Here is a 288,358-nt window from a genome sequence, read left to right on the forward strand (position 1 = left end):
GGCCGAAGCCAATTTTAACGTTATTCGGTTGAAATTTTGACGAAATATTCGACAGAAAAAGAAGAAAGTTTCTTTTTTTTTACTTGTACACCTCCCAAACACGCTAATGTAAACTAAAAAGGGATGAAATTAGCGTCTTGTATCCTAATAATACGACCAAATGACTTGCCTCTATTCAATTTGGAATGCATTTATCTGACGCTTATGCGTCTTGTAAAAAAGCAATATATCGCGCGTTAGTCATTCCAGATTAGCCGAAATAGAAAATTTCGAACTCCAAGCTGTACGAAAAATGGTCAGAGGTGATTTTCTTATCTTGAGCTCAGGAAAATAATATCTTTCGAATACTTTAGACAAATTCCGTCAAAAATGCTCAGTTAAACAGTTGTTACATGACTGATAAACAACCCAACCCCAAGCATAAATACTTCGTGCTTCGAAATTTGGAACAAAATCATTTCAAAGCCATTACGTTTTCTAAAACAGTTTGAAGCAAAAAAAAATCAAAAAAATTGCTCTATTCGGAACTATGCAACAAACAAAAACATAAAAAGTACAGAAACAAAAAAAGATCATCAAAAAAAAATGCTCTGTGTGGAAACAAAAACAGAACAACTTTCAAATCTGTTGTCAAATTTCCCCCCACGCGCAGTGTCAAGTACAAAATCAAAAATCTCTCATCCAGGAACAAGTTTTTTGGATCAATCAGGTTGCCTCAAATCGCTTCGGAATGATTTAGGATTCCGCACATTACATTTAAATTTTAAAAAAAAACATGTAAAGAGCGCAATTTAAATATGCTGAATTTGGCAGTTTGCGAAGAATAATGGACGGTGAAATTTTTGATATCGATGTGTGAATAATTTATATTATTCAAATGAAAAAAAAATCCCTCTAGAGTTGCTAAGTGAGTCAAACTGATCTTAATTGAAAAAAAAAGTTCGGACAAAACCAGGTATGATCGTTGTACAACTGAGATTTTCTTTGAAAACAGACCTATAACGTGCCTGTTTTGCACCTGCACGAAAAGTGAATCAAGCAAGTATTTTGTAAATTGAGCAAATTCTCAGAAAAAAGTTTGTTGATACGACTACCCGGGTTGACCCCCGTACAACAAAATGCTTATCATACAATTCCTTACAAAAAAGGCTTATCATACAATTTCTTGTATGAGTTCCAGGGGACAAAAGCTTTTCATTAAGTTTCAGTTTATGAAAACTGTGTGATGAGCGTGTTTACCATACAAAAATTTCCATTCTGAGGTTTTTTTAGTACTTATTTTAGTCGCTAAACCAGTTTTACCTGAAACCTGAAAAAGCCGTTTAACTTGATGGTTTGCTCATTTTCGGAAAATATTTGTGTTTATGTTCGGTACCAAACACAAATATGAAGCGAAACATTTAAAGATTTATAGGAAAAAAAAACTTTGACACATATTTCCATAGTGTGAAAAAACGCTTGCCATACATAGTTAATATATGGAAAAAATGTTCATCATGTGATTTTTTTTCAACGCTTTTCATTCTACTGAATTAAAAAAAATTGTTTGATAAGCATTTTTCTAAACTGGAGTTGTATGATAACCTTTTTTCAACGAGGTTTTGCACATTTTTGCTCGGTTTGTTTTTTCTACTGTTCAAAGTTGACTCAAAACAGCTTGTTATGTTTACAAAACATAATAATAAAGTTATAGTTGCTTTCAGCTGAAGTTAAAATTTTAATTAATTCGGCTCCGATCATCTTTGATACCAAAACTGGGGCTTGAAAGTGTCAGTTTGGCTGTTTTCTAACAATTAAAGCGCCATAAAATTCCGCTCCGTTTTTCGAGATTTAATTAAGGCAAACTAATTGACCTAAATTACTTTTTTAGAGGCGGAACTTTCTTTTTGTTCACTACATAGCGTGCGGCAAAACATTTATCTTTTCTTTGAAGTATCATCTGTTTTTTCTTCAATTCTTACTGATGAAAGAACATGTAGTCCTTTCAACACTTCAATTTTGTCTCAATAGTCAATTTGAAAACAGAAACTTATATTTTCTTTTAGTTTTTCTAGAGAAAAATCAGAGCCATATACTTTTTTTTTAGTTACAGCATTAAATTGCAGAAAACCGATGACAGCAAATTACTCACAAAAAAACGTTCAATAAAACAAGCAATTGTTCACCGACCCATTTTCTTCTATGAAAGTTGTGAAACATACTTTATCCTACAAATTGTTGTTTTTCCATTTTTGTTTAAAAATGTTTCTATAATTTGTTGTTTTGTGCAGTCGTTTTTTTTCGGTTGTTTTTGCCATGTTTTTTTTTGTCAGAATCTTTCGTTTTAGTTCAACTTAATGTAGCTTTTCCAAATCATATTTAATAGCCTGAAGAGTAATTACTCGACTCAGGTTTTTTAAGTCAAAATAGCAATCACTCAGCAAATACAGTTAGATTATTGGTTTTTTCGTTTTTTTTTTAAGTTTGGCCTTAAAATAAGGAACGGTAAAAAAAATTGATTAAAAAATAACGAAAAATAATTACTATTTTTTTGTTTTCTGCTACACGTTAATAGAAAACTGAGATAAACTTATCAAAATTTCTATTATAAGGCCAAATTGCGCACATTGTCAATTGTAAGCGAATTCCGCAACATGCCAAAAACAGATTCCTGGCGAAATCTAAGTTTGCCGCGAACCTTCAAAAAAACCTTCTAGGAGCAACTAATGAACCATACTCATGAGGTTTCGAAAATATTTTTGAAGTTCGCGACAACTTTTGAAGTAAAGAATATATATTTTTTGCTAAAAAGACGGAGCTGTTTTTGTATGAGCCATTAAATGATATCCAAGTTTTTGCCCGCACAGACGAAAATCAGTGACATTCATAAGCTGAATAATGCATAATAATAGCACAAATTATACCCGTTAAGCTTATTCGTGGAAAATGGCGATTTAAAAATTTAATACAATTCGCCTTCAAAAAAAACCACTTCAAAATTCTTGACAAATGTTTCTTTTGTTCAAGAGCGATGATTGCTCTATTTATCTTTTTCTGTCCATTAATCAAATGCGCGTTATGGTTTTATCTATTTTGAGTTCTGTCGGTAGTTTCAGAAGATAAAACAAAACATAGGAAAATGCGGCAATTTCAGAGCATTAGCGCATTAGTTCTTGAATTTTATAAAAACAAAATATTTATCATTTTATTTCGAAAAAATAATATATCATTGGGAAAATTTAATTCCAATTGCATTTTAAAAACCGAAAGCTGATATAATCGAAAACTAAATTGCTTGCCAGGATTGGTAAAACGGTTGATGAAATTTTGGTTTTCACCATTTTGCAAAACAATTTTGCAAAACTATTTCGCTATGCTTACTTTTGTTGCTAAAATGTTTTTGAAGTAAATCTTTTTTATCTGCAATTTTGACGCAGTTTTTAAGCATAATTTTTAATGATTGAATTTTATTTTACGGTGATAAAAACAAATAAGCCTTTACAAGGTAATTAAAGACAAAATCTTACCGCCTCTGGTATAAATCAAACCGTGATGAAAAAGAGATGAGAAGCTTTGAAAGAGGGGCAAATCTGTTTAAAACCAAACCCTTTCTTGTCATGGAGATTTGAAATGACACGGCAAAGCTCAGTTCATGACATTAAGACAGAATATATAGAAACGAAAGGCTTGTTCAGTCAAGCTGAAATCAGATTTTACTAAAGTTGAAAATTTTTTCGGTATTAAAAAACATCGAAGTCCTTAAACAATTATGAAAAAAAAAATCGCCGGCTGAATGAAAAAAACTTGTGTTAAGAAGATTTCAGTCACTCGAGTTTTCCTGTCGTATCAACCAAGTTTTTAGTTAAAAAATTTGACAATAAGTTTTTTACTCATTTCAATATTTTTCTTTCATTTGATAGTCGGCCATGCTTTTTCAGAAGTTATATGAACACGCTGTTCTATTAACTATTCGAAGTATAAACCAGCTGAAAAAAAATTACATAATCGCTTTTTAATGTTATCGTAAGAATTATGTAACAATAGTAACTCACATGATTCAGAGATTGATGTTATTCAGGGGCGGATCTAGGATTTTCTCGAGGGGGGGTGTTGGAGGGGGGGGGGGGGGGGGTGGCGTCTGCTTCTGCCGCCCCCCCCCCCCCCCTCCCCTCTAAATCCGCCCCTGATGGTATTATCTTAAGTTAAGGCTGCGTTCTACACCTGGCTTGATTTCTTACACCGGGCTGGTTTTTTTCAATTCACATTTTCACTCAACACTTAATTGGATCAGTTACCGAAAAGATTTAATTCAAAAATCGAGAAGATGCCGAATAATTATTGCGACATGGTTTGCTCATACGTTTTAGCGGGTGCACTGATCAACTAAAAATTACTTTCTAAAAATAGATTTTCGCACCATGTTTTCACCAATGGGGTGGAATCATCGTTCCAGATTAGTAGATTTTTTGCAAAATCACTTCTCTTGCTTGAACTAGTCGATCGAAGCTCTGACCACAAAACTTTCATTCAATTACCAAAGTTCGATTAAACACATTTCGATTAAATGACTTACTTCGTTCATCAAAACTGTTTGGTTGTATCTTTTTTTGTCATTTCACAGATTTTTATATTTAATTTATCTCATAAAACACCTTTCACTTTTTTCATAAAACGGCCTTGTTCATAAACCTCAAAGTCAATTGCTGTTCATCATAAAATTAAACTACCAGTTTTTACTCCTTGTGAAAAATTTTGCCTTTTTAAGTACAAACGAAAAAATATATATATTTAATTACACTTTTTGTATTCAGAAGTTATAAGGGGTTGAAACGATAAGTCAAATTGAGATAATAAACGCTCGATCTAACTCATCCTATAATAGAGTTATCGGCAGAATCAATCATTCTTATTGTTCCGAATTTCGTAAGGAAAGGTACGGAATACTTGTGCTTGGGGTGTTTTTTTTTCTTCAGACAAATTTCGACTTTTTATCAAGCCATTTTGACAGAATTTGTTATATCAATCGAAAAGTATGGTTGTCTTGCGCTTAAATTTTAAAAGATGTTTCAACTCGGATCATTTTTTCAAAATATTAAGGGATTTAGAGGTTGCCATTTTGGCCAATTTGGCACAACTAACAATATATTTTGCGCTATTGAAGCGTAAGCGGAGATTAAATCCGTCTTAGAAATTGTTCCAAAATGGTTAAAGCAATCTGATTCATCATACCTGATTTGTTAGTTCCACTTTGTACTTTATATGGCGTGTGAGGATCCTTTTCTCAAAAGATCTCAAATAAAAAAATCATTTTTTTTTCTCGTTAAAATCACTTTTTCATGTTATTAATGCTCCATAGACGTTAAACGGCAGTCGGAACAATCAGGGCTTCGCCCCGATATCAGCAGTGGTTTTTGAAATGAGACAAGTTTTTTTGTGTTTTTTGATTAATACCCCTTTCTACCAAGAACAAAGTCTTGCTTATAGTGTCTAGTATGGAAGTTTTATACCAAATATTTAGCCCGCATTCAAATTGGAACGGATTAAAGGCCTATTTGAGAACCGCTTACGCGTTCCCAGCACAGACAATTTTGCCTATTAGGTGTCTCAAATTGGCCATTTTGACAATTTTTACAGCCCGATAACATCTCGAGAAATGATCACAGGTAGAAAACAATACTCAGCTATGAAAGCACCAGTTTTTAAATGAAATGAAAATTTTGGTTCAAAAATGGCTAGGTACTAAGTCTAAATTGGTCTGGAATTAAAAAAAATGAACGCAATTAATCCGTCATTTTCATCAAAAGTGTGAGAGACAAAATCAAGAACTTGAAATCGCAAAACTTGAAAAAAAAGATGCTTCAAAAATAATATTTTTTGTCTACTTTTTTTGCACAACTCTTATTAGTTTTGTTGACACACATTTTTTTCCATTGAAGCTCAGGAGCATTTGAAGCAATCAGGGAGTAAAATTGATAAGACAAACGTGTTTGAATTTTCGTGCAAAGACAAATATATCACAAAATGTGCCTTTTACTCTAAAATGAGACAATTTCAGTGCGTCGCCCTGATACGATCAACCTGGTTTTCTGAATTTCAAATAAGACCAGCCTATATGTCTCTCTCAGAGTTTGAATGGCTATAAAATAGCTAGCGTGATTTTTGATAAAGATTTTAAAAAAAACTTCAAAAAATATCAGAGAAGGAAATTGAATTGAATATATTATAGCGCGTAGATATAATTTCAGACGAATTAATCAAAACGTTACCTAAATCATCTAGTTAATCAGTTTTCGTCTTTTCCATTTCGACTTCCCGGATTGTCTGTTCAATTTCCTGTTTTTTATGACTTGAGAAAATTGAGGACTAAATTTCCCGAACGCTGATATAATTTTCAGACTGAATTTCCAGACCACATTTAATAACTTCAAAAGCATGTAAAATTTGGTACTGATTTTTTTTTCAACGGATTTTGATTTTTTTTTAATTTACTAAAATAAACAATAAACATATTTTTAAGGCTTATTAAAGATGTTTAAAAAAACGTATTCCATGTAGTTAAAAAAACTACGAATCCGATTCAAATGTCACATAAAAACAACAATTTTTGATTAATTGTGACAACAGCTATTGTTTCCTTGTTTTTGAAGCGTTGGAAACATGAGCTTTGGGCATGGATGTTGCTTATTTTTATTGCACGTTTAAGATTAGCAAGCTTATTGTTGTCTTTTTTCATACGAACGTTGGCAGCTTTTGTGGACAAATTTTGAACTTTTTACCACCTTTTTGCGATCAATCATTCAAAATTAATGCGCTCATACGTTTCTTTTCGTGTTGTTTTAAATGTGGTAAAAACTGCCATAAAAGATTGGGTTTAATTGGAACGGAAGCAAAAAGGATTTTAGTCATTGCATGTTAAATCATTACTGAAGTGTTTTTTTTTACAAAAATTAGCTGAACTTCTGAGTTAGCTACAACATGTGGAAACAATTCTTTTTATTTCAAAAGTATGCAATGAAACAGGGGCGGATTTAGGGAAGGGGCGGGGGGGGGGGGGGCGGAGGCCTGCCGACCCAAAGGGTCCCCCCTTTGATACCTTTTCAGAAATCCATTTTTGGCCGACCGACCCTAAAATTTTTCTAAAGCTTTGAGGGGGAGCGCGCGCCAAAAAAACGCAATTTTTTTGTCAAAATTTTTCAAAAAGTGCCCAAAAACGGCTTTTTTCACTGTTTTTTTTTTCAAAAATTTGCCTGCGGCACAGAAAATTTAGCCAAAATGGGGGCAAAAAAGTGCTTTGGGAGAGCTCCAAAAATCAATTTGGTCGACCTAAAAAAAAAAAAGGTCGTCAAAATTTTCGAATTTTTTTTGAAAATCCGCCCCCCCCCCCTCGAGAAAATCCTAGATCCGCCCCTGCAATGAAACTTTGTTTGAGGATTGCTGCTACGATTGTTTGAATAAACTCTTGACAATTCTCCTGCTTCAAAAATATGTACTGATTTTTCCTAGCAATTTTAATTACTTCAAATATAAATATCTTTTATGTGTTTTAAGTTCACATAAATTCAGACTTTTAGGTTTTAAGTTCTTATAACTAGTTATTAAATCCTCACTTCAATAACTCTGTTAATTAAAACAACTCACTGGTCTTAAGATGTCAAAATAAAAAAATGTGGCTTCTGTTTTATTTTGAAAAAGTCAAAAAAATGATTTCGCGGCTGAGAAACAACTGACGCGAAGCAAAATACAAGTTGACATGTGACAAAAGGTATTGTTTGAGAACACGTTTTTCTATCTCGAATAAGTCAAATAAAAAATGTCAATCAACGGGCTTGTATTGGTACATGTGAACAAAGGTATTATAAATAAGTGAGCGAAAACTGATCAAGTAATATAGGAATACAATACCAATTCAGAATATGGGATAATAATCCCTCTCAAAGGTTTTTGTTTGCCAGGTCAAGCTTTCAAATATGCGCCGATATGTATAGTCAAAAATCCGTCCGTCCTTCCTACTTAGCTGATGGAAAAACACGATCAGGCGCTTAATGTCCTTTTTATAGAAAATGAAGCCGTTTGTTTGATGTCTTGATTAAAATATGGACAGTGATTTTGTTTCAAGATATTTTAAGCCATTGGTGCAGATCTAAATTTTTGTTCGCTTTTCAACGTTAAGACCATTTAAGGACCAGATATGCTTTAAAAATTATGGTTCTCTCTAACATTTAAAAAGAGATATAGCTCTTTATTTCTTTTTTTTTGGTTGGGTTTTTGATAAATCTGATAAAACCAAAAATATTAATCGCTACTCGCTTTTTTGGCTTTGAAAGCCTGTATCAAGAAAGATTACCTGATAACTAGGTTCTCAAAACGCAGCCATTGCGCGAATAGCATGGTTTTTGATTCATGCATTTAAAAACATGTTATGTACTGGCAACATCTGAAAACATTATAAGTATGTACAACAGATGGCTTCAAATTTATTGTTTTCACAATCTAGCACTTTCGCGAACTCTAAAAAATGTCAGCTGAACGTCAAAGTCAGAAAAGTTACAGCAAAAAAAAGAAATTCCGCAAAAGACTACTTTCTTGGCAATTGCGGTTTTAAAAAGCTTTGAAAAGAAATGAATCAGCATTTTTGTTTCGATACTTTGTTGATGTACTGTTCCATGATTAGGCAAAAAAATCGTGTATTTTTTGAGGTGCAACTTCAATAAACTTAAGCTTATGTTTGGTATTATTAATTATTAAGATCATTTATCTACGAGGGATAGGACTAACATACGAGCTGTACAGCTCATCACGGCGAACCGCTGTTGTGCCCCTGCTTAAGAACTACATGCAAATTTTTTGGTTATTTTTCTGGGCTGGGTAATGTTGCCGAACCCTCAAGCAACGAGCAGCGGTAACCAGCTCACTCAGCTGGAAAGAACTATGATGTAGACAGGGGTATTTGCGCAAATTGATGTATTTCGAAAACTAAGCCTTCAACTATTCAACTACAAGATGAATTTTTTATTTTTTTCCTATTTTTTAATCCAACCGTCATATCTAAAATGAAATTTTTGTAGTATTTATATTTAAAATAATCTTTTTGAAATCTTGATAAACAGAGCATTATAGCCTGCGGGTTAATCTTCATCATTTCAAAAGAACTCTTCTTGAAATTGAAAAAAAAACATTCTTTGTTTTTTTTAAACAAACGACTAGTTTTATAGTTCTAGTTTTTGGAACAAAAAAACTGAAAAATTATAAATGCTTTTGTTTTTTTTAATTCAAATTTCTAACATGCCCAACTACATTTATCGTCTCCATGAATTGACTATAAAAGTATGCTTTCGATAAGTGAGTTTTTTTTTCTGGAATTAGGCCAAATTTCATTAATTTAGGCATATTGTTGGACAATTGAGCGCAATATACATAAATGGGACAACCTATTCCAAATTCTCTAATCATTCCAAAACGATTTGATTTTAGCTACTTGACCCCAATAGTTCCCTGCACCAATCAAAACATAAAATAGATCAACTAACAGTGGGGTCGGAACATCCGGGGCTTCCCCTGATATGAGCAGCATTATTCCGTGAAAGACTCACCCGAGTTGAAACTTCAGCCGAACATTTTTGATAGAAAGGGACTGAATGAGCCCAATTTTTATTACGATTGGTCCCCTGGTTATCAGGGAAAAAACGAACCCAAAAAGCGCTAAAATATGAGAACAAGATTTAGAAAAATGAGCTCGTTCATCCCTTTCCAAGGCAAATCAAGGACCAAATTTTGAGCTCATTCAGTCATTTTTGTACAAAACAACTCTTCCTCGGGGGACTTGAACCGACTTATTGAATACCCAATACCTCAGTTTCACCTCTTTTAGACCAAAGTTTCGATTTACTATTTTTTTTGGTCTAATTACAGTAAAATAAGGAAAATGAGGGATTCCAATTTGTTAAAAATTGGACACTTACAACTCATTTTGTTTAAAAAAATTAGGCTCGTTCAGCCCATATTTTGAAAATTGGGCCCATTTAATCCCAATCTGGAAAAATGAGGACCAAAAATTGGGCCTTATATGCCTAAAACTGGGCTCATTCAACTCTTTTTGCTATAAATTGGACTCATTCACATGGTTTTTTATGTTAGTATTTTTCACCGCCTCAATTGAAAAAAGATGTCAAAATTGGAATACTTTTTGACCCGAGCTTAATATAATACATGATATTTGATATTGGCTATCAAGTTAAACTTGCAACCAATTTTCAAACTTTTTAAAATGTAAATATATAAAGCTCTATCAGGTTATTCTCCAATAAAATGAAAAATTAGATGCGAAGGAAAACCTTTCTAATTGTTTCTAGCTAAAAGTACAAATGATTCACGTATATTCTGGTCAACCCTTTTTGAACATAAACTCGCTCATATATTTATTGATTTATGGTGTATTGATGACCGTAATGATAATTTCTGGAAGATTGGCAGGTATTGTCCGATATTTATTGCCCAAATTGACCTACAAGGACACAGGTGATGATAAATCACGCATAAATTTGTGTGGGCTATTTTTATTCATGCCTCGGTTGTTTTGAGATTAGACGGGTGAAAATTAATGTATCGAGTGGCCACTTCAAACTCAACGTAATTCCATCCACCTTTCTGTAGTTAGTTATAAATAATGAAGACTGTTTGTCATTACTTTTCTTGTCTTCCCATTTTTCCTACTTTAAGCAAATTCTGAATATCACATTCAAAATATACCCAGAGGGTTTGGCGAAGACAGAACAATACTTGCGCTGATACATGAAAAGAGTAGCTTGGAGTGAAAGTAAATTTTCTGGTAGGAGAATTCGATATTTTTGCTAAGTTACAGCCGTAGGGCGTAATTGGGAGTTAAATACTTTATGATTTCTCAAAGGCGTTTCTTTAATGAACGGATTATGTTTTCATGCCTTGTTTGTGAGGAAAAGCGCGACTTTTTCCCGTGAGTCAAAGTTTATGAGTGAAAAACTTAAGTAAAAAAAATGCGGACTTTAAAAACGGGTACTTTCGTTAGACCGACACCAGAATAGTTAAAACAAGGACATTTTACCAGACACGATAAACCAGCTTGATTGACAGATGTAATGATTCCGTTTAGTTTTCAGCGAATTTTTGTTTGTTCTATTCTCTTCGTTTTCAAATTTTCCACTTATTTTAAGTTATCCCAATAAGAGTATTGCATTGTGTCCTGGTACAAGGCCGGTCGGGTAAAAGGTGGTTATGTTAGCATACCTAGCCCCGTTAAAAACATGCAAGCAGCAAACCAATGGTAAAGTGAAAATTTCTACAACTTTCAAATTGTTACTACAAAATTTCAAAGTTAGTAGCATCAGTTTTATAAATTGGAAGTAAGCTATTTATTGAAAACTCTTATTAAGTATAAAATAATTGTACTGAACAAAATGCAAATCCCTATCGAAGTTGAACAAAAACTACTAAGACACTCCCTGAAGAAAGTGGTGCAAAAATTTTTCAGGGCAGATTAAATGCTCGACAGTTATTCCATCATGTAATCTTTTGAATAGGAAGTTTCCGAAATTTTTTTTTGCAAAACTATGCATTGATTTTGTCGAACTTTTTCTCCGTTTTTTTTGTCTTGACATTTTCGCGCACTTCTAAATTTCACTTGTTAACTTTGATTGTAATAAAATTTCGTTCAAAAAAATTTAAGCAATCAAAAAATCATTTTGATAAGAGAGCTTAAAAAGAGGGTTTAACAATTTGAAATTTTAAAATAATCTTTTTGAGTGGTAAAAAACCCAATGAAGCCAGAAAGATTTGAAAACAATTGGGGGAGCTCAGAATTTTTTCAAGAGTTTGCCCCTTTTTCGAGAAAACAATATATCTACGTCTTTTGTTCCAAATGAAAGCTGTGTATTATTGGGGTTATATTACAAAAACTGCCTTGTGTTTGCAAAAACAAGCCTTACAGGATTCTTGAGAAAAAGCAAATCTTTCGGAAGTTTGGCGAAATTTGTATTCTCTATTTGGAATATCAATTCTTGTAAAAAAAATTGCAAGAATCATTGCAATCCGCTTTGTCAAAAAACTACTAGACTTACAATCATTATACAATTTTTAGTACATTTCTTTCATGCCGTGTTTTCTCTATGACTAGCATTTTTTGATATTAGAGAGTTGTTCGACTAGCTTGAAAATAAACACAATAAAAAAACATACGAAATAAGTTCAAAAGTCTGAGATTTTGTACTTAAATTCTAGTCCAACAAAACAAGGAGTTAAAACAGTTGTACGGTTTTATTTTAATTGTTTTTTTTTCATAAAATCCAAACAAAAAAACCATGGTTAAAAATTACCGAGCTTAGAAAAGTTAGCGAAATCTCGAAGAAAAAAAGTCTTCTGATAATTTGTCATAAAATGAAAATTAGCTGTTTAGTAGTAATTTGATTGAAACATAAATTAGGGTACAAATATGTTTTAGTGAAGTTTTTATGAACAATCGTTTTTTACTTTTTTGCGTTTGTTTTTTTTGAAAAATTGTCGAGATAAGTGAGAGAAGTTCATCATGAAATTAGGTTCCTTTCTTGTTTTTTTTCTGTAAACACGTATAACTTTTCAGAAAGAAGAACATTATAAGCAATTATTATATTCAGAAAGAAGAACATCAAGCAACTCCAAGTTACATATTTTGATTTTTCTCCAATTTTTTAATGTAAAAAGTCATTTTGGGTATAAAGTGTAGACACAAACAGTTTTTTTTAATTTGCCACACAAAAATTCCTATCTAATTGTTAGAAAAATTTTTCAAAAACATTTAATTTTTTTTTGAATTTTTTTTGAATTTGAATTTGAGCAGTTTCCTTCGGTATCGCCCTTGCTGCTGGAAAAACGATTCGGCCTTGACTCGTGGAAGAACTTGCCAAGACCCTGCTAGACACTCTCAGAAACTAAACAGCATTGCAAATTAAAAACGAACCTTGTAACAACTTGTCGAAAAATTAGTAAGAAGTCGTAATTTCATATAGAGTTTTTTTTTGCAAAAAGCATGCAAGTCTTGTGTTCCGAGACCACTGACGCGTTCAAAAAAATGTTTTTAGGAGCATATTAGATCCAGTAATGCTTGGTGTTCAGCAACTGGTTCAGCAAAACGCTTTTATACAGAACGAACGGGGTTTGCTACATCAAGTTTTTGTCAGAGTGCAAGCTCAGCTTGTTTCAATATTTTTCAGAACATATAAAAGCTTAATTTTTAATTATAACTGGTTGACCGATTTTTTGGTTCCTTCAGACCAAACCAAAAATGATCGAAAATTGATTTTAGAGATAAAATTTTGTCCAAAAAATTAGCAAATTACTAAGGAATCAGATCTAGTGACATTAAAAAAGAAAAACAAGAAATCCAATAAAAGCAAAACGGTCAAATTCCACAGTTTCTAGCCATATATTCGAGTTAATTTAAGTTTCAAAAAACAAGTTTAAAGTTTCTTCGTTCTTGAAAAAAGTTGAAGTCATGTTGGTTTTGTAAGAGTTTTCGAAAAAGAGTCCACTCAAAGCTCAAATCCTGCAGTACTTTTTGACAAATCTTGTACATTTTTGATGCTGTTTTTGTTGAGTCTTTGCTACATGAAGCAACTGGTGAAATATTGAGCCGCGCCAATCAGACTAAAACATTGTGAAGTTACACTGCAATTCTGGAAAATATCAGTTTAAAATGAAGTTTTTACGCGAAAGTCTAGTATGCAAAAGATACAATTTGCAACTTTTTCATGTAGTTAGCTTTTTTCATTGAGTTGTACTTTAAACCAAATTAGGATCGTTTCTTCTCAAGCGGTTCAGGGAAGATTTTATTTTGGCTTTAAGTACCTCAGAAGTTTCAGCTAATCATTCCCGTTCTCATGCAAAGAGCACTTGTTAAATTGTTTCCTGGAAAACAAACACAACAATTGGCTGATTGCTTAAAGAACAAAAAGATTGAAAATGTTTTCACCAAATATGGAAAAAATAATTGATTTTCAAAACAAGCTCGAAATATGCAGAGGAATTGAATCATCCTTTAATATCCATTGCCACGCCACACTCGACTTCATATCTAAAACCTTTGTCTCTCTGACTTAAAAAAATCGTCTTCACATCTTTTTGTTGTTTTAACTGCATTCAAACATTTGTAAGTGAATTCTCAGACCATGAATCGAGTTTGGTGTGGTAATGTAAGAGACACGTCACTTTGAATGAAGTTTGCATCGATTTAAGTAGCTACTCTATGTACTTTTGATTAAACAAGACTGCTCGTATCAGGGCGAAGCCCTGAATGTTCCGACTGCCTATTAAGGTTTATGGAGCAGTAATAACATTGCAAAATTAAAAGTAATAAAACAAAATGAAATTTTTTTTTTAAATTTGAATTTTTTTAAATAAAAATTATCCCCCCACACGCCATATAAAGTACAAAAGGATAAATTTCGCTACTTGTAACAAATCAATTATGGCAAATAAGCTTCGTTAAACCAATTTGGAACGATTTATAAGACGGATTAACTCTCCGCTTACGCGTTGATAGCGCGAAATATATCGCGCGTTAATTGTCCCAAATTGGCCAAAATGGCAATCTTTAAACCCCCATAACTTTACAAAAAATGATCACAGGTGACATATCTTTTCAAATTTAAGCTCAGGAGAACAATACCTTTTGAATGATATAAAAAAAATTTCGTCAAAAATGACTAGTTAAAAAGTCGAAATTTGTCTGAAGAAAAAAAACCCACACCGAGCACAAATATTCCATTCCTTTCGTATCGAAAGTCGGAATAATAATATGCTCAATCGATTCGGTTCAAATTTCATGAGGATAAAAACGTTTGCAACTTTTTCTGTATCAAAGCGCAATTCAGAAAAGTCAACAAGTTGTTTCTTGATGATCGGATGTAAATGTAACTTTACTTTTTTATTTCGTCGAAAAATATTTTGATATTATCAATTTCTTTTCCGAAAATCGGCCTACGCAGTTTAAAATATGGTTTTTCGTTGAACATTTGCAGCTTGAAAAAGTACTATTTAATTTTTCTTTTTCTTTTTTCTAAGAGCAATCTTTTCCGTTTTTTTTTCTAGTGCAAACTATGAAATTCAGTCAAAGATAAACAAGAAAAAAAAATAAAAACCAAAAATCAGTCAATTTGACTTTGAAACTTGATACACTGTTTTCAGAATTTAACCTATTTTTAGTGTTTCTCAGTAAATTTTTTCACAGAAAAGATGAAATAACTTTACCCAATATGGGATTTTCTATTGAGAGATTTCAATTTTTCAATCAGCAATATTTTAGGCAGTCAGTTTTTTGGGATTGAAGCAGAAGCGAAATCGAAAAATTATTTTTTTTTCTGTTTCACATCTGTATAAACGGAGTTAATTTCTTAAATTGGAACTTTTTGCTCCTGCTCCAACACCGCCAGCGTTGAAGACGCCTCAAAATTACTGCCTTCATACTTTTGCCTGGTACGAGAAAACTTGTTTGTTTCAGATAAGACACCAAAACACAAGAGGACAGAAGACGTGAAAAAAAACAACAACTGACAGCTAAACTTTTATCTACGCTATCGCAGAAAAGTAATTATCTCTACTCTTTTCACATTTGAATTCATTTAACAAGAAAACAGGTGTATCAAATCTATTTTTTTTGTTATAGATTGTCAATGCCAATGGAGAAATGGTAAGATATTATAATTACTTGGTTTGTCCACTCAAAAAATGATCCAAAAGAATTCTGGCCTTGATGTTCAAAAGCGTGTAAGGTCTTGCCTTCAAATCAAACGTCCATTTCTAACAAAAACAGCTGAATTTGGTTTATATTTGAAACCGTTTTTTTTTGCTTCTGAGTAAAACTATTCTAATCTAATTGCTATTATCTACAGAGCATGAAGAATTTTTTTCCCTTTTCACTTATTCTGACAATTTTTTTTTGTAAGAAATTTAGAATAATGCTGGGTGAAGGTTTTCAAAATCTAATTCGCGTGATTTAAACCCAAAAAGTTAATTGCCTCAGAATCTGATACATGTTTTGGGACATATCGAATGACTTTTGAGGAATCGTATGGATTTTAATTTCCGTTGAACCTAATTCCATGTTCATTCAGCATTGATAAAATTAGTTCTGATCAGTTTTTTCTCACAGTCTGACTTTCTGACATTGTTTTCTCAAAGATACTAAATTAAAATTTATCTTCTGGCAAGAACAGACAATTTGAGGGTAAGTTTGACTCGGTTTGAAAAATGTTGTGAAATTATTTACCCGAAATGCGGGCTGCGTGATACGTTTTCAAATTTCCTTGATTCGACCGTCCCCCAAGGGATATAAAAGTACTATTACCTTGGATTAATTCTTCGGTTTTTCTCAAGCAATTATCTTAACAATGACTGTCGGGTACCAACGTATTCTCATGTTGAATGATTAAATTATTCCAAAAAATTGTTTCAAATTTTTTTTTCTGTAACGAGAATCAACGGCGTGTAACCTTTGGAAAAAAGTTCGGCCTTTATTTTTTCACCATAATCATTTTTTTTTCTATTTCGGAAAAAATTGAGTCTTTGTACAAAATATCTAATAATGGAATCTAATTTTATTTACAAAAATGTTTATTTTGTCATCAATAAAAATGTTTATCTTTTCTGACAAATGTCTGTTTTTCTTAACGCTGTTTTTTGGACCAAAACTTTCTAGAAAGAGTAATCACAATTTTAGATTCAGATCTTCTGAAAGAGAAAATTTAATCCGAAACTTGAAGAGACGTTTTGAAAAAAATTCTAATAAAACGAAAATTCTAAAATTTCAAAAACTATTTACAATAAGCTTTTCTCAATAAACGTTTTTCGTGATAAAAATGCTTTAATCATAATATCCAGATATGCTTGTACAATCTTCTAATTTAGTTTTTTTTTCAGCCATTTTAAGCAAATGAAAGCAGTTGATAAACTTAAGAACTTTAAGCTATTTGATGATTAACCAAAATGAGTTTTTTACCGCCAATCTAATCAATGCCAACCCACGCCAGCTTGTCAGAAACTACTCAAGAAGCTTTAGCTTGAATTTAGGAAAACTATTGATAATTTATAGAGCTGACAATAAATATTATCAATCGGCCAAAAACCCTCGGATTATATTTCTCAAAGCATGAGAAGATTTGAATACATATACAATTATCTGGCCAAAAAGAAGAGCGTGTTGCTAAGCATGTAACACATAATGATCCTGCAATCATTAATAAGTGCAAAAAGCTCAAAAAACAAAACCGAAAAAACTGTTTTACTTCTTTTTTATTTATTTTTTCCCAAAATGATCTTTTTTGATTTATCTAAGATTTTTTTTGTTGTCGACCACTTTAGAAAAGACACTGGAATTCCCTGTTGAATTATCTGATGGTCATCCGTACCATGGCCTTAAGTGATTTTGTTTTCTTTGACGTTGGATCTCTGCGCAGATCAATTTTTTGGACGCGCACCTTCTCTCCCAGCGTTGATCGGTTTCTCTCATGGATTCTCTCCTTCACATAACTTGAAACTCTTTCTCCCTCTGATAGATGCGGTTGTATCGACTTTATTTCAAAATAACTACATGATCCAAGGTCTTCCCTGATGAGGTCACATTCCTCTTCGGACGAATGTGACCTCATCAGGGACCTCATTTATAAAAAATTATTAGGTTTCCCGCAGTTTTTGCAGGTTTTCCCCATCGCTGGTTATGATTTCAATTTCCCTTGGTCAATTGCACGTGTCCATATCTATTGCCGGATTTTGTTTGTCCACTGGAAGTACTGGATCTATTTTTGTTCTTTCGCCTGTTAATTCCCCTCTTCAAAGGTTGTTTCCTCGTACTTCCTTTCGAAGTTCGTACTGCCATTATTGGCTCTTGCCTGGTTTTCAATCCTGAATAATAACTAGTATTCGTCCCTATTTGTGATCAATTTGCTATGTTCGAATTTTATGGCCCTCTTGAGTACTTCATCGGGGTCAAATGTTTCGAAAGTAAGAGTATCTTGTTATGTCGTATTTTTCATCTTAGATTTAAACAAATCTCGCAAGGTTTCATTTCCTACGGTTTCTAACTCCCATATTGCTGCTTGAGCAGTTACTGCCAAGTGAAATGCCTCTAAAGTTTCTCCTGGTTCCTGCATCCTGCATTCTCGTGAAGAGTTTGTATCTTTCGTACGTTACGCATCTAACCTTCTGGAATGAAATCGATGCTAGTTCAAGGATTTCCTGGAATGACATTTTGGATATTTTGGCATGGGGTTCTTCTGTAAGAATATTTTCTCCCCTTCCGTTCCTAATGAGAGGAATAATATGGCTAAAAGCTTCTTTTGTACTTCGTGATGGTAAACGTTGTGGCCAACCCTTGGCCCACAAGTTCTTCTTTTTCCGTTCTCCAGAATAAGTCGGTCTCGTGCTAATTTATCCCTGAGGTTTCAGGCTGATCTCGCAGTTTCATCTTCTCCATCTTGTGGTGTTTATGGTCTCTTTCGTGGTTCTTCCAGTATGTCTTTGGGGTCCTCTAGAATAATTTCTGGGTTGACATTTTCTTTAACCGTGACTGCCAATAGGAATTGCTCTAATCAGATTTTAAATTGCCACGGTGGGTCCAAATTCGCTATAGCCCAACATACTGGTATTCCCATATCAGTGCGATTGTCTTGAGCTGAGAATCCTGCTGGCTGCGCCATGTGATATCCTACGAGGTATCTTCTCGGAAAACTAAATGATAATTCAAAAAAAATTATTTTTGATTTTGAATAAATAGTTTTCTTAGTTTTAGAACCGCTTTGATTTTAGTTACCCTGATCTCTGAGCGGTGTACGGAAGGTCTTAGATACCGTCATCTTGGACACTGTGATAATTTAGTATAGTCATTCACTGAAGGTTTCATCATCTTACTGCTATTGCAGTAGCAGTATCTCAAAGTCGAAAGTTGTATTTCAGCTTCAACTTTTTTTCTGGGTCTGCATATTGCCAATTTGGCAATGCTCCTATATGATTTATGCTTGTTTGAAAATTTGTTTGATGCTAAAAACGCAACGCGAAAAAAAAGTCGTGGCAAGTTATCACGCACTGTAAAATTGGTCCAAATTGAATTCAGGCGAGCTAATCGGGCGTGTTAATTTCTTATTACAAGTTTCCACACTCAATGGTTGATTTAATTCAAAATTTTTGGTTTTTAAAGTGTTTTCAACCAACAACTACTCGATAGCGATTAAAGAATACTTCGAGCATTCAAGGTTTGGCCGATTACACGAACAGTCTTCTTCTAATTGAGAAACAGGGATAGATAGCGGAAGAGAGCGGTGATTGTTTTGTTTTCCGACAAATCTCGGCTCCTCAAACAATTGTTTGACGGAATTTTTTTCCACGCAATTAGGTTTTTTCCACGCCACATTCCTTGGTATCAAAACAGTAAAAAAAACGTTGCCACTGTTTTTGTAGAAATTAAAAATTTAGTGTTTCTCTTCTTTCGAATAGCTTGTTATGTTTGCATCTTCAAAATCTAATTTGCTGGCCCTTTATGACCAAATATGGGTTTTTAAATAACCGCAAGGTTAAATTTTACTAAAAATTATGAATTCAGAAACAAATTTTAAAATTAATCATATTCAGTGAAGTGTTTTGCGTCTTTGCATTAAAAAAATAAACAAGAGATCATCAAATTTCATTCGGAGTTTTATGGCTCATAGATTGCAATAAAAGCGACACTTCATTAATTAAAACGTCTTATTAAAGACCGTTGATTTTGTGAATGATCAAAGGAAGCGATGCATATGGTCAGATGCAGCTATGACAGCGTCGTATTTTTTGGGTAGTTCTGCTCTAATTGAAAACTCTTTTAAAAGCATGTGATATGCGGCTTAAAATGCAGAGCTCTATCTTTTAGTTGAAGTCTAGAGAAAAAGATTCATTTTTAAAAGAGTTTTTTTTAGATTATTTTCGAGTCGACCGTACGGGAACTGCAGTAATAACGACACCCCTTGACTAAAACTGCAAGAAACAAAAAAATTTTGGCTTTTTGAAGGTCTTCTAAGATGGATGGAGTTTTTAAAAATTAGGAGTTTTTATATTATACACGTACAATTTTCCATTCTGAAAAAGGGGATTTTTCCTACTATGAGAGTCCGGTGTAAGAAATGTGTACAATTTCTGTTTAAAAATTATAACTTAAATTGAAAAAACTAAGGTGACGTTGTCAAATTATTTAAACAATTCATATACCCAAGAGAGAAAACCGAAAAAAAATTTCTTCGATTTCAGATACTTGAGAGATAAAATGCACTTTCCCGCAATCAAATTATTAAGAAAAAAGACCAAGGAAACTTGCATGTTAATTTTTCGCCAATTTATTTGATTTCCATCTCGCCCTCAGAAAAATAAATGGATTTCAGATTGTCTATGTTTTCTCGAATTGAAATTTAATTATTCTTCCGACTTTTGTAACAAAATTAATTATTCCGACGAAGGTAACGGAATATTTTTTTCTTCAGACAAATTTTGACTTTTTAATTAGCCATTACAAAATTTTTTCATATTATTCAAAAAGTAGTGTTGTCTTGAGCTTAAAAGTGAAAAGATATTTCACTTGTGATCATTTTTCGAAAAGTTATAGGGGGTTTAAATATTGCCAATTTGGCCAATTTGGGATAATTAACACGCGAAATATTTGGCGCTATCAACGCGTCCGCGGAGATTTAAGCCGTCTTAGAAATTGTTCCAAATTGGTTGAAAGAAGATTATTTGCCATAATTGATATGTTACTAAGAGGAAAGTTTATCAATTTGTAGTTAATATATTTATGTGGGGGATAATGTTCACAAAATAAATCTCAATTTAAAAAACAATATTCATTTTATTTTCATTAGGTTTATTTTTTTCATGTCATTTCTGCTCCATAGACCTTAAGAGGCAGTCGGAATATTCAGGGCTTCGCTCTGATACGAGCAGTTTTGTATTCCATTTAAAATCCAAACAAATGGAATGTTTTCACTTTCTTTCCGCATCGTGTATTAAATTGCAGGCGTTTCTGCAAATTTCAAATGGGCGAGGCAGAAATTTTGCAAAGTGTTGCAAAAACGTTCTGATCGAACGGCTGAACAATTTCCAAACCCATCAAAGTTAGATCAAAATTCCATTATGTCCACGTTCCACTACGATATTTGATATGTCTAGTAATTTTTTGTGTCGCAATCAAGCTAATTGGTTCTAATTACTCATGACTAGATCAGAAACAAACACTTTTTTAAAATAATTTTCTGTGATTTTTAGGACTTTACGAAAATCAAAAATCATAGTTCAATCAAAAACCATCCAGATACTTGTAGGGAAGTCGCAAAAATCGGAAAATCAACTTTTTTTAAATAAAATATTTAAAAAAAAATTGATTCATGGGTTCATACGTGCAATGTTTAACTGCTGCTAATTCATGGGTAGAAATTACGGTAATTCAATCTGGCTAAGAAATACTTTGAACAGTTTTGAGATTAAACAATTTATCCAATTAAGGGGTTATACTAACTGCAAAATTACATCAATTGAGGCCTTATTTTGAGCTTGAGGGTGACTAAAAAACATTCGCTTAAAACTTTTGGAAACCTAGTTATACACCCTGAAACCCGTTCGAATCGTTTGCACTGATTCTCAAAATTTTGCTCTTCGATGAAACTTAAATCGCAATTTACATTTTTAGCGTCAGCAGAGTTTTACTAAATTTTTCTAACAATTGTTAAATCCGAGCTGGTTTTCCTCCAAAAAATTGCTCTGAAGCAGTTTACGAAAAAAAATGACAGTGGAACAAGGACAAGTTTTGATGGAGCAGTCAAGGGTTGAAATATTCTACAGGATTTAACTTATGAAAAACAACCTATTAAACAGGAACCTCCATACACCTACAAGTCCCGCACACATACCTAACACCAACTAACCCCTTTTTGTGGGGGAAGCGTGAAAATCTCTAAGGTAGAGGGGTTGTTAAAGTTGCATTTTTTGGAGTGGGGGGGGGGGGGGCACGTGTACGTATTTTTCACTTTTTCAAAAAGTTTGCGGTAAATGTAATCAAGGGTTGAGTGTGGGAAGGAAAAGCGATGGCAAGTGAAGAAATTAAGAATATTTAGAGGGGGGTTTAGTATTTATGGGGGGGGGGGGGGAGGGGGTCCAGGGGGTGAGTAGGAAACAATGCAACTTTTTGCTGTAGCCATGTGTAAAATACATTTTAGCGATTGCAACGTTTAATTTTTGATAATTTAATTTCAAGATTTTGGAAAATTGAGGCTCTTATAGATTTAAATATAAATCTACCATAATCCATTTAATTCATTTTAATCGATTAAAGTCGAATGAATTGTTTTTTATTTTAAGTTTTTTCAATCAATTCATTTACATTTTTTTGAGAATTTTATGGATACAGACCATGAAAATCCATTATAACCGATTATTATCCTTGGAATCTGATTGCGGATTGATATGTGGCTTACAAGTGAAGAAGATTTAAATGCTCATGTCTTGACAAGCGTGATCACAAAACTGGTTTCAATTCATACCTTAGCTTTCTCCAATTAAATTTGCTTTTTTATTTATATTCTAAAACTCGGAAGAAATTTTAAAAAAGTTTTCAAGATGCAACGAAAAATGTAGGCGAACACTTAAATTGTGATTACTGATCCAATACAAAAAAGTAACAAAGACTAAAACGTGCAAAATTTTAAAACGTGAATGTGTTTTCACATGACTTTGAGTGGTCTTGCTTTATAAACTTAGACATAAAAGCTAGTAAGACTGCTTTTTTCCTGCGTTCGAAAAAAGCATGTAATTCCAATGCTCTTGACTGTTTGGCTTGCATTTTTTATGGAGTTTTTTTGAATCTTCTTATAGATTTTGGCGTTTTGATCAAAACTAATGAAATTTAAAAACCACCAAATTGGTCAATCCGGAATGACCGCTTTGCAAGCTAAGAGACGCGAAATATATTTCTTAAACTACATCTTTGAATGTGGGTGAATTTTTTTTAGAAAAACAAGTATTCAGTCACCTTAAAAACAGTTGGAACAATCAAGGCTTAGCACTGACGCGGGTTTTGTAGTTCCAATATAAAATTTTCTCTCTACAATTGCTTATCAGTCTCAGTAGTTTTATTAGAAAACCTGAATAGCAAAAGTTCACTTCAACAGCAGTCAATGTCTCGCAGCAGTGAATACGATCTGAAAACAGTTTTTTTTGATGGTTGAAAAACTCCAAATTAATTTGTTCAAAAGTATATTTTGTCAATCCAGGTAATTGAGTTATTCTTTTTTCTGTTAAATTGCAGAGCTAGTTATCATCTGTAAAAATTGATGAGATGATTTGCCTTCGTGATTGGTAATATTGGCGGCCTTCTATGAAATAGAAAGGTGGTTTCTTCTCCTCGGGTCAAACAAATCTAGACATGAATTTAGTATTGAGCATGGTCATCTGATTAAACTATGTGTTACCCTTGTTTTTTCCAGAAAAAAAACTGTTAATTTTGTAAAGAAAAAATTTTTATCAGTTTTATAATTCGAAACCACGATACGAAATTTGAAAAAAAAAATTGACCGAATCATTCAAATTTTCAAACTTTGATGCAAATTGAAAAAAACTGAGATAGGTTAAATGAGAGAAAAGTTCTGTAGGTGTTCACTTTCTATTTGCTTCCTTGTGTCATGCTATTCATTTTGGGTCATATGGACTCGCAACACTGCTTTAACTCTAGAAATCTTTTTAAAATTTTTTTTTTGGTGCAAAAACTTAGAATCAAGGTTTTTTTCAGGCGTTTTAGAAGGTAGTTGGAAGTTCAAGGCTTCCCATTTATACATAGAGTCATTTTTGGCTTGTCAAAAATCAGAAAAAAAAATATTTTGGAAAGTAGTTTCCCTAACGGGTAAATATGCTGGGAAGCAGCTGAAAAAACCACAAAATGACATTGTGACATAGTTAGAAAGTATTGATCATTGGATGATGAAAAAAATACGCAAACGCTAAAATGTGGCCATTTTCAAGAAAAATAAAGATCTACATACATTAAGTTTTTACTAAATCAAAACTAATTTCGCAATTTTACTAGGCTTAACCTTGGGGTCGACCAAAAAAAAGTTTTCAGCAAGTGTTTTTTTTTCGTAATAATAGTGTATAAAAAAGTTGTATGGATTTGGCTGTCGCAAAAAGATATTTACGTATCAACCATACTCTACATTGCCACTTGTCTTTTTGTTCATTGATATCCAGTCTCTCACGGTAACCTCCAGTTTCAATTCCGAAAAGAAAAATACTTTTCACAAAACTTAGAAGAAGTCCTACGAACACGTACGACATATACAGATATCATCAAAAACTTTTTCCGAATCTATTTGTTTAATAGATTTTAATTTTCGTTGATTCTTAATATGTTATAATCACACAGGGTGATAAAAACTAAAAAATAAAAACCAAGGGCGACAATTTTCAAAAATGAGCACTGTGGCTTTGCAGAAATGACAAAAAATTACATTCGACTTTCCAATAACAAGCGTAAAGTTTTCCTTGAAAGATTCAGCTTAACTTTCTAACTCTTTCACTGAAACTGAGCGGAATTTTTTAGAGCTTTTAGGCTTAAATTTGAAAACTTCACAAAAGCTCGTCAAATGTGGTATCATATCAAAGTCTCAATCTGTCTTGATTAGGAACTCAGCCAATTTTTCTCAAATTTTTCTCAAGTTGCGAGTCGTACCTTGATTGAATCATTATTACTTCTAAAATTATCATTTTCCGCCCTGAATCAATCACTTTTTACCGAGCAGATTATCAGAAATTTTAGCAAACAATTTTTGAAATTTCCAGAAAGAATTATCCGAAAAGCGTGATCACAAAACTGGTTTCAATTCATACCTTAGCTTTCTCCAATTACATTTGCTTTTTTATTTATATTCTAAAACTCGGAAGAAATTTTAAAAAAGTTTTCAAGATGCAACGAAAAATGTAGGCGAACACTTAAGTTGTGATTACTGATCCAATACAAAAAAAGTAACAAAGAATAAAACGTGCAAAATTTTAAAACGTCATTGTGTTTTCACATGACTTTGAGTGGTCTTGCTTTATAAACTTAGACATAAAAGCTAGTAAGACTGCTTTTTTCCTGCGTTCGAAAAAAGCATGTAATTCCAATGCTCTTGACATTTTGGCTTGCATTTTTTATGGAGTTTTTTTGAATCTTCTTATAGATTTTGGCGTTTTGATCAAAACTAATGAAATTTAAAAACCACCAAATTGGTCAATCCGGAATGACCGCTTTGCAAGCTAAGAGACGCGAAATATATTTCTTAAACTACATCTTTGAATGTGGGTGAATTTTTTTTAGAAAAACAAGTATTCAGTCACCTTAAAAACAGTTGGAACAATCAAGGCTTAGCACTGACGCGGGTTTTGTAGTTCCAATATAAAATTTTCTCTCTACAATTGCTTATCAGTCTCAGTAGTTTTATTAGAAAACCTGAATAGCAAAAGTTCACTTCAACAGCAGTCAATGTCTCGCAGCAGTGAATACGATCTGAAAACAGTTTTTTTTGATGGTTGAAAAACTCCAAATTGATTTGTTCAAAAGTATATTTTGACAATCCAGGTAATTGAGTTATTCTTTTTTCTGTTAAATTGCAGAGCTAGTTATCATCTGTAAAAATTGATGAGATGAATGGCCTTCGTGATTGGTAATATTGGCGGCCTTCTATGAAATAGAAAGGTGGTTTCTTCTCCTCGGGTCAAACAAATCTAGACATGAATTTAGTATTGAGCATGGTCATCTGATTAAACTATGTGTTACCCTTGTTTTTTCCAGAAAAAAAACTGTTAATTTTGTAAAGAAAAAATTTTTATCAGTTTTATAATTCGAAAGTACGATACGAAATTTGAAAAAAAAAAATTGACCGAATCATTCAAATTTTCAAACTTTGATGCAAATTGAAAAAAACTGAGATAGGTTAAATGACAGAAAAGTTCTGTAGGTGTTCACTTTCTATTTGCTTCCTTGTGTCATGCTATTCATTTTGGGTCATATGGACTCGCAACACTGCTTTACTCTAGAAATCTTTTTTAAAAATTTTTTTTTGGTTCAAAAACTTAGAATCAAGGTTTTTTTTTCAGGCGTTTTAGAAGGTAGTTAGAAGTTCAAGGCTTCCCATTTATACATAGAGTCATTTTTGGCTTGTCAAAAATCAGAAAAAAAAATATTTTGGAAATTAGTTTCCCTAACGGGTAAATATGCTGGGAAGCAGCTGAAAAAACCACAAAATGACATTGTGACATAGTTAGAAAGTATTGATCATTGGATGAGGAAAAAAATACGCAAACGCTAAAATGTGGCCATTTTCAAGAAAAATAAAGATCTACATACATTAAGTTTTTACTAAATCAAAACTAATTTCGCAATTTTACTAGGCTTAACCTTGGGGTCGACCAAAAAAAAGTTTTCAGCAAGTGTTTTTTTTTCGTAATAATAGTGTATAAAAAAGTTGTATGGATTTGGCTGTCGCAAAAAGATATTTACGTAACAACCATACTCTACATTGCCACTTGTCTTTTGTTCATTGATATCCAGTCTCTCACGGTAACCTCCAGTTTCAATTCCGAAAAGAAAAATACTTTTCACAAAACTTAGAAGAAGTCCTACGAACACGTACGACATATACAGATATCATCAAAAACTTTTTCCGAATCTATTTGTTTAATAGATTTTAATTTTCGTTGATTCTTAATATGTTATAATCACACAGGGTGATAAAAACTAAAAAATAAAAACCAAGGGCGACAATTTTCAAAAATGAGCACTGTGGCTTTGCAGAAATGACAAAAAATTACATTCGACTTTCCAATAACAAGCGTAAAGTTTTCCTTGAAAGATTCAGCTTAACTTTCTAACTCTTTCACTGAAACTGAGCGGAATTTTTTAGAGCTTTTAGGCTTAAATTTGAAAACTTCACAAAAGCTCGTCAAATGTGGTATCATATCAAAGTCTCAATCTGTCTTGATTAGGAACTCAGCCAATTTTTCTCAAATTTTTCTCAAGTTGCGAGTCGTACCTTGATTGAATCATTATTACTTCTAAAATTATCATTTTCCGCCCTGAATCAATCACTTTTTACCGAGCAGATTATCAGAAATTTTAGCAAACAATTTTTGAAATTTCCAGAAAGAATTATCCGAAATCTGTTTTTACTATTTTTAATCAAATTTTTGAATTTTTTTATTCAACCGTTGTGGTCGGAACATTTTGTGCTACATTTTTGGCCAGATTTTTTCATGGAACAAAATAAGATTTGATGTAACTTTATTTTATATAATTTTTTCTGCTGTTTTTAGGAGAATTCAAATCTCGCAAAAATTATTCCAAAGTATGCATTTTCTTGCAAGATTTCTCTGAAAATTCTTAGACAAATTTCAAATTTTGATTCAAAATTGGCATTGATAAGCATCAAAAAGTGATTATGATACAGTTTTTTTCTGCAAATTTCAGCTTATTTCGAAAAACACCTTAAAATATGAGATCAAGAAACTTCATTACGAAACCAAACTGTGCCTTCTGTGCATTGTAAGTGGATTCCGTAACAAGGCAAAATCAGAATTGACGCGGAATCCGCAACTTTGCTACTTTTCTTTGGTTTTCTATGCTGTTTTGAAATTGTGGAATTCGCAACCGTGTATACGGAATCCAGAAAAGTTTGTGGACAACAGTTTGTGGACACAATAAGACATTGGTTTAGTTGAACTGAGCGGTTGTGGATTTCGCAGTTGTAATCGGAATCCGCAAATTTTAAGTGGAATTCGCTGTTTATTTGCGGATTCCGTTTACATATATGTATATAGCTTGCAGATTCCGCTTACACTTGCGGATTCTGCTACAATTTTTTGCGAATTCCCTTTACATTTGCGGATTCCGCTTACATTTTGTGGAATCCACTGAAAGTTTCGGTATCCAGAACAACAAACTATATTCACTTTTTGCGGAATCCGCGATACAACAATGGTGCCGACAAAATTTACGTTACAGATATTTGTAAGCGAAATCCACGGAAATTTTGTATGTGGAGTCTACGTACATTTTGGAACCTGTTTAAAGGTTTATCTATGGAATTCAGTAATATACAGACATAAAAATTTTGCGCCTATCCAGTGCACAGTTTGGCCTCGTAATGTTTTTCATTTTGAGATAAATTATTTCTTGCAATGATAAACGCAGGCTGAATAATCTAATTTACTTGTGCAACAACCAATTTTTGTCGAACTATATATTTTTTAAAAGTTTATAGCAAATTTTTGCTTCTTTAGACGGAGGTGTGGCAGTAAGTGTGGTGAATGTGTAAGTGTCTGCAGCTGCTACAAAAGATGTGGAAATGTGTTGGGGGAGCTGAGAATGATGGTGACTCGGGATACTGATGACGCAATGGACTGCTTTTCTGGAGAAGGCTGGACCTGATGACCTCTAATCTTCATCTTCAACTACAAATTTGACCCTCTTTTCGTCTCATAAAGGAACCCTGGACTCCAAGGTGATTGTTTGAGGAAGTTTCTAGATGTATTTTTTTTTCAGTTTTAGTTCGCAAAAAAATTTATTTATAAATGAACAGAAAAAAAATAGTTTTTTTTTGGTTTTCTGGGGCAGTGTAACGACTTGAAATAAAGACGATAATTTTTGCTTCAAATTTTTTCTGGACACGCACGTCACAAAATCTTCAAACTTTTCATTAAAAAAACGGAAATGGACACTGTAAAAGATTTGTAGGGTTTATTTTCAGGCTCTTTTTATATCAAGGTTAGCTTAGAGTAATAGTTATTTTCGGGAACTTTTTGACACTTTTTTCAAATCACTCTTTTCGTTTCTTCATTTTTGGGTTAATTTGCTTTTTGAATCATCCTTTGAACCATTGAGAGACAAGTTTTTTTTTCCCGAAAATGTAGTAGAGTAAGTTTTATTAGTTTTTTCTCTAACAAATCTCAAAAATCGAGCAAAGAGGGGGCAGGTATTTCTTAACTACCAGCATCAATTGCTCCCAATTCCGTAAAGAAGCAAAAATTGAAAAAAAAAGACACTATAAAAATCTTAGTTAAGCTAAAAAACAGAATTTTTCAGTCTCAATCGAATTCAATTTGATCGATTGTTTCAATATTTCACTTCATCATTTGTTTTTTTTTCTTTAGATAAACAACTGTTTCAAAAACCCGATCACTGACCTCTATTTTTTGTTGAGAACTTGGGAAGAATAATTTTTTTAGTCATTATATTTTTTCAAAAGTAAATATCGAAATCACCACAGTGTACTGACTTCGGAGAGAAGCTCATTTTTTCTCCTTATCTATGATAAGAGCCAATTATTATATCTAATTTTTGGAAAAAAAAATGACGAGATGCAAAAAAATTAATGGAAATTTAGTGGGACTCAAAGTTAATCGGGCCGTAAATTAAGCTGAGAAGCGTTAATTGAAATTTAGTGGCCAATTTGTTTAAAAAATGTTATTAACTGGTTTTTTTCTGATAATCTTTTCTGTTCAATTTGTTTGTTCTGCCACAATAATTGGTCGGTGCTAAAAGAAGTTTAAATACTTGAATCAAACCATAACCATGATGATGCTATCTGAATACCAAGCTTTTGTGTCCCTCTCAATAATCGTTTCTAACTCTTAGATCCCGCGTCGCAAAGCACGTATGAACCTATTTGTTCAGCTTTAAACATAAAAACTTCAGCTCATGTGAAATCATAAAACAATAGTCGAGAGTGGAATTTTTCAGTTAGTTTTGTTTTTGTTTGAAATAAATCGTGAGAATTCGAGGGCTTTTTTTAGAAAAAGCTTGAATTTTTGCTCGTTTTATTAAAACCGATAATTGTGATTTCGGATTTTTTTTTCGGATACACATTCAAAAATATTTAAACCTAATCCATCAAAACATAAACAACCAGTGTATTTTTTGTAGAGTTGAATTCCAGGTTCTTATGTTTTAAGGTTAGCTCAAGGCAGGGGCCGATCCAGGATTTTCTCGAAGGGGCGGTTTTTCAAACATTTTGTCGACCATTTTTTTAGGTCGACCAATCGATTTTTCGAGCACTGTCACTACAAAGACCCTATTTTTGACCAAAAATTTTGCGCCGCAAATTTTTGAGAAAAAGGTCGAAAAGTGCCTAAGAAAAATTATGGGGTTTTCTGGCCTAAAACGGATGTATTTCATATAATAGTACCAAAGGGGGTACTCTTTGGTTGGTGAGTTTGTCGAATCCATGCAAAACAGCGTCCACCTCCACCCTCCCCCCTCCCTTTAATCCGCCCCTGGTTCAAGGTAATATAAAACTTTTCAGGAGTTGCTATTGTCATATTCTTAAAATTATATAACTTTCTCTCTATTTTTGGATTGAATTGCTTTTTGAGTCTATTTTTTACCATTGAGAGACAAGGTCTTATTGAGATTTTTAGAAGAGTGTTTGATATTTTTCCTTTGAAAAAATTAGGTAAAATATAAGCAAGAACTGGAAAAACTACATGTATAAGATGTAATTAAGACTGGAAAATTGCCTTAACCGCGGTTCATTCCAATAACAGAGAACAAATTTGACTGCTGTTTTATTTTCCATTTAATCAATGTTTCAAATACGCGACCACGAGCCTCTGTTTTTTGTCGAGAACTTGAGTACACCGTATTGTTAGACTTTTTTCAAAAACCCATATCTAAGCAAATAGCTTCAAAACAAATCAAACAAATTGTCAGATTTTTGAAAAAACTTAGGGGATATAATTGCTCAGAGCGTTTTTTTTTCAGCATATTCGTTATAAAAATTACAAAGGACACTAAACCGTTTGAAATTTTGATGTAATTCACTTGTAAGCTGATTTGGAAAATTTAGAGAAAAATACAAATGAAAGTTGGTTCATATTGCGCAGTGGGTTGACTTTACAAAAAAAATGAGGATGATTTTGTCTTTGAATTTTAGCAAAATCGATAAACATGTTTTATGATATTCGACACCGGAGTTTTGCTAAATCATTTGCTTCATAATATTTCTGCTAAATGTCACAGTGAAACTTTTTAATACTTTTTTGAGTAAAATCCAGCCCATTTTGAGAAACATGCTAATTAAGTTTCAACCTTTATCCATTTTGAACGATAACATAAACCAAACGGAGCAGTTTTTTTATCAATCAAACTTGGATTTTGACTAGCACTTTTGACGAAAATTTTATACGATAAATTAAATCAATGCCGTAAGCTCACAATAAAAATGTATTTTGACAGTGATCAGTTTTTGCTATTTTTGGTTATGAAAAATCTAGCGCTGCTAGATAAGGCATATTTTTTTTGTTTTGACAAAACGTTTGGGCCAAATGTTCACAAAAAAGCATTCGTTATTTTTTTTTGTTTTTTATCTGTTTTTAATCAAAATTTACTTCCGATACTTTGAAAGGCTCCGCCCTTGAGTAAACTACTATGACTTTGTACTACATTGCTCGGAAAAAATGTTCTATTAAATGAAAATAAACAAAAATTACAATAATCAAAATTCAACAGCAAGCAAAACAAATCTAAACTTAGTATTTTTATTTAACTTAGTTTTTTTATATAAAGTTTTTTATTTGTTTAACTTAGTTTTTTGCTCTAATAGTTTTTGATTCAATGTAAAAATTTACACCAAATCTTCAATAGAAGCAAATATGAACGGAATATAGTTGGGATAATATCCAAGTTTTCACCACTTTTTATGTTATCCTTGAACAAATTTTTCCAATACATTGGACACATCAAACCTTGTACAACATAGTCACTTGATTTTACTATGAGAGTAAACATAACTGGCTATTTTTGTAGTTTAAAGATTGTTATCCCAGATAACCTCAATTTCAAAGCTAATGATTTCCAATTTCGGGAAATATTGTACCCTTTCAAGCTGATTTATTTACCATCTCATAAAACATTAAGAGAAGATAAACTTGTCAAAAACATAAAACTAGCTAACCACGCTAATGATGATTTACATTAGATTTTATTGCCTTTTTCTGTTTTTGAACTACTCCTGTCAATTTTCCCTGTTTTATGATGCCGATTAAAGGAATAATTTCAAAATCAGAGCCCACTTTTCAATAAAATATTGAATGAGATTTATTTTTTGTTGCAAAGTTTTGCAAGTTATATAGTTTTTTAAACAGTCCAATTGAATCAAATTAGTAACTGTCTGGTGAAAATAACTTCTTGTCGAAAACATCTCGATTTGTTATAAAAAATATAGTTGATTCTATACGAGACAAAAAAAATAGAAATGTTTGCATCATGTAGAGATAATTTTTATGACAATTTGAAACTAAACTGACTATCAAAACAAAGATATCAAAGATATAGAATTTAAATCAGAAAACTTTTTAGTTTTGAGGCAGAACTCTAGCAAAACCCTAAGTGTTAAATTGATAAAATAACCAAAAAATCAATTGGATTCTGAATCCCAAAATTTAATCTGAAAAAAAAACTGCTCGTATCAGGGCGAATCCCTGAATGTTCCGACTGCCTTTTGAGGTTCATGGAGCAGTAGTAACACAAAAAAATTAATTGTAATAAAATGAAATGAAAAAAAAACTCTAAAATTTGAATTTTTTTTTTGTGAAATCGTCCCCCCACACGCCATATTAACTACAAAAGAAGAAATTTCGCTCATTGTAACAAATTAATTATGGTAAATAAGCTTCTTTCAACCAATTTGGAAATTTTGCTAAGACGGATTAAATCTCCGCTTACGCGTTAATAGCGCGAAATATATCGCGCGTTAATTGTCCAAAATTGGCTAAAATGGCAATCTTTAAACCCCCATAATTTTGAAAGTCGGAACAATCTTATCGAACCTCCATCTTATCGAAATTCGGAACAAAAAAGTTGAGCAAAAATATAAACGACAATAATCAAATCCTTCTTACCACTGAAAACTCTATATTGTTTTTTCAAAACTATTCAAACTCAGAGCGGGTCTTCAATTGTTTTGTTAACAAAATGCTAGCGCGTATGAGTTTTTCAAAATCAACACAGACTATTCTTAACAAAATATGTTGTCTTTTCAAGAATTGTTTGATCATTACAACAACGAAGCCTGCAGAAAAATAAGTATATGGAATTTCATAAAGGGACGGTTTTTTTACCAATGGACACTGACTATGAACTAATTGATTTGTTTTCTTCAAAAATTGGTTGCTTGATAGATAAAACATGTAAAATAAAAACAGATCAAAATTGAAAGTCCCGTTACTTTTGCATCTTTCTCAGGCTTTGAATTAGAAGCTCGATTCACCAGATAGTTCGCGCAAATAATTCATCTGCGCTAGAAAAAAATTGAGCCACAAAAATTTTTGGAACAATTGCCAGCTTCTCATAAAGTTTTTTTCAAATATTAAAATAACAGTTGCTGAAGAAAGCGAATCCACTTAATTTTTCCGGGTTTTAAATTGATCAGAACTTCTAAACTTCTTATTTTTAGAACGGCGATGAGATTTTTAAAAAATGTTAGTGACTAAATTTTGATTGTATTTTCATTCAATTCTTAGTCACACGCCTTTTGTATAATCGAACCAAATGAACTGACTAGGTTTTAAACTTTTGCCAAGAACTGTTTGTGGTATCCTTATTTGCATGTAGATTTTTAACAGGAAAAAATATTTTTAAACACCTGTTTTTGCAAAACAAAAAAAATTAGGGGGAACGTTTTTATCATTTTGGCTCAGGGATCAAAATAAATCAAGTTGTTTCAAGAAACAATTAGATACAAACTAAAACTCTCCTTGAGAATCAGTCTTAAAGATCAGTTGCTAAAGTATATTTTTTATTTTTTTTCTCAAAATTTAAAATATCCTTCATATCATTAAAGTTTTATAGAAAGATTACAAATAATTGCAGGATTTTGAGCAAAGTTAGGCAAATATATCAATTGATTTGTATCTGCTATTGTTAGAAACATAGTAATTGGTGATTTATGATTTACTATAAGAGAACAAAACGAAATCAATTTGATAAAAGAAAGTGGTCTATTTGCTACCATTTGCCTTGAATTGGAAATATGGTAAACCCATTTGTACATAAGAAACTAGCCATCCAATTTTTATAATAGATTTTAGCAAGGGGTTGCTGTGATTAATTTCCGCATATGGCTAATGACATGCTGATACATCAAATCAAGTTAAAAATGTCTTAATAGATAATTTTTCATATCAAATTTAAGATCAGTTTTTTTATTTTGAGAGTATGTTCCCTTGATATTTTTTGTCCTTTTTTTCTTTCGTCTTGCTATCTAGGATGATTGAAAAACAATTTTTGTTGGTTTTCTGATTGTTTTCGCTTTTTGCATATTTTCAAAAGAATCTTACACTCATTTGAACAATTGTGACAATAGGTGTATCTTTTGGTGTTCCAAAACGAGTTTAAATACTCCAGAGGGAACTCGTAGGGGCCTAAAATAGCATTATTTTGAATCTCTTTCGTGACAAATTTTGCATAATTTGTTGCAGCGTCGAAAAAAAAACATTCAACCAAATTGGGCGTTTTTTGATTACTCTCAATTTGATTATTCTCAAACTTTTACGTTCTATAGCTAAAATTAGTCCTCGGTCTACATGTTAAAACCCAATTCAATTGCATTTAAATCTAAAAACAAAAACCAGGCCTGACCAAAACACTCTGCGCTAATGTGCTTTTTATTTTGTTAAAATCGATAAGGATTGATAGTTTTCTTTCAATTCCCTCGGACGGACTCGTAAGAATTCTTTTGACTGATAAAGAGTTTTTCATGTCTATAGTTCACAATTTCTTAGACCTTGGTTAGTTTTCAAAAGTATTTAGGCAGGTTTTAATCCAATACGAGCAGTCTTGTATCAAGTTTATCAATCTCAGTTCGAGGTCAAAAAAATCAATTTGGGTTTTGTACACCAGGTGTGATCCAATTTGTAGCCAATTTTCGTGCTTTACACGCGAATGTCATATAAACGTCCAAATTACCCAATTTTCTTACCCTGCCAGCGCTTAACAAAATACAAGACAAAATACTTTCTCTTTTGCTTAACCTATGTTTTCTGCTTGGTTATTTTTTTATAAAATGTCAATTTTCCTTGTTCAATGGAGCAACCGATACGCCCCATTGGTCTAGTGTATTGAGAGCAAACTGCAATTTCATGCGGTGTGTTTTGATGGATTTGTTGACGATTTGAATGACTGGTTTTTATTATGAGCTCTGAATAGCTTTCCAAATGATACTTTCAAAACATGTACTGAACATTCAACTAGCCCCTCCCCCAGCCCAATTTAACCCACCCTGACTTCACAATTTGCCCTCATTGTGTCAAAAAACAAGGAAGTGAGGAAGTGCATAATTCGAAAACAATCTATTTTATTCTTAGACTTATAACTTTTTCTTTTACCCTTGCCATATTTCTCGAATCACAACACCCCATACCCCCCATACCCCCCATACCCCCCTCCCCATACCCCCCATACCCCCCATACCCCCCCCCCCCCCCCACGCCCGCCTTCTCATCAAATTTCCAAACCCACTACTACCCATTACCCCTCCTTTGTGATTAAGGTTCACGCAGAGTGAATTTGTGAAACACTGGTTAGGTTGAAGCACTGAGGTGGTAATGATGGTTGCATGATTGTAATATAAAGAACTTGACAGGTACTTTTTAACCGGACATTAGGCATATGACTTGACCAGCTAACCGGAACCGTTCTGAGAATTAATTAGTCCACCAGTGCTTACCGTTTGCAAAATGAAAGCACCACTTTTAACATGCTGAAATATACTTGAAAGTAGCTTTTACGTTCCATGCTTTTTTTCTTATGCAAAAAAAGTAAATGATTAAACGAAACAACTAATGTTTCATTTGTCTAGAATTTACTGAATAAGCACACTTGAGATTATTTAATAAAATGATGAAATTCGCAACCGGAGCGGTTGAGGCGTTTGAGAAAAAAAAGCTTATCAAATTATTTTATTTAATTTCATAGACCAAAAGTAATTGTATGAAAATAGCAAAATAAGCATTACTACCATACCAACTTCTAAGTTTTTCCGAAGGGTTCTTCGGAACCAATTTATTGGATTAGAATTACAATTATATCTGATTTTTGTTCGTCCAAAAAAGACTGAATAATCAATGACATTCGTGTGTATCCTGCAAACAGTCCAAAAAGCGTCGACAGTTTTCATCGATAATTTGAAAACGATCTAAAAATAATTTCATTTCAGCTGTGACAAAAACTGAAAAGACTTTGGTTGTAAATAATTTATCGAACCTATTCAATGTTATGTGTGGTACCTGCTTTGAGTGAAAAATATACAACTGTTTCCAAACTTCCTCCTCGATTTCAACGTTCTGTTTCTAAAGGCACTTTCAGTTTATGACTTAAATAGGTCTTTGACCGACTTTTATACCGTTTTCATGATTTTAACTTAAAAACTGTTTCCTCCAGTTCAAGCGCTGCATTTTGTTGACGAAAATGGTTTTCAGATAAGAGTTAAAATTTAGGTTAGGATACGAATGACGTTATTCAGCTTGTTCTGAAAACTGAAAAAAGTTCCTGCAAATCATCCAAGCAAATAAATTGAGCCAATTGGAAACCCTCACTTATGATTATGATCAATCTTTTTAAATCATAAAACTTTTCAAGGTTTTGCATGTTGTTGTATGCTGTTGATATTGCAATAAGTACAAAAGCAGATAAAAAGCATTAAACATGAACATCAAAAAGCTTTGAATACTACTGAAAAATGATTATGGAAGACTTAACACAGATAAAACTAAAACCATACAAAAAATTAGAACACATAAAGTTTTTTTACAAGTGGAATTATACAATCAAAGGAAAAGTTTTCGTTACCATGATTCGCCAAAGGAAATCTCTTTTGATTTTTCAGAGCTATTTGATTTGTTAGACAAAAACAACCAAAAAAAATTGCTGCATGTTTTTTAGAGTGGGGAGAATTTTGTAAAATTAAAAAATTATCTCAAATAAATAAAACTTTTGTGCGACCTTTGATTGGATTGAATACAAACTTAAAAACAAAATTAAAATTCATTTTGTATCTAAGAATTAAACAATTTATTCTCGGCAGAAAATTCATACAAATGATATACTGAAAACAGTGTCCTATTTTTCATGAAAGGAAGTACTTTATCTTGTTAATGTTTTCAAAACGAAAATGAAGTAAGCTAACAAAATACAGGAAGCACTTTCCAAGATTTCAGGAAAATTTCAAATTCGTTTGGTGCGGTGCACAGCCATTATACAGGTTTCTGAGCATATGTTTATGATTTTTGGGTGATTAAAAGTCTTATAAAACACATAATTTTTTTAAAAGTTTTTTTGATATCTTTGATAAATCTTCAAGATTCTTCAAGAACTTGGCAAATTTTTCAAGATGGCTAGACCTGGACCTACTCAGGCTCGAAAAGTGAAATGATCTATTTCTGTTTGCCAACTTTTTGAAGACAATTGAGAATCTGAAAAATTTAAGCGAAGATAGAAACTTTTCTGTTTTCTGTCAAAATAGTTTAAAAGTACCGTTTGTCGGTTGTTGTGCAAGTACAACACTATAATCCAAAAAAAACTGTGTTTTCAAATAAAAAAAACTATCTTTCTAAAATTAAGCTCTTTTTGTGTGCGGCGAGATGAACTTCATAACATTAACATCGGTCTGATTAAAATTAATTTTTTTCACTAAAGAATAACAAAAAAACATGAAACCCTTTTATTTTGTTTTTTTTTAATATTTCTCCATTTTATGCTCTTTTGATGGTTTCATTTTCCAAGTGCTATGGAAGCGTTACTTTACCTTCAGAAAAACTTACTTCGAAAAAGTATTTAATTTAGCGTATAGCTGAATTAACCTTTTTTTATATATCTTTTTTTTAAAATCGAAAAAACATTCTTGAATTTTTTAAACCTCGACGAAATCACGAGACTTGCTCGTTTCAGTTTGATTATAGTTCGCAAGTAATTAAGTTTGCAACAATTTTCATATATACACTCAATTAGATATCTTCTTATTAAAAAATCATTAACTTTTGAAGAATTATCCTTAAACTTTAGACCTCCTACAATTTCATTATTTGTTTTTTGACTCGCGAGAAAAATATTTGATCAAATAGTGGATCAACATTTTGCTGAATATCTGCTAGCTACCTGCAGATTATTGCGTATATATAATGATTGTATGACAAAACTGGATGCAAAGTTTTGGTTGAAAGCACGAGTTTTCCAAGAGCTGCTTTTTTCCATTTTTTGTTTTGAACGTTGAAAACGGCAAGGAACTTTATATTCGGTTGTTTTAGTTTTTTGGTTTTCCACACAAATATTCAAAAGGTGATATATTATTTTAAAATCAGTCCAAATAAACGATATTGGTTTGAGTGATTCTTCGTCTTTAACTGGCTTAAAACTATGAGATTTTTTCTAAATTCGAGCGAGTAACGCGATCGAGTAACCTTCTCTAGACATAATTTAAATATGTAGGTTAATAGGCTCACAGAGCATTTTTAAGTATGAAAAAAAAACTAGTTGTATGCATCATCCAGCGTTAATTTGGCAGTAAAATTTTTGTAAGAAAAAAATGGGCAATAAATGAAAAAACTTAACGGAAAAAGTACAAGTTTTCCATTTTTTTGTTTGATATTCAATTTTTTGAAAAATAATCAATCTGACTCGCTTATTCATACGCATTTGTATAATTTCCGTATAAAACCACGCACTAAAAACGACACTAATAAGAAGCAAAGAAAAAAACCATTTTTTTTCTTCAGTTTTTTCTATAAAATCTGCGCGAAAACATTCGATGTTATTTGCAAAGCAACGAGCTATCTTGGTTTTCAATTCAAATTAGTTCAACCGATATTTTGATCGAACTAAATTTCAAAGTATAGCGCTAGTACAAAATTTTGAAATATAGTTCTAAGGAATTGAGTTTAAGTCCGGGGTTTTGAACTGGTTCCAGATTTTTGCTACTCATTTTGACTACACTGTTTTTGAATTTTTGTATGCTCAATTACATAAAATGAAAATTTTTAGATACAAGAGAATAATTTCATATATTTAGTTTCAACAAAAAAAAATTAAAAAATCAGCTAATTCGACGTATGTTTTCTTTTACAGTTGTTGAATTACCCTTTAGAGTTCCTATAAAAAATGTATTTTTTCTTTTGAATTTTGTTCGAAATTCTATGAACATCTGAATAGTCCTTTTGAAGGCGAATGATTTTCCTGATGACTTCTTCAGTTCCATTGAAGCATTTTGCCAGTTGTTATGACTTTTATTTTCATTCTTGTACGTTTTGGTTGGTCGGTTTTGTTTAAATGTTGTTTCTTCCATAAATTTATACACTGCATTTTAGGGCAGTATTTTTTGATTGGCTTGAAATTTGCTCTATTCATGATCAAATAGTGTTCAGTTTTAAAAAAAAAACATTTTTTAAAGGTTAATTAAAAATTGAAAAGCAAAAATTTAAGACGCATGCTATAAAATATGAACTTAAGAGTTCGTGTTTTTATAATTTATTCATCGCAATTGACAGTTCGGTGCCAATCAAAGACAGGTGTTATAACCGATCATTGTTTCTGATCAATCAACAGGACCAAATAAGAAAAACTAAGTTTTGATGAGAAGGTTAAAACAAAACGCTTGTCTTAGGAACTGGTTCTAAGAGTAACTATCTGACAGAATATGGCATCTAAATTATGTATTCTCACGTACTGGGCGGTGACCATAGATTGATTAAAAAATACATGTTTAAATCATCAAAACTGTGCAAATTCAAACTATGCATGTAATTTCATAAAAAGCAGCGGTTATAAAAATCATAGATGTTCCCAAATGAAAAAAAGCACATATGAAAGTTTTTAATCAAATTTTTTAAACTTCAGGCAAACTTTTGCTCAAAAACTATATCCTAATAATCGTAAAATTACAATAATCGAATAAAAACAACTGAAAGAAGGTCAAAAGAATTTAGCCTGTCGTTTAAACATAAAAATATATTCATATAAATTGTTGCAAGCCTACAGCTTATCATTGAACTACACAAAAAAATCAACGAAATCATGATAAAAGTCTTCTAAGTCTTTCTAAGTCATAACTTTTTTATCTGAACGATTAAGCAGACAAAACGCGAATACCACCTAGCAGAAAAAATTCGAAGAAACTTTATGTATTATTTGAAGATTTTGAAACTCTTGAAATAACTTATTAGAATTTCTCAAAGTCCTTGTCCTAATATCCTCTAATAAGCATTTATTGAACTACTTTAGGAAAAAGTAAAACATTCTTGGTCCTAAAATTTATTGTTTTACGTTGATGCTTTTCAGCTTCTGTCTTTGCTTAAATCATTTGTTTCTTTTTATTTCTAATTAAAAGCATTCAAGCTCATTCGAATGCATACAATTTAAAGGGTGTCATTATGTGATTTTTCTTAAAATCTTTGCTAATGTTTTCCTTAATTCATATAAATCTATAGATGAAAATATTGTATTCATTTTCACTTTTTGCAGAGTGTCCCCATCTAAGTTTTAAGAAATCGCAAGTTTCAAACCAGTTTTTTCTGCGAGATCAGATATAAGCACTCCATTTTGTAAAACTAGAGGAATTTAAGCCTTATGGATTAAAAGAAATTCACTGGAAAGCTTTTTATTGTATAAAAAAGTACCTTTGATTAATGAAAAATCAATAATGAATCGAGTTCTTTGTATTTAAGAGTATTATCTAAAGTGAACCATAGAGATGTTTCGTTTCGTTTTGTAGCTCTAGCTTTAAGTTATTCAATTTTGGCTGGAAATGAAGAACTTCAATTTCTTTTTTAACTACTGTAAGCTTTTTGAGCTCCACTCATATTGAAAAGCTCGGTAATTTATCTTTCCTTGGTTCACCCTCAATTTAAAGATTACCAAAGAAATTGTTCATCTACAGAAGCCCTCATATTGTAGTTGATACATATTTCAGAAGGATCATCCATATATAAATATATATATATTCTTTCGATTGAGAAGAAACGATTGCCTAGCAAGATATAACTCTAAGTATCCATTGTATAAGCTTGAAAATTTTTTAAAATTTCACGGTGCACCGATGTTTAAAAAAAAATAGAGAGTTCTTTATGGATCACAGAGAGGTTATTGATGGCTAGTTTTTATAAAAGACCAATAAATTGGTCGCTGCTCATAAAGTTTCTCATATATGTGGTAGTTCGATGTTTTTTGCCAGTTTTTTCCTTTTTCTCACAAATACAGATTGTGCCTGATTCGATCTCTGCACTCCACCATGGTTTTTCTGGCCACCATATTTTTTCATCAAGTTACCAAGCGTCGAATCCTGACTTGCCATTCGGCGCGTTTTTTGAGCAACAACTATCGGCAAGAGAGTTGGTAAAAAAAATACGCGTACCCGCAAATATCATGATCCTGAATGAAAGATTACACAGTTTGATGGTAACCCACTTAGCTGCCATGGATAGTTTGGCAAGTTGAAATCTTCAGAGAACGTTTGAACAACCTCATGCTGTGGTAGGAGCTCATCTAGATCTTTTGACCAGTTTTGCACCTCAAAAAATCCACAACTCAGAAAATGTAATAAGTTTTCCTTTATCATTTTCGGATTCGTCGCTGTTTTTAAGGCTTTTTCTTTCCATGCTGACCTCAATAGGTTGAAATTAATAAATCAAGCAGTTAGCAATTTTCATCAAATCTTTAGGAGATGTCGTCAAAGAACATAACAGAAACTCACAGAAAATCACCAACTTTGTTCAATTTTATTGAGTAGTTCAATGAAAAAGCGGGGGCCATGAGAGATTAAAGTCATTGAGCGGAAGAAACTCAATTGAGGAACGTGTCAAATCGAAGCTAGATGCTAAGGTCTTTGCGTCTAATACTTAATTGAGTGACAAGGCTGAAGAAAATTCAGAACTCCTCCCTGTTCTTTTGTGAAATGGACAAAATCCTCTCTGGCAGTCTGCCGTATTTAAAAAAAACTGTTCTACGGCGAGCCAATGTCGCAGCTGAGAAAATAGCTTTGCTTGTTTACTTTGCAACTGTTATTTACGAAATTGCCGAAATGTCAGAAAACAATTGAAAATAAATTGTGAAAGTCCTCACAACAAGCTTCTGAATGGTGCAAGAAAAATTTTCTCACAGAGTTCAGAGCAACGAGAAGTGCGATCAACAAAAACGAGTCCATTTAAAAGGCCGTTGATGATGTTTTTCTGAAGATTCAACAAAAAATCTTTGGCCTATCGCATCACTTGACGTTTCTTTTGATTCGTTTGTGATAACGCTTCTACTTACTCTTGAGTATCTGCAGTTGTTTTAATTTGACCCAGTTCGATTGGTATACCCATTATTCTCAGAATAGTTGGATTGATTCAACAACGATGAATAAAACTTACCAAGTGAGGTTCAAAACTTCAGTAAAAACTAATCACAGCGAGTTTTCTTTTTTAATTTGATTTCTGAAAGAGAAAAAATCGTCCTTAGGACCAAAAGTTTGGATATACCTGAACTACAAAAAAATACACACAATTTCCAAAAAAAAATCGATACATAAAGTAAGTATGTACAAAAAAGTGTGAAGGCCTTCTGATTGATATGTTCGTTACTTTAGTGTGTAACTAGTACGGAACTAGCTTTCTTATATTTAATTTTTTTCATTGGCACAATTCAAATGGTCAAAAACAAATTTAAAAATTTCAGACATTTCGTCGAAGTTAAGCAGAAACAATTCAGACAATCATCAGAATGGATAAATCAATACCATTTGCTCACAAGATCCCAGTTCACTAACCTACGGTGGTTAGTGTCTGCCGCATCCATCATCCGGTGTTAAACCTTAACAAACTGGGCGCGTTGTGCTAAGCCCCTCGGGGGTATCAAAGCTCAATGGAACTTCCCTAAATGTAACGTTTTTACTAGGCGCCGATCAAGCAACAACCTAATTCATTTTTCAGGTCTCCTATGATCTAAAGACGCCGCTTCTGCTGATGTTAAAAGGTTTTGTTTGCAGTTTGGAGTACCTGAGGGAGATCAAGCTGCCTTCTTGTTTTATTCTGAGGGTTATCTACATCAAAAGTGGTTATTTACAAAAAGACAGTTCATGTTTTTGGCGCTCGTGACTCGCCAATATATGCGAAGTTTATTTTTTCAGAAGAATTTATTTTGGCCATCAAGTCAAAATAACTGAAGCTAATTCAGCTGTCGTCTCTGCATGGATGATCACCCAAGTTTCACTTGGATGTCGAAGTCTTACATGGATGACTTCATAGGTTCTTCTGAAAACAGTGAAGTTGTTTTGAAATTAAGTAGAGATTTAGTTTCACTTCTAAATCTAGGTGTTTAATTTCACAAAACTGTCAGCAATGACTTTTTTTATGGCAACGACTCTCAATCCAAAAAAACGTCAGTCAATTTAAATTTGAAAGATATTTGGTTTTGTTCCTGCCAGACATCGTATGCATTGGTCTGAAAAGGTTCATCAAAACGTTACCTTAGTTATCAGTAGAGGTGTTCATCGACAACTGAACAAAACAATAACCCAGCAAAAAGTTCTCAATTTTGAATCCTCCGCTTTTGAAGGGAAAGGTAGCTCCATTTATCAAAAGAAGTATGGCTAATCATTGATAAAAAAGGGATGGTTTTCTCCCAAAAGAAGAGAAACAGCAGTTTTTTGAGTGGCATTCAGGCCTTCCTCTCTTAGCTTTGTTATTAAACCGTAGATTTTTAACGAGGTATTCGACCAAAAGGAAGTGTTCGTTGATAGTTCGCAGGATGTATTCTGCGTCGTATCTTTTCTTCGTGCACGACTTAGAGATTTGAAGATAATGAGATTGTTGTGCAGTCGCTCTGCACAAAATCTTGCTGTAGTTCTTTGCTGCATCTGCTCTCATCGAACGAACACTTCCGCGCAAGCAGAACCAATCTCGCTGAATTGGATATAGCAGAGCAGATTTTTTTCATGTCTGGTGTAACCTGGGTCGCTTTCCATCAAATTGAAGTTGCTTAATTCTGGTAAAAACATCTCAAAAAAACAACTACAAAGTTTCCAACGTTCAATGGCCTATTACTCGCTCGACTGGATGCATCGGTCGTTTGAGGGATATCGATTACGATAGTAGGCTCCAAAACACTATTTGCATTTGCAGGTCACCCTTTAGTTTTTTGATGAAGAGACACTTCCATCGGGGCTTACCAAAAATGCTTGCGATTCTAAAACTGAAGTCTGCCGTTCTTAAAATAGGTTGATTGTTCGAAGTATTAAAAAATTTAAGTTGAAGTGCCAGAAGCGATCAGCTGAAAAGGTCAGTCTCGATATTTCTAAAATGCCGAGTGAAAAAATGAAAATCAAGCATGCCCATTTCTGAAATACGGAAGTTTATCCTGATTCCTATTCCTGATGCCTATTCCTGATTCCTATCTGCAGAGGCTCGTAAAAAATAAGGACTTTTGTTTGCTTGCCTCACGACCAGAGCAGAAATTTAGTAAGTAATCTTATCACTCGAAGCAAGCTTCTGAATTATTGGCGTAGAGCGATTCATTGCGCTTCTTCAAAAATTTTAGATTCAGGTTGTAATTTTTGGTTCTGTCATGAAAAAAAGCTCACCGTCAAATGGCAATTGTCTCAAGGACATTACCAGTTCTTGTGGCTAGCTTGCACTGAGTTGTTTCGTAATCGGCGCTGAATGCTAGTGAAGTTTTTTTGAGGTTTTTTTATGTTTGGTGTATTCATTGATTCTCATATTGAAAACGCCAAGATTCCAGCATTCATGTTTGGAACTTTTACCGAGAACGTGAAGCTTAAATTGTCCCTGAAAATTTTTTGTAATTGCGCTGCTCTTTTTTTTAAGAGGCAAGTGGCATATGGATTGTTGTTTTCACCACATTTATCTTCTTTTTCAGCGATTAGAGATTTAATTGAATCTTTTTTTTCTTATTGATGCTTTATTAAAGTTTTACTACTGCCTTTTTGTTTTTGGGATAACTGATATCAAGCACTTGAATTGTGCTGGAAAAAATTGTTTCAACGAAAAACACCTCCGTCACGAATGATCCAAATTTTGATTATAGATTTTTTTTTAATTTTCAGAGAGAACTCAAATATTAACAAGAATTAAGTCAAACATTTATCCGATCATGCAAAATATATTCCAATTTTTAGAAAAAATTGGATAAAAAAATTAAGTGCCTGTAATCTGACTATGTTTTTTAGATTTTTTTTGGCAAAAAACCGAAAACAACCGTAACAAAAAAACGACTAGATCAACAATAACGAGGATAACCACTTTCTAGGCAAAGTAGCACAGCATGATCCGATAGTTTTCATTTAAATACTTAGAAAAGAAAAATTTAATTGTTTTCAAATTAGTTGGAGGTGTGATTCGAGGACTATATGATTGCCTAGTAGATCAGTGATTTAGGCAACGTTTTTCTTTGAAATATAATTTAAAGATAATTTTATTTAAGAAAACAAAAAGCCAAAACAATCACCACGACGTATATTAGATAATAAAATACTGAATTGAATATGATACTGATGAAAACACAAAATTTATGATACTATTCCAAAAATCAACTTTGATATTAAGCAGAGGGTTAATAGATATTATGATTTTATTGAAAGCATGAAAAGAATTTATATCATGAGGTACTTCTACTATTTTCAGAATTAAAAAAATATAAAATCTTTCAAACTGCTGTTTTTGCGTGGTTTAAGCTCAGACGAAAAACTAAAAGCCATAAATTTAAAAGCGTTTCAAAGATTTGGCAAACAAAAATTAGGTGATAAATAAATGTGTCTCACGAAAAACAAATAAAATTTCTCGCATTTCAGCAGCGCCGAACTTCCAATTTCCTCTTTGAGATCAAACTGAAAAAATTTTGATCGTGAACTGAGAAATTGAACAAAAATGGAAATAAAGCTCTGTTTTTTAAGTTTTTATTTCGAAATTTTCAAACTGAAAAAATTTTGATCGTGAACTGAGAAATTGAACAAAAATGGAAATAAAGCTCTGTTTTTCAAGTTTTTATTTCGAAATTTTCCCTCTCAAGCTATTGTAAACTACAAACGGATAAAATTATAGTCTGATCTAAAAATAAAACCAAATGATTTGTCTCAATTCAGTTTGGATTTCATTAAACCACCGCTTACACGTGCTATTAGAATGCAAAATTTTGTGCTTCAGTTATACCAAAATGGCCAAATATAGCCATTTTCCAGCCCTTATAGTATAACAAAAAAAGCTGACAGGTTTAGAAATAAAACTTAATCTTTTAATTTTGAGCTCCAGACTGCAAAATCACTCAGTTATTATTTAAAAAAAACGGTCAAAAATGCTTATTTGAAACGTCGAAAATCAAACTTCATAAAACACATCACAAGTATAATTGTTCCGTAGTTTTTTTTGAAAGTCAAAGCAAATCATATTATTTGAACCACTTGCATTTCAATCTTTTTATATTGTGTTTGTTCGCAATAAAACCCGACTTTTTTCAAAGTTATTGTTTTTTTTAACTGAGCGCCCAGAATTTATAACCTAATATTAAACTACATGCATTCATGTTTATGAACCAAAAAATTTCCATCGCAGTCGCTCCCACGTAATGCCAACTGCAGCCATAAACATAGAGGAACTTAGTTAAAGTACGTTTGAATTGCTGAGGTTTTTTGCAGTCGGTTTTTCAATCACAAGTTTTCAATTTGGTCAGAAAAGAGCGCAGTTTTATAAGTTAAATCACAGTTACAAAATTTTCTCACACACAGTTTTTTTTAGCTTGCTCGTGTTTAAAAAAACAGTATTTTTGAACTGCTGCAGCTGAACACATAAAAAAAACTTTTTAATAACAAAATTTGGAATTTTATCAAATGCAAATAAGTCAACACTTATTTATCATAAGCATGGTGATAGGAAAAGGTAAAACAGTATATAAACAAATAGGTTAAGATTCCACTCAATGGCCCCTTTGAACAAGTTGAGTTACCAGCTTCATCCTTTTAATCTTTAATCTGAATTTTTTCTCGGCCCCTTAAAAACCTAACTTGAAGCACTAATCACCTGGAATAAAAAAAATCTAAATTACCAGAGATTGACAATTTCCCAAAAATATCCGTTGCTACATAACTTTTGTTAACCTCAACAACACAAAGAAATTATTTCTTTAAGTCTGGCAAGTCTCGGACAAATCCACTCCCTTGCAACTCAAATTGTTTCGTGAAAACTTTTCACAGATTGAACGCTTCACTAAACAAAATCCTTTTGCAATGAACAAATATAAAACTTTATATGTTCTTACTAATTTGGACTTTGAAGCATTTTTAGTATTTCTTAAATTTTAGGAAATTTCAAGGAAAAAACATTATTTAATCGCAAAACAGAAAAATCTGTTCAAATATTTGGAGTATCGACTCAAAATTGATGGAAAACTTAAAAGTAATTCTGGAATAGCTCGACAGTAGGGGTTTTTAACATTTAATTGCATGTGAAAAATATTGTTCCTGTTTTTCAAATCTTAAAAACACACTCAACACACAAGGTCAGAACCATAAAAAAAAGTCCAGCAATTTATTGAATTTTTCAAATTTTTAAATCTTTTTTTTTTCATAATGGAAATGGAACACAAGCCGGATTAACAGACTGCGTTTATAAAATAACTGAAAATTGTGTGTTTAATGTTTAAACTTTGGTAACGAAAGTACCAACATATTTGCACCGGGGGCTAGTTTTTTTTCTTCAGACAAATTTAGACTATTTAACTAGCCATGTTTGACAAAAGTTTAATATATGAGTCAAAAGGTTTTGTTGTCTTGAGCTTAAATTCTAAGAAAAAAAATTTACCCTCTGATGATTTTTAGTAAAGTCTTGAAGGTTAAGTCATGGGGCTTGCAACAATTAACGCTCGATATATTGTGCGCTATTTACGCGTAAGAAGAGAATTATCCCATCCTAAAAACATTTTCATCAATTGTTTTAATTTCATCGATTGTTTTAATTTAAACTAATCCATAGACTTGACCTTAAAAGTATGTTAGAACAATCAGAGTTTTGCCATGATACGAGCAACATTGTCTGTTTTCACAAATGAGTCCAACGACAATATTAGAAATCCAATAGTCTTAGTGAAAAATTTTTTTTACAGAGATGAGATAAATTTTTCAAATTATGATCGCAGGGCATCAATATTTTCGAAGCAACAAAATTCATTCTATTTGAAAACTAAGCATTACAAAAATGTGAAAGAAAAAACAAACAAGGCTTGCATCAAGGCGAATCCCTGATTTTTGACTTTTTTTAAAATATCTGTAGCAGAGTTGGATTTAAGGGAAGGGCGCTTCTTCTCTCGACCCTTTTTACTCTCTACGTTTCTAGCCTCTCCGTAGCGGATTGGACTATTTACCAACGACATCCATATTTGGCCGACCGAAGCTAATATATCTTGAACGCACCTTTGGCACCATTATTCTAAATTTTTTAAGTGGCGAGGAATTCGGAGCGCTCACAAAATGATAACTTTGTTTTTTTTTGTTTCATCATCGTAAATATAAAACCTAGTCTGAATTCTGTTTTTTTTTGGTTAAAATTTACGAAATGAAAAATTTTTCAAAACCACGCGCATTTTCAAAATCGATGTCTCCTATGTGTAACATTTACAATGCCTCAATTCAATTTTGATCAATTTTTGAGCCGGATTAGATCGTTTCTTACGTTATGTTGCTAGAAACTAACACAACTGCTCGTTTCAAAGCGAAGACCTGAATGCTCCGACTGCCTTTCAGGGTCTATGGAGCAATAAAACCTCGAGAATATTGAATGTAATAAAAAGAAACGAAACTTTTTTTTAATTTGAGATTTTTTGTGAATATAATCACACCACACGCCATTTTACAAAGTGATAGGTTTCGCTCCTTTTAACAATTCGGTTTGGCAAATAAGCTTCCTTTAAGACGGATTAAGTCTCCGCTTACGCGTTAATAGCGCGAAATGTATCGCGCGTTTATTGTACCAAATTGGCCAAAATGGCAATCTCCAAGCCCCCATAGTTTTGCAAAAAATGATTACAAACTTCAAATTTAAGCTCAAGTCAACAAGATCTTTCGAATGATCAAAAAAATGCGTCAAAAATAGCTAGTTAAAAAGTCGAAATTTGTCTGAAGAGAAAGAAACCAGCCCGAGCACAAATATTTCTTTTCTTTCGTTGCGAAAGTCGTAACAAGAAATCGGGCGCATGCATTATCCACAATTGGTCGCGTTGGCCTTTTTCAAACTCCTCAGTTTTTGCAGAATAAGATGACATATAAAATAACCTAGAAATTATAACTTATGAGTAGATGGTTTAAACTATACATCATCATTAACAATAATTTTTTAAGATCTCTCAGGAGAAAAAGACGGCCTAAGCACTAAAATTTTATGCTTTTCTGAGAAGTCGGTATAAAAAGGTGCCACTAGTAAAATTCATGATTACACTCGATGTATTTGTTTGAAATTAGTTAGAGATTGTTTAAAAAAATTATTGAAATTACCCAACTCTAATGGTTCATTTTCTGAGCCAGAACCTAACTCGGTGAAAGTCGACTTTTTCGCGGAAGAATCTACCCCAACCACATAATTTTTTTTGGCAGAAATAATCTAAATTCTCCGAAATTTTGCCTCGAGGACCTCGATCTGCTGCTTGTAACAGAAATCTTATTCAGACCTTAATTTTTGCAGACTAACCTCTATTTGGCCAAAATAAATCACGTAAAATTTAAAAAATCAAGTCGCACCGCCAAAACATGATATTGAATGTAATCAGCTTTTGTAATCAATGTTTAGCCCTCATCCAATTTTTTTTGGATAAATGATCTACATTTGTGGAAACGCAGTTGGTCAGTAGAGCTTTTCATAAAAACTTAAAATTTTTGGAGCTTATTTTCTCTAAAACAATGTATATAAACGTTAAAACCACAAATAATAATTTTGCAACACCAAGCATGAACAGCGGTTATCAGTTTCAAAATATCAGTTTACGTTGAACTCTTTTCAACTTTTCGAACAACAGCCTCCTTTAGCCTTCACCTCTTGACCTTCCTTCAGTTGAATGGTGTCGGCATTTGTGTTTTTGATGTTGCTCGTTTTGTTCACGCGGTGTATCTCTTCGATCAAATCGTTCATGGCGTTCTCAACGTTGTCCGAGCTAAGAGCACTGGTCTCGAAAAAGTTGGCGTTGATTGTGCGCGCAAAGGAGACGCCTAGACAATGAATAAAATTATAAAAATTAGAAATTGATAGAAAAACAGGAAAAATAAAAAAAGTTGTTTGAAAATATTTTTTCTTGAAAGATTGGTCAATTTTTTTGGTAACATATTTTTATCAGCTCTTAAAATGGCAAGCGTTAATAAAGCAATTTTGAAAAAAGAGAGCTGAGCGATGGTGTGAAGTAGTCGGTTTCTAACCGTCGGAGCTTCACATAATAAACCATTTGAAACCTTTTGAATATTTTGAAACCTACAATTAATGAAAGTTTTCAAGACCTCTTAGATCAAAAAAATTGTGCATTTTTTTCTTTGATCTTAATATTGTTTATTGTTGGAAGACAAGATGACAAAATTAGTATAAGAATTGAGAAAAAAACTATCAGGAAACTAGGAGAGAAGTTGAGTCACCTTCCGAAATGTCCACAGCCCTGACATCCTCCAGGTCATTCTTGTTGCCAATCAACAGGTACACACACTTCATAGGGTCACATCCGTTTTCCTTGGCCACTGTGAACCACGACTTCAGTTGTTCGAAAGAGTGGTGGTTGGTGATGTCATAGACTAGTATTACACCATGGGCACCTCGGAAGTAGACTTTGTTCAGACTCTTGAATCGCTCCTGACCTGGAACAGAGATAAAAAATTGCAAAAAAAATGAACAAATATAAAAAAAAACACATACAAAAGAATTGCAAAAAAGTGCAAAAAAAAAACAAATGAAAATCAGTTTCAAAAGCTTAGTCTATTGATTTCAGAAAAAAATGCTAACAAACAAAATTAAAAAATTACAAAGGTTAATTTAATTACTTAATAATAATCAGAGCAAATTTTGTAAAACTAAACAAATGAAAAAGAGCTTCAAAGGATAATCTAATAATTTCAGAGAAAAAATTGCAAAAAAAAACAAAAAAATTTGCAGAACAGCTTCAAGTCTTTTGTTTTTATTTGCAATTGTAAGAATAAGTTAAATTCCTTTGAAATATGAAAAATTAGTTAAAAACTCGGCAACAGACACTTGGAAAATTGTCAGTGAACACGTTTTTCTAGCACAAAGTTAGTAATTTCTTTTACTCATTTTCAAAACTGTTCCAAAAGTAAATACTTTCTAGGTTTTCTATAAAGAGGCTTAAGTTTTTGCTTTTTTCACTGCGATAAAAGTTTTGAAGTCAAATTCGGTTCTTAAAGTTTTTTTTGAAAGTTTTTTTGTTTTTGATGCTGGGTTTGCAAAAAAAAATGAAAAACAAATCAAAAATTAACAAGACTAAATCAAGAGTCTTAAAGGAGATACGGAAAGTCTTTATATCAAAAAAGAACCCAAAACGCCAAAATTTATGTATATTTTCTAAGTTGATCTAATTTTTAAAAAAAGGGTCAAACAAGTTCTTAATGGAGATACAGAAAAGTTTTATATCAAGAGAGAGCCCAAAAATTCCAATATAATTTTACAGATATAATATTGCCTTTTTTTCAACTCGCATCAGTTGCTGTTGTTAATATTTTATTGAGGTTTTTATACGCAAAAAAAAACACTGCTTTGAAAGTACTGTTCAAAGTGTAATTAAATTATCGACCTATTGCTTGAAACAAATTTGGTTTTTCCTACAACAACGCAACAATTAGCCAGGTGGCGTGAATATGACTCCAATTTTTTTTTCTTTTAGTCTTTGAATCCACGCGGTGCAGTATTTTTCAAAATAAAAACTTCCTTGAAATTACATACAAAAATTTGACCTATAAAGAAGATCAAAAATAGGTTTTTTAAGTCAAACAAAGAAAGCTACTTCAAATCTTACGTTTTTGAGTAACTATTTCTCAGAAACTAGTAAATATGCAACAACAGCAGTGGTCTAAATAAAGACTACTTAAGCAAAGTTTCTTTTTGAAAAATTTAACATTTTACTAAAGAACATCCAAAAAAATTCACAAAAAAATTAGCAAAAAAAGTTTTCCTTAAAAATAGAACGCTAAACCTGCGGAAAAAAAAAACGGTGGGAAAAGATTGAATTAATTAACTCATTTACGGTTCAATCGTCTTAATAAATCCTAGAAATTAGATTGTGAACTTTAAATTTTTTAAACGAAAGTCTTTTCTTAGGACGTTTGTATCTTTTTAAACTTCCTGTTCACTGATTATTATTAAAAAATGATTGCCAATTTTTGCTCAAGTAGCAGAGAATCTTTCGACCAGATTTGTTAAGAAAAAGGAATCTTTTTCATTCATTTGTGAAATCAAATTTGATTTTTTGCAAGGAGAGCACTATGATGGCATGAGTTCACTGGTTAAAAATCTCATTTTTAGCAACAAAATTCTAATAGCACAAAAATTTGAGGTCAGCTTCTGAGCAAATTTGTCTAATTTAGTCACAACTAAAATTTTTCTGGCCAGTTTTTTTCTCGATTCTTACTTTAAAAATTTTAAAAGTAGATATGGGACCAAATGCGTTTAAACAATTCCACATTTTCGACCTCACTGTTTTCTTTCAGGGGGTCAAAAAATTTTGAAAGAAAACAACCTACGCTATAGTTTTTTCCCACTTAATTAGCTTTTTTTTCAATTTTGTGTTGAGCTGAAACAAAAGAAATTCATGGCAGTTGGAGAAGATCAACAAACGCAGACAAACAGAAAAAAACTTGCGACTTGTAAAGTAAAAATAAATGCCCTTGCAACATTTTTTTGGATAACACGAACAATTTATGTTTGACACATTTTGCTAAAATTAACTTCTGGACAGTTTGAGAAAACTGGATCCTTTAGTAAAATTTTTAGCTCTCTGGTTAATCAGATAATTAAATTCAGTTTTTGAATGTAGAGGTCAATCACGGTTTTGTGACATGTACAATTTTGCTGTTCGATAGTGGAGTTTGCTTTCTTTTTAAAGAAATAAATGAAACAAACTTAAAAAGAAATCAAAATTCAAACCGCGATCAAAAATCAATAATAAGGTTGGACAAGATTTTTTTCCTAAATAAAAATCAAAAAATCATCAAGGCCTACATAAGAGTACTCACTAGAATCTTTTTACTAGAATAACTTTAAAATTATTTCCGAGAAGTCGGAACATGAAATGAAGGCAAATGTACAACTTTTGTTGTGTAATATTCTTGTTTCTTATTTTTTTTTTTGAAAAGTGATCGAGTTAAAAAAAGAACACGAGAAAAAGCAACAACAAATAGTTAAAAAGCGTTAAAATTCCAGAAGATGTATGATTGGGAAGTTGGTCACTTAGAATTTTTTGTTTAACTCAGTTTGAAAATCTGAAATATGTCAGTTTTTGCTCATATTAAGAAGACTTGTTTGATCGATTTGTGAATCTGAATCACGACTACTAGGGTTTTATAATGAAACCACACTTGATGCCCTACGAAATTGCGTTAGTGAGTGAGAATTGAGTTAGTGAGAAATTGAAAAATGAAAAAAAAAAACGAACTTATCCATAGTTCTTTTCCACTCTTCGAGATTGGTCAGAAAAACGAGAATGGTCGGTTCTTGGGCAATGAGCAAAAAAATTATCCGAACGCCATTTTTTTCGAAATATGTTTATTTTTGTGTGGCGAGTAGAGAAATGTAGTTTATCCTGAAAACATTATCAATGGGTTTAGTAAACTGTAGCCACTGTTGCAAGTCAACAAAATATTTTTGAACGACTTTCTTTGAGTATTGTGTTTTTGGAAAATGCTCAATGAAACCTTTTAAAAAGAATTAGAAGCCTAATGGATGCTTCTTGTTTTTGAATTAATTAATTAAGGCAAAAAATTTGACACCGGTTTTTTTCGACACCAAAAAAACCTGTTTGAAATACTTTGACGGCTATCATATCTCGACTGATATGGCTTAAAAACTCATTAACTGAAAGATTTAGGAATGGGCTATCCTATCTAGGTTTGTGAGTAACTAAAGTGCAGTGTTCCATATAACGACAACATAAGGATTTGTTGTAGTTTCAAACTTTTGTCAGATTCTTTTTTCATAGCAATACCGAAATCAATCATCTTTATTGTTTTCCTCGGAGCTTAGGGTGCTTTTTTATACATATAAACATATATAAATTTGCTATCTCTAAGCCACTGTGTACCATGGGTTAAAAATTGTCTTTTTTAAATGAATTTTTGGCTCTTTAACTATTCAACCAATCGAGTTGTTTTGTATTGTTAGCTTTTGTTCACTTAGTCTAATTGTCATGGAACTCGGCATGCTAATTAGCACAAATAAGCACTTCTTGTTATCAGATACAATCGCTTAATATCATTAGTTATTAATTACTAATTCAATCCTTTAATATTAATAATTACAGGTAAATATTGAGTAGTGCAGAAAGCCGCTCAAGGCTATAGCGCTATATCTTCTTCAAACCAGGCATGCTGTAGGAAAACCTCATTCAAGAATAGATTTGATAGAAACAGCGTGACCAATGAATCTGCCAACAGAGAATACCAGAAACTGGCGCAAACCAAATTGATGGTGATGATGATCATCATCATGATGAAAATAATTGTTTTTGTCTGTTGGAAGCGATGGGGGACGAGTGAGAAATGAATAGAAACCCAATTTTTCCTAATAAACATTACCTAAGCTTAACACAGGGGCGGACTTAGGGTAGCGGGCGGGGGGGGGGGGTGCAGGGGCGGATTCGACCTCCTGCCGACCCAAAGGGTCCCCCCTTTGGTACTTTTTAAGAAATCCAATTTTGGCCGACCGACCCTTAAATTTTTTTAAAGGCGCCTTCGGTGCCAATAGATACTAATTTTGAGGGGGGATTGCTCGGCAAAAAAACGCGATTTTTTGGTCAAATTTTTCCAAAAGTGCCTAAAAACGCCTTCTTAGCCTGTTTTTTCAAAATTTTGCGTGCGTCGCAGAAAGTTTGGCCAAAACAGGTACTAAACAGTGCTTAGGGAGAGCTCAAAAAATCAATTGGGACGACCTAAAAAAAAGGTCGACAAAATTTTCGAAATTTGTCGAATTTTTTTGAAAAACCGCCCCCCCCCCCCTCGAGAGAATCCTAGATCCGCCCCTGGCTTAACATGTTGCGTTCTGAAGGTTTGAGGATTATGGATCATTGACTCTTCTTCCTACACGATAGAAATAATTATTTTAAATTCGTTGTAACTAAAAATTTTAAGATGTTCTCTACAATGACAAGACGTTTTTTTGTAACTTTTTGAGTTAGGACCGAAGTGTATAACTCATAGAGTAATTTCGGATAGGGTACACCGTCTGCTCGTCACGCTATCTTATTTTCGGCCGGATAGATTCGTGCAACTTCTTAGTCTAATACCGATCCTAATCTTACTCTTATACTATCTAGTCTCAGGTTGTTTAACTAGTCTCTGCTAGGCTCAATAGATCTAGGGTATACTGGTTTATTGCGGCTGCTGAAGTACTCGGGAGAGTCCAACTAATTTCTAAGTTAAATTCAAATCTCTCTGGTGCTGAAATTACAAGTAATTTCAGCACTTACAAATAAGTGGGTTGTTAGTTAGATGGATCATGATTGGTTAGTATTAAATACTTTACATTGGTAAAATATCTAATTTATCCAATCATAAAATGTAGTTTAGATCAGGTTCCACCCATCCGGGTTTTACAGAGTTTTTTAGAATAGTTCTTCTGTTATTTGAAGGATGGATGATGGACGTTGGTATTTGGCGAACATCATATTTCTCTTTCGTTTTCTCTTGTTAGAGAAGTTCCAGGAAGCTGGAATTAGGGACATCAGACGTTGTGTCTTCTTGTGACAACGACTGAGTCTCCGCAACAAACTCAAATCTGATTTCAGAATGGTTGGCTATGTCAGGTTTTTCTGTTTCTCGTGAAGAGCTTCTTTTGTGTCTGATCTAGTTTGGGAATGGCGTGGAGATTGTGCGTGGAGGGGATGCCTGGTTACTCGGATCTGTACGTATACTTGAACATCGAGGTGGTCATTGGTCTAGTTCAATGAAGTCCTTTTCTGCGAAGTCAAGTCGTACTCTAAATTTTTTGAGTTGTGATTGTGAGCGGCATATCGATTGTAGTTGGCCATTCTTTCTCGAGTGTAGTGAGGTCGTTTTGTCTTTAGATGTTCGTCTTTGGTGTTGTGTTCTGATCTATGTTTTGCATAATGTAATTTACATTTTATAAAACTTTTATTAGTTTAATATTTTTTTATTATGATTGTAGTTAGTTGTTTTCACAAAAGCTTTTTATTTTAGTTCGGTTATTTTGAAGAGTTACTCACCCTTGAGTAGCTCTTATTAAAAATAGTGGTGGGTGCCACAAAGCGTGGATGTAGAGCGGTGGGTTAGGCCGGCTATAGAGCATGCTCAGGACGTCCTTCCTGGTGGGTTAGGCCAGGAGTGGGAGTATAATTGCATGCGGTTTTTGTGAGGGGTCCTGTTATGTGACAACGTTTTATGTTGGGTTTGTTGTGGTTTTTCTTATGTCTTGTTGGTTGTGTCCTTTTTTCAAAAATCAAATTGTTTGTGGTATGGGTTTGTCTTTCGACTTTTTTGTGTTTTATTATTTCTTTCTTAGACTTTATAATAGTCTTCAAAAGAATAAATTATCCAGTTTAAACTGGGTTAATCCGGTTTGGGTACCGTTGGTTTCCTTTTCTTAGTCATGCTGTTATTCTATGATTTGTGGTGTTTTGTAAGCTGCGTTGGTTAGTGTTGTTTAGTGTATAATTCCTTTCCAACCGGGTTAAAGGAAAGTTTGAAACGTGTTATCTTGTGTTAGAGTTGTTGAGTGTGAAAACTTGAAACTGAAATTCATTATTTTAAACAATTCTTCGTGGGCGAGCTGTGCGAGTGTGGATAGAATTTCTGTGCGAATGAATGGAAATATCAAAAGGTTAGTACTGCATTTTCGTTTTATCAATTTACTACATAGAATTTTTAATTTTACTGCTATTTATTGGGAAAAATTAAGTTACAAATTTTCATCATAATTAGATTTACTGCTTGGGAAAAATTTTATAAATGAATTTACTGCATTGGTATTAAATTTATTTAATTTGTTGGTGCAAAAGATAAATATAATTTGAAATAGTTTGAAGAAGTTTTCGATTTTTTATTTTTCTTTTGTGAATTTTTTAGATGATTGTCGGATGAAGGCTAAAAATCTAAAGAAAACATGGATAAAGAATGGTGAGTTTCTAATATTTTAATTAGTTAGTAATATGTATAATTCATACTTACCTGTTAGTCGTCAGGGAAAAAACCGTGGGGGAAGATGTCGTGGATGAGATCGGAAGTTGTTAGTAGTTTAGCTAGGATGCGGATGATATTTTTAGTCTGAAGCAGTGGCCAAAGCAATTGAAGTGCTTTAATGGTGGTTAGTTCTTCAGTGCCAACTGCAAACTCATAAGGTGTGTTTTGGATTAGATTATATAATTTGTGATTGAATTTAGTGTTGTGGATGAATTCTAAAATGGGGATTTCTATAGGTTGTACAAACTCGTGTGGGATAAGGAAGGGTCGGGATTCTTCGGCGTTGAAGGTCTTGGTGATGGGGCAAAAGATATACATTTGGGTTATGGGATCATAATTTCGAAGAATACCATGAAGGTTAGTATCTTTAATGCAAAAGTGAAGTTTAGAAAGAATGTTGAAGTGTATTTGGAATTAATGAATTGAAAACGATGGTGTGGTTGTCTAGAGGGTGTGTGTAGGTCAAAGTGATTTTGGATGAAACGATAATAACTATATGTGTGAGTTTGTTTAGTGCGCAACATAATATCATGTGAGCAGTGCAAATCTCTTTCGTGTGGTGCAAGGAAATGAAAGGTTAGTGAAAATATTTGGAAGCGTTCTTTAAAGCTTTCGTAGGCTTGTGTGTCTGTTAATGCTTCTGAAATAATGTGGTCAAACTTGCGATCGAAGATGTTTAGTGTAAATACATATGGTGTTTTGATGAAAAATTTCTCGATGATTTGTGGGTTAGCGAAGCGATCGTCGTCTAAGAATTGATCTTGGTTAGCTCTGATGATGTTATGATCGTAGTATTCTAGTGTATATTCATTAGCTCTAGGTGCAGTGTGTGTTTTTAGTAATTTTTTGTATCCAACGTAAGTAAATTGTCTAGGTGTTAGTGGTGTAGTGAGTCGATATAGCATGTCCTTATTTCGTTCTATATCGATGTGAGTGCTAGATAAAGGTAAGCAAAGGGGATTAGTAAAATGATAATATGAGGTCCACGAAAGAGTGGGCATTAAAACATATTCGTCTACAAAGCTGCGTGTTTCGTTAGTGTCATGAGGGGTGTTTAAGGTGTATTGTGGAAATGAGGGTAAGGTGATAGCTAAAAATTCTTTTGTGTTAGTGTGTTTGGGATGGTTGATATATTCTTGTTTTGCTGGGAAAGGATGGTTGGGGAACTTTCTTTTAAAAGTGCGGTAAGCTCTATTAGTGTTGAGTGAAGATTCAGTAGATGTGGATGATGGTGCTAATGATTCAGTATAAATTGAAGAGGGTGTAGGGGTAGGGGGGTTGGATGAATCTATTGTGGAAGAGATTTGGTTTATGGTGGGGGTGTTAAGGTGGTAGGGTTGTTGTTGGAGGGTAATAAAATTATCTAGTTCTGGGGAGATTCGGGGGGTGTCTGGAGAATGAGATGATTGGTCTGAATGAAGTGAGGAGTAGGTTGGGGTAACTTGGGAAGCATAAGAGGGTGTAGAAGTGATTGGGTCAGGGTTATTTGGTAATATGGGTTGAAAAGGGGGTTGGGAAAAATTTGAAGAGTTATGAAAATTATTGGATGGGGATGGTTCTGAGTCGGCGAATTCATCGGGGATTTCAATATTCGCGTTATTGAGTTGTGAGATGGAGTATAAAACTGAGATGTGTGAATTATTGTCGGAATTCATGCCTGATGTTACATTACTAGGTGGGAAATCGGGTGGCGGAAAAGCAAAAAGTGGTATTATTGGGATTGGAGTGGTGAGGTTGGTTGGGTGGGAATTTGATCGGTGTAGGGATCCAAGTTGTCGGCTCATCGTGGGCTAAAAAAATTATTATTTTGAGATTGAAAAGCGGTGGTATGGGGTTGTTCAATAATTTGTTCATAAGTATTATCATCTTGTGACTGGTGTGTCATTATATGTTGGATGGGACTTTGTGTTATTGCTAAATTTCGAAAATTTCGCGGGACTAGGGATAGTGGATGGTTATGTGGTAGGGGTGGTAACTGTGGTGCTGTTGGCGTTGTGTCTACGTTGTTATGTTCTTCGTCATATGTGTTCTGCCGTGTTGTTATTTTTGTGTTGTATTCTTTTATTTGTGCGTCTAAAAGAATTTTGTTTATAGATGTAGAAAAGATTCCAAAAAATCCTGCAAAGAGTATGCGTGCTACGCTTGCTTGTCTATTTACCTGTGTGTGTATAGCACATGTGTTATAGATTCCTTTTAAAAGTGAGAAAAAAAATCCAATAAAGTTAAACATTGCGTATAAAATAGTCAATTTTTCTAAGATGTAATAGGGCCATCCTAGAAAATCAAGAATTTCATTTTTGAGTGTAACAAAGCTAAAAATATTGATTGGTGATATATCTTGGGGACGGTATTTTTCACCGTTTAGATATATATAATCTTTAATATCTTTAAAATATCCGCTATAGTCTTGCGTGTAGATGTCGGCAAATCCTGCGGTTTCTGCAAGTTTGCGTAAGTTTTGGTCAATTGATTGTCTTTGTATAGTGTCCATTTGTGTTAATAATTCTTGGAATTGTTGTGTTCTAATGTGATGTTGAATATCTGATATTGAATATATTCCTATTGATTGTAAGTCTACATTTGGGTTTCGAGCAATAGCGCGAATGCTTTCTGGTGAAAATTTTTTGAGTGATTGCATTAATGTGGGATATGGAGTGAGAAGGTAATATTTATCTTCATCAGGGTTTAGTTGTACTACATTGTGGCTATTTTCTGATCCAAATGGGACTGCGGTATCCCAGAAATAGGTTCTTCGTGAAAGTGTGTCAACGAAATGTACTTTATTCTTATAAAAGATAGGGATTCTTTTATAACATCGTTTATCTTCAAAAACGTAGAGTGGTGATACTTTTTTAGTGCAAGTATAAAACCATAAGATGTTTCCTTCATAGTCTAAAAAATTTGATCTATTTCCTGATAATAAATATCCTGCGTAGGGTATTTTTAATACTGCTAGTGCAAGTGATTGTAATATTTGTGTTCGTTCTAATTCGCATAGTTGGTGTAGTGTTTCTAATTCGGAGAGTGACATTTCTTGAAAAATTCGGCTAATTGTATAATCTAGTTTCATATCTAAGTGAATATCATAGTGGATATTACCAAAATATGTACTATTCATTAGTCATAGTTCTTATAAACGTGTGCTTTGAGCGTCTTGTGGTTTAAGATGTCCACCACGTTGACCTGTATTTCTTTGAAAATTAACTGGTATATATGATGTTCCTTCATTTAGGGGTTTACTTGTGGCGTATGGGTCGACTTTTATTTTTCCAGTGGTCATGTCGAATCCATTTTCGTATTCAACTAGTATTTCAGAGTATTGTGTTTTGTGAAGTGGGTTTTTATATTTACATGCAAGTTCTGTTTCTTGATATACTTGAAAACGTGTTAATTTATTTTCTATATTGTGGATGTTTCGAAAATCAGAACTTATTTTTCGTAATGGATTTACTTTTTCATATGGTATTGATTGTATAAAATATTTTTCGTGAAATTTTATCATGCGAGCGTGTATTTTTGCTACTTGAAATGTTGTACATGTGTCTTCAGGGAACCAAACAATTGTTGCTTGTGTTCGTGTTGTAGGGTCGCAATAACCTTGGTCATTTTTACAAGGTAATCTGATTCCTTGATAGATCATTGTGTTGTCTGATAAATCTCGTGTGAGTTGTATTTTTTCTAGTTGTATTTTCCAATCGAAAAACATTATTTCTTGGTATCCTTTATTTTTTGTGTCTGCTTTGCAGTTTGATGGGTTATTTATACCAATGTGTGGTATCCAATGTTTATCGTGTATATCATAGGTTAATCGTCCGTGTGCGCCGTTATATGGGTGTTTATCATCTAGTTTTATATGTCCTTGGTATCTTTCAAGTTGTGATTGATGTACAGTGTCGGAAAAAACTTGAAAGTATACTAACTTTCTTTCTGAGTTTTTATTACGCGTGATATTTAGTCTAAGTAATTCGTTTTTACAATCTTCGGGATTGAGATGTAAAAGTCGTTCGATATTACTCTGGTAAAATGATTCATGGTCAAGTCGGTTTTTATTTCCGTTCGAGACTTGTGAACAATGTACTTTCTTTTCGGAAAATGTTGCTGTGAATTTATATCCTGTAACTGTTGTTGCTCGGGCTTTTGAATAAAGTGTTGCTATTACATTTGTAGTTTCTATTGCTTGGGGTTCTGTTTCGCAGTGTGATACTTGATTTATTGCATACTTGTGGAGTGTTTTTTGTTCGTTTTCTTCACAATCGTAATGTGTTACTAATAAATCTTGGGGTCCTGTGCGGGGAGAAGGGTTGATGTTTTGATTTGAGGTTACTAGAAAAAGGAGTTGGAGAAAAACTAATATTTTTAGAATATACATGTGTATGATAATCCTGAGTATGGGTTATAAAATGTAATGTAACCAATTGTCTTTTTGGTATATCTGTCGTATTTATATATTACTTCAGTGGTTATGAATGGTGGTGGTAGTGATTGAGCTGTTATGTTTGGTGGGTTTAATGGGTAGGGATGTTGAACAATATTGTTCAACTTAACTGTGATTTCAAACTTTAATTGTAAACTGTTTTGTTGGAGTATTTGGATATTGTGTTCACGGATATCGTCGTGAATGTCTTGTCGATATTGTAATCTATTAAGTGCCCAGTTGTGAAGGCGATTACTTTCTAGATGTTGACCAAATAATGGTGGAGGTGCTGTAAATGTATTCCAATCTAGTCTTAAAGGAATATTTGTTAATGATTGTTCTCGATATCTTGCGTCGAGATTGTTTGGAAAATTTAAGTTAAAAGGTGTCGGTGAAACTTGACTAATCGATGGTGTTGATGGAAGTGATAATGTTTCTGGTAGTGATGAAGATGTTGTATCTGTAGAAATGTCTATGGGGTCATTGATTAATTTTGGTTCACCTTGTGTGAATGAATGTGTTGTCCAATATGGTAGTCGTGGTGTTTGGTTTGGGGGGTTAAAGGGATTCGCACGTATTTGTTCAGATGTTGGTGTTGAACCTAAGTATTCTGAGGGTAGGCTTGAAGTACTTCGTTGTGACTGAAGTGTAGGGGTTTCTGGTAAGATACCAGCGGGATTTTCTGGAGTGCTTTGTGATGGTGATTGAGGTATTTCAAAATGAACTCGGGGAGTTTGAAAATTTCTATTTCGTCGGGGATGTATAATTTGTCTATTTATTTCTGTTGTGTTTTGAGTCTGGCTAAGGTTTCGTATTCTACTTAGTTCTTGTGGTAGTGTTGGGTATAGGTTATATGTTGGTTCATTTAGGGATGCTTGTCGTTTGACTGGTTCTAGTGGTTCAGATAAACGAGCGTGTCGTTCTTCAAAAGTGTATGGGTTATCTTGAAAGGAAATTCGTGTAGATGTTTGAGGATTTTGGGTAGTTGAAGGTGTTGTTGGGTTATCTTGGGATGATGTCGGTGAAGACTGACTTTGTGACTGTTGGGTAGCAATTTTTGATAGGTTTTTGATTTATTGCTTTAGTGAGAAAGTTTGTGTTTATTATAATATTCTTCCAAAAAAAGAATTAGAAAGATTGTTGCTAGGGCAAATGTGAGGATTGCTTTCTTTATACATTTACATATGGTCAAAATGAGGGATGATAAAAATGTTATGAAAATTACAAACAATAAAAAAATATCAGTTCTACTGAAAATAGTTCGTATCATTTAGACAAGTTATATGAATCGTACCTGTGGATATAATCAAGGGTTTTTGAAAGTTGGAGAAATAGTTCGAATATGGTGTAGAAAATTTAAAAAAATGTTACAAAAAATGATTAAGATTATTAGAAAAGATTCGAGGATATCAAAAATAATTATTATAAAAGTTGCAAGTATCGTAAAAAATTGTTTGAGGTTTATGAAAATTTTAGTGACTGTTTGATAGAAGAGCATTTAAGAAATGACTTCTTGATCGAATATTTTTTGCTGTTTGGGGCGATTTTCGAGTGTGGTCGGATTATTTATTAGTTTTTTGACAAGTGGGTTGAGTTTTGTAAAAAATTGTTGGGGGCAATTTTTATGGTGATCGGGAGGTCGTCTTTTTCTTTATTTTTGTTTGTCAAATGATCCGGGGTATGGTGAGATTTTTGTACTTAAGGCTAATTAAAATATTCATTTTGTTACTTTAGGCTAAGTTAACAATTTTGTTTGGGGGGTATTTGTGGTCTGAGTTGGGGAAATATTGTTGATCTTTGGGTTATTAGATAAGGGAGGGGTATGGGATTATGGTGATATTTATTTTAGTTGTCAAGTTGGAGTGATCTGCTTATTTTTGACCTTGAGGTCGTAAAGTTATAGTTAGAGATATGCCTGGAATTTTATATGATTCGTCTAATTGATCTTAGTTTGAGTTAGAGAAAGTGACGGATTGGATGAATCCTATTGGTCTAAATTTGAACTAGAATCATTGCGTGTTTGTCAGCATGTTATTTTGAAAAATGAAAATTGAAAATGTTTCAGAGGTTTCAAGACTGTGAAGTATAAAGCTAAAATTGCTTTTGAAATTCCACTTTCTTTAATATTTTAGATTGGGGGATGAATATTTTATAATTTTTACGTGGTTGATTTCTAAGTCGTGTTGATTTTCTATGTTCTGATTTGTCGATTTGCTCTTGGGGTATTATTTGTTCTGTCATTTTTCTATTTTTTCTTTCTTTTTGAGATGTTTTTTGGTCTAGGTTTTTTATATTGTTTCTGGTGGTGGTTGATTTTGTATTTTTATTTTCGATAGGGATATCATTTTGTTCCTCTGTTGTGTTTTTCGGATGTGGGTCATTTTGAATAACTTTTAAACCTGTAAAAGAATATAATTGAGTTAATTCGCGGAGTGCGTATTCTTTTGGATAATAAGGTAATAGGTTGTTTCGGTGCTGAAAGATTTCTTTTTTGTCTGAATCGGTAATTTTATATGTGACATCAGTGGGTTTTGAAATTATTTGGTATGGTCCTATACGAAGGGGTTGTAATTTTTTAGAAATTCCTTTTTGAGTAGTGAAATTAGGTATTAAAACAAATGTTCCAATTTTTAAATCGGAGGCTGGTGTAAAATGTGAATTTATTTGTTCATTAATGTTTTGTCTTTGTAATAACTTTTTTGTTACTTTTTGATAAATTTCATTGTGTTTTTTATCTCTATTTAGAATCCATTCGGTGTGTGTACCGGAGGCTAATTTAAGAATTTGTGGGTGATGAAAATGATCTTCATCGTGTGTATGTAAAGGTAGGTTATAACAAATTGAGTCTTTATTTGGTTGGCAATAACCTTGTGCGTTTTTATGAGAGTTTGCTGTAAACATTATTGGTTTGCGTGGCTTTTGGTTAAAAACCATTTCATATGGTGACATTCCTAGAGTTGTCGTGATTTGTGAATTATATGCTAAGGGAATAATTTTACATCTGCTGACCATTCGGTATATCTTGTATCATTTCCATTGATGATACATCTAAGATATTCTTGTAATGAACGGTTCATACCTTCGACTAAGCCGTTTGTCCAAGGTGCGTGAGATGTACGTGGTTTGTGTTTAATGTTATATAAATGACATAGTGTGATAATTTCATTATTTATGAATTCTGTACCGTTGTCTGTGTTTAAAATTTCTGGTAGTCCAAATTTTGCTATCCAGTGTTCATAAAGCGTTGTGTACGCATAATAAGCGTTACAATGTGGTACTGGGTTAAGTGCTACATAATGTGTAAATGCGACAACAATTACCATAATGTAGGAATTTCCTTCTGATGAGGGTGAAATTGGTCCTTTAGTATCAAATGAGATACGATGATTAAAGTACAAACTTTGTCCTTTAAAATCTTGTTTTTGTGCTATTTGTTTTTGATTTGGGTAAGGTTTATTAAGTTGACATACTATACAATCATTGCATAGTACTTTTATCCAAATTGGTGCATTTGGGAAATAAAAGTTTTGTATGAAATTTGAGTATGTTTTTTCTGATCCGGAGTGTCCTTTAATATTTTGTGTATGTGAAATATTAAAAGCTATGAGAATCATACTTAAAGGGAGACAAGGGACTGTAGATTCATTTAAATTATACTCTAAAAGGTCTGTAGTTTCATTAATTGTTGTGTTATTAAATTTGCGAAAGTATCGGAGGAGTGTTTTGTTTCCTAGAATGGTTGAATCTGCCTTGATAGGTTTAGTTTTATATTTGTGCCATGATTTTAGTTGTCTAATTATTGGGTCAAGATTTTGATATTGTTTTAGTGTTGAAATTGTAATTGTTTCTGTTGGAGGGAGAAAAATGTTTTCAATTTCGAATTTAGATAAAGGTATTGTATCAAGGGGGTCATGGAGGTCAAAAACTTGATTTATTGTGTATTTTGAATCGTTTGTTTGTGGTCCTGATAAATTTATTTTATCAGTTAAATTTTCTTTTTCAATTAGTGGAAAATGGTCTTTTTTAGGCGGGTGTTGTTTTGTTCTTTTTTGTTGGGTGTTATTTTTTATCCATTGTGAATATGGGATTGGTTTAAAAGTTGATGTTCCAAGTAGATCAACTTCATAGTGATTATTTTGACAATCTAAAAAAAGTGGGAAATGTTGTAAACTATTTATTTGTGATTGTTCAACGTCAGTTTTTACTGCATATTTGCATTCCAATCGGGGTGATGTTTCATTTTCTGCAAGGTAGAATTTTATATTTTTGGGTATTTCAACTGTTGTTTTTCGTGTAAGTAATTCAGGTGGTGTATTTCGACTTAAGGTATCTGGTAATGAAAGATTTTTTCCTGCGGTCCAAACTATATGTAAGTTTGGGAATTTCATTAAAATTAGTTGAAATCTGTAAACTCGGTGGTTTGGATTAGACTTTTGTGTAAAAAGAAAGATGATTGGTTTATGGTCTGTGAATAGAACTGTGGGATGTTTTGATCCAAGTATAAGAAATTCATATTCTGTTAGTGTATATATTATGGCTGTACATTCTCTCATTAGAGTGGAGAGTCGTAGCTCTGCTTGAGTGAATAATCGAGAATTTGCTGATATGAGGTTCATTTTATTTGTACCATTATGTGATTGTAATAATGCTGCACCGATGCCAAAATTCGAAGCATCGCACATTGCATAAAATGGTTGATCAGGGTCTGGAATTGTGTTTGAAATTTGTTCAGTTAAAAGTTTCTTTATTTCTTCAAATCGTGCTTGATGTTCTGTATTCCATTCAAAATTATTTTGTTGTCTAAGGATATTATAGAATGGTCGTAGATATAATTGCATTTTATAAACATATTTACTTAAAAAGTTTAACATTCCAAGAAATTCTTGGATTTTCTTTTTATTTGTTGGTGGTTGAAGTTTTTGAATAGCGTCAATGCGTGATTTCAATGGAGTGATTGTTTTTCTTTCTATATTATGTCCTAAGAATTTAACTTTTGTCAAAAAGAAGTGTGATTTATCGGGGGCGGCCTTCAGATTTTCGTTCTGAAGTATTTGGTGATATTTTTCTAAAACATTGAACATTTCTTCTTTTGTTTGTGATTGCATAAAAACATCGTCTAAATAGGTGATTGCGTTTTTCTTGAGTATTAGTGGTCTAAAAATTTTGCTCATAAAAGCTGAAAATGCTGCTGGTCCTATGGATATTCCATAGAATAAGCGGTTGAATTCATATTGTTGGTTTCCAATAACAAATTGTGTTAAACGTCGTGATTGTTCATCTAGTGGCATTTGATTATATGCACTATTCATATCGGCGGTTGTAAAGTATTTGCCGTTTATTTTTGTTAAAATAACTTGTATTGGTTCAATGGGCCAATTACACTTTGATTCATCTATGAGTGAGTTGAGGTATCTAGCATCGAGAACGATTTTTAATGATTCTCCTTTAGCTAGAATGATAACGGGGTTGATAAATGTGTTGCCTTTTGGTTGTTCTTCTTTATTAACTGGTGATATAATGTTGTATTGTTCTAAAATTTCGAGTAATCTGTTCACTTTATCGTGTAAGTGAATTGGTACTTTACTTGCTCTCTGTTTTTTGAAAACTGCGTCTGGTTTTAACGGGAGATGTAGTGATGAGCTAATTTTGCCAACATCGAATTTGGATGTTGCATAGGCTGATGAATATTTAATTAGCTGTTTGGCTAATTTTTCAAATTCGTCTTGTGTTATTTGTGAATGTTGGAAATTAAACATTGTTAAAAATTTCTGTTGATCCTCTGTGTAGTTACTTATGTTGAATGTAGGTTTGAAATATGGAGTTTTTGTGAAATAATCCGTATTTCTGTTTTCGTTACTTATTATGTTATTTATAGATAATTCTTCATTAAGGATTGTGGATTGGCAAATATCTAGTAATTGGAGTATATTATTTACGCGATAGGTTTTTTCGTGTATTGGTGATATTGTAGCGTTTGTTTCGCAATAGCCTAAAAGTCCTAAAGGTAATGTTACTTGGTAGGGTGTATTGTTGTATAACTGTAAAGAAATAATATATGAATTCGAATTTTTCAAATATTTTATTGATGAGATTGTGATTTTGAAAAATTTATGAATAGGTTTGAATTCAAAATCTGACATATAAAATTTTTGTTTGTTTTGTTCTTTATCATATTGGTGAACTTCTTTGATTGAAAAATTATAGATGTTTCCTGATAGTGGTTTCAGGTGTTTTCTTTGTTGATTAAATATTGGGTAAAATTTTAAAAAGAATGGTGGTTGTTTATTTAATCTTTGAAAAATTGTTAGGGAGGTGTCTTTTGTTTTTGTATATTTATCTTTGATTAATATTTTACTATTCAAGATGTTGATTGTTGGTATTTACTTCGAGATAAATGGTATTCCAATGATATTATGTTTAATATCAGTGATATGGAATATTTGTTTAAATGGCTTATTTAAAATTTTGATTTGCTCCATTGTTCTTGTGGGGAGAAGAAATAATTGGATTTTTCCGTAGTTTATTAATGTTGATCCCTGTGCTGTTGCTAACTTAATGGAGGTTTCAAGAGGTGTTAGTTTTGGGTGTAAAGTTTTTATTTCATTCCATGTGGGAATGTTTATTATATTTGATTCTGCTCCTGAATCAATTAAAAAATCAATTTCAAGATCTGGTGGTTGAAATTCTTTGTTTCTTGGACTTTCTAAGAGAAATGGTATTGTCCAAATTTTTTCTTTGGGCTGTTCTTTTTGTATATTTTGATAGATGTGATTTGTGTTCAAACATTTTGTTTTATCATTTTCAGAGGGTTGATTTGTAGTGTTAATTCTATTAGTTTCTTGCGTCGTTGGTGTGGAATGTACGGGTTTAGTATAATAAATTTGAAGAAATTCTGATTGATTTTCATATATGTGTGATGAAAAAGGTTGTTCGTATATTACAGATTCATAGTCATTTTCGACTTTTATCATATTGATGGAGAGAGTGTTTTCTGTGTCGCTTTCTGAATCTGATGATCCACAGTTTATTTGATTGAGTTGTAACGTATCAGTTACTGTGTCATCAATACCTGGAGGGTCTGATGTTGTTTCTGGATTAGATTGTACTTGATTGATTTGTCTTTGATGTTTAGGTGTACTACTTCTGTGGCGATTATTAGAATTATTGTAGTGATTATTATTCCGGTGTGTTGATTGGGAATAATTTCTATATCGATTATTATAACTTGAATGTCGATTTTGTGAATTTTTTCGCAATCTATTTTGACAATTACCGTTTGTTCTGTTGTATGAGTTATTTCTTGATCGGTTGTTTGGATAATATTGATTTCGATTGTTTGAATAACTTCTATTTCGATTATTAGAGTAGTTTCGATTTCTATTATATGATGAGTTTCGTGATTGATTGTTTGGATAGTATCTATTTCTTGATTGGGAATTAGATCTAGAAACAAACTGTGTTGTGTTTGAATTAGATCTGGAGTAGTTATTTCTACTATTTGGTCTATTGTAATAGTTTTGTGACGAATTTTGTGTATTTCTTCGTTCTGGCGATCTTCCTCTATAAATTGAGTTATATGGTGATTGATTTCTTGTATAATTTGTATTGTTCGGGAGTGGTTTTCCGGAACTATTGTTGCTGTACACATTTTTGTTTGGTAGATTTTGATCTTTCTTCATATATTGATAGAATGACTTATTTGGTTCTTTGTATTTTTGAGGTTTCTTTTGATTATCTTGCTCTTTTTGTCTACATTCAGAAATACTATGTCCGTATCGTCGGCAATAATTACACCATTTTTTGATAGATGGTTTGCCTTTAAAGTTTGGGTGTTTTTCGTAAATATTGAGTATTTCAGTGATTTTTTCAACGAGATCTGTATCTGATTCCTGTATATTGTTAATATTTGTGGAAGCTGTTTCAATTCTGTTAACGTATTGTAGTTTCAGATTTTCCGTTTCTTCGAGTTTCATTGTGATTTCTGCTTGTTCTAATTTGTCGGCTAGTTTTCGAAAATCTAAATCGGGTTCTCGAATTGAAGAAGGGTGGGATGCTCTCTTTTTTATTGCTATTTTCCTTAATTGTGTTGTTAAGGTCATCATTAAGATTTCTGTCATCTTTGTGTTTTTATAGTCGTGTGTATTTAATGAATATGCTTTTCGAACTAGTGTTTCGATTCGTACTGCTAATTGCTTGATGGTTTCGTTTGGTAATCTGCGAATTTCATTACATAAAACTCTTTGTTGTTGTTTGTTTCTTTCGGAGTCAAACATTTTTGAAAATTCTTGTGTAAACCTTTTCCAATTTGATTTTATTTCTAGGGGCAATACTGAAAACCATTTTTGGGCTGCGCCATCTAAGGTTGTTCGTATCAACGCTGTGCGTCGATGTATCCAGTTTTGATGTAGTGGCGTATTAATTGGTTCAGGTCCTATATTTAAAATCAAGTTTGGTGTTACTGCATTTAAATAGTCTTCTACAGAGTATTCAGGGTCTGTTCCTGTGAATACCATTAAAGGTTTATTTGATGTTATTGATGATCCACCCATAAGGTATGGAATCATTGTCATTTGTAATGATTCTGCTGCGTTTGGCATTTGAGAAAAATTTGAAGGTTGATTTCTTGTTATTTCGTATTGTTGAAGATAATATGGGAGTGGTATTTCATTTTGCATTTGTGTTGGTTGATACGAGTGTGCAATCATTGGGTTTTGTTGTTGTATTGGTTGAAAAGATTGTGTATTAATTGGGTTTTGTTGCTGAATTGGTTGTTGATGTTGTGTATCTATCGGTTGTGGAGAAAAAATTCTATGATTTGTATGTGGTTTCTGTATTCCTTGTCCACGATATTCTTGATTATATGGTGCAAATATGTCTGGTTGTAAGAAATCATCATCTGAGGATAAATAATCCATCTGATAAGATGTCTGTTTTTTATTTTTATTTTGTTGAAAAAATGGATAATTTTCACTACGATCCTGTGGAGGATGTAAATTTGTTTGAAAATTTACTGAATTAGGTGGTGCCATTGGGTTATCCCTGTTTCGAGATTTTGTATAATGGCTAAAATTTTTTCGTGGTTGATAATTTGTTTTTGATGGATGTGTGTAATTATAATTATGGTCTGCAAAATTGTTTCTAGTGAACGTTTTGCGTGTTTTTGGCGGTATTGTCATGGGTCTATATGTTTGGTAATCCATGTGTGAATACTTTGGGGCAACCGAAGGTTTAACGGTTGATTGTAAGGTTACCTGTGTTTGTGAAGGGTTTGTATTTCTTGGTGTTGTTAAGTTTGGACGTATTGGTGAAATACTTTGTTGTGTAGTTGTTGTGTGTACGATTTCTTCATTTATGAAGTGTGATGGTGTCTGGATATCTTGTTGAGTAAGATTCCTAGTTCCATTGAGGTTTTCATTGTGTATGACTGTAGAGTTTAAACTATTATTTTGCGTATCGGGTAAAAATGTATTATAGTTTAATGGTGTTGCATCAATGGTTAATGCTATTACTCTTACATAATCTCTTATGTAAGATATCGTGCTTATTGCTTGACTCGAGATTGATTGTGGGAAGTTTATAAATGCGTGATGAGACCATTCGGGGTCCCAAACATAGTCTGATTGTTCTGTGATAGCTGTATCATCGTTTGAGTTTTGGGGTCTAAAATTTTTTCTTGCTTGTGAAATTAAATCAATATTGTGTGTGAAGTAATCGATTATGAACCATGCCAAAATTTTTTGTAGGTCATGTTTTGTATGTTGTGAAATAACTTCTTTCGTGAAATTTTCTTTAATGATGTTTAGATAAATAGAGAGTAGTGTGATTTCATGTCGTACTCTTATATGTTTAGATGTTTCTGTCGGTGAGACATTTGGTATTGGGATTTCGTTTTCTAATATCGAAATATAACTATATATTATTGCGAAAACTTCATTGGTGAATATGGAGTTTGCTCTTTGTGAGTTATGATATTGGATGCTTTTGATATATTCTGAAAATACTTTTGAAAATTCTAAATCAAGGTCGTCTGTTTGAATTGTATATTTACTGTGATTCTGGTTTGGTGAGGTGAATTCAATGGAGTAGATTCCGTATTGTTGTGTTAAGTTACATATATCTTTTAGATAGTGATCGATAATTTGTCTTTTGATTTTTACATCTGGGAACTCTGTTTTACATGGACTGATTCCGGGTTCAAATAAATTTAAGAGTAAATTTTTGCAAAATATATGTTGTCCTCTATCAGTGGTTGCATCTACTATAAAAGGAAAGATATCATCATCATCTGGACTTTCTTCACCTGGGGTGTGCGTTGAGCTCATTTTTTCGTTCGATGACTGTTAGTATGTAATTATTAATGTGTCTAATTGGTTGATTCCAATTGTATAAATGTACTGGTTTGTGTTTATACTGCTTTTTTATTCTTCTTTTTCCTCTTTTTGATGAATTTGATGTTGTTTCTGAGTCAGAGAAATATAATTGATCGTGAATTGGGCAATTTTTATCTATTGATTCTTTTAATTTATAAAGTTCGTCTAAACTGTTGGTTTCTGATTCTGAAAATGTGTTTCGGTTTTTTGAAAATCTTTTTCGTGTTATTTGTCTTTGTTTAGTTATTATTTTTCTCTTTAGTGTTTGTCGTTTTGTTCGAATGTATCCAACTGTTTGTGTATGAGGTGTGATTACAAGGTCGTATTTTTTGTTATCAATTTCATAATTGTGTAAAACGATTGTTTGTTTATTTCCCAGGTTTTTAAATGACATAAGGTTTAGGATGACGGGTGCAAAAGGTTGTTAAGTGAATTCTATTTGCTTAAACTGTTAGTCCTTACGATTTTTTGGTTAGCTTAACCTGGGTCTATTTGTTCAGGGTTGGAGAGAAAAGTATATCTATTCCGAAGAATGATTTTTACTTTCTCGTGACTAATATAAGCTAAGGTGTTAACTTACTCAATCTTACTTAGGGGTAGTGATTGTGTTCAAGGGTTGGAGAATAGTAAATCGATCCACTAGGTTCAGGTATAATTAGAACGCGAGTAGTTCGTTAGGTACTATTTTAAACTTACTAAGTCTAAGATTTATCCTGGGTCTGGTAAGAGAGGGGGTCAAGTGAAGGATGAATAACCGAAGTTCTTCACTGTTTATCCTAATTTGAATGATTAGTTTTGTTTAATAATTTATATCAGTCTTGGGTCTTTAGAAAGGGTTGGATAGTGAATCAACGTTTGAGGTCGTTAGACACTAGTTAAGTGGGTGGGGGAGAACAAAGTTGTTCTTTTTGATCCAAGGATAGGCCTTGATGATCAAGTTTGAAATTTAATTAAGTAGAAAATGATTTAAGATCCAAGGATAAGCCTTGCTGATCTGATTTTAAAATTAAGTGAATTTAAGTTTTAATAAAGATTTAAATTTGTGTAAAGAAAAGATTTAGTGTTTTGATGATATTAGTGAGTTTATGAATGCTGTTATGTTTAGGTGATGAAGCTGGAACAACAGGATGATTTATGATTACTAACCATTTATTGTCATGCTACTAATTTTTATTTTTATTTTCCAATAAATATTTTTCAAACATGTTTTATATATTACTGCAGAATTTTAGGAAAACGATCTGAGATCTTTTTATCAATCGTTATTGTATATTAATAATTTTGTTTAGCGCCTGAAATGATTTTGAAGATTGACTTCAAGGTTTTATGTTTGCAAATGAAAATCTAAATTCATTGCCAGTAGTATTCTAAATATAAAAGTTTGTTCTGGCTTTTGCCGAACTATCATATAACTATATGGCAAGTTTCTACTTTGTCGTATGTCGTCTCTGGTTCGAGGTCTTCTTCCAATTCCGGGTAGTTCTGTTATGGTTCGGAATATTGGCTCTGATCTATTGAGTCGTAGAGACATTTCGATTAAATTATCGTCGTATAACATTTTGTAAATGTTTTTGTCTAATTTCTAATCTATTTTGGTTAATTCTAAGCTATTAAGGTCTTGTTCGAGACTTATGGTCGCACCAGATGAGTTAGGACCGAAGTGTATAACTCATAGAGTATTTTCGGATAGGGTACACCGTCTGCTCGTCACGCTATCTTATTTTCGGCCGGATAGATTCGTGCAACTTCTTAGTCTAATACCGATCCTAATCTTACTCTTATACTATCTAGTCTCAGGTTGTTTAACTAGTCTCTGCTAGGCTCAATAGATCTAGGGTATACTGGTTTATTGCGGCTGCTGAAGTACTCGGGAGAGTCCAACTAATTTCTAAGTTAAATTCAAATCTCTCTGGTGCTGAAATTACAAGTAATTTCAGCACTTACAAATAAGTGGGTTGTTAGTTAGATGGATCATGATTGGTTAGTATTAAATACTTTACATTGGTAAAATATCTAATTTATCCAATCATCAAATGTAGTTTAGATCAGGTTCCATTTTTATAAATAAATATAACTATTTAACTTATTATAATTAAAACTATAATAATTACTATCAACAGTGGACTCTTTTACAGTTTCCCCTCCTCTAAAAATTATCAAATGAGCTGGTTCGAAAATTGTTCAAACAGTAATTTGTACGAAACACCTGTTGTAATTATTTGATAACTTGTTCACGCTGATGACACTTTTTGATGCAGTTTAGAACATGAAAAGTCAGTGTAAACAACCTTTAGAAAACTTATAGAAATATTTTGAATGGGAAAATTTTGGATCTGTAAAACAAGTCAACTGTAGTCGGACTATCTAACCGGCAGTGTCCCACAAGTCGACCATGACATGGTCATCATCTATGGTCTGCTCCACTCTACTCAACTCCACCCCCAGTGTACTCGCGTGGTTCATATCGAACTCCCCCGTAGTGTACCGCAAGAGCAGATTAGTCTTGCCCACGCCACTGTCCCCCACCACTGCAAACAACAACAAAAACAATAGCAGCAAAACAAAAACAAGAGAAAAAAAAACATAAGAAAAAAAACAATAGAAAAAAAAAAAACAAAAACAAAAACAATTAAAAAAAAAACAAAACAATAGAAAAAAAAGGCAAAAACAATAGCAAAAAAAAAACAAAAAATAAGAGAAAAAGAACATTAGAAAAAAACAATAGAAAAAAAAAAAACAAAAACAAAAACAATTAAAAAAAAAACAAAACAATAGAAAAAAAAGGCAAAAACAATAGCAAAAAAAAAACAAAAAATAAGAGAAAAAAAAACATTAGAAAAAAACAATAGAAAAAAAACAAAAACAAAAACAATAGCAGCAAAACAAAAAACAAGAGAAAAAAAACATTGGAAAAAAAACAATAGAAAAAAAACAAAAACAAAAACAAAAACAATTAAAAAAAAACAAAACGATAGAAAAAAGGCAAAAACAATAGCAAAAAAACAAGAGCAGCATACCCTACACTCTATTGAGAGCCTATTGCTAAGATGTATGTCGTCCACACGCTATAGTTCAATCGAATTTTTATTTTACGAGATAGGGAATTTTTTTATTCTTGACTAGCAAAGAGCAATTTTCAGCTGTTTTCAGCATTTTCAGGGCTTTTTTAAGAAACTTTCGAATTTATTGAAAAAAAAATGTTTCACACGCGAAATTGAACAGCGCGAAATAAATTCCAAAAAAATGAAACAAGCGATGAAATGAAAAACAAAATTAATAAAAAAAAATTGCACTTCCGCCGAGCACAGGAATTACAGCAGGGATGCGTTTAGTATTTATACAAGTGATAGGGCAGATATTCGAAAAAGTATTTAAAAATTTGTGGAGTTTTTTGAAGTGTTTTAGTAGAGAATTTTGTCTCCCTCCTCGATACTAACTCTACTCTTGAACTGGAAATGAACCGTCTGAGTTTTCTCATTTGAATATTTTATGTAACTCGCCTTATCCGCACACAGTAAAAAGAGAAAATAATCGTTTATTCATTGATTAAAATCAATTTTTCTTCGATTTTTGTAAGACTGGTTCTAAAATCATATTAAAATCGATTATTCACGCTTGAAACTGAGTGCGGTTATCTATACTGAAACGAAACTTTCTTAAAAGCGGGCTTTTGCCAGCTAGTCAAAAGCTAAAATAGTTTTTAACTCCTCTCCAATCTAATACGCAAAGATTCAAAACTATTGAATCACTGTCGCCTGCAATAAGGTCTTAATGAACTACTAAGAATTTGAAACAAACGCCCACCTATGACTTTGAACATAAAATCTGCTGCAATCCATTTTTGTGTCATTTTCTCGGAAACTGTCGGTAGATTTGACAAAGAAGTAATTTTCTGCTTTTGATTTTAAGGAAGATAAGCAGTCAAAATTTTGTTTTGTTTTCTCTTTTCTTGCTTAGTTTTGATTTATTAACTTTTTCTTAGTTGGGAAAACTGTTTGTAGTCTATTTGACTTTTCTGTAACTGTTGGAAAAGTTACCTTTTTTGACTTTTCAAAAGAAGTCATGTGTGACAGGCTGAACTTTGTTTGATTTCTTTTTACTAAAACATGAGACTTCGGAAAGATTGGTTTTTTTAATGTTCTGATTAAATTACCCGGACAAAATGAGCAAAAACTGGAACTTTAAACGCCCTTTTTTTGTCAAACTGGAATGAGACTAGACAAAAAATGAAGAGAACCAAAACTGCTCAACCAAATTTCCAGAAGTATTATGTTGCAGTTATAATGCTGCAAATTGCTCTGCAAAACTCAGGGCCGAAAGTTTATCCCAAAAATGGGTCTCAAATTGTATCAACGTGAACGTTTTATGAATTACAAGAAAATTCTAGAAGCGTATGCTCTCAAAAACAAAAATGCTCAAATTGTTTGAAAATGGATTTCAAGCTGTGAATTGATAAAAATTTAAATAAAAGAAAAAAAAATTGGCTATCGGACAAAAATATTATTATTTGTAAAATTTTTTGGAGGTTATTACCTACTGAAGCTTTTTTGGGCAACAAAACAAACTCAATTTGACATCATTTGCTCAAAACTTGACCTTATAAACGTAGCGTAACTTTTGAATGAATAAAAATATTGAAAAAAAATGACATTTCTAGGGTGAATGCTCAAACATAGATTGCAAAGACATTTAAAAACAAGACTAAAAATTTGTTTTTTTTTCGTAGTCAAGGAATTTAAGATCTAAGATTTCAAATTTAATACAGAAAAAACTAACTGCTTATTTTATTCAGAGTTGGGTTCTTCAATCAGAACGTTGTTTGATTTTTAACAAAAAATGTTAGCTTCCAGTGTAAATGCTTCCACCATCAGCTTTTGATAAATTGTAATCACATTTTCTCTCATGCGTGGAACTCGCCATCCTTCAAGTGATGTCTGAGACGTGACTGACGTTTGTGACAGTTTGGTGGTTGATAGAATATGATTTTGAAAGATGGAGATCGAATTGCAAAAAATATACTAGCTGATTCCAGCGAATGCATTTTCAAGCTGGGTATAGATAGTTTTTTTGTTCAGTCATGAATTACGCTGAAACGAACAAGTAAACTGGTCCAAAAAAAAACAAAAGCAGCCTCTCACACAGCCGAACAAAGATTAAGAAGGGAACAATTACCAAACTTTTGCGCGAATAGATAGAATTTTTCTGGCTATCCAACTAGTATGTATTTATTTCTAGTATGTGTTGGATAGTATACCTTTTTAGAAATTTGTGGGGCCGTATAAGATTATATTGTGTGCCCGTATTGTGGGCCCTTCATCAATTGGCCCAGTAGATTAAGCGTAAGTTTTAGCTAAGTAAAAATGTCACGAAGATCTCAGATCCAATTGCAACCCAATAATTTTAGTGAAAATTTTCGCAAACTTTGTACTTGTTATTTTTTGTCTCATCTCAAACTAGTTTCAAAAAAATTTGTTTAAAAAAACAAACATTGTTCATTTTAATAGGATAGTTTATATCAGCAATGCATCGATAAAAAATAAGGAAATTTGTAAAACTTGGCAATTTTGCTTTTGAATAAATTGTTTCAAAATTATGCTCTCTCGGAGCTTTTCTCGATACAGATTTTGTGCTAGTCCAATAAGCCGATGTATCAAAAAACCGAAAGCCAAAAAGAGTGGGAATTTAGTTTACCCGGTCAAAATGAGCAAAATTTGCAACTTTAAAAGCCTTTTTCGCAAATAAGGCAAAAAATGTGGAAAAATAAGATTTTCAGCGGAATTATTATGTTGCAATTGGTCTGCGAAACTCAAGGCCAAAAGCTTAACTCAAAAATGGGTCGTTTTGACATTTTTTTTAGCCAAACAAAAATTACGCTAACTCTACAGTCATTTGATGATCAAATCAGATCAACGTGAGCTTCTCATAAAGTACAACACAAGTTGTGGAAAGGTATGATCTCCAAAAAACTGTCCAAAATGTTTGAAAAATGATTTCAAGATGAGTTTTGCTTTTCGAATAAATGTTTCAAAACTATGCACTTTTGATGCTCTTCTAAAGACAGATTTGGTTCTACTGCATTTAACCGATGCCTCAAGAGTCCGGAAGCCGAAAAATAGGTCAATTTCTTTTTACTTCTGATTGAAGGTTTCTCCATTGCTGTTAAATAATTTTCGGTTAATTGCTACAATTCTAAGGAACTTCTTTGTAACTTTCCGTTTATTGCTACAGCCGCTTATTGTTTGTGCGACAAAAGCAGTGCACAAAATTTCAAAACTGGCGATGTTGAAAAAAACTTTGTAAAATTTTTTTTGCATGTTGAAAAGGGTTTTGAATTTGAGTGCTCGTTGACTAAATATCAAAGACATAATTTTTTTCGATGATGCAAAAATATCATGAGAGTTGAAACTCCCAATGGCAAAAGTAATTTCTAACAAGCTGGAAATTCAGTTGAAGAAGGAAACGAACTTATTTGCTCAAAAACGAGTTGTTTATTTTGCAAAACAAAATTATGCCAAAGTGTTCTTCAACAAATCTATCAAGAAATAATATTTGATGTCGTTTTAGCTTGATGCATTGAAGCATCAATTTTTTTTCCTAAAATTGCTCCAGGGAAAATAAATATTTCAAAAAAGATTGAAGATGAGATTAGTATCAAAAAAATTCATTCACAAACCTTAAAATACTGTATATGAACGTGTGCATCAAAATGATTTTGCATTAATTTGATAGCATTCTTGATCCCTCAAGTCATACACCTGAAATATTTTTTTTCTATTTCCTGATTTTCAGATTTTTGGGAAAATTTTAATTTTTTTTAGTATTGACTTTTTACGATGTATTCAGAGCCATATTTTAAACTGTTGATTTTTTTCATATATATATAACTCAAAATACAAATATGTATAATTACACACATATATATATATATATATATATATATATATATATATATATATATATATATATATTTATATAAAACTGAATATACGTTCTCCAATAATTTTGAATTAAAATTTAATCTGTAACTTTTACTTTCTAGTTTTACTTTAAACTACTCCAAAACAATACGGTATGTGGAAAAAAACGGGTCATCAAAAATTTACTTAATTGTTTGAAAAGTATATAAAAAACGAATTTGAATTGTTTTAGTTTAAAAAAACTGCAGCTTCAAAATTAAATACTTTTTTGTTATTGAAAATCTTTTTAGTCAGTTGTTCCATATAAGTTTTGCAGCTTTTCAACGCAGCTAATTGTAAAAATTCCAAATCTAGAGTAACGCTTTGCAAAGTACGCAGCTGACTTTTTCAGCCCTAAAACTGAAGAAGGATATTTTATGACTGTTTTAGGGATTCTAATTTGAAAGTTTCAAATCTTAACAAATTTGCCACTGTAAGTTTATAACTAAATCAAGACAGCTTGTTAGAGAATTTTTCTGCAAAAATGTTTCACGAACGCGATAATTTAATGAACAGCTAATTTAAAAAATATTGGCAATGTATGACAGTTTATTGGTGTCTGTATAGTAGCTACCGTTAACCGCTATTACTGAAACGATCAAACCGTAGTGCAAAGTTTTGTTGAAGTCAATTCAAATCGAAAAATTGATAAATTTCTGACATCTAATCCAGAAAAAGAAGTGGAATATTACTGCTAGTTTTTAGTTAAGCACAGACAAAGAAACTTTACTAGTATTTAATTATACATTTTGTTTTGCCCAAAAGAAATACAACCATTTCAACTGAAATTATACACCGATATAAAAATTTTTGATGAATTTCAATCATTCGTTTAATTATCTCTAACAACCATATTTCTGTCTCTTATCTGGGCTATAAATCCGTTTCTCAACTGCTTCCCCATCAAGCTGGAATAACTTATCAACGTTGTAATCACTGCTTTTAAAAAACTGTTTATGATTAAAACTGTGCTTGAAAATGAGGAAACAACCCACATAACAGTTTTGGTTATGAGGAACTTTTTTTAAATTTCCTTAAGTAATCTTCAGTTCAAGTTTTTAAAACTATTTGCCTAATTTATACTCTTCTAAAGAACACATACTAATGAAAATTTAGCACGCAAAAAATTCTTCGAGTACCAAAAAATTTGAGACTTAGAGAAAAAGTGACAAAGAACCGACAACAAGTAAGAACAGAACGTAATGTTTTAAGTGATAACTGACAATTGAATCTAATCATGATCAACCATTTTTCACCGAAGAATCTTCTTTTCTCAGTTCAAAACTGTAACCGCAGTTTCCTAAGTCTAAGTACAAAAACAATGTTTGCTTTTAGTAAGGTAAAGTTATGACAGTTTTTTAGCGTCCTGATTAAAAAACTGGAGTGTAAATTTTTTGGAAAAACTGAAAAAAATACCTTTTCTTGTTTTTTTGTCATACTCTTTGAAAAAGTCAAATTATAATTTTTTGCACCCGGTAAAGTAAAATCCCCATAAAAATACAAAAACGAATTGCGTGTGAAAAAGCGTTTTATTTTTACGACCTTTAAAAAAAAGTTTTCTGAAAAGCATAACGGCAAATAATTTTTGCTTGTTTTTTCAGCTGGAAGAAACTGCCACTTACGCAAAAAAATTTCAAATAAATCGCGGATTATAGTTTTTTTTGCGCTTTCACATTTTTAACGTTATCAAAGAAACTGCAAACGTTTCACGAGTCTTATTATAAAAAGAGTTTCATTTTGCAATTCGAAATAAAAAATATTTGACAGTTAAATCAAAGGAGGGTATAGGATTTTTTTGAGGGAGAGGCGGAATTTCAAATAAAAATCTCTTTTAGGGCGACTTTTTAGGTCGATCAAATTTTTTTTCCGAGCTCTCCCAAAGCAATGTTTTCATACCAAGCAAATAAAAATATCTCAAATACTTTTTTCTTCTTTCTCCCAAATTTTCATCATTAAGTGGTTTGTTTCGATTATCATTACGAGGCCAAATTGCGCACTGGATAGGCGCTCAATTTCGTGTCTATTTTTTCCTAAAATCGAGAGACAAGTCTTTAAACATTTTTCATAATTAATAGGATTCCACTTACAAAAATTCCATGGATTTCGCGTACAAATATCTGTAACGTCAATTTTAGCGGCACATTGAATTTGTTGCGGATTTCGCAGAGAGCGAATATAAATAGTTATTCCGGATTCCGCAAAAATAAGTGAATTCCGGTTTAAAAAAACCTGTTTTCGGAGCCATTTTGAGCAACAGAGTGTTTTAGATATTTATCCGTGGAATCCAAAACAGCAGAGAAGCCCAAAAAATATATCAATTAAGCGGCTTCTGCAACAAATCTGTTTTTGGCCTGCTGCGGAATCCACTTACAACCCTCAAAATGTAGTTTGGCCTTGTATTGATTAAGAAATTTGTCTAAAATTAGCAATAACTGGATTTAAACTTCAAGCATTCATCGGCGGAGTAGATTAAAGGAAACATTTTTTCAAAAACAATGACGTTCGTCGCATAGAGCAGATAAAAAACAACAGAACTAACATTTTTTCAAAGTTTATAGGCTCTAAATTAAGAAATGATATTGCTGATTGAAACTCAAACTTGATGACTCTACTAAAATTAGATATCAATAACTTCTTGCATGAAACAGTCTGCAGATACATATGTTTTTTTTATATTACTGATATAATTAGGTACATCCTGAATGTTAATATTGTTACAATTTATTTTCATTGTGTTTCTCAGTGGATAAAATTGTCTCGCTAAACCCATTTTTTGCAACTCCTATAAGCAATAAAAAATCAATCAGACCTGATAATGAATACTGAAAATGTAAGCTTAATGGCAAGGATCTTTGATTACCTCACTCACAAGATGATTGTGCGTCTAAAAAAAATCCGCCATCAGTTTGAAAATTGAATTTTTTTCTGAAAAAGCCAAAACGTTATTTAACGTTTCGCCACTTATTAATAAGATTAAGTCTGTAAATTTTATTTAAATAGTTCTTTCCAGTTTTAAAAAAGAGACATTCAACCCTTTTAAACTAAATTTCAATCTCAACTTGACATTTTTTTCTGAAAAATTTGAGGATTATTATTGAAAAAGCAATTAGTTAAATTTAGAAGCAACAAATCAAGCCTCGCAAATAAATATTTTCTTGATCAAACTTGCCGTATGTTTTGAAGCGGTCTTGAATTTCGATAAGTTTGCGACCACCAAGTGTTAACAAATTCTAACTTTTTATCAAGGTAAACATCAAAATTAAGTTCATAAACACTTTAATTTCTGAGCTTGTTGCTGCACGTTTAGCGTGCAGCTAATGTCTATGCCTGGCACTCAGAAAGCTGCGTGTTCAGTTTCGACTGACCTGTTTAACTTCGACCGTTCATTTTTTGCTGGTCATTTGAGACCCATTTTGCTTAATTTTTTTTTGCTAAACAGCAGTAAAGGATGGTACGATAGTGCCTACTGTTTGAATACTTTGATTTTCTATTTTAAAAACTATGAATAATTGAGCAGTTGTTCGACAGTTATTTTTACACCCTAAGACTGGTTTAAAAATGTATCCTAGAAAATGCAAAGCTCCAATTCGTCCCTTTGTAAAAAAAATTGCCTTAAGTCTGAGAATACGATTAATTTTTTGTAATCTTTTCGAAAGCTATGGACCAGCAAAAATTTATAAACCTATAGTCTTATAGAGCAGCAAGGTTTTATGTTTTTTTTTTGCTTTTTTTTATTTCTTTTTTTTGCGGCTAAAACTTGAATAATTTTCCTTGTTTCTGTGGTTTTGATTTGAAGATTCGAAACTGCATCGCCTTAAAGTTTTTTTTCAAATTTGGTTTTTTATTACAATTAGTTGTCTTTTTTCATGGTGAAATATTATTGCTCTGGATCAAAACTTGCAGGCGTCATTTCTGCATTATTTTTTTCTTGCGATTTTCTTCGCGAAAAATTTTTTGATGATATTTTATATATGAGATGCCAATTTGACATGCTACATGCTGAAGGTGGGATTAGTAAAAACAATATAAGATTTTTCAACGTTTTTTCTCAGAAATATTTTCACCCAGAGTCCAGTGCAGTATCTTGTTCAGCTTATTTATTTGTGATTAGAGTTGAAAAAAAATCTGAGAAAAAACTTTGTAAAGGCGTTTTTTGGGTCGTAGGTATTTTTTTTAAGAAAGGATGCAGCTACTACCAGGTTGAATTGAGAGAGAAGGTAACAATACAATTCCATACACTCTATCATTGAAATTTTCTAGTAATAAAATTTTCATTCATTTTGGCAAAATCTCTTTAATTGAAACAAAGATGTGTTTTTGCTGTTTTGAAACTAAATTTGGTTTCTCATCTTAAACAGGCAGAAAACAGTATTTATTGAAAAAAAATGATCATCTAATTTCTTTTTGAAAATATTGAGATCTTGTAAACTATTTTCCCCTTTTGGACCTTGTTTACTATTCCCCCCTATGTATGTTTTACTTTTGACATACATTTCTGTATAACATATGCATTTCAAAAATGTCAAAAATTTATTGGGTTTTTTTTTGCGCGTTTGTGTTTGTATTTGCTACTATTTATATAGTACCTACATAAAAATTTTAATTAAAACAATTTCTGAAAATTGTCTAAAGCAATTGAAAATGCGACAGTTGGAATTCTGAAAATCAAAATAGGGGGGGGGGGGGGGATAGTTAACAAGATACAAAAATTGAAGGAAAAAATTTTTGTAGCGTAACAACATGAATAAATTAGCGGTAAAACTTCAATTTGTCATAATAATTTGGGGCTCAGAACAAAATTTATAGTCGAATACTCATTTTGAATGAAAAATTAAATTTTTTTCTAATTTAAATTGTTGTACTACTTTCACTGCTCATCTAAAATTACATGTTTAAATCAATTGTTTTGATAGAATTTTATGGAAAGCACTCAATAAAGTTCCGTTTTCATTTTTCATATTCATTTATCTGTGAAAATTTCATCACAAATCTTCAGGTCAAAAAAACCATCATAACAAAGCTAAGACAAAATTTAAAAATTTGGTAATTGCTTTGAAATTTGCCTATGAAATATTGCACACACCACATAAAACTTGAGCAGTCTTCAATGATTTAGTGAATCGAAGGCTTTATACAATCAGGATTTTCGTTTGGTTGCGAACACTACAAACAACGATGTAAAAAGAAAATTAAAAAAAAACAAGACTGATCGTATCAGGGTGAAGCCCTGAAAGTTCCGACTGCCTTTTAAGGTTTTATGGAGCAGTGATAACATTAAAAATTGAATGTTATAAAATAAAATGGAAACTTTTTTTGTAACTTTGAAACTTGTCATGAAAATCATCACCTTACACGCCATATAAAGTACAAAAGGGTGGATTTTCTCCTTGTAACAAATCAATTATGGCAAAACAGCTTCTTTCAACCAAGTTGGAACCATTTTAAGACGAAATTACTCCCCGCTTACGCGTTAATTGTCTTAAATTGGCCTAAATGGCAATCTTTAAACCTCCATAACATCACGAAAAATGATCACAAGTAAAATATCTTTTCAACTTTGAGCTCAAGACAACGATACCTTTTGAATTATAAAAAAGACCATGAAAAATGGCTAGTTACAAAAACGAAATTTGTCTGAAGAAAAAACCCACCCCGAGCACAAACATTCCGTTACTTTCGTATCTAAAGTCGGAACAACAAGCGGTTGATGTGGATAACGAACCCCTTAAGTAACAATGTGAACGATCTCCCCTTTAAGAAGGAAACAATTCAAGCAGTATAACCTTCAATCAGAATGCTGGTTTGTGATTAGCGGAAACAGAATGATTTTAGGCACATGAACAATCTCCTGCCTATATTTATTTAAGGAGGAGACTGTTCACTTTGTCTATACAAAAAATTTCTTTTCTGGTTTTTGGACAAATTCTTGTCAAACAACTTGAATACATGAAAAAAAACCAGGGAATTTGCATGCATTTTTCTGCACCTAAATCATTAAATAGAATGTTTATCATTAGCAACTTTTCAAATTTAGTTGTTGCGATAACCATTTTGCTATGGGGATGTCATGACGTCTTTCATGCAAGCCGCTTAGTATGCGCAAATAAAAAAATTACTCGCATTCATGCGGCATGTATCAATTGAAGTTTGAGTTGCAAATGAGTGCAACTGTGAATGAAAAAACTCCGTTCTAATTGCGCTAAGAGCCGCATGCTAAGCGGCACGCATGTTAGCAGACGAGTCCCCGTGCTTTGCTCCTCGAGGCTATTTTTCGCCAAAAATATGCTTTCAGTGCAGATGATTTAAAAGATCTGGCTCACGGGAAAACAATCTGTGATGTGGAAAGCCCGAATCATAGCGAGAAAAAAATAAGCCTCGTCCTTTAAACATTCGTTATAAACGTCATTTCAAAAAAAAAATATCATTTTTTGTTCAAGAAAGCTCCTAAGAACTTTATTCATACTTTCACGGCGCTTTTTTCTTAGTGCACCACTTCAAGTTCTGTGTTTTACAGCTCTAAATCGATCAATCATTTGCAATCCGTATGACTAAACCAACTGCTTTTTTGTTTCTGTTTTCTTGTCTAACTTGCGACTAACTGTTTAATCTTCAAACTGTTCATGCGCTCCTTTGAAGTCACTTCCTTGGCTTTCCGACCAATTTCCCCTAAATTTACTGTTGTTTTTAACCTCAAATTTGTCTGAAGACTATCACTTTCTGCTGTCCAGAATTTGTAATTTCTTCTTCCCACATCAAAGACTATGTCGTTCAGATTTTCTAGGAAATAAAAAATCACAGGAGAGTGTTTTGCGTCTTGCCGAGGCATTTTCGGTCTTCTCGTCTCTTTTTATCTGGTAATTTATTAGCAATAGAATCGCAGTCTGGTGGAATATCACATTAGCGCTAGTAGCCTGCATTTGACAAAAGCACTAAATAAAAATCGATGCCGTAGGGTCGCTTACGCACTGAGGGTCAACAGTAAATCTGTCCGAAAAACTGTTTGGCCTTTTTTTCAAAATTTTGAGGTTTCTCCAAAAGTTCAGAAAAATTTTAAGTCAATCCTCAAAAAGTAATTTTTCTTAATGCATATATTTTTTTAAAAATTGTTCAGCGAGAAAAAAAACGAATTGTCTTGCTAAGTAATAATCGTTTAGTGAGAAAAAATAAACATTTTGTCTTGCAAAATTGATCACTTAGTAGTTCGCTGAAATGAAAATTCGCATAACTAAAAATGGTGCACGTAACCCCTGCTTGAGCAGAAAAACTATTTCATTGACAAAATGTTTCACTAAAATTGATTTTAAAATACTTCTAATAAAAAATCTCGATTAAATGTTTTTGAAATTCTAAGAATCGAGCGTTCGGCAAAAATAGCATTGATACCATTTAGTGTTATACACTACATAACCTTGTATATACCTCTAGTTCTGGTACATATATGTACTACTCTTTATGCCTGTTTCTGGCTTTTCTCTCAATCTCATCCTTGATATTGGCACGATGATGTGATTTTTACCAAATGCAACTTGGGGAAAGGACGGGGGGCGATTTAGGGAATGAAAGAGAGCGTTTACACGAAGCGAGGAGCGACAATTGGGGGACTAAAGCAACGCGACGGGAGTGGAATAAGTAATAGGGTAGAAAAGAGATAGGGCGACTTGAAGGGAAACAAGTCGATAGCAATTTAAGCCGGTTGATAACTTGGCATAATTTTTATCAGCTTTGATTTTTACAAGCAACTGCATTTTGGCGAAGTTTTTAATGTAAGTTGTATTCAGTATATTCAGTATATAACAGTTAAATCTCTTTTTTTCCATCAAAAAAAATTAATAAATAAGCTACAATATTTAATATCTTAGAAAGAAAAAAACGCATACTTAAATTTAGCGAGAGAAAAAATATATTAATTTTTAATCAATTCTTGTGCTTCGAAGCAAACAGTCAATCTGGATTTCTGCTTTGTGGTGCTGTCTTTTTTGCATGTTCCAAAGGTGGAAAGATAGCACAAGGTAGAATTATTGATCCATGTCTCTTAATATACATTCTGGAGACATGCATTTGCCTAGCATAATGAACACAAAGCAGAAAAACCAGATGAAGTTTCATAAGGCGAATGGCTTGACAAGAAACGAATTACGAAAACGAAATCCTAAAACAGCTGACTTTGCAAAACAAAAAATGGCAATAAAAAAAGTTTTTTTGCAGTATTGGAACGACAAAATTTGTAATTGAAACGGTTAACGACTCCATATGATTTTTAACAAAAGCATCGGCAGATCGCGCATTTCGGTAAGTTGAAAAATTTAAATTTTTGCATGAAAAATTTTTCAGTACGTTCAGCGTTTTTAAGTTTTGCGCTAATTTTTTTTCGGACCGCTAATCGGTTGTTTATTAATTCGACCCGCCGCACCCGTACTTCCTTGGCATCATACACCGTCTGTTTTCCAAGCTTCGACTACCTTCCGCCTCACGATACATTTAAATGTAGCCTTTTCCTAATTCTTTTTGCTCCGCCGCATTTCAATATAAAATATTTCCCCAATCCTAATTCAAGTCTATTTTTGTGTAGTTTCTCCTGATTTTGTTCACTCTCAATTGCATTAAAAATTAACACGATAACAACAGAAGAGTCAAAATTGCTGCCTAAAATTGTGTCGGCTCTCAAATCTGTCAATTTCCTGAAAATATTGACACATTTTTTAATGTTCTTTCAAAAAGTTACTGATTCAAAATACAATATTTGGATTTTTATACTGTCGCAAAACAAATTGTAAAAAATGGAAAAGAATTGCTTTCCATTTTCAAGAATATTGCAAAATATTTTCTGAATTAAATTACTTTAATGATTTTATCAAAATAAAATCAATTTAGCTATTCAAATTATTATCTGAATTTGATTACATTAAGCTAGTTATACCATCGTGTTCTTGAATATTATTTTGTTTCATAAACTACAGATTCTTCCAATTAGAAAGGTAAATATCATTTTCTGTCTTGAGAAACAGCGTTTTGCGTTTTGCTGTTTTTTAATTGAAAATTTTAACATAAAAATGTAATCTGACTGTGCTGCAAAAACGTCTACGTCGGGGAATTGGTAAACATACCTTTATTCGTTTTTAACTACTTTAAAGGGTTGAAGTTTTAGTCACAATCTTTTCGCGCCACCCTCAACCCAAAAGTTTGAAATGAACTTCAAAAAGTTTGGCGCAGAATGAAGTGTTTGCCAAAAATTATGATGAGAGCAACTGATTCGATAAAACTTTGAAAAATGCATATACAAAAGTTTCTGGAATTCGCTTGTCAAAAATTTTTTGAACTAAACTGAAAACTTAACCAGTTTTGGCATTAACTAGTTGATAATCTTTCTTAAAACTTGTCTCCAGCTATTCGCAAGCGAGAGTTAAATTTTGTTTTTTTTTTGCGATTTTTGTCAAAACAATCAAAACTACACATTTTAATTTGTAGCGGACTACGCATTATCAATTAATACACCCAAAGTGAGCCTCGAATTTTTTTAGAATTTTCCAGAAACTTAAATTGAAAAACTGGTCAGTAGAACCGAATTTACATCTTTTTTCATTTCCTTACACGTGAAAAAATTGTAAAAAAACTTTTTCTAATCAATTTTTGATGTGTTTATTTCCTTTTTCGTCTTTGAAATTCGATAATGTTTTATGCTGCACTGGAAATTGAAGTTCGAGAAAAAAAATGACATCAATTTGCAATGATGAAACAAAAAAGATGAATTAAAACGAGACTGAACGATTTTTAATGCTAAGTCCAGAATGCTCTTTACTTGGTCTCATCGTTTTTTTCTGTGACTTTTTTCAGCCGCCAGAAGTTTCGGAATGCTAAAACATATTATTAATTGTTGAATTTTGAGTGTTATAGGTAACAAAATTGATCTCTTAGCATGGAACAATTTTTAGTTTTTAGTGCAGGATGAAATGCCACGTAAAATAAATTGCGTTACCTTTCTAGCATCTTAAGTAAAATCTTAACAATGTGCATAAACCCATAAGTATCATGATCATATAATCAAAGTTATGACAAACAAAACTTTACGAAAAAAATTATAAGTGCAGTGTTTTTCAACTCAAAGGAAAAACATTTTTGTTGATGAAAGTTGAAATTTTGATTCAAGTTATCATTTGTATTGTTCAACTTATTCTGACTAAAAAAGATCCCAAGCTCAAATTTTCCGTCCATTTTGCCCAAAAAAGAACCTAAGTTTTGTCAAGAATACAGAAAATACTGACAACGCACGTACGTCTAATTTCAAACCTTTTATTTTTGATTGGATTGTTTTTTTTTCATTATTGTTGAGCAAGTTTTTCACATAATATGGAAATTGAAGTTCTGAAGAAACGTCGAAACATGATATTTCAACTTAAACTAAAAAATCATTTGGAACAATTTCCAGTTTAGACAATTTGGCATTGTAATTAACAAAATATAAAATCGTATCGATCACATTGATTATGCTTCTAATATAGTTGATTATTTGTAACTAATTCAACTTCAAGTCATCAATTAGATTTTCTTCAATTAAGTTTTCAATCAACAATCTATCAGGGTTCGACTCAAAAAATTGACAATTTTAATTTTTCAATGTAAAAACGGTTCTGCATTTAAAATTAGTGAGATTTAAAAAGTTGGAGCGTTTGATAATTTGCTATTTGAATACTCAATTGGAGTTTTCATTTGTAAAATATTTTAATTTTTTTTTCAAATTTCAAACAAGTTTTCACTGGAAAGGGAGCGAGTAAAGCGATCAAAAGAAAGCAACTTTTCTCGACACTCGAATTTGAACAAAAGACACCAAAAAACAAAACTCGTTGCCTTTTTTTATGGTCGGAACAATGAAACCTGCTGTTCGATTTCATACATGAAAACTATTAGATGCTGTTATTGTTCAATTTCTTGAGATGGCATTTATAAGTAACTTTTTTACCGTAAGCTTTTTTTCGCAATTTTTTTGTAAATTTTTTTTAAATTTTTTCACGGCGTTATTAATTTTACAAGCAATAATTGAAATAAAACAACTGCTTTGAGTCCCAAAAAGGCATTTGGCTCCACAAGAAAAAATGGAGGAACTGCGAAAAAAATTGATACAAAAATTTAAATTATTATTGATCAGATCTTCAAGAAAAGTCATATGGGCAATCAAAGTCTGAATTTGAAGAAAAAAAAAACGTGAAAAATAACGTTCAGCTACTTTAAATACGACCACTTAGGCAATTCAACAATTGATTAAAACAAAAATTTTGTCTTTAGAGTCATTAAATCATTTTATCACTTCGATCCGAAAAAAAAATATATATATATATATATATATATCTATATATATATATATATATATATATATTTATTTCTTAATTTTCTCGATGATTTTTTCAACGAAATTACATTGTAGTAATGTAGCTGATTTCAATGAAGCCAAAATTGTTTTTTTCATGTGTGGTACTTGTAGAAAAGAAGGGGCAGTTTAAAGTTTTCAAATTCTGAAAAATAAGCTGGAAGCCAATTTTGTAAATTCCATTTTGAGCCAGGTTGGTTTTCTTACCTGATAATAATTTGAGATCGATATTTGAGACAGACTGTTTAGAATGGAAAGTTGGGGATCTTGTTAATTATTTTCCCTCCTATGGTACCTTGTTAACTAGTCAACCGCCCCGCCCCCCCCCCCCATCTTGCATTAGTTAGGGTAGGGGGAGGGGGATAGTTAATTGATACAATTGATACAATTCAATGCTTGATTAGGAATGGTTCATTTTCATGTATCACTCGTCCGTGTCCGTTTTTTTCAGTGTTTAATTTTGTTTTAAACATAGTGATATTATTTTTTACAAAAGTAGTTTTTATATCCGAACTATTGTAAATTTTTTACTGGAAATGTTTTTGTTCACAAAAATTTGTTGCATTTTAAGACTGAGTAGAACACATTACAAAAAAAAATTTCAGAAACTTAAAGTGTTGAAGATAGAATTTATGCATTCTAAGGAGTTGGCTATTCAATGGACACCACTTTTTGAAAATACATTTTTTTTTGTTACTTTTTAACGTTTTTGCCTAATGCAAAATTTTGATTTCTGAAACCTGTATTCTAAAGTCCAATTAGAGTGGATTCGCAAGTTCTCCAAAAACACTGGCAGCACACGTACATCTTCTATCAAGCGTTTAAGTTTTCATTAGATTGTTTTTTTTTCATCAGTGTTGAGCAGGCATTTCGCATAAATTTGAAATTGAAGTTTTAAAGAATCGTCAAAACATGGTTTTTATAGTTCAAACTAAAAAACTATTGGGAAAAACTTCCAGTTTAGACAAATTGCCATTGTATTTATTAAAACAAAAAACTGCATCAATCATTTTGATCATGCTTCTAATATATTTGATTCTTTATTAATTAATTAATTCGACTTCAAGTAATCAATTTAACCTGTTAATTTCCACAGACACCCTACCGACACAAAAAGAGTACCAACTACTAAGACTTATGCATTTTGCGGTTAGCCTTGGACCAATTGGAGCAATATTTTGCTTTGAAAAAAGGTAGAACTTTGAAAAAGCTCACGCATTAACTATTCAAGATTGCATTATGTATAGCTCCAATCGGCTGTCATTGCCAGTGAAAAAACTTTTGTGAAAGATAGATGCGGAGTCAAAACAAAAACTGAAAAAGCAAAAAATTAGAACTTTTTTATTCACCTTTATGTTGTTTTTTTTGTTCACCTGAACACAAAGAAAAACACAGCTTAGTTCTAGTTCACAATTCTAGAAGTGTCAAAGCATTTAATCAAAAATTCATGTTCAAAATTTTTTCATGCGAAGTAAATTTGCAAAATTTTTGTTTCCAAATAATAAATTTACCTATCATGATCATGCATTAATTTTTGACTCTATATTGGTTGAAAAAACTGAAAAAAGATAGGTTCGTTTGCATATTATTGCAAATAATCGGATTTGTTCAGTTAACCACTGTTTTTGAGAAAATTAAAATTAATAATGTACTTCATTAAGAGGAATCTAATAGTCCCGTCTTGTTGTTTCAAGTTTTAAAGTTTAAAAAATAATAATCTAAGCGTTTTATTTACTTCAGTTTGGTTTTTAGAAGAATAGTGAGAAAGAAACCAACAGAAACGGTCAAAAAATGCAAAAAATCAACCTTCTGCGCCATAATTTTTCAGACGTTTGCGACATTAAAAAAAGTGAAAAATTACATTTCAAAAACAAAAAAGGATGTTGGTGTTAATATGTTGAAAAAAGCATCGTTTTGCAAGTAAATATTACTAACAATCCTTCTTTTATGAAATAAAAGAAATTGACAGGTTTTAATTTTTTTTTGAATTAGGTTTTCAATCAACGATCTATCAAAGTCTGACTCAAAAAATTGATGAACGTTCATAGTAAAAACGGTCCTTCAATTAAAACTAGTGAGATTCAAAAAAGTTGGGGCAATTGATAGTTTGCAATTTTGTTGACTTGGTGTGTAGCTCCTTTATTTCTAGGTTTTCGTTGCACTTAGGCCAACACAATTCAAGTTTTTTACTCAGAACCATCGTATTCCACTAAAAAAATGAGCAAATCAAGGCATAAACTTTGTCTTCAGAAATTAAATACCGAGCAGAAAAAGAAAAATAAATGTGAAAAAGATTCTCTAAAATTGCATCAAAAATTTAGAGAATATTTTTGATATTTCCAACTTTTAATGCTAAAAAAACTTATGAAGCTTCAAAATTTATATCTGCTGAACTAAAATAAAATTTTAAATACCTTATCGAGATTTTCACTTAAAGCGAGCGAATAAAGCGAGCAAAAAAGTTATCGAAACTTGAAATTAAATAAAAGTTACCAGAAGACAAAACTCGTTTTCTTTTTATGGTCGGAACAATAGACTCTATTGTGGACTTTCATACATAAAAAAGTCAGTAGCTGGTAATAGCGCAATTTCCATTGACGGCAATTATATGTTATTTTCTTATCGTAGGTATATTGACACAATTTTTTTTAAATTTAATTTTTCACGGCGTTAGCATTTCCAGCAGCAAAATTTTAAGCAAAAAAACTGCTTTGACTCGCAAAAACTAACTTCGCTCAACAAGAAAAGCTTAAGAACAAAGTTCTAGCAGAGTTAAATCTCCAAAAACCTGTATATGAAAAAATAATTTTGCTTGATAGTAAAGAAGTGTGATTTTTACTATATAAAACCCAAAACCTGTGCTCAAAAACAATTTTAAACAACTTACAAATTGTTGGAGATTTAACCTTTCTAGAAATTTGTTGGGCTTTGTGGGAGTCTTCTTGTGATTTAATTAGCTCATCAGTTAACAAAGTAGTTTAGCGTAATTCTTGATTAATTGAAAAAAGACAAAATGACCCATTTTTGGGGTAAAAGTTTGGTTGAGAATTTTGGAGAAAAAACTGCAGCATTTTATTTCTGATGAAATTCTAAGCAACTTTTGTTCTCTTCACTTTTCGTCTTATCTTAACCCATTTCGAGAAAAACGTGTTTCAAGTTTCATGTTTTGTTCATTTTGTCCCGGATAATTTAAATCAGCACTGTAGTCGGGGCAGACTGTTTTGAATGGAAAATTGGGAAATCTTCTTAACCATTTCCCCCCCCGCCCCTTTAAATAAAGAATTGAACCGTTAAACATGTGTGAATTTTGTACCTTGTAAACTTTTCAACCCCCCATTGCAATAGTTAGGGTAGGGGGGGGGGGAGGTAGTTAACAAGACACGGAAAGTGATACAATTCAATGTTTGATTAGAAATGGTTCAATTCGATGTATCCGTTTTTTGTGGTGTGTTTGATTTTTTTTTCAAAAAAACCTTTTCCGAGGTACATCGAACACAAGTTGTTGGTTATATCCAAAGTATAGCAACTTTTACTTTGCTGGAAATGTTTTGTTCGCCAAAATTGTTTTCCTTGCGTTTTAAGCCTGAAGAAAAAAATTACAAAAAAACTGTCAGAAACTTAAAGTTTTCAAGATAAAAATCACCTGTTCTAAGGAGTTGGCTATTCAATACACACACACTTTTCGAATATACATTTTTTCTTGTTACTTTTAAACAGTTTTTGCCCGACGCAAAGTTTTGATTTCTGACACCTGTATTCTAAATTCCAATTAGAGTGGATTCGCAAGTCTTTTGGGATCAGGCAGAAAATGTATTGCAGGCACACTTTACCCATTTTGACCCAAATTTGCCCATTTGACCAGCTCAGGTGAATGGAAGGCACTCCATCAAACGGGCAAATTAAGCAAGAAATGTCTCCCATAACTCCCAAGTGATTTCACGCTTACTTATTTGCATTTTGTAAATTGCGAAGGACTTTTTCTTCTTCTTACCAGATTAAATGAACAATTATTGTGAATTAACAAACTTCAGAGAAAACATTTTTTTTTTTAATTCTGAATGCGTGGTTTTGATTTTATAAAACATATCAGAAAATGTCAAAAACGTCCAAATCATTTGATGTTATCAGTTATAGCTTCAAAAAACAAACAAAAATGTTTGTTATTACAGCTTGGATGAACAAAAATAACTTATGGGGCAACCATATCAGACGTATTATAGATCTTCCTAGCAAAAATTCAAGTATCAAAAACTGCAAGTAATTTTACACACTTCGCTTCTTTTGTTCAAAAACACTATACAAAAGAATATTCGACTTCGTATTAAATTTTTTATGTGCTTTTTTGAAACTTTTGGGAAATTGTAAAGATCAATTAATAAAATCAGCAAGAATTGTAAAGAGAAAAGTAGTTTTGAATGTTCCAGTCTGCACTTATTTGGCAAAAAAAGGTTTTATAAAGATTTTTTGTCCAATTTTTGCCTGGTGTTATTTTTTGATAAAAATTTTTATCGATGTTGTCTTGCTTTTTTCTTTAGTTTTCTAACTGCTTTTATACCCAAATAAAAACAAAATGCAGGAAAAGCGACACTAATTCAGAAGAAGAAAAGAACTTTTTTCCTCTTTATTTGATAAGTATGGCCGGAAAATTTTGTGTTATTTGCACAGCCACCGGCTATCCTTGCCATCAAAATGATTTTTGTTCCCACTTTTGAAGAAAAAGACGGAATATTTGTACTCGTGGTATTTTTCTCTTGGCAAGTTGCGACTTTTTATCCAGCCATTTTTGATGTATTATTTCTATATCATCCAAAAATTGATGTTGTCCTGAAATCAAAATTTTTGACCCGTGAGCGTTTTTTGAAAAAACATGGGGGTACAAAAATTGTCAATATGGCCAATTTGGAACAATTAATACGTGAGATTGTAATTTTTTGAATTGTAATCCAAATATTTGTTCAAAAATTGTCATCTTCAGTGGTGAAAACATGGCTAATTTAACATTCGGTTGGTTAACAATTAACTCTGTTTCCATTCATAACTCGTCTCTTTCCTTTTTTGCGGCTGTGCATTACCATTTTTGAGTACCCGGATGGTCAAAACTCCTAGTCGTACAATTTCATACTCAGAACCAGGATACCCTGTTGTTGTACAAACCATCAGATTGTTCGGACCACGTGAGCTTCTAAAACGAAACTTGAAAAAATTCAAAACAAAATTTAGATTTTTTGGCGTTTATGTTGTCTATTTTTTAATGTTCTTATTGAGAAGAGATTGAACGAAACATGAAAACCAAATAAAAATAGCTCAATTAATGTAAAATCACCTGAAGAATCAAATTAGAAATTCAATCTGAAATTTTCAGTCAGAAAATCACTAGTCTAAAAAAACGAAAAAACTAGACTGCTTTTTCTCGACACTTTTTCTCGAGTTTTTGGACATTGATCAAAATAATAAGCATTGGCTGTAATTTAGCAGCTTTGAAGTTCCTCATTATGTCAATTTATGTTTCTGCTAATGTAGAAGAAAAAAATTGAAAAAAAAAACGCTATAGTCAAACAATTTCAACATTTGAGCTTATAAGACTGTTATTTTTCTTCTATGGAGGTCAACCCGTTACCCCAATGTAGCAAAAAAAATTATCTAATTTGAAAAAAATCGAGAGTCATGATTAGTCATAGAGTCAAAGTAGTTAAAACCTAGCCTTCAGATCATATTAACGAGCCATGAAAATCAAAAATCAAATATTGATAAAATAGATTAAATACCTCTGAATACCTTAAGATGCATAAAATTTGCCGTATAAAAGCGGAAAGGAACGCTTATTTTTAACAAAAAATCAATATCAACACACTTTCGTTCCAAAAAATCCTCATCACACAATTTCGTTGAATGAAAGAAGTGACTGTCTTTTGACTTTTTTATGATTAGCAACACCTTTTATGCTTAGCGATGACGTCATTGATCTGAATGGAAGGAACAATATACTTTTCTTTTGTTTTTGTTGCGTAACTTTCTGCTAAGTGAGCATAGTGTCTTTTCTGTATATGTGTCTTCTACATGTCTCTGTGCGTGTGTTGTGTGTAATTTTCTAGCATAGTGGGTTTATCTTCTGTATACGTGTGGTGATGGTGTAGATTATGACCCTCGAGCAGAGCGAGATAGGGGGATTTTCTGATCACGCCCAAATGTGACCGCCCGCTGATCCCTTTCAGGTCAAAGTCACTATTCAGGCTTATGATCTTTTAATCATCTTAACCATTTTCTATCTTTAATCTGTTTTCTAAAACAGAGTGCAATGGTCAATTAGCCGAAAATGAGATTTCCTGGTGTACTTTTTATTACTTTTTATGCCGTGATGGTCGAATATTTTAATATTGAGATATTCGTACATTGGGCCATTAATTTATTTTAACCATTTTCTGTCTATAATCTGAGATTAGCCGAAAATGAGATTTCCTGGTGTACATTTTTATGCCGTGATGGCCGAGTTTTATAATATTGAGATTTTCGAACATTGGGCCATTAATTCATCTTAACCATTTTCTGTCTTTAATCTGAGTTCGGAAACAAACTCGAAAGTTAAACTAACCGAAAATGAGGCCCTTAATCATCTTAACCAATTGATCATCTTAAGATTTTCAATCTGATTCTTCGAAATGCCATCAGCAAAAGCTAAAACGAAACAAAAGGTGTGAAATTTTCTGTCAGTTTTTTTTAAGACTGGTTAGCATTTAGCAGTTGTTGTAAGCGTCTAAGCCCATCCCAATCGACAAACGGAACTATATATCCCCCACTCTATTAAAATACGAGTAATAAATTAATTAGTAAGTGATTTTTTTCTGCCCTTAAATCAGTTTGTTCCGACTCTAATGAAAAAGATAAACGTTTTTAGCAGGAATCGAACAAGATCCTACATTAAGACCAGCGGTCGAAATCGATTATGGGTTTTGTTTTTAAGCCTTTTTATTGAAAGTAAATGAGATTTGTTTGTGAACCAGGCCGAAAATTTCTTCACTTAGATTCCAGTTATAATAATAATTTAACTTCTCTGTTTTCTAATTTTTTCATAGTTCGCTGAACTCCAAAAAAGTTCGGATGGTTTTTCTGGCCATTATCTGGCATTGTCCACAATGTATAAAATGTTTACACAAAAATGATTCCGTATACGGCCAAAATTACCAAATTGTTAATTGAGCTTTTGTTTGAAAAAAAAATCAATATTTTCTTTAAGCGGAATTAATTTCACCTTAGAGCAACATGAATCAATTTGTAAAATAAGAGGGCCAAACGAGTTTGAGCCATTTAACAGAAAAAACTCATGATTTAACAGAAAAAAAAACCATGATTCTATCCAACCGAACCGGTTCTAGGAAATCAATCCGATTTTTTTTTATTTTGTCACTAATTCAATAAACAGAAGTTTTCTTTACAAGTCAAAAGAAATATAAAAAGTTCCAAGAATTTCATATTGCTAATTGGTAAACTTATCAGCGAAATGAGTTTTGGTTTTCATATGCTTTCAATCGATTTGCTCTTCCAAAATTAGATTCAACTGTCACCAACACTTTTCTGAACTTACATTTTACATAGTGTAGTTTTTGTTCATTTCTTTATTCCGACGCAACTATTATTCCACTTTCTCCTGCTTTTTCTCTCTTTTCTCTCTTTTCTTTCTTTCTTTCTTTTTTCCAATCCATTTGTGATTCTTGATAATATACGCTCGATTATCAATCCAGTTTTTTTCTACTCTTGCTATTGAATAGTCTGTGCTAATCTTTATTTCGTCTTTTCATTCCATTTTCTAACCATTTTCTTACCAATTTCGTGCCATTTTTGTGCCGTTTTCTAGCAATTTCCAGCCGCTCGCTCTTTTACTTCCTTGCCCTTTAAGCCCCATCCACCCCCCTCGGTTCTATTGATTTTGCTATTTTCATCTTCACGCCAACAACTCCAGTTTTCATTCTACATTTACTCGATGGTACTTGTCGCAATATACAAGAAAAATGCTTGAGACTCAATAGCCCAGAAATAATTGATTTTATTTTAAGAACAAGCGTTGATTTTTGGCCAGTCTATCAAAAATAGAGAAAAAGTAACGGCAAAGGGCACAAAAAACTGCCACTTCAACTCGATTTTTAGATTGGGCGACTGATCTTATTTTGTGGGTTATTTTTTTCTTTTCATTCTTTTCCGATTTGAGTTTCCAATCCCAGTTAGAGATGGTTCAGTGATTTCTTTTTTTCCCGTCAAAATTATTTCGGTTGCTTACATATTGCTTCCACATAATTTTATCATTTCTAATCTAATCGAATATTGGTGATATATCCTTTTATTGTGCAAACACGGAATCCCGTTTATACATTGAGGTAATGGCATAAACATACAATACAAACGGGCTCTGGATTTTAACCTTTCAACCAAGAAAATACTACAATTCACTGGTCTCTTTTGAATACACTGTTAAAATATTTTTTACATTGCTACAAAATGTTTCAAGCCACTTGAACTTTTTGGCCAAAATATTTGCACAAATTACTTTTTGATGAATAAGAACAAAGGCAGAAAAAATTAAATGGAAGTTTCAGTTTTGTTATTTATACTTATCTAAAAAGACGAAAACATTTGTTTAACAATAGTAAAAATTAAACGAAAGTTTTTATCTTTCAGTAAAACGTTAAAATTTTTTTAAATTAACTCTCCAGATTACTGTTTAAATTTAAACTTGCATTCAAGAAATTGAATGGCGAATTGTCATAAGATACTATTACGTGCCAAACTGTGCATTTTGTGGATTTTGCAAACAATTCCGCAACAGTAACGTTCCATTCATTCTTCTTTTGTTATTTTTTTTCTTTGATCGCTCCTACAAAATTTTTACATCTTTAAAAGCTTGTCTCTGCAATCAAGGAACATACAGGCACAAAATTGTGCGCCTATCCCGTAAACAGTTTGACCTCGTAATGTCCGACACATGTCGTTTTTAAAAAAGCGTCAAATAATTATGACGATTTTTGTCTTTCAGACAGGTTTGCGTTTTGATAAAAACAGTTTTTAATACTTTATCTTAGCGCTCTTGAAACAATTACTGTCCGTTTTTGTGTAGACAATGAATGCAACTTCCGTACTACTGTTGTGCCGACCACGAAGTGAGAATGAAATTGGTATTCGGTTGCGTGTTATTTTTTCCTACAACAAATCAGGCGCCCCAAACAAATGTTAGACGTAGTTGAGTGATATATGATACAAAAGCCGTCTCAGTCGAGATTCAATTTAAACGTAATAAAAATTAAAACTTCACTCAGTGACGACGAAAACAGCATGGGGATTCAGATTTCCGAAAGTGTCTTTGAGAATAAGAGCATTTAACAAAGTATGAAATAGCGGGACCCACCTAGGTTTAGTCCGCAATTTTTTCCATTCATTTGATGATTATTCTAAGACTGAAGATTTGGTCATATTAGTTATGGACATACCGATAACCTTAACATGAAAGCGAAAGAAAAAAAATGATTTTTTTTTTCTAGAAATTTTTTCTGAGAAAAATTATTTCATTAATAAAGAAGTTTTTGAGTTTTTCTCCTCTCTGAAAGTAAATAATTTTTTTGTTAATTTGTTTAGAAAAAAAACAATAAATAAATTATGCAAAAAAATCATTTCAATCATAGTTTTCACTTCAAGGCAGACAGAAAAAGATTTTAAAAAATTGATTTTTTTTTTCTTCAAATGAAAAAAAAAACACTTATTTTTTTGCATTTTTTTTAAATGATATTAAAATGATCAACAACAAGTTACTTTGTTTTCTAAGGATATCAGAAAACTCCAAATGTTGCCCGTATTTTGAGAAGCCTGTGTTTCATTTTTGCTTCTTTCGGCCAACCTCTTTGGGATTTGAAAAGAGTTGAAATTCAAACTGACACGTTTAATTACTTCATCAAGTCCTTTCAATGAAATACCAAAGAATAAAATTGGACCGTATTGAAGGCTCGTATCTGGTAAAGCTAGAAAATTCTCTATGCTTTCTACTGGTCTCGAATAGCTTTTGCAAAAATAAATTATGGATGCAGTGGGAAATTTTGATTTTTTGAACTGTTCTTTTCCGCATAAAACAGAAACCAACTATTACAGGGTGTTTCAAATAAACTGTAATTTTATAAAACGCTATAACTTTTTTTGAGAAGAGATAAATACAAAATTTTTATTGCACAAGATAGATAAGTGGCGGAGATTTGAATATCTGATAAAATTGTTTTATAAAAGATGCTGAAAGTGTCCGCCGTTTTGAGCAACACAGCTTTGTAATCTTTTCGTCAAATTTCTCAATGACCCTTCGATATTATCGGGCGTTATTGTATTTCGGGCATCTTCTACAGTTTGCATGAGTTGGTCAATACTTCGTGGATTCGCAACATGAACAATTTTCCCCAGATGACCCCACAGCCAAAAATCCAGGGGATTCAGGTCCGGACTCTGAGGTGGCCAGGGTATAGGGGTTCGTCTACTTATAATTCTGTCGTTGAACTTTGTCCCAAGCCAACTGAGTACGCGTCCCGTGCAGTGACATGTGGCTCCGTCTTGCATAAACCATATGCGCCTCAAGTTTCGTCGTTCTCGAAGGACTGGCCAGAGGTCGTGTTCCAGCATGTTCAGATACGAAAACTGGTTCAGTGTTATTGGTCGTTGCTGTTCGTCTACGAACCAAAACGGGCCAAGAACAGCTCCTTGAAGGAAACCCATCCAGCACATCACTTTTTTTTTGCCCTGGTACTTGCACTACGCGTATTCTCTGGGGTTAACTAAACTCCATCTCTTATCGTTTTGAGAATTTGGAGAGCTGTCGAGCACCCACCACTTTTCGTCTGAGAAAATCACCCGTGATGTGAAATCTGCCGCTGTTTCAATCTTGCTCAAGCATCAGACACCAAAAGTAAGTCTCAAGCCGAAGTTCGTCTCTTTAATTTGGTGTGTTTTGAGCACTTTGTAGGGCTTCATTTTGGCAGCTCTCGCGACTCTCCAAGTTAATTCGCTTCATCGGTTCCTGGTAACCCCGTTCCTTTTCGATGCTGCCCTTGAAATTTCGATAACCCGCCTCTTTCTTGGAACCGTTTCCACACTCTGATAAACTGCGTAAGTTGAAGTGTTGATGCAACGCGTGGGGCAATGTAATATTCATTGATATATCTTCTCCGAACTTCAGTTGGGGATTCCTAAATTGCAAACAAACAAATGATCCGTTTTTCTTCGTTTACTGTGAAAATCATTTCGTTGTTTTCATTATTTACGTATGAACAAATAGTTTAAAAAATTTTTTGTTGCGTGGAAGCGTGAAATAGTTGGAAAATCGCGGGTATTCACTATCGAGTTCAATTCATCAACGCAGTTTTTGAGTTTTATCAAATCTCCGCCTGTTCTACATAATATCACCGAATTTGAAGTCGAACTGATCAACAGTTATGAAATGAGAAGCTTTTATAACATTACAGTTTATTTGAAACACCCTGTAGTTTGCGGTATGGGTAAATGACAAGGACACAGGACGCATACACACACAAAACTTAATGGACATTTACGAGGGACAAAAAAAGAAAACAAGTAGATGCAAGGCATTTAGTTAGAAGAAAAGGATTAGCCAAATAATCAATTACTATTTTCTACAGCAGTTAGTCTTATTTTCTTTCGTTTTGAGGACAAGCAAGGTGTGAAACCATTTATCGTTTCCCGCCAAAATGTCTTCAACTTGTTTTTTTGTTGTTGAAAGTTTAGATCAGACCTTTCTCTTTGTCATTGATTAAAACACTTTCTTCAGTTTTATTTGGGTTGATCTTATAAATTGCTTCTCATAAAATGTTCGCTTTACACATCATTTTGAAATTTAGCAAAAGTGAGTTCTGGTTAAATAAAAGACTTGAACCCAGTGAGTTAGTTCTACCTTCACGAGGGAACAGAAATTTGTTGATGAAAAAATGTTCCGATAGTCAATTTGCTCTGAATAACAAAACTGTCCAAAGCATAAATTTTCTCACATTTTCTGCATAAGTCGGCGAAATAACCATTTAAATTAACTTTGAAGGTATAGAAAAATTTAATTTTTAGTGGTTCAAGAATTGCGATTTTTTTCAGTGCTTTTGGACTGCAAATCTGCTAGAAATGTTTCTAAACTAGTCGAAATTTTGCTTTCCTTGCAGTTTTGTTGCAGAATTATAGAAACGTTTTCTCTTTGTTATCAAATAAACTCAATGAAGGCACAAACAACTTCAAAATGGAGACTAAAAATTTTTTCAGATATTGTTTAGTTATTGAAGTATTGATTAATTATTTTTCTTAACTATCATTTTTTTTTTCAAAAAAAAGACTTATTTCGAAAACAATGACAAATTATTTAATAAGGTTTTTTTCCAGAAAAATTTCGACTTTATAACTAGCCATTTTTGAAGAATTTTTTATACATCATACATCATCCGGCAGAATTGATTGTCTTGAGATCAAATTTAAAAAGATATTTCACTAGTGAATATTTTTCATAAATTTTTACGTTTAATGTTTGACAATTTGGGATATTTAACGCGCGATATACTCTGTTACTATTAAAGATACTATTACTATTAGTCAGCAATTTTTTCCCTTTATTTGATGATTATTTTAAAACTGAAGATTTGATCATATTAGTTATGGACATACTGATAAACTAAGCATAAAAGCGAAAACAAAAGATTTTTCTTTCAAGGAATTTTTTCTGCGAAAAATTATTTCATTAATATTAAGATTTTGAGTTTTTCTCCTCTCTGAAAGTGAATTTTTTTTTTGTTTATTTGTTCAGAGAAAAAAATAAAATCACAAATAACTTATGCAAAAATATCACTTCCAATCAATTGCTTCATTATATCTAACTATTTGGCCAGGTGGTTCAAAGTTTACTGTCTCAGCCTAATTTGTGAAACTGTCCTGTGATCAGTAAAACAACAGTTCAATAAAGAAAGAAATAATATACCAAATACAAACATTTAGCGATTAGAGGATATTAATACTTAAATTATTTGCGGTCGAATGTTTGCTTTATCACTTTTATTCAGTGAGTGGAGTGGAGTATGAAACAATCCGAAACTAAAAACACCAAATCTGACGAACTTTTTCACATTATCTGAAAATCATAAGAATGATTAAGCTGCAAATTAAATTAAAATGCCCGCTGAATGTTTTTCATGATTTTTAATGTATTGAAATTAACCAAATTTTTTTGGGAAGTTTTCAGTTTTCCAATAACGCGATATTTAAACAGCTGGCTTACTGTTTAGAAAAAACTTTCAACAAGTTAGCTGAATACATTTAAAGGGTAATTAGAAATGCTACTCATACTTTTCACTTCAAAGCAGACAGAAAAAAATTTCAAAAAATTGTTTTTTTTTCTTCAAATGAAAAAAAAAACACTCATTTTTTTGCAATTTTTTAAATGATATTAAAGTGTTCAACAAGAAGTTACTTTGTTTTCTAAGGATATCAAAAAACTCGAAGTGTTGCCCGTATATTGACAAGCCTGTTTTGCTTTCCTTGCAGTTTTGTGGCAGAATTATAATAATTTTTCTCTTTGTTATGAAATATACTCAATGAAGGCACAAACAACTTCAAAATTGAGACTAAAAGTTTTTTGAGATGTTGTTTATCTAATGAAGTAGTTGATGTGAGCAGTTATCTTATAAAAAGGTAAAGGAAGGTTAGGGGTTGGGGAGGCCAACATGCGTAACTTTGTCGGTATATAACCTATTTTATTCTTTTCCTTTTGCTTCTCAAAGTAAAAGTATAACAACTCAGTTAGAAGTTTGATTTCGTTAACTTACATTTTTTCAAGAAACTTTTTAAATACTGTTCCGACAACTTTGTCGCGTCAAGAAGGAAATATGATTTATAATCAGTTTTTTTCTGCCTGGAAAATTTCAAAAAACGCTAGAAGAGCCTACAGAGTAGGATCTGATAGGGTAAAAAACATTTTGTTGGAGCAACTCGTGCTACTTGGAAGCAAAAATTGCAACTTGTCATTTTAAACAATGCGATAAAAAGTGAGAAATTAGTTTTCTGTTCAATTCAATGGTTATAAATATGATTTTTTTTACTATTTGTTTTGTTATGCTCACAACTTTTCTTTTTGTTCCAAACACTTTGCCAATTATGAAGGAACTATGCCGTAGCTTGTATTTTTTCCAGTTAATTTGAAAGCAATGCTTTGGTTTCAAAAAAGTTATTAAAAGCTTTGAGAAAAACCAGTTTGAAATTTTTCGTTTTTAAGAATTACGATTGACAAAACAGAAACAAAAAAATTGAATTCTAAGTATACTTTTTCTTAACTTTTGTAGGACAATTGAAGAAAGGTTGGAATGTTTGTACTTGGGTTTGTGTTTTCATTCAATTTTTGTTTTTTTAACTAAGCAATTTTGACAGCGTTGTTTTTTTTTTTCATTTTACCTCAAAGATATTGTTGCTTTGAGCTCAAGTGCAACAAGACGTTTGTTTGTGATCAGTTTTCAAATTATATCTTTTGTTACATTCAAAAAATTGTGGGGATTCAATGAGACGAAAAAATTTGTTTAAAAAAATGGAAGTTTTCTCATTTTCTCGAACAATTTATAAGATAAAAATTTATTTGAAAAGCTTGTGATCGACAACTGACGGTAGTCAGAAATTTCAAGGCTTTGTCCTGATTTTGATCTGTCTTGTTTCAAGCCAGCTAGTATTTTCATTAGACAGCTTTGAAATTAAAATGTTTGCCTTTAATGAAAAAAAAACAGTTTTGCTTAATTATTTTTCTTACTATCATTTTTTTTTTCAAAAAAAAAATGACTTATTTCGAAAAGAATGACAAAATATTTGTTAATAAGGTTTTTTTCTCGATGAATTTCGACTTTATGACTAGCCATTTTTGAAGAATTTTTTCTACATCATCCGACAGATTTGATTGTCTTGAGATCAAATTTAAAAAGATATTGCACTAGTGATTATTTTTCATAAAGTTTTACGTTTAAAGTTTGCCAATTTGGGATTTTTAACGCGCGATATACTTTGTGCTATTAACGCATGAGCAAGACTAAAACCGTGTCAATTGAAATGAGGCTTTCTAATTGGTACATTGAATACTTTGCTAAATGCGAAATATTTCACTTTGTACTTTACACAGCGTGAGGGGGGGGGGGCTGATTTAAAACAAAAAACACCTTAAAAATTTTTTTGATTTTTTTTTTCATTTTTGGTGTTATCTTCATCAATTTTTTGTAAAAGCGAACACTAGTCCATAAATCTTAAAAGCAGTCGAAACATTCAGGGCTTCGCCCTGATCCGAGAAGTGTTGTCTTATTTTGACTATCTTTTTTCCAATCGTTGTGTTCGGAAGTTTCTGTGGTAACTGCACAGCAACCGACTAGTATCCTTGTTTGATTTTGGTTAATCTCCGCAAAAAGGTGGAGTTATGCGTTTTCCTTCTTGATTTTAATCTGCATCGATTGTTGAAATATTTTCTTCGACCGACAAAGGAAAAATTATTGACTAAGGAAAACGCAGCAAGTTTATTGTTCTTCGCTGTCACTTTTGAACAAAAACAACAAACAAAAAGAAACACAAACCGCTCGAAATTTAGCCTGCCCATATTTTAAATTTGCATAATCTATCAATCCTCAAAACCAAATCAGTAAGTGAGTTTGCGCGTGCCGCTGTGATAGATTTTACAATGGTATAAGCCTGCTCTTAACATACCAATTGGGAATTGAAATTAAATGACAGAATAGTCCTTTGAGCTTTAAAAAAGGTATCAAAAAGCAATATCGAAATTGTGTTCTTTTGTTTTCTTGCTCAAAAAAGACGTTTCATGGTTGCAAATTTTGTTTATTTTTTATTGCAAAAGTGTGTTTATTTTTACTTTGATAATCGTTTAGATTACCTCAACAGACGCGTTGCTCTTTCTGTCGTTCAAAATTTATACCGTTTTTTTTTCGCCATTGGCATATTAAGCAGTTTTTTGAAAAAATAAAATATAGCTACAATACCTTAGTATTATACGCTAGCAAATAAAAAATAAAAAAGTACAATTTTGCTCCTGGTAGAAAAAAATCTTGTGGTTGGTCAGCTTTTTCAGACGTATCTTGTTCATCGTATTTTCGATTAATTATTTAAAGTCAAGTTTTCCGTCTAAAATTTGTCCTCTTATCTTAAATTGAAAACCTGTTTTCAACTCTGATCTTATTTGTGATTCATGTACAGATACTTTATTTTCCCATTGACCATCTCAGATCTGGAAGAATTATTTATTCTTTTGACTGTAAAAAAAATTCTTACAAATATTTAATAAGCAGTCCATTAATGTTTACAATTAGTTGCTTCCAGGCGAATCAAAAACTGCGCTCTTTAATAATTTTTCACAAATAAAAAAACTACGATTTTTACTTGCAATATCATCTATCGGTGTTACGCTTATAACTGTAGATTTTGTTTATTACCAGTTATCTTACTTGCTTTTTTTGCTTCAGATTCTTCGCCTTCCAATGACAACAAACAGTCAACCACTGTCTCAATTCCTGGAAATCGAAAACCTCTCTTGGTTACACTAATAATCTTGTCAACAAATAAAGACCATTTCTACCCAATTTTTACCTTGTAAACCTTGTTTACAGAACTACGTTTAAAATTGGAAGTCAAGTTTGGTAAACAAATTGTTTACTGTCAGCATCAAAATGCGATTGGCGACCGGAAGTGTAGGTCGCAGTGAGAATTCGCGAGGACACGGGGGAGTTAAAAGTGCCCCCAGTTTAGTTTTGCCCATTCAGTTTTTCCCCCTTTGTCATCTTTTCAGTGTGACCTCAAAGTTACCTGTGGTGTCGTACATAACACTGCTGTTTCTGCTTCTCCAATCAGGTATGGTGTTGCGTTGCTTTTCAATTTGCAATCCAAATAATAAACTCTCATTTAAAAGGCGTTTCATCAAAATTCCGGTGCTAAATACTCTCAACATTTCGTCTTCTGCAAAAATAAATGTTTGTTTTATACACAAAGGGACAATTTTTACAGGAGTCGGAACATTCGGATTATTTCTATCGCTCTGATAGTGGGAAAATGAACACGACCATGGCAACAGAAATGGACCCTAAACAATGATAAATAAATTAAAATACCAGAGGAACGTTGTTGACAAATGGATCGAGAGTCAAAAAAAAGATCTAGGTTATCTGACTGATACATTGAAAAGTTACTCCGTAGTTATATTGAAAAAGTTAAAAAGTAATAAAACGTAGTCATGCCGACCAAACCATAGATGCGCAAAAAAATTACCATTATTTTGGTCGTTCGAGACAAGTGGTACATCATAATGAAACAGTTTCAAATTAGAATTTGGATTTCAAAACCCTTTTTTTCTGCGTAAAACAGTTTCGTCGACAAAACGGCTAAATAACAGCAGAAATGATTACAAGGCAGGTAAAAAATTTGTGGATGAATCTTAATTTTTTCTAAGTTGCGGTAATTTTTTGCTTATTTGAAGCTAAATGATGATTCTTGGCCAAAGTTTTTGCCAAGAAGAAGTTCGCTTTTTTCGAATTTTTTGCTTTTTAACTAAACCACCTCGTAATGATAGTTTTGCGACTATAGGTTGCATGCACAAATTGTTGCCATACCGCATCATTTAACTCAACTCATATTGTTTTTTATGTTGCTTGTTTTTTGATTCGTTCTTCGTATTTCTGCCTCGTTTCGGTTCTGAGGTAAATCTATTTCGGGTAGCTGGCTGATTAACAACATTTCATTTCATACGTAAATTAACCGTAATTATTGGAAATTACTAGTCAACAAAGAAAATCAAATTGACAGATTTTCGGTCTTCAAAACCAGATTTCAATGCCATAAATTACGCAAAATGAAACATTAATAAATCAATACTGAAATAGCACCTGAACAACTTGTGAATTTTTTTTTTCGGATTATCAGTTTTTGACTTTTCTCACACACTGTTCTTCGTTCACCAGAAAATTTAATTGTTAGGACGTTGGGTTTTCTCGCTATGAATTCTAGAGAAAGCATTCTCGTCCCCCATCGGAGCAAGAACAGCAAAAAAAAACGGTTAAAAACGTCAAATGGGTTTATAGCTTTTCGGTTTTACATGTATGAAGTCAGGGTACGTAGAGATTTGAGCCTGCGCCAACTGGCAAGTCTGTATACAGCACATTTAGAATATTCCGCTAGGCCAACTGGCCATTCATTTAGTTTTTAACTTGTTCATTTTATTCAATTAGCGATGCAACAATTGATATATATTTTTTATCTTTGTTCGTATAAAAACTCTACTTGTGAGTGTGTGCGACAAATAATTTCTTAATTTTTTTAACAAAAAAAATGCGCAATTGTCTCTTGCAAAAAATCTCTCGCAAATAAGCGCCGAATCACCCAAATATTCATTTACCAATGCTTACGTTTGGTTTTGAAATTCATTCATACCTGGTTTCCAAAATTCATCAAAAATTCAGTTATGCTCAGTTTTAGAATCAATTGAATTGATTTTGATTATACAAGAAATCAGCAGTCATTTTGCTTTTTGGTAAAAAAAATTATTTGTTTTTTGTTTTTGTGCAAAATTTTTGTATGTCGCTTGATTAAAAAAAAATTAATAATTTTCGACGTTTTAAGATTTTGTTTGCTGAGAAGTTTTTCTTGAGTCTGAACATATTTAGTGGTAGTAGAAAATTGGAAACCCGCATTGAAAAACTTAAAAATATATTTTAAACAGATTTTTTTTGCCGAAAAAACTGACTTGCGGTAGCCCGTTTAGTTATGGAAAACGATTTAGAATGAAAAATAATAATAATTTTACGGTAGCAACAAAATAGATTTTGTTGCACAACAAATCGGTTTGAAGGAATTTTTGGAAGGAAGTGATATCCATCATTTTACAAACGAAAATGATTTAACTGAACTATTGTTGTTGTTTCAAAGCTCGAGCAAACTTTTAAGATCAAATGAGTTATTCATGAGTGCTACAAAGAAAATGAAACTTTCGATGAGAGACTTTTTGCAGATTTCTGAGTTTAAGGGAATCAGTTTTGATTTTTGGCGCATTTAATGGCTCCCTCGGTGATGAAAAATAAATTTATTCTGAAATTCTTCTATGGTCATTTCCATTAGCAACATTCTATGTGCAATTTTGTTAAGCAAATAAACATATACTTGAAAAACTCAATTTAGACTAACTATCAGCTCATGAAAAGAAGAAAAACGAACTTAGGCAGAAAAAAACTTCTGCGACGCTACGGTGCTGAAGTTTTTTGCCTAAGTTCTTTTTTTTTACTTTCCATGAGCTCAAATTATGTCCATGACCACATTTTTAATTGGTCTACGTAAAACAAAATTCTTTTGGTAAAAAATGCATAGAAAAAAATCCCCGCCTCAATAAATTTGTCGATAGATCCCCGATTCCGATGAAAGTTTTTGAAAACTAGACTTTGAGTGCAAATATTGATCGGATTGATCAAACTCCTAAAAAGATTGGAAAATCCATCTAGCAAGATCCATCTTGCCCCCTCCATCTTGCAAGATCTTGCATGATAACCCTCTTTTCAAGAATCTTGCAAGATCTTGAAAAATAACCTCCCTTGATCGACTAGGGCCTCTTTTAGTCTGAATCAATTAACTTTTATCTAAAACTAAGCAAAAAATACCCAATGTTATGTCTTCGTTCTATTTTCGTTTAATCAACGCAATTTCAGTCCTTTTTTCTGTTCTGATCGCTTTATTAGCTCAATTTTGATCTTTTTCCCTCTTTTTTCTATTAAATTGCGAAAAGGGGAGGATTTGCTTTTTCCAATTAGATCCATCGTCTAGACGCCTGATAAATTCAGTTTGACATCCCGGGAACAAAAGAGTTCCATTTTAAATTCATTCGCTAAGATATTTTTGTCTCCAAACACCATTACATTGAAAAAAGTGACCATTTTAAGCCGCAATAAACAAAAATAAAACAAATGTAATGAAAATAAACTGGTTTGTTAAATCACCGGGGTAAATTAGATTAGTATTCCAAAAATAAAAGCAAAAATATCCCCAAAAATTAGTCTCAATCCTCCAATTGGATCAACTAAATGACGCGTGTAATTCACAATGTGGGAATTACTTTAACGCTAAGTCGGGTTTAGTAGATGCTTCAAGATTCTTTCAATTCTAACCCCCCAAATCAGAAGTTTTTTTTGGGGGAACCTAAAACATTTCCTGAATCGTGAATTGCAAATAGTCATAGCTCGGATAAAACAATTAGTCCTTTTTAACTAAGTATTTCAGGTATTGATTTCTAGAGTTGAATAATATGATCAAAATAGGGCATTTTCTGAAAACTTTAATTATTTTATAGTATATTATATTACATTATATTATATTTTATTATATAATAATATATTATATTATTTTATATTATAATATTCTATATTATATTATAATATAGTATATTATTTTATATTATATTATCTTATATTATATTATATTATAAAAAATTATAAACTATTATATTTTATTATATATCTTTGGCTGCTGCTCTGAATATTACAATGTTTAGTCTGTTAATTTACAATTCAGATCTGTTTCAGTTCGGAAAACAGTATGAAATAATACTTTGTAATTATACAATGCAATCAGACTAAAACATATAAAATTTCAAGCTCAGAAAAAAATTGTTAGAAGTTCAAAATCAGTCAATTTCAGATTGATTTCAGTTCAATTTTGGGACATTTGAGAAAACTCATTCATCTATTGTTTAGAAGAGAAACTGCATAAGAAACTTGCAGAAATAGTCAACCCAAGCATTTTTTCAGAAACCGGACGCAATGGTATATTGCTTGATTTATTATCAATGCAGCCATTTCAAGGGTTTCATATTGCAGTGTTATTTTTCCATGAATTCTATTAATAGAAAAAAAATCTATACAGTTTTCAGTGTGAAATGATTTTGAAAACTCAATATTTCATCTTTTAGGCTTTTTAAAAATCTTTAAGAAAAAAAATAAAAATTAGCAAAAGACTTTCTCAAAACTGCGACACAACATTTGACTTTTTTCACTCATGCTCAAAGATTTTTAATTTAGAATGCTTTGTTCGTTCGACAAATATGTTATGCCAAAGAATGAATTGTCAGGTTTTAGTTCTGTTGTCTATGTGGGAGCTGAATTATTTAAAATTTAAAAAATTCAAAGGGTATCGATAAAAAATTTGTACAAACTCGATTGAATTTTTGAGAGTGTATTTTAGCGCTTTTTCGCTTTTTTATTGATCAAACTGGAGAAAATTTATCTGCCTTTTATGATAGTACTGATACTTGAGTTATAAAGTTTTTGGGCATGTCGATTTCCTCAAAAAACTGGAGAAATGACAATTGAAGCGTTGGCTATGAAAAAAACTGCAAAAATTTGAGCTCATGCATCAAAGCATTTATTCAGTTCGATCGTTCAATGATATCTTTTCTTGAATATCACTTTTTTTTAAAACAAATTGAAAGCCTCATACTGCGCGTAAGAGCAAATTTTATCGAAACCTCATACAAAAACCATTTTAATTGATTCATCCGTCATCTTCAAGGATTCAGTTGCGCATCATAACAAAATGAGCTTAACGACCCTCATCCATATGTATACCATAATAATTGCAAATAACTGTTGAGCAAATTCAGAAAGATTTTAAATGCATAGAGACTGTATACAAACTCCCAGACAAGCTTTTAAATCTCATAAAATGAAAATAATATTTTCGTATAGCGAAACAACTTTTTTTTGTTTTTACTAACAAGTTTAGCAGGTCATAGTGCAAAAAGCACAGAATATACTGACAACAGTTATTATTACATGATGTACTTAATCAACAAACCAAAAAGATTCTGGTCGCAATATATATTTTTTTCATTCCAACGAAATAGACGGGATGTTTTGTCTGTGCTTCGGCGTGATTCTCCAGACAAGTTCAACTTTGTAAACAACTTTTTACGGAGATTTTTTTCACCATCTGAAAGATTTTGAAGAAGTGTAAACTCGGCCAATTTGGGTTAATTACCACGCAATACATTTGTCAATCAGACTTTCGAAGAAAGTGAAGAGTATATATGCCCGGTTTGTTTTTTTTTCCGGACCGATTTTAGAAACTTTGACTGCGTTTGGACATCGATCCGTAATTTTTCGGATTGCCAAGTGAGTATGCTAGCTTTATACTAAAGTGAGGCTTTGTTGCTGTAAAAATACTTTGGTAGTTTCAATACGCGAAATATTTATGCGTGGGAAATTAAACTAATCAAATTTTAAGAATTTGATATAATCAGCCTAAAATTCAGAGCTTGTCAATTCATATACCGAACAAGCCAATGAACCCGGCTCAGTAGTTGAAATAAGGCTACTAATTTGTCTAATTACTAGATTACTCTAAATGAAATATATCATTTTTATTATTAGGAAAGAAAAATTATAAAAAACTCGCATAAGCCCTCACTTATAGGTTTATTTATTTTGTAAGGATCGACGAAGCAAGTAAACTAAAGCAGTTCAGCCTTAAGTTTTTGAAAAACGACTGTCAAAACTGAGTTTTCATTTTTAAGACTGTATCATTGTTAGCGCAATGAAAAAAAAACTAAATTTTCTACATCTTAGAAGTTCCTAGAACAGTTTTTTGTTGTTGTTGTGGAGAAAGCTAAGTTAATTACCAATACTGATGATATAATTTTTGTAAAATTTACGTGTAATAGGCTGCAGGTTGAATAATTTTTTTTGGTGTTATTATCGACCCTGATTTTCTCATGAATGGACAGCTCAATCGTGATTCACAAACTAGTTTCAGCAATTTGATTTCAAAATCTCCAAAACTTCGAAATCTGTTCTCCTTTAACTTGGGAAAATAAATTACAAATTTTTAAGATTCCAGCTAATCAAGAAGCTAAAAATTATGCAGGTAACCATTATATTTACAGAGGTGACTGTAAGTGATTGTAAGTCCTCCAGAGGGTGACAAAGATGATTTTTTTGTTGCATAACTAGGTTGAAATCATCGGCTTAGTTATCTTTAAAAAGTAAAACATTACTATTAATAAAGAAAAAGAAAACAGTTCTAAACAGCTCAAACTCAAACTAGGCGAACAATGTTTTCTCGGGTTGACCTCCGTAGACCCAAAATGTTAATTACAAAAATACATAAACTCAGTCTATGAGAAAAACGAGCGCTACAAGTTTCATACATTTTGGTGAATAATTGTCATCGATTTTCCAAATAACTTTTTTCTTGTTTTGGCATAAAACTCGGCTTATCGTAATACTTAAAAAAGAGACACTATGCTAATCATACCTTTTTCATATATGGATTTTGTTTAATTAGAATTTTTTTGATGGCGAAAACAAACATTTTGGCTCAATATTGACCTAAACGTTGTCTTGTTTTTTTTTGTTTTTCAATCGCAAAACGAAGCGAATTTTTTACTTAAACAAAGATATTCCCTTAAAAATTTTTTGCATGCCAAATTTTTCCGTTACTCTAGATAACTTTTTGCAAAAAAGCTCAAAACACGTGGTTCTTTGTATGACAATTTTATGTTCGCCCTAATCATTGTCTGATTTAATAAAAAATCAAATTTTGATATTGATCATTTATGAAAATGTTTTAAAAAATTTGAAAGTTTGAGTCTTTTAGTATTCAATTTGTGTAAGACAACTTATAGACAATTCAGTTCGCTCCAGTTGATTGTAAATGCAAGACGATCAAACCTTTGGTGACTCTAGTGTTGAGTAAACCAAGGTTTTTTATTATTGTTCTTAGTAAACTAAGGTCTTTGTTAACCCAAAAAATAGAGAAGTTATATTAAAAAAAAATTGACTTATAGAAAAATTCAAGTCATACAATTTTGATATATAAAAAAATCACTTATCATAGACACTCCATTCAATTTTTTGTGCTTATGGAATCAAAAGTGTATGACTATCATTTTTCCATAAATGAAAATTATATGACCCGCACTTTTGGTCAACCCGGGCTGTCGGTTAAAATTCTGAAAAAGCTGATCAAGAAGGCTACTTAGTAATGTAATTGGAAAAACGTAGTTATCAAATTTTCAGTCAAGTCTCAGCCTCTTTAGATTTTCTCAGCGTTATGAGCTAAGTATCTTTTCTTTGAGATTCTTGTTTTTTTTTCTCACTGTGATCTTTTTTTGCAAACCAAAAGTTTTTAGAGTGCACAAAATTTGCAATAAGGTCATTTTTTGCGCAATTTTCAACCTTTAAAATTTTGAGCACAGATTTTTGAAAAACTTGCTTTGTTTTTCACTTAAAATTCCCACATTTACAAAATTCTCTATTTGTAAAAACATCAGTTTTCAAAATGAGTGGAGCCATTAATGAGTGGAGCATCTAAAATTGTTTCAAGAGAAAAATTAACAGTCCGATTGGATAACTCGTAGCATAATCATTAAAAAAAACTGTGATCCATATAAATCTGAAGAAAAAAATTATGTTCAGAAAACCGGGGCAAAATAAAAAGTTTGTTTTCAAAAGTATGATCAGAATTAGCCCAGGCTTCAAACAAAAAATGATTGGTGTTATTTTGGTTTATGGTATCATTTCTTTAAAAACTGAGACAAATTTCTACCGATAGATAAATACAATAAAATTCTTTCTATTGAAGTTCCAAAATTTCATGAATATTAACTCCATTTTTGATAAAAGGATGAAATTCACTGAAGCGCATAATCTCTCTTTATTAACGCTGGGCCAAAAGAGATTAATATTGAGTCCGTAATATCTACTGAAGTCCGTAATAACTGTTGTTTCTGGGCTTGCTTTGGAAGCTGAACTGGGTTGTTTTAGATGGCACGCTGCTGGCTTTTGAGGGTAATGGTACATTAGCAATGCCATTTATTCCGGAAACAAAAGGGGTTGTTATGCTTCACTTACCAGAATCTAGGTAAACGAATCCAGATGGCGAACAGAATTGCAAAATTCCAAAAGAAATCAAGGTCGAAGGAATTGTACCATAAAGATTTTTTTCTGATTGTTGTTATTTTTTTATAGATTTTTCAATTGAAGTTCTCAGTTTTAAGATCTAGATGTTTTTTCTTAGCTGAATGCATGAAAAAAGGTCAAAACATTGTTGCGACTTTGAGAAGAATAAGTGAAGACCTGTAAACTAATTGAGCCGTCGATTATTCATTTTTTTATTTACTTCAATGATCTGACTGCTCTCTTTGGCCAATGAAAAAGTTTTTAATGGCTAAAATGATCAATACACAATTTTTTGTTCTTTTTTCTCAATTTGTCTCACCGCGCGCTGTGTAAAGAACGGAGTTTTTTAGTCTAGTTTAAAGACCAAAAGAGTGTCCCAGTTAACTACTTTAAAACCCGTAAGTTTATTTAAAAAAATCACAGTTAGAAAATCTTCAGTTAAATTCCGGCAACAATAGTTGTCAGATAGATTAAAACGTTCTCTTAAAAACTCTTAGTATCAAGTCAAAAACTGACTAATAAGAAAAATGGAAAATTTTCCGCATTCCCTTCGTAAGTCCGAACAATTACTTTCCCCACCTCTAAGTGGATATTTTTAGATAGGATTGGATAGATAAACATACATTTAAAATAACTTCTATTTGGTGTGCACTCTCATTTTTTTGTTGATTTCAAACAAGCTGTTTTTTTTCTGTTGTTTGTTTCTAGAAATAATTCGAAGGACAGCAATGTTCTTAAAACCTTTTAGTTGGCAAAATAGAAAAAATGAAAAACACACAATTTTTCTAGACGTTTTTTAATTTCTAATTAGTCTAAGTGCTACCAAATCTGAGGAAAACAACTTACACTATTCTGGAACAAATAATTCAAAAATAATTCAAAAAATCTAAAAATTGCGTGTTTTTGCATTCCTTTTGATTAGCAAACCCAAGTTCTTTTAAAAATATGAGAGTTTGAGTGGCCCAGTACATCAAATTATCGAACGATGACACACAATTCACCCGAAATATTTCAAGAAACGGACAAAAAAATATGGCCCTCATAAAAAAAACATAAAACAATGAAAAAACACAACGAAAAAAATTGTTCCAAGTATATGTTTATTGATCTAAATGAATTTTTTATGATGTTGCATGATCTTTGATTGTTCATTTAATTGGGTCAATTTTTTGAGTTTGTTTCAAAATTTACGGTGTAATTTTGCAAGCAAGCGTATCATCAGGATCTTTTATGCTTAATTTAAAAAGGTAAATAGATTAACTTGCCTGCTTCAATTTTTTTTGAAGTTTTTTTTGTTAGCCAAGTTACTGTTCTCCGTGAATCTTTGTTGCAAATATTGAAAACGACATGAAAGTTTTCGCTAATAAGTTCAAGTAAAAAAACTGAAAAAGGCCTTGAACATCAGAAATCTGGTATAAGTCGACCTGGTAAACTATAAAAGACGTTTAGTCTTGTAAGTAAAAACAATTTTTTTTCAAAGCGTAATCGTTAACGACGCAAAAAAAGGAAAATGTTCGACAGTCATTGAACGTTGTTGCATTTGACACATTTTTTCTCGGGGCTATAAGAAGACCATTTGAGTCGCTATTGGATATTCATGTCTCTGTGTCGAGAAAAACTGGTCTGTACGTTTCCTTTTTTACCTGAATATTTATGTTGGAAATTTCAGACCGAATATCTGCAGCCACTAAGTTAAAAAAATGAAACTTAAAAAAATGAAACTTAAAAAACTGTCCATCAAATTGAAAGAAACTAGTTTGGGAACAAAACAAAACAAAACAACTTGATTTTAGCATCCGAAGAAGCCTATCAAGCGGTGACAAAGTTGAAAAAACCGTAAACCGTGGCAGAAACAACTCTTCACGCCGAGAAAAAATTAAATTAGTTTATGAAATGATTTAAAATTTCACCCTCAAAACTCACACGCACACAAAAAATCTATAGGCAATTGATGGAATATGAACCAATTCAACCATTATAAATTAGGCCACAAACTATCATGTAAAAAATAAAAAACAGTATCCAGAAGGACCTCAAAATCAAAAAAAGTAATAGTAAATTCTACTAGCCAACAAAAATACACTCAAACGCAAATAAAAAAATGTTTCGCTTGTCAAACAAACAAGTATGAGGCTTTAAATCCGATATAAGCAAGACAAAAATTATTCAAAAGAAAAAAAAACAACAGAAAATAACTTTACCAGATTGAGTTGGTGACGTCACAATCAACATAAAAAGCAAACTTCGACTAGGACAGATAATTCCAGGAAATTAGTCCAGTGAGTCCTGTGAGCAAAGTTTTTACCGTAGAAAAAATCTTGTACACGATTGCAATACTTTTGCTATCGGAGCTGAAGTGGTAAAGAAGTGAAATTTTTGGAAAATTTTATTGGCCTTATTTCGTTTTATATTTTCGTTAAAACTAATAAGCTGGAGTTTCATAAGGTATTTTGGAAAAAGATGATAAAGAAATATGATAATTTTAAAAAAAAAACCGTTTTTTTTATTTTGTAGACCTGGAAGGCATCATGGAACGAACTTACGAGCCGGATTCATTTGCCGCATAAGCAAAATACCGCGCACTAGTTATCACAAATTGGACAAACTAGCAGTTTTCAGTCCCCATTACTTTACTTTGCGAAAATTGATCAGGTGAAATATCCTTTCAATTTTGTGGCCTAGGCTCAATTTTTTTTTTAAAAAAAACACCCCAAAAATTGCTTGTTGATACATGTAAATTTGTCTGGAGAAAAAATCATCCTGAGAACAAGTTTTTGGTCAATTTCTTTGAAAGATGGAACAAAAATGCAAAATATTATGATTGATATACGAAAAAAAAACAATGTGAATTGTGATGGATGCAAAAAAGAAAAAAACGAATTAGCTAATCAGACAATATAAAAAATTTATCGGAAAATTAGAGAATTTAGAGACAAAAACATTAATATTAATATTTTTTTCAAATTGAATATAAATTTTATCATTTTTATATTTTCATCGTTATTGATCCTCGTTAAACTTCTTATATAATCGATTAGTGTCCACGGAACCTCAGTGAGGCTATGAAATAATTGAAGAGCAAGTAGTATGAAGCCTTTTGAAACAAATGAGCACTAAGCTTCAATTAGATAGTTTTTTTGTATCTTGCTTCGTCTTCTGAGTAATATCTCTTTTAAAATGCGAAACTATTATATTATATTTTTGAGTAGCGTTTACAAAAACTGCCCCAATACTGGTAACTTTTAGCAGATGATCTTTTTGAATTAAACATTTCCATCTTGCAAAACTTGCAACCGTTATGCAAAAGAACAAACATAAAATCAAATTTTGCTATGTTTTGGCATCTGTTTCCTTTCAATTTCATAATTTTCCGAAAATTTTCTGTTCGTATGATCTAATTCGTATGTCATAAGCTTTCTTAGTTTTAACAAAATTACAATTGGCTTAGCAATCATGCGACAAAGTTAGCATCCTAAAGTTAACATCTTAAACACCTAAAACAACAAGATCGCCGATAGTTCTCGGCTCAGTTTTTTTTAACCATCCAGTTGCATTTGGTAATACAATTTTGAAACCAAAAGTCAGTTAAATAACAGACGCTTTTGACTTGATCTAATGGATTGCGTTTTTCATTGTTTTTAATATGCGCTGAAGAACTATTGCGTGATTTGTTTTGTATTTGACGTGAATAAAATTTTATTGTCTTCAGCTGACGTGATTAAGTTAATCTGACGGGTTGCCAATAACAGAGGCAGGCTTTGTCTACTTAGTTTAACAGGCTAGTTCTAAGTACCAGATATATATGAAAAAAAACTCATGTTTTCTCCGTCAGTGGAAAAATAGAAAAAAAACAAAGCATTCTTCAAATTTTCTGCGAGCTAAATAAAATCGTCGGTGTACTTTAGAAAAAGAGCATCGCATTCAAAGTGCATGTTTTTGAGATGTTCTTGGCAGTGGTGGCAAAATGGCCTGGTTTTCCAACATATGGTAAGCAAATCGAACTAAATTGACTAAAATTTTTTTATCATGATATATAACATTCGATCCATTCCGGTATTTTTTGTGGTAGATCATTGTGCGTGGAAAACAAAAAAAAGTTTAAAAAAAAATAGACCGGATCAACAAGGATTACCTCTAACCAAAAATTTAGATAAAATTTCACAGTAAGTTTTTTTTTTAAATTGCAAAATTATTTTGCGTTGTGTAATATACCTGACAATTTGTGATGTAGATTTATAGATCAATTACAGTTTTGATACCTTGATCCATTATTTACCCAAAAACGAAAACTTATATGATGAGATGCATTCGCTTGTTTTGGGTTTTCTAAGTTACAAAATAAGGTTTCAAATAAAAGGAGTATAATCTAGTGCTGTTTGAAGAAGCAACACAAAACCATTTTAAAATATTTGAAAATCTGGGATAAAGGAAAAATGAGGTTACAAAAAGAAGTTTTTGTGATAGATGTTCAACTAGTTGGTCCTAATCTTTTTTTGGATAGATATTTAGAAAAGTTCCTTGTGAAATCATTTTTTTTGTCGAATCTGACAGGAACTGTTATTTAAATTGGGAAAGGTTTGGTCTGATTTACCTCTGTTGGTTGTAATTTCGCTAGCCTTGACTTTGTATACTTCTTCTTATTTTTTTTTCGTTTAGAAAATTTTTATTTGCTCCATTAATTTCGGCCTTTTTTTCATTGGCTTAGCGACCTAATTTTGAATCATTCAGAGGTATTTTCGGCTTTGTTTTCTCTTTTTTTGTCTTGGACTGCTTTTGATTCAAAACTGGCCCTCTTTTGTTTGATAGATCTAGTTCTTTCGACATAATTGAAATTTTATAAATTTTGCCCTGTTTTAGCGTCTTTCTTGTTTTGCATCGTAAGTGGTGCGAAGCTCAGCTTCGCCTCTCTGTAATTATTTCTGCACCCCCTCATTTCAAAAAAGAGAAACTCTATAAAAAATTAGTTCAAAATGGGTGATAATCAAAAGCATGTCAAAAACTTTTTCGGCCGTTATTTATATCAATCAAATTTCGCAAATCCATATAAAAAGCAGATCAAAAAAAGCGTTTTTTTGGCACTTTTTCAAGAAATTGTCAAAAAAATCATATTTTTTGGGCCTGCGCGCTACCCTTAAAAATTTATAATGTTGGCGCCGAAAGCGCCTTAAGAAAATCTCAAAGTTGTACAAAGGGGCAAAGGGGGCGTTCATTGGGTCGGCAAGGGTCGAATCCCCGAGGGGGGAGGGACGCAAAAAATTCAATTCGAACACAAATAATCTGTCATACTTTTCAAAAGTTACAAGCAGTTTATCAGAACATCGTTTTTGAAACGTTTCATGTTTTTTGGTACACGCACTCCGAAAAAAACTAATTTGAAAGCCAATTTGAACAAGTTTGATTGTGAAAGTCAATTTGAACATTTTTGATTGTGACATCCAAAATTTTCAGGTTCTGATCAGCCCTATTTTTGATCTGAATTAGATCTGAATCAGATCTGAATCAGCAATGATTTATGTATGATCAGATGTGTTGCAAAAAAAATCATCAGATCAGCGGAAGATCTGTCTAAAACCATGCACATGCTTAAATTAGACATGCTTCAGATCCATGCCAGTCCTGGAAAAATCAAGATTTTACAGTGACCAGATCTGATTTTACTGCATATCTTCAGTACGGGATTGTAATTGCAAACCACCTTGTTCCATTTTCTGACGACCCTGTCATTAATTTTATGAAAACGGATCTGTAGATCCAATGCTGGTTTCTTAGGCAGTTGTATTGTAAATGTAATTAAGTGTCATTTTGTGAATTTTTGAATGTTTTCTGCCTCAAAACATTTTATTATGATTATTGTCATATAACACATAGTAATATAGTGGGGTATAACACAATTTTGTGAGTCACTGCTTTTTAAACTAAGTCTGCAAAAAAAGGCTGTTTAAAAAATGATCAAATGAAAATCAATATTGAAATATTTGATGAAGTTTTATCAATGTTTTGCTAATCATATAATTAAAATTAGGATCTCTAAACAAACAATTAGCAATTATAAAGAACCAAGTTAGTGGCAAAGAATATGCGGATTTAGAACCACTTTAACTGTTTTCCTTCTTTTTGCAAGAGGGTGCGGGGGTTAAAGAGACAAATAGATCAGATCGTGTTAACTATCCCCTTTAATGGTACCCTGTAACGAATCTCCCCCTATAAAAAAGAATTGATTAACATGTCAATTTTGTACCATGTTAACTAATCTCCCCTTTTGCAATAGAGGCGAAATAGTTAACAAGATCCAAAAGATCTTCAAGTGGCACTGGCCATAACTTGAAGCGATGATGAGCTCAGGGGCGGATCTAGGATTTTCTCGATGGGGGGCGGATTTTCAAAAAAACTTCGAACATTTTGTCAAAAATTTTTCTTCAGGTCGACCAAATTGTTTTTCAGAGCTCTCTCAAAGCACTAAAAAGACCGTTTTGGTCAAATTCTCTGCGCCGCAGGCGAAATTTTGAAAAAAACGGGCAAAAAAGGCGTTTTTAGGCACTGTTTGGATTATTTTGACGTTTGAAAATTGCGTTGTTTCAGCGGGCGCTGAGGCCGCCTTTGGAAAAATTTTAGGGTCCGTCACCAAATATGGGTATTTAACATTGGTACAAAGGGGGACCCTTTGGGTCGGCAGGGGGTCGAATCCCTGCAGGAGAAGGCGCCGAATTTTCATTATAATTTGAGTTTTTATCTCATCTCAGGTGTTTCCGCCGCCCACCAATGGAACCCAACTGCGCTATTTTTACGTAATATTTTCTGTCATCTTATGACGCAACAAACCTATGATGGAGCGGACTTTCCCCCTCAATCAAATATACTATTTTAAGACTAATTCAATTTGAACCCATTTGGCTTCCTTCTAGCGACGCACTATCCTTAAATTGTGCTCTTTTTTCCATAACGTTAGTCTGAAGCCTAAAGGCTAAAATGGTATCTTATAAATTCAACAAGCGAACCTACTTCGTCGTTTTTTTATTTTTTTTTACAATCTCTCTTTTTAATCGTGTGAATTAAGAGACGGTTGACAAATGTTGAGATTAGTGTTCAAAGGAAAAAGTAATTTGGAAATTCGTCTTCACCATTGACGCAAATTGTTCACGTTTGTTCCGTCGCCTTTTCAATGCTTTAATGGTCAAGAGCTGAAATAAAGAAACCCTTCAAAGTTGAAGTGTCTGTTCATTTTTTTAATGAAATCATTTTGAACCACGTGATTGATTCCAAAATTGATGAGATTTTTGACAGTTGTTTCTATTTTCGTGCACTAAAACTGCTTAGACGATGTACTATGACAATAAACACGCCTAGAAATTGATGAATTTACATAATTGACACAATTTCCTGTTGGTGTTTCGCAATTTTTATGGAGTCTGAACAAGCATGCTATTAAATTTTTCATATATTGCCATCCAAATCAAGGTCGTGGTTGCAAGTTGAAGATGAACTGACCAAATTTGTATACACAAACTCAGGTGTTGAAACTTTAGGATAGAAATTTGGAGTGGTAGAGCGTCCAGGGAGCTCTGGGATTTTTAATTGAGACCCTGGGTAATACAGCGTCCAGCGTTCTGCCAGAATCTTGAAAGAATGATTAATTATTAACGGGCTATCTTGTAAGATCCTGCAAGAATCTTACAAGAATCTTGCAAAAAAAGAAGTTTTCTGCCAGAATTGCAAGAACTAACGCGAAACCAAGCTTGTGCCTTTTTTGGGAAAGAGCGTTTATGGATACTTGAGTAATTTGATCCTTTCGTCTGCAATTAAAAACTGTAGAGACTTTGAATTACTGAATACGAAACCCCAACACTAACTTGAAAATCAATTTTTTTCGCTTCAGCTTTTTCACCTAACACATTAGCCATAACACATTAGCCAGCTTTTTTAGCCATAACACATTAGCCTGACACCCAATGATTTTTTTCTGCAGAAGGTTTTATTGGAGGTTTTTTTACTACTTAATAGACTAGTTCTGATGGAGCTAATTCTGATTGAGCTAGTTCCGAATGAGTTATCTTGCAAGATCTTACATGAATGTTGCTAGGTTTTAAAAGATACCCGATTTAAAGATACTCAATCTTGTAAGATTCTTATAGCTTGTTACATGAATCTTGCAAAATCTTACAAGATACCCCGTTTAAAATAATCAATCATGCAAGAATCTTGTAAGATCTTACAAGATTCTTGCAAGATTTATTAGTTTTGAGTGGGGCATCTTGAAAGATTTGGTAAGAATTTTGCAAGGACAATTAAATATTAATGTGGTATCTTGTAACTTGTAAGATTCTTGCTAGAGAATGCAGTTTTCTGCCAGAATCTTGCTAAAATTGATTATTTTTATTAACGGGCTACCTTGTAAGATCCTGCAAGAATCTTACAAGATTATAGCAAAAGAAGGAAGTTTTCTGTCAGAATCTAGCAAGAATCTTACAAGATCTTACAAGGTTGGCTATTTTTGTCAACTAGTTTTCTTATAGCTTTCCTTTTTAATGATCGCAAAAACACTTTTTGCAGTCCAAATTTTTGGTCAGATTTTCTTATTGAAGTTCTTAAGAAAAATGGGGGTTTCTTTAAAGCTAAGAATGATGACGAACCAAAGATGATCACATTGAATAAAAGGTTTTAATGGAAAAAATATTCCGAGACAAAAAAAATTGATTTAAAAATTTGTCGCTGTCACAATATTGAAAAAATTCAAACTTAACCCGTATAGTTTGGTTAATAAAATTAATCGATTATTAAAATGGGCTGTACAATAAACTCGAACTGGTTTTACAAAGGTGAAGTTTTTCTTTTCCTGGAAAAACAAATCATTTTTCTTGTAATTGCAAAAAACAAAGCCAGCTTCCAAACTGTGACAAAAAATATGGGTTAAAAACAACACTCCCAAAACTTCTTTTGTTAAATTCAAATTTAGACAAAAAAAAAGACTTTTCTGAGGCAAATGATATTTTAAGAAGGAACATAGCGAAAATATGACACCAGAAAATGTTTTTGAAATTCGAAAAAATTTAGAAAAAAAACTTTCAAAAAATTCTGTTGGATAATTTCTTGTTTCCTAAGTGAGAAATGTTATGCTATTCTTTCGGACAGTAAACAAAACTTACTATTGACTTTGTTTTTACCTAATTAGAAGCCTTTTTGATTGGTGACTTTTGGAGATAAATCTGCAGGAAATTGATTTATACTTTGAAAACAAATCTCAAAGTTTTTGTCCTTTGAATTTTTTGCTTTACATAAGTTTTTTTTATTTCAACCGTACAATTCTTTCCCCCCTCCGAATTTACCAACCATAGATTGTCCCCCAGACAAGTTTCGACATTGGAACTTAATATGTAGAAAGTATGGATTTCGAACAAACGCACAAACAAAAGTTATTTTCTCTTTTTATGAAGGGTTGCTTTTGAATGATGTTAATTAACTAATAAATTTTATTTTCAATCAATTTTTTCTCCTAATACCAATTTGTATACATTCAGGCTATACTTTAAATGAACGCATATTTTCGAAAATGATGATTCAAAAATGATCTAGAAAACCATATTTGCACCCAATGACAATATGGGGGAATATTGTACAGTTAATCCTTTTTTTAGAAGTCAAGCCAATCAGTTGATCACATTCGAACAGGCGAATCAAATCGGAAAAATAAGAACGCTTCGGTGCTTTTTGGCGTAGTTTTCAAAAATTGATTATTAACTCTCGATTTTTGCTCTTGTTTGTAAGTCATTTAAGATTTTTTCAGAAAAGACAAAATATTATATCATAATTTGCAATACATTTGAACAGAGGTGGATCAATGATTTTCTCGAGATGGGTGTGTGGTATTTCAAAAAAAATTCGGAATATTTTTCGACCTTTTTTAAGGTCGATCCAATTGATATTCTGAGCGTTCCTAAAACACTATTAAGATCCCATTTTAATTAAATTTTCTGCGCTGCGGGCAATTTTTTGACAGAACAGGCCAAAAAAGCGTTTTTAGGCATTTTTTGGAAAAATTTAACCAAAAAAAATTGCGTTTCTTCAGCGCGCTTCCCCCTCAAAATAAGTATATTTTGGCGCCAAAGGCGCCTTTAGAAATTTTTTAGGGTCAGTCAGCTATAAAATAGATATCTCAAAATAGTACAAAGGGGGACTCTTTTGGTCGGGAGGGGGTCGAATCCTTGAGGGGAGGGGAAGGCGTAAACCCCTCCCCTAAATCTGTTCACACACGGAGTAATTAATTCCGGAGTTATTTGCTTTATAATTGAGTTTCTGTCTGTGATCCATTCAAAGATAGTTTTTTCTGTGATCATGTTTTCCCCGCAATCTTTATTGTTTTTAAAATTTGAAAAAAGCTCTCTTTGTGTTTCGCAGCAGTTTAATTCGCCTTGAGCTTTATGTCGTAACAATGAGAAACAAATTTGGACAAGCTATTGTTCACCTGAAGCTAGAGGTTAAGCGAAAGCAATCTATAGTCGCCTTGACTAGTATAATTGCTAAAATCGTCAAAGAAATCAAAGATAGCATGAAGTAATGTTGCAGCTTCAAACACTCATTATTTGATCATTTTTGAAATCCCAGGGCCTTATCAATGAGCCTGCAAAATGTTTTTAATCTTTTTTTTCAAAGTTTAATACTGAAGCCATGCCTTACATATTAGTTCAACATATATGTAATAAAACCGTTCAATCAACTGCAAAATAGCCAAATCTTAGCAGACACTCTGGAGTATCCGAAAAATTGACCTTATTTGAGCTTGGAACTTTCCTGAAAGATATATTCTCGTATCCATGGGAATTTCTGTGCAAGATCTGAAACTCTTTATTTCTTACATAAGTTGATTCTCAGATCTGAAATTCTTTATTTCAGATCTTGATAAGAATTAAAAATTTCAGATTTTAAATGGTAAATTTCAGATCTGAAATAACCTTGAAAAACAAATTTTCAGATCTGAAATCAGATCTGAGAAATCTTCTGTTAAATTATAATTTATGAATTTCGAGCAAAAATGGAGTTTTTATTTTTGATGTTTCTGCAACACAAAATTATGTTTAGATTAACTAGAGGTCAGAAAAACTTCCGAATAGTTTCACGAACAAATTTTTTTGAACTAAATTTCTTGTTCAACTGTGTGTAAAAGTTTTTAAAAACTGTAACAACACCTATAAAGTGTTCAATTTTCAGGTGTTATTTATGTGTTATCAATGCTTATCGCATGCTTGGGGAAACATACTTCGGCAGTTTCAACAGTCTCAAAAATAGCAAATATTGTTTCAAAATCATTGATTTTTCCGATCTGAAATAACCAAGAACAACTAAATTTCAGATCTGAAATTAGATTTGAAATAGATTTTTTTTAGATCTGAAATAACCAAGAAAAAGAAAATTTCAGATCTGAAATAACCAATCCCTAGAGTATCCAAGCGTTATTTAAACATTTCACAACCTATTTCAGATCTGAAATTTAGATCTGAAAAAGATTATTTCAGATCTGTGTTAGAAAAAATACTGGGTACGGGTTATGATTTTTAATCGATACTCTTAAAGATGGTCGTATCGGGTCAAAGCCCTGAATAATTTTGATTGAAATTTAGGTTCACTATTGGAGTAGTGTTAGGATACTTTTGGATACCATGCCCTCACGCTATCATGCTATGAAAGTAAGGCACAAATATTATAATTTACTAATAAAAAGTATCACTTAGACCAGTTAGCATGCCTCAAATCAAGGTCCGCTTACAGTTAATGGCGCGCGTTAATTATCCCATACTGTCCGAATTTGCAATCTTTAAGCCCTCATACTTTAACGAAAATTGATCACAGCTAAAGTATCTTTTTGAAATTGTGCTAAGAGCAACAACGTCATTCGGTTAATTTATAAAAATTCCGTCAAAATGTTTGCTTAGAATTCCAAGCTGGTCTGAAGAAAAACGCCACCCAGAGAATACAGTTTTGTCATTTTTGTTTGAAAGTCGAAATAATAACAAAACAATGGTCATCAATTATTTTAAAACTACTTTTTTTGATAGTTTGCCCATAAAGTTGATTGTTTTGTTTCAATTCTCAGAAATTCTCACACTTTAAGTTCAACCGGTCTTCTAAATTTTTGAAATTTTCATTTATTTGGGCTTTTACAAGTTATGGGTGTTAGTTTTTGCTGTATTCAGCTTATGGTAATGATCAAATAAAAGATTAAATCACTCAGATATGTTAGTATTACTATGTTTTTAACTTGTTATAAAATGTCGAGTACAATGCTTTTGAAATTCTTTGTTTTTACAAAAAGCAATTTTACAAAGAAAATTTTTTGATGCTCTGAAACGTTCATAAGTCGTTCTGCTATGCAAAAAGAGAAAAAAAACTGAAATTAAGTAAGAGTAGAGATAGGAATGCAATATAATTCTGTCGAGAAATTGTCTTACCTTTTTCGAGACATCCAATTTCGTCGAGACTTCCAATTCCATTGCGATCTCGTGAAAAAAATAAACTGGAGCGCATTTACCACATATGATAAGAAATCGGCCACCGTAGTTTGAGCATATTCGAGATTTTTTGAGCTGAGCACCAAAACATTGTTAGAATCTACAAAACTATGCATGTTACAAGAATTCAGCGAAAACTGAAGCGTTTGCGTTTTTCCAAATAGGTGATCAAAATCATAAGTATGCGCTAACTTATAGTATGCGCTTGAATATGAATTTCAAAATTTCCCATCTTTCTGTTTCTGATACTGGACTTGCAACGGAATCTGAAAAGTTGTCGCAATTGCTTGCAGCAATTTTTAAAACTTTAATGCGTTTTGAGTTTTGATGCCTTTTCCCGAATACTGGCGAAAAAGTTTTTTATCAACTTCAGAAGAAGACTTTTCCTTGTCAGTTTCTGTGGCTCCCCAGTTTTTAATTGTCCGCACTCAGTAAAAAAAAGAAAATCATAATCGATTATTCTACAATTATAATCGTAATTTAAGCAAAACTATGATAAATTAAAAGCGCCAATTTTAGATTTTTATACGATTTATAATCCATTTTAATTATAACGTTTTTGGTGACAATTTATTAAAGTATAATCAAATATAATTGATTATAGTTTTTACGAAAATCCCTTATAATCTCTTATAATCTCTTATAATCTATTATATCTATATATTATAATCCCTTTTTCTACCAAAATAATATTTTACTTGAAAGATGATATACAATGGACTATGATTTAGCTATTCTGCATGAAAACACAGGAAAATTCAAGCTTTTTTTGGGCCGACAGAACTGATTTTCCGAGCTCTCCCAAAGCACTTAAAAGACCCTGTTTTGGACAAATTTTGTGCGCCGCAGGCAAACTTTTGAAGAAGCAGGCCAAAAACGGCTTTTTTCAAGGCATTTTTTGGAAAAGTTTCACCAAAAAATCGCGTTTTTTTTGCGCGCCTCAAAATTAGTTTTTTTTGGCGCCAAAGACCAAATGGTCCGTAACCAAACGTGTATACCTCAAAACAGTACAAAGGGGGAACCCTTTGGGTAGGCAGGGGGTCGAATCCCTGGAAAAAGGCATCCCCATGCAATTTTTCAAATGCAATTCAATCAATGCCATTTGTTAAAGACAAAGCTGCATTTAACAATAAACAAGCATATTTTTTAAAGTTTCATGCTCTAACTTTTCATTGATTTTGGTTTTTTTTTCTGAGATCTCTTAGAACATAATACCCCATTTCGCAAAAAAAAGGCAACTCGCAAAAATAGGTACCCGCAATCAGTAAAAAGAGAAAAAAAATAGATTATAATGGTTTTTTATTGTCAGTCTCAAAAAATTTCAAAAAGAACTGATTTTAATTGATTAAAAAATGGATTGTAATGTTACTATTTTTCGAAACAAAGAAAATCATTATAATAGTTTATAATCGATTATAATCGATTATTTTTTAAAAAATGAAATTTTATTGATTTATAATCCATTATAATGGATTATAATCTATTTTAATTCAACATTTGTCATCGCTTCATCACATTTTTTTTGTTTTATCTCGTTGTTGTTTTGTGTGCTTTTCAGTTGTATCAAAAATTTCCAAAAAATTAAAAATTGTCTAAAACGCCTTTTTTGGCCTGTTTTTGGATAATTTTGCCTGCAGCGCAGAAAAATTGATCAAAATGGGGTCTTTATAGTCAATTAGGAGAGCTCAGCAAATCAATTTGGTCAACCTGAAAAAAAATCGACAAAATTTTGAAAATCCGCCCCCCCCCCCTTCCTCCTCCGCCAAGAAAGTCCGAGATCCGCCCCTGTTTATAGCCTAATTTTTTTTACTGTTTTTTTATGCAGAATAGCTAAATTAAAATGCATTACATTTGTTTTTTTGTGAGATAATATTTTTATTAAAAAAGGGATTAGAATCTATTATAATAGATTATAGGAGATTTTCGGAAAAATTATAATCACTTACAATTGATTATATTTTATTAAAATGTCACCAAAAATATTATCATTATAATGGATTATAAATCGCTTAAACATCTAAGTTTGGCGCTTATAATTCATTATAATTTTGGTAAAAGTACGATTATTATTATGATATAATCGATTATTTCCTTTTTTAACAGAGTGCGGGTAAATCGCAATATACTCACCGCCGCATTCGCGCCAATGTGTTGTGAGCTAACCATCAGATAGTAGAACTTTGTAATTTTGAGAGCCATTTAGAGCCATTTATTTCCAGGAAATTGGCTACCTTAAGCTGAAATTCGTAAGTTTCACCTTGAACTTCAAATCTAACAATTTTTTTAAATTTTGCGAACTGTCTTTTGTTACGAATTGTCCTTAATTACGAGTTGTCGTGGTACCCTCAAATTCGGTCGGTTTGATACTGGGGTACTGAAAACAGTGATTTTGAGATACTTTTCTTATATTTATGTTCCATTTGTTATACTGAACGCCGTTTGATTAGTTCATTTTATTCTGACTTTTTCTGAAACTTTTTAAAGAGCAATTTTCACAAGTTACATGAGTGGTCCTATAATTACTCTTTGTTGCAACACAATATAATAAAAACACTACAATGTAAAATTTGATTGAAGTTGCTTTTTGACCGTGAACGTTGAAGATCTTTTTAAAAAGTTCAAAGACTCTCTCTAACTGGATGGTTAATTTGCTACTTTCATCTTAAATCTTGACATAAGAAAAACAAATTTTATCAAAAAATGTCATAAAGTTAAATTAAAAACCAGCTCAACCAAACAATTTTATGGCCGCTTGAATTACAACACCGCTATGACCACGCCCTAAAAAGTTGTAGAAATATTACATTTCCAGTTCTGCTAACAAGCGCAGGAACTGATAAAACATGTAAAAATTAAAATAAAAAAGGAAAATCATGGCCAGTGCATATAAAAAATCAAAGGAATATTTGAAAAACTGCAAAATTAAACCAAGTTACTCCGAAACATTTTTTAAAAATCATTGGCTAAACGCAAGGGCTCCAAAAAGTAGTGAGCACATTTTTCATAAGAGATTGATAATTTTAGCCATATAACTGTTTGTTCTGCTTACGACTTATACCATACAAGTGTACAGAATGTTCCGACTGAATATCCGCATTATCTTACGGTAAGACACGTGATAGTGAACAAAAAACTTTGCCTAGTTAAAAATTCTTTCTCTCTTTTTTTGGCCTATCACAGAGGCATCAATTAAAGACATCAACTTTTATTAAAAGGTATCAATGATTTTGTTCGATCATTTCTGGCACTATACAAAACCCTGAAGTTTATCCAACAAAAAGTTTTCGCAAGTAACGCTGAAAAAAGTGAAATTAATCAAATTTTCTAAAAAGAAATTTGAAAATGAAAGATCCTTTTGGTGAAACTTTGAAAAATCATGCTGACTTTAACCCTAGTTGTAATCGAAAAGAAAGCAAGGAATGGTGCGGTTAACAAAAATAAATTCTCTTTCTTGTTATCTCTGAACTATTTTAGTTTTTCGTCTCACAAAGCTCATAATGAGGAGCTCTCTCTGTTGCTAAGATTTTTGCCCAGGCAGACGATATGAAAGTTGTTTGCTCATAGATAAGAATTTCATCAAAAATTATTTTTGTTGCAGGATTTGTTAACTGAAACTCCGAACTGCAACTTTGGAATAAAAATAGTGAGAAAATTTGCTCAATTTCCCAATAATGGCACTCACTATGCAAAAAAAACTTAGCCTTTCAATTAATTCTAGCCAGGCCAACAGTTTGATATTGAAAAAATATCTTTTATCCCTCCAAAAAATTAGTCTGAGGTTAAAGAACAATCAAACGAACTCACACACGGAACATAATTGTTAGCTTAAAATTTTTTTGAAAATTTTGAAAATTTTCCGGAATGATTACTAGAAAAAAAAGTTCAGCTACTTTAGTGTTGTCCTCGAGCCTCGAGAGACTATTATGTGTCTTCAAATTTAGTTTTGAGATTTGAACAACAATATTGTGCTTCTTTTGGATCAAATTTTTTCAAACATTTTTTGATACCATTGGAGATTTTGATTTAATATGTTTCCACGCTTTTCTCAGCTTTTTGGTCCTAATTTTAACAATGAGGTCCTGGAGCATTGAATAACATGTAAAAGCAGAATTCAAAAAAAATGTTCTCATTATTTTTTGTCAATGCAATTTACTGATTGATACATTGAATAAATAATAAAATTGAAAAGACAGCGGTTTAAGGTCAACGTGCTAGTTTTCAGAAACTTTTTAGGATGTGCTAAAATCTTTGATTTTTTATTATAGATTTTTTGTACCGTTTTCGCCCTTAACGCTATGTTAAGAACGCTTTGTAACTCTCTCCGTATTCCAAGTGTATGATAAACTTTTTTACGGCTGCAATGAAAGCATTACATTGCAGAATCTCTTGGAGAAATTTCTAAAGTTGGAGATAAATTTATTCCGACTCAGATATTTTAAGGAAATTACTACAAAAAAATATGGAGGTTTTGGGTGGTTTTTTTTTGTTATTCTCGCGTCGTTACAGGTATTTATTGAACCAAATAGCTCGCAAAAACTTCAATTGCTGAGAAAATGCTAATCCTTAGTCTTTTTGTCATATCAAATAAACAGATTGAAACTGTTAAGATGCGTTTTTCTTTCGTGCCACTAACTGATATTAAATTATAGCTATAAATCTTAGTTAATTACCAAAACCTCATCCTCGTGTTTTTGATATTTTTACAAAAATGACTTTAGAAATATAAAGAAAACGTCGATTTTTTGTTAAGGCCAAGTGCGTTTAGTAAATCGAAGTTTCAGGAAATTACCATATCAGTTAAGACCAATTAGCTTGCTGCAGTATAGTTTGGAGCAGTTTTGCGACGCGTAAAAAACTGTGCCACACTTTGAATTCAGAAGATAGAACAAGCAGTTTGCATGGTATCATGTCAGATTAATTGAGTTGTGTGTGTACCCGGCAGGGCACTTGTAGATCCCAGGGATCAATCCCACCTGTGAGTAAATAAATTTTTTTGGAAACTGGTCATAAACAACCCCACCGAGCTACAAAAAACCCCAGCATAAAAAACCACACCGAGCAATCGGAAATCGGAACGAGGATATTATTTGCGGAATCAAATTTGGTTCGAATTGTTTTTTTGAACTACAGCAACAATTGTAGTTCATGACAAGAACAATTTCTTAATTCATTATCTGTTTCATATTTGGTTTGAGGCAATAATTTGTCCATTACGTGTAAACATCCCACATGTGAAACATCTGAAAAACCAAAAGGCGTTGCGAACATCCAAGAAACGCTTTACAAGGTGAAAACATCCGAATTTTTTCAAAAATTAGGGCAAAAATCAGATTTCTGTCCTTCGTTTTAGTGAGCTGTAGTGGTCGAATGAAGGCGGATTGCCGCAAGTCGCGCTAACGAGGTGTGAGCTTGCCATCAGAGGGTGGGATTTTTTTATTGACAAATCGAGCGTATTATTGACAATCCTAGCGTCATTTTAATACATAGTTTTTATATAAGTTCGGATCTTTAACATACCAGATGTCTTCAAATGGTTTAATTGCATAATTTATTAATGCATTTTTGGTTTCCTGATTTGGTCCGTTATTTTTCGGTGGTTTGATTTTGTTGCGTCGATTTCCTTGCCTACCACCATTTACTCAGTTTCGAATAAAAAGTAATTTTTTTCCCGAGGATCTACAATTGAAATAGACATTCTTCATTCTGTGCTTTAATAAATTCCGGAAAACATTGAAACGCCTTTTAAGGAGAGATATGAATTGTTGCCTTCATTAACCTTTTTGTTTCAGGAAAAGTTTTCTGCAAAATCAGTATAAAAGTTCATAAATTTGGTAATTTCATTTTCACTTCGAGTTTCCAAGTTTAGATTTAAATCGCCCCTTTTTAATTTTCTCTATCTGTTTTTTCAAGATAAATGAAAAAGTCAAAAAGTATTAATAAGATAAAAAACGGAGTCGCCCCCTCAGGTCAAAGTTGCTGAGCTCTAAGCTCAATTATGATTGGCTGAAAGGTGCTTGTTTAAACTAGCTTCTTTTTTTTCAAGATAACTGAAAAAGTCAATAATACTCAGAGATAAAAAAAAAAACAAAGTCGCCATCTAACGTCAAACTTGATGAATTCCAAGCGCGATTCCGATTGGCTGAAATTTTATCTTACTGTCCTTTTTTATCTTATTTTTGCAGTGTATAAGTATGTAGCGGTGTGTGTTTTGTGATAAGCAGCTATGATTGCTTAATTTGATAAGGGGAAAATAATAGGGAAAACTAGAATCGTTCCCCAATGGTAAAAGGTAAGAAAAAATGGGATGAGGCCTAGCGTGCAAAGGTAATGATGATCGCAAGTCTTTACCTGAGTCTTTGCAAAAGCAGTGAAATGTTTTCTCCTATCATTTTTATCTTCATCCAATCGCATTTCAGGAATCTATTTTGACAAACAATTCCAAAAAACGCAGATGTATTTTTGATTTAATGTTAATTTGCCATCTTTCGACTGTATAATTTATCGAGAATAAAATTGAACCGGCCCCTTTTTAAGAATATAATGGCGACAAATTCAACTGCCTGCTGTGAAAAATTATAATTTCCCCTTTAAATAGTTAATAAGGACGTTAAATTTTGAATATCCGGTCAATTTATCGAAGAGACATGCTTAAAAAAATTCAAGATCTCAAATGAAAGGCTTACAAAATATCCCCTGACAATTTTCCCTCTAACAGACAAACAATTCTGATTAGCTGATGAAAGACCTAAGTTCGCTCCCATGGCAATGTGATAAATCTTCAGCCACATTGTATCAACAATTTTCGATCGTTGCCAAAATCGACTATCAAATTCAAACCCACATTAATGTTTTCAAACAATGATTTCGAAGTTTATATCTTTTACTGTTTATCACATTTTAGCCATATCACAATTATACTCAATAATAATTAGCCCGCTGTCAAAAAATGACATATTTTTGCTCAAAACCGCAAAAAGTGTTAAAAAGTATCCGCGATTTTTGATGAAAATTTGCTTATTACACGAAGCGAGACCATCAAAATGCATTCACATGTTCTACTTTTAATTATGACCTCGGTTTACTGTTTACTAAGCTACGAGAGTTCATCAATTTTGGTTGTCGGAATATTAAACCCAACCGGGCCCCCTGGTTTTCGGGACGTATCAGCCCGGTCGGCTTTACCCGACGACGTGTTACTAATTCTCAAAAATGATGCTTTAGCTGCAGTTCTGGAAGAGCCGATGAATATTTCGACAAACTCGGCAGTGATCTGCTGGCAGAAACCAGTTGCTGACTCGCAAGTTAAACTGTACACTCTCAAAGTTGAAATCGATTCGGGAGACATCAGTTCGTCGGGTGGGAACACCGTGTTTTCGGCGGATGTTCCCGCGGGTAAAAACGAAGACCGGTTTTGCCAGTCCGTGGATAACTTGGAAGAAGACACGAAGTATGTGTACACAGTTATTGCAGTGCATATTAATGGACTAGCAATACAAAACGTAGACAGAGGCGCCTTCAAAACCAAAGCAAACTGTGAGTATTTTTGAAAAATTGAAAGGTTCTTACCATTAAATGGAATTAAAATCAAATTGTGCGGTTGCCGTCAATCATTTTTTTTAAGTTTCTCCAATTTTTGCAAAGCAAACACTATTTCATTGATTTTCAACGTTACTCAAAACATTCAGGGCATTGCGCTGATACGAGCAGTCTTGTTCTAATTGTTTTGACTACTGAAAAAAAGGAAGAGTTTTACTCGGGTGTTTTAATTTTTTCTTTTTCTGTTTTCAACGCAAAATTAGCTATTACGTCTAATACTCGGAATAGATCGAGTGATGTTTCATATTAAAGCCCTTTAACCTTGATTCGAGTGACATTAAAATTTTTCCAAAGTTTGTTTCGCGAGAAACTGGTTTAAAATTTTTGATTATTTAGTCTCAATTCGCGCGAAAGCGAGCGAGTAGGCCTACAATAGAAGAATAGCTTATTAATGCTTGATTTAACCCGTTAAAACTTGATTTTGTTCCTTTAATAATTTGAAGTTTTCAACGCCATTTTGTGATTAAAAAACTTGCAAAACTTTCTGAAAAATCGTTGTAAAAAGGGTTCCCTTTTTTATAATTTTTTTTGTTTTTCTTGTCAGTTTTCTTCGTTAAGCATAAATAAGACATAAAATAAACTGAGCATAAATCTAAAGAACGACAGAAATTAGTTACATTAAAAAAACTGTAGAAATAAAAATTGTAGTGATAATTAACTAAGGGTCAACAAAAGTGGGCTTTCAGAGTCACCAAGTTACGAATTTTTATTGAGACAGTCAAAATTTCAGGGGATAAAAACTTCACTATTTTTCGTTTTCTTAACTTCATGGCTGCGCTAAAACAAAGATTAATCGTTGGCTGCGCTAGAAAGCCAAACGTTTGCGACAGCAATTGATTTGCCAAGAAGACTTGAAAAACAAAGAAGAAAAACGAATTTACTTTTTCTTTTTTTTTTTAGTTGAAAGGAAAAACTATCAGATTAAAGCGTTTTTTGAAAGTAGTTATACTATCTTAAATTTTTGAATTTTGTTAAAGCATCATTTACAAAAATTCCATCTTTCATTTCTAAAGTACCTATATCTACTCGTTTAATCCATCCACTGGTTTTAAAAAAAATTCTTTGAAAATTATTTTCCGAACTTCTCATGATGAAAACTTTTTTTCCATTTCTCTTTTTTTCATTTCAGCTTGTTGAGAAGTCCTTAGGCCTACAGTTTCAAATAAACTGATGATAAAGCGAAAACATGTTGACTGGACGTTTGCAGTCAGGTTTGATTTAATAGATTCTCACAATTTTAACAGTTAATTTCCAGGATTTTTAAAAATGTTTGTATGTTTTCTCAAAACAATATTTTTTGATAAGACTAAACGCAAATTTTCAAACTAAAAAATGCTTTATTCAGTCGTCTTTTAAATTGGATACTTTGAAAATTTGCTGCATTTTTTTGGATGTGACATTTGAGTCATTAGAAAAGCTTCATAAATGAATGAAAGACATGCTACTTTTTAAGAATTTGAAAATTGACCAAAAAATTGATTTCAATCCGTCATGATTAGAAAAAGATGCAACCATACGGCCGTAAAAGGAAATTTTTAAAGAAGTTACGTCGGTGATTTTTTATTGAACCATAAAACTTGCAAAGTCTTTCCATTTCATCATTAACGTTTGTCTTATGCTAGTGGAATTTTCAATGGGATTTTAAAATCATACTCGTTGGTTTTCAAATAATTGAGAAAAAAAGTTTTGTTTTTGATTTTTCCTCATTTTCTCCACCGCACACTATGCAAAGAACTAAGCGTGTTATTAGCGTCTAGTTTCGGAAAAATAGGATCAAATTGCTGCTTAAAATTCAATTTGGAACGCATTAATACGCTTGTTGTGCGTGTTATAAGTGCTCAATATATCGCAGTTTAATTTTCCCAAATTGGTCAAATTAGCAACTTTTAAAACTTTTAAAAACTTTACGACGAAGGATCACAGGTGAAATACATCTTTAACTTGAGCTTAGCATAAAAATATCTCTCGAATGGTAACAATATCTCTCAAGTTTAATGCTATATAAGGTTAAAAAAACCTCTCAGAAAATTCCGTCAAAAACGCTTGGTTAACAAGTCAAAATTGACTGAATAAAAAAAACACATCAAGCATAAATACTACGCACTTTCTTCGTAAGTCGGGAACAATGAAAAAAAAACAAAAGGAGCGCACGTGAAACAAAACACGAGCTCGGTACATCAATCTAGTAATTCTATTTAAATGAATTAGTATAATTTCTGTCAATTTTGAACCGTTCTCAGTCTTTTAAAATATTTTTCCTTTCCTGTTTCCGCTTCCGTTTCGAAATTCAATAAAATGTTGCTAATCAGAATGCCACATGATTGTTTGCGTATCCCTTTTACGTCTACTTACTTTGATTTGCATCAATAATAAATTAAATGCCAGATGAAAATCTTTTCTTAAAATATCTTTTCAAAGGAAAAAACTTTGCATCTTTGCTTGAATCATTGAAAATGAGCCAGTTTAAAATACAGTCATTTCTTTGAATAGATCAAGAAAACTTGAAAAGTCACCTTATATTTCGAATGCAAGAATTTGCGGCGAGAACATTGATGATCTTGATTAAATGAACAACTTAGATGCCAGCTGAAAATCATTTGCCCCTCACATTCTCGTTTCAAAGGAAACAATTTTGCACTTTTTGTTTGAACCATAAAAAACAAGCCTGGTGGAGACAAATCAATCAACTTTTAAATTAGTGAAGAAAATACGAAAACTCACCCAAAAAATTGAACGCAACAGTTTGCGACAATAAGCTAAAAAAGATCACTCTGATCAATTTCTGTCAGAGCAAGTTCATTTTGAAAAGAATATATTGAAACTGGGTACCGCGCAAACATCCGATATGTCAAACATCCTATAAACTAAAAAGTGCTGCAATCATCCAATTTTATAAAACATCCCTTTTCTACTGTTCGCTTAAAAGATGCTTTTTTGGCCGATTTTCAATTAAAAGGTAATCATGGTACAAATAATTTTTGCCGCCTTTTTTTGGTAATAAAAACACAACATACTTTAAATTTGAGCCGCATTTTGCATAGTGATAGGAACTCGCAATTAATTTATGAATCATTTTTTTTGCTAAATTGTAAACACCTAAATGGGTTCTCTGTTGGTTTTGAAATTCTTACGTCGTTTTATTACGTAGTTATTATATAAGTTCGGATGTTTGACATATCGGATGCTTGCACCAGACACAAGAAAATTTTATTTTATAAATCAAATGCTCGCACGCAGTGTTATTGTATAAACGATGTTATGTTAAAATTAGGTAATATAGTGAGCAGTTGGAAACTTGCTCCAAACCTTTTCTCCAGACTTTTTTTTATAATTTAGTTTTCACGAAATATTTCACCCGATGAAACTTTATTCATATCTAGACTGTTCACAAAAGACCCATTCGACGTCTTTTTTTCTTTTTTTTGCTAAAAATAAACTTAACCTGAGATAATTTACCCAAAGTTTGAATGAAATGGAAAAAATCATCACGCGTGACACAAGTGACCCCTTCATCGTTAGACATGGTATTAATTCAATCATGACCTATTTGGATACTTTGATATAATTTCTTCATTCATCCTGACTGAATAATTTTTTCAGCTGAGACTGCTGAGTCAGTTATGATTGATAACTAATTAAAACTGAAAGTGATTTCCGAGGATCTATACACTAGCCAAAAAAGACTATTTTCAAATCTCGCTATTGCCTTAAACCACCCTTTTGGTATAAAATAGGAACGTGATTTAAGTTTTGCGTGAAAAAAAATTCCCCGTTAAGCTTGATAAAAATTCCTTGTTGGATCTTTGAGACATAAAACGCTAAGCGTTGAAAGTACAACGCAATTCTTTGGCAAGTAAAAATGAAATGTTGAACGACTGATATATTTTACATTCATCATCTTTAAACTACAATACTTTTCGAAGCAAGACAAAACCATTGCAATTGAAATTGAGGAAAGCTTATTGGTCGTTTTAGTTTCGTAAAACTCAAATTTTCATGCTCGATATCCTGATCCAAATCATATGAATTTTCAGTTTTTATCTATCCCAAAAACTTTTCGATTCCAAGGGGTTCTTGGAACATTCGGTACTTTGCCTTGTAAAATGAGCACTCTTGATATTCCGACTTCCGAAGAAAGTCACGAAAATTTTTTGCTCAGCATTGTTTTTTTCTCCTGACGAGTTTTGACTTTTTATCATGTGATTTTCGACCTATTTTTTTATTCATTCGAAAGGTATTATATTGTTGCCTGAGCTCATATATAAAGTATAATCGCTTGTGATCTGTTTTTGCGAGCACCACTAAAAAAACTTGAAAGACAGCCGGAATATTCAGGGTTTTGTTCTGATACGAACAGTCTTTACTAAATATAATTTAAAAAATCCATAGAAATAAAAACATTTGCAATCGAACACTACTAAATAGACCTTTAAAGCCAATCGGAATAATCAGGGTTTTTCTCTGATACGAACAGTCTTTAGTAATTTTTTTTGAAACCCCTTAGTTAAAAAGGTAGCGAATAGACTAATATAGTTCTTTTTGTTACATCTTAAATAGAAATGGGGGAAAATTATGCTTGGTAGGTTCTTTATTCCTTCATCTTTCGACTTTTTGTTTAAGCATTTGGCGAAAATTTTATAGCATTTGAAGGATGTTGTTGTCTGGAGCTTAAAAAATGTTTCACCCGTGATAGGTTTTCACAAAGTTAAAATGGTTCGAATTTGGGATTACTTTGCTTACCATAGTTCAAACTGCTATAAGTAATGCGCGAATGGTATATTTCGGTTTAACAAAGCAAATTCAAAAAATTCAAAATGAACTGAGGCAAGCAGTTTGCTCTTATTAGTTTGTTGTTGCACGCAAAATTTTTAATTGGTTCTTTAGTTTGAAATAATTTGAGTGGAATAATTTCAAAGAGAAAACTTTGTTTTGAAATCAATATGAGACCAAACCGTGTGTCTTAAAAATTGTAAGTTGATTTCGTAACAGGGACGCTCTCTTTGTTCTTCTTTTTGTTCTTTCATCTTTTTTCTGATGATTCTAGAAAACTTTTATTTTGTGTAAAGACTTGTCTCTGGATTCCAGAGACCTAAAAATACCAAATTCTCCGCCTATTCAGTGCACAATTTTGGCTTCGTAATGACTCAAGGTTTTCTCACTTTTCTCGTTTTTTATGTATTATGAGTTTTGAAGGCTTTGCCCAGCTAAAAATAGTATAGTTCTACTTAAACTGATTTTTAATATCTATTTTTCATTTTCTCCAGGCAGTTTTTTTAATCTTAAAACGAAATAGCTTTTTTATTTTTTCAAGAACACGAATCAATTTTAGACACGTTAAAGCGCACTCGGGACGTTCAATTCTTTGCGCTGATAAATTAAGTCTATGAAGTTGATTCCTTGTTGCATTATTGTGCGATAGTAACAAATTTGGTAATTAAATTTTTCAGTTTGGCTCAAAATAAATTTCATAAACTTAGCAGGAACGTGTTTGGTGATCAATGACGCGAGCATTTCCTACATAAAAAGTATCATAAGTTTTTTAGACAGCCAATACAAGGTTATTTCCACAAGAAACTTTGGTGCCACTGTTCAATAATTTTTAGGAAGATTCTGAAAACAGAATGTTCCGGCCAGTCTTAAAATTATTTTTTTTGAAAATTCGAAAACGTTTCCTCAAAATTATGTCGCTATTTTTCTGCATGTTGTTATAAAACATCTGAACCAAAAACAAAATCTTGGGCATATTTGAGAGTAAAAAAAAGTCAAATAAGAAACAGTTTTAGTAGTAAAATGACTAGAAAAACGAAAAAAAGTGAAAAACTTTTCAAAAGTTTTTCAAATTTTTTTGCGGAATTCTTTTGAATTTTCAAGTTTCTGATATTACCAAAATTGCGTTAAAAAACTCCAAAAACTACCGATACCTGCAAAAAAAAGTAAATTTTACATCTTAAATTAAGCTCAAATAAGCTATTGCAATTACTAACTATCTTACTAGTTAGCTCAAAACTAGACCAAATATTAAATAATTTAAACCGGTTTTTCTCGAAACTGAGATAAAAATTTTCGAAATTTTTAAAGGTTGTTCGAATCACAGCTGAAAAGGCGTTAATATGATCATTTTTGGTAGCTGATTTTACGTGGAAAAAAAACTAAAACACACCCGAAACCAAAATTCCTCCCCATTTTCAATGGTCAGAACAAAAACAAATTTCGATTTTGATTGCTCCAATAAGTTCTAAGAAAAAGCATTCTCCTCGGAAACTCGTCTTTTTTATTAGACACAAACAATGATTACTAGCGAATAATTTTTAGAAAAAAGTAGTCTCTCTTTAGGTGCAATTAAGGATTCCAAAAACTGCTGGTAAACTAAAATCGCTTGGGTTTAATTGCTAATTTTGAGATTGGTAATATTAAAAAAGCCTTCACCTCCATAAAAAATCCCTGGTTTATCCTAAAACTTATCCTCTAGGTTTATTTTTGCAACAAAGTGCCAAAACAACCAATTTTGAACAGTTTTAAGTAATTTTTTATCTCTTTTTAATCGGCCATTGTTACAACTTTCATTCATTGCGTCCTGAAAGAAATAGGAGAGGCGTTGAATTTTAGTACTATTTCTCAGTTTTTAAATTTTTCAAAGCCAAGTCTGCCTTCGTTTTAATTTAGCATGGGAGTAGTTGCTTAAGAACACGTTGCATAAAAACACTTGATAAAATCCGCCTTTTCAAGTTTAAGCACCTAGAAATCTTAAGCCAAGACATATGTCGTCTCACTTTCAGTTTGTCTGCGAGCTTCAAAGGGAGCTTTATTACTACTCCAAAGAAATATAAAACCAACAATTGTTAGAAAATTGATGTTTAAATTTTATCATCAGAAGCTGCATTGCAGTTTATATCAAAACTTTTTTTATTATTTGGGGGAAAATAAAAAAAATATGGAAATAGGCTGGAAAACAAACAAACTTGTCGACGGTAGGCTGGTAATGTTTTTTTGTGGTGATTGATTGCCTTGTTCGGAGAATCACTGCGCCGAGTTAACTTTGAATGACACGAGCTAGACCTTTAAAAATATTTTTTTTGGTGCCATGTTTAAACAGAAAAGGAGCTCAAAAAAAGTAAGAAAAAAAGGTTGAAATTGATGGGAAAAGGTTCCACCTTGACGGCCTAATGTTCTTTTTTGGTAAGTTGAAGGATACAGGTGAACAAACACGAACACGGTTTATGACTATTGATTGATGGAATAAGGTTGTTCACAATCAATTTCTCGGAAAATCAAAGAGAAAACCTAATCTGATTACAAATACGCCTATATGTCTTCTTTAAATCCTTTGTTTTTAGAGAAACAATTAGTTATTATTGATTGAGGTTATCATTGAAAAATCTGTTTGATTGCGTTTTCAAGATACAGAAATTTTAAGGAGAGGCATAAAAATTTTCACTGTTCCTTCAAAAATTCGTTCAATTCGTTCTTTAGAGTTTCTTGAAACAAATAAATTCCTCTGAGACCCAATTTTGATTAACAATTTTGAGGACAAAAACGGAAAAAATCAAAGAATGAAAACTAAGCTTGTGCTGACCTAATAGCTTGTGTTTTTCGATTTTATCTCTTATCAGGTTGATTTATAAGTATGCTGATTATTATTTGGTCGTTCCTACGCCAAAACTTATTGTAAAATCAGAAACCAAACATGTTCATCAAAATGGGTCGAGTGATTTATCATATTAGGTTTAAAAAAATTCAAATTTTGGGAAAAAATGATTAAAAATTTTAATTTTAGCCTGATTAAATCTAAAAATCTAATTAACATGAAAAAACTTCAGAATTGTTAAATTACAAAAAAAAGAAATCTTCATTAAAATCTGCGTGAAAAAGTTTTTTTCAAGAGGAAATTTTTTTGAAGCTTGAGTTAACTCTTCCTTGGCATTAGAGAGAACTTTTAATTTTATATAAAAATCTGCAAACACCTAGAAAACTTTTCGAAAAGATTTCGATAATTTAAAAAATTTCAATTCTTTTTTTTTGAAAAAATTAGTAAACGATTATGAAATTATGTTTAACAAAGTTACATTTTCAGGTTAACGTTTTTCCTCTCATCAACTCACGCACAATTTTGGAAAAAAAATGGCTCTTGACACGAGCTAGACCTTTAAAAATATTTTTTTTGGTGCCATGTTTAAACAGAAAAGGAGCTCAAAAAAAGTAAGAAAAAAAGGTTGAAATTGATGGGAAAAGGTTCCACCTTGACGGCCTAATGTTCTTTTTTGGTAAGTTGAAGGATACAGGTGAACAAACACGAACACGGTTTATGACTATTGATTGATGGAATAAGGTTGTTCACAATCAATTTCTCGGAAAATCAAAGAGAAAACCTAATCTGATTACAAATACGCCTATATGTCTTCTTTAAATCCTTTGTTTTTAGAGAAACAATTAGTTATTATTGATTGAGGTTATCATTGAAAAATCTGTTTGATTGCGTTTTCAAGATACAGAAATTTTAAGGAGAGGCATAAAAATTTTCACTGTTCCTTCAAAAATTCGTTCAATTCGTTCTTTAGAGTTTCTTGAAACAAATAAATTCCTCTGAGACCCAATTTTGATTAACAATTTTGAGGACAAAAACGGAAAAAATCAAAGAATGAAAACTAAGCTTGTGCTGACCTAATAGCTTGTGTTTTTCGATTTTATCTCTTATCAGGTTGATTTATAAGTATGCTGATTATTATTTGGTCGTTCCTACGCCAAAACTTATTGTAAAATCAGAAACCAAACATGTTCATCAAAATGGGTCGAGTGATTTATCATATTAGGTTTAAAAAAATTCAAATTTTGGGAAAAAATGATTAAAAATTTTAATTTTAGCCTGATTAAATCTAAAAATCTAATTAACATGAAAAAACTTCAGAATTGTTAAATTACAAAAAAAAGAAATCTTCATTAAAATCTGCGTGAAAAAGTTTTTTTCAAGAGGAAATTTTTTTGAAGCTTGAGTTAACTCTTCCTTGGCATTAGAGAGAACTTTTAATTTTATATAAAAATCTGCAAACACCTAGAAAACTTTTCGAAAAGATTTCGATAATTTAAAAAATTTCAATTCTTTTTTTTTGAAAAAATTAGTAAACGATTATGAAATTATGTTTAACAAAGTTACATTTTCAGGTTAACGTTTTTCCTCTCATCAACTCACGCACAATTTTGGAAAAAAAATGGCTCTTGTTTATTTTTTTACGCCTGCGTTCCGATTTTTCTGTGGTACATGCACAGCGACCAGCTACTTTTGTTGTTCTGACAATTGCAAGTGGATAGGAACTTTGACTTCAGTTGTTTTGTTTTGCACAAAAAACTAGGTGGCACAAATTAACATCCGATATGGTAGAGGGACATTTAATAACAAGGATGGTCGGTTGCTCTGCAAGAAGCGCAGAAAATTTCCGACATCAATCTTTGCCAAATAAGTTTTTTCAAAAAAATGAAAGTACATTTCAATTTATTTGTGTTGCTTATGTTTTTGGAAGGCGAGGAAAGTGGAAAGATGGGAGGGACTTAGTTTTTCAGAAACTAGTTATTTGAAAATAAATAACATTTCACAACACAATTGACATTTAAAAAATTTTGTCTAAAAGCCAATTTCGGACCAGTTTTGCTATTTCAAGATTACCAATAATTTTCGACACTACGGTTTTTTTGAAGTTCTTTTGGAAAGCGCAGCGCGACCAACATGGCTTTAGCAAGAAAACACACCTGACACTTGACACTTATCTTTCAGAGAGTCAATACTGCCGAGAAAAAACTGACACCTGGGGCCATATTTTTATCCATCTTAGCTTAAAATTAAAAAATGAAAATTATCAATAATTTCTTTTGTCCTAAAAAATTAGCGGAAGCTTGGAAAATTTTGGAAATCAGTGTTAAATTTTAGACAAATCTTATTGTCATAAAAACCCGTAGAACAAAGTTGTTTGGTTAATCATTAATAAAAACCTTTCAATCATGATATGGACCGCAAAAAAGTTATGTTTTTGTTGACAACAATCGCTCGAATAATTATTCTTTTCAATTTTTTTTGACAAATAGGTGGATGCGAATAAAAAGACTCAAAAAAAGCTGTTATCACTTAAAACCGTTGTCGACTTGGTATACGCCTAATTTGACTCAGTTTCAATAATTTGTCCCGCACTTCCTGGCTAAAAAAAAATACCAAAAAGTTGTGTAGGGTTGTCCATTTTCACGCTGTTTTGTGCCTCATCGAATGTCAATTGATCTATCTTAATAAGACAATTTCAATTTCATAATTCGATTTCGGAAAGTTTTAGGAAACACAAATTTCACTGAGTGTAAAAAAAACAGTCTGAAAATGTTCCTTTCTCAAACTAATCTGCTGCAGTATACATTGTCAGTGCATAATTTGGATAACTTGTCCCCACTCATAACCCTGCTTATAATTACCCAGAAAAGTGGATAACCAGAGAATGTACAGAAACTAAATAGCAATCGATCGAAAACATTGCTGTTCCAGGTAACGCCAAGAAGTTGTATAGAAATTACTGGCTGCTTTATTACTTTTTCAAGCCAATTGAAGCATCAAAAATTTGAATAGATTCTTGTGACAATTTGAAAGTTCTTTAAGTTCTTGAATATTTCTTATATTGTTTCAATTTAAATTTCAAATTTTACATACTGCTTCCATCAAAATATATATATTTTGTGGTGTATGCCGTTTATTCATTGAGATTCGCCGTACATTCAGCATACCTGTCTACAATTTGTTCGAATTTTTTTCCTAATCAAAATGATTTTTCAAAAAATTATTTCTGACTTTTTTGTTCTAAGCTGAGTTTTTTTTCAGGCTGAAGCAAACCAGCTTAATTTTGACTGAGTTTCCATGGTTTTTTTGCTTTTAAGTTTTTCATCTGATGTTTGTTTGACCGAAGGGAAGAATATTAATGACTCAGGTGGTTTTATAGCTAACCGATGTCACAAAAAAAACTGTCGGAGTGTGGCAAATAATCTTGGTGTCTTGCGATTCCCGAGCAGTTGTGCTTGCATTAGCTAACTACGCTGGCGACTACCCAATTGATACCTATTATTTTTAATAATATGCAAAATTTCCTTGCAGGCTAACTATCCCCGCTCTCACAATCGTTCCAATTTACACTGAGGCAAATCAAATTAGCATATTAATTCCATATAAGACAAATTTTAGCACATAATACTTGATGTATTTGCAGTCTAAAATTTACAGTTTATCTTGAGACCAATTAATGGGCACTCAGAGTATTGAGGGCTTTGCCTGGGTCAGTAGAGTGCGCAGAAACTTTAATGAGGGGGGGGGGCGGTTTTTCGAAATTTTTTAAATAGTTTTACGGCTTTTTATATTTTTTATAGCTTTTTTCGGCTCGCCCTCCCCCCTCAAAATTAGCCATATTGGCGCCCAAGGCGCCTTTAGAACAATTTTGAAGTTGTTTAGCGAAATATGGATGTCATAAAGTTATACCAAAGGGGGTAGGTACCCTTTGGAAAAATTTGGCAACCAGAATTGAGGGGGAGGCGGTCGCTACGGCACGCTACTGGCCTTGGTATACCTACCACGCTAAAACTTTAGATAGATTCGAGTGATATACTTAATTGAAACGTTTTCAGTCGTATTTCGGAATGCAAGCAAGACGTATATTTTTGCCTCGTTTCGGTACTGAGGTAGATCGGTTTCGGGTTGCTGGCCGATTGACCATATTTCAATTCATACGTAAACTAACCGTAATTGTCGGAAATTACAAGTCAACAAAGAATAATGAACTGCCATAAATTTCGGTATTTAAAAGCAGAATTCAATGCCATAAAATACGCAAAATCAAAACATTAAAAAGTCAACTTTAAATGGCGCCTGAACGTGAACTTTGTTTCAATCTTTCAGTTTTCGTCTTTTTTCACACACTGTTCTTCGTTCACCAGAAAACTCATTAGTTACGACCTTGGTTTTTTCTCGCTAAGAATTCTAGCGAGAACAACGTAACTTGTACAGTTGAAGTAAAACGTAATTCGAAATTCGCAAAATTTTTGTCGGTGTTGAGAAAAACTGTCTTGCTTAAAGGTAATGCCTGATTGAATTTATTTAGCCTGCAGCACTCAAGTGTGTAGTGGGGGGTCATGTACTAACATCAACGAGTACCCCTACTTCAACTGTATGTGCTACTTGGGCTACTATGGACCAGCGTGTGAACAATACAACCCATGTGTCAACATGCCCTGCAACCCATACGAGTGTATCAACATCACCACTAACCAGTTCGAGTGTGTCTGCCCTAATGGGGACAAGTACACAGATAGTTCCGACTGCGACGAGCGACAGAGGGATCCGTGCAAGGAGGAACCGTGCATGAATGACGGAGTGTGCACTAATTTAGGTATATTACTTATATAAGCAAGTGAACATATCTAATTAATTGTTACCGAAACATACCCGCGCTGGAGTTCCATGGATGAAATCGATTAAATTTGTTCAATTATCAGTGTCCATAAAAGTGAAAAATAATAATTCGAATTATTTTTTTATATTTTATTCTCGTATGAAACAGAACTTAAGTGTGAACCGGCATCTGAACTTGTTCATAGGCGAAGGTGAGTTCGAGTGTGCATGTGGAGATGGATACAAGGGCAAAGTGTGTGAACAGATGGAAAAGTGTCAGTATGTGTCTTGTGAGAATGGGGGAAAGTGTCGCGAGGACTCCTCGGCTCAGCTCGGATTCAAATGCGAATGTCCCCCGGGAACTGCAGGTGAAAATTTGCAAACAATCATTTTTAATCAAAAAAGTAAAAAACACAAATGACTTACTTTAAAAATTTCAACATTTTTTTCAAGTTCGAAAATTTTGAAATCGCCAGCGTTATTAAATCAAAATAGATTATTTTTTGGTTTAGTTTTTGCTCACCAATAATTGTTTGTTCAGCTTACTTTAATAGTTTATCAATGTCGAGGTACCAAATTGTAATAGCTTATAGGTAACATTGTAATAGATAAAATCCATGCTGAAGACGACAAAGCTTATGAGTTCAATTTTAGCCAGGAGCTATTTTCGTAATGATAATTTTCCTATTGAAAATTAAATATCTAATTATGACTTGTCAGCTTAGTTTTGATCGGCTCACTTTCCAAATTATGACATGTCTTCTTCTGGAAGCAATGTTTGCTAGAACTAAAAGGCAACTTCATTCGCTCTGGTAATTTGTAAACTTGCAACCTCTGATTTTGAATGAATTCTTTTCCTTTTTACGTTCATTTATTCTCTAAAAGTTTGTTGAGCTTATATGGAATGGGAGTGTCATTTTTGGCTTCGTCATATTATTTTGCGCTAATTTCAAGGGAAAAAGAGAAAAAAAATTAATGCTTGTGTGTTATGGAAAAAAGAAAAATTGCGAAAAATTACAGTCCCAAAAAAACTCAAATTATTATGGGACTGTAACGAAATATTTGTGCTCGGGTTGCTTTTCTTCGACTTTTTAACCAGACAAAGTTCGACTTTTTAACCAGCCGTTTTATATCATACAAAAAGTATTGTTGTTCTGAGCTTAAATTTGAAACTGTGATCATTTTTCGTTATGGAGGTTTAAAGATTGCCAGTCGGGCCAATTTGGGACAATTAACGCGCGATATATTTCGCGCTATTAAGGCGTCAGTGAAGATTTAATCCGTCATAGAACTTAGAAATCGTTGCAAATTGATTAAAGGAAGTTTATTCGGCATAATTGAGTTGTTACTAGGAGCAAAATTTATCACTTTATATTTTATATAGCGTGTGGGAGGATGATTTTTATAACAAATATCAAAATTTACAAAAAAAAAGTTTATTTTTTTTTCTAGATTTAATTTTTTTCATGGTATTACTGCTCTTCCATAGACCTTAGAAAGCAGTCGAAACATTCGGGGCTCCGACCTGATACAAGCAGTTTTGATGAAAAATTTTTATTCGTTTCACAGCGCTCGTTTCGAAGAAATTTTGTTGAAGTATTTTTATTGATTTTGTCAATAAAAAGCGTAACATAGCTTTTTCAGATAGTTTTTGTATGCAAAAACTACTCTTTTACACAAAACACATGTTGGAAATTTTCGGAAACTTCAAAAAGTATACAAAGTGGTTGGATTTGGTGGATTGTTTTCAAAATCTTTTTTTCCCTGTTATTCTCAATTTTGCAAATCTTATTTTAAAAAAAAACAGCTAATGTTCTGTCACATTTCGCAAAACTGGATCGAAACACCGAACAGAAAAGGCACAATTTATTTCCAAACAATCTGTAGATTTCAAGCAAAAGTTACCACGCTTTGTGGGAATGAGTGGTGTTTTCAAACAAAAACTTTTTAAAACTTGAATTGCGCTCGTTTTTTTGACTTCTTGTTTTTTTTCGGCAATTGTTAGATAATTTTTAGACTCAAATCTCGTTTTAATATCATCTAAAACGCTAATTTATTAATGCGTTAGGAAATTGTCGGTTATCAATGAATTGAAAACTGTGTTGAAAATTGTATTTAAAAAGTAAAACTGTAGAAAATAAGTTTGTTTCGTTAATTTGGGTTTCATTCATTTTTTGACTTCGGCCAAGTATGAAATTCTGTTTCAGGGGCAGATTTAGGAGGGCGGACGCCCCCAAGAAAAAATTTTTTTTTCAGTGGTGGATTTAGGGGGGCGGCGCTCTTACCTCAGAGATTTGACCCCCTGCCGACCAAAGAGTCCCCCTTTTGTATTTCTTTGAGAATTTTAGTCAAGGACCCTAAACTACACATCTAATATTTTTGACTGGGGAACGCGCCCCGAATAAAAACCCGACTTTTTGGTCAATATTTTCCAAAAAGTGCCTGAAAACACTTTTTGGTCTGTTATTTTTTCAAATTTTTGCTTGCGGCGCAGAAAATTTGGCCAAATCAGTGTCTTTTTAAGGCTTTGGGAGAACTCGGAAAATCAATTAGGTCGACCTAAAAAAAGATCGACAAAAGTTTTGAACTTCTTTTGAAAATCCCCCCCCCCCTTCCCTCGAGAAAATCCTAGATCTACCCCTGTTCTTTTTACTGACTGTATCAGTAGCTCAAAAACATGCTGGTAATAATTGAACGCAATTTTTTTATTAGAAAGCTTCCAATTATTTTTCCAAATTCAATAAATTTAAACTGAAGCAACCGCATCCATGTTTTTCAATTTTTCAGTTTTTGGAGCACGTAAGTATTTGAACTTACGTGCTCCAACACAGAAATTGCCATAGCTAAAACTAAAAAAAAAATTTAAATAATTTTAAATGCAAACTAACTTTTTTGTTAAAAATGTCTCTAAAAATGTCTTTAAATCAACTCAGTGTGACGCTACAGAGCAAGCGTTTTTTTTTTCATTTTTTCTTTAAATTTTGTAAATGTTAAGGATTATTGTATCCGGTAATTCAAGTGCATACACTCGTAAAACTTGAAAGTCAATTTTTTACAGCAAACAATAATATTAGTAATGTTTGGTGTCTTCAATATCCCAAAAGCTGACCACAAAAATGCCATCATTTTTTGTGAAAGTGGTAACAACAATACAGAACAACTATGCGCCCTAATTTAGACTGAAAGAAACAAGTGCACTTATCAGGATAGAGCACTTTGATTTGAAATAGTTGCAACGCCTCAGTAATCGAACTACAACTGGTAATTGAATCGTTGTTCACGCTAAATGAATTGAAACAACCATTGAAGAGATCAAGTTCCTTTTATGTTTAGACCGAAATATTTCTTCAAGTACTGAATATGGTTTGTAACCGGACAGATTTTTTTCGAACAAACATAAAATAGATGTTATAACAGTAAAATTTTCCGCTATTGAGAAAAATAATGGACAGTTGGAACCAGATATTTGTGCTTTTTTTGACATCTTAAATTAGTCCCGATTGTAGCCGTATGCTTTTTAAATTTACTGTATCGACTTTCGATGAAAGAGAAATATTTTTATGATTGGGGTGTTTTTTTTTAATCAGACCAATTTTAAACATAAATTTATGGATCGGTATGAACGGTTGGAATCGATCGTGAAATTTTGGATTGCCAATCTATGCTTATTGGTTGAAACTGATCTGATCTCTTGAACTGCTTTTTTTTACAAAGGGGAAGATTCGTTACTAAGTACACAATTCAAATATGCACAATTAGTACACAATTCAGAAGTGGTTCATTATAGAGGTGGCAATTCATTACTAGATCCAAGGGGGGGGGGGGGGGGGGGGGGTAATCAATGAAGTCCGTTGAAGCATATGAGGATTTTTGCCTTGTGATAGTTTAGTTTGTTAAACCATATATAGGCTAGTACAACTTAAAATTCAGAATTCAGAGTAGCTTGTTCCTAATCAATAATGAGGGCTTACTACTAGCTACAAGGAAGTTGCCTGGGGCGAATTTTGGATAAATTTGGGGAAAAAATATAGACTACCATCCGCTGGTAAGATTTCACTTTAGTCGTCTCATAGCCCGTCTAAATAAGTGTCAAAACCTCATTCAAGCCGGGTTCTTTTATAATCACTAGGCTAGGCTTAGAGAGAATTAATGTATTTTTAATATGACTTTTATCGATTTTGTGGGGAAATGAAATTGTAAAGATTCTACTTTCGCTACTGTCTACTGTTCCAAAAAACATATATGAGAAGAAAGAATAAGGAAGAGTTGTGAAGTCAAATCCAAAGTGACATGAAATTAAGTTTTACTTCCTTAGAAACGCCCGCCAGTTGCGAAAAAAAGGAAAAAGAACGTGAAAAATAGTAACTTGTCTCCGTCGTCTTACGTGACAAGTGCTTATTTTATCACCTGAGGGTTTAAACAGCGGTAATTATAGAAGTGGTCTTAAAATGTGTTCAAAACCAAACTGTGTCCTTTTTTATACGGTCTGAAAAAAAAACGCGTATTCATAAAGGTTTTCAAACTCTGGCATTTTTGTAACGTCTGAAGATAATAAATGTATTCAAATTGGTGTTCATACTGTGTCCTTTTTTATTGCGACCGAAAAGAAAAAGTGTTCTGAGCATGGTGTTTAAAATGTGTCCTTTTTTATAAGGACTGAAAATAATAAAAGTGGTGAAAAAAGTGTTTTGAATGTTGAGGCAAAATGAAAATATTGAGACGTTGGATCGGAGAATTCGCATGCACGCAATTTTTGAAAAAAAAAACAAAAATCGATATCTTCATGTCAGATTTTTGGATCAATTTTTGGTGAATTTTTTAAGTTAATCCAGCAGAAAAAAAAGACGTATTTTGTCAATTTTCTGAGTTGTAAAATATACTAAAGGTTTTCCAAATATAGAAAAAAAAGCTTTTCAATCAATCGTTGTGGTTTTATACCAGAGACATATTAGTGTAATTTTATTGTTTTTTGGCTGTTTTTTGGCGTTTTTTCAGATTTAGTTATCTCAGGCTGAATATTCAAAAGTCACATTTGAAAAGTCTTTATTTTTTAGGAATGTTCTGTGAAGTTGCGGGTCCTTGCGAGTTGGTCACGTGCCTAAATGAGGGCACTTGTGAGGTAGACATGAACTCAGGTGACCCCAAGTGTAAATGTGCAGAGGGGTTCATAGGGGAGAATTGTGAATTGACCGACTGGTGTCACAAGAGTAGGAATCCTTGTAAGGAGAACTCGACTTGTATCTCGGACGAGGGGTCCGATTTGGCTGTGTGTAGGTGTCACGAGGGATACTACGGGATCCACTGTCAATTCTAGTAAGTCAATTAGAAACTATAACTTGCTCTCATAAGTTATTAAATTTTTATAAGTGTACTTCTAAACTATTTCACAACACCCCCTCCCCCCCCCCCACACACACACGAGCGCTTTAAGGGGATTGAAAAGAGCCTACTTCTGTGGTAGTTAGGATACTACAAGAACCAAATGCCATTTCTAGTCTTCTCATCTATCATTATCTAGAGTTCTATACTATATATACGAAAGTAACGGAATATTTTTGCTCGGGGTGGGTTTTTTTTTTTTCTTCAGACAAATTTCGACTTTTTAACTAGCAATTTTTGACGGAATTTTTTTATATCATTCAAAAGGTATTGTTGTCCTGAGCTTAAATTTGAAAAGATATTTCACCTGTGATCATTTTTCGTAAAGTTATGAGGGTTTAAAGATTGCCATTTTGGCCATTTTGACCAATTTGAGACAATTAACGCGCAAAATATTTCGCGCTATTAACGCGTAAGCGGAGATTTAATCCGTCTTATAAATCGTTCCAAATTGGTTGAACGAAGCTTATTTGCCATAATTGATTTGTTACAAGGAACGAAATCTATCTTTTTGTACTTGATATGGCGTGTGGGGGGATGATTTTCATAAAAAATTTCAAATTTTAGAAAAAAATTTCATTTAATTTTATTTCGTTTAATTTTTTTATGTATTACTGCTGCTCAATAAACCTTAAAAGGCAGTCGGAACATTCAGGGCTTCGCCCTGATACGAGCAGTCTTGTTTCCATTTAAAATGGTTCTTTCACCTGTTTTCAATAGTTCAAATCATTGATTTTTTTGAATTCCATTAACGACCCCCATTCGCTCGTTTGCAAAAAGTAAGAACTCATTAAGATGTAAGATATTTGTTTAACAATTGGTTTAATTATAGAGAAGGATATTCGTAATTAAATACTGAACATACAGGGTGAATGTTAACCAGATGTTTTTTTCTCAAAACTAATTTCAATTGGTGCTTTCAAAATTTACATCTTTACGCTGTATTATATTTCTTAATGATTCTTTTTTACAAACCTGGGAGTAAAAAATAAATTATTGCATAAATATTAAAATACATCTTATAACAAGCTTGGCAAAAAATGATAAATTATCGTATAATTATGTGTTTTAAATATACTTCTGAACAAAAACTTAAAAACTTCCCAGAGTTAGCATTGCTTTGTCATGGTTACTAAAATTCCAATAAAAAACTAGTTTCAAAAAAGTAACATTGCGTTTTCCCTTGAACTTTTATTTCGAGCAATCTGTCTCCAGAATTCCGCAAATTTTAAATTTAAAAACAGATTTTCCAGCTCCCTGCTGAAAAAATTCAGTTTTTCTATGTGCCGACCTCTGTCAGGACGCAGATTCAGGTATTTCAGAAACGCATTTTACAAAGATCAAGTTATATGAGCTTTTTTTTATTTCAGAAGTTTGTCTCATGTTTAAAAAATGATCGGAATTAATTGTTAACTTTTATTGTTATCTAAGTTTATTGTTATCAGTTATCAGTTTTGTCTCATGTGTAATTATATACAAGAAAAATAGGATTTAACAAATTTGCATTTTAGACTTTATGTACCTTTTTGCAGTGCTATCGGGGTTTGAATATTCTATGCTATTTGCACAGCTACTGGTTACCCTTTTTTGGTATTGATCAATTTTTTCTTGTGTAGTCGGCAATTTGCTCCTTTTTGTTGTTGCAAATCCTTGCAAACTACAGATAAGATTTCACCTATTAAGGGCCAAAATGAGTCGTGATTTTGTGCACAGCAAAATAAATTTGTTATGAATATCTTTAACATTTTGTAATTTTTGCAAAAGGGGTAAATAAATGAAATGATCCGAAATGGTTTATGAAATTTTGTCACAACATCGGGGAGGAAGGGCGACAATTCGTAACAGGCGACAATTCGCAGCAAGCGACAATTCGTTGACAAGGCATTGACAAGTAGAATAAGCTTGCTCCGCTGGACTAATATCCGGCACGAGAGGAATATTGCGCGTGAATCAGTGTTACCGCTTAACCTACTGTTACGATTTGTCGCCTGTTACGAATTGTCGCCTGACGCATCGGGGAGATTCTTTACTGGGTACAAAGTGCACATATGCTTAATATTTGATTATTGCGGTGTCAATTCGTTACTAGATATCATAGGGGAGATACATGAAAAACCCACCAGTTCAAGCAAAAGCAAAAAAAAACCGAGAATTATGTTCAGCACAGTCAGCATTAGAAACCCGTGGTAATTAAAAATTATTGTCAAGCAATTTGTGAAGAAATTTTTGTCATACGATTACATAAATTACCCTACGTACAGAATTTTAATTGAAGCTTCATTGATAAACTTTATCTCATACATGAAAGTTGTATCACTAGCAAAATTTCAAGAAAACAAAATTTGTAAATTTTGACGTTTTGCTAAATAATTTTGTGTAATGTCCGAAAACAAAATAAACGCGAATTATCTAGCACAATAAAATCCAATGGATAAGGGGATAATTTTCAAGGATAGTCTGTTTTTTAGATAATTACTTTGAAAAAATGAAATATTTTTCACTCAGAACTAAGAAGAAAAAACGGTAAAGTTTTGTATTGGGCTAGAAAATTTCTATCCAAAAGTTTTGCTGGTCGTAAACGTGGCTTGACTTTTTTGACACATTGAAGTATATCATTTCGAGTCAAGCATGAAAACATTTCAAATTTGAATTTGCTCAAATTTTTAAGGTCACCTTTGTTTCATTTGCATGAAAATTTCAGTTTGGTCTACGATAAAGACGAAATCACAAACTTTTGCATATTTTTTTTAAACATGTTCATTGAACATAAAAGTGATTTTGACTGAAAATAGGAAGAAAAATCCAGGAAACTTGAATTTTGTAATTTGGAAATTTTTTTTGCTACAAAGTAAAAGTTTCTTCTCATACTTCTTTCATATATAAAAATTGTATGATACACGTCTTTTTCCATATACACCGGATTTTCTACAAGCATTTTTTGTGTATGGAGATCAACCCGGAAAACTTAGGAGGTTAGTTTTGTTCTGGAAAAAAAATTTTCATAGATTTTTTTCTGTGATTTTTCTCAAATGATGTGAAAGGACTAGGGTCTAAAATTATCTTATGCTCACCCAATATAGCCGCTTTCTCTAGTCTCGCAGTGTGAAATATCTGTTTTTCAGAAATGTTTCAGTAAGATTTCAGTCCCTGTAAGATTTCAGTCTAAGATTTCAGCAGCACTTTCAAATTAATGACTCAATGTTGGTCCAGTTCTGTTTTAGACTGTTTATAATCTGATCATTGCAAAAACTTATTAGTATTTGCATAGAAACTGCAAGAAAAGACAATGCCAAGAACTGAACCCTCCATCTCTCCCCTTCCTGTCATTCCTGTTACCTCTAGACTATCTACTTTGGTTATTGGTTAAAAATCTATTGTATAATTCTATCACAGAACATTTGTGAAGCTGCGAACAGCAAGAAAGCCTATTTTTTTTCGAACGACGATTAACAACTAGTTTTCTTACGTTTTATTTTATTTTGGATATTTTCAAAACATATAAAACACGTGAGTACGAGGGCCCTTAAATCGGCTTCTGACCATACCCCCCACCTCTCAGGGATACGACCCCCTGCCGATGCCGACCGAAAGCGTCCCCCTTGGTACTATTGTGACATATTCATTTTAGACTGTCTGACCTTAAAATTTTTCTAAAGGCGCCTTTGGCACCAATCTATCCTAACATTAAAAATATAGGAGATAATTTGACACTAGCTTCCTGAAATGACGCAGATTAAAATATTATGCGTTCAAAAATGTCAGGTTTTTCCGGGGCGCTTTTGTGCGCTTAATTGGCCTTGACTTAGTATAAAATAATTAAGTAACCTAGCTCGTGTATAAATTTTTTTTATTCACATCACCTGATATGATAAATAGCAATACAGGGTGAAATGAAATCTGCTGTTTTTTCTGCAACAGATAACGTTTGTTTGCCATATTTAATGTGTTAAAATCTTCTGTTATTTGAACAATATTAGTTTTTTTAATTTCAACAGTAAGCTTTCCTGTATGTCGATTTGCAGGAAATTTTGAAACAAACTTGAAACAATTTTTAAAAATGTTTCTCAAAAGTCAAAGAAAAATGCTGGTTTTTCTACTATACCGCTTTTTTTTCAAGGGCACTAAAATTTAATAAAACTATTTTCTTTATAAAAAAACCTAAATACATAATCACCAGAGATTAAAGAATTGATTTCTTTCTTTTTCAAATTGTGGTTTTTACCAAAAGGTGGCTTTTAAACCTTGTTTTTCAATCGCTGTTGATGTATGGCTGGCTTTACATAAAAATCCCGATTTACTTTTTTTTCTAAAAACCTGTTGTGATCCGCAAATCGTTTATAATTGATTGGCAACGTCTTAACGCGTCCGGTCTTGATAAAATAAACCATAAAAGTGTCCTCTTTGATCGCAACACCTGCTGAAAATTGATCATGAATTAATAACTTTTCAAAATAATGACATGCTGGATCTCATTTTTGCAGAAAATACGAAGGTTTTTCGACTTGGATGACATTTTGGCGTCTATAAACCAGGAAAAAAGGAAACAGTTGGATTACTTGCTTGATAAACGCAACTAATTTTCAGCAAATTTATCCACAAGTTGATTTTGTCAATATGATTGTTTGTTGAAAATCAACATCAAACGGAACCTTTTAAGTCACACTTTGCTGTCTTGACTACATAAATAGATGGAAATTTTGAATTAAGTCAAGAGATTCAGGCCTATTTTGATAGACTATGGAATCATTTGACAAATGAGTTTTTCCTTAATGCTAAATTTTCTCTTGAATTTGAGTGATAGTTCAATCAAAAACAAAATCGGAGCTTTTTCAAGCAATCATCTCAACCGTGAATAAAAATGCTTTACTTTCTCATGCTTTGTTCATGTAGTAAAGGTAGGTTTAATTAAAGATGTGGGCTTTTATTTTCTTTTTGATAGCATAGTTTTTTTTTTTTTTTTCATTTCTTTTGAATGATTTTTGTTCAAGGTAAGAGCTTGATGGAAAAACAATGGCAAAATAGAACCTAATTGATTTATAGAATTTTTCAACTTTGAATTGAGCTCCATTTTACAGTGAGAATTGAATTTACTTATTTTCAGCGTTTACTTCATGTGGTTGTTTTTCATTTTTCAGTTTTCCCTGTTTTTTTAGTGGTGTATCCTAATTGAATCATAAGGCAACACAGAATTCTGATTCAAAGTCAAGACTATCACACTCGACTATTATTTTAAGGGAAGTTTTATGGCTGTTTGCGGCTAGGTGTTTTCTTTTTTAAGATGCAATGACTAAAATAAATCAGCAATGTTTTGTAACATGAAATTAAACTTGGCATCTTTTCTGTTTTTCTTCATAACGAGTAAGTGTACTTAGTGGATTGCAAGCAAAAGACTCTTTTTTATTGTGGATCTGATTTTGATCAAACGAACCATATGATAGCAGTTTAAAGCGAAAAACCATCTTGCAATATCCATAAGAATCTTGAAAAAAAAACAGTTTTTAAGATTCCTGGAAATCTTGCAGTATCTCTTGTTGTTGTTATTTTGAATTATTGTTTTTCTTTTCAAACCATCAGTGTGTTCTGTATTGAATTTATTTAACTTCTTTGAGCCCAGATCTGAACAGTTCAAAATCATGAATTTATTTTTATAAGTTTAATTTCTTAGATTCAGTAAATGATAATAACAGCAAAAACTGGAGCTTAATTTTTAATCGGCAAATTATAACATGTTTGGTTATAATTTAGCCGACGGAACTAGGGTTATATTAATGCTTAACATTGATTGATAATCCTCACTTGGGAAATATTCCCAGAGGGGATGAAGTCGCATTCATAAAACTGTGGTATTTGTGGAAATTAATCGATTGAACTCTTGTTTGAACAACTTGATATTTCAGCGGCAAAAAAGAGGTTTGAATAAAAATTTGTCATCAAAATTTGGAAGATATGTGAAAAACTGGTTATTTCAACTAGTCTGATGAGTGAAAAGAAATTGAGCTAAAAATGAGCTCGGAAGACGGAAATTTCCAGTCCTTTTTTTAACCCAATATCCTTTGAACGGACGGCTCAAATTTACCTTGAGTGCCGCTAACTTTTTTCTCTGCGCGCGGTACTTGTTTTAAACCCCTGGGGCAATTTACCATCTGAAATCAGTAACTAACCGCTTACAGTACCAAATAGCCGACTCTCTCAATACTGTATCGTTAGCCGAATCTTACTTTTCTACCCAATGAAAAGTTCGTCGTTTCACTTCATCAGAAAGTTAAATTTATTCAACTAAATCTAAGCTTTTGGTGAGGGCATGAAATTTTATGAGCCTGCATTTGAGTGCTTTAGGCTTATGGCCACACTAAAAAATTCGGGCCAATTCAAAAATTCAACGTCAAAATTGACTTCCGAAATTGATTTGACTGTTCGTTTTTTCACCCGGTTGATCGCAGTTCGGATGTTTTTTTAACGACTTGGTAATTTTTCGGCTGTGCGGTTGTGTGGCAGGGCGGATGTTAAATTATAGGCCAGACCAAGTCAGTTTCCGCACGTGGTTAAAATGCATCTGAGCTTGTGCTGCAGAGGTTCCCGCTGTGACTGCCCATAGCTAGAGGGCCATTTCAATTTCAATCAAACTACCCGCCCGTCCGCCCGGACCGGAGTACTCGATCAGTATAGTCTCAATTTGGACTACACTCAAAAAACAGACATAGAGAGAAATGTGATCTGAAAATTGAACTGTAATTTACACTCTACAGAACCAGCACTAATGATAAACATCAAGCGAAGGGAACTTAACAGAGGCAATGGGGAGTCGTTAGAAAGTTTAGAGGATAACTTCGTTCTCGTCGTTTTTTACATTAGAAATAAGAAACCAACGGCGGCCGGAGGCGTTTTGGGGTTAATGTAAGCGCAGCAAGCCGCGCTCGGAAGTTTAAGTCCCTCTTTGTAATATTTTGAGATATTTGGCTAACTGATCCTAACATTTTTCTTAAGGCGCCTTTGGCGCCAAAATGTACTAAATTTGAGGGGGAAGCGCGCGCCAAAAACACAGTTTTTTAATTAAAATATTCAAGAAAAGGCCTAAAAACGCGGTTTTTGGCCTGTCTTTTCAAAAAAGTCAATTTAGTCGGCCTTAAAAAAGGTCGAAAAAGTTCTCTTTTTTTGAACCCCCCCCCCCCTCGAGAAAAACTTAGATGCGCCCTTGTGGTCGTTTTTGGTAAAGTTATGGGGATGTTAATATTGCTTATTTAAAAAAAACGGGATGAGTGTTGTGCGATATATTTTGTAATGATAACGCGTGAGTGGAGACTTAATCCAACTTAGAAACTGTTCCAAAATGAGCTGAAGTACACTATACGGTCTATTTTGTACTTTGCTTCATGGTGTCTGGGAATGATTTTCAAAAAAAAACCTCAAACAATTTTCGAAAGTTTTTTCTTTTTTCTTTGAAAGCTTCAAGTTTTTCTTAAAACGAACACTACTTCATAGATCTAAAATTTCAGTCAGCGCAGTCAAGCCTGATACGAGCAATTTTGTGTTCCATTTACAACTGACGCAATATATTTGAAAACGGAAATACCTATTGGCGGAAGTAGACCTTTTTCTGTGAAAATAACACTTCCATTTCCTTCAATTTCAGTTTCTTTCAATCATTGAAAATTTTGACACTTTAGACGGGGCTCAGCTTTAATTTAAAGGAAGACTATGTTTACGCATGAACGGACATTTAATTAGAAAAGGCGAAAAACGGATAGTTGAAAAAGTATGATGCTCGTAGACTTTGTAAACTCCAAAGAAATCTAATGACTAAAATACTCAAAAAGGACGATACACAAAAACATAAATATTACATTCAGATTGGAATTAAATTTTTTTAGAAAGATGCCATTACAGCTAAAAAAAACAACCCCAAGTCTAAATTTTTGTCACTTTTTCTGAAGGTCGGAACAACGATATGTTCAAATATATCCATGAAACTACGTAAAACTTTCGTTTCCAGAAATTGCTTGTTTTTACATTGCTTCAAAATAACTTTCTAAAACCTTTGTTTTGGTCAAAACTCTGTTTAGTAAATGTTAGTGATGTCTTTCTCTGATTGCAGGGAAACGTTTTGAGCAGTATCCAGTGTACTTTTTTGAGTATCTGTCAGGAACTGTTTGTTTATCAGTAAAAAGTCGTGAATGTTCCGACTGCCCTTTCTTGGTATCACACAACTGTTGGTCAAAAAAAAATTTGTAAAACCACAAATTTTGGATAAAATCAAACGTCAAGTGTGGAAGTTAATACGACCAATTAGATCGTCTCACTTTAACTGGGAATGATTTTATAGTGCGGGATAACTTTTTGCGGGATAATAAATTGCCTTTTTAGCATCATACATAAATTAGTCCAGAGCATTGCCGACTTAGCATTTTTCAAATCTTCCGAATGAAGAAAGGCTAAGCATGTTTCTATTTTTGAAATTAGGAAGTCTTCAATGGGTTTCTAAGAAAAACTTTGAAAACTTTGGTTTTCGCAGAAATTTAAATAAATAAAAAACAACCCCAAGGATCAATTTCCCGCATCTTTTTATAAATTCGAAAAAAAAAATGACAATGAAAAAGAAAATAAAAATGCACATAACAGAGATAACTTGATTGTTCCGACTGCGCGTTGACATATTCTAGATAATCATTGAAATCAAAGTTGATTTTTATTATGCTTGAAGAAAACAAACTGCTTCGAATCAATCAGGATTTTTCCGAGCCGGATAAAGTCGCTACTGCTGTTTTCGTTCTAACAAAAGTTGGAAATTATATACAACCTAATTATCCCAAATCGATAAAGTTTTTAGTCTTCAAACCCCATAATATGAATAACCGCAGTGGAAAAAAAATTCATTTCTGAGCTCGTACTGCCAATGTAGAAAAAATGTTTTCAGTCTTAAAAAAATCTGTCAAAAAAGTTTTAAAAATGTGGAAGTTTTTCACGATAAACAAACAGTTCCCCAATCACACGATTTTCGTCCCATTTCTAGTAGTTGTTTCAAAAACTGTTTCGCTGAAAGCAAAGGTTTCTCAAATTTTGCATAAGTCCAACTGCAATTTTGTGCAAAAAGAACTCAATGTGACTGTAATCGCACGCAAAACTTCTTGAGCTCATTCTTGAAAGGCTTTGCGTTTTAAAAGCGTTACGATAAATTCACGGACATTAACAGCAAAACTTCCTACATATCTAATTTAACGCATAGTTGTTATGCCCCTGGTTTTAATTCCTATGTGTTTATTTTTTCCAATTTCTTTAATCTTCACTTCTTGGCTCTAATCTTTTTTGACAACTTTAGCTTTTTTCCTAAAATGACATTTTCCCTTCGGACGCACGTTATCTAAAAATAATTACCAGAATTATATAACTACCAAACATCTTCAGCTAATTAAAAAAGCTTTACTTAGGATAGAGCTGCTTATAAAGCGAGGCTACATAATTTTTCTGCATATTGTTTTTTGCTTTATTTGTTTTCTTGAAATAGGAAAAAGGAAACCCTTTCATCAAAAAAGATGAAAAGAATTTTTGCCCACATTTTGATTACATAGACGAAAAAATATATTCACTTATTTGGCTAAAGAAGTTATACTTGGGGACTGTTAATTATTTATGGCTATTTGTTCTATCTTTCCACAAAAGCCACTTTTTATGCATTGCTCAAGACACCCTTAGTAAAATATAACATGTTAGCTCTAAATAAATCCCTTTTTTCAACTTTGTTATTGAAAAAAAGTGTTTGAGTGAGAAAAAAACCTTTATGATAATGTTGATTTTCGAATAAACAAATAAATACTGTCAAAAAGCCCTAAATAAAATTGTCCCCCTATTAAGAAACTTAATTTTTTTTCTAAAATATATCAGTTAATGCGATTAATCCGAACGTTGCTTACGGCCAACTAGCGGTATCAAAACTCTTGTCTAGACAAAATTTAAAGTTTTCCAAAAATGTGTTCAGACTAGTTAAATTATTCACCGGGATATTTTCTTAGTTTTTGACGACATTGATTTTTTTCAAAACCGTTTGAGAAAAAAAATATTTTTGGAAAACTTGAACAGTTTTTCAATTTCTTGAAGTGATTTTGAATTTTCAGTTTGCTTTAGCACAAAAATAAACGGTTTGACCGTGCACTTTAAGTATAAACAAATTTGATCAATAATTTATCAAGTGTGATGTTTATTTTATTTTTGAAGCAGTTTTTGTTTTTGATTTCAATTTTGGCCAAAGGACTAAAAATAGGACCACATTAACTGAATTTGTTTTGTGAGTATAAATTGGCCAAAAACTCTTACCATTTAGACAACCAGTTCTTTTTGATGCTAAGACGCGACAAAATTCATCATATAAGTGTTGACTTTCACCTGTTTCTGTTGATTTTTTTGACATATTTGTTATTATTTATCCTTACATTATACGCTTTGAAGACATTTTTTACGTTCTTTAATGGAACTGTTTCAATTTTATGTAGTTTTGAAAATCCAAAATCTTATAGAGGGTGATTTTGTTGTTACGGGAAGTGATTTTAGAAAGCTTGTTTTGTTCTTTGTAGAGTTGTAAGTTCAATAAATAACAGCGCCTATTTTTTTGAGATGAGAGAAAAATTTTCAGTCGCAAAAGCACGCTTGATTGAGTATCTTTGTTGAGGTACAATGTCAATGTCTTGAAGTATTTTCAACTTGAAAGAAAGTGAAATTTCTGAATAAAGCCTCATTAGTCGTGTTTGTTTTTATCCCCACATTCCTTTGAAGGCAAAAAACACCTTGATTATCGCTGAAAATTCAAGCACCGGAAATACAAGTAGACCAAAACAATTTCAGATTTTGATCTGGATTTCATGAAAAATTGATCTTACATTTGAGATTTTCAAATGCGTTTTCATCATTTCATAAACTGTCTTTAATCAAAGATTCAAATAATTACTGCGAAAGGTTTATTCAATGAAAGGAAGTAGCGAATGGCTGATCAAATGGAAATATCAAATGGGATTTTGCTATTATTACTAATTCTTGCAATGAGCTTAAGAAAATGTAAAGAGGAAATCCTGAATGATCCCCCTGCGCCTGTGCGAGTCTGAGTTAGATTTTGGTTAAAAGCATAAACCAAAATTTCAAAAAGAAATGTTTTTGAGAACCTAGGAAAATGAAGGGTGATTCCTGGAAGGTTTTAACTGCCCAAAAAGGTCAATGACGTAGTTTTTGGTTTCAAAAAATCATCAGAAATTTTTTTTTAAATCACTTTTTTGCTAGGTAGCCCTTTGTTACATGCAATGTCAAGGACGAATTAAAATATATTGACTCCATTAACCCCTCAATTGACTTAATAGTTAGCCTGTATAATAATTTGAAGCGGAATAGTTCGCCCAAGGGAATTAAAGATTAAACGAATCGCACAAACTTTAATTCAAATTGGCTGTTTTTAAACCCCACTAATAAAAAAACGATTGTTTGTGAAATGTATATAAAACTATAAAACCTTAGGGGCATCGATACTTTTCTATGCTATCAAAACCTTTCGGAAATTGTTAATTATGAATCCAAGATGGTATGACAAACACACTTCTCGAGCGTTTGTTCTATGTCATTTTCTTTGAAAGTCGGAGCAACAGAACTCAAACTAAAAAAAAAAATTTTTCATTTTGTTCTGATTCTCTAAAGACAAAATTCCTTCTTTCTGGATAACTTCTTTCTGGATAAATTCCTTTTTTCTGGATGTTTTACATAAAATTAAACAAGCACAACAAGAAAAGTAATCGGATCGAATGCTCTATCATATTGAAGCCCTTTGATTTTTGCTTTTACCTGAACTGGAAGGTTTTTATAAATTATCCAGTAACGCTTTTTGTTTATATAAGTATGCATAGATGCCTCAATTTAATTTTGTAATCACGTGTTTCCCTCAAAAATTTGATATGGTCATCGTGCTGGTTAGTAAAGTTTACTCAACCAAAAAATTTGAAATAAAACATTTGAAAAGTTTAAAAATCTGAAAAAAAAAGTTTGAAAAAACAATTACGTACAGTTTGGTTTTAAGTTTTTTCTTGATTCTAAGAAAAGGACGGATTTTCTGTACTCGGGTTTTTGAGTTTTGTCCAGCCAATTTTGACAAGTTTTTATACCAACGGAGAGGTATTGAAGCTTTGAGGTAAAAAGCATACCTTTACAAGGGCCGTTAAAACATTTATAATTTCGCATCGAGTCTTGATTCACTTTTGATTTTGATTCGCCTTTTTGTCCTCGTTGCAATTCCTACTTCTCTCTGTTTCAAACCTAAAGCATATTTGTTAATTTGTTAAATAGCTGTGTTTTTCACCAAAAACTATTATTTTGGTTGTAATTTTTCAAACTTGATATGCTAATTTTTTTTTGTATTTTGTTTTCGGTTTAAAAGGTTTAGGCTTATTTTAAATCGGCTCAGTGGCCTCATATCGCGCCACCGTTTGATGAGCGATAAAATTTCTGTGTGCGTGTGTGTGCTTTGAGAAAGAAAGGAATTCAAAAGATTTTATAAGATTCAATTTTTTTGGATGTTTTTTTTTCTGGTTGAAGGGTTTCTGCTCAGTTGTTTTCGGCTTTATTACTGTTGGTAAGTTTCCTTTCGATGCTTAGTTCGCATGCTATTGCCTCGGCAATATTTTGAAAATTATCTCCATGCTTTTTGATTGATCTATTTGCATGTACAAAAATAGTATTTCGATATACATATTTTTGGCGGATGTTTTTTTTCGACTTGATTGTTGTTGATTCAGCCCTCGGTTTAGTTTCCGAGACGTGTAAACCACCTGGTTGTTTTCAGTGCTTATACGGCTCTCGTGTGAACTATATGGGCAGTGCTTGTTTTTTGTCAATTTTATTTTGCAGAAATAACTCGGGTGAATTTCAATTCATTGGCTACCGTCTTGGCGCCAAAACAATTTCTGAATGCTCAATTTCTGCACCATCGGGACCTTGAAAAAACTTAGAAAATTTAAACAGAAAAAATTTTTTTATTTTTTTTTGTTTTTTTTTAAATATTTTCAAGGTTAACATCATTCGAATACTTATTCGCTATTTCTTCAGCGTCATGCTGTTTTCTTCCAGTACTTATTCTATAGCAAGTGGTACAAAACTCAAAGGTGCACCTCTGTCTCTGTGTAAAATATTTGATGTTTTTCTGGAATAGCATTTCCAAAAATAAAGCTAGTCAGTCTACCGGTAAACAACATCTACAACCATCAAGAAAATTGAACGATTGCAAAAAGTACTACAAGTTAAACATAGATCTGTTACTATCACATAAACAACTATCCTGAATAATATTTTTAGCTTGGAATCATTTTAAAATCGATGAGCTATATTAGTCATCTATAATTTTGCCCCAGTTTTTTTAAAATGAGAGATTAGTTTCGTTGATCTTTGGGTACACAAAATATCAAGAACAAGATATTACGGTTAATGAAAGGAATGGATTCCTGTCTTGGATTGATTACTGGAAAAACATCCATCATCTTTTTTGCTTAAAAACTGGTTCCTTGAAATCCTTTTTATCCAAAAATTTTTGCTGCAGGCCACAAGATAAACACGTAAATCTGACTACCAGAGCGATAATGTACTCAAAGTCAATTTCTCCTACTGCTGCTTATGTGTGATTCAAAAAAGCATTACTCTTTAAAACCGTGATACTTGAAAACAGTGATATAGAAAATGTAAGAAAATGTAATCAAATAGTTTCTTTCATTTCTTCGCACTGCCTCATTGTTATTTTTTCAATTTTGACCAAAAAAAAAACACGTTTTTCTTTACTACGAAACGAGTGAAATTTTTTCTCGCTTAGTTTTCTAGCTAGCAAAGAATTGTTTAATTTTTAATATGAAGTTGAGCTCTCAAAATTTATTTCATGTTAGTTCTGATGCTATATTTTGCAGCTGTTATAGCCTTTTAGTCTTTGTAACACTCAAAGCGTTTTTTATCTATTTTCTGGCGCTTTTATTCATTACTTTTTATATTTTTCACGCCGAAACTCCTCAGTTTAATTAATTATTCAAAGCAACCAGTTTTTTGCACCAACCATACACTTTTTTCCATTTTTTTCAAAGATATAATCAAAGCTGAACTACATGAGCTCAAATCGTTACGCAATTAAAAACTTAAGACAAAAATAAAAATTGATAAAGCACGCGTAGAAAAAAAACGTGCATCCATTTTTATTGTCTTCCGGCGCGCGTTTATAAAAAAAGTATTGTTTTCCTTCTAAAATTTTCGATGTTTATATCGAGTAAGAAATAAGCATTTTTGCTTTTTTTCTTTTTCATTTTATTTTTTTTTCGTTTGTTTTTCTTAATTTTTTTGATGCATTTGAAGGTTCCGCAGCCTCAAGTTTTGTATACATTAATTATAAAACTGATCATGTGATCGTTTTATTAATCACTTTACTTGTTTTTGCACCTGGCTTGCGGCCTATTTCAAATTTCATTTGCTATATTTTTAATTTTTTATTAGTATAAACAAAATTCAATTAAAGTGGCTGCACCTAGACCGCCATTTCCTCTTTTTGTCATTTTCTGCTCTCAAAACAATTCACTGATTTTTGTTTCTTCAATTTTTTAAAATTAGAAAATTCGGGGTTCCGTTTCATTTTCTGATCTGGACACTAATACAAAAGTAACAATAGCGGATTAATAAATAACAATAGGTATAATATTTCTTAAATCGAATTAATTGTTCATGTTTTTCAGATTTACGAATTATAAAAATAATTTCCTCTCTAGTTGATCGAATTAGTTCTATGAGGGGAGGGTTCAAATCTGGTTCAAGTTATATAAAAATGAACGTTTATTTTTAAATTTTGTATCCAACGAAATCGACTTTATGACTTTATAAGTGGGCGGTATAAAAGATGTAATAAAAATGCCAGACAAGCAAAACCACTTGGTACTATTTCCTCCGATAATAATTGTTTCTTATACATCTTACTGTCAAATGTGATTGTGCTTGATTAGGATTTTGTAAAAAGGAAGCAGCATGGAATTTATGGTTGTAATCTTTCCGGTCAAAGTCAAAAAACGACCAAGTTATTTGCAATAAAAATAACATGATCATTACAACTAGACGCGTATTTTTTTCAAAAAGGGTTTTCATAAACTTCAGTAGTTAGTTGACCTTTATTCAGGTCGATCAAATTAATTTTCCACGCGCTCTCTAAACACTATAAGCATCAAATTTTTCTGCGCTGCTGGCGAACGTTTTTAAAAAGACTATTAAGAGCGTTTTTGGAAAGGTCACACCAAAAAAAAAATGTTTTCGGCGATCAATCCTACCTCAAATTAGTGTAAGATGATGTCAGGGGCGCATTTAGGGTTGATCGACCACAAAAGGAATATCGTGAATTAGTTTCCAAGGGGCGATCTTTTAGGTGTTCGTGAGCTCAAATCACTGAGAAAGCTTCCCCATAAACTCGCTTTTGATTCCGAGATTGTGCTGAAGGAGTATTGGGTTTAAATATCAGTTCCAGCCACTCTTAGATTTTTGAACTTTTCATTTGTACATTACGCTTTCGAACTAAGACTTTTTAATTTAGAAAAAAATTAGTTTTGTAATGTTTAAAAAACTTTACAAAAAAATTATGATTTTGAGTTGGAGATAACTTTTTTCCTTCGAACTTTGGTTGACAATTTTAAAGTTTTATTGACAGATAGAAAAATATTTCTGCCAGAATTTTATTAAAAAAATTTGCTGTCCTCGTTTAATTTGAGACATGAAGATTTTCTGAGAGTTCAATTTGGTTTCTGGATTTCAAAATATTCAACACAAACCGAACTATTGGCTTCAAGAAGAGTACTGATGAGGAATCGTATGTCTCTTTAACTTAATTGGTAAGTTATTGATAGTGTTTTTAAAATGAATAGCATTTGGTGCTTTTTACAGTCATATCACAACTTACGACCTGGTCAAATAAAAGATTCGTTTTGTCGTATTGTTGTTATATGCATAAATAATCAGGAAAAGCATATAGCAATAGAGATTCTAGACACGTCCGAAAAAGTTATCTTTCACGCTAACAAGATTTTTTCGTGGAGTTCAGTTCCGTAAATAACCAAAAACTCTTCAAGTTTTCTGTAATTTGCATAGTTCGATGCGTAGTTCCTGATCTTGATTGGTAAAACGCAAATAAAAATTAAGCTCATGATCAGTCAACCAAAGTTTAAGGACATCTAGGTCATCCTGCAATTTTAGAAATAGAGGAATGAGTCGTGTATTCTGCTTTGTTTCATCTGCTAAACAAAATCAGGTTGAATCTAACATATCACCTAAGAAAAAAAATAAACAACAAAGGTCCAAGTAGACTTCGCTGTGGCCCTGTTCTTGTTACTAGTAACAGGCTTTACAAATATCCCTTTAATTTAACAAAGTGCTCTCGACTCCCCAATTAAGACTGGAATAGTCTGAAAAGGTCTTCGTCAAACCAATTAAAACGAGTTAGTTGAGCACAAAAACATATGTGGCATGTACGACTCCTTTTTTAAAATCCACATTTTGAATAAGTTGATCGACCCTATTGTGATAATTCGAGTAAGCTTTATCACGAAACATCAGTAATTGGGTCACCAAGGCATGAAATTTTCTAAATCCACAGTGTTTTTCTTCATATTTAGATTGATTAAAAATAAAAATGAAAAGAATTTTCTACCTAAGATTGGAATAGGGCGATAATATTAACAGATGGTTTTTTTCTTTTTTTAACGTAATTTTCCTTTTCATAGGGTTATGTTCGCAATTTTCTAAAAAACAGGACACGTTCAATTTTTGAGAATCAAAAACGAACAAATTACTTAAGTTTTTTTTTCACATAGGGGCTATGCGGAAATTTTTTATTGCAGCTAGAATCACGAATGGAAAGTTTCTAATCAAATTTTATAAACAAAACTGTTTCAAGTTTATTTGCGCTTCCTTGTTGTGCGTAAGAAAAACAATCCCGGGAGCTCCCTCGCCTCGAAAATTTCAAAAAATTTCGAAAATTTTTGAAAATTTCAAGTGCTCGAAAAGTTGAATTATCCGTTTGAACTTTAATTGTTTCATGTCAACCGTTGATTGCTCCTAAAAAAGCTAGACGACAGAAATTTTGTTCTTGTTCCGAAAATGTGCCAAGTTAACATCCCCACAAAGCACGAATAATTTTTAAAATTTCTTGTTTAGGATATAACAATTATGGATACAGAAAAATTCCCGGCCTGACCGTACGCTACAGCTTTTGACCGATTTCAATTAAAGAACTGAATTAAGTGGATTAAATTTTTGGAACTTGTCATTTTTTGAGAATCAGGAAATAAGACACACAATGCGAACTCAAATTTACATTACAAAACTTATTACAATTTCCACCATTCATATTACAGTTCTTCTTCAAATAATCACTTGATAAGATGTCAAAAAACACTCGTGTTTATTGATTTTCTGTGCCTGCTCAATATCGTTAGCTGTGAAGCCATTTATTGAAAAATTCATGCATTTGTAGTGGTTTTTACTTTTTTCTTCGTTAATTTCTGCTTTTAATTTTCATCGTTACTGGTCTAAATAATGCTAAGTTCGTTATCAAAAAAAGCACGATGTTTTCTTAAATTAACAACTTTTTAATGCCCTACTTAAACCTTGGAGACATTATGAGAAAGTTTATCAAGAATTGTTTCAATAGAGATTTCGAAAGATTTTATTGGAAAAAAAAACATTTTTTATTTCATCATATATTTTGAAGACTTTACAGAGACTGAATTGTCTATCATTTAACATGTAATAAAACAATTAAGGATGATTAACAATAGTTTTTAACAAGATTTGCCAGTTGATATTCCCAGTCTATATTTGGCAGGTGACTATTCAAATTTCCATCTTAATTTCAAAGCACTTCAGCTCATGAAATATTATAAGTTAATCTGGATTAATCTGACATTGAGGCGAATCAATTGTACTATAATATTTAAATTACCGCTCTGAAAAACGTGGCTTTAGGCTCAAAAAGCAGTTTTCGACAGAAACCACCAGCAAATGAGCTATTTGTTGTCTACGTGATGACCGATTTGTTGTCTACGAAATGACCGATTTATAATTTTGATTGAAACTTTTTATAATGTTTTTTTAGCTTTTTTTTTCAAGCTTTCATATTCAACCTATAGTATTGCAATCGCCCCCAACTTGCACAAAAACGATAATTGATTTGAGGGCTCAAACATTTAGACCCCCCCTCTCTCTCCGCTAAATACCATGAGTTGAAAATATATTCACAATAATAATCATGTCTCGTTATGACCAGAAACAAAAACGTGTTTTTTGAGAGTTCGCAGTTTAGACAAAATTGCATTTTTTAAAAGTGTTGGAAAAAACCGTTATTGTTTCGCAAACTTCGCTTGTTTGTTTTTTGGATGATCTTTTCCAGTCATTTTTTAAATGTCGAAGTTGAGTAATCTCCAATTCAGAATTTGCAAATGCAAGTTGTATTTATTAGTTGCGAGCGTCTTTTCAGTGAAAGCTCATTAGATTAGGATTACGAAAAAAATTTTCTAGGAATTTTTAAAAGCACCCAAGTTCTGCTGCTTTTGCTTCCCAATTTTGCAAGTCAACAAGATAAATAACACACTTTGATTGACATATTTCACTAACCATTTGCATCTTATTTGCATGGAGACCCTACAGTTAATTAGATCTCAATTCACAAACTTAACTCATTTTAGCATATATCATTCAAGTCGAGTGCTATTTTACATAAATAATCATATGCTATTTAAATTGAAATGGCGGCCAAAAAAGGATTTACCACAATTAAAAAAACGCAGACATTTTTCTACGGTGAAAAACGATAGGGTTTTACTTTTTGCAATTTTACTCGAATTGCTTATTTTACTTCCAATTTTTTGCTTGATAAGATGTTTGCCAGAAGTTTTGCCGGAAATACATTATGTTTTGAATATTTTTCACCTTATGATTTAAAATGTGCGAAAAATGTGTTCGGGGTCAACTTTTGTTGACATGCTCTTTTGGTATTTAAAAAAATTACGGACAACGTTTGCTGAACCTACGAAATCAAAAAAAATTATGATGGGCTCTAAGATGACTACGATGGCTTATTTTCCAAAAAAGTTTTATATTAATCAACCATTATGCCCATGCCATTAATTAAGATTGGAACTTCATCAGATTCTTAAAAATTCGAAACCTACAAGAAACAGATCTGAAAATAATTGTTTGCAAATAAATGTTAATTGCAATTTAAGTGATGTAAATTTTGCGGCCGATATATTCGCGAACAAAGTCGGAAAATATCGAATTTCTAACGCGATATTCCCAAAATTGGAAGCAATTTTCTATATATTAGTCACCATTGCGTGATAGTTAGTGGCGATAACAACACATACGCCGTAAGCCGAAGACTTGAAAGCCATAGTCTCAAATGAAAGTTCGAGCACCGATGTTTGAAGTGAAGAATACTAGTTTTATTGAGGAGTTGATCCACACTGATTCACAAACAAACATATATTCGAGAACCTGGAATTCAGCATAAAACTACAACAATTTATTGAAAAAAAGCAACAAAATCTTTTTCAGAACATGTTCATTAAATGTTTCTCAAAACAAATTAACCGATGCATGTGAAAATGTATGTCACTTTGGAATATTTTTTTATTATACCCTTACCCGCACTGACAAAACCGGGTTACGATCAATTTTAGCCTTAAAAATATGTAGATTGAATTTCAGATCAATTTTATTGTGAAAAAAAATATATGAAAAAAAAAATTGAAAAAAATATAAGATTGATTTGAATCAATTTAACGTCAAATAAAATTGATCTTAAATCTTGGCAAAAAAACTGATCCATTTTGATTTTGAAATGATTTAAATCCATTTTTCCATTTTTCTTTTCTTATTGGTTTTAGAGGGATTAAAATTGATCTGGTCAGATTCATTTTAAAATGAATATAAATGAATTTTACTAAGATTTGACTGGATATAAGTATAATTTGGATAAATTTTAGTTAATAAAAATCCAACTAAATTGATTTAAATGGATTTTTTAGGCGCATAAATTGATAAAAAAATAGATTTTTAGACAATAAAATCAAACTTTTAAGAAGTATCAGTTTAAATTGATTTGAAATTGACTTCAGTTCATGAAATGTAAATCGTTAATTGATTTGAATTGATTTAAAATTGAATCAGCTTCAATTTAAGTCAATCCAAAAAGTTTTTTTTTCAAACAGTATGAGTTATAACAATAAGTTAATTATCAACTCATTCAGTAAGGGCACAATACGTCCAGAAATAATTAGAAATAAAAAGTCAGAACAAAGAGCGTAGATTCCAATTTTGTAAAAAAAAATCTCTAACATCCAGAAAAAATTTTAATTCTTTATCAATTTGGTTTTTGAATAATTCAATGCTGACGTCGGGATCAAAAAATTTTGTTTCAAAACAGCAATTCAAGCAATTTTGTTATCCTAATTTTTGTAAACCAATGCAAATCATAAGCGGTAAAATTTAGTACCGACACGTTCAAGCTACTTTTATCTGCTGGTGCTTAGTTCCAAATATCTTATCAAAAGTGTTTCTGCAATTTGTTTGAAATTACTAAAGTATTTTTTTCTGTATATGTAAAAAAAATATCAAACAAGACTGCTCGTATCAGGGCGAAGCCCCGAATGTTCCGACTGCCTTTTAATGTTTTATGGAGCAGTAATAACATTTAAAAAATAATAAATAAAATAAAATAAAACGAAATTTTTTTTTCTAAAATTTAAATTTTTTTTGAAAATTATCTCCCCACACGCGATATAAAGTACAAAAGGATAGATTTCGCTGCTTGTAACAAATCAATTATGGCAATTAAGCTTTTCAACCAATTTGGAACGATTTTAAGACGGATTAACTCTCCGCTTGCGCGTTAATAGCGCGAAATATATCGCGCGTTAATTGTCCGAATTTGGCCAAAATTGCAATCTTTAAACCCCCATAACTTTACGAAAAAGGATCACAGGTGAAATATCTTTTCAAATTTGAGCTCAGGACAACAAAAGATTTCGAAAGATATAAAAAAAATTTCGTCAAAAATGGTTAGTTAAAAAATCGAAATTTGTCTGAAGAAAAAAAACCCACCCCGAGCACAAATATTCCGTTACTTTCGTATCGAAAGTCGGAACAAAAAATTTGCCACATATGGAGTTGCATTTACGCAAGTTAAGAATAATTTGGAGAATCCAGTTTCTAAAATTCTTATTTTTTCGTAATTTAGTGACTCTAGTGCCTTTCTTAATAATGAAACCAGAGTTCACAACTGATTTCAAAACAATTGTAGAAGTCGAAGTGAATTTTTGTTGTTAATAATCCCTGCACTGATATAGAACTCTAATTTCTTTTGCCATTTTATCCGACAGAATTGTTTGCTCGGTAATATATAAAGTTTAGTCTTTTGTTATGCCAAGATACTTGTAACTTCTAACTTAATACAAAAAATTTACGCCCAAACTATTTTCGTCAGTAACTTTAAAAAAAAAGAAAGAAACTGTTCGATTTTTATGTTTTGATTGTTAAATACTAATGGGTTTGATCTGTTTTGTAATTCCTGCGAAGCTAATAATTGTTAATGACGTGTTTGATAAATCACAACTTCTCTTTGACATGTTTCAAATCATTTAAAAAACTGATGACTTTTCAAACGAAACCACTCAGTTTTTTTAGTGTTTTTTTTTGAATTTTCATTGCGCATGTAACCAATTGATTATAATTATGTATATTTATGACAAGTTAGTCAAAAAATGCAGCGTCACTATCAAGTAAACTCTGAAGTTTAAGTTTAAAAGGGCAATAAACTCGTCAATTATAATACCAAAAGCTTTTTTTAGCACAGAAGACGAAACTCATTATAAAAACTGTACTGATTTTTTTCCTGATTTTTTCAACATTCCACGCTTGTTTAAAAAGAGACATGAGCTTATAAATTAGTTGAATCCAAGTAGAAAACCACTAATGAACCTAACTTACTGCTTGAATAAATCAGAGTATTAGGAACGAACCAGGAGCTTTTACAAGACCACATTGTTAACGCATCGATCTTATTTTATACGCTCAAGCCACCATATTTTTCCTTGAAATTATAAACTAACGAGAAAAAACTGATATATCTGAAAAACAACCATGCTCGTATCTGGCCATACCTATGATCGTTTCTAAAGTAGCTTTTTGCCATAAATTAAGCAAAAAATCAATTTGCAGTTTATGCGTTTTTCTTTTTTTGTTCAATTAAATATCGACTTTTCAAAATGCAATTTTCCGGAGAAAATTATTTTCCACCAACGCCGTCAAAGTTAAAGCCTTGTAATTTTTTTTTATTTTTTTAAAATTAGCGTCAACTTTAGTTGGTGGTGTGATTTGAAAGCTATACGATTGCGTGGAAAACTAGTAATTTGGGCCTGATCGCCAACAAAAAATGATTTAAAAAACAAAATAAAAATTTTAAAAAAAACTTTCAAAAAATGTAACTTTTCGCACAATAATTTGAAGTTTTTTTTAAACAAACCTTTTTTGCCAAACAAACGCTAAGGGCTAAGCGCATCCAAAGTTAATTTTCTCAATAGCCAAAACAAGTCGTTCATTCTAAAAGTCTGAAAGAACAATAAATTTTTATATAACGGGCGTTACTCGATCGCGTTACTCGCTCAAAACTAGACTAAATTCAAAAATTTGCAATGACATTAAACTGATTGGAAAATATTTTTAAAAGATATTAATTTATAAAAATAGAAAAAGAAAATTAAAAATTAAATGTTTAAGCAAAAGTTCGTGAATGTTATGTCTTTGAAATAGAAGATATGAAATGGTATGCTGAAATGATACACGGTCTTACTTGCAGTTATTGTGGCATTGGTTTAAATTGATGCAGGGCTGGTATCATTTGCTGCGTGAATGAGCACTGGTGTCCTAATTTATATATCCGGCGTTTGAGCGAGCAGAGTGGACAGACTTAAATTTCTGGCAGACGGAAATTATTATAACTGGGATTGGGACAATATATTACGAGACGCGTTCCGCACAGCGGAAAGTGTCAATAAATCAACAGAGCAGTAAACCGAATTACGTAATGATAACATCAGTTGCGGATACAAAAATTTATAGAAATGATTTTTTCTGAGCTATAACAAAAATTTTAATACTATACTGAGTCGCTCAAGCAAAGAGTTTTTTTTAAATTTATTTCTGTTCAGTTTCAAATTATAATCGTACTTTTATCACAATTATAAATAATTATAAGCGCAAAATTTAGATGTTTAAACGATTTATAATCCATTATAATGATAACATTTTTCGTGAGATTATAATAAATTATAATCAATTATTGCTAATTAAACATTTTTCTAAAAATCTCTTATAATCTCTTAAAATCTCTTATAATTAAATATAAATTTTTATAAAAAAGTATAAAACTTTTTTCTGTCAAAAATCTTCAAAAGAGAGATGTCTTGTCACTCTTTGGTTCATCGGAACACAAAAATTTTCCACGAAACAAAAGTTTCATAGAGATCCCTTTATATTAGTTGAAAGAATCCTGCTGTAAGTGAAATATAACTCTTCTATGTGAATCATGAAAGTAAAGCAGTGTGCTGGTATTCTGGTGTTTGAAAAATTTAAAACGTACATCATGAAACAATTATAATCAAGAAGAAACGAAAAAAAAACGTTAAAAATTTGAATTGATTTGAAAACTGTTAAAAATTTTTTCCCCATTTTTGCAAAAACCAACGTCTAAGAAAAGTATGAAATATTAGCAATATATGTGCAAAGTCGAAGACAAAATGGGCAAACACATCGAATTATAAACAATTATATTCAATTATAATGGATTTTTTCTGCAAAACAAACTAATTAGAAGTTCGGATAAAATTAATCGTTTTTGATCGATTATAATGTTTTATATTTGATTATATTTGATTTCAAAAAGAGAGATTATAATAGATTATTAAATGCAGTAAACATTATAGAGTGTGCAGTAAACAACTCTTTGTGGCCGAAAATTTGTTATTAAATATTTTTTTCACGTGATTCACAAGTCCAATTGATACTTATTTTTTTTCACAATTTCAATTGATACTTAAGATCATACTTATACCTCTTGTCTTCCTTGATCCATCTCTTACTTCTGACTCGAATAATAGATCAACAAGTTATTTTTGAAAACTGGTCTCTTTGACACTTAGATTTTTGAAGAAAATTAAAAACTGACCCCAAGATGTCAAAAACTGATGTCAAAGATGTCAAAAAGGCTTCTATGTCAAAAACTGGCCCCAAGATTGGGATTTTTATGAGTAATGATTAGATCTAATTCTTTTTTTTGGAAAAGCAAATTCAATTGTTTCATTTTCCGAATCCGGTGAGCATGTTAGTAACCCGCACCGAAGTTTCTCGGATAAAAATAGATTATATTCAGAAAATATTGCCCTTATAATCGATTATGTGTAACCAATTTAAGCAACACTTTCTATTATAATAGAAAGAAAATAGATTATTTTCATCAAGAATATATTGCCTTGTATTTCCACTAAAATAAATTTTTATCTCCACATAATCTCAATAAAATCTATTTTTTTTTGCCCTGAAATCGCCAAGAAATCGCAATAAAATCGATTGCTTTTGCCATAAAATTGCAATAAAATCTTTTGTTTTTGCCATAAAATTGCAATAAAATCTATTGTTTTCGCCATAAAACCGCAACAAAAACTATTGTTATTGCCATAAAATTGTAATATAATCGATTATGTTGTCAAAAAATTTGATTACATTGTCAGAAAAATTGATTTTTCTCTTCTTAAAAGCATGCTATTTGAAAACTCAAAGCAAAAGTTCAATTCAAACCAAACGACACAAACCATGAAAATAATCAATATAAACAAGATTTTCGGCACAAAAAATTTGCAACAAAAATACAAAATATCATCATTGTAAATCAGATTTTGTGCAAAAACATATGTAAAAATTCAAGAACATTGTCAATATAAACTAGATTTGAGCTCAAAAATAGAAATGAAATCATAGTAAATCATTATTGTAAATTAGATCTTGGGCAAAAATTTATAAAACAAATGATTAATTGGGTCAATATAAATCACATTTTGAGCTCAAAAATATGCAACAAAAATGTAGAAAATCATCATTGTAAATCAGATTTTGTGCAAAAACAATTGTAAAGATTCCAGAAAATTGTCAATATAAACCAGATTTGAGCTCGAAAATATGCAATTCCGCTCATTCAAATCAAATTTATTATTTCGAGTTCTGATGGGATAGAGTGAGGTCTCGAAATGCACAGAATGATGTATGAACAAGACACGTAACAAAACTTGAAATTCAGTTCGAAAACTACTTAAAAGCTTGTTTTGTTCCTAAAAATCTCATGTTTTCATGCTCAGGCAACTAAGAATTTGAAAAAGTTGACGTCGCACATTTTTGTGTTTTTTTTGATCGAATTTTTAAATCAATTTTGTATAAATTATAATCTATTATAATCTATTATAATTCCAATATAATCGAAATAAAAATAAAGCTTTTTAATGGATTGTTTTCTCCATATAATCGATTATTTTACTCTGCTACCACAAAATCACCAGATAATTGATTATTAAAAGAATAATTTTTGGTTCGACCACAAAATCGCCAGATAATATATAATAATCGGAGAAACTTCGGTGCGGGAAAGATCGTTTATACTTTATGAGATTTATTTAGTTGGCATTTATTTGCATTGAAGACTTGTTTTCGAGCTTTCAGTTGAAATGTTGCAGAGCACATGCATAAGTTGATGCCTCGTGCAAAATCCGCACTCGTCTAAGCAGTATCATATCCAACACTTTAATTATATTTTCTAGCAAATTCTGACAAATTTCGATAACTACATCACTAAATCACGGCAGTCACAATTTTCGCTTTTTGATAAACGATCCACAAATATGTGTCGACAAAAGTTTTTTCTTTTTTATAAACGATCCACAAATATGTGTCGACAAAAGTTTTTTCTTTTTTATAAGCGATCCACAAATATGTGTCGACAAAAGTTTTTGCCATTTTAATAAATTGCTTCTAGGGTGTCGAACCAATAGAGTACGATTTCCATTAGGACCATAATCCGATAATACTTTGTGGATTGCAAGCATTTTTGCTATGGCAATAATTGACTGGTGAACAACTATGGTTTTAGTTCCATTAAAACAACAGCTATTTCTGAAAAAAAAACAACCTATAAGTAATTCGGCAAAAGCACGGCATACTTAAATGATTACAGAAAGTCGATATAACCACTCAATTTTGAAGCCTATATGTGTTTTTTCTGTGATGTGAACAACTGTTTTTGGGGAATGTCTACTTTTTATGCAAAACTCAGTTGAAAAAAAAGAGATTTTTCTATTTATTCCCGCCCTCTATTTTAAATTTCCTTGCAAAGGACATAATTCTGGTATGCTTAACCGTTGAGTTAGTTATTTATAGTCGAGCCAATTTTTTACTAGGTACCATAAGGGAGGGAGGGAAAAATTAACAGGACCAAAAAAAAAACAGATTAAACAGACTTAATTTCTTGTATAATTGATTTTCCATCACAATTCTCCTACATCTTCTATTTTTAAATTGCTTTATAGCCATAACTGATTGAAAACGACTTCGTCATAACCATAAGGAAAAAAGAATTGCCCATATCATGGCCATACAAAATTTCCCACCCTTGGCTGTATCGTCAAAAAATTACACTATCAAGCATTTTTCAACCTTTTTATGAAATAGTTAGTGAGTTGAAGTTAAAATTCTGTCGTCGGCATGCCTCGATTAAAATCTTCGTATAACTACAGTTTTTCATTTTGAAATTATTGTTAATTTATTTCTGTAGATTTTTTTCATCCTCTTTCAATGTATCTAAATAGTAACTAATTTGTGTGGAAAAGCAACACATCCAAATCGAAAATTGCTTCTCTTCTGTGGTGATCATTCAATTTATGCTGACGGGTTTGTTTTTCGAAGTTGTCATCGTAATGTTTGTAACGAACAAATCCTAAAAATGTTTAAAGTTTTATGCATTCCGGCTAGTCTATTTGTTTGTTTGTCGTCGAAATCTTTGAATTGATCCTTGCATTGATGAAATTCTTGATTTTTTTCAAAATCATTCCAAAAGTTTGTATTTGTCGAAGGAATAATAGTTCAGCGAGAAAAGTCCATCACACAATTTTCTTCCTGCTTTAAATATTTTGGACCAAGTTAACATCCTCCCCCTCCCCCCCTCAAAAAAAAATCCGTTTAGGGGGTTGGGGGGAGGATGTTAACTTGGTTCTGAGTTCGAGGCCAATCAGAATAGAGCATTTTACATGACATGCAGCGCTAAGTAGATTTAAATTAAAATGAACGCTGGAGTGGAGGATCTTAACTTGGTCTATTTGGGGGGCGGGGGGAGGATGTCAACTTGATCCAATATTTTTTATGCTAGTGTTTGTTTTTTTTGTCTCTGTTTTTTTTTGTCGACTGTGGCTTTTCCTTTGATTGAAGCAAGTTTACGAAATCTGATCTTGTCTTCAATATGTTCTTTTTAATTTTTTTTTAGATTTTGTTAACTATCCCCCTTTTGGCCCTTGTTAACTGTTTCCTCCTCTATGCATGTATTATTTTTGACATAAATTTCTGTATAAAAGATGCTTTTCAAAAATGTCAAAAATTAATTGGTTTTTTTTTCGCGCGTTCGTATTTGTATTAGCTACTATTTATATAGTACCTACATAAATTTTTTTTTAATTAAATGTTTTTTCTGAAAATTGTGTTAAGCTATTGAAATTGTGAAAGCCAAAGTTGAACTTCTGAAAATCGAAATAGGGGGGGGGGGTTTGGGGAATAGTTAACCACATCCAATTTTTTTTTTGCTTTTTTTCGCCTAAATGCTTTTGGCTTTTGTTATATCAGCTACATTGCCTTAGATTGTGCTGTTGAAAGAGGAAAACTATAGAAATTTGAAAAAGATCAAGAAAAGCAGGTTGCTGTGTAATTAATAGTTGCGACCAAATCCTAAGAAGTTACATATTCCGAACAAAATGCTATAAATTTTTAAAATAGTTTTTTTTTGGTAATTGTGAGGGGGTTTGTCCGTGGTAAACTGGGATGGCCTGAAAAAAAGCTTAAAACTTGAGCGCAATCGATAGTTATAGCAATCTTGGGATATTCAATAGGTTTTTTCGGAAAATGAATAAAACAAAGACATTGAAATAAAAACATTTAAAAATGTATTCATAATTTTTTTGCAGACAATTTCTCCAAATTATTCGTTGAGTTTTTTGAAACGTGTTGCAAATGTGGTTTTTCACAATTATTTTTTGGCCTAATGATTGCAAACCTATGATGGTATCGCGAGTGTAGCAAACCTGCGCTTCGCATCTGTGTTGCGAGCTTGCCAACAGAGGGTAGGACTCTATTCGAAATTTAGAGCCGGTTATCGCCGCAAAGCGACGACGCGCGCGTAGCGCGCCCACCGGCGACCTTAAACCGAGAAATAACTTCAACTCCGATTTTTTTCTTTCCAATCTAGCGTTTTGTAAAACTGGCTGAATTGTCTGTATATATTCGGCTGAATTGTCTGAATTTCAAATTGGCTGAATTGTCTTTGGCCGAATTGTCTGTGCGCCAGCATTGGTTTTTGATAGTACATGATGATTGGCAATTTTTGTTTGACTTCTCTTGATTGGCTGAAAGAAGTCAGATTAGCTGACAACTTAGTATTATGGAGTTTTCAAGCCTATTTTGTCGAAGCGTTAAAATTATTAATCTTGTTGCAAAAACTCACTCAGCAGCGTACAACATTAATTTTTTTGAAACAAACTTGCAAGTAAAACACACACTGGTCCAGATTTAAGTATTTGAATCTCTCCCCTTTAAGTATTTGAAACAAACATTTTGGCTGAGCAGTGTTTGCTGAATTTCCATAAGGTTTTTTTTTCATCTTTTTGGTTTTAAGCTCTTGAGTTTAATGGTTCTGTGTCTAAGCTAATAAAAAGGTTAACATAAAGGTTGATCATAGAGGATAATCAAATGTCTTGTCTATCAACGATTATAATCAGTCATTCCATCTGCAACAAATCGCAGATAAAACAATTCATCAGCTTTTCGAATTCGCTTATTAGACATCATTATGTTGTCCGCTTCATTAATAAATTAACATCAAAGTAACCAGCGTAATGAATAAATTCAAGACGAAGTGAGAGTAGGACCAACAAACCTGATGATGTAAATTTAATGCCATGCGATTTAGGACATTTTTGTTTATATTAGTGTTCAAATTTTAAATTATGTTTGAAGTTTTGGTTCTGAAGTTGACCGTGAAGGTTGTTCATACAATTTACATGTATGGAAAATATCAATCAAACCATTTTCGCTCACAACTCCATAGACATGGAAAACTTTATGAAAAGTTGAAAATTCGTAACTTATCTATAAAAGTTATCAATATATTTATATGTTTGAGTATTATTTTTCCATTAACCACAAAAGTAGCCTTCCTGTATAAACCAAGTTTTTTCTTTTATCACTGCACTATTGCCATTCAATCAAACACATGCTCCAATTACCCTGGCTGTTTAGAGCTTTGAATCACCAAGGCATTGGACATCTCGCATATAACTTGCTTTGAGACCAGTCTGAAATATGATCTCTTGTACAAACAGTATCAAAAAACTGTTGAACTTTTGATTTATGGCTGAGTTTTTTCGACTGGTTTGTATCGATTTTAAATATCTCGAAAGCAAAAAAATCATTGCTCGGGACCTATAGAAAATTGCAAATGAAAAAACAAAAACTTTATTACTGCTTTTCAGAATTCAACAATTTTTGACACTCAAGAAACGTTCATCAACACAAAGAATTAATTTTTGCGTTGACGAAGTTCTCTTGGTAGAGTTTTTGCTTATAAACAAATTCAAACTGCTCTTCAAGATTTGCTTGAATATTTTGTTTGAATACAAATTCATACTGCTTTTTGGTATTTTTGAGTGGTTGCTTTGGATTTTTTTAATGCTGCCAGCAGAAAAACGCTATTTTTGCACTTCCCGTAAATGAAAACTGTATAACTAGCCTTTAAAAGCTAGATATAAGTTTTCAGTAATGTGATCGGAAAATTTCATCTTTGTTAGTGTTGATTTAAGAGATTTGAATTCTTTTGATACAGAAACTATTTGGTGAAATTTTTTTCCAAAAAGTTCCTTTTTAAGATGATTTTTTATGACAAAACAATCAATTATATATTTGAAACGACCAAACTGATTTTACAAATTTGTATGAAGTTTGCTAGGGCAAAAATTCGTAACAAGCGACAATTCGCAACCAGTGATATTTCGTAACAAGGCATTAGCAAGCAGAATACGCTCACTCCGCTTTGCTCCGCTGCGCTTTCACCCGGTACGAGAGGAATACTGCACATGAAGCAGTGTTCCTTGCTTAATCTGCTTTTACGAATTGTCGCCTGTTACGAATTGCCACCTCACGTGAAATTATTAGTATAAACAGCTAATCAGCTTTTTTTCGAAAAGTAGATGTATGGAATGGGCGACTAGCAATTTTCCGTCTGCGGAAGTCATCCCGGGCTACTGGCGGAAACATTGATGTCTTTAAGCAAATATACTTTTAACTGAAGATAGTCTCTCCCGGAATTTAATTATCCATTGTACTTAAAACGATCAAAACATAAATTATGACTGATTATAAAGTATCCGATCGGATTGCGACTTCAAACAATCAAAATAACTTTGAATTTAAAAAATGACACCGTATTTGTCTTGGATTTTTTTTGATGTGTGAAAACATAAATTAATCAAAGTGTTCAGACTTCAGACACTATAAACAACTTTGAATTTCACTAAAAAATGCCGTATTTGTCTTAAATTTCACTTTTTGAAAAATGGAGTCAAAGTGAATTCGTTTCCTAGATCAGATATTCATTTTTCGATTTTAATGACGTTTTCAGGGAAAAAATCCAATCCTTGCCTTCCGAGAACCCAGGAAAACGTTTGTAGTAGTTTTGTAATGGGCGGGTAGACACTTTTTATTTCACTAATTCACCCTCTAATTCGTCTACAACCGGTTCTGAAGATTTTTTTTCCACTTATAGTCGAACTCCGGAACCGGAAAACACCCATTTTAACCAAATAATTTCTACGCCATGATCGCCCATTAAATTTAATTGGTCCTATAAATTTGGGCCAAGAAAACAATAGTCTGAAAATCAGCGACTAACTCGGTTGTTAAAAAAGTAATCTTATGGAATAATTTATATCAATGTCATGCGTTAAATTTGAAATGGTTGAGCTAAGAAAAAGTCAACGAAGTTTTCAACACCCCACCCCTTCCCCCTCGTCAAAAATCATTTGTGTATACCACTGGTGGCAAGTATTTATTACAACCCTATATATCGGGTTAGCAAGCCGAGTATTTTTCATACTCCAGGGATTTAAACGAAAATCGGAGTCTGGGAAAAGTCGGAAATCGCAAATAACATTAGTCTCATTCTCGTTTCCTCCCCCGCCCCTAGCATTGTTGGATTACCAAATTTGTAAACAAAATTTCAATTTATACCACATAGTTGCTAATATATTACAAATAACTGATGCATGTTTTGTGTTCTTTTGTTTTTGTTTATTTTGTTGATGATCTTCATCAACGGACACACGGGACTACATGCAAGAACTTAAGAAATAGTTTTGCTGCTTTTTTGAAAAAATCCAAGAGCATGAAGTTATAAATTATCTATTCATTTAAACCAAAATCATCTCAAAAATACAATTAATTGAAAATTTGAAGCTATTCAATAATAGCCGCCGCCGCCCCCCCCCTCCCCTCTTTACTGAAGAATCGCCCCCCCCCCCCCCCTTTACTGAAGAATCGACCCCCCCTAAGACCAACTTAATCTACTTAATAATGGCCCCTCTTTACTGAACAGGAGGGGGGGGGGTTGATTGTTAAGTAGATACAAAAATTTAATCAAACGGTTTTTTCAATAACCGCACCTTTAATTTTGTAATTCTCACCCTTTTCAATTTGAAATCTATTTCAGTTTTTAAAATTATTCAAAATATTGTCTTTTTGGATGTTGGAAAAATTGCTGCATAAAGTTGGTCTGCTTTAGGACTGACCTGTAAAATTTATTTTCTATTCCAACCTATTTGCAAAATGTATGTTGTATGAAATTTTAATGCGCTAATTTCCTTAAGGCTGAAACAATTTTCTCTCTGATGTTCCTTTGGAGTAAAAACGCAACAATATTGATTGAAGGATAGTATGCAAATAATTTTTTCTTTCAATATTTTGTTCAATTTTTCATCTAGTATATACCGATTATTTGTTTGTTCGATTCGCGGCTTTCCTATTTTCTAAGGAATATTTCTTTTTTTTTCTTTCAATATTTTGTTCAATTTTTCATCTAGTATATACCGATTATTTGTTTGTTCGATTCGCGGTTTTCCTATTTTCTAAGCACATAACCCACGTGTTATATTTTTTTACCCCGCCACCCATAATAAAAAAATAGTTTTTTCGTTTTCTCTGTTTTTCCACCCAAGGCTGATTTCTTTTTGTTGAGTTACTCAAAATGTCACTTCGGGTGTCAACAATTGACAGGACAACTGTTGTTTGCGTTGTTTGTTTTTGTTGAACCGTACAAAAATAATCAAATGGTGAACAGCAACCCCTGAGAAAGAAATGAAAACAAACTCTTTTCATGAACAAAAAATTCTTAATTCGAATTTATCATGCCAGAAGGCCATCTTAATTGTGAACAGTATAGTTTAAAAAAATTGTTCAGCGCTGCTCGTTGCGCGTGAAGTTTCTACAAATCTTTCTGAAATCAGCGGTTTTTAGCTTGAGGATCTCAAAAAATATTATTGTGATGTTTATTGTGATGTTATGTACAGAAATCACTTTTAACTAAATGATGAGTCTCAGTTTAATCCTTGGATGCATTTTAGTGGCTTTTGTAGGCTTTTAATTGCAGGAAAAGTATGCTGAAAAAAGTTCAAAGAAGGAAAAAAACTTTTCAGGCTAGAATTTTTGTCTCCGAAGCTATAAGCAGTTAAAAATACATCTTTTTTCAGCGGAAACAATGATTCAGCTACGTAAATATCAGTTCAAATGCATCTTCTAGTTCTATTTTAAATCTAGAAAAAAATGTTGATAAAATTCTCGTTCTATTTGGGCTACCCTGCCGCAGATTTGGGATGAAACACAATTCTTAGGGCAAACAAATTTATTTTCTTTTTTTTTGAAAATCGCTTAAAAACTTTCTTCTAAATACTTCTTGTAGGTTGATTGAGAATCAAAATTTCCTTTTGCCCAGTTTTTAAGTATCATTTTGCAGTATCGCTAATACTACTTGTTACAATTGCTCGCTAGGAATGTGATGGGAACGAAAAATAACGCTTATGGCGAATTTCTATTTTGTAGAGACGTTTTTGCTTTTCAGACCGATTTGCAGCGAAGATTGGATTATGTATTACACAGTCTCAAAAACCCATCCAATCTGCTTTTCGAAAAATTTTACATTGTTTATAAAAATTTATTATTGATATTGGATTTTAAATTAAACCCTGCTACCCAATGAAAAATATATGTAATTTAGATGATAGTTATGTAGATTTTTTTAAAAACTGGTTTTTCTTGTTATAATCATGTCTCGATGTAGGAAGTAACTAAAAAATAAGTTGAATTTTGTCGGTGCAATTTAAGAGCTTTAAAAGACTCTCAGACACATAGATGTTCAAGTTTTATATCATTATGTTGCCACTTCATTCATAAATGAGATTCTAAAAATGAAACTTAGTCGAGAAAAAGTGGTCTCAAGCTCATTTTGTCTTCAGATTCGTATACAGCATGCGAACTTTCAAACTTAATATCTATGCTGCTAATTGGCAAAAAGTAAATTTTTTTCCGTGTTATCTATTATCAGTCTTCAAATATTCACAAGCGTGACTTCATTTTTTTGTCTCAAAAAACGTCAAATATTGACAAAACACAAAAAAGCAATACTGATCTGTTTGCCGAGGTTTTTTTGTTCGGATTTTAAGAGAAAATAACGAAATGTTTGAGCTCGACTTTTTTCTTACTCCAGGCAAACATCGATAATATTACTAACAACTTTTTGTACACTCTGAAAGATATTGTTAACTTGGTCTCCCCCTGTGACCAAATATCTTCAAGGCCATGGGGTTTTAAAATTGTTAATTACGTTTTTTAAAATAAATGTTGCGAGATTTTTTCAATTCTTATAATCCGGCTCAGATAATCCGGCTCAGTTAATCCGAATCAATCCGGCTCAGAAGGCTTTCAAATTTGCAAAAACGTCAGGCTTCTACATTGAACTGATTGATTAGAATGATGTGGACGTAGATTTGCACTTTTGTTTTTACCATTGAAAATGGGGAGAAACTTTGAACTCAGTTGTATTTCAAATACTTTATTTCTTGTTTTCAACGCAAGATCAGGTACCACAAATAATCATCAAACTGAGAGAAGTGATCGAGTAATATATTTTTTTACTGATTTTTTTTATGGAAATGGCTATAGAAAAAAAATTAAAACTTCTCCAATGTCGACAAAAAGTGGCTAAAAGGTTTTGCACTTTAGGCTCAAAAAATTGATTTTATTTCAAAAAAAAACTAGTTTCGAAGCTTCATTTAGCGCTTCTCTGGTAAAATTCATTTAGTGCTACTCATAAATGGAGCAACATTAAAATTACATGGAGTTGTGCCAATGGTGAGAAAAACACAAGCTTTTGAGTTTTAGTTAAATAACGAGCGAGTGAAGTGATCGAGCAAAAGCTTGTTTATATAAATGCTAGCAAATTAGAAAAAAAAATGGTTTTATGTAGAGAAAAATAGTTTTGGAAATTTAATTTAGCGCTTTTCCGTCAAAAAGAAAGATATTTACAAACATTTAAAATTTCTAGTGCAAAAATGCGAGAAAAAAAACTAAAATATTTTTTTACAATTTTTTTTTCATTCATGTCAACTTATTTTTTGAGGCAATTGTACTTTTTGAGGCAATTGTAGTCTTTGCTTAATTCACTATTTTTCTACGCTTTCTTATAGTTCTATCATCACAGGACACTGCAGAGAAACTAATCTAAAATTGGGAAAAAAGAAAAAAGTCCGAGAATGTGGTCTGAACATTCTGTGCAACTTGCACAGCAACCGCCAATCCTATTTTGTTTATTTTTGTTTTCCAGTTCATAATGGATTTGAGAATAGAAAATTTTTCAAAACCAATAGTTTTTTTTCTGAAAATTGTATCAGTATTTGCCAAAACTTAAGGGACATTCGCAACTTTGAGTGCGTTGATCTGATCTAAAACGAGCAATTTTGTTAAAGTTTTCACCTCTTTACTAGCGCAGTGAATACTAAACAATGCAATGTTTTCATTGAATGATATACCAGTCAAAATGTAACCTGGTTTTTTCAGTTTGTATGGAATTGACTTTTTTTCCTGGAAATTTCGAAATTTCTGTCTTTGGTTTGTCTGCTTATGTTTTGTTGTATTACTGTCACGTCGCCCAACTAAACCGACAATTTTCTTGTTTTGTCACCAATTTTCAACGAACAATCACTTGTTTTGATTTACTCCTGGAGCTCGAAATAATTATCAGCCTTAGCGTTGTATACTTTCCTTGGTTTTCTTTTGGTTTCTTTTTGCCTAAAAGCTTTACTCGGCCTGAATGGTCTCGGTTTTTGTTTTAGCAGCTTAGTTTTTTGATTTTGTGCTGTTTCAAAGGCAAAATTTGATTGTTTGATTTTTTTTCAAAAAGTGCACGTAGTTTGTGATCCAAAATCCTAAAATTTAACTACTCAAAAGAAGTTTGGCAACAATTTCTCTCGGCAGTTTTTGTTTGCGACTCAATGGGCTTTTTATTGGCTAGTGGCCGTTCAGTTAACCCAAAAAATTTATTCAACACTGCTGGTTGTGTTTTTTGGCAGTTTTTCTGAAATTATTTTTCTGAAGTAAGGTTTTCTGAAATTTCCATTTTCTCTCAAAGCTTTGTTGTTTCCGTCTCGTTTTCTAATTGCTAGCTTGAATATTGAATTTTGAATATTGAGTTGGTAGCCAACTATTTGAAAATTACTTTGCAATGTTAAAAGGCAGTGAATTCAGTTATTTGAGTGTTATACAAGGTTAAAAAACAGTTAACCGTATTTTAATTGCAGCTCAATAATCATTCCAGTGATCAATTTTTCATTTAAATTTTTAATTTTTGATATTCAATTTTCTTTTTTTTTTTCAAAACTTCCTACTGTCTTTTAAAAAACTTGTTTATAAATTTTTGTAACTTTCTCATAAAATTTTGTTTTGTTTCAGCGACTATTGTGCCAAAGACAACATGTGTAACAACCACGGTGAGTGTAAACTAGACACAAACAACGCCAAAAGCGAAGAGCCGTTCACGTGTCTGTGCGATGAAGGTTGGAGTGGAAACAACTGCGAAGATCTCAATGCGTGTATTGCCCAGAACCCATGTCAAAATGGAGCCCAATGTACCTACTTAGGCCACAAAAACTACTCCTGTTCTTGCGTCGAAAACTCCGGATTTTGGGGCCCTAATTGCCAGTTTTATAACCAGTGTCATAAAAGTCCTTGCCAAAATGGTGGCGCGTGTCGTAATATTACGAGTGATAACAATTCGGAAAACGACTATTTGTGTCTTTGCGACGCGAATTTTGAGGGCAAAAACTGTGAGATTCTAAACCCTTGCAAGAAGGAAAACTATTGCGGGCAAGGTTCTTGCACCTTCAAAGGGCACGAAAGAGCAACGTGCGATTGTCAGCTCGGTTATTACGGCGAAAGGTGTGAACATTACGATGTGTGCAAAGTTCGGAATCCTTGTCAGAATGGCGGGTTTTGCGAAGCGACAGCAGACAACGGGTATCAATGTCGATGCGTTAACGGGTATTCAGGTCCCGATTGTGACAAGTTCGACCCTTGTGCATCAAAACCGTGCCTGAACGATGGTCTATGTGTTCCACGGGACGACCGACTGGGAATTTACGAGTGTAAATGTAAAGACGACTATGCTTCGGGGTACAGGTGTGAATACATCGACCCGTGCCGAGACCCGAAAACATGTCCGAACCTGTTTTCGTGTCTCAACACGACAACCGGTCACGCGGTCTGTCGCCCGAACGACCAGTCGAGCATTCCGATGGGGGTTGCGTGCAACGGGGACGCAGATTGCTTCAATGGAGGACGGTGTAATAAACAAGGAGTGTGCCAGTGCTTCCCGCCCTATGAAGGAAACAGGTGTGAAAATATCAACCCGTGCAATGAACCTGAAATTTGTTCTCGTCGTGGCGATTGCAGAAGAATATCACAAGCAAATGCAAAGGTCTGTTACTTTTTTTTCAAATACTAAAGGCTTACTTTTCGGCAATAATTGATTTTTTGGCTCTGCGGCGATCGTTGATTTTTGATCCATACGATCACAAAAAAAATTATTGAGAAGCCGTTCTAGTTTTTCGAATGCAAGTTCTTTTTTTATGCTAATGCCGACTTTCTCCTAATTAACCCCCCCCCCACCCATTTTTAAGCTTAGCATTAAAGATTATATTTGCGGTGTAAAGAAAACGATACCATTTAATCCGTGCCAGGTTAAGCAATTATTTATCAAAAATCATTTCCATTTTTGATGGTTGATTTGAACTGTAAGTTTCTCCAGTATAATTTATAATTCCTTCAGACATTTGACTCTCTCTTTTTTCTTTTTTTTCTCTCAGTTTTTTTTATTATTTTGACGATCTACATTTGCAATCACTACAGCTTTTAAAAAGACCCTGCTCTTCGGACCTACAAGTTTCTGAGTCGAAACTCAATAAGATGTCCTCAGGATATTTAAAAAAAAGGTTAAACGATGCTTTAAAAATTTATTTTCAATGTTTTGAAGAATGTTCACTGAAGTATGTTTCTAATAATTCTCAAGGAACCGGATTTTGGCAGCACTTGGGTTTGTTTTCAACCCTTTAGTTAAAAAAAAATTTCTGACGATATCAATTTTCAAATAGAAATCCAGTTGATTTTTCAAATTGAGTTCCAGTTGAATTTTCAAATTGAGTTCAGTTGAATTTTCAAATTGAAATCCAGATAGGTTTTCAAGTTGGGTTTTCAAGTTGAAATTGAAACAAACGGAACATTAAAAATTCGGTTGGTTCTGCTTCGCGAGCTTTAGGTTCAATGTAATCTTACCATTTGGGCCAAACTTAATATTGTTTATATGAGCATCCCTCTTCTGGAAACAATAAAAAATAGAATGTACGGCGACGTTTCAATTCAGCATAAAAAGTCGAATACGCGCTGTGTTTTGTCTTGAGCCGTCAATCAAACTCAAATCCCTTTTATTGGACTCCGCGTAACAAAAGATTCAATCTAAATCTATCATTACTTTTGAGTTTAATATCTCGCACCGCCGAGCAAATGTAAAAATTATAGCGCCGGTGTAAGAAAAGCGTAACCTAAAACAAAAATAACCTGAGCGCAACTCTCAAATCCATGTTCATGTTTTTCTCGAGCGGATGTATTTCCCAGTTTCCAGCTTTACAGTTTCAGTTCGTAGTTTGTTCAGAAGTATCAATTTTTTTTTCAAAAAAAAAAGAAAATTGGATCTTCAAGTTTGAAAAGCAAAATATCAAAATTAAACATAACAAAGCGTATCGACACATCTGAAAGATTTCTGATTTGAACAACGCAAACTGTGATTTGAACCAAGGCTGTTGAATAAGTTGTACTTTTAAAGAAATTTTTTCATTAAATTCAAATTTTGTTCATTTAGACAAGATTTTCTACCTTTTATTTCTCTCAAACTTTATTCAAAATTTTTATGAGTATAAAATTTACTCCCTAACTTTGTTCAAGGTTTCTCTGAAGTGCAAAAAGAACGGAAAGAAATAATTAAACAGTGCAATCTGCCACTTTTGCACACATGGTTTTTAGCAATCTTGAAATTTAAAGCGACCTTGAGACATTATTTTTGTCAGTTTTAAAATTTTGCTACCTTAATAAGTTGGGCTAATTAGGCGAGGAAAAAAGCGTTCGGCAAGTCATCGAACAAAGTTAATTGTCTAAGAAATAGACAAATTTAATAAGGTAAATTGATTGAAAATTGCAGTCACTCTAATCTGTATAGTTTTCTTTTTTTTTCAATTCGATCTCTTTTTTAAGACCATATTCTATCAACCACAAAACTGTCAGAAACGTCAGATATGTCTCAGACGAGATTCACGCTTGAGAGAAAACTTAATTACAAAATACCAAGAGCTGAGGGTCGAATAAGTACCATAAAACCTAACAATAGCTGTGAAAAATCAAACAGCGATTCTGATTGAAAAATCCAAATCTGACAAACGAAGCATTTACTAATTTTATTACTGAATTCGATCTTTTCAAGTTCTTAAAACTCTCGACTATAAAAAGCAATTGGTAGTCTTGCTTTTGAATGGCTTTGCAATTTATACTTTCACCCCAGACGCGTGTCTTTTCATTCGATCTTTTTGTTCATTCAAATTTTTGCCTATGCCATGAGGTCATTTTTGGGAAAATTATGTCAAATTGAATCTGTTTTGTCGCCCAACTAAGCTTCTGAAGGATAAGAACTCCAACAAATTTTAAAACACGATAGATATTTTTTGTTAGATTTAGATTGAACGGCAGACCAAACTGCAATATACTATGCAAATTGATTATCTATTTTAGGTAGACAACCTAAGAATTTTGTTTGTTTATTTTCTTGGCGAATAACAACTCAAATTAAGAAAGACGAGTTCAAAACTTCGAGTTTTTTGGCATAATTTAAATCAGCTTCATGAATGTTTGCTGCTCTCTTTTTTTATAGTTTTTTTTGGATTGAAGTTGTTTCATATACGATGAAAAATTCCTTTTATTTCAAATGGGACATCAAGTTAGCCTCGATAGCCAACCTAAACTCATAGATATAAATATCGTAATTTTTGCTTTAATACGTATTTTTCAACTGGGAGAAATTTTTAATTGCTTTTTTTTTGAATTCAGGAGACAATTGCCTCTCAAAAATTCGAGTCAATTGTACTGCAAATTTCTCTTGTATAAAAAAATTATTATCGAAAATTTTTTTTCGAGCAAATTGCAGCTCTGCTTGTGTCGAGGTTTTTCGAACCGTTTTTTGTTCCGCAGGCCGATAGTTTCCGAAAATATTTTTCTACAAAAAATCACATATCTAATTGAAGCTGAATTTTTGGGACTATTTTTTTGCAATTTTGTCCATAACAATATCAGAAAACAAAAAATTTAAGTTGAACAAACTCATCGCTTCTGCTGCATTGATTTTGTAAGTTTGAATGAATTGATTTTTGTCTTTGGATGTATTTTTACTTTGTGATCACTACGAAGATTTTACAACGATTTGCGGTCACAATTCAACAGTTGAGTGTATGGCATAATTTTATAAACAATAACTTTAAAGCATGTTTTTGTCTCCTCAATGAATTTTTTGTATATTTAAATTTAGTTCCACAATACAATAAAACTGTACTAACCAGAAACTCAGCCAGCTGAAACCTTATAAAACCTAGTTCAAGCCTCATCTGCCTGCCTATGTTAAACAGTTCTATAAAAATTGAAACCAAGTGACTTATGAACTGGAACTTTTAGATGTTACAATTCACCTCAGTTTTTGAATTGAACCCAAAGCTAAAATCTAAATGACATGCAAAAATTTTTTGATGTATATGAAACAGGACATCAGAATCATCTTTTTCGAATGAGTACATCATTTTGTTTTGATTTTTGCGAGAAAAGAACAATAATTGATAGATGTTTTTTTATAGATAGGTTTCGAATTTTGTTTTCTATTGTGATAAGAAAGTGAAAATAGGATATACTATTCGAAAGAAAATGTGATGTTAAAGTTAGTTTCTGAATCAGTTCTGGTTTCTCAGATCTATATTAATATATATATGGGAGGCGGATCTAGATTTTCTTGAAGGGGAGGGTTTTCTCGACCTTTTTTTAAGTCGGCCAAAATGATGTTCTTAGTTCTTTTAATTCACTAAAAAGGCCCGGCTTTCGCCAAATTTCTGCACCGCAAGCAAAAAATTGAAAAAACAGGCCAAAAAAGGTGTTCTTAGCCTTTTTTTGGAAGGTTTTGACCAAAAAGTCGCATTTTTTCGGCGCCCGCTCCCCTTCAAAATTAGTATTTTGGTATATTATTTCCTGCATTTTAACAGCTCGTAGTTATCGCCACAGTGTGTACATCTAATGTAAGTTCCGAGAAAGTCACTTTATTGTTATTTCAGTGCTATTGTGAGGACGGGTTCTTCGGTCCCAGATGTCAATACGAGGACAAGTGTCTCTCTAAGACCTGTCTCAACGGAGGAAACTGCGTACTCCTCACCCCCACCACTGATACCCAACAGGGGGGACAACTGCTGGAGGGTGGGGGAGGGGGAGGGGGACGGGGAGAGAGGATTCCGAAGTGTCATTGCAGGGACGGATACAGTGGTTAGTATTCCGTTTTTGCCTTTTTTAAAATTTTCCATTTTTTGATTATTCTTTTAAACGAGTTTATTTTTTTTCTACTTTTTTGTTACTTTTGCGTTTCCATGTGGTTTATAGCGCAGAAAAAAAGAATGACTTGTTTTTGTAATTGTGAGAAATCTTGAAGACGATTGAGTTTTGTAGACATCTTGAAACCTTTCAAGCCTAACAAAAATATTGTGAACATTCGTTTTTACTAGTATGCCTGTCGGTTTTATACAAGTGGAACTCCATATAATATGTTATAACCACTCATAACCTTAACAAAATTCAGCTTGAGATGATTTTCGGTTCACGTCTTTTAATCTCCCACCTCCAGTTTATAAAAACATTTCAAAAGCCCCTCCCTCCCTTCCGATGGAAAATTGATAAATTCTTTTACCATCGCTGGACAGAGAAACACGCGATACAGTTGCTAATTTTAATGAAAAGTTATAATTTTAATGGATCCATAATCCGATCCATCCATAATTTATAACTAATTTATAACTTTTCCTCCTGCCGGTAATACAATTTTATTGTGGTCGTATGTAGAATTATACCACCGGTCGAGACAATTTAACATTTGAAAAAAATGGCAACGACGTAAATTGTAAAATTATGCTGTTTGCAAACAAATTCGACATCGCTAATGGATTAAAGAAAATCTATTGTTTGAAAAAAAACACTCCTTTTGTTGTTCCAACTTATGGTGAAAGTTCGGAATGTCAATGATCGCTTTTTTCTTTAGATTTTTGCTCTTTAAATTAATGAATTTTGAGACCAAAATTAGCAACTTGTGACCAGCATTTTTAAAAGAAAACTTATATGAGCGTGGAAAAATGCGAAATAAATGACCAAATGAACTGCAATATTTTTTTCTGAAGTGGAAAAAAAAATTGAGGAACGATGGAACTTCAGAATTTTTTTTCCGAAGCAATTGAGGAAAATTTATAGTGGCCAAGACTTTCATTCCGAAACCTGTTGACCTTCGAAATAACAGATTCCACAGATGTTGAAAGCCACGTCAATTTACTAAACTTTCTGAGAACATTGACATTGCATTAACTTGAAAAGGGTAGTTCGCAAGATAATGCAACTCAAAAAAATTTGCAGAACTAAATAAATGGAAAGTAAAAGTAATTAGGCGACTCTTTTTAATAAGATCGCAGATCGAAGAAGGTTACACACTGATATGTGAAGATATTTCCTAGAGCCCTATACTTGGATAGCCATAAGAATTTTCGTCACTCCATATTGAATATACACAAGCATTTTGCTCTTCAAATTTTCACTGAAAGTTCTTTAATAACAAAAGACAAAATTCATGCGAAAAAACGTGTGGATGTTTTGTATGGTTCACAAGTGGTCTTTAAATTTTAGATTTCCCAGCGGAGTAAAAATTACTAACTAAAGATCTTTTTTTGTTGAATTGGTTCACAAAAAAGTCAGTTTAATAAAATGTTCTCAATTTTTATAGAGCTTCATTAGATTATTTTTTTGTCTTCGAAAATCGAAACCTAAAAACTGTTCAAAGAGACCACGTTTCTTCGAGTTCATTGACACGTTTCCTACTTTCTGATATTTATGTTTGTTAAGTATGGTGTTGATTTTAATTATTCAGAGTTTTTTCCAACTTCAGAAAAATCAGAGGCAAAGTTTCTTCTATTTCCACGTTTTTTTTCTAAAAGTGACCGTTTTTCTGAAGTTTTTGAAGTTAATAACCTTTTACTCTGATTTTTTATTTTTTTTGACTGAATGTTACAGAAAGATGTACTATTTAAAACAAAAAATCAATTTTTGAAATCAATTATTTAATTTTTGGTTTGGCATAATTGCAATTCACTTAGGTTTTTAGCTGTTCTTCAAAACACCAAAACTCATTTTTCAATCAACGTCGAAAAACCAATTCCAAACTAGTATAATCTCAAGTTGTTACGTCTCCGCCTCTCAATTGAAATGTCGGATGTTCGATGACCACCATGATCCGTGCTCGTTGCTTGATGGTGAAGCAACATTACTCAGCACAGATAGCCAAAAAAATTGCTTGTAGTTCTTAAGCAGGAGCGCAATAGCGATTCGCCGTGATGAGCTGCACAGCTCATATGTTGTTCCTTTCGTTCGCGGATAAATGGTCTTAAGTAATCTAGTAAGAGACTAGATACCATTATAAGAGGTCATCAGAACAGTTATGTGAGCCTAATCAATGGATACCCACACTTCTTATCGGCTAGCTCAGCGCACTCTAGTACATATAACATATCAACTAAAATTTGAAATTATAAAACATTTGAAGTTTTAATGACGAAGTGAAGAACTTATTTAGGGCTCGTTCTTGCCTTGGTTGACTTAATAAATTTAATGAATGCTGTTATGTGGTTTTTAGAGGTTTGATTTTTGAGTTCTATTTCAGCCTCGTTTCAGTTCTGATGTAGATAGCTGGCTGATTGACAACAATTCATTTCATATATAAATTAGCGGTAATTTTTGGAAATTACAAGTCAACAAAGAATAACGAACTGCCATAAACTTCGAAATTTAAAAGCAGAATTCAATGTCATAAAATACGCAATCACGAAATCATTTTTAAAATTAATTTAAAACAGCGCCTGAAAACCTTGTGAACTTTGCTTCGATCTTTCATTTTTTTTATTTTTTTCTCACACTGTTTTTTGTTCATCAAAAAATTCATTAGTTACGATCTTGGTTTTTCTCGCTATGAATTCCTTTTAGAATCCAACTTTTTTTGTTTGCTTCAATTTATTGTAATTCAATTTCTAGATGAATAAAAAAGAATCAATTTGCCTATCATATTGATTGCGCTAGTGAGCATGGAAGTATTCCGTTCCGTTATATTAGGACTCGTATCCAACTCCAAATGAAAAAAAAATCATTTTGGTGTTTTTTATTGCATAAAATTCGCAATTTACTAGCTTGTTGTCTACTTAATTTATTATAGACTATGTTTTTTGTTTTCGGAAGTGTATGTGGCACCGTTGTTGAAGTCAAATTTGTTGCTAGAGGCTTGGGGTTTGTTACTTGTAGAGGCATTTTTATATCTTATAAATTTTTTCTTTCCTTGCCTTTTTGCTTATTTTTATCTTTTTTTACCTTTTTAAAGTTAATTCTTGGCTTTTTATCGCATGTCGCATATGTTCGCAAAAAGCATTGCTTGTGCGTATCAATGTATTTTCAAAAATAAAAATGTCGAAACTCAAAAAATTTAAGATCATAATTTTTCAATCAAAAATTTTCGACAATCAGTTTTTTCTTTGGTTTATTGGCACTGTTCAACTGGCTGTTTATTACGTGCTGTAATTCGAAACCTTAGATATTTTTTCTTATGGATACTGATGACTGTAAAGTTGTCTGGTTTCCCTTAAATTTTTGACAATTTTTCTGATATTGGTTGCTTTTCAAATCTCAATTGAAGTTAAATGTAACTGAATATGACATCGAAAGAATTGGAACAGGGCCCGATTTTAGTGAAAATATTATTTTCCAAACAAAAAGTAAATTGAAAATTTTCCAAAAAAAAATCAAAATTTAATAAGTCCATTGGCTGCAGCCGATCCTAACTGTTCGATTTGGCTGACTTTTGCCGCAGAAAGGAGGGCACGCTTGGCTGTTCGGATTTGCCCAGTCCGGCTAAAGTCACGCTTGCTCTGAGCGCTTGTAGCTTGAATAGGTAGGAGAAGCCGGGCGACACGGGCGAGGTGGGGGTACTCCGACTCTGCTCCTTTTCAGAATTTCAAAAAGCTTTTCTTAACAACCATCTTTGATGTCGCGTCAAAGATGACTGTTAAAAAAGACTTTTTTAAATTTTTAAATGAAATGAAAAAAGTTTTTCAGTTTGATCAAAGCATCTTTTAACTTTGTTTTTCGCATTGTGAAAATTCAGTTTTTGGAACTAAAATGACTTTTGTGAAATCATATTTATAATGAAATCATTCGCGTTAAATCAATATGTCAGATTTACAGAAAAAAATACTACCACATTTTCATTGATTGGGAAGAGAACTCATCACACAACTGCTTACGATATGTTTAGATTTCAACAGCCTATCTGATTTACATAATGTTTCCAACGCGATGATAATAGTTACAAACCTCGAAAGATTTTATTCGCTAAAACACAAAAATCATTCCAAACCGTTTTCAGATGGGAATTGGTAAAATTGCTCTAGCTGGATATTCTTTTTATTAGACAACTGTAGTTGAATATGATTGGTTTACTAAAATTGTAAGCTTTCGTTCTTTCTTTTTATCACACCACGCACAAAAATTGACACAAAAATTTATTAAAGTAACACAAAAACGAATCTAAATTTTTGTTTCATATTTGTAAATGCGGTCGGAACACTTTTGCACAAGCAATTGACTATCCTTGCTTAAAATTATCATTGACTTGGTTAGCCAGAAAGATTTTTTGGCCATATATTTTCCATAGAGGTATTTTGTGTTTTTAGCAATCTTCAATAGATTCCTTGTAAGGAATTGTATGATAAGCATTTTCAGTCTAATAGATGTCAATTTGCAAAAATAACTCAACAATCACGCTAAATATATCACACCAAGGGGCGGATCTAGGATTTTCTCGAGGAGGGGGGCAGATTTTCAAAAATTTTCGAAATTTTGTCGACCTTTTTTTAGGTCGACCAAATTGGTTTTCCGAGAGCTCTCCAAAGCATTAAAAAGTCCCTTTTTTAGCCAAAGTTTCTGCGCCGCAGGCATAAATTTGAAAAAACAGGCCAAAAGGGCGTCACACCCCAAGGGGGTCAAACTAGGAGAACTTGTTAGATCATTTTGAGTCATTGTATATTTTTGATTATTCAACTGAATTAAAACTTCTATAATATAATATATATTAATTTGATATTATTTCAACAGTTTTGTTTCAAGGCGACGACTGCGGCACATCTAACAAAGAGTGCAAACTTAACCTATGTGAGAATGGGGGCAAGTGTCTCACTTTGGGCTTCGTGTCCCCCCAACACCATGAGGGGTTTGTCTGTGAGTGTCCCAAGGAGTTCTACGGATCCAAGTGCCAACATCTCAGTGAGTTGAATAATTTCTCAATTTTAATTCTTGTATTTTAACATCTGTTGTAATTGATGGGCATTTGTCCTATTATACGGCCCAAAAAACTGACCCTTGCTTAAGAAGTTTGCTCATAATGCTCGATTCGGATTGGTACGAACTAATATCAAAGAAAATAAATCTCAGCGTTTTTAATTGAAACAGATAGTTTTGGGCCAATAGTTTTGGGCCGCAAAATAGAAAAGATCGAAACTGATGTTTTGACCAACTCGAAAGTATGTGTCGACCCTGAGTTTGACCATAGGGCCGTCTCGGCCTGGTAATTTTGTTCGAGTTCTGACATGTGTTCGACCCGACCCGACTCGGTAGAAACATAATAAGGAAATTTTGACCAGGGTAGATTCACCTTTAATTAATTAGCTCATGCGTGCAGGTTTTCAGTCACTTGCTTATTTTCGAAACTTAAAAAATTGCCAAAATCTTGGCGTTCAATACCTGGTCCATAGCAAAAAAAAATCCTTCCCGATAGCCAGCCTTGGACTCTTAGAAGAGCAGGCAATCATTAAAAGTGGTTATTTCCCTGGCCTTACCTGGCTCAAGGATTGGCTCCGTGGATGGACTTCCAGTAACCGGTCTATGCTTCTAAAAACATGCCACATTATTTTTTTTATTCTTTGTAAAATTCAAAATACTATACACGCTGAAGGTGTCTGAATCGATATTTAGAGAAGGTTAAGTTAAATTAGATTTAATATCAATTGAAATATTCTTAATGTGAAGCATCATTAGCAGAAAAAATCTCCGGGTTGACAACAAAAGCAGTCAATTTCTTACAATTTTCATTTATGGAAAAAAGCTTTCCATACAATTCCATACTTTCACATAGAAGAAAAAAAATGGATAAAAACAGCATAAATCAGCAATTTTTCCATTAATGAAACTGTATGACTGCATTTTTTTCCACAAATGGAATTGTGTGACAAGTAGTTTTTCCATAAATGAAAATTGTATGACTGCTTTTGTTGTCAACCCCGGATTTTCTCTGCTAATGATGCTTCATATCAGTGATGTTTCAATTGATATTAAATCTAATTTATTTTAACCTTTTCTAAATAGACACCTTCAGTGTGTTAACTAGTTCGAATTTTGCGAAGCTTTTTTCTGAGAATTAAAAATCTCTTGGCATGCTTTTTGGAGCTAATCCCAGCATCTTCCTATTATTATCATTACTTCAACTGTTTCCAGGAACCTAACATTTTTTAAATGTTAATTAGAAATCAATAATCATAAATTAATTATGAATTTTATTGTTACTATTACTGCAACTGATCGCAGGAGCCTAATTATTATAAATGTTAATTAAAAACTAGTTATTATGGTTATTGTTTTTTATGAACATTATTATCATTACTTAGAATAGTCCAGTTCTAGACGCAAAAAAAACGCCCTTGAGTCGCAAAAAAACAGCTTAGCTCAACAAAATAACACTGTCTGGAGTGTGTGAAGATAATACAAATGGACTATCCTCGACAGGACTGTTAAGGCCTACTGATAGCTCTTCTGCGATTCGCAGGAACTACATTATTATTACTTCAACTGTTTCCAGGAACCTGTGCTGCAACCCCTCCTCTCGACATGAAATCAATCGGGGCACTCCGATGGCCCCAGACACCTGCAGGCAACACATCCAGAATAGTCTGTCCATATGGATCCAGACGTCCAGGGGGAGCAGAGGCCATCGAGACCGGATTTGCTTCTCGAGTCTGTATGATTAGAGAGTCCCCCCACAGGCATATTGAAGTGACATGGGGGGAAGTGAACGCGAAGTACTGCCAAAATGTGAGTTTTTCTTTAACTTATTACCGAATTTTGTATAAATTATTTATTAAATAACTTCTCACCTTAGATTTTGCTTAATAAATTTTTTTTGAGGCAAACATTGCTTTTTTAATTGAAAACTCTATATTTTAACAAAAGTTCAGACGTTTATAGTATCAATAAAAAAATTTTAAAAAAAGATAATTCCTCTATGCAATAAAAAGAACGAAGAGTTTGCAATGAGTGTCCGCATTCGTGTTCCTATCTTTTCGAAAAAGCCCAGTCTGGCGCATTTTTTTTGAACAAAAATGGAACCTAGCTGCCAATTTTTTTTTTGTATTTAGATTGGGTTGTGAAGTTTTTTTTGTTGGAGAGACTCAAAAATTCCTCCGCAGCCCAAAAAATGAAGAAAAAACATTTTAGAAAAAATAATTTTGTTCTAGGAGCCGAAAACTCTGAGAGATGCAAACAGCATAATTGACGACATGGTGAAAACAGTGACTGAAACAATCCCAGAAGAAATTTCCACTGACTTAATTCGATACACAGCCCAAGTATTGCATAATCTCTTAGCTGCATTTACTCTCACGGACAGAAAGAGTGCACAGAAACATGTGCAGTTAGTGAACAGTCTGATGGCTGCAGAACCCGAAGTGATTTTTGAGGCGGAAGCGAACTACTCGACTAGCCGAACGTTAGTGATTCTAATTCGGAAATCACTTCTTTTTTTAAGTTTTATAATCTAAAATCACTTAAATTTCTCATTGCTCTAATTCTGCAAACTTTATGAGTTGGCTCACTTAAATTTTAAAACTAAATGCGTAGGTACTATTGTTGTCGGATTATTTTGCTTATTTTTACAGTCTTGGCAAAAAAAGTTAGAACTCTGAGATTTTAACTGATGAGATGAACAAAATTGTTCTGCAACAGTTCTGTACATTTTAACTTTTTCTCTGCGCCTATTTCTGATCCAGTAGCGAATTTAGGAGTGCAGACACACTAAAAACCCACCCCCCTCCCTCCCTCCCCCACCGCCCCGCCCCAGCCTTCAGGGTTTCGACCCCCTGTCTATTTTTTGTCAAAACTTTCCAAAAAGTGTCTAAAAATGCTTTTGTTGCCTAAAAATGCACTTTGTGGCTTGTTTTTCAATAAATTGCCTACCGCGGAAATTTTATGTTAAAAATAGGGTCATTATAGTGTTCTGGGAGTTCCTGGAAAATCAATTTATTCGACAAAATTTTTGAAAATCCTCCATCGAAAAAACCCTAGATCCACTCCCAGTTGTGATCCATGTGATTTTTTGACAAATGAATAGTGAAAAAACTGTTTGAAAAGGTCTAAAGAACCAACAGAAGCTTGAAGCTTCGCGCTTAGAAGAGTTTTTGGGAAGCTAAAGTTCTTAGCTAGGTTTTCATTTGGTTTCTGGCATGAACAAAAATTTAAAAAAATACATATTAGGCCCTCGCTAAACTCTTACGGTTTCTGCGACGAGCTTTGAAAAGGTGGCCAACCAGGGCTGAGAAAACAACTAGATCCTTTTAAATAGGCTCATCCATCATCATCAAAACTTAACCAATTGTCATCACAATTAGCGACAGAGAAAACGATTGCAAAGATTGTTTTAAAGAGTCGATGAACGTAATTCAGATTCTTATATCAGGCTATATCATTTTAAAATTTTTTCAGGCTCAAGTTTACTTTTTCGTTGTTTGAATTTTCATTCCTTTTTAATTTCAGCTCATTTATTTTTCGAAAGGAAGGTGAACTCGACTATCGAACAGCGGAAGTGTAAATGTAACGTGATCCGTTTTTTCACAAATTTTCCAAAAAAGCCTGTGCTGAGTTTAAAAGATTTCCTCGCAATTGAACTTCTTTAATTTGAGCAATCTTCAGTGATACAATCAGGGGTCGATCCAAACTTTCTTTTCTCGAGAAGGTGGCGGATTTTCAAAAAAAAACGAAAAAAAGTGAAAAAAAGTAATTCAAAAACATGCTAACAGCTCTCCGAGTTTTCTCGACAATTTTTCTTCGATGCTCAGCCATGACTTTTGTCTTACTTTTTGAGCATTGTACCTAATGCTCTGAATATCTGATTTGTAGTAAACACGTCTTAAAAAATCAACCCTTTAAATTTGCCAATACTTCTTTGTTCCTCTCACTCTATAACAAGTAAAAAGAAAATAATACTTCAAAAACATGCGACAGGTACTGAGCCAGAAACGTTTTGAAGGTTTCAGAGTGTTTATTTGGGGTCAGAATAACAATAAACGATTAATTGCTTGGAAAACTTTGTTTTTTAGACGCATTTTTATCTTAGAGCGAATCAACTTAATTATTATGATTGAATTCCTTTTACAAAACCGGATAATTTTTATTTTTTTCCTGTCCATATCGAATCATTTTACATTAGGCTCGTCAGTAGTTTTAAAAGCAACCAAAAATAATTTTGAAAGAAGATCTTTTTCAAAAAAAATAATTTTGTTTTTGTTAATTTGTGTTATTGCAAGGATAGCTGTAGCCCGAAACTTCAAAGCAACTTACGCAACGACCGCGAAAGTATTCCAGATTTTTTTCTCTTTTTATTGGCGTGACTTTTTAAATTTGTATTCGTGTTGAAAGTCGAGTGGAAATTAGGCTCTTTATTGGCAATTGAGAAACTAAAAATTGGAAAGCTAAAAAATGGGCAGAGTAATTTGATCCTTTTCTAAATAATCTTTTCAAAACTACTGTTCTCCCGTCTAATTGATTCGATGTGGAAGCTTAGTGTTTTCCCGGAGTCTTGATTACCAATTGCATCCTTCCTTTTTCTGAATGGGGTTTGTGTTTAGTTTCCTTTTTTAACACTTAATGAGCACATTTTCTTGGTAGATCAGTATTAACACAATCGGTACGAAAATCAATTTCACTCAATTTGTTGAAAACATGTTTTATATTGACTTTCTCAGTATAATGACATCCTCAGCCAAAATGCACACACAGTTCAAGCGTTGCGTTCAGATATATATATCTGAACGCAACAATTTACAAGCTAATTTTGCTAAATTTCCTGAATGGCCTTGAAACCTTTGTTTGGAAGAAATGAACGTTCGCGATAAAAAATAATGTTTATTGAAACAGACTGAAGTTGTTTTTGGTCAGCAGCCATTTCAAAGCTGAAAACTGTTTTCATTCGAGTTCTAAATTTTTATAATCTAATAATTAAGAGCCGATGAACGTACTGATATTTCTTATATTGATCGCGATAAATTTCTTTCGATTTTTAGAAAAAGTCTTAAAAAATGGTGCAGGCTCTATTTTTTGCCAGTTGACTTTTGATTTTATTTAAGTTCAGCTCTTTATCTTTGTTAAGAGAAAAGTTAACTCCATTATCGATTAGAAAAAGTGTAAAGGTCAGAAGAAACGTGATTGACTTCTAGTTTCGAAAGTGAATTTCAATTTCCGGATTTCCCAGTGAAACATTTTTTTTCTTTTGATCCGTTTTTTCAGATTTGGGTATATTATCAAAAAATTGTCTGTCATAAAATGTTCTAGAAATTCAAAAAGTTTTAAGGCCATCTCTTCAAATTTGAAAAATTTATATGTTTGCTTACGTTCAAGGACTCTTTTCCAATTGTTTGTTAGCTATATTCACCAATAATTAAAACTGGGTCCTGAAAGTGGATTTTAATGTTAGATTTCACAGCGGAACTAAATTTTTACCTATTAATCCAGTTTTCTTACGTTCGTTTCAATTTGTCAAAAAGGTGTCCACAAAAACTATTTCTGAACTTCGATAGTTTTAAAGCCATCTTTTTTCCTCTGAATTTGGAAAGTGACGATTTTTCCAAAACACGAGGTCAGCTTTCTTGTTTCCTTGCGTTCATTGGCTTTTTTCCAATTGTCTGTCGGCTATGTTTGTATGCAATAATTGAATACAGTTGTGAATTTGTTTTCAGCTTGAATTTTTTAGCAGTAGCTTAAATGCAAAATTTAATAAAGTCAAATTGATTCCCTCGCTGTTATTTAAAAAAAAACTTTTTTATTTATTATTTTTTTGAAACTACTGTTTCAGCTTTGAGTACAATTTTTTTTATCGTTAACCGGATTTTTCATTAGTTTCTTTTTTCGGATAGTTCTACTTATTGCAATGAAAAATTTGAAGTTTATTGCAAAATTCTTCTAATTGTGAGCCCATTGATAGATGGGTAGCTGAAATTCTAAAAAAATTGTCACAAAATAGCAGATGTAAAAACAGAAAACTTTTGATTTTTCCTTCATCGGGTCAACCTGAACAGGTTTCATCTTGAGTCCTATTAAATAATTATAAAAAATGTTTTGATTTTAAATATGAACATTCTGTCTTAAAACCATCGATCGCTGTTTGGGTTTTGAATAACAAATTAATGGCTATACCTCCAACTACTCTATTGATATATTTTTGGTAAAATGCTAGCCCCTGATTGTTCTTCCGAATATTAATTTTTTAGTCTGCAAACAAAATATAACAAGTAGAAAGGAAGTCACCTGACAGAAACTTTTTTTAGTTTTGCGTTCTTCAGATGCTTTATAATTTTGCACCTGTTTTAAGAAAAGTTTTCATCTCGCATCATATATCTAAAAAGTTATTGAAAATTATAACTGCGTTGTTTCGCTTTTCTCGAAGTTAAAAATAATCATAATAATAAGGATGATGATAATCATGATAATAATAATCACAATAATAAAATTAATAACAATCATAATAACCATAATAATCAAAAAAAGTTGTGTCCAAACGATATCTGGTAACAGATCTATTTATAAAAAATTGCAAAGGCAAATTGGAATAGTTTGGGAATAAAAATATAATTCACAGTTAATTTCGACTAAGTACCAATTTGAGCTCAATCCATGTTTTCTAGTTTCTTTTTCAAAATTTAATACAATCAATTGAATTCATTCAAAAAGCAACAACTATTTGATTCAAAAGATTCATAAGTATATTTACAACCAGGGGCGGATTTAGGGGGGGGGGGCGGGGGTTGGGCTATTGGCCTTTTCCTCAGGGATTTGACCCCCTGCCGACCCAAAGGGTCCCCCCTTTGATACTTTTCAGAAATCCATTTTTTGCCGACCGATCCTAAAATTTTTTTAAAGGCGCCTTTGGCGCCAATATATACTAACTTTGAGGAGGAGCGCGCGCCAAAAAAAACGCGATTTTTTTGTCAAAATTTTTCAAAAAGTGCCCAAAAACGGGCTTTTTTGGCTGTTTTTTCAAAAATTTGCCTGCGGCGCACAAAATTTTGCCAAAACAGGGGCAAAACAGTGCTTTGGGAGAGCTCAAAAAATCAATTTGGTCGACCTAAAAAAAAAGGTCGTCAAAATTTTCGATTTTTTTTTGAAAATCCGCCCCCCCCCCCCCCTCGAGAAAATCCTAGATCCGCCCCTGTTTACAACCGGCTGCTAGCTTAAAAAATCAAATAAGTATTGTTGCATTTTTTGACGGAAAGACAAATCTTTGCGTTGTATATTTTTTATTGAAATTCAGGCACTCAAATTATCAACTTTTTGGCAAAAAAATCAGTATCATTTTAAAAATACTGCTTCGCCCAACGCAAATTTTAACTCAAGCATAAAATGTTCACCTGCAATTTGTTTTTGTAAAGCTACATTTGAAAATAAATTTTTCTCTATTTTTTGAGATTTCTTAGCAAATTCATCCGGCTCAAAAATTATTTCGAATTGAATAGCGGCTCGCTTTAAATGAAATTATAGACGCGAAATACATTTTTTATTAGACCCTGTACAAGGAAAAAATTGTAGTTTTTCAGTTTGTTGTTTGAGTCCCTCTCATTAAAGCTTAAAAGAAAAATATTCCAAACAGGTTAAAGAGCAGTCAGATTTTTCAAGCACTGAACTAATTTAAACTTTGCAACTTTTTCATCTGATTTACAGTAATCGTTATAATAAATTGTTTCAAAATGAGGTCAATACACAAACAAATTTAGAAACATGGAAATCTTCAACAATAACGTCACTTGAGAGCGCCATAACTCTGCTAAATAGCCTTGTTTCAGATGTCTCAGAACGAGAATAATGAAGAGTTATTTCATTTAGAATTGTGTCCGACTTGGAAGACTTGGCGCGTCGTTTCGTCATGGCCACCGAAGAAAGAGCCCATCAAGTGTACTCAATAGTCAACAATAATTCCCCCTCTCAAACCTCTTCCTCCTTCTCGCCCTCTAGCGGTAGCTCTGAAGTAGTAGGAGGAGGGAGTAGTACTGAATTGGCCAATCACAGACGAGTGTTGATTCTGGAGGGGGAGTTGGTGTGTATTGTGATCATCACTCAAGACGCTCTTTTAGCCCAACAGGAGGGGATGAGTTACACGTTTAAAGATGTGAGTGTCTAATTATCTGCAAAAAATCAAATTTGATTATGAACTACATGTGAAGACTTTTAGAAAAAAACGCTAGAAAAGCCACACGTCTTTAATAAGTTCGCTAATTTTTTTTCGTTAGGTGACACTTGAAAGAACTTGAAAAACAATAAGTGGGGTAATTTCAATTGAAATTACCCCACTTATTATTTTTCAAGTTTTTTTTAAGTGTCAACTAACGAAAGAAATTGGGAAACTTATTTAAGACATGTGGCTTTTCTGTCGTTTTTTTCGGAAAGTCTTCAAATGTATAGTTCATAATCAAATTTGATTTTTTAGCGGTTAGATTTTTGATTTCTTTGAAAGTTCAGTTCAGATTCGTTTGCTCACACGAACTCAAATTGGCTCTTCCAGTTTCCCCCCTTTTCAAAATACCGAGTTTTATGTTTGATTTACGTGTTATTATGGCTAAATGCGTGATGTTACGCTGTAAATTATGAAGAACAAATCTGTTCACAATTGTTGATTTGTTCACCACGCCAAATATCATTGCATTATGATAACGCTAAATAAGCTTTTCAAAACTGAATTTGAAAGGAGGGGGAAACTGGAAAAGAGCCCTCAAATTAAGTTCTCGCCGGCACCAAGCACCCATGGATCATAATCGATTATATTGTCATTATATGGTCAGTATCTATAAACTTACAAAATAATCGATCATAATTCATTAAGAATGGATTATAATCATAATATTTTTATGTCAATATAAACCATTACAGTCTATTATAATCCATTAAAAATGGATTACAATCGTTATATTTTTTATGCCAATTTAATCCATAATAATCAATTATATTCAATTAAAATGAATTTTTTTGAGAGGTTAATCATGAAAGTTTTTCAAAACTCTCTCATTTCCTGTTTAGTTCAGTTGCATAAATTGTTGCATTTCATAAAATATTTCATAAAACTGTTTAGTGCTATTTACTGCAGTTTCATAAAATGTTACATTTTACAATAATTTTTTTTGTCACTACTTTTAAATTCATCTCAGTTTACACCCCTTTTACTTTACCCCCCCCCCCCCCCCCCCACCCCTCGTTCACACCCTCTTCCCTGCCAGTTTAACACAAGCATCATTTGTTCACCCCCTTTATGGTTGAACATGAGGGGATTATTTATTGGTAGACTTTGGGGGAGGGGGTTAATGATTGACAAACCCCCCCCCCCCCCCAGTTTACCCAACCCCTCCCCCCAGTTTACCCCCGCCCCCAGTCCCCCAGTTTACCCTCTCTCCACTTAGTTGGGGAGGAGGTTAAAAAATATTTGAGGGGATGACGTTGAGACATGGCATTTAAAAAAAGACATGCCATACATTTTGCAAATTTCTTGTAAATTTTGCAAAATTTCTGCAAAAGTAATCGAATTTAGTTCAAAAAATATAATCGATTATAATCGATTATAATGAATTATAATGGATTTTCATCTCAAAAATTATCGACTATATTGTATTTTTTTGGCAAAAAATCTATTTACCTGCCAAAATTAAAGGATAATATTCAATTATAATTGACTATGAAGGATCATATTTTTGTTTTCAAAATTAATCGAGTCTAATGGCAATATAATCAAATTCATCGCCTGAATTTTACATCTGTAATGGATTATAATGGATTTTTTTGTCTCGGGAATCCATTATAACTGATTACAACCCATGAGCGCTCGGTGCGGTTGAATGGTGAAATCGCAAATGGCGCAAAAAGAACGTGACAAAGATTGCAGCGAAACAACAACGATGCTATTATCTAAAGCAATTGAAAAATAGAGTAAGCTGTTAAAACTAAAACAAAATTAACCTATTTATTCCAAGAGATTGCTAGAATTCTAATTGGCGATCTCAGAGATAGGTTCGAGTCCTGTCACCCGTGAATGAGCAAACTGTGTCACGAGTTGTACAAAATGGTTGTTTGTTACAAGTTTTGGCTTTTTAAAATATTAAACTGGTTGTTCAGATTTTGATCTTTCTTTCACGAAAACATTGTAATTGCACCTATTTTGAAAGAAAAAAATACCAGAAATTGTTTCCAGCGAAAATTTTTAGATAGCGTTTAAGTACATGAATTTGAACAATCGGTTGTTCACATTCAGTAGTGAATCTAGTTGCTTTTTATTAAGTTTGCAATAACTAACTTGCTTTTAAAATAGTTGTTAAATCCTAAATAAATCTAAACGGTTTGATTACAATGTCTACTAATAGGCAAAGCTGCACTTAGCAAAACAGAATTGAGAGAAAAGCAAAAATCACCTTTAACAGAACCAAAATTAAGGAATTACTTGAAACCTAATATTTTGAAGGTCTCGCGTGTGCTTCATGTCGGCTTGTCACTATTCAATCACTAACCACCAATAAGAGTGACAGACAAATGTTATTAAGTTGCCTCCCGTACTGAAAATCTTGAGATTGAAATCATTTTAAATCGATTTTTTTACTGATAATATACTGCATGAAAATCGGTAGAAAATAATATCGTTTTCATTGCCTAAAAACTGATTTAAATCGATTAACATGCTTTTTAGCAAGGCAGTGAAATTCATCAAATTTTCAGCGAAAGTGATATTTTGTAACTAGTCTTTTTGATTCAAAAGGAAAACATTTTCGGGTTTTGCAAATCTAAGGGCTCCCGCGGATCAAAAACGTATTCAAGCACAATTTTCTCAATTGTAATTTTCAAGATTCTATGCGCAATAATGTTAAGTAAATTACATATAAGTGAAAAACTCACTTTACAACAAAATTTATTCATTTTTGGTGCAGAAAATATATATGTTAATTATCTTGTAAATTTTCAGACCAAACATCAACACGAATTTAAAATGAAAAGCATAACGTATAATTTGACTACCATTTTCTACTTTTTTTGATAAACGAGAAAATCTCGCTATAAACCGACAGCTTATACCATCTGTATAAAATGAGTATCCAAAAAAGTTAACATCAATCAATTTAAGCAGATTTATAATGATTTTTTTGTAACTCGAAAGACATGGAAATGAAACTAAAAAAGAGTGACAAATGGATTTATATTGATTTAAAATTGATTAAAATCGATTATTTCAGCTACATTTTTACAAACCAAATAGATTTTGAATCGAAACAAATAATTTTTTTTAAATCATCGCTACATTATGTGTATAACACCGATTGCAATTCATTTCTTGTCAGCCCGGGCAATTTTATGAAGCAAAAATACCACTAAATAATTATTTTATTCAACCAAAAATGTCATAAAGAACCCAATTTTTTTATTTTCTATTTGTGCGAGCATATTGATCCTAGTCCAAACCAAAAATCAAATTGAAATCTGTGGGCACACAAATTCAAGTTTTGCTACATTTGAAATTTATTTATCAAATTTTTTTCTAAACAGTAATCATTTGGCGACAATTCATAAGGTTATTGAAAGACTTAGAGCATACATTTACAACTTTTTGACCAAAAAAAAATCATTTTTTATTAAGCGTTCAGTCACATTATCTTGGTCAGAAAATTTAAAAATACGCATCAAATAAAGCTTTTGTTTTTGCATCCATTGTGAAAAATGCAGCCTGCTGTAAGCCTATTTATTCAGTATTTTTTTCAATAATTTATTTAATCTACGTCTATTGACGCTTACAGATGTCCTTGAACTTTTATTTTGTTTGTTTTCAATTAAAATTACTTTTTTCTAAAGCTGATAAAAGAAAATCAATTTCATCATGATCCAACAGTTTTATATTGTGTTTTCTTCTTTTTTAATTTCTTCACGAATTTTTTCAAGCTTAAAATTACACAAAGAACGTACGGTATTAACAATTTCTTTTGCCTTTCGTCATTTTGTTTTATCAAGCTTAATTTTCATCCCACTCTAATTTAACCCTGAATCCCGTCTAGGCTTTGTCTGATTTTTCAATGACCGAAGATAATAGGGAAACGAAACCGCTGACCAAATAGCAGAAATAGTCTGCTAAGGTTTTTTTAAATGTTAGTTTGTCATTCAAATATATTATTCGGTCCAATTTTTGAAAATAAATGTTGTTGCCGTAATTTCATTGGCTGAGATTTCAACGAAATATCTTTGAGCTTTTATTTGATTTTAACCCTGAAAAGTTTGATGTCGCTTTGAGAAATATCAACCAGAAGATAATATTACTTTTAAATAGCTGAACAAAAACGGGTTAAGGGTCGAAGTGCCGAAGAGTAAGTTTGCAACTTAGACACGACCAATTGAAAGGAATATTGAAGTTTTTCCAAAACTACAAATATGAGAAAATGGACGCAAATCAGCTGTTTCTAAGTGTGAAAAATGATCGCGGGTTACAATTAATTTTCTGTTGAGCGCTGTTAAGCCCAAATCAACCAGGTTGCGTGTCACATGGCTTAAGTCAATTAAATCTTTGAAAATGTCAAATTGATGGGGGGTGCTTGCTTTTAAACAATTGGAAATACGATCAACCTTTTTCTAATGGGGCCTAGGAAATTAGACGATTAGCAAATTAAATGTGGCCAACAAAAACGAAGTTAGACGTTAAATTATTTTCGGAAAACTAGCCTTTTAGACGGAAAGCAAAGGGCTAACAAAACTTATTGCTTAAGACAAGTTTTCATAACTACAGAAGTAATATATGATCCCATTGCATATCAAAATATTTATCTCAATTGATTTATAGAATGTTAATTTCAAGATTATAAAACATTTTTGAAATGCATAAATTATACAATTGAGGCATGTGAAAATTGCGGCATGTGAGAAGTTGATTTGCATTTAAGAAAGCTGAATGAAAGTTAAATGTGGTCGGTAAACAAGTTTCAGGCACGAACAATACAATTACGTCTAATTCCCCATATTTGTAATTTTGCATCGACGTCTAAATTCGTTTTTGTTTGTCAGGTCTAATTTGCTTTTCGTCTAATTTCCTAGGCCCCAATTTAGACGTCAATGCAAAATTACAAATATGGGAAATTAGACGTAATTGTATTGTTCGTGTCTGAAATTTGTTTACCGAGTACAATTAACTTTGTTCAGCTTTCTTAAATGCAAATCAACTTTTTACAATCTGCATTTTTCACATTCCGCATTTTTCACATGCCTCACTTGTATAATTTACGCATTTCAAAAAAGTTTTTTAATCTTCAAATTAGCATTTTATAAATCAATTGAGATAAATATTTTGATGTGCAATGGGATCATATATTATTTTTGTAATTATGAAAACTTGTTTTAAGCAATAAGTTTTGTTAGCCCTTTGCTTTCCGTCTAAAATGCTAGTTTTGCAAAAACAATTTAACGTCTAAATTCGCTTTTGTTGGTCACGTCTAATTTGCTTATCGTCTAATTTCCTGATTTCCTACTTTCCTGTTAACCGAAAAAAAAGCTAAAAAGATCTAATTTTCGACAAAAAATATGTGTCAGAGTCCTTACATGGTTATTTTTTGTGCCTGCTCCCCGCGTCTCTTTCAAGACACTTATTAATTGCTGCTGTTTTTGGTTATTTACTAGAGTTTTAATTACAGAACGAATAGCCAAAAATATATTTTGTTCGCGGATAGCCGATTGCGTTATCAAACACGATTGTTTGATAACTGTTAAACACGGTATAGGCTCAACCGCTGCGCTAACATTCGACAGGAGGGTTATTGTGAGCAAACATCAGGGGGCTATTCTCATGCGCGAAGGACCAATTGGGCAAAAAACTCGTGGGCGAAGGACCGAAAACAAATTTAGCCGAAATTTAATTTTTAAAAAGAATCAATTGCCATGCAAAAAAAATGAATTAGATGAAGCAATATTTTGCTTTTTTCATAACAAAACCCTTGGAATATAAAATATGTCCCAATTCTGCGGCGGTCAGTGACAGATTGAAAATTTTGCATGTTTCTGCCATTTTTACATTCGGCCAATATCAATATTAGGTCCCTGGAAATGCTTACTTTCTTTCAGATTTTCACGCTTTCTTTCCAAATTTTAGATTAATAAAATCTGATTGGCTGAAATCTGATTCGATCATTCCTTCGCGTATGAGAGATTCCACCAAACATCAGTGCTTTGCCATTCATTTGGACGGGAGTGCAGTCTGTATTTAAACAACCGCATGTTCCTACTCGTCATTAAGCAGACAAATACTGTATGAACCAGTCAGAATCAAGATGCAAACTTTCGAAATAAATAATTATTAATTATTCATTTCTTCCTTGTCTCGGTTTTAATTGGTTAATACAGTATTTGTCTGCTTACTGACGAGTCTGAATACGCGGTTGTCCAAATACTGCTACGTAACCGAATACCCGGTTGTCTAAATTCTTACGTAGTAGTATTTAGACAACCGCGTAATCGGACACAGTATAAACCAATCAGAATCGAGACAAGGAAGATATGAAATTCATTTCTTCCTTTTCTCGATTCTGATTGATTAATACAGTGTTCGAATACGCGGTTGTCTGAATACAGACCGCACTCTTGTCTAAGTACAGCTACGCAATCTTTTAGACGAGTCTGTTTTTTAAATGGATAGTTTTGTTGACAATCCATTTGATGATATTTTTTTAACGAAAGCCCAAAAGTGTTAATTTTTGATCTTTGGATTGTTTGATAGTTAAACAATTAGCAAGTCAGGTTACTATCTTCAAACGTGGCGTTGGCAAGTAGCAATTGCTGCGCTTACATTGGCACGAGTGTTACTATACACGTAAATCTGTATTATGCCGCTAATTTATATTATTTTGTTTCTGATTTGGATAAATTTGTTGACAATCGTGAAATAGGGGACCGATCGTTTAGCAGACCAATCTTTTAGCATAAAAAACGAAAAATGAGTCTTTTATCAGACCAACGTAATTGTCTTTATTAGGCAAGCTTGATTCAAACATCAACGTCTTTTACCTCTGTCAACCAGGGGCTTGCTTTCTATCAGACTAATTTTATACTAGACCGACCCTTCAGCAAACCACAACAAACAATTCATTAAGGATAGCTCAAAATTAGTGGAAATTTCAAAATGAGCGGTTAGAAAACACACAATTTTGCTGCTAAACCGTGAAAGCATTGTCTTTAACCAGACTGAACGGCGTCATTGCATCTGCCAATCAAATTTGCTTATCTAGTCTGCTAAACAGTCCATGTTTTCGTTTTTTTTTGTAAGCTTTCAATACGGGGTCTAGGACAACAAGCCGACGGGACTTCAAGCCGAAGGGACTTCAGGCCGAAAATTAAACTTTACAAGCACCTCAAATCATTACTTTTTCATCTGTAAAACGTTGCTTGTCAAAATCGTAAGCTATTTTACTCCATAATAAGCGTTATTTATGACAAAGAATCACTTGGGATTGGCATCCGTTAATAATATCAGCCGGTTTTTGAAATGCATAAATTATAAACAAAAAAACTTACCTTCAACCGTGTTTTATTTTTCAACTTTCCTAAACATCATCGTTTTCATTAAATTTTTTGAAAACGCTAATAATTACCGAATAAAGATCATGAAATTGAGAAATTCTTCAAAAAAATTTTCAAATTAATCATAATTCATGACTTAGTGACAAAATGTTAGGCTTGAAGTCCCTAATTTTACGATTCGGCTTGAAGTCTCGTCGGCTTGATGCCCGGCACCCTTCAATACGTAGCATCAATTTATGCATTACGGAAGTGTATTAAGCTAATCCGTCTTGCGTTTTTTTTATAGTTACCGATTTTATCATAGTTATCATGATCGGCTTTGAGATAATATACTCTTTTTGTATTTGTAAAAATTTTGTTAGAAAAATTTTGTTCATCGTAGTTTTGTCTGAAGATTTGCATCAAAATTGTGATAACTAGCTAAAGTTCCAATTTAGGTCTTTAGTTCGACTCAAATGGAAAATTCTGAAATCGGATTATTTTTCATTCACACTCTACGAAAAACAATCAAGTCAAAAAATGCTTGACTTGTTGGTAGTTTTAACGTCTTTTTTCCGTTATGCGGCCCAAATGTAGCAGAATGTTCTATATGAGCTTTGGTTTGAAAGAAAGTTTCAGATTTGGTTTAGTGGTAACAATGCCAGCCTACATATTGAATTATTATTTAAAAGTTTTCAAAATACAAAAGATCTTTTTGGATTGTATAACTTAAATTACCTGCTCCAAATTCTGGCAACCAGAATTGTTGGAACGTTTACATATTACTATAACAAATATCTTCCTTCCGACTCTGTATCTAAAAAATTGCAGATAAAAGCACGTAAATACGAGAACAAAAGCCAATAATTTCATCAACTTAGACTTTAATTTTGTGTTTTGTATCCCAAGTTGTAATTTCGGCTAGTTTTTCACTATTAAATGAATCGACAGCAGCCCATCAGTCTTAAAGCCATTTCGATTAAATTTCCAGCTCATTTGAGATTCTGTTTATTTTAGGAACTCTTTGTACAGAACTGTAAAAAATATAGGTTTTGCAAGGAAGTATTCTTATGACAGAACGTCCGAATTGTAGAAAATTTGGAATCAATCATCCTCTTTAACTTTTTCAAAGTCGAATGATTGTCACGATTACTATTTTTGTTCCGAGTTTCGTAACGAAAGTTACGGAATATTTGTGCTCGGGGTAGTTTTATTTCAGACAAATTTCGATTTTTCAACTAAGATTTTTTGACAGAATTTTTCTAATATCATCCAAAAGGTATTGTTTTCTTGAGCTCAAAATCAAAAAGATATTTCACCTGTGATCATTTTTCATAAAGTTATGAGCGTTTGAAGAATGCGAGTATCGCCAATTTAGGACAATTAACGCGCAATGTATTTCGCGTTATGAACGCGTAAGCGGAGATTTAAGCTGACCACTCGACTAGCATTAAAGTTTGAAAAGAAGAAAATGTATCGACTGGCATAATTTTCATAGCTTTCTTTCTCAGAAATACATAACAACAAAAACAAGACTGCTCGTATCAGAGCGAAGCCCTGAATAATCCGACTGCCTTTTCAGGTTTTTTGAGCAGCAGTAATACATACAAAAATAAATGAAATAAAATAAAATGAAAATTTTTTTTCTTAAATTTGAAATTTTTTATGAAAATCATCCCCCCACACGCCACATAAAGTACAAAAAAATAGATTTCGTTCCTTGTAACAAATCAATTATGGCAAATAAGCTTCGTTCAACCAATTTGGAACGATTTATAAGACGGATTATATCTCGCTTACGCGTTAATAGCGCGAATTATTTTCAAATTTAAGCTCAGGACAACAATACCTTTGAAATAATATAAAAAAAATTCCGTCAAAAATGGCTAGTTAAAAAGTCGAAATTTGTCTGAAGAAAAAAAAACCCACCCCGAGCACAAATATTCCGTTACTTTCGTATCGAAAGTCGGAGCAATAATCGAACTAAATCTTGAATTTTTGAGAAATAGAAATGTGAAATTAAGCAAACAACAAGCAAGCAAATGAAATTTTGAAGCAAGTCAACATCCTCGCCAAACCCCTCCCCCCCCCCCCCCATCTGTTTAAGGGAGCATTTCAACTTGCTCAACTTTGGCTCCGAGTTCTAATTTTCAGCAAATTAGAATAGAGCATTTGACACGCGCGCTCGCAAGTTTATTTTAAATTGAACGCTGGGTTGGAGGATCAGATCTCTTCAACTATTCCCCACCCCCCCCCCCTCCCATGGTACCTAGTAACGAATCACCTGCGTAATGAAATCATTCAACGATTAAGAATATAAAATTTTTACATAGTAGCGAATCTCCCCACTTTTGCAAAAGAGGGGAATAGATAAAGAGATCCGGAGGATCTGAACTTGGTCTATTATGGACAGGGGGCAAGGAAAAAGGGGGAAGGGGTGTATTATAGGATCTTAACTTGGTTTAAATTTCGCATCGCATGAATGTGATCGGTCACACTTCGACCCAAAAAGGGTTTTAGAGGGAGGGGGGAGAGGACGCCTCCTCATAACACCACCCCCTGGCATTTGACCCCTAGCCGCACAAAGGGCCCCCTCCCTTTGGTACTATTTTGCTACCTAAATTTTTAGCTAATCGAACCGAATTGGAAAGCATATTTTATATAGAAATGCGTTGTTAAATAAAAATACATGCGTAGTGGGGATAGTTAACAAGATCCATAAGAGGTAAATACTCCACAAAATCCTAATTATTTTCTTTTTATTCAATTTTGCGTTTCGATTTTTTAGGTAGTTGCATTAACTTTCAGTTTTAAAAACTTATACTAGTCAAGCTTTATGCTAGCCGATACACCGCCGAGATTTAATTCCTCAAAAAAATCATTCTAAATTGGTTGAAACAGGCTGTGTCATAATTTCTATGCTAATAGGAGCGAAATCTATCACTACTGTATATGGCGTGGGAGATGAATAAAAAAACTCAAAACTTTTGTAATTTTGTTTTCCAAAAACTCGTAATTTTTTTTAAAGCGAACACTGCTTCATAAATCTTAATAGACAGTCGGAACATTCGGGGGTTTGCCCTCATACGAGCAATCTTGTTTTCAATTTTATATTTAGTAAGTTCTAATTTGTTGCTGTCTTTTTTAGCATCAGCCGATTATTTTAAGTTTTTTTGGATCTTTTAAATTATTTTTCTCCCTATGGTACATTGTAACGACTTCCCCCCCCCCCTCCCCCCCCCCCCCCCTGTAGAGTAACAATTGATCAGTTAAACATATACAAATTTTGTACCTTGAAACGAATTGGCTCCTCTTTTGCAAAAGGTGTGCAAATAGTTAGCAAGATCCCCTGGTGTAGCTGTCATGAAAACGAACTTTTAGCAGCAGCCGATTACTTTTAGTTTTTTTATGTCTCTGCTGAAGTTGACAGTCGAGTGTGTCTGATAGATCAATTAATACTCTTTATATATACGCATTCCTTCTACTTATTGGGGAAAAGTGAAGCCGAATTGTTTTTAGTCAAGTGCCTTAGAGGTTATAACGTTAAATACCATTTATAGCTCAGTCTTTTTTAAGAGCGAGAAGTTCTTACACAGTAGAGATTTACCAGGAATTGTTGAAATTACCGACAAGATAATACTTCTAATCCTAGCACTTAAGTACTTTTCACAGAGGTAAGTGTTTGTTTCCGGGAAACAAAAAAAAATATTTTCTTAGCTTTTTTGCAAAAAAATAACCAAAATCAGAAATAATTGTTTGCTTCGTTGTGCAAAATAAGATATAGTATTTTGATAAAATATAGCATATTTTAGGCTTCTTTTGTTTCGAATCATTGAGCGTTCGGCGCACTTTTTTTCAGTCTTCCGCAGAATTTTTTTTTTTATTCGCACTGACCGTCATAGCCTTAAGCTTTAAATTTTACCTCTCTAAACGGACAATTTGCAGGTTTAAATGCTAGTTTGGATTCAAGATGAACAAAAGTCACGCCGCTTTTTCCTCCGGTCAATTTCCCTTCAATTCTTTCAACCTCCCAATTTCCGAACTGCTCTTTTCCGTTTAAAGATTATTCAAACATTTGACTACTTTTATTTCTAGAAAAAAATGGCTATATTTTTATATAGTTGTGCAACTCATTGCCGAAAACATCTTTAATCGAAAATTCAAACCTATTTTTATAATATTTTTGCCTACATTTTTACAAATCAGAACACAGTTTTACACTGGGTAAGTTAAAAGCATCGAATTCTTTATTGGGACCATAAATAAGGGTAAAGGGTTGATAAGGAGGTCATTCCTAAAAGCAAAGTAGGAAATATTATTCACATCCGTTAGACAGAAAGTTGAAATTGCTATTATTTATTTTAACTAACTCAATAAATTTTGAAAAATTTCAAGTGAGTACTTTAATTTCTCATTTCTTCAGGGAACCATCCAAATTTTACGGAACCTACTAAAATAGTAAACATGCCATCAAAAGGGTATTACTTCAGCAAAAATGGGGTTGGATTATTATTTTTACAAATATTTCAAATAAAACCTTGTTTTTCTGATTTTCGATGAGTTTTTTTACTCTGGTCGTGTAACAATTAATTTTTTCCCAATTTTAGATGATTTTAGTTTTTTTTGTTTCATGAATCTTTCAAAATATATCAACCCAACCCCCACCCCCCAATCCACATCATCTCATCTGAAAAGCGAGAATTCCCTTACTAATTGCAATATTCGCTCATGCTAAGCTGTTGAAGTATTTATTTTTAAGAGTAGTTAATCTTTACAAGGAAGTTTTTTATAGATCGTGAAAAAAAACACTGTCTGTTTTATGGCGGTCTAATTATCAGATAGTTGATATCTTTTTCTGTCTTCTAACAGTCCCTAGTTGTGTTTATAACCAAGTCAGGAGAAGACAAAATTGGAGGCGCTTGATGACGTAAAACTATAGGGGAAAATTCGTCAATGTCATATCTCACTTTAATAAACCCAAACGGTGCGTAAGCCGAAAACCTTCTTTCTAAGCAACCAGGTCGACCTCTAAAAATAGGAAGTTTCTTTTATTATTACTAATATGGGCTCTATGAGAAAATGAAAGTCATACAATTCCATAGTATGGAAAAATGCTAGTTACAATTTCATATAATTTTTTTAAAGGTTTTATGTTTATGGGGCATAGCATCAAATTATTTGTATAATTAGCATTTTCTGCCAAGCGGGTCTTGTTAACTCTTTTCAATCCGGTTAAATCAAGTTTTTTGAAATTTTATTGAAATTAATACCTTTTTAACTGCAATTTAAAAAATTCATTCGTTTTCCAACTTGATTTCAAAAATTCTTTGCTAGATTTTTGTTCGAATCTCACTATCTCACAATTTTCGGCTAAGTATTCTGATACACAAATCTTCGATTTCGTGAAAAAATGTTGATATAAAAATACAAAATAGCTGATTTAAGATGAACACATCATAGGTGACTTTAGAGCCCAATTTGTCAGCGGAAAGAAGAGAAATTTCTCATTTTCACTCCATATATTTTGCCCTTGTGTCGTTAACGCAAACTGCAATGGGCTTGTTTTCTCTTCCATATATTTTTTCAAAAATATATATATGTCAGCAAACTGTTTAGAGAATAGACCGTTTGCTCTCTTAGATTACACGCTATATTTTATGCACACAAGGTGCTGTTTTGTTCATTTTGCTTCTATGGCACCTTTATAATTCCCGCTTTTTGCAAAAATAAAAAATATATCTGAGAATTTTTGAGGCAGGTTTAATCCTCTTATTTTTTCAAGGCACGTGTGTTTTCTTTGTTTGGCTTTAAGCTATACACTAATTATTACCTGTTTTACCTGTTATTCTGCAGATTGGGAGGCTGAAATTTGCTGCCGTAATCCTTTTCCACTGATTAGATAGCATACCAACACTTGAACCAATTTTAACCAAATTTACCAAAATTCATTCATTTCTTTTTCATCAAAAAGAACAAAAGATTTGTTTGTTGTTTATAAGAGATGTATATTATTTATTTGATGTTGGCCGTCTTGTGAGAAGAAATAAAAATCATCGCTATTTTTTCTTTGTAAATTTAGCGTTATTGTGGCTGTAAACAGTTATTTATGGTTTTATCGACATTTATTGATTCCAAGTAGAAATAACACCCAATTTGGGTCACCGAAATAATAAAAAATGACCGCACTATTACAATTGTACAATGGTTAAAATTGGTTAATCCTCCTTTGGCATGAAATTATTTTTAATTTTCCTGGAGTTATATAGAGCAGTTCCATTCTCAATTTAGTTTGAAAGATAGTTGGTAAGTATTTTTTGTGACATAGTTTTTTTTCGAGCTCATTAATTTGTTCCAAACATTCTTGTGATGTGGGAAGTAACAATGGCGCAGGCTAATTTTTTCACTGGATTTTTGACTACTTCAAGGCAAGTTCGTAGGGGGTCAAGTGTCTTATCAAAATAAGTAACTTTCAGTTGTGGTTCTGGTTCTATACACAATTTTCCGGAAAAAAAACAGTTTTGAGATGAACTGATCTTAGTAATAACGCTTCTCAAAATGATTTTCAGTGGAAGACAGATTTTTAAAACTTTTTTTTTTCAAAATAAGCTTCATTTCAAATACTACTGCTGTCCATGAAGACCCATAAGTGAAAAAAAAAACAATTATGAAAAGTTTCAATTTTCGTATATGAAATTGGCTCGTTTAGTCTGGGAGAGTTTTATTTCACTTAAAGGAAAACTAGTTTAAGGAGCTTCGTCTATCGCTTCCTTGCCAATCAAAATTTATAAGTAATTGTGCAAAAGGGTTTTTTTTAAATTTTAGAAAATTTTTCTCATGATTTCTTTTTTTTCTTTTTTTTTAAACATTATTTTTGGTTTATCCTATTTCACCTAATTCTTACGCATTAGTATAGTTTTTTCTCGACACCCTGCACAAAAAAATGATAGTTCTTCTTCAAATTTTATTAATGTGAAGAAAAAGAAATGTTTTCATGTATTGATCGGAGCTTTCTGTGCTTTTTGCACAGCAACCGGTTCTCCTTGTTGTTACGACTAATTGAACAATGGGGATGAACTGTCTATTCCCGTGTGTTTTTTCATATTTTTTGTTTTCCCAGCAAAATCAAGTACCAAAAATAATCATTCTGGGTTGAGTGATATAATTTTTTAAAGCTCTTTCAGTCGTGATTCAATAATTTTATCGACATTTTGATAATTCCAATTAACTTTCCTTTCGACGAGAAAAAACCGCTTTGAAATTTTTGATTTCTTTTCTAATTTCGAGCTGATACCGTGAGCGTCCAGACTACAATAGCTTGTTTATGCTTTTTTTAGTTTTTAAGCCGTGAAAATTTATTTTTTCTCAAGTGAAATTAATTTTTCGAGTTTTTTATTGCCATAACGGGAATTGAAAATTTCAATAAATTCAAAAACTTTGCAAAAAAACTTAAAAATTTTCTAAATGCTTTTACCATTTTTTTTCATTCTCTAGTCAATTTTCAACAAAACTTTTTTCCAACTTGACCTATTTTGTTATGAATGTCAAATATGCCTTTTTCTGTTCATTTTTTTTGTTTTTTAGCACACCTCGCAGAAACAAAAGATACTACTTTTTTAACACTTTTGTATATTTTTAAGTCTACAGTCGGAACATTCTATGCTACCTGTTTTCTTTATTTTTGGGTGGTTACTAACTATAAGTAACCGAGCTAGGTTACTTTGGTAACTGAATTACAAAATTTTTTCTCTAGATTTGTGAAATTTTAAACCAAATTCCTAAGATACTTAATAAACAAGAAGCGTTAAGTCCAAGAATTTGATCATCACTTTTTTCTGGGTTCCACTGAAAATATAATTCTCATGTTATTGGGTCCTTGTAGGCTTCATATAGTATTGAATTGCATAGACAAGTTCCTCTTACACATTAAACTCATTTGTAGTTGAGTTTATTGACCTTTTGACATAAAAGTGAGCTTTGTTATAAAACCAAACTTGGCGTCTTAGTGAAAATGGGGGAATTTATTCATGTCTTTTCCCCTCTAAGGCATGGTTGTTTGCATTAGGAATACTAAAAATAACTTTTAAATGGAAAACAAAAAAAACTGGTCCAGCTTAAGTTACAGTTCGATAAAATACCCTATAAACTGTGCCGCATCATGGGCGGCTTCTAAATTATAGCTGATATATTATTTTTCGACCGTACAAGCTTGAGAGCTGCGCCAAAAAATGTACGTTTTAATTTTGATTGCGTGCTATGAAAAAATCAGGAGGAAAAAAATTATCGAATTAAAATTTTCCCTGGGTGCGCTCAATTGTCGAAATGTTACCTGAAGGCACAAGAGTCGTAAAATTTGACAGTTTGCATTCTTTGGGTGTCGTTTTTACTTCTTTGGGTTGCAAATAGCATAGGGACTTTTAAGATGGTTGTTTCTTTTCAACATTTCTGCATTGATGTTTTTATTTTTGTTACTCTAATTTTTGAAGGCTATTTTCATTGATCAAATGGTCTGAACTCAAAAGAAACTTGCCGCTGATTTTGTTATTCTTTGACCCACCGAAGAAGAACTTTGATGAAATTTGAGTATCTTTGATCAATTAGTGTGAACAAACAAGATAATTCAACCATCTCCGGTTTTCGCTATCTTCTGTAACTTAATTTAAAAAGCGACTAAAATCAAGAGGCTTTTTCATCCAAATCTAAAAGCAAAGTCTTGACTTGGCAAAATTTGATCGAAAATAGTGCATTGTTCTTTTGTTTCGTACAATCAATCCTTTTTTACAGTTTTTTTTTGCATAACTTGAGGTACTTTACAACCTGTTGATAACATTAATCAGCCGTTGATAATGCAAATGTCTTATTATTTTTTCCAGATAAAAAGATTATTTATGGATTAACGTCAAAGTCAGTTGAATTGCAACTCGTTTTTACTATTTTTGCTCTGTATTGTTTACTTTTGGTTACTTTCGTTAATTTTGTGCTCTGTCTTTAGGGACTAATCTCAGTGCGTGTTCCCGCTGAAGTTTTCAAGTCACGCTCCGGCAGTTCACCCTCCAGCCAATTTCAGCCCTACTCCCAGAAACAATCCAGCGGAAAAAGCCAGATTTCAAAGCGAGAAGCTTTTTGGAGCCCTCCATTGCCATCGCCATTATCATCATCATCAGGGCTACCAAAATTACACACCCGTGAAACCCGGCAACTCAATTCCTTCCAAAATCCTAATTTATCCAGTACAATTTTCTCGAAGACAGAAGCGACCGATGATAACTTCAATCAAGTTATAACTCAATACCAGCAGTTTATTATTAGTGAAGATAAAACTGGAAATAAAAAGACTACCCCGGATATTACGAAAGATGGCAATACAAACAGCGAGGATATTGCAGACAAAAAATCCTACCAAAATTCCGTCAAAAATAGCCACGAAATTGTTCGTCGACAAGTTAAATTATCGCCACCAAAACAACAAAGAACTCACAGGTTGCAAATTATAATCTACAAAAGGGACTATTTTTTCAACCCCGCGGGAGCGACTATTGTGCCTGGGTCTTCGAATTCTCTGGATGGGTTATTTTTCCCAGAGTCTGGACGAGTTGTTTCTGTGAATTTAGACGGAAAATCGACTGTGCGGGATTTGAAATCGAAGAACTCGGTTGAAATCACTTTTCCAAACACCGCTGATCAGGTAACTCGGATTGATTATTTAACTAGTCTTTTTTACTCTTGTATTTTGATTTATATATTGACCGCGGATAGGTTTGCGTCAGCATTTTTATTTTTAGGTTGTTCGATTTGATTGACTCAGTTTATTCAAAACACTTGCAATACTTCTGTAAATGCTTTCTGAACTAAAAATATCTTAACTCCTTAAAATGGGAAAATGTTAATTCTTAGTTTTTTTTCTAAATTAGATTTTTCGACTAATGATTTTTTCTCAGGTGATTTAAAACGAAGTATATGAAATTAATTATCTAAGAATAAAACTGATTTTTACTCTTAACTTAATGCTTAATGAAATTCATACCCCGATTCCAGACTAGAATTGTATGCTTAATGAAATTCATACCCCGATTCCAGACTAGAATTGTATTGGCGGCATCAGATTTAAAAACAATCCTACTTTCTTTGATACAGCAGATTCAAATCTTTTATTGACAATTTATGCATTGCTTTTTGACGTTTCGCTTGCAATTCACCTGCTTTTTTTCTGGCCCATGGAAAAAACAGTGACGCGTTTTTCTGACCAGTTTTAATGAAATTCTTCAAAGTTAAAGAGTTACTTATTATTTGCTATTTGAAACGATTAGACGAGACTGAAATGTAAATTTGTTCATGATTGGAACGTGATTAAAATAGGGAAAAAAACAGACGTCTTAAAACATATTTTAAACGTCTAGTTTCCATTTTTAACCGTCGCGGTGCTTTTTTGTAATATATCCGCTTTAGTATCGTGTTTTATTTTCTTGTTTGTATATTCGTACCTATGTTTAAATCGCTCTGAAAAATAAATTGAAAATTTGAACCGTTTTTTTTTCTTCTGGAAGGCGGAGAAATTGGAAATTGAATTCGCTTTACAAGCAAGAAGCATAGAGCTTTGAATTGAATAGCTGATTATAATTCGATTATAATTCTATTGTTTATTTTCTGTTTCAGAAAGCGGAGCCTCTGTGCGTATTTTGGAAGGAAGACGGTAAGCATTTTATTTTATTTTTTGAGACTTACCTTAAGGTGTCTGGAAATCTGAAATTCCAAATTGCAAAATATATTAGGTAATTTCTGAATATTCTGTTCTATTATACAAATGGACATTTCCGGAATTTCCGATAAAAAATTGAGTTAAGTGCTTATCGACATGAAAATTATCAGCTAAATTTTGCTTTTTTCTTTCTTTTGATTGACAATAATCCAATATTTCTATTACTATTTCAAATCTTTGCCTTTTATCATGAAAAAAAAAGTTAAATTAGAATTTTTAAGCATCAATCAAAAAAAGAGTGTAGTTGTTTGTATTTAGCTCGCTATTGGTCTCAAACGGGACTGGTGACAAGAGCGTACGGTAGAAACGGAACCACTTGCCAATCATCACATTTGACCACATTCACTTTATTCATGGTGAGCTCAATCGTCTAGTTTCCATTTTTTTACAGTCTCATTGCTTCTTTTGTAATATATTCGCATCTGTATTGTGTTGTTTGAAGTATTTTTATTTGTGCTCTGAAGATGTTTAGTTGACTCTATCAATGATATGAAATAAAACAGCACTCATTTCTGATAAACACTCAATATTTACAGTCTACTGTAGATAAAATCAACGACAAATTTTGCATCAATTTTTCTTCAAAAATTGGCATGGAGAATTGTTGTTCCGACTTGAATTGTTGTTCCCCTCAGGGATTTGACCCCCTGCCGACCCAAAGGGTCCCCCCTTTGATACTTTTTCAGAAATTCATTTTTGGCCGACCGACCCTAAAATTTTTCTAAAGGCGCCTTTGGCGCCAATATATGCTATTTTTGAGGGGGAGCGCGCGCCAAAAAAACGCATTTTTTTTTGTCAAAATTTTTCAAAAAGTGCCCAAAAACAGAAAATTTAGCCAAAATCGGGGCAAAACAGTGCTTTGGGAGAGCGCGAAAAATAAAAATCTATTTGGTCGACCTAAAAAAAAAAAAGGTCGTCAAAATTTTGGAAAATTTTTTGAAAATCCGCCCCCCCCTCGAGAAAATCCTAGATCCGCCCCTGGTCTAAATTGCCAAACATGTCAGATTTTGTGAGCATCTATCGAGAATGTGCTGCCTTCCATTGGCCTTTCGTTGGTATCATGTTATTTAGGGTGATGAAATAAATAATTGTCTCCTGATGTTGTGATGTTGTTTGTTGTAGCGTGTGATGAGTGGGTCGGGGCTGGAGGGAGAAGTTGCCCCCTCCATCCTGCCCTTCGTGGGCACTGGACTGGCCATCATTGCATACACCCTCACCATCATCACCTACTGCCTATTCGGGTAATCTTATTGAATATTGCTAAATAAAAAAATTTAAACAAAAAAACTACAAAAAAATTATATTTAATTGAGTCGGAAAAACTATTTCAGTCGGAAAAAGGATGAACAAGAAAAAAAACCTCGCTGACAATAGGATAGGCCTAGTTTCACAATTTTTTTCCACTCTTGTTTGGCTAAAATGCCTTCATTGACATATATAACCATGTGAGCGATTCTTATTGGTTTCTAACTGAATTGAATATCTATCTAATCTTAAAACTGAATACGATCTTGTCTATAAACTGAATGCGATCTTATCTTTAAACTGAATGCGATCTAACCCTCAAACTGAATGCGATCTTATCTTTAAACTGAATGCGATCTTATCTTTAAACTGAATGCGATCTTATCTTTAAACTGAATGCGATCTTACCCTCAAACTTAATGCGATCTTATCTTTAAGCTGAATGCGATATAGCATATGATAACAACTGAATATGACTTTGTTCACACTGCAGGTCTCTGCGTCGTGAGGCCAGTGGCAATGTGGTACTCAGTCTGGCAGCTGCACTACTCCTCCTCAACATATCATTCCTGGCAGCCGCCGTGCGCACCCGATTCCAAGTAAGCAACCCCCACCACCCTACTCACTCTCTATACTTACCCCCCTACCACCCCCCCCCCCCCCCCAATAAATGTATGTTACTCCCTCTCCTCGTCGCCTGTCCTGCATTTTCCTGTCTCAGGGGGATATGAAACTAAGAAACTTATTTTCACATCGAGCTTAAAATTAAAAATCAAATTTGAAGGAGGGTTAAATTTCATGAGATTATAATTCTTTGTGTGTGTGTGTTGTGTTAGGACCAGCACCTGTGCAATGCAGTGGGCGTGGCTCTTCACTTCTTCCTGCTGGCATCTGTCATGTGGCATGTAGTCGACGCCCTCTTCTCATACAACAATGTGAGCTATTCTTACATAATCTCAAATGATGCTGTTATATAAGAAAGGCTCCTTAAAGAAAATACACCTGGTTGCTTTTGCAAGTAGCACAGAAAGTTCCGACCATATTTATATAAAAAATTAACAAAAACATTTTTTTTCACAAATTTGCGCTGTTTTTGAGCGCCGTGTGATGAGAGGAAGAAGGAAAACCTAAGAATTTTGTAAATTAATTATAACCGATTACATTTTTTGTCAAAAACTGATTCATAAAAAAGTTTTTTTTGACTGTTTTTTTTCTACTTTTTGGTTGTTTTTAGTTGAAAACCCATTGACAGCAAAGCGCCTATGTGAAGCTATGAAATTTTTTTTTTCCTGGAGTAAAATTGAGTTTTCTACGGCCTGGTTAACCGAGTTTTACCAAAAAATGTTTTTTGCTCGCGTTATTCGCTCGAAATTAGAATAAAAAGCAAAACAAAAATTTCAAACCGATTTTTTACTGATTAATTTTTTGAAAAAAGGTTTACTGATATATCACTTAACCAGTTATCATGATTTTTTGTGGTACCTGATTTTGCGTGGAATAAAAAGTAAAAATAAAAGCACGCTCCAAGAAAAAGAACAAAAACCTTTATTAACAAACACTTTTAATATAATATTGTTATATCAATACTATGTAACAAACTTTGTAGCGTTCGAGGATCTACTGGTTGCTTTCGATTTCTATTTACATTTTCTAAATATAACATTTCGGAACTCAGAAAATCTTGACAGAAAAAAGTAAAAATTAGTATCATTTTGCTATAAATTATCAAATTTCGTCTCCGTAGGTCTCCCGTCCTCTAGTCCTCTCCTCTCCATCCCCTTCTCCCCACGGGGGTGGGGGTGGTGTGAATGGGAACGTGGTGATGGGAGGCTCATCTGCAGGTGGGGGCATGGTCATGGTCCCCTCCAGCCAGATGAGTGTCATGGCTGCCGCCGCTGGAGTCCACGATGCGAACCAAGTGTCCACTTCGCTATTCATCAAATGTGCACTGTTCGCTTGGGGTAAGTCATCAATCTTTATGATGTAATCCTACCTCTCACAAGGACCAAACACACTGAATTTCTCCGCCACTCATTGTCCTTTAAATAGTTCATTTCCTTTAAACCAGTTGGGTCCTTCTTGTATGAGGGATTTCTCCTTTTTTTCAGGGGGAATCTTTCATGCCAGAAGGACCGAATCCCCGAATTTTAACTTATAAGATCAGAACTCAGTACTCAAAATTTGAATAAATCAGGTGGAAATCGGGTCAGTTTTGAACAGTTTGAACTTAATTGATTGCTTGAAAATTTGTGAGCATTCGATCCTTTTATCATTAGAATATCTTTTTCTTATTCCATAAGACTCAGATGTTTTTGGTCCTGGTTTTGGGTAACATCGTCAATCTCGAAATGTTTTTTTTGGATGAGATTTTTAAAGTGCAATTGTACGAATGTAGCATAACTTTGGCTCAAACAATTGTCAATTATTTGTTTAGACTTATTGATAATTAAAAGCTCGATCCAATACCGTCAACAATGAGAGGTTGCTATTTATGATTATTCTCTCCTGTTTTAGGTATGCCACTAATCATCACGACGCCAACCATTATAATCAAACAAGGAAACTACGACATACGAGATATTTAGTAAGTTATTTTTATACCTCAAAATATCAAAAAGATAGAGCAAAATACATCAAAAAATATAACAGATTTATAACAGCGACTTTTAAAATTATATATATTCTTCTCTCTGATGTTTGAACGTTGAAAGCTTTCAATAATTCTAATTTTCACTTTCCCTAAGCTCATAAATACTTTTCCAACTGTATTTTGACAATGTTTTAAGGTGAACTCTAAAAAAGCTTTACTTATCACACCAATGCATTTTTATACTTCTAATTTTTGCAGCCGCGTTTTTCTAATCAAACCGCTTCTTCTTTGATTCAAACCATCCAAGTATTAAATTAACTCCCCTAATTGGATTCTTTTTGTGATAATGAATTCATTATTAAAATTTTGCCGAAAAATAGTTTAAGTTTCGAACACCAAAACTGTTTTGTTTCAATGAAAGCATGTGTTACTCTTTATTAAATAAACTCAGTTTCCAATCTCAGAACAACTAAAATTATCATGTTTTCTTGAAGTTTTACTGAATGTCAAGTTCGAATTCATAATTATTTTGAAATTAATTAAAAGCGCCAAAATCAATTGAGAAAATATCACAAAACAATTTCAAAAAGAAAACAAAATGCAGTACTTTTAAATACCTGTATTTTCTCCGATGGCGATTGAAATTTTATTTAAGTAACTCACGTATTTTTTGTTATTTCGCATACCTCAAATTGTCCCTTCTACTTTAGCTGTCGTTTGACCCCTGACCTTGAGACGACCTACTACGGCGCCCTAGTTCTACCATGTTCCGTCATAATACTAGTCGGCATCGGCTTCCATCTGATTGCTTTGAAGTTGGTCCAGTCGCAGTCCAAGCAACAATCCAACCAATTCCAGGTGCAACAAGTCAACTACCCCTCCCACGAACGGGCTTTCCTGGAATCGAACCGACTCAACCTCGTCACGATGACATTTGTTCTTATTTCCTTTTCAGTCACGTGGATTTATTCCCAGTTTTTCTTCCGAACTAGTTTGCCAACTTTCGAGTTCGTATTTTGCTGCGGAAATGTTTTCCAATCTTGGTGTTTTTTCACAAGTCGGTGTATGTTGCTACGCGAAGCACGGGACGCTTGGAAAATGTTCTTCAGTGCTGGTGAAATGAAACCCCACATTGTAGCCGACGGTCGACATCTAAAATGCAACGCCTATGACGATTCAGTTTCTCACGCATTATTGTCCAATCACAATAAAGCAATTACGCCTGAAAAATTCCAAATGACAGCTGCCAATCATAATCATTCACACTTGAACGGAGGCAGACATAGCATGGAGAGTCCCTATCGCCATTTTGACTCAAACGGGCATTCAGGCCATGCGATTCCCGAGTCGATAGGGTACGACTCGAAAGACATGGCGATCATACATCGAAACAGCCCGCTCGGATCCCAAGGTTCGCAAGGCGCCATCATTTTTGGCGAGACAATGGAGATCAAAAAAGCGGCCGCTCAAGTTTTCGCCGCCCAAGGAAGCAGTAGCAAATCGGTCACTGACGAAAGTGTTCGAGGGGATGACGACGAGTTTACCCGGACGCCTGGTATGTTGCCACATCCAGACCAGTACTGGCACATGCAAACAGCCGAGCGAATTTCGCCGCCCACTTCGAATTATATTCCAAGTCCGCCATTAAGTGATCCGCACAGGGAGTCATACGTGTAGAGTTTCCTGTTTTCTATTAAAGTTTTCACATCCGGAAGTCAAGATAATGAACAAACACAGTTTGCCCATTCCCAAAAAAATGAGATTCTATCTTGAATTTTTATATTTGTACTTCAATTTTTTAGAATTAAACTTCAGAAGGTGCTATAATGTTGACAATTAACATTTTTAAATTGTGTATTCGTTGCAATGAAATTTTAATTTATTATACTTATTTGGATTTTTGAACCTCTCGAAGTCAGTCAAGTTTATAATTGTTTATAATCGTTTTCATATCGGGCATCGGTCAATTTTTTGACCAAATTCTCATTCTCTATCAAGCATTCTCTTCTTGTGTAATCGTTAAGTTTTTGGTCTGCACTAAATCTTCTCACCTACCAACGATCAAAAAAGCTTTTGAGCGATATAAATTTCTGTTTAATAATATCAGGTAATACGAATGTGTAAAGAGTTTTGTTTCGAAAGTGCAAGGAGTTTTGTTTAATTATTTTTTCACTTTATATGAGAAATTTCTTTGTCACAAACTATGTCACCGATTATACCAATGGAAAGGCCGGCTATTTTCATGCATGCCTGCATAACCCGCTAGCCTCTTTTTTTGCCCCACTCAAATTTTTACGGCCTTCAATTTAATCAGCTGAGGATGAAGTTTTGATCAATTTTTCTTGGAGTTTTTTTCTTTTTCTCAACAACTACCTTGCCATCTCTGAAACTGAGCTTTCGAAAAAACTTTCAACGCTATTGATTTTATGGGTTCAGAGAAAGAAGGTTTCGGAAAAATGTGTAGATTTTTGACTGTTTTTTGGAATTTTAATACTTTTCTCAAAAACTTTCCTGGTAGAATCAAGATTGAGCTTTCAATCAAAAAAGATGTTTTATGAATTTTCTCAACCTTCTGAACAAGTTTCATTGTCCTAATTTTTGCAGAAAGTTTTCCAGAGCTGTAAGAAGCAGTGTTGACCCTTTATATTACAATAAATTATTGCTACAATTTAAATTATTGACAAAAAAGTCAGAGAATTAAAATTCTTTCAAATTTATATGTCAGAACCAAAAAGAATTAGTCTCTTTTTAGATTACACATCTTCAGCTGATTTTTTCTATCTTCGTTTAAGAATGAAGCTTTTGAAAAACCACGCTAAGCGCATGCTGGTGATGGTGAAATACTGAGAACTTTTCTAGCGACTTCGGCTTACTCTTTGAACACTGCCCTGTTTCTGTGGATAAAATCATAAGCAGTCATCTCAACATCAACCGTTTCTCTGAATTCCTTCAATTCTGACTCAATACTATGCGGAAAGACAATATTGTTAGATGCGACGTGAAAACTAACATTTTCAAAAACTTGATCGAACATATCAGTGGATATATTGACCTCCTGAATGATAGTTTGGACATTTTCATTAGTTCGACTGGAAAACTGCATCACATTGGCTGCATGAATAACAGTTTCTAGCTCAGTAAGACTATTTCTAGACGTTTTTGACGGATTCAATATTGCTGCAGTCAATAAAATATCAGGAAAAGACTGAAACCGTTTTTTTTGGTCCATGTATTGAATTACTTGTCAAACAAAAACCTTGACTGGACCACGGCAAGGTAAATCTAACAAATTTTTGAGATAAAGTTGAATTTTTCTCCATTTTGGAACCAGCTGGTCAGCTTGAGCGGTTTCCTCTTCAAATAACTTGCCCAAATTTCTCAAACGGTTGAGCACTTTGACGAACTGCTGCAGAACGACACCATTTAGCGCAGAATACTTATCATAGTTGGTTAGCAAAGAAATAGGCGCATTGAAATCGTCTATGTTCTTGATACAAAACTCAACTTGCCGAAAATGACCGTACCATCTGGTTGTACACAGCCCTGGACCACACTTTTCTTTACAGTATGAATTTAGTTGTCGGAAAAATAGTACGTCCTTCACTGCGTCTTGAATTGTGTTGTTGAGTCTGTGAGCACCGCAGCCAACAAAACATACGCCGATATTTTGAATTTCATCTCGTTCGGTAATAGACTCGTTATTTTCGTGGTGAAACTTTCTGAAAGCAGCGATGATAGCGTTACAATTGTCACTTTGCCAGGCACTGGGCAAAAGCCATGCTCACTTCTTGGCGCTTTTTTTCTCCAAATTTACCATTATTCCAGTTCCTGAAATCCGCATTTGACCGTTCTCTAATGATACCAAGAAAGAATCGAAATTGTCCCGATGCTTCGCTCTGAAATGGGACTGGCCATTTGAAAGGAAGTTCACTTCGACCATTCCTGGAAGTTCTATGTCACAAAGTTTACATTTATAATGTTTTTCCACGCCATTTTGTCAAAATATTGCTCGGAAACTTTCTTTCTTTTGATTTTGGTTTTCCTCTGATTGCAGGTATTCAAAAAGTCTAAAAACTGTGAATAAATTAGTGTACTAAGTTTCAAGTTGATGCACTTAGATGTAACAAGCTGTAAAACGTCGAATAAACAACGAGACGGTTAATAGTAACGGTTTAATAACGTTAAGCCAACGACGAATGAGTTTAAGTGTTTTACAGTACGCATGATATGCTTTCGAGCAAGCTAGCCGCACTATTAAACACGCCAGCTCATTTCTGGTTGGCTGACGATTGTTTAATTGATGTACATGTATCTCGCTCGGCGAGCAGCTAATGTAATCCGCCGAGTCGCTACAACGACCATTCATAAACTTGCTGACTATAAATGATCAATTTAAATTATTGGCAATTTGAATTATGGAACACTAAAAATTAAAAATTAAATGATTAATTTACTCATAATTTAAATTATGATTATAAATGGTCATCACTGGTAAGAAGTGTTTAAAAACTTGACAGTTTTTAGGAAACTTTTTGACTTTTCATTGGAAAAACCAAACCAACTTCTCCCTTTTCCTGCAAACTCTACCATAATTGATATTCACTTACCCCACTTCGAAGATTTTTTATGATTTGTTTCTGGGCTTCAATTTCTCACAAGTTAACCTAGCCAATTGTGAGATCAAGTAATCAATGAAAGCTTGTTTTGAGTATCAAGTGCATAAACCGTTGCGCTCTAATTTTATAAAAAGTATTTTGGGCGATAGAAGGTGCCAAAAGTTTGCAAATTGATGATGGCTTAGAAAATTTTTACGTTCTATTTTAAATTTTTCTGCTACAAATGAGACACAAGAGTCAAAAAAAGTACAAGTGATAGTATTTTTTTCTGCATAACCGTTATAGCCTTAGAGAACGCCCACTTTTTCTATATGTAACTGTTTTCTTTTCGAAATTTTTTTTTATTTTTTTTTTGAAGTATTTTGCCTAGTTTAGCCTAAATCGTTCGATCGATAAAAAAACATTTCAAAAATATTTCTCGCTGTAAAGGTTTTGCCCTTTTCTTGTAGAAAAAAAATAAGGCCCTATGAAACGTCCGGTTTTTGAAGTTGTGAAAGTTTTTAGGAAGGTTTTTTACTTTTCATAAAAATTACGCTGCCAATTTTTGGATAACGGTTTCAATAAAAAACATGACTTTTGTGGAACCTTTTTGAATTTTCTGGAAAAATACCGAGCCAAATTGAAGATTAACGATTCAATTGGATTAGCAGTTTCTCAACGTATCTCCTGCATAAGTTGATTCTCCTAAACGGGCTATCCTATCTAGTTTTTGTTGTGAAAACTCAATACATTTGCAAATCGTTCAATTTTTGAGATTTTGACCAGTTTTTCCACCAAACTCATTTTCTCAAAAACTACATGAAAAATGCAAGATTAAAGATTTGATTGAAATATTAAATTAGAATACGCTGTCCAATTAGTAAATTTCCAACTTTTGGAGATAAAGAAACCAGAAGATAACCCAACGGAAAGGTTTTATTAATTACCTTCGTAAAAAATGACCAACTAGACATTGATTCGGCAAAAATCTTTGACGTTTAGATTTTACTTGTTGCATCATATCTGAAAATTACGTCTTGGCTTCGGCGTCAAAACACTTCCAAGAAAATCTATCCAGCACATCCACCTTTTGTTTTGTTTTCCACCTTTTCGTTCGATGCAAGTTGATTAAATGATTCTATTATTGAGATCAATCAATTTCGTTTGATTCTGGTTTGATCTTGGTAAAAATGATTTGTCTTTTTTGATTGTTGCCACATTGAAAAAAAACACAATTTCGTAAATTGATACGTTTTTGCAGATAATTAAAAAATTGTCTTTGCAAATTTTTTGCTAAAAGTTTGCACTCAAGAAAAATATCTGTCAGTGTTACAATAGCCTACAGTCGCATTAGCAACCCCACAAACCATTAGTTTCATTGAAAATTTACTATTGAAAGTTTCCTGTTCATTTTTCTGCAGTTGTCTTTTTAATAACAAAATTTTACGCTTTTTTCTAATAGAAAGCAAGAAACATTTGATAAAAATGAAACGCTTTCGCTGTATGGCCTGCAATCAAGGACGTTCTGGAGTCCATAGGTGAAATTGTTGACGTATTGAAAGAAGGCGGATTCCAGAAGATAACCCCGAACCAGTGTTCTTGTTATCCCCGAGCCTGGGATATACACACCCCCGGAGGGGTTGAAATTTGTGCATGCAATGATAGCGCTCCTCTCAGAAGGGAAAAATGATGTGATATTACTTGCCCGAAATCGCTAAGTGGAGGCGAGGATTCTAAGACCACTTCAGTCACAATTGCCAGCAGTATGGTCAGATATATCAAATGCCATGAGAGCTTTGAAAATTCATTCATTACACTTGTGTTAGACGAAGTGTTGGGATTGGAACTGTCCAGTTTCAGCAGGCAGCTCAAGTTGAAACCAGGAATCGAGGATGAGCATCAGGTGTTAGTGGATATGTCGAAAAATAGTTAGTATTATAGTTCTTTTTCAGCTCAAAAGTTAGCCCAAAGGTCACAAGGTCACCTCAAAAGCTAAAAAAAAAAGACAAACTGAATTTTCTATTTTTGTTTTTGAGAAGATGGATAGAAATTTTTCAAACTCATTCAAAGTGGCTTTTCGTATTCTTAATGGACGGCATATCAGGACGGAGTATGTTTAAAATTATTTGTTTCAAAAAAATTTTTGCTTATGCAAAATTCATATTTAATTTAATACAACGTTGTTGTCGAATAACTCCAAATCGGAAACGAACAAACGAATCATTAACTTTCGTTTTTTAACTCCAGTTCTAAAGATCGATCCATTTTATTGCCTTTTAAGTTCTTGATATCAAACGGAATGATTATATTATATAATTTCACTTTGAGTGGTTACTTTTAGCATTTTTAAGCATTTTAGGGATTGATTGATGATGACTGATGGCCTGTTTTAATTTCTTAGTGTGTCAAAAAACGTGTCAGTCGATGGGATTTTTTTCTGATCATCTGACTCGCATTAGTCTTAGGGTACCAAATAATTGTACTTATTGAATTTCGAGAGAAGTTTTATACCTAAAAATGCCGAACAGAAGTACTTCGTAAATTACCAATTATCGACTTTTGAGCTATAATCATTTTTCCTTAAAAATGACAGATTGGGAGATTCAAATCAAGCATAAAAGTTTCATCTGAAAGTTAAATTGGACGATTATTAGCATAGGATTAGAATGTTTATTTCAAATTTCTCTCATTTGGCTCAGAAATTCACTAGGCAAATTTTGTCAAAAAGTTTAAGCAAAAGTTTGTGTTTTGTTTTCAGTTTCAATAAGTATACTTCTCCTAACGGATAACAGACCCGTGAATGATCATGGCCTCTCAGGATGTATTCAATTAGGTTCGAGGTCGACCAAAGAGATTATAAAAACAGAACTCTACATATAGTTTATCTACAATACACATAAATGACAAATTTTACCTAAAAGCTTACTTTTTTTACCATATCTGGGAGATTGTACAAGAATATGAAGCTCTCAATTAAAAGGGAAACAGTCGGAAAATAATTTTATGCTTTTCATATCATTTATGGAAGGCACAGTGGAGTTTTTTTTAGACTCAAAATTAAAATCGTTGTTCAAATCAAAAAGTGAAGGTGAGTTTGATCGTGAGTTGAAAATTTGGATTGAGGACAAGGACTATCTTCAAATTTAGCGTGTAGTTTCTTTTTAATCTCGGAGGGGATTAAAATAGCAAATGAAGAATATGTTCATAGCAGTGAACGATACTTACATTTTATTTGGAGCTGAGAGGTTGTAAGTTGCGTATTTACAGGATTGCTGGCTTCAATCTCTCAAAATTCAAGCAAGGCCGCTTGTATTAGGAGCAAACCTTGATTGATCTGATCTGATTTTCCCAGAAAGTCAACATTAGTCTTGTTCAAAAATAGATTTAAAACTTCAAAAATAGATTTGAAAAGGTTGATTTTTTTCTTTTTACTCCATAACTGTATCCCACAACACACGCTTAGTAAAACGGTCTGTATCTAGTCTATTAATGTACTAGGGAGAGGGAGCTGTTTGTCGCAATTCAACTTTGAAATTTTAATTGTGGCTAAAACTTTCTAGTATATAAATCAAAATTGATGCATAGGGAAAAAAATCCCGCGCCTAAATCTTTAGTCAACTCGTTCAAATGTGGACCAAAAACCAATGGTGAAGTTTTGAGGATCAAAAGTCCCTAATTTGCATGTATGAAAAAACCCTTCTTTGTTACAGCTAATTCTTCTTATGTACAGATAAAATGCTAAGTTAAAAGTGAATTGATCTCAAAGTTAAAACAATAAAAAGTGAGCAAGAAATCTATCCGCCGGAGAGAATGAGTACATCAGGGTCATAAGGTCAGTAACAAAACATTAAAAAGTGAGCAAGCATTCTCTCCGCCGGAAAGAATGAGTACATCAGGGTCATAACGTCAGTACCAGTTATAACAAATGGTACTGGGTAATTATGATAATATAAAAATACTGCAAATCACAAAATTCACTTTGATGTAACTGACCCTTTTCTCCCCCTGAAGAACACCGAAGGAAATTTTAAAAACTACATTTGATAAGCACTAAGTTAGGTACTATCAATAACCCGACAGAACCAATTTTTGATAAATTAAGCAGATAAGACTAATTTACTAACTGGATTTGTCGGAGTAGTTCCGACGGAGCTTAGCAAAAAAGAAGTACGTTAGTAGTAACTGAATAAGAAACTTTTTGAGATGAAAGAGAACTTTTTTAGCACTGCAGGTATCTATTAGTAGATTGAAATTTAAAATCAAAAGAAAAATAAGCAAGGTTAAGAGAAAATTTACTGCATTAATTTATCTTATGTTCTATAAATTTTTCCAGTTCAGCGTTAAACAATTCACTGTCAAAATCTCCGATTTTGTTAAAGATATCCAGAGCCACTCTCAATGATTAGTATGTTGAAGAAATGTATAGTATGTCCGCTGAAGAGGTGTCCGAGGCGTTAGGCGTATCGTCGGGGGAATGTACTGAGCAGATTGGGATTTTCTTATCCGAAAGAATTGGGGAAGAAGTCGTTCTGTCCTATCCTGATTGTTCATGATGTTCGAGAATGATCGGGTTTCTCACTGATCCCGGCTCATTGTCTTGGCTATCTATGATGTTTATCTAAAGCTTTTTACCGTAAAATTCAGGAGGTCTTACGTTTCGTCGTTGTTGTTCTTGTTAATTCGTGATGTTATTGTTGATAGAAGGTTCTTGGGTAGCCGTGTTCTCGTCCGAAAACTCGATTATCTCGTGCATTGGGAGGTCTACAACCGCGGTTTTTTGTGAGGTCTCCTGTTTACCCGACGGATAGTCGGGTTAATTGACCTCTGCAGTTGTTGGACACTGTTATTGGTGGAAGTTGAGTCTGGCTCTGTCCTGCGGGAATGATGCTGATTGGGCAATCTAGTGGGTCCGGTGATGAAATTCGGCTGTTTAAAATCTCAGTTCTTATGTCATTCCGAGCTATATGTGAGTCTAAGGTGAAAAAATTAGGTTCTGGTTCTCCATTATGATCAGAAATGATACGAGCTTTAATCAACTCTCTGCAGGGGGAAACTCCCGCAATCCACTCTCAATCACTAAAATCTGAAGAGCGACGGAATCAACATTGTTTCATCGCAAGCTAAAAAGTTGTGTTTGATCTGTTTTTTAATTCTTACACATGAATATCTTTTTCTGACCGGTTTGGCTGAGGGTTTTGGGACTCTGGTAATTGTGTCGTTATCAGAGGCAGCTAACTCAGTTTGGAGTCTTGTTTTTGGGCCTATTTTCCTCGTAGTTGCTCGTTTCGCTTTTTTAGTCCGCTTTGAACCTACTTCAAAATCAGAGTCAGGAAACAACAGAAAGGAAATATTTCTTCTACAGAAACGAATAGTCCGAATGTTAGACAAGTTAGATTTTGGAAAGGCGACGTCTGATTTTCTAATAATCTTTCCGTTCGAGAATTCTACCGTGGTTTTTGAAACTTTTACATTTTTCTGATTAAGTGTTCCAAAAAAGGTTTCCGTTTATGATTTCCTTAGTTTTGCGAAGTATATTACCTAGGAAGCGACTTTGTAATGGCATTCGAGACGAAGAAGGCTTGAACGGTGAGAGGTAGTCTGACTCTTAGCCTTCCTCCAGTGGAAACTGATTTTTTTTGGGTATTTTTGTGTCCTTACATCCGTCCTCGACACCGTCATCAGAGTTCCATCGAGTGCCCGTCATTTGCTTAGGATTCTTTTTACTTTGTATAAAATTCAACCGAATACACTATTAGTGGCTAACTGTTTCCAGATCGTGGTTGATTTTCTATTGAAGTATATTTCAAAAGGTAAGCATTTGATTTTAGAATGGAAAGACGAACAAAGGTTCCGGATAACTTTTCAGACCGCGTGTTGTAAAGTAGGTGCTTGATAATCGTGAGCCATTGGTAATAAAATAATACTTACAGTGTGTAAAGTTTTTCCACTAAGCCAGTTGAGCGATGGTCGCCAACTGTACAATCTTTTAGTTTATCATTACCAAAATCACAGAAAAATTTAAAATCCAGACTAGTAAAAAAAGATTCGTGGTCATCACAGAGAATAAAAGAGAATCCAGAAGGAAATCAATCACCGCAGTTGATGAAATGAAGGATGATATTTTTCGAGAGAAAATTTGAAAATATATTCACTTTTCCCCATTTAGAATCCAGTTAAAGAACTTTAGAACTAAAACTATAAGGTCATGACGTAATCTTGCTTAAAAACTATCCATGCTAGTTTTCAAAACTATCGACTCAATTTCGCCTCGCATTGTCTTTTGGTGTTTTTTACAGCAGTCCCATTTTGAGTACAATTATCTAAACATAACCTAGTATATCGATTTAGGATAGAGTTGAGTATCACCAGTTTCAACGATTGCTTGATATATGCTGTTTGATTTTCTTATAACCATCTCGTTCGCTACTGTTTTCCCTATGAAAATTTTTGAAGAAACAACAGTCTTTTTTCACATTTTTGAAGCAAGTCACTATCACTCGAGACGGTGGAATAAAATTTAAAAATTGGATAACTTGTGTAGAAAATTAGTTGATTCGGTAGTTTGCAAATAAGTTTTATTTTGGCTATCTTTCCATCGCTATTAATTTGACTGTTTTCAGCATAGCTTCAAAGATAGCCACAACAACTTTGTTAATATATCACTCTTTAAAGTCCTAAAATGTTTTTGTCATTTTTCTTTTTTTTAGTTCAGATTTTAACCAATTGAAGAATAGACTAGTGTTGTGAAGCTTCTTAATCTCGTCATATGGCTTATCGAGAGGGTTAACGTTCTTCAAATTGCTCTAAATCAACAAATTGCGGCATTTGTGGTTCATTGAGTTTGTTGGCAGCATCAAATCATTAATGATGATTTTTTTTACCTCCTTTTTTTGAGCTTTTAAAAAAAACATTGAATAGAAGCTTCATCTGAAAGGTTCATATTCTCCAGAAACTGAAAATACAATTGTGAAAGAAACAAAAACCTCGGCTTTCTCAAAAGCTGAAGGGTCATTTTTTTCATTGTTGATTTGGTAGAAAGTGAGGTACATTTCAATAGTATCGTAATGACAAGAAACTTTACTGCACATGCGCAACTCTTCGCTGCATCTGAACTCCTCATTGAACAATTTTGGGTCTCCCTCGTCGTGAGTTTGATGGTTGGAGGAGCAAGTACGTGTACAGAAAAAGTTCAATGAAACTATTTTAGTACTGTCTCGACAATCCTTAAGGCGATTTTCTTTGAAAGTTGTGAGAGTTACAATATATATATTTTTATTTTTTTTGCCGAAAGTTAACAGAGTAAACCAGTGTCCATTTTGAGCTCCTCGACTTTGTTATTCTTGCACATGTTATAGAAAATCTATAAAACGTTCTCATCTTGGCGTACTGTAGTATAAAGCAACATATTTTATTCGTTCTCGAAGTTACTCGATATATTTATTGAGCTCCACATCATACACGCCGTTAGTCGCATTATAAAGTATCTTGGTGAACTGGTTGATAACAGCTTCATACGTTTTTTCGTCGTCAAAAAACTTTGTCTTTGTATTTTTGATCTGTCTATTTTTTGGTACCTTCGGAAATTTTTCTTAGCAGTCCCATTTTCAGTACAAGTCTCTAAACATAACCTAGTATATCGATTCAGGATAGAGTTGAATATCACCAGTTTCAATGATTGCTTGACATCAGCTGTTTGGTTTTCTTATTATTGCCTCGTTTGCTACTGTTTCTCCTATGAAAACTTTTGAAGAAACAACAGTCTTTTTTCCCATTTTTGAAGCAAGTCACTATCACTCAAGACGGCGGGATAAAATTTAAAAATTGGTTAACTTGTGTAGAAAAATAGTTGATTCGGTAGTATCCAAATAAGTTTTATTTTGGCTATCTTTCCATCGCTATTAATTTGACCGTTTTCAGCATGGCTTCAAACGTAGCCACAACAACTTTGTTAGTATACCACTCTTAAAAGTCCTAAATTGTTTTTGTCATTTTTCTCTTTTCAATTCAGATTTTAACAAATTGAAGAACAGGCTAGTGTTGGGAAGCTTCTGAATCTCGTCATATGGCTTTAAGAGAGGGTTGATGTTCTTCAAATTGCTGTAAATCAACAAATTGCGGCATTTGTGGTTCATTGAGTTTGTTGGCAGCATCAAATCATTAGTAATGAACTTTTTTTACCTCCTTTTTTGAGCTTTTAAAAAAACATTGAGTAGTAGCTTCTTCTGAAAGGTTCATTTTCCTCGGAAACAAAAACCTCGGCTTTCTCAAAAGCTGAAGGGTCATTTTCTTCTTTGTTGATTTGGTAGAAAGTGAGGTACATTTCAATGGTATCGTAATGACAAGAAACTTTACTGCACATGCGCAACTCTTCGCTGCATCTGAACTCCTCATTGAACAATTCTGGGTGTCCCTCGTCGTGAGTTTGATGGTTGGAGGAGCAAGTACGTGTACAGAAAAAGTTCAATGAAACTACTTTAGTACTGTCTCGACAATCCTTAAGGCGATTTTCTTTGAAAGTTGTGAGAGTTACAATATATATTTTTTATTTTTCTGCCAAAAATTAACAGAATAAACCAGTGTCCATTTTGAGCTCCTCGACTTTGTTATTCTTGCACATGTTATAGAAAAGCTATAAAACATTCTCATCTTGGCGTACTGTAGTATAAAGCAACATATATGATTGGTTCTCGATGTTACTCGATATGTTTATTGAGCTCCATTTCATACACGTCGTCACTCGCATTATAAAATCTCTTGACGAACTGGTTGATAACAGCTTCATACAAACTTATAACCTCCAGAAACTTTGTTAATGTATTTTTATTCTGTCTATTATTTGGTACTTTCGGAACTTTTTCCTAGCTTTGCCATTGTTTCAGCTACCACTCCTGAAAGATAATTCTCGCCAACTGCGGTTTGTCTAGCTTCAGAAGCATGTTGAACAAACTTGTTGAAATCTTTCTATTGTGTGTTTTGTACTGCTCAATGTTTACTTTCTAAGGTGTAAAGAAAAGTTACAGGGTGCCGTTGGTTAAAGTGAAGCTTGATAGCAACGTTCGTTGCGGTCGTTTCATAATTTATAATAACTGCTTAGTTCTTCATAACTTTTCCAACATCGTTTCTGATAACAACAGTATTTCAAATACTTGAATAAAAAAATTCAGCTATCAGTTTATCTTGATCATTGATATTGCATTGCACTAAGTCAAATAATGTTTCATCTCTAAGACTTTGCAAAAATTGAATTGGATGAAAGGACAATTCTTTTTAAGGACAATTTTGTTGTTAAAAATGTTTTTCAACTCTTCGTTTCAAGATTGCAATGAAGTCTGGATCCTTAACAAATTGACTTGACCATGTTTTTAAAACTACCAACTCGATTTCGCCTCGCATTGACTTTTTTTGTTTTTTACAGCAGTCCCATATTGAGTACAAGTCTCTAAACATAACCTAGTATATCGATTTAGGAAAGAGTTGAATATCACCAGTTTCAATGATTGCTTGACATCAGCTGTTTGGTTTTCTTATTATCACCTCGTTTGCTACTGTTTCTCCTATGAAAACTTTTGAAGAAACAACAGTCTTTTTTCCCATTTTTGAAGCAAGTCACTATCACTCAAGACGGCGGGATAAAATTTAAAAAATGGATAACTTGTGTAGAAAAATAGTTGATTCGGTAGTTTCCAAATAAGTTTTATTTTGGCTATCTTTCCATCGCTTTTAATTTGACCGTTTTCAGCATGGCTTCAAAGGTAGCCACAACAACTTTGTTAGTATACCACTCTTAAAAGTCCTAAATTGTTTTTGTCATTTTTCTCTTTTCAATTCAGATTTTAACAAATTGAAGAACAGGCTAGTGTTGGGAAGCTTCTGAATCTCGTCATATGGCTTTAAGAGAGTGCTGATGTTCTTCAAATTGCTGTAAATCAACAAATTGCGGCATTTGGGGTTCATTGAGTTTGTTGGCAGCATCAAATCATTAGTAATAAACTTTTTTTTACCTCCTTTTTTGAGCTTTTAAAAAAACATTGAGTAGTAGCTTCTTCTGAAAGGTTCATTTTCCTCGGAAACAAAAACCTCGGCTTTCTCAAAAGCTGAAGGGTCATTTTCTTCCTTGTTGATTATTAGAAAGTGAGGTACATTTCAATAGTATCGTAATGACAAGAAACTTTACTGCACATGCGCAACTCTTCGCTGCATCTGAACTCCTCATTGAACAATTCTGGGTCTCCCTCGTCGTGAGTTTGATGGTTGGAGGAGCAAGTACGTGTACAGAAAAAGTTCAATGAAACTACTTTAGTACTGTCTCGACAATCCTTAAGGCGATTTTCTTTGAAAGTTGTGAGAGTTACAATATATATTTTTTATTTTTCTGCCAATCATTAACAGAGTAAACCAGTGTCCATTTTGAGCTCCTCGACTTTGTTATTCTTGCACATGTTATAGAAAAGCTATAAAACGTTCTCATCTTGGCGTACTGTAGTATAAAGCAACATATATCATTCGTTCTCGAAGTTACTCGATATATTTATTGAGCTCCACTTCATACACGCCGTTAGTCGCATTATAAAGTCTCTTGGTGAACTGGTTGATAACAGCTTCATACGTTTTTTCGTCGTCAAAAAACTTCGTCTTTGTATTTTTGATCTGTCTATTTTTTGGTACCTTCGGAAATTTTTCTCAGCATTGTCATTGTTTCAGCTACTACTCCCGAAAGAGAATTCTCATGACCTGCAGTTCATCTAGCTTCAGAAGCAGATTGAACAAACTTGTTGAAAATTTTCTGTGGTGTGTAATGTACGACTCGATGTTTACTTTCTATGGTTTAGAAAAAGTTGCAGGGTTCCATTTGTTAAGGTGAACCTTGTTAGCAAAACTCGTTGCGGTTGTTCCATACTTTATCATAACTGCTAAGTTCTTCGTATCTTTTCCAACATCGTTTCTGATATCATAACTATTTCAGTTAATTTAATTTTAAAAATGCTCTCAGTTTATCTTGATTTTTGATATTGCATTGCAATTAATCAAACATTGTTTCATCTCTAAAACTTTCGCGAACATTGAATTAGATGAAAGAATTCTATTAAAGGACAAATTTGTTCCAAAGTGAATTTTGAAGTCTACTTTTTTTCAAGATTGCAATGAGGTCTGGATCCTTCGCAAAATTACTTGACCATATTTTTAAAACCACCAACTCAATTTCGACTGGCATTGAGTTTTTGTGTTTCTTTACAGCAGTCTCAATTTGAGTACAAGTCTCTGAACACAACCTAGTATGTCGATTTAGGATAGAGTTAAATAACATCAGTTTCATCGATCGCGTGACACAAGTTTTGGTTATCTTATCATCGTCTCGTTCGCTACTGTTTTCCCTGCAAAAACGTTTAAGAAAACAGTCTTTTTTTTCACATTTTTGAAACAAATCGTTATCACTCGAGGAGGTGGGATAAAATGTAGTAGTCGGATAACTTGTGAAGAAAAATATTTGATTCCTAAGTTTGCAGCTATTTTTTAACATGCCTATCGCTTCATCGTTATTAACTTCGACCATTTTCAGCATAGCTTCAAAGGTAGCCCAAACAGCTTCGTTAGTATACCACTCTTAAAAGTCGTATAACTTTTGTCATTTTCCTTTTTTTAATTAGATTTTAACAGATTGAATTGTATATTTGAGAACGAATTCTTTTCATGCTTGCTTTCCAAATAGGCCAGCGTTGAGAAGCTTCTGAATATCATCACATTGCTTATCGAGAGGGTTGATGTTCTTCAACTTGCTGTAAATCAATTGCGATATTTGTGGTTCATTGAGTTTGTTGGGAGCATGAAATCATAAGTATTGAACTTTTTTCTACCTCCTTTTTTGAGCTTTTAGAAAAACATTGAGTAGCAGCTTCTTCTGAAAGGTTCATTTTCCTCGGAAACAAAAACCTCGGCTTTCTCAAAAGCTGAAGGGTCATTTTCTTCCTTGTTGATTTGGTAGAAAGTGAGGTACATTTCAATGGTATCGTAATGACAAGAAACTTTACTGCACATGCGCAACTCTTCGCTGCATCTGAACTCCTCATTGAACAATTCTGGGTGTCCCTCGTCGTGAGTTTGATGGTTGGAGGAGCAAGTACGTGTACAGAAAAAGTTCAATGAAACTACTTTAGTACTGTCTCGACAATCCTTAAGGCGATTTTCTTTGAAAGTTGTGAGAGTTACAATATATATTTTTTATTTTTCTGCCAAAAATTAACAGAATAAACCAGTGTCCATTTTGAGCTCCTCGACTTTGTTATTCTTGCACATGTTATAGAAAAGCTATAAAACATTCTCATCTTGGCGTACTGTAGTATAAAGCAACATATATGATTGGTTCTCGATGTTACTCGATATGTTTATTGAGCTCCATTTCATACACGTCGTCACTCGCATTATAAAATCTCTTGACGAACTGGTTGATAACAGCTTCATACAAACTTATAACCTCCAGAAACTTTGTTAATGTATTTTTATTCTGTCTATTATTTGGTACCTTCGGAACTTTTTCCTAGCTTTGCCATTGTTTCAGCTACCACTCCTGAAAGATAATTCTCGCCAACTGCGGTTTGTCTAGCTTCACAAGCATGTTGAACAAACTTGTTGAAATCTTTCTATTGTGTGTTTTGTACTGCTCAATGTTTACTTTCTAAGGTGTAAAGAAAAGTTACAGGGTGCCGTTGGTTAAAGTGAAGCTTGATAGCAACGTTCGTTGCGGTCGTTTCATAATTTATAATAACTGCTTAGTTCTTCATAACTTTTCCAACATCGTTTCTGATAACAACAGTATTTCAAATACTTGAATAAAAAAATTCAGCTATCAGTTTAACTTGATCATTGATATTGCATTGCACTAAGTCAAATAATGTTTCATCTCTAAAACTTTGCAAAAATTGAATTGGATGAAAGGACAATTCTTTTAAAGGACAATTTTGTTGTTAAAAATGTTTTTCAACTCTTCGTTTCAAGATTGCAATGAAGTCTGGATCCTTAACAAATTGACTTGACCATGTTTTTAAAACTACCAACTCGATTTCGCCTCGCATTGACTTTTTTTGTTTTTTACAGCAGTCCCATATTGAGTACAAGTCTCTAAACATAACCTAGTATATCGATTTAGGAAAGAGTTGAATATCACCAGTTTCAATGATTGCTTGACATCAGCTGTTTGGTTTTCTTATTATCACCTCGTTTGCTACTGTTTCTCCTATGAAAACTTTTGAAGAAACAACAGTCTTTTTTCCCATTTTTGAAGCAAGTCACTATCACTCAAGACGGCGGGATAAAATTTAAAAAATGGATAACTTGTGTAGAAAAATAGTTGATTCGGTAGTTTCCAAATAAGTTTTATTTTGGCTATCTTTCCATCGCTTTTAATTTGACCGTTTTCAGCATGGCTTCAAAGGTAGCCACAACAACTTTGTTAGTATACCACTCTTAAAAGTCCTAAATTGTTTTTGTCATTTTTCTCTTTTCAATTCAGATTTTAACAAATTGAAGAACAGGCTAGTGTTGGGAAGCTTCTGAATCTCGTCATATGGCTTTAAGAGAGGGTTGATGTTCTTCAAATTGCTGTAAATCAACAAATTGCGGCATTTGGGGTTCATTGAGTTTGTTGGCAGCATCAAATCATTAGTAATGAACTTTTTTTTACCTCCTTTTTTGAGCTTTTAAAAAAACATTGAGTAGTAGCTTCTTCTGAAAGGTTCATTTTCCTCGGAAACAAAAACCTCGGCTTTCTCAAAAGCTGAAGGGTCATTTTCTTCCTTGTTGATTTGGTAGAAAGTGAGGTACATTTCAATGGTATCGTAATGACAAGAAACTTTACTGCACATGCGCAACTCTTCGCTGCATCTGAACTCCTCATTGAACAATTCTGGGTGTCCCTCGTCGTGAGTTTGATGGTTGGAGGAGCAAGTACGTGTACAGAAAAAGTTCAATGAAACTACTTTAGTACTGTCTCGACAATCCTTAAGGCGATTTTCTTTGAAAGTTGTGAGAGTTACAATATATATTTTTTATTTTTCTGCCAAAAATTAACAGAATAAACCAGTGTCCATTTTGAGCTCCTCGACTTTGTTATTCTTGCACATGTTATAGAAAAGCTATAAAACGTTCTCATCTTGGCGTACTGTAGTATAAAGCAACATATATCATTCGTTCTCGAAGTTACTCGATATATTTATTGAGCTCCACTTCATACACGCCGTTAGTCGCATTATAAAGTCTCTTGGTGAACTGGTTGATAACAGCTTCATACGTTTTTTCGTCGTCAAAAAACTTCGTCTTTGTATTTTTGATCTGTCTATTTTTTGGTACCTTCGAAAATTTTTCTTAGCAGTCCCATTTTCAGTACAAGTCTCTAAATATAACCTAGTATATCGATTTAGGATAGAGTTGAATATCACCAGTTTCAATGATTGCTTGACATCAGCTGTTTGGTTTTCTTATTATTGCCTCGTTTGCTACTGTTTCTCCTATGAAAACTTTTGAAGAAACAACAGTCTTTTTTCCCATTTTTGAAGCAAGTCACTATCACTCAAGACGGCGGGATAAAATTTAAAAATTGGTTAACTTGTGTAGAAAAATAGTTGATTCGGTAGTATCCAAATAAGTTTTATTTTGGCTATCTTTCCATCGCTATTAATTTGACCGTTTTCAGCATGGCTTCAAACGTAGCCACAACAACTTTGTTAGTATACCACTCTTAAAAGTCCTAAATTGTTTTTGTCATTTTTCTCTTTTCAATTCAGATTTTAACAAATTGAAGAACAGGCTAGTGTTGGGAAGCTTCTGAATCTCGTCATATGGCTTTAAGAGAGGGTTGATGTTCTTCAAATTGCTGTAAATCAACAAATTGCGGCATTTGTGGTTCATTGAGTTTGTTGGCAGCATCAAATCATTAGTAATGAACTTTTTTTACCTCCTTTTTTGAGCTTTTAAAAAAACATTGAGTAGTAGCTTCTTCTGAAAGGTTCATTTTCCTCGGAAACAAAAACCTCGGCTTTCTCAAAAGCTGAAGGGTCATTTTCTTCCTTGTTGATTATTAGAAAGTGAGGTACATTTCAATGGTATCGTAATGACAAGAAACTCTACTGCACATGCGCAACTCTTCGCTGCATCTGAACTCCTCATTGAACAATTCTGGGTGTCCCTCGTCGTGAGTTTGATGGTTGGAGGAGCAAGTACGTGTACAGAAAAAGTTCAATGAAACTACTTTAGTACTGTCTCGACAATCCTTAAGGCGATTTTCTTTGAAAGTTGTGAGAGTTACAATATATATTTTTTATTTTTCTGCCAAAAATTAACAGAATAAACCAGTGTCCATTTTGAGCTCCTCGACTTTGTTATTCTTGCACATGTTATAGAAAAGCTATAAAACATTCTCATCTTGGCGTACTGTAGTATAAAGCAACATATATGATTGGTTCTCGATGTTACTCGATATGTTTATTGAGCTCCATTTCATACACGTCGTCACTCGCATTATAAAATCTCTTGACGAACTGGTTGATAACAGCTTCATACAAACTTATAACCTCCTGAAACTTTGTTAATGTATTTTTATTCTGTCTATTATTTGGTACCTTCGGAACTTTTTCCTAGCTTTGCCATTGTTTCAGCTACCACTCCTGAAAGATAATTCTCGCCAACTGCGGTTTGTCTAGCTTCAGAAGCATGTTGAACAAACTTGTTGAAATCTTTCTATTGTGTGTTTTGTACTGCTCAATGTTTATTTTCTAAGGTGTAAAGAAAAGTTACAGGGTGCCGTTGGTTAAAGTGAAGCTTGATAGCAACGTTCGTTGCGGCCGTTTCATAATTTATAATAACTTCTTAGTTCTTCATAACTTTTCCAACATCGTTTCTGATAACAACAGTATTTCAAATACTTGAATAAAAAAATTCAGCTATCAGTTTATCTTGATCATTGATATTGCATTGCACTAAGTCAAATAATGTTTCATCTCTAAAACTTTGCAAAAATTGAATTGGATGAAAGGACAATTCTTTTAAAGGACAATTTTGTTGTTAAAAATGTTTTTCAACTCTTCGTTTCAAGATTGCAATGAAGTCTGGATCCTTAACAAATTGACTTGACCATGTTTTTAAAACTACCAACTCGATTTCGCCTCGCATTGACTTTTTTTGTTTTTTACAGCAGTCCCATATTGAGTACAAGTCTCTAAACTTAACCTAGTATATCGATTTAGGAAAGAGTTGAATATCACCAGTTTCAATGATTGCTTGACATCAGCTGTTTGGTTTTCTTATTATCACCTCGTTTGCTACTGTTTCTCCTATGAAAACTTTTGAAGAAACAACAGTCCTTTTTCCCATTTTTGAAGCAAGTCACTATCACTCAAGACGGCGGGATAAAATTTAAAAAATGGATAACTTGTGTAGAAAAATAGTTGATTCGGTAGTTTCCAAATAAGTTTTATTTTGGCTATCTTTCCATCGCTTTTATTTTGACCGTTTTCAGCATGGCTTCAAAGGTAGCCACAACAACTTTGTTAGTATACCACTCTTAAAAGTCCTAAATTGTTTTTGTCATTTTTCTCTTTTCAATTCAGATTTTAACAAATTGAAGAACAGGCTAGTGTTGGGAAGCTTCTGAATCTCGTCATATGGCTTTAAGAGAGGGTTGATGTTCTTCAAATTGCTGTAAATCAACAAATTGCGGCATTTGTGGTTCATTGAGTTTGTTGGCAGCATCAAATCATTAGTAATGAACTTTTTTTACCTCCTTTTTTGAGCTTTTAAAAAAACATTGAGTAGTAGCTTCTTCTGAAAGGTTCATTTTCCTCGGAAACAAAAACCTCGGCTTTCTCAAAAGCTGAAGGGTCATTTTCTTCCTTGTTGATTTGGTAGAAAGTGAGGTACATTTCAATGGTATCGTAATGACAAGAAACTTTACTGCACATGCGCAACTCTTCGCTGCATCTGAACTCCTCATTGAACAATTCTGGGTGTCCCTCGTCGTGAGTTTGATGGTTGGAGGAGCAAGTACGTGTACAGAAAAAGTTCAATGAAACTACTTTAGTACTGTCTCGACAATCCTTAAGGCGATTTTCTTTGAAAGTTGTGAGAGTTACAATATATATTTTTTATTTTTCTGCCAAAAATTAACAGAATAAACCAGTGTCCATTTTGAGCTCCTCGACTTTGTTATTCTTGCACATGTTATAGAAAAGCTATAAAACATTCTCATCTTGGCGTACTGTAGTATAAAGCAACATATATGATTGGTTCTCGATGTTACTCGATATGTTTATTGAGCTCCATTTCATACACGTCGTCACTCGCATTATAAAATCTCTTGACGAACTGGTTGATAACAGCTTCATACAAACTTATAACCTCCAGAAACTTTGTTAATGTATTTTTATTCTGTCTATTATTTGGTACCTTCGGAACTTTTTCCTAGCTTTGCCATTGTTTCAGCTACCACTCCTGAAAGATAATTCTCGCCAACTGCGGTTTGTCTAGCTTCAGAAGCATGTTGAACAAACTTGTTGAAATCTTTCTATTGTGTGTTTTGTACTGCTCAATGTTTACTTTCTAAGGTGTAAAGAAAAGTTACAGGGTGCCGTTGGTTAAAGTGAAGCTTGATAGCAACGTTCGTTGCGGTCGTTTCATAATTTATAATAACTGCTTAGTTCTTCATAACTTTTCCAACATCGTTTCTGATAACAACAGTATTTCAAATACTTGAATAAAAAAATTCAGCTATCAGTTTATCTTGATCATTGATATTGCATTGCACTAAGTCAAATAATGTTTCATCTCTAAAACTTTGCAAAAATTGAATTGGATGAAAGGACAATTCTTTTAAAGGACAATTTTGTTGTTAAAAATGTTTTTCAACTCTTCGTTTCAAGATTGCAATGAAGTCTGGATCCTTAACAAATTGACTTGACCATGTTTTTAAAACTACCAACTCGATTTCGCCTCGCATTGACTTTTTTTGTTTTTTACAGCAGTCCCATATTGAGTACAAGTCTCTAAACATAACCTAGTATATCGATTTAGGAAAGAGTTGAATATCACCAGTTTCAATGATTGCTTGACATCAGCTGTTTGGTTTTCTTATTATCACCTCGTTTGCTACTGTTTCTCCTATGAAAACTTTTAAAGAAACAACAGTCTTTTTTCCCATTTTTGAAGCAAGTCACTATCACTCAAGACGGCGGGATAAAATTTAAAAAATGGATAACTTGTGTAGAAAAATAGTTGATTCGGTAGTTTCCAAATAAGTTTTATTTTGGCTATCTTTCCATCGCTTTTAATTTGACCGTTTTCAGCATGGCTTCAAAGGTAGCCACAACAACTTTGTTAGTATACCACTCTTAAAAGTCCTAAATTGTTTTTGTCATTTTTCTCTTTTCAATTCAGATTTTAACAAATTGAAGAACAGGCTAGTGTTGGGAAGCTTCTGAATCTCGTCATATGGCTTTAAGAGAGGGTTGATGTTCTTCAAATTGCTGTAAATCAACAAATTGCGGCATTTGGGGTTCATTGAGTTTGTTGGCAGCATCAAATCATTAGTAATGAACTTTTTTTACCTCCTTTTTTGAGCTTTTAAAAAAACATTGAGTAGTAGCTTCTTCTGAAAGGTTCATTTTCCTCGGAAACAAAAACCTCGGCTTTCTCAAAAGCTGAAGGGTCATTTTCTTCCTTGTTGATTATTAGAAAGTGAGGTACATTTCAATAGTATCGTAATGACAAGAAACTTTACTGCACATGCGCAACTCTTCGCTGCATCTGAACTCCTCATTGAACATTTCTGGGTCTCCCTCGTCGTGAGTTTGATGGTTGGAGGAGCAAGTACGTGTACAGAAAAAGTTCAATGAAACTACTTTAGTACTGTCTCGACAATCCTTAAGGCGATTTTCTTTGAAAGTTGTGAGAGTTACAATATATATTTTTTATTTTTCTGCCAATCATTAACAGAGTAAACCAGTGTCCATTTTGAGCTCCTCGACTTTGTTATTCTTGCACATGTTATAGAAAAGCTATAAAACGTTCTCATCTTGGCGTACTGTAGTATAAAGCAACATATATCATTCGTTCTCGAAGTTACTCGATATATTTATTGAGCTCCACTTCATACACGCCGTTAGTCGCATTATAAAGTCTCTTGGTGAACTGGTTGATAACAGCTTCATACGTTTTTTCGTCGTCAAAAAACTTCGTCTTTGTATTTTTGATCTGTCTATTTTTTGGTACCTTCGGAAATTTTTCTCAGCATTGTCATTGTTTCAGCTACTACTCCCGAAAGAGAATTCTCATGACCTGCAGTTCATCTAGCTTCAGAAGCAGATTGAACAAACTTGTTGAAAATTTTCTGTGGTGTGTAATGTACGACTCGATGTTTACTTTCTATGGTTTAGAAAAAGTTGCAGGGTTCCATTTGTTAAGGTGAACCTTGTTAGCAAAACTCGTTGCGGTTGTTCCATACTTTATCATAACTGCTAAGTTCTTCGTATCTTTTCCAACATCGTTTCTGATATCATAACTATTTCAGTTAATTTAATTTTAAAAATGCTCTCAGTTTATCTTGATTTTTGATATTGCATTGCAATTAATCAAACATTGTTTCATCTCTAAAACTTTCGCAAACATTGAATTAGATGAAAGAATTCTATTAAAGGACAAATTTGTTCCAAAGTGAATTTTGAAGTCTACTTTTTTTCAAGATTGCAATGAGGTCTGGATCCTTCGCAAAATGACTTGACCATATTTTTAAAACCACCAACTCAATTTCGACTGGCATTGAGTTTTTGTGTTTCTTTACAGCAGTCTCAATTTGAGTACAAGTCTCTGAACACAACCTAGTATGTCGATTTAGGATAGAGTTAAATAACATCAGTTTCATCGATCGCGTGACACAAGTTTTGGTTATCTTATCATCGTCTCGTTCGCTACTGTTTTCCCTGCAAAAACGTTTAAGAAAACAGTCTTTTTTTTCACATTTTTGAAACAAATCGTTATCACTCGAGGAGGTGGGATAAAATGTAGTAGTCGGATAACTTGTGAAGAAAAATATTTGATTCCTAAGTTTGCAGCTATTTTTTAACATGCCTATCGCTTCATCGTTATTAACTTCGACCATTTTCAGCATAGCTTCAAAGGTAGCCACAACAGCTTCGTTAGTATACCACTCTTAAAAGTCGTATAACTTTTGTCATTTTCCTTTTTTTAATTAGATTTTAACAGATTGAATTGTATATTTGAGAACGAATTCTTTTCATGCTTGCTTTCCAAATAGGCCAGCGTTGAGAAGCTTCTGAATATCATCACATTGCTTATCGAGAGGGTTGATGTTCTTCAACTTGCTGTAAATCAATTGCGATATTTGTGGTTCATTGAGTTTGTTGGGAGCATGAAATCATAAGTATTGAACTTTTTTCTACCTCCTTTTTTGAGCTTTTAGAAAAACATTGAGTAGTAGCTTCTTCTGAAAGGTTCATTTTCCTCGGAAACAAAAACCTCGGCTTTCTCAAAAGCTGAAGGGTCATTTTCTTCCTTGTTGATTTGGTAGAAAGTGAGGTACATTTCAATGGTATCGTAATGACAAGAAACTTTACTGCACATGCGCAACTCTTCGCTGCATCTGAACTCCTCATTGAACAATTCTGGGTGTCCCTCGTCGTGAGTTTGATGGTTGGAGGAGCAAGTACGTGTACAGAAAAAGTTCAATGAAACTACTTTAGTACTGTCTCGACAATCCTTAAGGCGATTTTCTTTGAAAGTTGTGAGAGTTACAATATATTTTTTTTATTTTTCTGCCAAAAATTAACAGAATAAACCAGTGTCCATTTTGAGCTCCTCGACTTTGTTATTCTTGCACATGTTATAGAAAAGCTATAAAACATTCTCATCTTGGCGTACTGTAGTATAAAGCAACATATATGATTGGTTCTCGATGTTACTCGATATGTTTATTGAGCTCCATTTCATACACGTCGTCACTCGCATTATAAAATCTCTTGACGAACTGGTTGATAACAGCTTCATACAAACTTATAACCTCCAGAAACTTTGTTAATGTATTTTTATTCTGTCTATTATTTGGTACCTTCGGAACTTTTTCCTAGCTTTGCCATTGTTTCAGCTACCACTCCTGAAAGATAATTCTCGCCAACTGCGGTTTGTCTAGCTTCAGAAGCATTTTGAACAAACTTGTTGAAATCTTTCTATTGTGTGTTTTGTACTGCTCAATGTTTACTTTCTAAGGTGTAAAGAAAAGTTACAGGGTGCCGTTGGTTAAAGTGAAGCTTGATAGCAACGTTCGTTGCGGTCGTTTCATAATTCAACGAAACTGCTTTAGGACTGTCTCGACAATCCATAATCAATTTTCAGCCTGTTTTGCTCGCCTGCTGTGAAAGTTACAATATATCTTTTCCTCTGCTGCCTAAATTTAACAATGTAAAACCAGTGTCCATTTTGAGATCTTAGAATTTGTTGTTCTTGCAAACTGTTCTTGCTTTACAAATAGGCCAGTATTGAAAAGCTTCGAAAAATCATTGTATTGTTTATCGAGAGTTGTGATGTTCGTCATCTTTCTACAAATCAACAAACAGCGGCAATTGTGGTTCATTGAGCTTGTTGGGAGTATCAAATCTGTAGTAAAGAAATTTTTTATTACCACTTTCATTGTTTGAGCTCATTGAAACAATCATAAGTTGTAGCTTCTTCTAATACAGGGTGTTTCAAATAAACTGTAATGTTATAAAAGCTTCTCATTTCATAACTGTTGATCAGTTCGACTTCAAATTCGGTGATATTATGTAGAACAGGCGGAGATTTGAAAAAACTCAAAAACTGCGTTGATGAATTGAACTCGATAGTGAATACCCGCGATTTTCCAACTATCTCACGCTTCTACGCAACAAAAAATTTTTTAAACTATTTGTTCATACGTAAATGAAAACAACGAAATGGTTTTCACAGTAAACGAAGAAAAACGGATCATTTGTTTGTTGGCAATTTGACGAAAAGATTACAAAGCTGTGTTGCTCAAAACGGCGGACACTTTCAGCATCTTTTATAAAACAATTTTATCAGATATTCAAATCTCCGCCACTTATCTATTTTGTGCAGAAAAAATTGTGTATTTATCTCTTCTCAAAAAAAAGTTATAGCGTTTTATAAAATTACAGTTTATTTGAAACACCCTGTAGTTTCATATTGTCCAGAAGCTGATTTCACAAATGTGAAAGTAACAAAGTCCTTGACTTTCTTAGTAAACGAATGTTCATTTTCTTCTTTCTTGATTTGGTCGGAAATTAGATAAAAATCCTTGCAGTTTTTACCACAGCAGCCACTGATGAAATCAAATACTGATAGAATAATAAATTACCTTTCTAGACGTTGTATCAAATCAATCAATTGATTTTATATGAATACTGTGACAATTAGCGGAGGCATCCCACTTACGATACAATTGTATTCCCGTTCTCATGCTCCTGTTTTCTGGACACTACCTACTTTGCGAAGCATGCTGAAAGTGTATTGAAATGGTTATTTATAAATTTGTATTATAAATAAATATAATAAATTTATATTATAAAATACTTTGAGGCGTTTCCTTTTATTTTTTGTAGCCAAAACTTCCAAGTTTGCGACTGAAGATTCAAATAACTTGAATTTTTCAAAAAAAAAATTGATTTTGCAACCAAGTTATATCAAAGAATGACAACAAAACATATCATGTTTCCCAAGCCAAATTTTTGTTTTTGTAGGATTGAATTCTTCCAATGGTATGCATGTTGATTCACTTTGCATATTCAGTTCGTTAGAAACCGACAAATCAGAATAAGATTACTTGTTTAGTATGCACAGATTTGATTCTATCCAGCACTTCAGGTTCTGTCTCGCCCAAGGAAACAACGTTTTATAGATACAAAACATTTTTGTCTTGGTTTTGGCATGTAGAAGATGAAGGTTGAAGTAGTATGATTTGTGAGAACATTTATCGCAATTTGGACAAGGAAAGTATTTAAAGAAGTTGGCTGTTGGTTATTTTAACTGAGAAAATCACTTATTTCTTGTTTTCATCAATTTTTGCTCGAAGAATTTCACCCAAAAATGCCCAATCTCGAAAACGAATTGTAGATTCAGAACTTTTCCTTCTACATCTTCAATTATTTGGAAGTTATCCATCAAAGCTCAACAAAATTTAACTTTTTCAGAAAGTTACGGAAAATCATGGGTGTGTTCCTATTAAAAAAAATTTCAAGGGCTTGAAACATACACCTTCTTTCATAGTATGGTTCTTGATATGCACATCGAAATCAATATTTCTTTTTGAAATTTGATCAGAAGGGGTTTCGGAAATATTGGACATGGACATCCCCATGAGTAGTTTTCGAGCAATGCCTCAAAGAACAGGATTTTGCTGACAAATAATTAGCTAAATTTTGTGTAAATTGTGTTCAAACCTTCGACATTGTGTAATAAAATTTCCCGGCGCACTTCTGACTGTCTAGTTTTTCAAAGACGTGATACAACTGTTCATCAACTAGACTTAAAACAAACTTTGAAAAATGAAAAGTAATACCGTGTGACATCCGTCATCTCGTTCTCGGTGTCCATTTAGAAGAAGATGAGAGGCCTCTAATTCCTTTTGTAGCTGATCCTTATCTTCCTCTCATTCTAGGGTTGAATTCAAATCAGCAACATCACTATTGCTCTTTTTTCCTACTTTCAACCTGTGTTTTTTTACAAGGATAGTGAAACTTTAAAAGAATGGTCTTTTTTAAAATTGATTCAGTTTATGTTGACTTGATGTTATGCTTCACGTGCTTTTTTTTCATATGGAAACTCATATAATTTGAGTTGTAAGCAAAAATACACTCTGCACAAAAAATCTTTTGTAACAGCTATTTCTGATAGTAAAACTTAAAAATAATGGACATTTTTCTTTTATGATTATTTTCGATTTGACTCGGGGCAATGCTTCGCTTGTTTTTTTTTCATTACGAAATTCATATACTTTAAGTTGTAAGCATAAGTACATTCTGGAGATAAGAAATTTCAGAAACAGCTATTGTTTGCCGTTGTAGGATGAACCAGTGATCCTATTAGTTTGTCGCCAAACTTAGAGTTCGATTAGGTTTTTTTTACCTGGAGCAATGCATGCAGTACAGTGAAGGTTAATGAGTAGTACGTAGCTTGGCATTCACAAACGAACACGATAATTAGAAAAGTACATAAGTGGTCCCAAAAAAGTTCGAATCCTTGAAGAACTATTCCCTCCTTTAGCTGAAAACCCAAGAGAAGTCAGATGTTATAAGCCCCCTCCTAAGAGGAAATAACGGAGGTAACTTTATGAAATTCATCGGATGGATACTAGAGATAAATCCAACCGAGCATGCAAAAACTCGGAACCCCAGAACCCCTGTACCAAGTGTACGGTTCACGGAAGTGTAAATAGCCTTCCTAGAACTCGGTAACTTGCGGTTGGAATAGGATCAAAAATTATTGTTTTATAGACCTACTTAAAGGAAGCTCAAATTTGGAATCCCAGACGGCCTGGAACACTACTCCTGGTGTTATGATTTAAGCGAATAGTCCCCAACCCGAGTTCCGCAAGTCATTTTCGGGCCCCGCTGAACGCTGAACGTTTGAGATTTGATAGGTAGTTAAAAAGTTACATCATGTATGATTTTTTGAGCCAAATCCGGCGGTTGGACCGAAAGTGATTGATAGCACTTGGGAAAAACAGCTCTTAGACAAGAAATATAAAATAAACTCAAAATAATGAGCGAGCATATTTGTTTTGTGGCAAATCGGTTACTTGGCTAATATTTGGGGCAAACTTACCTATTGGGAGTTGAAGCAGAAGCTGAAAGAGATACAGTTTTTACACTGTAGAACTGAAATAGTGGAACTACTTAAAATTACTATTTGGCAAATTTTGGATTCAGCTTAGTTAGGTGAATGAGCTATAATTGAAATTCAATTAGACTTAGAAAATTAGTCCCAGAGGAAACTGGTGGTAGAAGGAGCATAGCATGGTAAGTGGATCTCGTTAATAGAAAGAATCAACGGTATACTAACTTAACTACCCGGTGGTGACTTTTTGGCAGGATTTGACGCCTAATGAACGAGTTACGTTTCCTTAAGAGCAAGATTTGAATGGAGTATAAATCGGACATTTAGATGCTTGTATGAAATAGTGATCCAGAGAAAAAATCTTCCCCTACCCCGAGAGGTTGGAACTTTAATGGTATAATAAAAAACCTTGAAGACTTGTTAACTAATGTTCAGAGGTGATATGGGACTTAAAATTTGCACAACTTAGTTAGAGTTACCTATAATGAACTTAGAATTTGGGACTAGTGTCGACAGAGGAAGAATCCAGTAGGGACCTTGCTAAAGGGTGCCAGATTAAATTTCAGGACTTATAGGGAAGATCATAATTGTAACTATAACTATAACTCAAATAGACAAAGATGGTCGAAAGTTCACGGGAGTTGCTAAACAGGTAGCCTAAACCCTTAGCAGAACAAGAATAGCTACTAGTGAGAGTAGTTGAGTTAGTTTGAGAAGAATTAGTGCGAAGTAAGTAGATAGTTGGTTCTCGTAGTTTGACAGAACATAATCTGAAATGGCTGGAGGAGAAATTTCCAGCCAAGTGACTGGGGAGTAATTTATTGTGTTAGTGAATTGAACTGACCCAGGGTTAGGTTCCCAGTAGTTGCGATTAGAGTTCCAGAGAGAACAATTGTTATTTAGTTATTTAAGGTAATTGAATCCGAGTTTAGTACCGTGTCGAGTTTTTGTTGAGCGGTTTGCACTAATGAAGTTGGCGAGGTTGAAATCGACGAGTGGGTTAACAATGAGATCGATCAGAACGAAAAAAAACGGGCTTCATTATGGAAGTAGCTAAAAGTGGTTAGCTCATCATTTTTTTCCTTTGTGATTGAAGAAGAATTTATTGATTGAGCCCACGAATGATCATATACTTACAACAAAACGAAAATTTGACATGATCCGACACTTTTTTCTTTTTAACATATGCTAAATTCTTCAAGTTTTTATGATCTTAAGCAAAGTAATTTGTTGAAATTTCATATTGAAATAGGTTGAAGCTACAACCAATTGGATTTAATTCTTATCAGTGGATAAATAAAATGGATTAGTTTCTTGAAAAGAATTTTCAAAATCTTTTAGTTACGATTAAAACATATAACAAAAACCTTAATTCATTATAACAAAAACGTCAATAATGACTCGATACCTTGTAAAGAAAAAGATAATTAAAAAAAGCTCAATATCGATAAAAAATTACAAGAAAATAAAAAATTTTACTCAAAGGTTGTGAGCAATCATGAAGTTTTTGTAGCTGTGTTTTTTTCAATTTTTCAAATTGTTTTTTTTCAAGAATTTTTTCTAGTCAAATTATCAGATTTTTTTCCATAGCAAGAGTTGCAAAATTCCGTTTCACCTCTGTGTTTATCATGGTTTTTTGTTATTGTACTTTTATTATTAAACGGTTTTGATTTGCGCTTTTTTGACATAGTTGCCTTAAGTTGAATTGTTCAAAAAGCAAAATTAGATTGTTATGCGTTTGTCTGTTTCAAAGGTTGACGAGTAAATTGTCAGCTTAATTGCAGCTCAGAATATGATTTTGAATCCTTGAATGACTTTCCTCAAAATGAAGATCAATTGAGACATTTTCATGAGTTTTTTTGCAATGTTTCTGATTACGCTTGCGATTAGCAAGCCAAGTCATATCGGAATGTAGACTTATTTTTCGGGCTAACAACTAGTTTAACAATCAGTTGAATCACATATGATGCTGCTTTCACTTTTGATGCTGCTGTGCTGGCATGCTCAGATTCATGAAAATTCGAATTTAGCTACTGGCTACTGGTTTTGTACTTGTATTCAGGATAGTTTCAGGGGGTGTCAAAACTCAACAATTTTATTAAAAAATTTGTTTTTTTTCCGACTCAAATGGTGTCTTCTGCTCAAAGATTCTCGGCCTTGTTTCTGCTTCTCAGTTCTATTTTCAGCTACTAATTTGCACTAAAAATATCTTGATTGTCTTGCTTGCCTAAAATTCTGGTTTGATAAAAAAATAATATAAAAGTGTAGGGAATTGTTTTTTTTAATTACTTTTTGAGACGCTTTGGAAAGTTTTATCACTTTTTCAAAAAGTTTAGATGTTTTTCTCCAAATTTTCTCTACCAATTTTCAAACAAGTAGATCCATAAAGACAGTCCTGATTCTTGTGTGCCTGCATACTCCCCTGGTCTCTTTTTGCTTTCGAAAAAGTCTGTAAGGAAAAACTTGATCGATTTTTTTGATTTTTTTGTTTTCTCAAAGACTAAACTATCAAATATCAGATTCTGGTTTCTATGAACAGAATGAATGTTAAAAACTCCCCTCCATTAGCGCCTACGCTCAGTTTGTTACGCTGAATATTATGGCGCTCGGAATTATCAATTTTTTTGATTTTTTGACCGTTGTTTGATTGTTTTAAAAGTTTTTCTCGAAAACTAAACTCCTAAACCTGAGGTTGTGGTTTCAATGGAGATAACGGGTAGTGTGAAGTTCCCATGTATCTGCGGCCACTCACATTTTTTCTACACAAAAAGGTTTCGACCTCCGAAAAACGACCTTTGTCAAAAACACTCTCTCATATTAGAGATTTTGGGTGCAATCCAAAGAGTGGATTTTGGGTGCAATCCAGAAGGCTCATTTGGAATAATCTCATCTGCAAAAGCAGCTACGCCCAATCAGAAGGCTCATTTGGAATAACCTCATCTGCAAAAGCAGCTACGCCCAATCTTTCACACAAAAAGCTATAGTTCTCAGAAAAGTGAACTTTCTGATTTGTTGACCGTTTTTTGGACTTTTCTTGATAACTATCCTGCCAAATCTGCTACATAGGTTTAATCGAAATAACGGGCAGTTAGAGGCTTCCATTTATATTTTGCTACGCCCAATTGTTTGTTCAAATGAGATACCCGAATTTGAGTATCTTCTGTTAATTATCGGCCACGACCTGCTTTTACCAGAAAAAATTTGCGGAATTGGAAAAGTCAAATTTTCAAACTTTAGAACGGTTGCGTCAGTTTAACCTGCATAAGCGGCTACTTAATTGTTTATAATACAAAGATTTTGACTTTGGGAAAATTTCAAAATCTTGAAAAATTTTAAGTATTCTCAATAATTTTAGTAACGAAACAACCAAGTTTTTGGGCAAAGTCCAGTTTTTGGAATTACGCATTTCGTCTTGCATCAGTATAACGAACTCAAAAAAATCAAACGCCTACCTTCAGCTTTAGCTTGGCCCTAGGTGTCGTTCGCCTAGTTTTTTTCGACATATTCTTTTTGTTCTACTTACAATTTTTATGATTGTGCTGTATCGCAACTGGTCGCAAATGTCGCAATTAATTTAATTTTAGAAACCAATTTTTTTTCTGTAAAAATTTTTTTCAGTGTCAGAGATGAGCATTTACTAAGTATGAGAAAACTAGAATGATGATGTTGACTGAGATTGTTCTTTTTGTGGTATAAGAACACCAGTAATGCAGGATTTTTGATTGGAAAGACAGAGAAGAGTTTGCAAAGAAGAATACTACTACCAGACTTATATATCTAGATTTTGCTTAGAAGAACTGACCCAGATTGTTCGTCAAGCAGCAGCAAACAGTAAGCCAATGGAAGACCGATAAAAACAATGAAGATGAACAAAATCAATTCGATCACTGTTTGGTATTCTGATCGATTAATTTCAATCTGATCTATCCCTAATTACAAAATTGCAGATTTTAAATGCTAGAGTAAACCAAAAAAAAATAAAAATATGTAAGGCCTGAAAATTTGTTCCAATATTCAGAAATAGGGCAAATCAGAAATTTTTTTGGTTGAAGATTCAAAATTTTCATTTTTTATCGAAGTCAATCATCCCCAGATTCAAATAAAGTTGCTTTGATCTAAAAGTATTTTTGAAATCTTATCTGTGAAAACTTAAATCTGATTGTTTAAAATTGATACGATTGAAATTTCCTTGAAAAGAATGCTCAATATGATTTTCCTTCGACTGGATGTTCATTTCTTTGGAATGGATGATTAATTCTGTGAATACTTAATTCTGATTGGCTAAAATCATAATTGATTAGAATTTCTTTGGAGTCAAAGTTCAATTCTAACTAACTGGTTGATAGCAAAATGGATAAAAATCCTCTGTAAGCGAAACTCGGTTCCAATTGGTTGATATCCAACATATTTAATCAGTATAGCTCGACTCTGATTATTGGAAAAAAGCAAACCCTGGGATGAAAAATTTATAAAGAAAACTGACTTGTTTCATGAGAAGGTTTTTTTGAAAATCTTTATTAAATTTTAATGAATTTTTATGTATAATTGATTTATTTCTAAATAACTTGTCTTTTGAAACAGCAGAATTGAGAAATTTCATCAAATTTTGCCTCCAACTAAACAAATTTAGTTTTCTAAAACTGTTTTGATTTTATGATCATTCGGTTATGTTTTTTTTCAATGATTTAGGTGATGGTACAACCAACGCAAGCAACGAATAGTCGCTAGATTTTCAAACGAAAATGATTTGAAAATCTTTAATCTACAGCAATAATTGCAACAGTGGAAAAAGTAGCTGGCTTTTGTGAAATCTATGTTATAAAACGTTTCGAAACTGATTAGTATAACCTAATAAGAGGACAATTTTCTGGTGAGAAAACTTGAAATTTCTGCTTTAAAAATCATGGTTTTATCTACTGTTTTCCTTCGAGTCCAGAAATTGTTAGACAAATAACATTAAAAAAAAGGAAACCTCTGATGTTTCAATTGAGTTTAAACGTTTTAAGATTAAGAAATTGCCTTTTTGTATTCAAAAAAATCTAAGAGCAAGAAGAAGAATATACGCTTATATATACACATGCTTCTTAAGTTACAGCGTTGTATATATACATCGTTGTATATGCAGATGAGTATACAGATGTTTTTTTTTCTAAATTTGTATAAATATTCATTTTTCGATCGCGAAAAATTTTTTTGATTGTGTTAACAAACTAACAAACGGTTGTTCAAACGATACTCTTTTCTACCTAAATTTCAATTTTTGAGTAAAGTTTCATTCCAAGCGGATTCAGCTGGAACGTATTAGGTTGGGCAGAAAGCAAGACAGCACGAACTCAAAATTTTGGTTCAAATTCAATTTGATGTTGATAACTTGAGCAACCAAACATTTAGCTTGTGAACTTTGATTACCAACTATAGCTTAAGATAAACACATGATCTCTCGAACTTAGGCAATCATATGGAATAATTCGAGTTTTTTGTTTCGATCAATTGAAAAATTACATAAAATTTTTCAGTTTTAATCTTTTTAGAAACAATTTGTTTGGAATGAAAGTACCTCAAAGTCATCCAAAAATTCATCCTTAACTTCTGTAAAAAAAATCAGAAAGATTATAGACAGATCCGAATTGAAGAACTGGTTTTTACTGCATTAATTTTTAAATTTTATTTGAGAAACACACCCGAACCCTCTTCTGTAGAAAATTCTCAGATAAAAACCGATAGTTTTGCTCAACGTTTTTTCACTAGAAGTAGTTTTAGGTAAAATAAGACCTGTTGAGCCTGAATTTCTACTAGTAGCACGTGCATTTTCTTCAACAAGCTCAATCAAAAAAAGATCACTTCAGACTTAAATTATGTTCAACAGTCCATGATCTGGTACGTTGACCCTGTTTTGCCCTTAATTTTCAGGCGGCGACACCTTGTCATTGACATTTTGATCTCGAGACCTTCCAGCACAACCAAACTTTGCGAAAGTTTTCCTTTTAATTGCATGACCCTCCAGTGGAATTGGCTAATTTGTGTTATGCACGCGATTATTACGTCAACATCTTATCGTTTTTGACCAGTACAGATACAATACAGTTGTTGGAAGAAGTATTCATCTCCAAGCTTTTAGCAATCGACTTAACTTTTGCTTGTGTTCAGAAGACCTCTAGGAAACAAAGTTATATTAATTTTTAGCTGAGTTTACTTACTCTTGGTAAGCACGTTGCCGGCAAAACTGCAACCTTGTCAGCAAAACATACGACATTGCAAATAACGATATGTAATTTTTTTACCATCACCAAGAAGTAGCTGACACGGTTTATTCCGATCATAACTTAACTTGATATCTTTAAGCTTATATTAAGCTTTGTTTTTATAAAATAAGGAGTATCAGACGTTACATCTTGAGAGTAACTTGCATAGAATGGTAAGTTAGGTGTCACAACAGAGTCTTTGTTTGCGTATATCTCTCTGGAGCCCCAGGTCTAACATTTATACTGCTTTGATGGTTTTTTCTAAAGTTTCAATTTTTTTGTCTGCTCGGGTTCGAATACCTCCATATACTTTTATACAAGTAAGCCCGAGGGGCAATAGCCCCACTTGACAGTTTGTACCGTTTTTAAATCTAATTCGGTTGAGCCTTGCTAAAGGCTGACCGTCAAAAATAGCATTTTGTCTCAAAGACATTACGGGTACCGAGGATTGGTGAGTTTACGAACATGATTAATTTTGCGTTTTTGGGCTTCATTACCGATTATCGACCAGAGTGGTTTCTATTGCCGAAATGAGAAAAAAACTTCAATGTGTTACCAATGTTTCCTAGATACAGAGATTGAGCGCACATTTCGGCTCCCCACAAGGGACATAGGGGACAACGAGTTCTTTCTTATCACAACAAGTTTATCGAAAGGACATACCGATGTCTTTTCACGACATCACACTCATTTAGACAAAATTGAGCAGTGTGGCGAATTTGGTAGTGGACAAAGAGTACAGTTGGCCGGGAGTAGTGGGTCGAGTGTACCCGTGTAGTGGGCAGTGGGCCGAGAGTACCCGTTTGTCCGAAAGTATCCGGTTGGCAGGTTGTGCAGCTTTGCAGTTGGCAGAATGTTTGACAATATGAGTGTGCAGAATTTTTATGTGCAGACTGTGCATTTGGCCAAAACTAACCGGTTATTGTGTAAAACAGGTGACCGCTCAATCTCAATCTTAGAAACTTCCAAAACATTTAAAACAATCATTAGATTCCAAAAATTATTAATTGCTGTAAACGTGCATACGATGTTTATATTGTTACCGGACTCAAAAGAACCCCGACTACACAAGGTAGCAACCGGTAGTTTTCAACTGTCCCCAAAAATTTTTGGTCAGTTCTGTTGAACTGAATGTTCTTACAATCGGTACTTAGACAAACAGCTAGACATTTTTTCTCGACACCAAACTTTCTTTAAGTATTTTGTCTACAGACGTATTTTTGGGGGAGAGACAACAGCTAGTGGACTAGTATTTGGAATTGCTTCATGAGTCGAACCCTCTGATCTAAATTCATCGAAAACTCTTGTGTGAAAATTAAAAATTTTCAAAAGTTTCGCAAAACTGTGCTGTGACATGGAACCCATCTGAAATCAAGTGGTCTGTTAGTGAAATATCAGGCAAATTAAGTTAAATTTTTCCAGTCTCTGGTTTCTTTCGCTTGTTTTGTTAAAGCCTAACCCATTTGCCTGATTCCCTATCCGCCATGTTAAAACAGGAAGCTTACGCTATTCAGGTGTATGATTGCCGTTTTCGCCAGTCCGAATTTTTACTTCGCTGCGTTACAGTAAAATTAGGTGGTCAGGTACGGGGTTATTTAGTGGGTTAAGTTGAATTTTTCATCCTCAGTTTCTTCCGCTCGTGTTGCTGCGGTTCAACAAGCCTACTTAATTTCCAAAACCATTTATAAATAACAGTCAATATATCATCCCGTCTACTTCCGTAGTCAAATGGCTAGTCATAGGAGCTAGTTCTTTACATCACGCGTTTTGTCGTTAACTTCCCGCTTTGTCGTAAAAGTGCGTTAAAAAGACTTTTTTCACAAGACTCGGATTCAGTTTGAACTTAAACGCTATGAACCCATAAAAACTATTCAAAACTAATTACATCTCTATCGGTCACATCGTAGTGATCTTACAAATTGGCGACACGCCATCAACAAGTCTATAAGTAGGCACAGCAGCATAAAAACAAAAGGCTGAGTACTGAGCAACTTATTAGTTTGTTAGTGATATATAGATTAAAAAATAGTGCTATTGTATACTGTAGACGCAACGGAACTGAAAACACAGAAAAGAGTTTAACCTCAACAGGTATTCTCATTCTGTACGTTGTTGAAGACTTAATTTCCAAGCGCAAAGCTAAAGATCAAATACTTATGGAGAAGTATAGGGACTCCGTCAGCCCCCATCCCTTGAGCTTAAGACTTTTCTATTGCTTCGGCGATATAGCGCCAATCTTAGTACCAATAAAACCCGCAAAAAGCGTAACCGTTTATGAACGAAAAACCGCAAAGCCATAAGAAGTAGACTAGTAGCTGACGTTTTCAGACGGCAAGTGACTCCCACTTGTAAAATACTGTCCTATTAATGTGAATGTTAACTATCTATTTTTAAAGTATGCCTTTAACTTTTGGATTCAAAGTTCATTATTATCTATGATATAATTTGAAAGTTTTTTTTAATCCAGATTATTCAAGAAATGAGAAATGAATGGCGAGAAAATCAGGTATTTGAAATTACGAGTTTAGAATTTTATGCGGAGTTTTTTTTTGCTCTGCAAGTTGACAAAGATTTTTAGAAATCCTGGCAATAAAGGGTAATCTCTTCTATGTTTTGAGGCGTGTCTGATTTAAAAACAATTAAAAGAAACCTTCTGGTAAAAAAAGTCAATCCCATCGCATGATGATCGTGCGTTGATTTTAAATTTGTAGACGTAGCAGTATACTGAAGCAATTGAACCAGAAAATGATATAGCAACCACACATTGAGCAGACCAAATAGAAGTCCGGGTTGCGCATTTTAGCCAGTAGAAGAAAATATAAAATGAAGTGCAAATTATCATTTATTTCAATTGCCGAAAGCGGCAACTTGAAAATAATCATTTGGCAATTTCGCAAGAGATTTGATTACACAAAAAATCGAGAGACATCACGAGGCCAAATTTTGCATTTTGTGAATTGTAAATGGATTCTGCAACAAAAACACTCCGTTTGTACTTCTTTTGTTCTTTCATTTTCTTTGATTGTTCCGACAAAATTTTAACATGTTTACAAACTTTTCTCTGGAAACCAGCAACTTACAGACACAAAATTGAGCGCATATCCAGTGAAGTAGACAGTTTGGCCTCGTAATGGAAGGGGTTAAAAAGTCCCCAGAGCAAAAACTGCTTATGATATCTCGAAATGAAAAGGTTTTGGAATTATTCCGCAGCGGTGACAGGCTCTTTCTGAGACCGCCAAAAGAAGTTAAATTGTTAGTCAAAAAAAATTTTGTAATGCCACATCGTGCGACAACAACAAACTTGATCCATTGGTTCCCGATTTTTTAAAAATTCAACTTCAGCGGCTTATTCTGTCATTCAGTTTTTAAAAATTCAATTAAACATGTCTTCTTCGGCTTGTGCCTCGCCAAAACGCATTCTACTTAGAGCATTCTCATGCATAATCATCTCTCCTGGCTCGAGTGTAATTTGTAATCAATTTTCATGGCGTAATAGTCCGTCTGGTTATAATGGGTGATACTGTATTTGGTATCTCTCCAATTCAAGCAGAGAAGTACTGCAAAGGTTTGTGAGCAGTTTGCAGCACTTCACTCCTGTCGTCAAAAACGCAACAGCAAGAGCTTTCTGCTCTCTGTTGAAATAGTTCCGCTCCACTACTGATCCTTTCTTTCTGAAGATTACTTTCTATGGGAATACCCATCAGTGTTGTCAGCTCGGTGGCATTGCTGCTCACAGTCGCTCATTTGTAAAGGCTGCTCAATTGTTGGTGAGCTTATATCTTGATTGATTTCCGGAAACAAAACTGTTGTGTCTGACGGCAGTTTCAAACAAGTCTCTGAGCGAAAGCACCTTCGTGGCAAAATTTCTTGTCAATCTTCCATGCATTTTGATAAGCATTTTGATGATCTTCCGTGAGCATAATGATAAGAAGTTTCTGTGATTCACAATTTTGTTTTCGCACAAAATATTCTCACTCCCATTCTGAATTTCAGTGTTAAATGAATTACAATCATTAACTAATTTCTTGACGATTCACTAGCATGGTATTCACTATCCTCTTCAATAATAACGTTCGAATGTCTCAGTACTTAATCTCTAAACTAAAACACTGCATCTTTTAACTAAACTTGCCTCAAAGCAACTTAAATCATTGAATGCTATTGATAAAGCCTGTAGTTATATTCGCCATCAACTGAGAAAGTCATGCATAAAATGAAGATAAGTAAAAAGGAATAAACATATCTTTGAATTGACTCATCCATTTTCTGGTAAATAATATAAGTTCAGTTGCGTTCTGCATATATAGCATTACGAATGTAAGCCTGACGGATGTAAGCAGAAATATCCTGCCAAAAGAACTGAACCATCATTTTGCAAACCATCATTTTGTAAACCATCATTTGAAAAAAAAATTAAAAATCTCAAGAACATTTTTTGTTTCAACTTTGATTTCTGAATCAAGTTTACTTTCTGGTTTGGTCAAATTTGTTTACTTAATACAAAAACGCAATTTTCTTGTACCAAAATTATAAACGGCTCACATTTGTCTACTTTTTTGTTGCGCTCTATCCCTCAAATTGTGTTTATATTACACAAAATACCTATCAAAATTGGGATGGGTCACTACCGGATTCCGGAGTCAAGCCTTTATACGTGGCCTTTTGCTAATTGACTGCTTTTTGAATTCAAAGGCGCAAAAACAAAACGGTACCAAAAATTTTAATCCGTTTCCAATTTACCCACTATTGAGTTTTATTTGGAAACTTTTTCATATATATTTGAGTTTGAGCATGAAAAATGAACAGATTAGTATAATTTGCGCAAACTATTCGAAGAATAACCCTGGTTGAAGTTGCATTGCAATTTAAAAATGATATATGTACTTTTCGTTTTTTTTGTATCCTTCGTGTAACTTTCATGCAGCACTGCCACTTTAATTTTGTCTATCGCTGTTTCATTTTTGTTGCAAAGTGAATCGATGTTTCATTAGTGAATCAAAGCTGAAACATGGTTGACAAATCTATTGTTCCTGAAGAAAACAGTGATACAAAATAGACTGATAAATCATGACAAGAGCAGAACCTGCTGTAGTTATCCCACCTCTTTTTATGGCTTTTGAGACAACAAAGAAAATGACAAGTCTATGCTCATTTTTCTGGAGCCGACTTGACTTTAGCAAAAAATCAGAAAAGTTTAAGAAAAATTTTAAGAAAAGTGCTGCATTGCACGAGAAAAACTTCGGGAGTGCTATTCAACCCAAACCATAAGCTCTAAAGTGATTCTGTCGTAATCTTCAATTCTTAAGCGAACGTGGTTTTTTTATTATGGCCAAGCATCATCAAACATATCTCGTGAAATTTCACTGCACGTGTAAAAGAGGTAAGATTATCAATGTACAGCTAAGGTAAAATCCCTTTCACATTTAATACTTTTCATGTATTTTAAAATTGAATTGTATGGACAACTTAAATAAAAGTTTCATGAACGTACTTTTGACATATCTTCCCCATCATTCCTTTCTTAATGTGCCATCATTTTTTTTGAATTAGCATTAAAGATTGATGTAATTGTAATTCACATACCATCAAAATTGTTAGGATATGCACTGTGAGTGGCGCATTCCTTAGATTACTCAGAACAAGTCAACAAAAGTGTTACCCGCATGATTTTCAATTCAATTATGACCCGGAAACTCTTTCCGTTACAAATGCTAATCGTATCGTAAAAAAAATAATATCAAATGAACCATACGTCGCACCAATTACCTTTGTTTTTCAAGAGCTAGTCTGATGCATGCGTCCGACGTCATGAAAATCACCAAGGCCAAACAACTGAAGGTCACGCAGTTTTCATAAATTCGATCCAAAAAATCTTTAAGAAAAAAAAAACCTAACTCCATTTTTTTAAAGCTATGGACATTTCAGCGTTCGGTTTACAAAACCCAGCCATTTTAAGTTAAAAATTATATTGCAAAATCACCGCACGGATATTACAGAATATCTAGGGAAAAAATAACTATCAGGATAAGATGGCTGATCCCATAAAAGAAAAATCTAAATGAAAGAAAAATCCCATGACTAAAATCGCAAAAAAACCGCAGCCTGTAGACACATTAAACCAACGACAGCTCTAGTATTTTCAGGCCTAGAAATAGGTCAAGTCGTTCAAATTTGTAATACCTGTTAGTAGTTGTGTATCGTGTCCCGGATCCTAAGGGGGGAGGGGTCCTTCCTAAGGGGGGGGGGGGTCTTCACGTAAAGCAAAATCCTAGGAAAGGGGTCCTTATTTTTTGGAGGACCCCTATCCTAGGATTTTGTAAATGAACGTAAGTTCCCACCCCTAAAGTAAAAGACCCCATCCTTAGGATCTTGTTAAGCTGAGCTTAACAACCGGGACCCGATACAATAATTCCTTCTAATTCCTTTTAAAGCGGTCCCTTTTTCCGCGATAATTAAAGTTAATCGTCCTAATTCCTGAACTTTTCTTTTTCGTCCTAGTTTCATGTGGATATCATTTCCTGGCTTTCTTTCTTTCCGTCAAAGATTTGTCATGCTATTAAAGTTTGTTATTGAAAACAAGCCTAAGGATTTCACACATTTGTTTGAATTAACACTTGGTTTGCGTCTACTAGTTTATTTGCCTGAAGCTATTTATGTTAAAACAGTGATTGAGCTCAATACGAGTATTTTATTAGTTGTAACTTGGTAAAAACCAAAACATATTCAAGTCGAAGTATAAAAAGGACGAACAGTAAAAGTCATCTGAAAATATATGTTTCAGACTTTAATGTTTATTGTTTTGGTTTTCTTTGCGCTGTTTTTTAGATGGTCGTTCTTCTGAAGCTTCAGATAAAATAAATGGGTTTTTTATAGGGGGACGTTCACGGACTCGGCTACTAGAAGCTTCTTCTTCTTGCAGCTCTGCTTCTGAGTAGGGCCGCTGTAAAAATCCCCAATCCGGAAGTGTAAAATCGGGAGAACTGTTATCAGTTTCATTGTATGAGTTGGCCCACTCGGTGTCCATGTAAATGTCTTCTAGAAAAGCATTTTCTTCAGCGGCTTTATGGCCAAACGGCACTGTCGAAATTCCGTCGAGAAGTAGAAAACGTTTTGAGTCGAATGGTGATAACGCAAGTTTGTTTTGTTTCACTGTCATATTGGTGTGACCTTTCGAAACTGTATTATAGTTGTACACTCTCATTGTTTTTCCAGTGAATAATGTGTCCCTGAAGGTTTGGTGGACCAGTTCTCTCTGTGCACTCCGTTTAATTCCTTTGGCACTCAATTTTCGAGTGCCTTCAAACAGAAGCAAAAATATTATTCTTTTCTACAACGCAGGGGATAGCTTCATTTCACTTCAGCAACTCAATTTATACCGAACAAAATTTGATTCATTTTACCAAAAAAGAGCAGAAGACTCTAAATTATGATTAAAAAAGAGGGAAAAAGAGGGAATATGTTGTCAGATAAATCAACGTTTAGGCAACATTGTATAATGTTGCCTAAATCAGCTAAATGCCCATAGTTTAATGCAACAAATTAAGGGGTGTAGGTAGGTTGGTGGTGGTAATTTTGTTCTGTAAAAGGTAGGAATGGGAGGTGGAAGGGTGGCTTAATTTTTATTTACCATTAAGGACGACCAAATATAGTTTCGGTTTTAGGGCGATGAATTCTCTGATCGGCTTCCCACCAGTCTCGTCTTTGAACTTCAGCACAACTTTGTATCCTCGAACAAGAAATGGTCCTTATCGTAATTTGAAAAGTCGAAATCAGCTTTTATTTTCTCCAAGTCTCGGTAAACGTCATCAGTTTTTATAGCGTAAATAAAACTATCCGTGTCGGAGTAAAGGAGTTCCAAGTTTAGATTTGGTTTCATTTTTTGATAATGAAACTGAAACATGAAACGCTTGACGAGGTCTAGGATGGTCGCACCAACTATCATAAGTTTATCCCACAATATTTTTGTTACTGAAAAGCTAATTGTGGCTAATTGATCGTCAATGATTTGAAAGCTTTTCATTGTGCTCAGAGCTCTTTTTTGTAAAAGTTCTCTCTCATTCCTTACAATCTCCAGCTTCTTTCTTCCTAACTTAGACTCCATTGTCGTACCGAAAGCTGAATTAACAATTAGCTTGTAGAAGTTCTCCTGGAATTTATTTACCGCGGCTTTTCGTAGGCGGGTGTTGAGGTCGACAAAGGGTGCCATCCAGTGACTTTGGCGGAGCTGAAGAACTTTTCCGAGGTGAGTTATTTCCATTCGCAGCTCATGGTACAATTTTAGGGTAAGGTAGTGCAAAACATAACCTTCTTTAGGATGCAAGGTCTGTAGAAGCTTTGGCACTTTTGGCAGTGTGGTGATTCCGAATTTTCCCAACATGTCGACTTGCTCGTTGCTCATTGCACCGATGTCCACTACTTCACGAGAGGGGGCAAGGGGGTAATCAGCAAAGAAGTCGTGAAGCTCTTCGGGTATGGTTAAATTGACTTCAACTATATAACCCCACTCTGAGGTTTCGCTGGTGAGCAGTATGTCTGCCAGACTTTTTTCAACTATTGAAAAATCGTTTAATGGCAAAGGGCAGTGTTTCATTATCCCCCCGTACAAATTGTTTGCATCAATATTGAGGATGTAGTTTGATGGTTCTGAGGGCGAAAAATCGTCGAGGTATTTATTGTTTGCTTTGTAAAATCGGCGCGCATAGACCGACGAAATGCCTCCTTGTATCATTCGCTGCACAAGGTCCAGATGTTCACGGTCCGTTAAGAGTTTCAGTTCGGGCTTACAAACTTTTAAAAAGGCGTCCCCGGAAAGGTTACTTGCCGTAGAGTAACAGGCGCAATCAAGCCCGTATGTTTGATAGCAAACTTCCCGAAAAGCTTCGAAAACGGAAGCAAGCAATAGCACATCTGTAGTCAAGTACAAGTCGTGGTAATCACCAAGTGAGCCACACTTCAGTTCGGTGAAAACTTTAAGGGCATGATTGTACTCGCTTCTTGAAACACTCACATCCCCTCCTGTTTGACTATTTTTCCACATTGCTCGTGGGGGAAGGCGAGTTTCTCGGAATTTTTCGAATGAGTTGAAGTATGAGTAGGGGTAATGCCCTTTCTGTTTCAACATACTGACTTTTTCAGGTGAATGGCCGAGTTTTTCAAAATAGTTCTCCAGCAGAAAAAAATTTTCGTTGGGCAAATTATCGACAAGTTTTGCCAACGATGCTAGCATGAACCTATACGAATCGATGAACCTCAGATTTTTGTAGAGTTTTTTGATTTTTCCGTTTTTGTCCGTGTACGTTTTTATATATACTGAAATTGTCAAGGATATAAATTTTTCTTCAGATGCGGGTATTACGGAAAAAAGTGTTTTCCGAATCGCTTTTTGCCAGCGCTTTGATTATAAAGTGTAAATCATAATTTGACTTACTGTTGTTTTTCTATTAACGTTACACTCATTGTGTGCCCAACCCAGGAACTTGTTGGTGTAATGGCAATGATCAAGTACCACTTGATCATTGTCGGAAAAATCATTCTCGCATATCCAACAAATTGTAGCATCTTCCCGTTCCTGGTCTGTTATACCAGTGAAAGTGTAATATTTCCTTTTTTCTACGTAAATTTGTCTCGCTAACGATTCAAGGGAGCTAATTAGCTCTTCTATCACATTCGGTCCTCTTTTAAGCTCAAACTTTAACAGGTCTTTTTTCCCAAATTCGATTACTGCTAACGCGTAGCCGCACGGTTGATGGATTTCAATTGTTTGCGTGCTAGATTTTCGCGAATCAGGTTGCGGTCCGTATACTGGTAAGAGCAGTGACTCCAAATCAAAGTAGATTACTCTGGGTACGTACCAACGAGCTTTTAAATTTTTGAACTTATGGTCATCTTTTCCCGGCTTGGGCATTGTTATGACGACATCTTCGTCTTGGTAGCACAGTTCTTGATGTCTTCTCAGAGTTTCGAATGAAGCGCATGTGTGGAAACATTTGCGACAATTCTCAGATTGAAATCGGTGCACTTTGTGCCGCACGTACTCGACCAGTTTCTTGAGATCACTTATCAACACATAGTGATATTGTGATCCATCTGTCAGCAGCAACAAGTCCACAATCACGCTAGCAGTGAATCTGCTCGATACTCTTATGGGCAACAATTCGCCATCGTTGTACCTGAACAGAAAAATAATTTTTATTCCTAGGTTTGGAATGAAATAAAAAGGGTGTTTGAATAGGTGAAGAACATTAATGAAGGAATTTTAAAATTTTTAGAAGGCAATTAGAATTTGCTTACCGGAAGACGTTGATTTGACAATTGTTCAACTTTTCAAATCTGTCCATATCCATCAGACCCATTGGCATTTCGTATTCCCCATTAATTTTCACAATTCCTTCTTTGTCGAGATTGTAGGTTGAGACTTTGTTTTTCTCCAGCCACCGTCTAGATGTGGGGTAGAGGGCCGGCTCATTCACACTGTGATATGCGGCAACAAAGCAGTAGAGAAAGCAACGGTCATCATCTTTAGTGTTGATATTTGTGAGCAGAGTAGATGCTGCGCTGAGTGCATCAGGTAGCTCGAGGTAGGATCCTGCTCTTATTGGTGAGAAGGCCGCGAAACTGATTTGCAATTTTTCAATTCTGTCAATAATCCATCCGCTACCATGAGACGAGAACGAATTGACTTGGTTGACCATATGTTCAATCAGTTCCAAGAATTGATCCCCAGCTATTCCCTCGAAGTACACTGTCAATGTCTTAGTGTTCAGAAACAGCATGGTCCTTTCGAAGTTTCCACTGTCCCCACTGTCCCCTTGCACAGTGCGAGTTTTGATCATTCCCACTTCCACGTGGAATTGCACCTTGTTCGGACCCTCTTTGACCCTTTCCAGTATGAGAACATCTATTTCCTCCTTGTTTTGCATCATGACTTGAAGCAAATCCATTTCTTTTTCACCAACTTTGAGATCGTATTGACGCAATTTGCCTCTGAACGCGCTTTCCGTTGGGGCAGCGGAAGACGTCGTCTCAATGCCGTCCCAAACTGGCAATGCGTGCTTCTTCAGCAAGTGTTGTCCATAGCTTTCCGCGGTGAGAAATATTGTATGGCAATAGATACAATGACTTTTGCTGTTAATTTTAAGGGTTAGCGATAAATTTTTTTTATGTTTTGGCATTTTAAGGGGACTGGTTTAGACTTTCAGTTAACATTTCAGCACTAAATTACAAAATTTAAAGCTTAGATTGATACAGATAGAGCCTAAAACTTTTTCCTGACTAATTTTAACTGTGAAACAGTAATTTCCTAATGATTTCAAGCCCACTTCTTGGTTTGCGTAAATAGGTATAATAAAAAGTAGAAACATGAGATAAAAGTATTCAGAAAGTAAAGCCCTCAACTATCTAATTAAGTTGAAATAAAATAGTAAACTTAAAAAATGAAAATTTTGCAAATTTGATACCTTGATAGTTATCTATGCATGATAAGCATAGATTGTCATTTGAATAGGTAAAAGATATCGGAATCAAAGTTTCCTTCATGTCATTCAGTGTCCCATGAAACATTTCATATCATGTCATTCGAAATATCAAAGAATGACCGTTTGGTTTAAGGGGTAATAGCTAACCCGGCGTTGTTCGTCGCTACGCTCCTCGGGAACGCCTCCCATTCTGTAATTATTTTTTCAAAATAGAGGAAAATTTTTTATGTTGTGAAAAAAGTAAAAGTAATTTTAAAAAAGTGTCTTTTAAGTCTGTCAACAAAAAAACCAGTAAGTTTTATGGGATCTCGAGCACAGTTCTACTGGTTGTGTTCGAAACTTAAAAAACATAATTTTTTAACTTTTTTTCCTTCATTTTTAGCTTGAATTGTTCGTTCTCGTTTTAAATTCATGTAACATTCGCCCGGAAGATGCATATCGACGGAAAACAAAACTAAGTCTTAAGACGACTGGCTAACGTCTAAACAGAGCTTTGCATGCTTTTCACCGTCTCTACCAAGCCAGTACTTTTCGGTGGTCTTTTCCAACACCGGGTCGACAAAAACGTTACTGCTTTCGGCTTCGGTCAAAACACTCAAATTAACTAGATTACATGCAGAAATAGTGAGCTGATGGCTGGGTCTCAGTATCCCCAGACCACGAGGTCACTCCTAAAAACAGGGCTGCTACTATTTATTGAATTTTTTTTGTTTTTGTTCAGTAGATAAAAATCATCATCTCCATCGAAGATGGATCAACCCTTTCCCCCAACTCCTAGCTTCTCATCCTTATCAAAATGAATCCAGTTGTTAATTAAATTCAATTCAGGACATGACAGGAAGCTAAAAGTTTATGTAAAAGGATAAAAGTTTCAGTCCCGAAACCCTTCTGGATTCTTGAATCCACTGAATCAAGCACGTTAAACTTGACTTCTCCGAAACCCGGAAGGCTGCCTTCCACCCTTCACCGTTGTTCGCAACGGCCTTGCAACTATTGTAGCGACACAATAGTTGCAACTCGGAACGTTCTCTGTCAACTCCGTGATTCGTTGTCGTTTCTTAATCACTATTTCCGTTCTTCTCGCAATCGCTACTAATGTTGTTCTGTTTCTTTCTAGCTCTTCCGCCAAAATGGCCGTTTCTGACGTTTCTCAGAAATGTTACGTCATCACTTCGAAAATTTAAAACTTCAAAATACCAGAATATCTTGACTTTCACCGTTCCACTAATCATCCGAATAACGTCGTTAAACCTTCAAAATCACTAACTCGGAAGGTTCACTGCTAAAAATTCGAAATCGGCAGAGATTGCATTTTTTCCATTCTGGTCGAATGTCACATACTCCCCGGACAGTCCGTTCAATGTCCTCATTGAATCACGCAATGTTCATAAAATAGATACAGTGTCATCGAACAGAATTTACAAAATGCACGAAATTACTTTTATCCACGTCACATCGACTCACTGCAGAATATAAATGGCAACATACCACATCACTATAGCCTTCAAATTATTTCATTAATATGCACATTGAGGATATGACCTAAGATAAAACATATTTTCCGACTTCCAATGTCAATGTCCCAATTAAAACTTTTTCTCTTAGATTTAAAAGGTGTTGGTTTGCAGGACAGTCCTGCCAACCAACAAGCTAAAATTATCCTACTATGCTTTTTCCCTTCGGAAATCTTGCTTGTTATTGTCCTGAATATTAAAACTAAGAAGCTCTGTGGTTAGAAAGAATAATGAAACAATCTCCCTCTTCGAGAGATTACCCAAGCCTTCCATGTCACCACAAAGTGATCAGTTCTCCTAGCTGATTAAAAACAGTCATATAGGCTGGAATATTTAAAAATACTCCTTCACGTTATACCAGTGAAAGTGTAATATTTCCTTTTTTCTACGTAAATTTGTCTCGCTAACGATTCAAGGGAGCTAATTAGCTCTTCCATCACATTCGGTCCTCTTTTAAGCTCAAACTTTAACAGGTCTTTTTTTACTGCTAACGCGTAGCCGCACGGTTGATGGATTTCAATTGTTTGCGTGCTAGATTTTCGCGAATCAGGTTGCGGTCCGTATACTGGTAAGAGCAGTGACTCCAAATCAAAGTAGATTACTCTGGGTACGTACCAACGAGCTTTTAAGTTTTTGAACTTATGGTCATCTTTTCCCGGCTTGGGCATTGTTATGACGACATCTTCGTCTTGGTAGCACAGTTCTTGATGTCTTCTCAGAGTTTCGAATGAAGCGCATGTGTGGAAACATTTGCGACAATTCTCAGATAGAAATCGGTGCACTTTGTGCCGCACGTACTCGACCAGTTTCTGGAGATCACTTATCAACACAGAGTGATATTGTGATCCATCTGTCAGCAGCAACAAGTCCACAATCAGGCTAGTAGTGAATCTGCTCGATACTCTTATGGGCAACAATTTGCCATCGTTGTACCTGAACAGAAAAATAAATTTTATACCTAGGTTTGGAAAGAAATAAAAAGGGTGTTTGAATAGGTGAAGAACATTAATGAAGGAATTTTAAATTTTTTAGAAGGCAATTAGAATTTGCTTACCGGAAGACGTTGATTTGACAATTGTTCAACTTTAAAAGTCTGTCCATATCCATCAGACCCATTGGCATTTCGTATTCCCCATTGATTTTCACAATTCCTTCTTTGTCGAGATTGTAGGTTGAGACTTTGTTTTTCTCCAGCCACCGTCTAGATGTGGGGTAGAGGGCCGGCTCATTCACACTGTGATATGCGGCAACAAAGCAGTAGAGAAAGCAACGGTCATCATCTTTAGTGTTGATATTTGTGAGCAGAGTAGATGCTGCGCTGAGTGCATCAGGTAGCTCGAGGTAGGATCCTGCTCTTATTGGTGAGAAGGCCGCGAAACTGATTTGCAATTTTTCAATTCTGTCAATAATCCATCCGCTACCATGAGAAGAGAACGAATTGACTTGGTTGACCATATGTTCAATCAGTTCCAAGAATTGATCCCCAGCTATTCCCTCGAAGTACACTGTCAATGTCTTAGTGTTCAGAAACAGCATGGTCCTTTCGAAGTTTCCACTGTCCCCACTGTCCCCTTGCACAGTGTGAGTTTTGATCATTCCCACTTCCACGTGGAATTGCACCTTGTTCGGACCCTCTTTGACCCTTTCCAGTATGAGAGCATCTATTTCCTCCTTGTTTTGCATCATGACTTGAAGCAAATCCATTTCTTTTTCACCAATTTTGAGATCGTATTGACGCAATTTGCCTCTGAACGCGCTTTCCGTTGGGGCAGCGGAAGACGTCGTCTCAATGCCGTCCCAAACTGGCAATGCGTGCTTCTTCAGCAAGTGTTGTCCATAGCTTTCCGCGGTGAGAAATATTGTATGGCAATAGATACAATGACTTTTGGAAGTCATGTCATGTACCAGCTTGACGTGCTCTCGGGCTTCCGACAAACTCTCGAATGATTCGAGACACTCATCGCAAACAGTTTGAGGAGGAGGGGGAGGAAGGATATTGTGAACTTTTTGCTCATGTCTTCTCAAGTTCCTTTTAGAGCTCAGTGTTTTTCCGCACTGCTGGCAAGGAACAGGTGTCGCGACAGAAGTAGAGTTCGGCATTGTTTGTTGAAGTTACTAAAGTAATTCAGGAAAATTTCAAGAAGTAGAACTGGTTATGAAAAAGCAAAAGCGAGAAGTGACTAGCACCAAAAAACTTTGCGGGTAAGGGCAAGTAGAAGCCATTAACAAGAGATATACTTCGCCGTCTTGACAATAAGTACTTTCCTTTCCAAAAACAGGGTTTATTCTAGCTTTAAGCTCTATATGTCTCATCACTCTGCTCAAGTGCAGGGGTTTTGTATACTAAAAACTGATTCATTTACAGCCTCAAACTTTTGCTGTTAATTTTAAGGGTTAGCGATAAATTTTTTTTAAGTTTTGGCATTTTTAAGGGGACTGGTTTAGACTTTCAGTTAACGTTTCAGCACTAAATTACAAAATTTAAAGCTTAGATTGATTCAGATAGAGCCTAAAACTTTTTCTGACTAATTTTAACTGTGAAACAGTAATTTCCTAATGATTTCAAGCCCACTTCTTGGTTTGCGTAAATAGGTATAATAAAAAGTAGAAACATGAGATAAAAGTATTCAGAAAGTAAAGCCCTCAGCTATCTAATTAAGTTGAAACAAAATAGTAAACTTAAAAAATGAAAATTTTGCAAATTTGATACCTTGATAGTTATCTATGCATGATAAGCATAGATTGTCATTTGAATAGGTAAAAGATATCGGAATCAAAGTTTCCTTCATGTCATTCAGTGTCCCGTGAAACATTTCATATCATGTCATTCGAAATATCAAGGAATGACCGTTTGGTGTAAGGGGCAATAGCTAACCCGGCGTTGCTCGTCGCTACGCTCCTCGGGAACGCCTCCCATTCTGTAATTATTTTTTCAAAATAGAGGAAAATTTTTTATGTTGTGAAAAAAGGAAAAGTAATTTTAAAAAAGTGTCTTTTAAGTCTGTCAACAAAAAAACCAGTAAGTTTTATGGGATCTCGAGCACAGTTTTACTGGTCGTGTTCGAAACTTAAAAAACATAATTTTTTAACTTTTTTTCCTTCATTTTTAGCTTGAATTGTTCGTTCTCGTTTTAAATGCATGTAACATTCGCCCGGAAGATACATATCGACGGAAAACAAAACTAAGTCTTAAGACGACTGGCTAACGTCTAAACAGAGCTTTGCATGCTTTTCACCGTCTCTACCAAGCCAGTACTTTTCGGTGGTCTTTTCCAACATCGGGTCGACAAAATCGTTACTGCTTTCGGCTTCGGTCAAAACACTCAAATTAACTAGATTACATGCAGAAATAGAGAGCTCATGGCTGGGTCTCAGTATCCCCAGACCACGAGGTCACTCCTAAAAACAGGGCTGCTACTATTTATTGAATTTTTTTTGTTTTTGTTCAGTAGATAAAAATCATCATCTCCATCGAAGATGGATCAACCCTTTCCCCCAACTCCTGGCTTCTCATCCTTATCAAAATGAATCCAGTTGTTGAATAAATTCAATTCAGGACATGACAGGAAGCTAAAAGTTTATGTAAAAGGATAAAAGTTTCAGTCCCGAAACCCTTCCGGATTCTTGAATCCACTGAATCAAGCACGTTAAACTTGACTTCTCCGAAACCCGGAAGGCTGTCTTCCACCCTTCACCGTTGTTCGCAACGGCCTTGCAACTATTGTAGCGACACAATAGTTGCAACTCGGAACGTTCTCTGTCAACTCCTTGATTCGTTGTCGTTTCTTAATCACTATTTCCGTTCTTCTCGCAATCGCTACTAATGTTGTTCTGTTTCTTTCTAGCTCTTCCGCCAAAATGGCCGTTTCTGACGTTTCTCAGAAATGTTACGTCATCACTTCGAAAATTTAAAATTTCAAAATACCAGAATATCTTGACCTTCACCGTTCTACTAATCATCCGAATAACGTCGTTAAACCTTCAAAATCACTAACTCGGAAGGTTCACTGCTAAAAATTCGAAATCTGCAGAGCTTGCTTTTTTTCCATTCTGGTCGAATGTCACATACTCTCCGGACAGTCCGGTCAATGTCCTCATTGAATCACGCAATGTTCATAAAATAGATACAGTGTCATCGAACAGAATTTACAAAATGCACGAAATTAATTTTATCCACATCACATCGACTCACTGCAGAATATAAATGGCATCATACCACATCACTATAGCCTTCATATTCTTTCATTAATCTGCACATTGAGGATATGACTTAAGATAAAACATATTTTCCGACTTCCAATGTCAATATCCCAATTAAAACTTTTTCTCTTAGATTTAAAAGGTCTGGGTTTGCAGGACAGTCCTGCCAACCAACAAGCTAAAATTATCCTACTATGCTTTTTCCCTTCGGAAATCTTGCTTGTTATTGTCCTGAATATTAAAACTAAGAAACTCTGTGGTTAGAAAGAACAATGAAACAATCTCCCTCTTCGAGAGATTACCCAAGCCTTCCATGTCACCACAAAGTGATCAGTTCTCCTAGCTGATTAAAAACAGTCATATAGGCTGGATTATTTAAATATACTCCTTCACGCAAGCCTTTCTAAATAAATAGTAAGTAAGTGTCTCTAAAGCCACTCAACTAAAATCAAAATGCAAATTTATAAATACAACAATTTCAAAACTCAACTAAATGTTTCAGTTTTCAATTACAACTTGGTTGCTTGGTTTCTCACTTGAGTTTTTTCACACAAATAAAACTATTCTGTGTTTTAACTTTTTCTTCATCACTCCTTTGTTTTCTTCTTTTTTCGTCGTTTAGAAGTTCTAAAACTTCTAAATTCTTCTAATTTTATCTCTTTTTGCATCTTGTTTTTCGGTCATTCGTCAATGTTCCATTTCTTCCTCCTGTGATACTGACTCTGCACTCTCAGTCTCCGTATCCTGCAACACGTCGTTAGCTATCCTGACGCTGCTGGAAGCCGTCCTCCAACACTTCTGCTCTTCTACCCTCTGTTTGCAACAAGGTAGGGGATCCACGTTAGATTCTCTGTTCGTGCAGAAGCTGTTGTGGAGACACAACGTCACGTGTCTCTCCAAACCTTCCTTTAACATCTCTGCCTTCTCCTTTCCACTACGTTCACTCGTCCTGGAAATTCTTTTCACAGCGGTGGTCACTGCATTCCGATGAGTAACGAGAGCTCGCTTGAAAGCTCCTGCTCCAATGTCCAGCTGATGTTCACTGTACACCCTGCCGTGCTTCGACATATGCTTTTTCGCATATTCGTACAACCATGCAGTCATGTTAGCTCTGAACCATGGCATCAGTTGTTTCCTTGCCCATATCTTTTTCACTTCCATCGGAATCTTTAGAATTTTGCACATTGTCTCAAAAAGCTCTAAATCTTTTAGACAATCTAATTTCCGCAACTGTTCTCTCGTCGGTGCCTCCTGTCTATCATTTTCTCTCACATGAGCTTCCAGCCATCGTATCTCCATCATAACTCCCACTATCACTATTGTTATGAGCTGTGATGAATCTGGTAAACCCATGGAGAGCAGCTCTCCAGAGTCCCAGATCAACATCAGATTACTACGCTTGGGATACCACCAGGTCTGCAGCAAGCAGTGGCAAGGAAACTCGTCATGTGTCAACATGATGCTCCTCCAATTACGTTTTCCCGAAGCTTCCAGTAATGGTTCCACTTCCATCATCACTCGGTGGACTTCATCATTCTCATCTACTGCATTGTAATCTGTGACAGTTGATCCTCTCTGTTTCTGTCTCTCAAAGTCACTGAAGTTCCCGCTCACATATCCCATGAACTTCTTTCCTAGTATTGACTCCAATTCTTCCTTGGTTCTCTCTGGAACTGCTGAGAACATCTTACATAGCAACTCGTAAGATTTCTCGGACATTCTCGCCAGTCTCACACACTTCGGCACTGAGAAGGCCTGATCCACGATCGTTCTCGTACTCTTTACGTCCACAGCCACGAAATGTACAGGGTATCTGCTCTTGCACATTGGAGCCAATGTTGAACCCACCAGATATCGTACTCCTGATGGTCTCACTGTGTCTAATGTTCATTTCCCTCTCGATTGCTTCCCTCCATTTTCCTATGTATTTCTGCTCAGTCTGCAGAACTCCTGGGAATACTTCTACACTGATGGCTGTGACCATCTCATGTTTCTGTTCTAGATTCAATAGTGACTCTAAAGAACTAAACATGCTGTAGAATCCTAGTGCAGTCACTAGATTCACATCGGTCCCCCCATGCCAGTCTGCTATCAGTTCCGTTTCTGTTCTTGCTTTCATCACTACGCTTCCAAACAATACCGTCAATTGCTTGTGTTGTTTCTCTAGGGTCTTCACACAGTCCAGACCTCCACAAACGTGACCCTCCAGTCCACAGACTTCCGCCAGACAGCTACCAGGTTTGACCCAGTCTTCTGGTCCCCAGCCAGGCAACTCCACTTTATCTTCTCCGTTGCTCCTAGAGGCCGTTATCATCACATTATATATGATGTTGAGGTCACGCAGGTTACAGTCTGCATTCAGTTCCCTCTGCACGTCTTGTGTCGCTCGCAATATTGAGTCAGCATTGGGACTAGGACACCATGATGGCCTCATCAATTCCCACACTGCCACCAAGCTCGTTCTCAGTAACTCATCTTAGAATCCCAACCCAAACTCCACTCTTTTGTCAGATTTTGGTCACCTCTTCTTCCAAGACCAGTCCCAATTTGGCCTGTGAATTGTTAATGCTTTTAATCGTTACAATTCTGGACGTCCAGAATCTTAGCAACACCGCCTGCTCGTAATCGAAGAAGCAATCGCGTATGTCTTCACTCAGGAAAGGGTTGTACGCTATCCCTATGATCCCGGATACGTAGCTATACGATTTCTTCTTGATCGATCAACAGTATTCACTGGATTTCGGCAATGCTCCCATAGATTCTTTAGCGAGTCTCAGCTCCTTGTTTGAGAATCTCCTGATTTCGTCTATCTTTCTCATGGGTTCTAATTCCTCGGGTTCTTTCATGTTCACCCTCATCGGTTTACTTTGCTGCATATCCAGCAGTGCTAGCAAGAATAAGGCTTTCGCTCGCTCATCGCCTTCCCTCAACATCTTAACACAAGTGTTCAATGCAGGTACTGAAATCTGCTCTATCAGGAATCGAATGAAACAGAGAGCGTCTCTCCGCTTAGCACACGCTACTGCTGCTCCCTCTTGGACTATCAGATCCCTCAGGTTCGTCATAAGGAAAACCTTCTCCTCTTTTGACCTCTTCCTTTCTTCTGAATCATATTCTTCGCGAGTCAGTCCCATCATGCACCAGGCGAACCTGAGTTGTAACTCTGTTCTTACGTAAGGTACTGCCACTAGAGCATGTATTTTTGGCATAGTCCTCATTTCTTCTTCGAAATACCCTAATACCACTGCTTTCCATGGAAGGCTCACCAACTGCTCCATCGTTTCTGCCTGTATGTCAGACGACGCTAAAGTCCCGTACGCCTTCTGCTTGAGGGTGGTGCCTTGCAACATTGTTTCCAGATAACCCTCCATGGCTTTTTCGTCTTCCAGGGCCATCTCATACCCTCTAGCCGAGTTTCAGTATTCTAACAACTCCATGTATCCACCGGTAGGTTCATCTATCGACACAGTCTCCGACACTGTTAGTCGGTTATATTCCACTGGTACTAGTTGTCCTGCGACACTTCCCTTTCCGTGATTCATGGGAGATGGCTTAAAGTCTTTCATTGTGCTCTCTCTCTCTCCACATTGGCTGAGTATTTCCATTTCTAAGGTTGCTCCAGTCAGAGTGCGGTCACTCCTTTTGGATTTATAAACTGTTGACTTTATCCCCGCCATGAGAATGGGTGGCACCATCGCTATATCAGTTAACATTTTATCTGTGCCAGGCAGTTGATAATCACCTTGCCCCAAATCCATGACCTCCTCAACTCGTTTCCTTTTCGCTGAGTTAACAGCTTTCATCGATATCTCCGAATCCACCTTCGTCTTTCCGACTCTCCTCGGCATCACTCTGATGCCTAACTTCATCTTCATCGCATTGATTTTATCAATCACCAACTTTGATCGTATCGTCCCTCTCCTGGTTCTTGACAGATACACCACCTCTCCTTTATCGTCCTGCGGTGTCATCTTGATGGGAGAATTCGCTTCACTTTCATCAGTGGCCGAGTCAATCAACAACTCACTCAGTCTCCCTTCACAATCATCAAGCTTGTCAAGGACTTCCCTCATCAAGGGTTGGTTGAGACCCGTTTTCAGAATGGACTGGGTCCCATAGCTCTGAACCACGGTCCAGACTTCTTCCATAAACGCCAATCTGTCCAATTTGCATCCCGTCCTACTCTCGTGGTCTCGGTGATGTACTTCCCATTCTTCTTCGGGCAGCGTTCCTAAGAAAGGTACTCTGGCTGAGGCCTCTATTCTTCTTCTTCTAGGTGATTCCATAAGGATTCTTTGTTCGTTATTTCTTGAATTGCCAGGAGAGCTGCTCTCAGGCAAATTCCGTTTCATTTCCATAAAGGCTGACGGAGGCTCCAGTGTCGAGATGCCTTCATCCGCTGGCTCAGTCGTTTCCAACGTATCTGCATTGTTCTCAAGATCACTGAAGATATTGAAGTCCAAGCTGGATGTTCCTCCTGTCGATGCCCTGTCGTCTTCCCCACCAGCTTGATCTTGTTGCATGGGTTCTCCGGTTTGACGGCTTCCTCTCTGTCCGTCACCTCCTTCTGACTTATCCTTGTTCGAGCTCGAGGGTCCTTGTTCATCATTGTCGGCTTCTTCCGGGAATCTCGGTATGAGCAATGTACCGGCCGATCTATCTTCTTCTTCTCCATGGACCTTTTTGATTTCCTCGCAGCCGAAGGGTGTTAGGAAGGTTCTCATCTGCAGTATTCCTCCCACTTTCATCTCCTGTTTCACACTAGTCAGGATTAAGGAGGCTTCAGGCAGTTCGGTCCTGCCTCTCATCCTCATCGGAGCTAAGCCTAATCCCGTCCATTCCTCGTCGAATTTCCCAGGCTTGGGAGTCGCGGCGTTGCTTATTCGCCTTCTCGTTGCTTGATCCGTATATGCAAATCGTGTGTATTTTAACACGGCGGCATTTCTCTCTACAAAGTATGGATCCATCGTTCCCACAAAATTCTCTATTCTCCTTTCATTGGTTTCGAATGCTCTCAATCTAGGAGTTTGTACCACGGAGACTGCTCCGAGCAACATCCTTCTTATCAGAGGAAACTCAGGGATTGCCTCCGGCAGCTTCTTGTAATCAACCCAGTCCTTCGTCTCTTCTCTCACTTTATGATATGCTGCAGTGAGACGAGGCACTCTGGTTATTTCACCATTCGTTTTGTCATAGGGTCTCAGATTCCAAAGCTTCGGAAACACTTCAATGCGTCCTTTTTCTACTTCTCCCATGCGATCACGGAAGTGATCGTCAAAATTGATGACCGTCATCTCTGGCTCCGATATTTTCGTAAACAGCAGATCTTCACTCATGAGCTCCCGCAATGTGTG

The 288,358-nt window shown here is 33.3% G+C and overlaps 2 protein-coding genes across 2 annotated transcripts; one reads left to right on the plus strand and one right to left on the minus strand.

Annotated features, from left to right (window-relative positions):
* Window positions 1–15,480: 15,480 nt before the first annotated feature.
* Window positions 15,481–232,012, plus strand: LOC134853453 (uncharacterized). The gene is made up of 24 exons (XM_063869452.1): window positions 15,481–15,567; window positions 15,647–15,670; window positions 28,297–28,517; window positions 107,030–107,414; window positions 133,782–133,823; window positions 135,214–135,525; window positions 147,699–147,986; window positions 148,195–148,356; window positions 153,043–153,301; window positions 189,746–190,769; window positions 194,704–194,908; window positions 199,826–199,981; window positions 201,570–201,802; window positions 202,225–202,475; window positions 207,857–208,139; window positions 224,517–225,209; window positions 226,178–226,214; window positions 226,539–226,636; window positions 227,403–227,521; window positions 228,019–228,124; window positions 228,362–228,460; window positions 229,270–229,486; window positions 230,040–230,109; window positions 230,826–232,012. Exons 4-24 carry the CDS (start codon window positions 107,234–107,236, stop codon window positions 231,790–231,792), a joined length of 5,802 nt encoding a protein of 1,933 aa, XP_063725522.1. The 5' UTR covers window positions 15,481–15,567; window positions 15,647–15,670; window positions 28,297–28,517; window positions 107,030–107,233; the 3' UTR covers window positions 231,793–232,012.
* On the minus strand, window positions 50,029–101,697 carry LOC134853452 (uncharacterized). Its single transcript, XM_063869450.1, has 4 exons — window positions 101,502–101,697; window positions 74,582–74,740; window positions 50,652–50,867; window positions 50,029–50,237 (listed from the first exon to the last, which is right to left on the minus strand). Exons 1-4 carry the CDS (start codon window positions 101,695–101,697, stop codon window positions 50,029–50,031), a joined length of 780 nt encoding a protein of 259 aa, XP_063725520.1.
* Window positions 232,013–288,358: the final 56,346 nt, after the last annotated feature.

This window comes from Symsagittifera roscoffensis, chromosome 8 (assembly GCF_963678635.1).
Source record: "Symsagittifera roscoffensis chromosome 8, txSymRosc1.1, whole genome shotgun sequence".
NCBI classification, from domain to species: domain Eukaryota; kingdom Metazoa; phylum Xenacoelomorpha; order Acoela; family Convolutidae; genus Symsagittifera; species Symsagittifera roscoffensis.

Bases quoted from the DNA above. Each gene is read 5' to 3' on its own strand.
- LOC134853452 (XM_063869450.1), bottom strand. From the start codon at position 101,697: ATGAATATTACATTGCCCCACGCGTTGCATCAACACTTCAACTTACGC. The intron at 74,741-101,501 runs GTGCTCAAAACA...TGTTGTTTGCAG, and splicing joins CCAAAATGAAGCCCTACAAA to TGGTGGGGGACAGTGGCGTG. The intron at 50,238-50,651 runs GTGACTCAACTT...TTCATTGTCTAG, and splicing joins GGCTGTGGACATTTCGGAAG to GCGTCTCCTTTGCGCGCACA.
- LOC134853453 (XM_063869452.1), top strand. From the start codon at position 107,234: ATGCGATTGGCGACCGGAAGTGTAGGTCGCAGTGAGAATTCGCGAGGA. The intron at 190,770-194,703 runs GTCTGTTACTTT...TTGTTATTTCAG, and splicing joins TATCACAAGCAAATGCAAAG to TGCTATTGTGAGGACGGGTT. The intron at 227,522-228,018 runs GTAATCTTATTG...TTCACACTGCAG, and splicing joins ATCACCTACTGCCTATTCGG to GTCTCTGCGTCGTGAGGCCA.